Consider the following 283,429-nt stretch of genomic DNA (forward strand, 5'->3'; position numbering starts at 1 on the left):
CACTGCCTAGACACACAGTCTCTGAAGTGTGTCCCCCTCCCACCCACCAGGCTCTGCCCGGAGGCTGGCCCCAGCAGTCTGCACACACCCGGGCTGAATGAGGAGGCCCCAGGATTCTAGTCCCTTCCTCACCCTTGTGCACTGTTCTCCCAGAGCCATTTCACTTGCCAGTCAACCCACCTGCGCCCTAGCTTTTCCCAGCACCTTCACTGCAGTGAGACCAGTCGCCCAGGGGATGACAGGAGGCCAGAGCAAGCCCTGTGTTTGCCCGGTTTCCCTGTTCCAGTAGGAGGTGCGTGTGGGGCCGCCTGGAAAAGCTGAGGGCACCTCTGAATATGGGGGGGTGCAGAGACCCACAGACATCAGAACCTGGCCAGGAAAAGGGGCATCTCACTCACCCCAAAAGGCAGGCGCTCAAGCCTGTCCCTTTGAAGAAAGGGGACAACTATTCTGGACTGAGCACGGTGACGGTCTGGCAGAGGGACGTCTACTCCAGGCAAGCCCTCCGTTCTCCCGGCTGTTCACTGAGCACCTAGTACAGTGGCTCTCAACCTTCCTAATGCCGCAGCCCTTCAATACAGTTCCTGTGGGTTGCGACCCACAGGTTGAGCACCGCTTACCTAGTACGAGCCAGGCGCTGTCAGGGACTTCACATTAACAAGGGCCTGAGGCTTGTCCATAGGGGCAGCCCCACCAGGAGGATCAGGCCAGGGCCCTGCACTTCCCCAAGGGGCCCGCTGCGTTCAGACCTCTGGATTAGTGATCTGGGTGCTGGCCCTGCTGGTGCAAAGCTGAATTTCTGGGATACGATGGCTGCTTGGTATTACCCCGAGTCAGGTGAGAGGCCCCAGCCTTCATTCAGACCATCCCCTCATTCACCCATTCATTCACGGGGGTGCATTATTGAGGGCAGGGCTGGGCTTGGGCCATTTGAGTCTCGCATTTGTTGGCAACAAGCTACAAAGGGTTCATACCCTGACTCTGTGGCCAGTAGGGCAGAGGACCTTGGGTATGCAGTTTTCTCTGCTTCCCAGGTTCCCAGCTGGAAGTGGGGGCAAAACAGTCTCTGCCTCATAAGTTCTTGAGAGGTTTCAGTGAGTTCATACCTGGAACAGGGTCCCAGGAGCATTTCATGGGCACCGAGCGCTTTGCAGACTACTCTGCCTCATTCAGGCCTCTCATCTGAAAACAGACCATGATGAGGGACAGCTGCAGAGAAGTGGCACCTGACACTGAAGAGATTAAATACGGCTTGAAGTCCACCGTAAACATCAGAGCTGGGTGCCAAGATGACATACAGCTCTGAGTCCACCGTAAGCATCAGCGCCGGACAGTCACTTGTGCCAAGCAGGTAATTTTAATCCTACACAGACTCCCCTGGAGAGGAAAAATAGGACAACACTTCTCAACTCTTTTTATGAAGGTAATATAACAACATCCACGCAGACAAGGATGGTACACCATAATTATCAGTCAGTCTAGTTTATGAATAGGCAAAACTTGCAAGGTCATCTTAGCAACCCCAGAGCAGCAATACATAAAATGAGTACTTCCTGACCAGAGTGACTTATCTGGGGGATACAGGTGCCGGCCCCATATGCCGAGGGTGGTGGGTTTGAAACTCGGCCCCGGCCAAACTGCAACAAAAAAATAGCCGGGCGTTGTGGCGGGCGCCTGTAGTCCCAGCTACTGGGGAAGCTGAGGCAGGAGAATCACCTAAGCCCAGGAGTTGGAGGTTGCTGTGAGCTGTGTGATGCCATGGCACTCTACCGAGGGCCATAAAGTGAAACTGTGTCTCTACAAAAAAAAAAATAGCCAGGCCTTGTGGCGGGTGCCTGTAGTCTCAGCCTCTCATGAAGCTGAGGCAAGAGAATGGCCTAAGCCCAAGACCCAGAGGTTGCTGATGCCACGGCACACTACCAAGGGCGACAAAGTAAGACTCTGTCTCTAAAAAAAATTAATAAATAAAAGTACTCCATAGGGAATCCCAACAAAATTTTATGTAGCCCTTGACTACAGTTTATTCTAAAATGTTTAAGAATTTCCACTCTGGCAATGGCAGACCAGGTGATTTAGACCAGCTCTCCTGCTAAGAAAGCTAGATAAACTATTTTAAAGTCGTGCCTGAAGTCATCAGCCTCAAAAGAATGACTTACTGGGCCAGGATTCAAGAAGAGACAGGCCAGGAGGCAAGGCTAACATTCGGAGCCACATTGTGCAAAGGGTGCCGGACAGTCGTGGGGGCGCTGGGTGGGAAACAGCAGCAGTCCAGACAAAAGGTGGATTTAAAGGGGAGGGGAAGGGGCATCCGGAACTCAATAGGCTTTGAGTGGAAACCTCAAGGAGGTGCCCTCCAGATGGAAGGACGATCTATGACATGTATGCTGGCCCCAAAGGACTGAGCTAGCATCAACTCATCTGGATCCTGAAATTGAATTAAAACAGCTCTGGACTGGGTGGCACCTGTGGCTCAGTGAGTAGGGCGCTGGCCCCATATACTGAGGGTGTCAGGTTCAAACCCAGCCCAGGCCGAACTGCAACAAAAAAATAGCCGGGCCTTGTGGCGGGCACCTGTAGTCTCAGCTGCTCGGGAGGCTGAGGCAGGAGAATCGCATAAGCCCAATGTCATGGCACTCTACCAAGGGCGGTAAAGTGAGACTCTGTCTCTATCAAAAAAAAAAAAAAAAAAAAAAAAAACACAGCTCTGGACTGCTAGCACCCCAGGCACCTGCCAGAAATAGGCAGAGTCTTGTTGGATGACGTTAATGTCATCCTGGGTCTCAAATTATTTAATTTTTCACATAGAGTAAAAAATAACCAGGGACTTAAAGCGCAAACCAGGAAACCACAGAAGCAACTGCCAGACTCAGCTGGGATTCGGAGTTACAGATGTGGACATGAAAACACAATGTCCTAGGAGGAAGACGCTGAGAACTTGGGCAAATCATTGGAAATTACAAATAGGAAAAATGAAAATCCTGAGGCAGAAAATGAGTTAGCTGGTACGAAGAACTTGATGGCTGTAACAGCAAAATGAGTGAAGTGGGGGCAGGTCAGAAGCTACAAGTTGAAGCACCAGAGACGGAGAGGGCAGGCTGGAGGCGACACAGGAGAGAGAGGCCACAGGTATCACTGCTGTAGCACAAGAGACAGGAAAGCAGGAACGAGTGGCCAAAGGGTACATCAGTGTTCACAGCAGCAGCATTCACGATGGCCAGAAAGCAGAAATGGTCCAAATGCCCATCACCTGCGGAGAGGATTAACACCATGCGGCACTTCCATGCAATGGGACACTATTTGGCAATAAAAAGGGATGAACTGACGTGCTAGAACATGGGTGGACATTAAAACACGGACACGAAAGAGGCTGGGTGTGATGGCTCACACCTGTAATCCTGGCACTCTGGGAGGCCCAGGCGGATGGATTGCTTGAGCTCACAGGTTCAAGACCAACCTAAGCAAAAGCGAGACCTCTCTCTACTAAAAGTAGAAAAACTAAAGCCAGAGGATCACTTGAACCCAAGAACCTAAGGTCACTGTGAACAATGACGCCACAGCACTCTACATCTTGAGGCTCTGTCTCAAAAAAAAAAAAAAAAACCGCCAGCTGCAAGGGGTGTACATTGGCTGACTTTGTTTACATGAAATGTCCCCAAAGAGCGAATATACAGACACAGAAAACAGGTTCATGGCTGCCCAGGAGTGGATGTGGAGTCTGGCTACAAAAGGCAGAAGTCTTTGGAGGGGATGGAAAAATATGTCTTAATTGATCATGGTGCTGGTTGCACGACTCTACTACAAATAATTGTGTGCTTTAAATGGGTGGATTTTATATGTAAATTATACCTCAATAAAGCTGTTTTTTAAGCAGGTTTTCCAAAACTGATGATGCCAGATGCCCGTGTCTTCACTCCCCGTGTCCATGTCCACCCTTCCTCGTCTGCTCTGTGACGAGCGTTTCCCCTTTGCAGTGAGCATGTTAAGTCCTGCCGGTGGAGACATTGGAGGGGTGTGTTGCAGGAATGGGGCTTTTAGTAGTTTCTTCTCTGTCCCCACGGCTGCTGGAGACGTGGTGTGGGAGACATCTGGTGGTGGTCTGCCCCTGCCATGCACTCAGATCTTACAGACAGCTTGAGCCCCAGTGCTGACATGGTACTGCGTGCCCCAGGCCTTGTGGGCTCCCAACACCCCAGCTCCCACTGCATGCCCACCCACCAGCTGCGGCCTGTCTACACCATGGCTCTCCTGCTCCTCACAAAGATACTTCCTACTTGCTGGGCACTGGGAACCAGCATTGGCCTGCACGATCCAGTGAGCTTCTCTACCTCCTGGTGAGTTTTGGATCAAGACTGGGCCCTTCCTTCCAGGGCATTCACCTTCAGCCCTAGGGCGTTCTTTAGCATTCTCTTTATATCTCCATTGGGACTGTCCCCTTACAGTTACTAATTAGCTATTAATTCCCTCTATTAATCTTTTCCCATTCAGATTATTCCATAGTTTATGTCTCCTAATTGGTCTTTGACTGGAAAACATCAAGCCTTGGATTTAAGAAGCCTTACAAGGCTGGGCACAGTGGCTCACACCTGTAATCCTAGCATTCTGGGAGGCCGAAGCAGGTGGATTACCTGAGCTCACAGGTTCGAGACAAGCCTGAACCAGAGCGAGACTCCATCTCTAAAAATACCCAGACGTTGTGGTGGGCGCCTATAGTCACAGCTACTTGGGAGGCTGAGACCAGAGAATTGCTTGAGCCCAAGAGTCTGAGGTTGCTGTGAGCTATAACACCACAGCACTCTACCAAGGGTAACAAAGTGAGACTATCTCAAAAAAAAAAAAGCCTTATAATCCCCAAGTGGGATAATTAAAAGGAAATATGCACAATGTGGTTAAGACCTAAGACAAAAAGATTATCTTTAAGCAACCGTAGGAAAAAAAACATATTACCTTTACAGAAGCAGTAATTAGACTCCTCAGCAGGCCAGGCACAGTGGCCCATACCTGTAATCCTAGCACTCTGGAGGCCAAGGTGAATGGATTGCTTGAGCTCAGAAATTCAAGACTAGCCTGAGCAAGAGTGATACCCCATCTCTACTAAAAATAGAAAACTAGCCAGGCGTTGTGGCAGGTGCCTGTAGTCCCAGCTACTCAGGAGGCTGAAGCAAGAGGATCACTTGAGCCCAAGAGTTGGAAGTTGCTGTGAGGCCACGGCACTCTACCCAGGGTAGAGACTCTCTCAAAAAAAGAAAATAAAGGGCAGCGCCTGTGGCTCAAAGGAGTAGGGCGCCAGCCCCATATGCCAGAGGTGGCGGATTCAAACCCAGCCCCAGCCAGAAACTGCAAAAAACAAAAAAGACTAAACAGTGCCCCAAAAGGGAAATAATCCCTAAGGAAGCTGTGCAGTAGAGTGACAGAAAGTGTAAATATGTGGATCAATGAGCACTAATTGTACAAAACAACAACAAAAATGCCTGGGGCTTAAGGTAGAATTAAAATACAGAACCATGGCATGTGATTCAGGGAGGGGATAAAATGGAGTCAGCCTATTCTTGAATTGTCCAAGAAGATAAAAGTACTAAAAACATGAGGTTGGGCGGCGCCTGTGGCTCAGTCGGTGGGGCGCCGGCCCCATATACCAAGGGTGGCGGGTTCAAACCCAGCCCCGGCCAAACTGCAACCAAAAAATGGCCGGGCGTTGTGGCGGGCGCCTGTGGTCCCAGCTGCTCGGGAGGCTGAGGCAAGAGAATCGCTTAGGCCCAGGAGTTGGAGGTTGCTGTGAGCTGTGTGAGGCCACGGCACTCTACCGAGGGCCATAAAGTGAGACTCTGTCTCTACAAAAAAAAAAAAAAAAAAAACAATAAAAACATGAGGTTGTGAGAAGACTAGAATGCAAGGGGTAATCTCTAAAGGAGCCACTAGGAGAACAGCAAAAGACTAGATAGGGCGGCGCCTGTGGCTCAAAGGGGTAGGGCGCTGGCTCCATATGCCAGAGGTGGCGGGTTCAAATCCAACCCCAGCCAAAAACTGCGGGGGGCGGGGGGGGAGAAGACTATAAAATAATTGCCAAGCTGATAATAGGAAGAAATGGAATCATAAAATACTACCAAGAGCGGCGCCTGTGGCTCAGTCAGTAAGGCGCCGGCCCCATATACCAAGGGTGGCAGGTTCAAACCCGGCCCCGGCCAAACTGCAACCAAAAAATAGCCGGGCGTTGTGGCGGGCGCCTGTAGTCCCAGCTACTCGAGAGACTGAGGCAAGAGAATCGCATAAGCCCAGGAGTTGGAGGTTGCTGTGAGCTGTGTGATGCCATGGCCCTCTACTGAGGGCCATAAAGTAAGACTCTGTCTCCACAAAAAAATAAATAAAAAAATAAAATACTACCAAAAAGAAGACAAGAAAGGCCAGCAAAAGCCCAGTGGTGGTGGGAAGTAGAAAGCAGTGACAGTGATGTACCTCCCGCTACCAGGACAAAACTACTAAATGCCTTCACTCCAGAATTCTATCAAACCTTCAAGGAAGAGCTTATTCCTGTACTGCAGAAATTATTCCAAAAAATTGAGGAAGAAGGAATCTTCCCCAACACATTCTATGAAGCAAACATCACCCTGATACCAAAACCAGGAAAAGACCCAAACAAAAAGGAGAATTTCAGACCAATCTCACTCATGAATATAGACGCAAAAATTCTCAACAAAATCCTAGCAAATAGATTACAGTTTATCATCAAAAAAGTCATTCATCATGATCAAGTAGGCTTCATCCCAGGGATGCAAGGCTGGTTTAACATACGCAAGTCTATAAACGTTATCCACCATATTAACAGAGGCAAAAATAAAGATCACATGATCCTCTCAATAGATGCAGAAAAAGCATTTGATAAAATCAAGCATCCTTTCTAATTAGAACACTGAAGAGTGTAGGCATAGGTGGCACATTTCTAAAACTGATTGAAGCTATCTATGACAAACCCACAGCCAATATTTTACTGAATGGAGTAAAACTGAAAGCTTTTCCTCTTAGAACTGGAACCAGACAAGGTTGTCCTCTGTCACCTTTAGTGCTGGAAGTTCTAGCCAATACAATTAGGCAAGACAAGGAAATAAAGGGAATCCAAATGGGAGCAGAGGAGGTCAAACTCTCCCTCTTTGCTGACGACATGATCTTATACTTAGAGAACCCCAAAGACTCAACCATAAGACTCCTAGAAGTCATCAAAAAATACGGTAATGTTTCAGGATATAAAATCAATGTCCACAAGTCAGTAGCCTTTGTGTACACCAATAACAGTCAAGATGAGAAGCTAATTAAGGACACAACTCCCTTCACCATAGTTTTAAAGAAAATGAAATACCTAGGAGTATACCTAACGAAGGAGGTGAAGGACCTCTATAAAAAAAACTATGAAGGGCGGCGCCTATGGCTCAGTGAGCAGGGCGCCGGCCCCATAGGCCGAGGGTGGCGGGTTCAAACCCAGCCCCGGCCAAACTGCAACAAAAAAATAGCCGGGCACTGTGGCGGGCGCCTGTAGTTCCAGCTACTCGGGAGGCTGAGGCAGGAGAATCGCCTAGGCCCAGGTGTTGCAGGTTGCTGTGAGCTGTGTGACGCCACGGCACTCTACCAAGGGCAATAAAGTGAAACTCTGTCTCTACAAAAAAAAAAAAAAAAAAAAAAACTATGAAATCCTCAGAAACGAAATAGCAGAGGATATTAACAAATAGAAGAACATACCATGCTCATGGATGGGAAGAATCAACATTGTTAAAATGTCTATACTTCCCAAAGCAATCTACCTATTCAATGCCATTCCTATCAAAATACCAACATCGTACTTTCAAGATTTGGAAAAAATGATTCTGCGTTTTGTATGGAATCGGAAAAAAACCCGTATAGCTAAGGCAGTTCTTAGTAACAAAAATAAAGCTGGGGGCATCAGCATACCAGATTTTAGTCTGTACTACAAAGCCATAGTGCTCAAGACAGCATGGTACTGGCACAAAAACAGAGACATAGACACTTGGAATCGAATTGAAAACCAAGAAATGAAACTAACATTTTACAACCACCTAATCTTTGATAAACCAAACAAGAACATACCTTGGGGGAAAGACTCCCTATTCAATAAATGGTGTTGGGAGAACTGGATGTCTACATGTAAAAGACTGAAACTGGACCCACACCTTTCCCCACTCACAAAAATTGATTCAAGATGGATAAAGGACTTAAATTTAAGGCATGAAACAATAAAAATCCTCCAAGAAAGCATAGGAAAAACACTGGAAGATATTGGCCTAGGGAAAGACTTCATGAAGAAGACTGCCATGGCAATTGCAACAACAAAAATAAACAAATGGGACTTCATTAAACTGAAAAGCTTCTGTACAGCTAAGGAGACAATAACCAAAGCAAAGAGACAACCTACACAATGGGAAAGGATATTTGCATATTTTCAATCAGACAAAAGCTTGATAACTAGGATCTATAGAGAACTCAAATTAATCCACATGAAAAAAGCCAACAATCCCATATATCGATGGGCAAGAGACATGAATAGAACTTTCTCTAAAGACGACAGACGAATGGCTAACAAACACATGAAAAAATGTTCATCATCTCTGTATATTAGAGAAATGCAAATCAAAACAACCCTGAGATACCATCTAACCCCAGTGAGAATGGCCCACATCACAAAATCTCAAAACTGCAGATGCTGGCGTGGATGTGGAGAGAAGGGAACACTTTGACACTGCTGGTGGGACTGCAAACTAGTACAACCTTTCTGGAAGGAAGTATGGAGAAACCTCAAAGCACTCAAGCTAGACCTCCCATTCGATCCTGCAATCCCATTACTGGGCATCTACCCAGAAGGAAAGAAATCTTTTTATCATAAGGACACTTGTACTAGACTGTTTATTGCAGCTCAATTTACAATCGCCAAAATGTGGAAACAGCCTAAATGCCCACCAACCCAGGAATGGATTAACAAGCTGTGGTATATGTATACCATGGAATACTATTCAGCCATTAAGAAAAATGGAGACTTTACATCCTTCATATTAACCTGGATGGACGTGGAAGACATTATTATTAGTAAAGCATCACAAGAATGGAGAAGCATGAATCCTATGTACTCAATTTTGATATGAGGACAATTAATGACAATTATGGTTATGGGGGGGGAACAGAAAGAGGGAAGGAGGGAGGTGGGTGGGGCCTTGGTGTGTGTCACACTTTATGGGGGCAAGACATGATTGCAAGAGGGACTTTACCTAACAATTGCAATCAGTGTAACCTGGCTTATTGTACCCTCAATGAATCCCCAACAATAAAAAAAAAAAAAAAACTACTAAATGCTCCAGGCAGAAGACAGGCTGACAGATTATTTTTAAAAATCAGTGTGCTCGGGTGGCGCCTGTGGCTCAAGGAGTAGGGCGCCGGTCCCATATGCCAGAGGTGGCGGGTTCAAACCTAGCCCTGGCCAAAAACCACAAAAAAAATAAATAAATAAATAAAAAATAAAAATCAGTGTGCTAGGGTGGTGCCTGTGGCTCAGTGAGTAGGGTGCTGGCCCCATATACCAAGGGTGGCGGGTTCAAACCCGGCCCCGCCCGAACTGCAACAAAAAAATAGCTGGGCATTGTGGTGGGCGCCTGTGGTCCCAGCTACTCAGGAGGCTAAGGCAAGAGAATCGCCTAAGCCCAGGAGTTGGAGGTTGCTGTGAGCTGTGACGCCACCGCACTCTGCTGAGGGCAACAAAATGAGACTCTGTCTCTAAAAAAGAAAAGAAAATCAGCATACTATTAACAAGATGATGTGTCTATCCAAAATTAAAGGTGCAGAAAGTTGAAAGTAAATTATGGAAAAAGTTACACTCGGCGGCACCTGTGGTTCAGTGAGTAGGGTGCCGGCCCCATATATCAAGGGTGGTGGGTTTGAACCCGATCCTGGCCAAACTGCAACAAAAAAATAGCCAAGCGTTGTGGCAGGTGCCTGTGGTTCCAGCTACTCGAGAGGCTGAAGCAAAAGAATCGCCTAAACCCAGGAGTTGGAGGTTGCTGTGAGCTGTGATGCTACAGCACTCTACTGAGGGTGATAAAGTGTGACTCTGTCTCTAAAAAAAAAATTAAAAAAGAAAAACTTACACACTGCAAATACAGAAATACAGCCTCCCACCAGGAGAAAAACCATTAGCACAGCTATATATATATATATATATATATATTTTTTTTTTTTTTTTTTTTTTTTTTTGTAGAGACAGAGTCTCACTGTACCGCCCTCGGGTAGAGTGCCATGGCGTCACACGGCTCACAGCAACCTCTAACTCTTGGGCTCATGCGATTCTCTTGCCTCAGCCTCCCGAGCAGCTGGGACTACAGGCGCCCGCCACAACGCCCGGCTATGTTTTGTTGCAGTTTGGTCGGGGCTGGGTTTGGACCCGCCACCCTCGGTATATGGGGCCGGCGCCCTACTCACTGAGCCACAGGCGCCGCCCAAGCACAGCTATATTAACATCAGGAAAAAGTAAACTGTAAGGCAAAGGAGATTGCTAGTTACAAAGGGACACTTTATGGCCCTCGGTAGAGTGCCGTGGCCTCACACAGCTCACAGCAACCTCCAACTCCTGGGCTTAAGCGATTCTCTTGCCTCAGCCTCCCGAGTAGCTGGGACTACAGGCACCCGCCACAACGCCCGGCTATTTTTTGGTTGCAGTTCAGCCGGGACCGGGTTTGAACCCGCCACCCTCGATATATGGGGCCGGCGCCTTACCGACTGAGCCACAGGCGCTGCCACAAAGGGACACTTTGTAAAGATATAAAGTATACTCCACAGAATTAACAATTTCTAAATTTGCACGTTATTAATTACATCGACTTAAAATATGTAAAGTAAAAGCTAATAACCACAGGGAGAAATAAAGAAATCTATATCCTAGTGGGCGGTTTTAACATACCTCTCTCACAGACATTAACAAATGAATTGAATCTTACACAACACTTCAAAAAGAAAAGAAAATCAACACGCAGCCCGTACCAAGAACAGACCCAAAACCACAGGCTGATCTCTCACTTAACGACCACAATGCAAAAATCCTAAACAAAATATGACCAAACTGAAAACCAATAGCATCTACAGATAAATTGCCCGAATCAAGTGAATTTGAAAAGGTTTGGGATATAAAGGTAAGAATCCATTCTGTAGATCAGTTAACAAAAAAAGAAAAATGATCGGGCAGGCAGCACCTGTGGCTCAAAGGAGTAGGGCACGGGCCCCGTATACCGGAGGTGGCAGGTTCAAACCCAGCCCCAGCCAAAAACTGCAAAAAAAAAACAAAAAAAAAAAGATTATATTTACAATAGCATCAAAAAATCAAATACCTAGGGCGGCACCTGTGGCTCAGTCGGTAAGGCGCCGGCCCCATATACCGAGGGTGACGGGTTCAAACCTGGCCCCGACCAAACTGCAACAAAAAAATAGCCAGGCATTGTGGCGGGCGCCTGTAATCCCAGCTACTCTGGAGGCTGAGGCAAGAGAATCGCTTAAGCCCAGGAGTTGGAGGTTGCTGTGAGCTGTGTGAGGCCACGGCACTCTACCGAGGGCCATAAAGTAAGACTCTGTCTCTACAAAAAAAAAAAAAAAATACCTAGAGATACCAGTGAAATGTGCGCTATTTCTACATAGAAAACTAAAAAAATACATGTAGGATAATTTTTTAAAAGACCTAAGTAAATGGTACCCCCTAGCCGAGGGGGGTTCAGAGTCCCATAATGAATTCCTGTACTGCACACAGCACCAAGCCCTGTGCCGTATTTTGCACTGTTTTTTCCCTCCAGTAACCAGCACCACTGCTAAGGGGCTGATGGGAGGGTAGCACATCCAGTGCGGACTCACTGGACAAAGGGACGAGTCAAGTCCAGGGTGGGACAGAGCAGGACGGCAAGAGATTTCATCACGCTACTGACCTTAACTGATGCAGTGTTTATCTGAGATTTTCCATTTAATATTTTGGAGCTGCTGTTGACTTCAAGTAACTGAAACCTTGGAAATCGAAACCATGACAAGGCAGGACTGCTGTAAATAAGAGACTTCACCACGTTTATTGTAAAACTCAGCGTTGTGAAGATTAGTTATTGTCTCCATATCAATCCACAGACTTAATCACAGTCACAATCCCAACCTTTGTGTGAAAATTGACAATTCTAAAATTTGCTGTAAATACAAATGATTGTAAATGGCCAAAGCACTTAACGACAGGGCCTGACCCACCCAAAATCAAGACTCAATTTCAAGTTCCACAATGAAGTAGGACTGTGGCCTCTAGAACCTATTCCAGGGGAGCGGCTGGTAAGTATGAACAAGCCGGCAGCAGGGGAGTTTTTCTTAAGCCATGGAGAGCACTACTGGCGGGGAAAAGATAAGCTTGACTACATTAAAACAGACGGCGTTTTCAGCAGATGACGCTATTAGGAGTGAAAAGGGACGTTACAAAGGGAGGAAGGATGTTTGCAATACTGCATTTAATATATGATTCATACCCAAAATCCACAAAGAGCTTCTCTAAATCAACACGGAAGACAGAGTCCACATAAAAAACAGGCAGGACACTTGAACAGGCACATCATAAAGAGAGACATCCAAATAGCTGATAATGTGATTAAAGCTCAACATTAGTCACCAGAGAAATGCAAATTAAAACCACACGAAAATGCCACAACACACACTCAACAGAAGAGTTAAAACCTAGAAGACTGACAAACAGGCTGGGCGCCTGTGGCTCAAGTAGCTAAGGCACCCGCCACATACTGAGCGGGTGGGTTCAATTCCAGCCTGAGGCCCGCCAAACAACAATGATGGCTGCAACCAAAAAATAGCCGGGCACTGTGGCGGGCGCCTGTAGTCCCAGTGACTTGGGAGGTGAAGGCAGGAAAATCGCTTGAGCCCTGGAGTTGGAGGTTGCTGTGAGCTGTGATGCCACAGCACTCTACCAAGGGCAACATAGTGAGGCTGTCTCAAAAAAAAAAAAAGACTGACAAATATCGGAGGTTGGTGAGAGGAGCCACTGGAATGCTGGTCTGCTGCTGGAGGGAATTCCAGACAGGGCAACCACTTTGGAGAGCAGTTGGGCAGCATCTCATTGGGCTTCTTCCCTCACCCGGACTGGAGTGTAGCAGCATAATCGCTGTAACCTCCAACTCCGGGCCTTACACAATCCTCCCACCTCCCAAATTGTGGGGATCACAGGAATAAGCCACCATACATCAGTTTTCCAGCCTTTTCCAGTTTTCATGCTACAAATCCCACTTCCCTGTTTTTTGCATTAGCTGGAATTTCACAACGATGTTGAATATCGAGACACGAGGGAGCATCCATGGCGTGACCCCAGTTTCGAAGCTTTTTAACAGTTTTAATAATTTCTCACTTAACTTGCTGTTGGTTTGACTGCCACCTTCAGCATCACCTGGGAATATCAGACATGCAGACTCAGGCCCTGCTTTCAGAATCAGAAGCCAAACCCCATCTGCCATTCCCCAGGTAATTTGTGTGCACTCGGCAGTTTAAGGAGCACTCATCTAGAGACTGTCACCGTGCCTGCTGGATTCTATCAAAAATTTTGGCATCTATCGATCCCTAAAAAGATTCCTCCTCCTTTTTTGTGTGGTTATCATGCATTTTAATTGTAACTCTGAACCAGCCCGTCCTGGAACAGGGACCACCTCACCGCCCCCAAGCTGCTCAGCACTTACTTCCTCACTCCTGTGTCTCCAGACCCCCAAGATGGGGCTCCCACCCCAGGGCTGTGACAGCACACAGGCTGCCCAGACAGCCCCTGACTGGATTCAAGCTATGGGGCTTTTACGGCTCAGCCAGGGGCCCCCTTCCTCTCTACAGGCAGCTTTGAATCTTGTTTAAATGAAGTGTTCTCAAGACTAAAGCTAACCGGCCTGGGGTGCCAGGTGTCTGACACAAGGGTGCCCATGTGCAACCCCCAAGTCAGGGTGGCTTTTGCTGAATGGGAGCCCAGCTGATCCTCCAGCTGTGGGGAGTAGAGACAGAGGGAGTGAGCAACAGCTCAGGTGGGGCGAGGCAGAAGCTGAAAAACACTGAGAGAGCAGTAAGCAGAAGCCCAGCAGTAGGACGGGAGAGAAGGTTCTCATTAAGCTGCCCAGAGAAGGGATGCAGGGAGCAGCGGAAGGACAGCCCAGCGGAGCTGCAGAGAGCGAGCTAGAGCTGCCCCGAGTGCCAGCAGCACCTCAGAGGGGCAGGCAGGGAGCCCTGCAGTCCAGCTGTGGACAGATGATGCCACTTGCTCTGGAAGTGAGCCAGGAAGTAGCCGTGTTCCCAAAGTAGCAACATGAAGCTCTGTTGGTGTCGCTGTGGACCAAACGCAGCCCCCGGATTTCTGGACGAGGGGTCAGCATGAGAGGACCCGTCTCCTGGGTGGGGTGGGGGTGCAGGAACAACCAGCCAGGAGCTACTAGGCAGAGAGGAGGGAGTGGCTCCTCTCCACACCGGCAGCCGGATCACCCGAAGTTCCTGGGGTAAAGGTGGGGGAGCCCAGGGCTGGTGATGTCCTTCCAGATGGCTCTGGAGACAGTGAGGGCTTATGGTTCTTCTGACGGACTCTGAGGGATATAAAGGTGAAGGCCGGATTCCCAGGAAGACCTTGGAGAAGACACCTCAACCCTGTCCCACGGCTGGTCTGGGTCACCCCACATGAGGGGACTGCTGGAAGCCTCACTGGGCTACCTGTCGGGGCTGAGGTCCAACCACAAGTCTGCTGAGGGCTGCTGGGTCCCCTCTGTAGGCAACAGCTGGCCACTGGCAGGGCTCAAAATCCACAGAAAAGGTCTGACTGGTTACCCCTGGGTGCGCTGCCGTCCCCACAGCCTCAGGGGAGGTAGAGTGCCACCACCACGTAGATGACCCAGCTGGTGGACACGAAGACCCCAAAGAGCAGGCTAAACAGAACCAGTGAGCGAGCCTTCCGTGAGGCCTCCTCCGCCTGCGCCAGGTCGCCCCTGCCCAGGGCTGCACGGGTCTGCAACGAGATGGGGGAGGTCAGCAGCTAGGGGTCCCCACGCCCCCGGTGCAGCCCTGTCAGGGCGGGGCCCCGTTCTGCAGACTGGATAACCCACCCTGAGAAGCTCAAGACCTGCCAGGCCCATAGCTCCTAAGGAGTGACGGTGGTGGTTGCCCACTCCTGGGTGCTCAACCTGGCAGGCACTGATGGCCATGAGGACAGCAACCTTGAGATTGCGCCCACTTTGCAGATGTGGAAGCAAAGCTCAGAGAGGTTAAGTGACCTGTTCTGGGCTACACAGCTAGTGGTGGAGCAGATTTCACAGGCAGCCCGGGACAGCTCTGAGCTGTTCTGGAGGCTGCCTTCTCCCCAGGGCCCCGGCTCCAGTGGTAGAGGGAAGCCAGGGCCATACGGGTCAGCCCTGAGCACAGGCCCCCACAGGCTCAGTACCACTGCTGTACTGGAATGTCAGCACACTGGCATTGCTGACTCCCCAGGGCCCAGCCCTGCGCCTGGCGTATAGTCGGAAGGAAGGAAGGAGAGAGGAAAAAAGAGAGGGAGGAAGGAAAGATGCTAGTGAGATGGTGGGAGAATGAGAGGTGAATAAATAGATGGGTAAATAGAAGGAGGGAGGGAGGAACAGAAGAACAGAGGCTAGAGATGCTGGCAGGTGGTGGGTGGGAGGGTGGCCAAGTGGGCTGGCGGATGGGTAGCCAGGTAGAAGGTGAGATGGAGGTGAATGAACAGGCGCAGGAGTGAATGAGCAGACCCTTTCCCTCTTAAGACACCAGCCCCCCTGGGAAAGAACAGCTCAGGCCTCATCAGTCATCCACCCTTGCTGTGAATGGCTTTGGGTGAATTTCCTGGAGCAGCGTGGAGTGGTAAGGGGCAGAGACAGAGGCAGGAGCAGGTGGCTATACAAGAGGGGCACAGTGCTCGGCACCTGTAGCTCAGCGGCTAAGGCGCCAGCCACATACGCCAGAGCTGGTGGGTTCGAACCCGGCCTGGACCACCAAACAACAATGACAACTACAACCAAAACATAGCTGGGCCCTGTGGCAGGTGCCTATACTCCCAGGTCCTCGGGAGGCCGCGGCAAGAGAATCACTTAAGCCCAAGGGTTGGAGGTCATGGCACTCTACCCAGGGTTACAGCTTGAGACTCTGTCTCAAAAAAAAAAAAAGGGGGGGCACAGACCCCACAGACAACTGGGCACTGACCTCCCAATTCCCACACCCCTCCTGAGAGACACCAGCCATCTTCCCCCTGGGAGAAGGGCTCTGTGTGCCCCACCTGTGGACCTCCAGCCTGGGTACCAGTGGCTACATGCTGGAAGGGGCTGTGCCCAGGACCTGCACCCCCCCAACCTACCTCATGGGAGTACACAATGGCGATAAGCCCCGTCAGCAGACAGCAGAAGAGCGTGGCCAGCACGGACTCCACCATGTAGTCCTTGGGCAGGGCCCTGTGCTCCACCGTGGGGGCGGCCTGCAAGCCAGCCACTGGGCTGTTGTACTGTGGAGGCAGAGCCACAGGTGTGGGGGGCTGCCAGCCTCCAGACACCAGAATGAGGACAGACAGCCAGGGCCCAACCAGTGAGGATGCAAGTCCCCTGGGAGTGGGTCAGAGCACACCTTCTGCTCTCTCCCTCCCACCCGCTGGTCATCAGCCTCCAGGAGGCCTCTGGGCGCTGCCCTCTACAGTGGGCTCAGTCCAGGGTCCAGCCACCACCTGCATCTCCAGTCCCAGCCCACTGACCACCCAGCCTTGGGTGATTTCTCAAGAGGGCAGCTCGGGTTTGGTTGGTGTGTGTTGGTTGGTTGGTTGGTTGGTTGGTTGGTTGGTTTCAGGAAAATCTAATTAAGTCACCTCCTGCCCAAAACCCCAGGGAGCCCTCACCCTGGATCCTGCCTTCCTACCCTCCCTCCCCCATTAAGCCAACAAACCCCTCTCATTCCCTCCACGACTGTGCTGTAGCCTCTGCCCAGAGCGCCCTGCCGGCTCTCTGGCTGCAACCTCCTATTCCCCCTTCCAGAACCCGCCTCAGAAGCCCCCATCCCCAGGAAGCCTCAGCTCGCTGCCCCGCAGGTCCAGGCGGCGCTGACTGGAAAGGGAGTGACCCCGCCCGCCCGGCACTCACCACCGGGAAGGGGAAGGCGGGCGCGGCGGGGTAGAGCGGCCCGGGCGGCGGGAAGGCTGCGGGGGGCGCGGGCGCGGCGGGAAACAGCACCGGCACCTGCGGGAAGGGCGGGTACAGCAGGTGCACGCCCTTGGGGTCGGGCGGTGCGTAGGGCGGCGGCTCGCCTACGAAGCCGATTGGGGGGACCCCGCTAGCCGCCGCCTTGGGCCCCAGCCTGGCCTCGCCAGCCGCGGGGGCCTGGGCTGGGGGCTCCTCCGGATCCGGTTCGTTTCCCTCGGCGCCCACCGCCGCCGCGTCCTCGTCCTCCCTGGGCCCGGCGGCCTCGTCCAGGGGCTGCGGGCGGCGCGGAAGCTGCGGGAGTACGGGGGTGGACGGCGCGGGGTTCCGGGGGTCCTCGGAGTGGCCAGGGCTGCCCACCCCTTTCTCCTCTGGGTCTGGAGAGAAAGGACAGGGCCGTGACCAAGGGGCTCCTGGGGCGCCCGTAGCACAGTGGTTAGGGCGCCAGCCACATGCACCGTAGCTGGCAGGTTCAAACCCGGCCCAGGCCAGCAAACCAGCAATGACAACTGCAGCAAAAATATAGCTGAGCGTTGTGGCGGGCGCCTGTAGTCCCAGCTTCTTGGGAGGCTGAGGTGAGAGAATTGCTTAAGCTGGAGTTAGAGGAGGTTGTGAGCTATAACACCACAGCACTCTACCTAGGGCGACATAGTGAGACTGTCTCAAAAAGCAAAAACAAAAACAAAGGGGCTCCTCGGGAGGGACCCTCCTCCCCCACACCCCACACACGCTCCCTGACAACGCTGACCCTGGCCACCTGGGTACTGAGTGCTAGCCCTCTCCAGTTCATCAAATCTTCACCCAAAGGGCAATAATGGAGCAAGGAAGGTCAGGTGGGGAGGCTCATTCCTGTAGTCTCAGCACTCTGGGAGGCAGAGGAGACCAGCCTGAGCAAGAGACCCCTGTCTCTAAAAATAGTTGGGCGTTGTGGCAGTGCCTGTAGTCAGTTACTAGGGAGGCTGAGGCGAGAGAATAGCTTGAGCCCTAGGTTTGAGACTGCTGTGAGCTGTGATGCCAGGCACTCTATCAAGGGCGACAAACTGAGACTCTGTCTCAAAATAATAAAAATAAAAAAATAATGGGACAAGGACACTGAGGCCCAGAGGGGTGAGGTGCCCGGCCTGGGATCACACCACCAAAGAAACCCAGCTGTGCTGAGGATGGGGCTGTATGTCGGCCCTGTGCTGGGTCCAGATGGCCTTTATTGGGAGTTAGCTATTTGGAGCCCCAGGCCCAGCTGTCACAGCTGATTGGACCAGAAAAGGAGCACCAGCCCAGGGAAGCCCCTGATTGGGTGTTCCAGATACCACTCCAAGGGGGGGGCCCACAGCCAATCAGAGTCTTGGGTTGTATTGTGGGGGAGGGGTGGGGAAGACTCAGGAGCTCCCAGAGTCTAGCAACCAGACCCAGTTACTAATCTAGGGAAATGCTGGAGCCAGGAGGTCACTTGTCACTTAGGGTCACGGAGGCACACAGAAAACAGAAACTGGAATGCGTAGAGCCCTGCACCAGGGCCCCAAACTTGCCTGGCTGCCTTCCTCCCAACCCAGGCCTGGCCCCCAGCATCCACAGGTAAACACCTGAGCAGGACAACGGTCCTGCAGGTGCCCTCTGCACCCGGGTCCAGCTGAGCACTGCGGGTCTCTGGCAGGCACCCAAGGATGGCCCTGGAAGAAAATCCTGGATGGCCTCCTCTGACCAAGGGTGGGGGCACTGAGACAGGGTCTGGCTTCAAAGTTCATTTCCTAAGTGTCCTTAGGGTTACGGAAGGTAGAGAAATTATGAAAGGAGAGGTGAGACCCACACAAGGGCCATGGGGGGGAATGGGAGGGGCTTTCTGAAACCCCCTACTCCCATCCCCATCCCCCACAGGGCTGATGGATAGAGTCAGAGGGCAGGGATCTTTGGGAGGGGTCCAGTGGCAAGGAATGCTGAGCCCCTGACAAATTCCTGCCCCAGTTCCATCCCCATCCCAGCAGCCAAGGGCTGACTCAGGGCCTCTGCACCTCACAACCCTACTGTTTATACCCCCCTCATCTTTACCTGTGACAGTCCCTCTATTTTTACACCCTTGTTTCTTGCTTTGCCCAATGGGACATTGACAAACATCTTGCAAGCAGAAGCTTAAAAAACCTCTTTCTCAGCCTAGGCATAGTGGTTCACGCCTGTAATTCCAGCACTCTGGAAGGCCCAGGTGGGTGGATTGCTTGAGCTCAGGAGTCCAAAACCAGCCAGCCAGACCCCTCTCTAAAAATAGCCAGTTGTGGCGGGCGCCTGTAGTCCCAGCTGCTTGGGAGGCTGAGGCAAGAGAATCGCTTAAGCCCAAGAGTTTGAGGTTGCTGTGAGCTATGACGCCACAGCACTCTACTGAAAGTGAGATAGTGAGATTCTGTTTCAAAAAAAAAAGAAAAAAGAAAGTGGGTGGAGGGCAGTACCTGTGGCTCAGTGAGTAGGGTGCTGGTCCCATATACCGAGGCTAGTAGGTTCAAACCCGGCCCCGGCCAAAATGCAGCAACAAATAAATAAATAAATAAAAGTACATCTGCATTATATTGTACACATTAAATGAGTGAATTATACAGTATGTAAATTACATCTCAATAAAGTAGTTACCACAATTAAAAAGAAAGTGGGTGGAAATATTTGTAAATCCTTCCTCAAAGAAGATAGTTGAATGGCCAATAAGTACATAAAAAGATGTTCAATGACATTGGTCATCAGGAAAATGATGATTAAAACCACAATGAAATATATGTATATTATTACAAACCCATTAGAATAGCTAATTGTTTTTAAAATCCTGACCTTAGGGTGGTGCCTGTGGCTCAAAGGAGTAGGGCGCTGGCCCCGTATACCAGAGGTGGTGGGTTCAAACCCGGCCCGGGCCAAAAAAACTGCTAAAAGGGCGGCGTTGTGGCTCAGTCGGTAGGGCGCCGGCCCCATATACCGAGGGTGGCAGGTTCAAGCCCAGCCCCAGCCAGACTGCATGCAACCAAAAAATAGCCGGGCGTTGTGGCGGGCGCCTGTAGTCCCAGCTACTCGGGAGGTTGAGGCAAGAGAATCGCTTAAGCCCAGGAGTTGGAGGTTGCTGTGAGCTGTGTGAGGCCACGGCACTCTACTGAGGGCCATAGGATGAGACTCTGTCTCTACAAAAAAAAAAAAAAAAAACTGCTAAAAAAAGGAAAAAAAATCCTGACCTTAGGCAACTGTTGCCAAGTTATATAAGACAACCAGAATTCTAATAAACTGCTGATGAGAAAGTAAAATGGCACAACCACTTGGGAAAACAGTGTGATGGTTTCGTAAAAGGTTAAACATACATCTACCACATACTCCAGCTGGTTCACTCATAGGCATCTACCCAAGAGAAAGAAAAGCCTATGACCACGCAAACTTACACACACACACACACACACACACGTGCTCACAGCAACGCCGTCTGTAATAGCCAAAACTGGAAACAACCCAGACGTCCATAAAAAGTGAATGAATAAGGGCGGCGCCTGTGGCTCAAAGGAGTAGGGCGACAGCCCCATATGCAGGAGGTGCCGGGTTCAAACCCAGCCCCCGCCAAAAAAATGCAAAAAAAAAAAAAAAAGTGAATGGATAAGTCAACTGTGCTAAGGATGCCCTTCCTGGAAGGTGGCCTCTAAAGGGCGCCCACACCACAGCTCTTGGAGGCATCTCTCCCCTGGAATGTGGGTGGCAGAAGATAAGGGGTGTCAGTTCTGAGGTTATGTTTTAAAAAGAATGCAGAGGGGCCAGGTGGCCCACACCTGTAATCCTAGCACTCTGGGAAGCTGAGGCGAGTGGATTTGCTTGAGCTCAAGAGGTCAAGACCAGCCCGAGCAAAAGCAAGACCTCTCTTTCTTGGGCGGCGCCTGTGGCTCAGTGAGTAGGGCGCCGGCCCCATATGCCGAGGGTGGCGGGTTCAAGCCCAGCCCCGGCCAAACTGCAACAAAAAAAAATAGCCGGGCGTTGTGGCAGGCGCCTGTAGTCCCAGCTGCTCGGGAGGCTGAGGCAAGAGAATCACATAAGCCCAAGAGTTAGAGGTTGCTGTGAGCCGTGTGACGCCACGGCACTCTACCCGAGGGCGGTACAGTGAGACTGTCTCTACCCAAAAAAAAAAAAAAACAAAAAAAAAAAACCTCTCTTTTCTATTTGTAAATAGAAAAAAACTGAGGCAAGAGGATCATTTGAGCCCAAGAGTTGGAGGTTGCTGTGAGCTATGACAGCACAGCACTCTACCGAGCGGGATAGCTTGAGACTCTGTTTCAAAAGAAGAAAAAGAATGCAGGCCCCTGAGGAACTAAGACCTCAAAGCCAAAAAAGTGAGTGAGTTTGGAAGCCGATCCTTCAGCGCCTGCTGAGTCTGAATGACTGCAGTGAGGGTTTAAACTATGACCTCATGAGAAATCTTGAGCCACAGGCACCCAGCTAAGCTGTACCCAGATTCCTGACCCACAGGAATCCTAAACCTCTATTGTTTTAAGCCTAATTTGGGTGGTTAATCTGTGACACACCAGGAGATAACTGATACAACCACTTAGCAATGAAAAGGTATAAACTCTTGACACACACACCATAAATAACTCTCAAAATCATTATGCCAGGGCGACGCCTGTGGCTCAGTGAGTAGGGTGCCGGCCCCATATGCCGAGGGTGGCGGGTTCAAACCCAGCCCCGGCCAAACTGCAACAACAACAAAAAAAATAGCCGGGCGTTGTGGCGGGCACCTGTAGTCCCAGCTGCTCGGGAGGCTGAGGCAAGAGAATCGCGTAAGCCCAAGAGTTAGAGGTTGCTGTGAGCCGTGTGAGGCCACGGCACTCTACCCCAGGGCGGTACAGTGAGACTCTGTCTCTACAAAGAAAAAAAAAAAAAAAATCATTATGCCAAGTAAAAGAAACCAGTCGACAACAGTAAATGTTATATACTTCTACTTATATTAATATAATTCTAGAAAATGCAGTCTGTAGTGTCAGAAAGCAGACCCATACTTGCCCAGAACAGAGGTGGGAGGAGGGATTACCAAGCATGCAGAAAAGTTTTGGGAGCTGATAGAGATATTTATCTTGATGTGCTAGTGTGGCACATGCATAATATTCAAAACCGATCAAAATGTACATTTTATTTTATTTTTACTTATTTTTTTTTTTTTGAGACAGGGTCTCACTTTGTTGCCCTTGGTAGAGTGCGGTGATGTCACAGCTCACAGCAACCTCCAACTCTTGGGCTCAAGTAATTCTCTTGCCTCAGCCTCCGAAGTAGCTGGGACTACAGGCATCCACCATTAGCACCTGGCTACTTTTCTGTTGTTGTTGCAGTTGTCATTGCTGTTTAGCAGGTCCAGCCGGTTGGAACCTGCCTGCCACAGTGTATGTAGTTGGCGCCCTAACCACTGAGCAAGGGCGCTGGGATCTCCCTCTAGCTCAGGCTGGTCTCCAACCTGTAAACTCAGGCAATCCACCCGCCTCAGCCTCCCAAGTGCCAGGATTACAGGTGTGAGCCACCTCGCCCGGCCCAAAACATACATTTTAGATATGTGCAGTTTGGTGTACTTGAATTTTACCTCAAATAAGTTTCCTTTTTTTTTTTTAATTTTAAAGCACTTGCATCGTGGGGCTTGCCCTCTCCTGCGCTGGGAATGGGGCCAGCATTGTCAATGAGCTGAGAACAGGACACAGAGAAGAGGCGGCTTGGGTGGACAGTCCCCTCCTGCCACCAGCCCCAGGTGAGCCAGCCCTGAGGGGACACCTCCATGTCCTCATCTGTAAAAATGAGGATAAATGACAGTAGCAATCATTTAAAAATAAGTGAAGGTGTGACCTGTTCACTGTGTTCTGAGACCCTCTGCAGTAACCCCAGTCATCCTCGCGTGAGCTTTTGTTTTGATCCCCAGTTTACAAATGAGGAAACTGAGGCTCTCGACGAGTAAACTGAGCCACTCCGGAGACCAGTCCCAGACGATGCTGCCACGGAAGTTCCCGCAGGGCCCCCGCCCCAGTGACCACAACAAAACCCGCAGTGTCCCTGGATCCCGCCAGGGCACATACCTGGCCCGGTGTCGCAGAGACAGGGACGCAGAGTAAATAAACTTGCTGGCCTGGCTGCGTGGTCGTGACCTGGGTTCTCAGGTTCTCAAGACACCTGAGCCTCGGCCCGACATTCCAGTCGGAAGAGGAGCCCCGGCTGCCCGGGGCGAGGAGGGTGGGCAAGTGCTCGAGGTCTGGGGGATCCCAGGAGGGAGCCAGGCCGGGCGCCCCCCGCTTCGCCCAGCATCTCCCGGAGTCGGTGCAGATGGGATGGGGTGCGCCTCACCCCTGGTGGGCCGGGCTGTGGACCAGGCTGTGGGAGGCAGGACTCTGCACCGGTCCGGTGCCACCACCCCTCCAGCCCAGTAGGCCCGGGACCCCGCGAGGCCTCGGCGGCCGCCCCGCCCCTCCAGACGCCAGGCTCCGCGGAGACCGTCGGAGTTGGTGGCGGAGCCTTCGCGCGTCCCCCTTGCCAGCGCAGCCCCCTGCCTCTGTCCCCAGCTGTCCCCCACTCTCCTCTCCCTTCCAACCCCCTTGCTCTAAGGATTTTAGCCTGGGCGGAGCGCTGAACAAAGCCCGGGGGACAGTGCGCGGAGAACCCCCGAGGACTTGGGCGCCTGCTGCCCGCCCGGGGCCTCCCGCAGGGGGTACCCAGAGCGGGGCAGGGACTTGGCCCGAGCTCCGGAACTTTCCACAGCAGCCTTCTGCGCCCCCGACTAGCGTGGGGATATCGCGGCGGGGTGGTCGCCCTCTCCCGCCGGAGACCCGGGGCCCGCGGCCGCCCGCCGTACCTGCCTCCATGGCGCTCGGGGCCGCGGCTCCGCTCCCGCCCGCCCGGCCCGGGCTTCCCCACCGGCTCGGGTTTCCTGGTGCCGCCGCGCACCGGTTAATAATTGACCGCCTTGTTTGCCGCCGGCCGGGCTCGAGCTCTACCCGGCGCCACGCTGAGCCCGGGGGGCGGCGGGGGGCGGGGCAGAGCGGCACCTGCACGTGCGCGCAGGGGCCGGGGCGGCCGGAGAGACTGTAAGGAGCGGTGGGGACTCGGGCAAAGCGGGAGAGAGCGACCCGCCGGCACTGCCCGGGATCTTAGTGGCCAGATCTTGGTTTTTATTTTTACAACGAGAGACGCCAGGAATGTAGGCCCTTTCACGTGTAATCAGAGTTTTAAATCTTCACTTAATTTTTCTTTTTGGTTTTTGGCCGGGGCTAGGTTTGAACCTGCCACCTCCGGCATATGGGACCGGCGCCCTGCTCACTGAGCCACAGGCGCCGCCCATAAATCTTCATTTAATTTTTAATAGCTGTTCCGTCTTCTGAGACAGAAATCTGAGTTTTAAAACAAGGTGTGCCCCTCTGGAGAACCTGAAGCAGGTCCCAGTCCAATTGTTGCCAAGATTTATCTCTGAAGAATGGACCCACGGAGCTTGTGGATAGACAGGATGGCGCTTACCGACAGGGAGGGGAGGCAGAGGGGAACCCCAAGTGTGAAGGCCCTGGGGCTCTTTGTCTGAAAACTGCCTGTGAGCAAGGGGTCTTGGGAATGTAAGTCACACAGGGTCAGGAACTATTCTGTGTTGATTTGCAAATGAATATATTAGCAGATGAATGCATTCCTCACAGTCCGCGAGACTGCCCAGATGGGATCGCCCACTTTTCTCTTATCTCCAGAGTATGTGCCTGGAAGGCCTGTTTGCCCTCACCTAGAAAATGGGCGCTCTGAAAAGCTCTGAAAAGGGAACTCTGTGTCACAGTCACCGGAATGCTGGATAAACAACTCCAGGCTGGCAGATAGCCTTTTGAATAGTAACTCCCAGATAGTAAGGAATCCCCCAGACAAGAACGAAGAGGGGACACCTGATGGGCCCGGGAGGCACAGGATGCTGGTCTCAGTGGTCCAGGACTGGAATTTTACACCCAGATGGAGACAGGAAACAGCCTTGGTTCTGTTAAGCAAGGTCGTGATGTAGCCAAAGAAAAAAAACGAAATCTGCCAATGGCTAATAGAGGTGACAACAAAGTTGGTCTGCCCCAAACTAGGTGATATGTGAGGAAATAAAATCTTGGAAGGCCGAGGCTGGTCACTCACACCTGTAATCCAGTGCTTGGACGCCAAGGCGGGCAGACTGCCTGAGCTCACAAATTCAAGACCAGCCTGAGCAAGAGGGGGACCCTGTCCAAAAAATAGCCACATGTCATGGTAGGCACCTATAATCCCTCCTACTTGGGAGGCTGAGGCCAGAGGATCACTTGAATCTAAGAGTTTGAGGTTGCTGTGAGCTATGATGCCATGGTACTCTACCAGGGACATCAAAGTGACACTCTATCTCAAAAAAACAAAAAAAAATCATCTTGGGAGTTATAACCACAGGCCTGTTCCTCAAATCCAGTCTAAATATTGGTTCTACATGCCAAAAATTGACATTAATAAAAGGAGGTTCAGGAAAGAGCTCTGGAATATATCCAAAGCAAATGTAAAAGTATAACTACTCAGCTCAGGGGCTAGGGTGCCAGCCACATACAGCCAGGCTGGCAGGTTCAAACCCAGCCTGGGCCTGCCAAACAACAATGACAACCAGAAAATAGCCAGGCGTTGTGGCAGGGACCTGTAGTCCCAGCTACTTGGGAGGCTGAGGCAAGAGAATCACTTAAGCCCAAGAGTTGGAGGTTGCTGTGAGCTGTCTCTACAGCACTCTACCCAGGGCAACATAGTGAGACTCTATGTCAAATACATAAATAAATAAAAGTACAACTACTTCCATCCAAGCTGATGAAATTCCCATGGAAAAAAGTGCTCCTGAAGGATGAGCTCACAGTCCCCAACTGCAAAACATATAGCGAAACAATCCACCATGAGCAAAAGTCTGCAGACCCAAGCACAGCAAGCCTTGCCACTGGGCCCAGCAGGATGCGATCAGGAAAACACAAACCACAGGGAATGTTTAAAAGAGAGCAGTGGAAGGGCAGCACCTGCGGCTCAGTTGGTAAGGCGCCGGCCCTATATACTGAAGGTGGTGGGTTCAAACCCGGCCCTGGCCGAACTGCAACAAAAAAATAGCCGGGCGTTGTGGCGGGCGCCTGTAGTCCCAGGTACTGGGGAGGCTGAGGCAAGAGAATCGCTTAAGCCCAGGAGTTGGAGGTTGCTGTGAGCTGTGTGAGGCCACGGCACTCTACCGAGGGCCATGAAGTGAAACTCTGTCTCTACAAAAAAAAAAAAAAGAGAGAGCAGTGGAGTGCAGAGAGCCAGGTGTGGGGTGATAGAAGACACAGGTGAACCAAAGGAGCTCAGTGTGAGGAGGAAGATGACGTGACCGAGGGACACAGCTGCCCAGGGGCAGGCAAGGAGGATGACGTATGCAGAGCGTTTAGAGACAATAATGAAAGGGACTGAAAGTTGCTCTGTCACATCGCCGTGTGGCAGTAATCCTAAATAATGCCTGTGACAAAATACTCCTCTCTGAAAAGAATGTTCTGCTGGTCTGCGTTCTAAACAATTGCTGTGGTTACTCCAGGCTCACAGAAACTCAACAGTCAGGTCTCCACCCTCCTGGCAGAAGAGAAGAAAAATCCTCTCCTAGGGAATATAACCGGCGTAAGGGGAAAGAACAAGATTTAAAAATACCAGCGTTTCCTCAATGAAAATACCCCACATAATAAAGCCCACCCATGTTAACCAGTTCGGTGAAAATATTTCAAACTGTATATAAAACTAGCACATTGTACCTCATGATTGCATTATTGTACACAGCTATGATTTAATAAAAAAAAGTTCAGTCAAAAAATAATAATAATAATAAAGCCCACCCATGTTAACCAGTTCGGGGGAAATATTTCAAACTGTATATAAAACTAGCACATTGTACCTCATGATTGCATTATTGTACACAGCTATGATTTAATAAAAAAAAGTTCAGTCAAAAAATAATAATAATAATAAAGCCCACCCATACCCTTAGAATTTCCAGCCATCTTTTGGATTCACACTTTTTTTTTTTTGAGACAGAGTCTTGCTCTGTCACTGGGTCTAGAGTGCAATGGCCTCATCATTGCTATTTGCAAACTCCAACTCCTGGGTGGAAATGACCTTCTTGCCTCAGTCTCCCAAGTGACTGGGAATACAGGCATATGCCACCATGCTCATCTAATTTTTCTTTCTTGTTTGTTTTTTCTTTTTTTTTTTGCAGTTTTTTTTGGCCGGGGCTGGGTTTGAACCTGCTCTCCGGCATATGGGGCTGGCACCCTACCCCTTTGGGCCACAGGCACCACCCTTCTTTCTTTTTTTTTTTTTTTTGAGATACAGTCTCACTATGTTGCCCTCAGTAGAGTATCATGGCATCACAGGTCACAGCAAACTCAAACTCTTGGGCTTAATTGATTCTCTTGCCTCAGCCTCCCAAGAAGCTGGGACTACAGTTGCCCACCACAACGCCCAGCTATTTTTTGGTCAGTTCAGCAGGGGCTGGGTTTGAACCCGCCACCCTCAGTATATGGGGCCGGCGCCCTACTCACTGAGCCACAGGCGCCGCCCTTTTTTTCTATTTTTAATAGAGACGGGGTCTTGCCCTGATCAGGCTGGTCTCCAACTCTTAGGCTAAAGCAGTCCTCCTACCTTGGCCTCCCAGAGATCTAGGATTATTGGTATGAGCCGTGGAGCCCAGCAGTAATTTCCCCTCTTAAATATTTTTTTTTTTTTTTTAATTTGGCCGGGGCTGGGTTTGAACCCGCCACCTCCGGCATATGGGACTGGCGCCCTACCCGCTGAGCCACAGGCGCCGCCCTTAAATATTTTTTTTTTTTAATTTCTTATTTTCTTCCCCCCCCCTTAAATATTAACAGAGAGATAATGATCATTCACCGTACAGCCGAAGAATGCATCTCACCTGAAAGAGATCCAAACAACTGGAAAAAAAGTAACTTGGGGCTCAGCGCCTGTAGCTTAAGCCGCCAAAGCGTCAGCCACATACACCAGAGCTAGTGGGTTTGAATCCAGCCCGGGCCTGCCAAACAACAATGACAACTACAAACAAAAAATAGCTGCCTGTAGTCCCAGCTACTTGGGAGGCTGAGGCAAGAAAATCGCTTAAGCCCAGGAGTTTGAGGTTGCTGTGAGCTGTGACGCCAGGTACTCTACCCAGGGCAACAGCTTGAGGCTGTCTCAAAAAAAAAAAAGCATACCCTCAATGAATCCCCAACAATAAAAAAAAAAGAAAAAAAAAAAAAAAAGTAACTTGGAGGACATTTACCTAACAGATGCAAACAATGTAACCTAATCATTATACTCATAAATCAATCTGGAAAAAACACTTACTTGTAGGAAACAGATCCTTCAGAGAGAAGAAAAATTTTTTTTTTTTTTTCGGCCGGGGCTAGGTTTGAACCTGCCACCTCCGTCATATGGGACCGGCGCCCTACTCCTTCAGCCACAGGCGCCGCCCAGAGAGAAGAAAATTTTATGAACAATTATCTTCAGAGAATTAGAGAAGGCATTCATGAAACAACAGCAGGGTGATGTAAAAAAGGAACATTCAGGGCGGCGCCTGTGGCTCAGTTGGTAAGGCGCCGGCCCCATATGCCGAGGGTGGTGGGTTCAAACCCGACCCCGGCCAAACTGCAACCAAAAAATAGCCGGGTGTTATGGCGGGCGCCTGTAGTCCCAGCTACTCGGGAGGCTGAGGCAAGAGAATCGCGTAAGCCCAGGAGTTGGAGGTTGCTGTGAGCTGTGTGAGGCCACGGCACTCTACCCGAGGGCCATAAAGTGAGACTCTGTCTCTACAAAAAAAAAAAAAAAAAAGGAACATTCATAAAGCAAAACAAAAAGCTCTTGAGAATTAAAGATTTGGCAGCAGAAATTTAAAACCTCAATGGAAAGGTTGGAAGGTAGAAGTAGAGGAAGTCTCCAGACACTGAAGGAAAAAGTGAGAGAGAAAATACATAGGGCCGGTGCAGTGACCCACGCCTGTAATCCCAGCACTTGGGAGGCTGAGGCCAGTGGGTTGCCTGAGCTCACAGATTCAAAACCAGCCTGAGCCAGAGTGAGATCTCGTCTCTGAAAATAGCCCGGCATTGTGGCGGGCGCCTGTAGTCCCAGCAACTTGAGAAACCAAGGCAAGAGAATTCCTTGAGCCCATGAGTTTGAGGTTGCTGTGAGCTGTGACATTACAGCACTCTACCAAGGGTAACAAAGTGAGATTCTGCCTCAAACGAACAAACAAAATTAGGAAAAACATGATAGAGACAGCCCAGGACACCTCAGATCTGACTCACAGGAATTCCATAAATAACAAAAAGAAGGTTTGGCGCCCGTGACTTAAGCAGCTAAGGCGCCAGCCACGTACACCTGAGCTGGTGGGTTCCAATCCAGCCCGGGCCCATCAAACAACAATGACGGCTGCAACCAAAAAATGGCCGGGCGTTGTGGCAGGTGCCTGTAGTCCCAGCTACTTGGGAGACGGAGGCAGGAGAATCACTTGAGCCCAGGAGTTGGAGGTTGCTGTGAGCTGTGACACCACAGCACTCTACCCAGGGTGACAGCTTCAGACTGTCTCAAAAAAAAAAAAAAAAAAGAAATTGTGGCGAGGAGGAAGTCCTCAACAAACCCAAGAAAAATTTCTGTAACTGAAGGACACAAGTTTCAGGAAAGTGCTAATTGAAGGCCCAACATACTGGGGAAAATAGACCCCTCTAAAGGGACATGATTGTGAAATTTCAGAATCCTAGGACGAAAGAAAGATTCTATGAATTTCCATAGGAAAAAAAGGAAGTTTCATACACTGTACTGAAAATCAGAAAGATGGGGCGGCACCTGTGGCTCAGTGAGCAGGGCACCGGCCCCATATACCGAGGGTGGCGGGTTCAAACCCAGCCCCGGCCAAACTGCAACAACAACAAAAAAATAGCCGGGCGTTGTAGTGGGCGCCTGTAGTCCCAGCTACTCCGGAGGCTGAGGCAGGAGAATCGCCTAAGCCCAGGAGTTGGAGGTTGCTGTGAGCTGTGTGATGCCGCGGCACTCTACCGAGGGCAATAAAGTGAAACTCTGTCTCTACAAAAAAAAAAAAAAAGAAAGAAAATCAGAAAGATGGGCGGCACCTGTGGCTCAAGCAGTAGGGCGCCGGTCCCATATGCCGGAGGTGGTGGGTTCAAACCCTGCCCCAGCCAAAAAAAAAAAAGACAATCAGAAAGACATTGGACTTCTTTTTTTTTTTTTTTGTAGAGACAGAGTCTCACTTTATGGCCCTCAGTAGAGTGCCGTGGCCTCACACAGCTCATAGCAACCTCCAACTCCTGGGCCTAAGTGATTCTCTCGCCTCAGCCTCCCGAGTAGCTGGGACTACAGGCGCCCGCCACAACGCCCGGCTATTTTTTTTTTGGTTGCAGTTCGGCCGGAGCTGAGTTTGAACCCGCCACCCTCGGTATATGGGGCCGGCGCCTTACCGACTGAACCACAGGCACCGCCTGACATTGGACTTCTTAATAGGAATATGGAAAACAAGGAGACAGCTGGCCAAGGTGGCTCAGACCTGTAACCCCATCATTCTGGGAGACCAAGACAGGTGGATTGCTTGAGTTCAGGAGACCAGCCTGAGCAACTGTGTGACCCTATCTCAACAAAAAGTAACTGGGCATTGTAGCTGGCCCCTGTAGTCCCAACCACTCCAGAGGCCAAGGGCAAGAGAATTGCTTGAGCCTAGGAGTTTGAGCCTAAGGTTGTTGTGAGCTATGACACCATAGCACTCTACTAAGGGCGACAAAGTGAGACTCTGTCTTCAAAGAACAAACAAACAACGGATGAATGCTTAAAAATTCTGAGGGAAGTTAATTTTCAACTGGAGTGGCTAGTTCCTTTGGAATTTGGCAGAAATGACACTAAGTAACTTCTGACGCCAGGTCATAAGAAGCCTTGTAATCTCATGCTAAAGATTCTCTCTCCCGGGCGGTGCCTGTGGCTCAGCGGGTAGGGCGCGGGTCCCATATGCCGGAGGTGGTGGGTTCAAACCCAGCCCCGGCCAAAAAAAAAGATTCTCTCTCCCTAGCTGGGACCCTGTAGCTCAGTGGTTAGGGCGCCGGCCACATGCTCTGGGGCTAGTGGGTTCAAACCCAGCCCAGGCCTGCTAGACAAAAAAAACAACAAAAAAACATAGCCGGGAGTTGTGGCAGGCACCTATAGTCCCAGCTACTAGGGAGGCTGAGGCAAGAGAATCGCTTGAGCCCAAGAGTTTGAGGTTGCTGTGAGCTAGGATGTGACAGCACTCTACCAAGGGTGACAATTAAAAAAAAAATTCTCTCTCCCTCTCTCCACTTCTTCTTTCCCTCTTGCCATTTCTTCCTCTCTTCCTTTCCTCCCTATCCCTCCCTCTGGGGAACCCCCCCACCTCCCCACCCCCCATCCCCCGCTATATTCTTTTCTTTTTTTTTTTTTTTGTAGAGACAGTCTCACTGTACCGCCCTCCGTAGAGTGCCGTGGCGTCACACAGCTCACAGCAACCTCCAACTCTTGGGCTTAGGTGATTCTCTTGCCTCAGCCTCCCCAGTAGCTGGGACTACAGGCGCCCGCCACAACGCCCGGCTATTTTTTGTTCCGATTTGGCCCGGGCCAGGTTTGAACCCACCACCCTCAGTATATGGGGCCGGCGCCCTACTCACTGAGCCACAGGGGCCACCCAACCTGCTGTATTCTAATTAATTGACAAATAATTAAAATTATGACAAAATATATAATTATTTCTTTTTTTGTTTGTTTTTTTTTTTGTTTTTGGCCGGGGCTGGGTTTGAACCCGACACCTCCGGCATGTGGGGCTGGTGCCCTACTCCTTTGAGCCACAGGAGCCGCCCATATATAATTATTTCTAATTAATTGACAAATAAGTAGAAATAATAATTGTCAATTATTGATTGACAATTATATTAATTATGATAAAAATCATAACATTACAACAGCTGGTTTAGGAAGCCACACAAACATTTGCTTAGTCCTAACTCACATCTTGATAAACTTCCAGGTGGTCAGAACACTGGCTTCCACTGACATTGTTAAGCAAGGAAGCTGTTAATAATAGAGAAGTTATGGTGGGCGCCTGTAGTCCCACCTACTCTGGAGGCTGAGGCAAGAGAATCACCTAAGCCCAGGAGTTGGAGGTTGCTGTGAGCTGTGATGCCACAGCACTCTACCAAGGGCCATAAAGTGAGACTCTGTCTCTACAAAAATAAAAAATAAAAATAAAAATAAAAAAACAGAGGAGAAGTTGGGTGTTTTTATTTTATAATGTCATGATCAATTATGTTTTTATGCTAAATTAACTTGGTCATGAGAGTTGATTTTTCCATTTTTTTCAATTTGAATTTTTCAGTTACACAAATGTATTTGTAAATTTGCACTGTTTCAGCACCTCACTGAAATCTGACCAAGTTTAAGGTCACCTGGACACACTCCCACAGCTGTTTCATCTTGGTTTGGCAGCAAGGGCCAAAGTAATGCTGCTGCTGCTCCCGCGGTGCAGGCGGGCTCCCCGAGGCTCCTGGTATGTCAGTGGTGCCAGGCCTGGAGGACCAGCAATACCCCCTCCACTGAAGCCCCCAGGGACGGCATGCCCACACGTGGTCAGAAGCTGAGCCCACCGCCACCCCAGGCACAGCAGTTGCCATTTCACCATCAGACCTGCTGCCAACTGCCCATGGAGAGAACACTGTCGATGCTGGTGCAGGCACTGGCCTAGCACAGCTCTCACCAGGGGGGCCCAGCTGGATGGAGAGACTGGGCAGGAGGCATCACAACTGGGTGGCAGCTCAATGTCTAGAAGTAGCAAACTCTATGGAGAGCCCAGTTGCTTCTTCAGAGTAGAGCAGAAACATAAGGATGCTGTCTCTTTGACCACAGCAGAAGAGGCCACTTTATAAGTATTTTGGGTGACAGCCACTGTAGGTCCTCTAGTTAACAGCCCCAGCTGGATTCCCAGTTGACTGTTAGCATCAAATGCCAGCCATTTGAGGGAGCCATCTTTTTTATTTTTTGAGACAGAGTCTCACTATGTCACCCTCAGTAGAGTGCCATAGCGTCATAGCTCACAGTAACCTCCAACTCTTGAGCTTAAGGGATTCTCTTGCCTCAGCCTCCCAAATAGCTGGGACTATAAGCACCTGCCACAATGCCCAGCTATTTTGTTGTTGTAGTTGTCATTGTTGTTTAGCGGGCCTGGGCTGACTTCAAAGCCCCATCCCTGGTCTGTGTGGCTGGTGCTCTTAACCACTGAGCTATGGGCACCAAACCTTGAGTGAGCCATCTTGGATGTGTGACACAAGTAAGCTTGTGCCCCAGCCGCCATCTGATTGCAACCAAACGTGAGACCCCAAGGGAGAAGTGAGGCTACACAAGTCAACACGCAGAGCAGAATGAGTTGAAGTGTTGGGGTGGCCTGTTCTGTAACAGTAAATAACCAGAGCACCCACCTAGAATTCTATACCCAAGCAAACTGTCAACACAGTATAAAATTAAGGCGCTTAAAAATATTCAAGATCGTGGGAGGCGCCTGTGGCTCAGTGAGTAGGGCGCCGGCCCCATATGCCGAGGGTGGCGGTTCGGACCCAGCCCTGGCCAAACTGCAACAGAAAAATAGCCGGGTGTTGTGGCGGGTACCTGTAGTCCCAGCTGCTCGAGAGGCTGAGGCAAGGAGAATCGCGTAAGCCCAAGAGTTAGAGGTTGCTGTGAGCCGTGTGACGCCCACGGCACTCTAACCGAGGGCGGTACAGTGAGACTCTGTCTCTACAAAAAAAAAAAAAAAAAAAAAAAAAATATTCAAGATCGGGCGACGCCTGTGGCTCAGTGAGTAGGGCGCCGGCCCATATGCCAAGGGTAGCGGGTTCAAAACCCAGCCCCGGCCAAACTGCAACAAAAAAATAGCCAGGCGTTGTGGCGGGCGTTTGTGGTCCCAGCTGCTCGGGAGGCTGAGGCAGGAGAATCGCATAGGCCCAGGAGTTGGAGGTTGCTGTGGGCCGTGTGACGCCACCGCACTCTGCCCCAGGGCGGTACAGTGAGACTCTGTCTCTACAAAAAAAAAACAAAGAATTTTCATTTGGAGCAGCGCCTATAGCTCAGTGGATATAGGGTGCTGGCCACATACACCAAGGGTGGCACGTTCGAACCCGGCCTGGGCCAGCTAAAGGAACAATGACAATTGCAACAAAAAGTAGCTTGGTGCCTGTAGGTCCAAAGACTGAGGCAAGAGACTCACTTAAGCCCAAGAGTTTGAGGTTGCTGTGAGCTGTGATACCACAGCGCTCTACCAAGGGCGACACAGTGAGACTCTGCCTCAAAACAAAACAAAACTTTTAATTTGATAATAGGCTCGGCTCTTGTGCCTCAAGTGGCTAAGGCGCCAGACACATACACCTGAGCTGGCGGGTTCGAATCCAGTGTGGGCCCTCCAAACAACAATGAAGGCTGCAACCCAAAAATAGCTGGGCATTGTGGCAGGTGCCTGTAGTCCCAGCTACTTAGGAGGCTGAGGCAGGAGAATTGCTTAAGCCCTGAAGTTGGAGGTTGCTGTGAGCTGTGACGCCACAGCACTCTACCCAGGGCGACAGCTTGAGGCTCTGTCTCAAAAACAAACAAACAAAAAAGAATAGGTCTTTTTTTTGTGTGTGGTTTTTGGCCGGGGCTGGGTTTGAACCCGGCACCTCCGGCATATGGGACTGGTGCCCTACTCCTTGAGCTATAGGCGCCGCCCAAAAGAATAGGTCTTAATTTAACATGACTGGTGTCCTTATGAGAGGAAGAGACACCAGGAGTGCCCCTGCACAGAGGAACAGCCATATGAAGAGGCAGCATGAAGATGGCCATCTGGGCCGGGTGCAGTGGCTCACACCTGTAATCCTTGCCCTCTGGGAGGCCAAGGCCAGTGGATCCTTTAAGCTCAGGAATTCAAGACCAGCTTGAGCAAGTGTGAACCCGTCTCTACCAAAAATAGAAAAACTAGCCAGTTGTGGTGGATGCCCAGCTACTCAGGAGGCTGAGCAAGTGGATCGCCTGGGCCCAGGGAGTTTGAGGTTGCTGTGAGCGATGATGCCACAGCGCTCTACCAAAGGTGATAGAGTGAGACTCTGTCTCAAAAAAAGATGGCTGCAAGTAAGGAGAGAGGCCTCGGGGGACACCACTCCTGCTGGCACCTTGAACTTGAACTTGCAGCCTCCAGAACCGTCAGAAAATGAATTTGCATTAAGCCACTCGGTCTGCAGTACATGTATTTTTTTTTTTTTTTGAGACAGAGTCTCACTATATTGCCCTTGATAGAGTGCTGTGGCATCACAGCTCACAGCAACCTCCAACTCCTGGGCTTAAGCGATTCTCTTGCTTCAGCCTCCCAAGTAGCTGGGACTACAGGTGCCTACCACAACTCCTGGCAATTTTTCATTGTTGTTTATCATTGTCATTTAGCAGGCCCAGGCCAAATTTGAACCCACCAGCCCTAGTGTATGTGGCCGGCACCCTACCCACTGAGCTATGGGCGCCTAGCCCACATGTATTTTGTTATGGTAGCCTGAGCAGACTAGCACACCTCGTAACGCTGATGCAGGTCTGTCACCGCCAACATTTCGCACTATTTGGTTTATCATCCATGTGCTTTCTCTTCACACACACTCACATGTGGGTGTGTACATACATTTAATTTTTTCTGAACATACTAAATTGCACATCTTTTTTTTTTTTTTTCTAGAGACAGAGTTTCACTTTATGGCCCTTGGTAGAGTGCCATGGCATCATACAGCTCATAGCAACCTCCAACTCCTGGGCTTCAGCGATTCTCTTGCCTCAGCCTCCCGAGTAGCTGGGACTACAGGCGCCTGCCACAACGCCCGGCTATTTTTTTGGTTGCAGTTCAGCCGGGGCCAGGTTTGAACCCGCCACCCTCGGTATATGGGGCTGGCGCCTTACCGACTGAGCCACAGGTGCCGCCCTTAAATTGTACATCTTATTGCTAAATTACCTGAGTGTATTTTCTAAAAATAAGGATATTTTCTTATGCAACCATTGCACAATTACCAAAGTCAGTGACGTAACGCTGATCCTACTAGACAGACTGTGATCTATTGTCCACATTATAATTTTGTCACTTGATCCAATAATGTCTTTTCTAGCATATTTGTTTCCACTGTAGGATCCAGTCTAGGATTATGTATTTAGTTGTCAGGTCTTCAAACATTTTTAGAGACATATTTTTAGTAGTTTTTTTTTTTTTTTTTGTAGAGACAGAGTTTCACTTTATGGCCCTCGGTAGAGTGCCGTGGCCTCACACAGCTCACAGCAACCTCCAACTCCTGGGCTTAAGCGATCCTCTTGCCTCAGCCTCCCGAGTAGCTGGGACTACAGGTGCCCGCCACAACGCCCGGCTATTTTTTTTGGTTGCAGTTCAGCCGGGGCCGGGTTTGAACCCGCCACCCTCGGTATATGGGGTTGAACCCGCCACCCTCCGTATATGGGCCGGCGCCTTACCGACTGAGCCACAGGCGCCGCCCTATTTTTAGTTGTTTTTAATATTTTTATTTTTTGGATATAAGAGTCTTGCTCTGCCGCCTGGGTAGAGTTCTAAGGCATCATAGCTCACAGCAACCTTTTTATTTATTTATTATTTATTATTTTTATTTTTTTTAGAGACAGAGTCTCACTTTATCACCCTCAGTAGAGTGCTATAGCATCACAGCTCACAGCAACATCCAACTCCTGGGCTTAGGCGATTCTCCTGCCTCAGCCTCCTGAGCAGCTGGGACCACAGGTGCCCATCACAACGCCCGGATATTTTTTTGTTGCAGTTTGGCCTTGGCCAGGGCTGGGTTTGAGCCCCCCACCCTCAGTATATGGGGCTGATGCCCTACTCACTGAACCACAGGTGCTGCCCGCTCACAGCAACCTTAAATTCCTGGGCTCAGCAATCCTCTTGCCTCCACTCTCCTAGTAGCTGGGTCTACAGGTGCCTGCCATGACACCCAGCTTATTTTTTGTTTTTGGTAGAGATGGAGACTCGCTCTTGCTCAGGCTGGTCTCTAACTCCCAACCTCAAGTGATGCTCCCACCACGGCCTCCCAGAGTGCTGGAATTATAGGTGTGGGCCACTGTGCCCTGCCCATATATTTATGTTAAAATCCTTTTCAAATTGCATCATCTCTAGTTTTTCAGATGTGATTTTGTTTGCTGCACCTGTTGGCTACTCCAGTAGGGGGCAAGTTTCCTCATCTTTGCCTCTGGGCTTTAGTCTGCATTCATCTTCAGCAAGCGGTATCATCAGGAGGGTCCTGCCTGTGCCGCGCTCATGCCCTGGAATCTGGGCCGTTCTGCATTTGTCTTTATGGAACTTGACGGGTGCACTGGCTGTGGACCATATTTTATGTTCATTCCTCAGCTCAGCTTTTCTTTCCCACATGTATTCCAGCCCCAGGATTCCACTTTCTTAGAGAAGGCACTTTTTTGCCCAAAGCTGGATCATGCGATGTTTGTTTTAGTTTTACAAAGGGTGGCACCTTTCGGGCTCCAGCTGTATGTAGACGGCCAGTTCCAGTACGCTGCGGCTATGTGCAGGCAGTGGGCCTTTGACCGCCATCACAGGGCACATATCTGGTCCTGGCCCCTCTGTGGGCAGTTCAGCTTCCAACTGCTCCCTCTGAGGAGCGTCATTCATTTCAAGGGCCTGGATATCATGTTCCCCTTGTCTTGAAAAAGGAGATTGTGCATTTCTAAGTGCTTGGAGTGTTGTATATGTGGGAACGTGTTGGCTTCTGCACCTGCCAGCTTAGCCAACTTGACTGGAAATCCATGGCAGCTGCGAGCCTTGAGCAAGCCATATAATCTCTCTATTCCTCCACTTACCCATCAGGAAAATAGGATCTAGCAGTACCCACACCATAGGGGTGAACTTGAATGTGATTCAAGATACCTAAGCAAATCTCATGTAACCTCCCCCTCACGTTCCCTGTACATAGCTGTGCCACATGAGGAGGGCACACACACCAGAACAGAAAGCTACAGTTTTCCTTGGGTGAGGGTTATGGGTGATTTTAGTCTTTTTTTTTTTTGTAGAGACAGAGTCTCCCTTTACCGCCCTCGGTAGAGTGCCATGACGTCACACGGCTCACAGCAACCTCCAGCTCTTGGGTTTCCGCGATTCTCCTGCCTCAGCCTCCCGAGCAGCTGGGACTATAGGCGCCCGCCACAACGCCCGGCTATTTTTTTGTTGCAGTTCGGCCGGGGCTGGGTTTGAACCTGCCATCCTCAGTATATGGGGCCGGTGCCCTACTCACTGAGCCACAGGCGACACCCAGGTGATTTTAGTCTTATTTGTATGTTTGTGTATAGACATTTTCCCCAATGAACACCAGGTACTTTTGTGAGTAGGAAAACAGCAATCAATAGGAAATCATACATCAGGCACCTGGTTAATAGTCTACGCACTTGGAGTCAGCTTGTGTTCAAGGAAGCTGGAAGGCCTGACTGGGACATTATTTGCAGGATAATGCAAAGGCTGGCTCTGGGGATGGGGAAGAGGCAGCCACAGAGCACGTTTCCCAGCCCATGTGTGTTTGCGGGTAGGGGACAGTGAAGATGAGATAGCAAATCCCACAGGCTGGGCCCTGGTCCCTCCCACACATACTGCCTCACCTGGTTCTAGGAACCCAGAGCCCCAGGGCTGCTAACTTCAAGTTACTGCCTCTCTCAGCAGCAACAAATGTTCATCATCTGTGCCAGAGATTCTGAGGGACAAGCAACCAGTGCCTGCCCTCAGGGCTCTCTGCTCAGGACAGACATCAAGCAGGTGATTGCAGACTCAGCTACTTCATTGCAGCCCAGTGCCGGGCTATCCAGACAGGTCAGGGCCACTGGGAACATGGAAGTGTTTGACCTCATGCAGTGGGGAGGACTCCAAGCTTCTCTGAGACCAGGTGCTGGGAAGAGTCTGTGAGGAAGGGTTGAGGTGGAAGGCACCCTGAGCATGGGCCCCCAGGTAACTCTTTGGTCTCTTCACATCTCCCAGTGTGTCTTGTGCAGGGCCAGGACACCAGCACATGTTTTAAAAGGTCAAACAGGCCCAGCACATTGGCTCACACCTGTAATCCCAGCACTCTGGTAGGCTGAGGTGGGAGGGTCCCTTGAGCCGAGGAATTCAAGACGAGCCTGAGTAAGAGCAACACCTTGTCTCTATTAAAAATAGAGGGCGGCGCCTGTGGCTCAGCGGGTAGGGCGCCGGTCCCATATGCCGGAGGTGGCGGGTTCAAACCCAGCCCCGGCCAAATAAAAAAAAAAAAAAAAAAAAAAAAAAAAAAAATAGAAAAATTAGGGCGGCATCTGTGGCTCAAGGAGTAGGGTGCCGGTCCCATATGCCGGAGGTGGCGGGTTCAAACCCAGCCCCGGCCAAAAACCACAAAAAAAAAAAAAAAAAAAAATAGAAAAATTAGCCTGGCATTGTATAGTCCTAGCCACTCAGGAGGAGACTAAGGCAGGAGGATGGCTTGAACTCAGTAATTTGAGGTTGCTGTGAGTTAAGCAGACTCTGCCACGGCACTCTAGTCTGCAGCAACAGAATGAAACTGTCTCAAAAAATAAAAAGTCAGTAGAATGTAAATGTCTTAACACAATAACTAAGAAAATGCCAGGAAGGCTATGTTAACCAGTGTGATGAAAATGTGTCAAACAGGGCGGCGCCTGTGGCTCAGTCGGTAAGGCGCCAGCCCCATATACCGAGGGTGGCGGGTTCAAACCCGGCCCTGGCTGAACTGCAACCAAAAAATAGCTGGGCGTTGTGGTGGGCGCATGTAGTCCCAGCTACTCGGGAGGCTGAGGCAAGAGAATCGCTTAAGCCCAGGAGTTGGAGGTTGCTGTGAGCTGTGTGATGCCATGGCACTCTACTGAGGGCCATAAAGTGAGACTCTGGCTCTACAAAAAAAAAAAAAAAGAAAAGAAAATGTGTCAAACAGTCTATATAACCAGGGTATGGTGCCCCATGATCGCATTAATGTACACAGCTATGATTTAATAAAAAAAAATATACAAAAAATAGTTATTTTTGTTAGAGTATAAAAAATAAATAAATAAAAAGTCAAACAAATAATGGAACCTATCATGAATTCTTCCCATTCACTTGTGCTTCTCCAAGATCACCCTTCATCACAAAATGGGGAAAGGCTGGGGCCATTTAGATTGGGGACTGAACTTGTGCTTGGTGGTAGTTCAGGGGTATCCCACGGGGGGTCACGATGGTCCAGAGGCCTTAGCCATGTGGGCCAGAACATAATTGTTTCCTGGATGATGGCTGATAGCTGGCCTGGGGATGATTTAGGGCTGGCGAAACACTGGCATGGGGTGTCAGAGTAAGTTAAAGACGGAATTGGGGCCATAGACTTGTGATTGGTTGGTTTGCATCAGAAAAGCCTGCTCCAAGAATAGTCCTTTGCCAGCTCTAAGAACTGGCTGTCTCAGTGTTTTGGGAGGTTGAGATGGTAGTGTCCCTAGAGGCTGGGAGTTCAAGACCAGCCTGGGATACATGGTGAGACCCTCCCCTCTACAAAAAATAAAAAAATTAGCCAAGACCAGGCGCTGTGGCTCACACCTATGATTTAGGCCGAGGAGGGTAGATTGTCTGAGCTCATGAGTTCAAGACCAACCTGAGTAGAGCCCCCCTCTGGGGAAGGGGCGTGAGCGAAGAACCGATGTAGGGTGGGGGACTGAGGCAAGAGAATCCCCCCAGCTACTGCGGAGGTTGAGGCAAGAGAATCGCTTGAACCTAGTAGTTTGAGGTTGCTGTGAGCTATGATGCCACGGCACTCTACTAAGGGCGACAAAGTAAGACTCTGTCTCAAAAAAAAAAAAAAAAATAATTAGCCAGGTGTACTGGCAGGGCACCTGTACTCCCAGCTACTTGGGAGGCTGAGGCAGGAGGGTTGCTTAAGCCCAGGAGTTCAAGGTAGCTGTGAGCTGTAACTTTGCCTGTGAATAGCCACTGCACACCAGTCTGGGCCACAGGCCAAGACCTTGTACCCAAACACACACACAAATTGTCTCTGGGAAGGGAAGTATGTACAGGGGTCTATAAGGTCCCCAAAGGTTCCCAGAGCACCAGAAAAAAAGAAAATAAGCCCAGTGCAGTGGTTCATACCTGTAATCCTAGTACTCTGGGAGGCCGAGGCAGGTGAATTGCTTGAGCTCAGCCTGAACAAGAGATACCGTTTTTACTAAAAATAGAAAAACTAGGCTGGCATTGTGGCAAGTGCCTGTAGTCTCAACTACTGGGGAAGGTGAGGCAAGAAGATCGCTTGAACCCGAGTTTGAGGTTGCTGTGAGGTATGATGATGCCACAGCACTCTACCTGGCGACAGAGTAAGACTCTGTCATAACTGGCCCTGTGATGAATGGATGCCAAACAAATACAGAAAGCCACGGAACAGGCGCCACCTCCGGGCCACGCCCTCCGCCTGCGGCCTTTTTGTTCCTAAGGCAGGGGAACCTCAGCGCCTTACTCCCCCTACTTCAGCAGTGAGGAAACAGAGGCTCAGAGCGGTCACATCAGTGCCTGAGGTCACTCAGCAAAGGCAAGGTTTGAATCCAGTTGTCGCACACAGCCGGGCTCCTAACCCTGCCATGGTTCTTCTCAGGCCTCTGCGCGGCACAGCCAAGCCGAGGAAGCCGCAGCTTCAGGGAGCTTCCCGCTGTCCTTGTTCACAGCTCTCAGGCGCCCGAGTCCTCTCTCGCCCCTTCGCATTGATAGCGGGAGCTGCGTAGCCTCTCCTGAGATGGACTGAGACCCGCGAAGTGACAGCACCTGTTGCATCGGATGTCTGCACGTTACTCTAATCCCGCCTGCATCTAATTTCAGCGTCAAGTATTTATGGAGTGTCAGATGAATTAGGAGCTGGGCTTGCAGCAGTCTCGACGCCGCGGGGAAATGCACTTGAAGGGATCCGTATTTGCCTCGCACTTTCTCCACGCCAGGCGCTTGGGAGTGCGCTGGACCTTGGCGCTCACAGCCCACTTGGCGCGAGCTCAAGAGGCGCGGGGGGCCCCAAACGCTCCGGCAGGGGTCGGGTGGTATCCGCGTTGTGAGCACAAGCTCGGGTGGCCAGCGTGGAGGAGGGGCCGGGGACGGGCGGGCGAGGCAGGGCCAGGGCTGCGACCTTGCAGAAACGGCAGTTACGGGTCTCTGCTGGGGCGGTAGCTCCACGTCTGACACCCCTGTACCTGGCGGCGAGGCGGAGGTACGCTTGTCCTCGGCCGCCGCTAGTCGACACTAGGGGCCGCCCCACGCCCCGAACGCATGCGCAGTGGCAGCGGACTACGACTCCCACCGTGCCCTGCGCGCGTGCTCCCGGAAGTGGTCGTTCGTATCGTCTCCGACCTCCGTGCTGGGGGCGGGCGCGCCGGCTGCTCTGGGGAAGGGGCGGGAACGAGGACCTGATGCGGGGTGGGGGAGGCCGCGATGGCTTCGGCTGGAGGCGGCGACTGCGAGGGTGCTTCGCCGGAGGCCGACCGTCCCCACCAGCGGCCCTTCCTGATCGGGGTGAGCGGCGGCACTGCGAGCGGGAAGGTAAGGGGCCGGCCGGCTGGGCGCCTCGCCTCTGACCCGTGTCTCCGCGCGGCCTGATCCGGAGAGGAGACCCCAGCGCCCGGCCGAGGCACCTCCTCCCTGGCGCGGGCAGGGCGGCGGAGAAGCGAAACGGCTGCGGGCCGCAGTGGGCCAGGTCCGACTCGGAGGCAGGCAGAGGGTGTGAGCTTGCCCTTGGGCCTTCCCAAGCCTCCCCTCTGGCCTGGCTTCTGGGGACCCCTACTCCATGTTGCCCGCGTCACGTGCCCCGCGCTCCTCCCTTGAGATTAGTGTTATTTGTGGCCAGTCAAGCAGCCCCCAGGGGTGGATCAGAGTCTCCAGCCAGCTCCATGCAGAAGCTCCTAGAAAGGGGCATTGCCTGTGCAGGGTAAGAATTTCCAGGGGGACTCGTCCTTTTTTGTCCCCAGTCAACTGTGTGTGAGAAGATTATGGAGCTGCTGGGACAGAACGAGGTGGACCACCGGCAGCGCAAGCTGGTCATTCTGAGCCAGGACAGGTTCTACAAAGTCCTGACGGCGGAGCAGAAGGCCAAGGCCTTGAAGGGACAGTACAATTTTGACCACCCAGGTAGATCGAGTGCCTGATGGTGCCTGGTTGTGGAGAGGAGGGCAGACCTCTGCTGGATGGCCTGCTCACCCACCTCTTCTTGAGCCAGGGGTTGGATGGGGATGCAGAGAAACTCTCCACTGACCTGCAGTGGAGAGGGCTGCACAGTTTACTCAGGAGAATTTTGCTGAGCTTATTGGGCCCTGGGTGCCCTCACCAGAACTTGGCTAGTCAGTAAGCCTGTGGCACAGAGTGGGCACCAGGACGCTGCACTGCCACAGTGGTAGCCATGGAGAAATCCGCTCACCTTCCCTACCCCTTGCTGCACTGGGCCTTTGTCCACACCTGTTTACTGTGGTCTCTTGCTCCATGCATGCCTGGGACAAAGTCCTCAGAGAGGGTGGTGCGGGAAGCAGTAGGTAAACTAGAGCTGGTGGCCCTGAAGTGGTTTCTTGGTCTGGTCAAGAAGCAGATAAACAGAGGAAGATGGGTCAGGGAGACACCTGCCGCTACCAGTTGGGTGTCTGTCATTTTCAGCCGTTTCTCAGGGATGTGAGAAAGAGAAGCATAGGCCCAACCTACCCACCTTTCAGTGACAGCCCATCAGAAAACCCCTGTGTCCCAGCTTCCTGTTGGGACAGAGCTTGGGCAATGGCTCTGCTTGAGGGCGGTGAGGACAGGGTTCATCCTGTGGTTTGCAGGACTGCAGTGAGCCCAGGTGCTACCAAATGTAAACTGCAGAGGCAGCTCCTAGTCTAAATGTTTTAGGGTCCTTGGTGTCCAGCTGTACTGACCCCAGGGCAGAGGGGGCCCCCTCCTGTCTACTGCACAAGAGAAGCTGGTGTATCTTGGTTTTGTTCCATTCCTGCAGATGCTTTTGATAATGATTTGATGCATAGGACTCTGAAAAACATCGTGGAGGGCAAAACTGTTGAAGTCCCCACCTATGATTTTGTGACCCATTCAAGGTAAGCAGGTATTCCTGGGAAGGTCAAGGAGAGGGCCAGTATAGGGAATCTCCTCTGGTTTTACACAGACTTTTCAGTGGCAGGCCTGGCCCCTGTGATCTGCCCCCAGCCCCCAATCCTGGGATGGGACTGAAGCTGACTATTGGATTAGGCCCCCAAGACCCTATATCTCCAGCAAGGCCCATTTCCTCGTCTCCACCTCACAGATTATCAGAGACCACAGTGGTCTACCCTGCGGATGTGGTCCTGTTTGAGGGCATCTTGGTGTTCTACAGCCAGGAGATCCGGGACATGTTTCACCTGCGCCTCTTCGTGGACACAGACTCTGACGTCAGGCTGTCACGGAGAGGTAAGGCGGTTGAGGGCTTGTCTGCTCTGGTGGAGGGTGGCTGCAAATCCTGAGGTCTGAACGTGGCACCTTGCTCTTATTGCAGTTCTCCGGGACGTGCACCGGGGGAGGGACCTGGAGCAGATTCTGACCCAGTACACCACCTTTGTCAAGCCAGCCTTTGAGGAATTCTGCCTGCCGGTACCTGCCTTTCACTTATTTCAAAGTCCTGTTTCTCCCTTTTTAAAAGGACACATGGTACCCAGTTCTGTGAGAGCTGAACTTTTGAGGAAAATGATCTGATTTAAAAGTGAATAATTATTGCAGCCACATATCCAGGGAATACCTGTCAGTTCTAAATACACTCTCTGCATTTGGTCCTCTGCCTTAAAAAGCCCCTCCTCTCCCTACGTCCAGCGGCTGTTTCCTGCCTGCCTGGGGGCCTTTACCGTCCAGGCACTGACTTCCCAGCTTATGTTGAAAACTCCTCCCCAGCTACTCTCCTGCTTTGTTATTCCAGGGCACCCTCATGCTCTGCTGTGTGCTGTTTATTTCGCTTATTCCCCATTTTGGTTGTAAACTCATGAGGGCAGAGGCTTCTGTCTGTTCACTGTCCTGCAAGGATCTGGCATGTGGAGGGCACTCCGTAGCAGCCCCTGCAGGACATGTGTCCTCTGGGCTAGGACCTACTGGCTTGTACAGAGAAAGGATTCCCTGTTAAGTCTGTCTTGTTCTCCTTGTATTTCTTCCTTACTTGATGGGACTGTGGCTCTACTCAAATTAGATTGTTTAAAAAAAAAAATTAACAATATTTTGCCTATTAAAGGTAAAAATACAGCACAAAGGAACCAGAACCAGGATTCCTGCCTTAGATGAGTAAGACAAATAAGTTTTTTTTTTTTTTTTTTTTTTTTGTAGAGACAGAGTCTCACTTTATGGCCCTCAGTAGAGTGCCGTGGCCTCACACAGCTCACAGCAACCTCCAACTCCTGGGCTTAAGCGATTCTCTTGCCTCAGCCTCCCGAGTAGCTGGGACTACAGGCGCCCACCACAACGCCTGGCTATTTTTGGCTGCAGTTTGGCTGGGGCCGGGTTTGAACCCGCCACCCTCGGTATATGGGGCTGGCGCCTTACCGACTGAGCCACAGGCACCGCCCGACAAAAAGTTTTACCTACTGCTGTTTAAACATTTTAACATTCATATTCACTGAAGTTTCTGAAGAGCAGTTTGAAAACTAAATTAACTAGAAGGCAGTTTTGCTCACCACTATACCACCAATGCCTACAAGAAAAGTAAACTAACTGTTACAGTTTCTTTTTTTTTTTTTTTTTTTGGTTTTTGGCTGGTGCTGGGTTTGAACCCACCACCTCCGGCATATGGGACCGGCGCCCTACTCCTTGAGCCACAGGCGCCACCTACAGTTTCTTATATTCACAGAAAGACATTTGGCAAAGTAGGTGGTTTGCAGTAAAACTTTGGACACCAAATCTCACCAGGAGACCCTGAGCAGGGGAAGTGGCATCACCTGCCCCCTCCTGGGCCAAGTCCCAGAATGGTTCTGGAGCCTCCTTCTCCCTCACCCTTCCTGTTCACTAACTTGTGCGGTCCTACTAACCCAACCTCTCAAATATGTCCTGCCTATTACCTCTGACCCAGGAGTCTTAAAAAAAATATATCCTGACCATATCCCTCTCCCACTTGTGCTAGCAGACCCTTAGCAACCCTTTCTTGAGCTCCTGCTGCCTCTGGACTCCCTCCTTTCTAGTCCCCTCTAACCCAAGGTCTCCGCCCCATCAGATGATCACAGTGGAAACCACCCTGGCCCTTGCTCTCATGTTTTCCTGGGATGGGGCTCCACTGCCTGCAGACACAGCTGTCCCTAGGACTTGGGCTCTGCCTGCCTCTGCAGCTCAACTCTTGTGACATGTCTTCCTGACCCAAATCCACATGTCAGCAGCACCACACAGTTTGCAGGTCTGTCCCTTGGCCCAGACTGCCCTCCCTGCTACCCCAGCTTTGCCTGGTTCAGGTGTGTCCCCCCAAACAGCAGCCTCTTCCCAGGGTCTCCCACCATCCCACTGGGGTCCTTCCCGAGTGGCCCCACATTTCCTGTTCTTTCTGTCTGCCCTTAGCAGAGATCTGACAGGGAATAGGTAGGTACTAATGTAATTAACTAGAGCAAAGGAGCTTATGAAGGAAGGAAGGTGAGCAGTTGCCCTGGGGTGTCTGCATGCGGGGCACCATGCAATCATGGATTGTGCAAGCTGTGTCCTGCTCCCAGGGTTTTTGCAGACAGGTTCATAATTCCAGAGGAACAATGTCCTGCATTGTAGCTGCTATGCTTGGCTTGGCCCAGTGAATTCAGTTGTTAGCATGGACAGCCGTCCCTTGCAGTGTTCTTCACAGAAAAGAACAAGAACAGTGAGTGATTCAGAGATACCAGAACTGGCGGTTTCTTTTGTCTGCCTCACTACCTGGATCACTGTCTCTCATACTGGATAGAGAGCTGAGTCCCTCCCTGACACTGGCAGACTCAAGGACTACACCTTCTGCTGTTGCATCTAATTCCAAGCACCTGAAAATCACCTTTGATGGAAAAATCCTCACAAGAACCTCCTTTGTGCTTTGCAGACAAAGAAGTATGCTGATGTGATCATCCCACGTGGGGTTGACAACATGGGTAAGAGTCCAGCCCCATGGGCTGCCCAGCTCCGTACCCCTCCCAGAGCCAAAGCTGTGACACCCTTTTGCAGCAACTGGGCATTCCCAAAGCATGAGGCCTGAACTTATCTGTGGCACTGGTTTAAAATCTGCTTTAAAAATGTATTTTAGGGCGGCGCGTGGGGCTCAGTGGGTAGGGCCCCGGCCCCATATACCGAGGGTGGTGGGTTCAAACTCGGCCCCAGCTGAACTGCAACAAAAAAATAGCCGGGTGTTGTGGCGGGCGCCTGTAGTCCCAGCTACTCAGGAGGCTGAAGCAAGAGAATCGCCTAAGCCCAGGAGTTGGAGGTTACTGTGAGCTGTGTGATGCCACGGCACTCTACCGAGGGCGATAAAGTGAGACTCTGTCTCTACAAAAAAAACCCCAAAATGTATTTTAAACTGTTTGAGAGGGATTGCCACTTTTTGGCAGAAAGTATTTAACATAACTCCTCAGCAGAAGACCGAGTTGGCAAATCTTCCTGTACTTGTGTCCTGATGTGTGTTTGTCTGCTGAGATGTGATACCAGGCAGAGGCCTGAGCTGACGTCCTGTGCTTCGGTGCATGGCAGTCGGGCTGTCACTTTTGGCCAAGTGCTGCTGCTAGGAGCGTGGAGCTGGGTGTGTGACTGAAAGGGACATAGCTGGGCCGTGCCTGTGGCTCAGTGAGCAGGGTGCCGGCCCCATATGCCGAGGGTGGCGGGTTCAAACCCAGCCCCGGCCAAAACTGCAACAACAAAAAAAAAATAGCCGGGCGTTGTGGCGGGCGCCTGTAGTCCCAGCTACTCAGGAGGCTGAGGCAAGAGAATCGCCTAAGCCCAGGAGTTGGAGGTTGCTGTGAGCTGTGTGATGACACGGCACTCTACCGAGGGCAATAAAGTGAAACTCTGTCTGTACAAAAAAAAAAAAAGGGACATAGCTAACACCTGCTGTCTCTCCTGCTGCAGTGGCCATCAACCTGATCGTGCAGCACATCCAGGACATCCTGAATGGTGACATCTGTAAATGGCACCGAGGAGGGTCCAATGGGCGGAGCTACAAGAGGACGTTTTCTGAGCCAGGAGACCATTCTGGGATGCTGACCTCTGGCAAACGGTCACACTTGGAGTCTAGCAGCAGACCCCACTGAGGACTGCTGGGTACTGTTCCCTGAGCCTCCTGGGGGACAGAAACATGTGTTCAGGGACTAGGCCTGGAGATGCCTCCTATCCTGGGAAACACACCCACCGCTTCCTCTCAGTGTACATCCGAGAGCGGCGTTAGGACCAAGGCCTCCCTTCTGAGTGGAAACCTGGACATGTCATTCAAACTGAATTTGCTGAGATATTGACAAGGCATTCCCAAAGTTTCCACCTGCTTCCTCAGGTTTCAGGTTTAAAAACCACTTGGGCCACTGAGAAATGCCACAGAATGTGCAGTAAACCTGTTTGCTTCTGCAAGGGAGGCAAGTAGCATGTTGTCGGGGAAACCAAGGTAACAGCTTAGGTACCATGGCTGGCCTGGTGGTATTTCAAGTGAACCCAGAGATAGATTTTCTAGTTGGATGTGGTTCACACGTATATGGAACTAAAATGTTTTATGAGACTTTTCATTTTTTACGTGTTACATGTCTTTAATGTTTTCTATTTTATTCTGTATCATAGCACAAGGCTGGTTGTGACCTATGAGCCTAATTTCATGGTTGCCATCAAGAGTGGCAAACACTGATATGAGAAGCCACAGTAAGATGGCTCCCTCCTCCTCCGTGTGTCAAGGGCAGAGAGGAGGCAGGGCTTCTGCAGTTCAGCCCCAGGAGCCTGTGCAGCGTGAGGGCAGCAGCAGTCAGGTCTCCTGGCTGGAGCCAATGACATCTGAGCAGTCCTGCCTGGGGCCAGGCCCTCCCACCCACCAACAGGAGTCCCATACCACGGTGCTGTGTGGACCGGCTGCCCCCAGTGTGGCTCACACCCACACCCAGGGCATGTGCTGGGTCTAGAGTGTGGATACTTGTGGTTGGCCGGTTTCCCTCATGCCAGTCCTGAGCCCACGGCCCTTATAGACGATCTCCTGTGTCTGTGTTGAAGTTTGTCTTCCCTCCCGCAGGATGGCTGTTTCTATAAAGTATCTTCTGTCCTCGTCACCAGCCAAACTGCACAGGCAGCTCTGAGCTGCTTTTCCGTCCAGTGTAACTCACAGTTTACGCAGACTTGAGCTGAGGTGAGCTCCAGAGTTGGTTTCTGAAACTGTTAACAGTTTGTCAAGCATAGACCCTTTTGGAGGGGGACCAATAAATAACAGCAAATACGAACGCTAATTTGTTCTTGTTTTAATTATACAAGACATAGAAATTTGGGACAAGGGAATGTTCAGATGACACAAACCATGCCACTCATATGTGACTCAGCAGACTCACAGAAAGGACGTGTAGAGCACAGCGGCAGTGAGGAGAGTGAAACAGGGAATCCATGGGAGCCTCATCAAAGGCTCATTCAGACAGCTTATCTGAGGGTTCTCCCGGTGATGCTGGAGGCAGGGCTACGGCCCTGCTTAGGCCCAGGGGTGTTCATAAGGGAGGGTCGGGGCCATCAGGCCAAACACCAACCTGTGGCTGTGGGCAAGGCCAGTCCTCAGTGGTGGAGCCTCTCTGCTTGTTGAACATGGTGACAAGAGGCCTGCAACCGTGTCCTGACCCAGTGCAGACATTCTCCACGAGTTCTAGTATTTTCGGATCAAGATGTCCCAGCTATCTTTCCAGCGAAGGGCCCTGAGTTGATCTGGGGAGAGCTCCCTGTCACCGTAGGTCAGGGGGCGCAGCACATTGGACACGTGACACACAGAGGAGCACCAGGCCACGACCAGGGTGCTGAGAACACTCCTCTGGAGCTGGGACCTGTGGGTGGCAGCGCTGAGTGGTGAGGACAGCCAGCTCCTTGCAGTCTCCTGCCTGGTACCCTTCTGGCATCTGCCGTCCACATGGTCACTGACCAAGGCAGGTGGATTCCACCTGCAGGTTTCTAGACCTGCTCTGTCCTTTCTATTTTCCTTCCACCCGAGATCATTTGCCTGGTTGTACCAAAAGTGACCCTCCTCCCAGGACTTCTAGAATTGCCACAGCTTCTGGGACATCAACGTGGGTGCCAGAGAATGGGGCCTGCAAGCCTAGTGTCGCCACCTCATGGCCTTGCTCCAGCCTCTGGGATATGATCCACTTTCACAGTTTTCTCAGGTTCTCCCTTCCATGTGCACCATGATCCAGCCATCAGCCTGCTGCTGCTGTGGAGATACCCCGAGGCTCACTGGCCCTCACTCCTGGCCACCTGTGTCTGTCCCCTCTTTCTGTGCACTCAGCCCCTTCCATCTCTGAATTCCTGCAGTGCCTTGTCCTATCTCTGGTGATTTGGTCTACTCTGCACTATGCTAAAATCTGTATTTGTGACTCCCGGACCCTGCCTGGTGCCTGTGTGAGGTTGAGGGGTCCTGGCCACCTGGGCCAGCAGCAGTCTGCGCAGCCCCTCACCTGCACAGGTAGTCGCTGGCGTGCTGCAGGACCACAGGGAGCAGGAGGATCTGGAAGGTGAGTGCAGGCAGATAGTGGTAGAGGAAGAGTGTCTTCTCCATGAGGAAAAAGGGCAGGTAGTTCACTGCCCAGCCCCCGACACACAGGGCCCCAGCCAGCACCCAGTGCTGCCAGGCGTCTGTGGAAGCGAGAGAGGGTACCTCTCAGACGGCGCTATCCAATGGGCTCCAGCTGGCCCCATATGCACATTTTTTCTTTTTTTTTTGTAGAGACAGAGTCTCACTTTATGGCCCTCGGTAGAGTGCCGTGGCCTCACACAGCTCACAGCAACCTCCAACTCCTGGGCTTAAGCGATTCTCTTGCCTCAGCCTCCCAAGTAGCTGGGACTACAGGCGCCCGCCACAACGCCCAGCTATTTTTTGGTTGCAGTTTGGCCGGGGATGGGTTTGAACCCGCCACCCTCGGTATATGGGGCCGGCGCCTTACCGACTGAGCCACAGGCGCCGCCCCATATGCACATTTTTTCATCTTGAAATTATTTTTCTTACTCTACCTCCAACCCCTCCCACTGGCCCTGGAGGAAGAATGAACGATGTTTTGGCAGCCTCCTCCCAGTCCCTAATAATCGCTTTCCTCTATGAAACAGCAGCCTAATCTGCCAGTTTTGGGATACCCTGCTGGCAGGGGCAGTCCCACCTGGGCCAGTCTGGACTCATCTGGGAATTCCAAGTTGAGTCTGAGACCGGGGCTTATGACCCAGGGAGGGGCCATATTTGACTACTAGCCCAGCAAAGCAGGAAGAGACAGAAAAGAAAATGGATCCTCAGCAAACCTGGTCTGCACTGGGTAATACTTTTCTGAGATAGGGTCTCATACCCCACTGTAGCTCACTCAAACTCCTGGGCTCAAGAAATCCTGCTGCCTCAGCCTCCTAAGTAACTGGTATGTACCACCATGCTAGCCAATTTTTGAATTTTTATTTAATTTCTTTAATTAATTAATTTATTATTATTTTTGAGACACAGCCTCAAGCTGTCACCCTGGGTAGATTGCCGTGGAGTCATAGCTCACAGCAACCTCAAACTCTTGGGCTCAAGTGATCCTCTTGCCTCAGTTTTTCTATTTTTAGTAGAGATGGGGTCAGGCTGGTCTCGAACGCATGAGCTCAAGCAATCCACCTGTCTCAGCCTCCCAGAGTGCTAGGATTATAGGTGTGAGCTACTGTGCCCAGCCTAATTTTTCTGTTTTTAGTAGAGATAGGGTCTTGCTTTTGCTCAGGCTGGTCTCAAACTCCTAAACTCAATGACCCCCCCACCCCCACTGCAGCCTCCCAGAATGCAGACCTGGCTGCCCGGTTTCATCCAGCCTTTTCCGATGCAGACAGGCAGCAGGGGTAAGGCTGGAGAGCCCTACCTGCCGACACACCACATGGCGTTAGAGGAGCTTCTAACCCACGGGGATCTTAACTGAGATATTTCAAGTCTCTGGTGAGACAAAAATGTTGAAGTTGGCCGGGTGCAGTGGCTCACACCTGTAATTAATTCTAACACTCTGGGAGGCCAAGGTAGGTGGACTGCCCAGAGTTCAAGACCAGCCTGAGCCAGAACAAGACTTTGTCTCTAAAAATAGCTGGGTGTTGTGGCAGGCGCCTTTAGTCCCAGCTACTTGGAAAGCTCAGGCAAGGGGATCACTTAAGCCCAAGGGTTTGAGGTTGCTGTGAGCTGTGACACCACTGCACCCTATCCAGGGTGACAAAGTGATACTCTAACAACAACAAAAATTGAAGTTTCCCCAATATAGAAACAGAGGAACCCTTTTGGCATAGGTTTCTGGTGAGAATGGCTATCACAGAAGCATAAGGAACCACAATTAGCATGAGAAAAAGTAAAGGTGACATTGTGTGAGATACACTCACCCTCAGGCAGGTCATACACGTTTCTTCGCCGTCGGAGCAGGTACCACAAGAAGAGCAGGATATAGACAGCCATGGCAAGGCTGCCCGAAACCCAGATCACTATGTTTCCGAGCAGGTGGATCTGAGCCTGAAAATGCACGGCAGGTGCCATTAGCCACCTGTCCTCTGCTCAGGGAGGGGGAGAACCACACTACAGAGATTCAGATGCACACTCTACTTTGGAACAGCACTTAAAAAATGCCAGGCACGTTTCCTCAGCTGCTTTCAAGGTGCTCGGTTCTTCTGAGGAAGCTAAGGCCGCGTTGGGGTGAGGCCCTCACTTCATCCGGCGACTAGCACCGTGCCCGGCAGCGCTCTCTCAGTACTCGCTCGCGCCATGGCCTCCATCTCAGAGCTCGCCTGCATTTACTCAGCCCTCATCATGACGATGAGGTGACCGTCACGGAGGATAAGATAAATGCCCTCATTAAAGCAGCTGGTGTAAATGTTGAACCTTTTTGGCCTGGCTTGTTTGCAAAGGCCCTGGCCAATGTCAACATTGGGAGCCTCATCTGCAATGTAGGGGCTGGTGGACCTGCTCCAGCAGCTGGTGCTGCACCAGCAGGAGGTCCTGCCCCCTCCACTGCTGCTGCCCCAGCTGAGGAGAAGAAAGTGGAAGCAAAGAAAGAAGAATCTGGGGCGGCGCCTGTGGCTCAAGGAGTAGGGCGCCAGTCCCATATGCCAGAGGTGGCGGGTTCAAACCCAGCCCCGGCCAAAAAAAAAAAAGAAAGAAGAATCTCAGGAATCTGATGATGACATGGGCTTTGGTCTTTTTGACTAAATCTTTTTTTTTTTTTTTTTTTTTGTAGAGACAGAGTCTCACCTTATCGCCCTCGGTAGAGTGCCGTGGCGTCACACGGCTCACAGCAACCTCCAAATCCTTGGGCTTAGGCGATTCTCTTGACTCAGCCTCCCGAGTAGCTGGGACTATAGGTGCCCACCACAACGCCCGGCTATTTTTTTGTTGCAGTTTGGCCGGGGCTGGGTTTGAACCCGCGACCCTCGGCATATGGGGCCGGCACCCTACCGGCTGAGCCACAGGCGCCGCCCAACTAAATCTTTTTTGTAAGGTGTTCAATAAAAGGTGAATTCTGTCATGCTTAAAAAAAAAAAAAATGCCAGGCACGTCCCAGGCTCACGCCTGACACTCTGGGAGGCTGAGGCAGGTGGATTGCCTAAGCTCATGAGTTTGAGACCAGCCTGAGCAAAAGTGAAATCCTGTCTCTAGTAAAAACAGAAAATCTGAGGCAAGAGGATTGCTTGAGTCCCAAGAGTTTGAGGTTGCTGTGAGCTATGAGGCCATGGTGCTCTACCCCAGGGTGACAAAGTGAGACTGTCTCGAAAAATAAAAAAATGCCAGGCACGTCCCAGGACCCCACACCTTACTGCTAATGGGGACACAGCTGTGGGCATGTCTACTGCTAATCAGACCTATCAGACCTTCACAGGAAAGTGCTGACACCCTTCATCTGTACACGGAGACCGAAAACTGAGAGGAGATAAGACTCACTGTCGTGCAGTCATCACAGTGGACAGCAGTCTGCACAGGGAGCTCGGGCTTGCTCTACCCACTTCTGAGTGAGAAGGAGAAAGGCAAGCACTTCTAGAACTTGCCTAATGACAATTTTTTTTTGTTGTTTTTTTTTATGTTGAGACAGAGTCGCACCCTATGCCCCTGAGCAGTGTGTAGTGGCATTGTAGCTCATCGCAACCTCAGACTTGGGCTGTGGGCATCCCGCTGCCTCAGCCTCCAGAAACTGCTGGGATTATAGGCGCTCACTGCGGCACCCGGCTGGGTTTTTCCACTTTTTTCATGAGTCGGGGTCTCACTCTCGTTCAGGCAAGTCTCAAACTCCTGAGCTCAAACGATTCTCCCTCCTCAGCCTCCCACAGTGCTGGGATTACAGGCGTGAGCCACTGCGCCTGGCATTTTTTTTTTTTTTAGACAGAGTCTTACTATTCCATTGTGTGAAGAGACACACACACGTATTGATAGGTTTGGCCACTAGGGGCTATGCAGAAAATAAAACGGGAATATTTTTAAAAATTGCTTTTGGCTCGGTGCCTGTAGCTCATTGGCTAGGGCCAGCCACATACACCAGGGCTGATAAGTTCAAACCCAGCCCAGGCCTGCCAAACAATAATGACAACTGCAACCAAAAAATAGCTAGGTGTTGGGTGGCGCCTGTGGCTCAGTCAGTAAGGCGCGGGCCCCATATACCGAGGGTGGCGGGTTCAAACCTGACCCCGGCTGAACTGCAACCAAAAAATAGCCGGGCGTTGTGGCAGGCGCCAAGGGCCATAAAGTGAAACTCTGTCTCTACAAAGAAAAAAAAAAAAAATAGCTAGGTGTTGTGGCGGGTGCCTATAGTCCCAGCTACTTGGGAGGCTGAGGCAAGAGAATAGCTTCAGCCTAAGAGTTGGAGGTTGCTGTGAACTGTGCTGCCATTGCACTCTTGAGGGTGACATAGTGAGACTCTGTCTCAAAAAAAAAAAAAAAAAAATTGCTTTTAGCTGGGCACTGTGGCTCACACCTGTAATCCCAGCACTTTGGGAGGGAGGCTGGGGTGGGAGGACAGCTTGAGCCCAGGAGTTCAAGACCAGCCTAAGCAACACTCTAAGACTCTCTAAAAAATCAGGAATAAAAACCACTTTTTGCAGAAAAATGGGAACAATGTGCTCTCACAAAAGCAATGAAGGGTGGCGCCTGTGGCTCAGTGAGTAGGGCATCGGCCCCATATACCGAGGGTAGTGGGTTCAAACCTGACCCTGGCCAAACTGCAACAACAACAAAAAAATAGCCGGGCGTTGTGGCGGGCGCCTGTAGTCCCAGCTGCTCAGGAGGCTGAGGCAAGAAAATTGCATAAGTCCAAGAGCTGGAGGTTGCTGCTAGTCGTGTGACGTCATGGCACTCTACCGAGGGTGGTAAAGTGAGACTCTGTCTCTACGGGAAAAAAAAAAAAAAAAAAAGCAAGGAAGCTTGGGTTTCCTTTGACAACGTGCTAGTCATCTGACTGGAGTACTGGGTCCACACTGCCACAGCACTTAGGGACAAGCCATAGGCCTTTGTTGGAGAAACCTATGACTTTACAGAGTGCAATAGCTGCTCTTCCTGGGAAATAAATCACAAGTGCTGTTATAATCGCTCACTCACACTGGTCCTGGGGTGCAGCCAGTAGGCGATGTTGGTGTCCAGCGTGACCCAGTCCAGGGGGGAGGAGCTGTACTTGTGCTCTGAGTTGTCACTTCTCAGCGTCAGCATCCTCCACTGCGACAGAGCAGATATCACTGAGATTTGAGGACAGTCACATGCCTCCAGCTGCACGTGGGTATCGTTACAGGGGTCGGAATGCTGCCCACACTCATGAACTATCCAACCTCAAGTTCACATGGATCACACAACAGAAGCAGTATGATGAGAACCTGATTTCTAGCCCCAGTTGTGGCCTTGGGGGTTTGCCCCACCCCTAGGTTCTAGTCACTAAGTGGGCTCAACGCTCTCTAAGGTCACATTCAGATGCAGGGCTCTCCGAGTTTCTGATTCTGACTTCTCCCCAACCACTATGTTTTATGTGGCCCATTTCCACCTGACCCGGGGGCCTGAAAACACCACGGACACGCTGCAGTGTCCCACTGACGCAGAACCCCATCTCTGACTTTTCCCAGCTGCAGGGCCACAAGGAAGGGGCTGACAGTAGCACACAGACACTTATGCTGGAGAGAGGGGTGAGCCTGGGCTTTCGGCTCCAAAGCCTGACTCCAGGAGAACTCCACAGACCCCGCTGTTGCCAGTCAGGGGTCAGTCCCAGCAAGCACAGCAGAGATCCCCGTGGCTGTGCCTCACCTGCAGCTCTGAGAATCTGGCCATGAAGCTGAGGTTCTTGGTGATGTCGACCTGCGTGGGAGAGTGCAGCTCCAGCTCCCTCTCCTTCTGCTCCTGGCCTGACAGGACACACGGTACAGCAGAGACAGGGGCAGAGAAAAGTCAGGGTGCTTAAAGCAGAAGCTGCAGCTTACAGGAAGCTGATCCCTGCTTTGCCAACAGGGATCAGCATGTGGACATGCACACTGCATCAGCCTGAGTCGTTCCGTGCAGCCTTGCCCATACCCACCAGCACCCTCCACGGTCAAATTAGGCTATTTGGCCCTCGTGAGGCTCCACTGGGATCGATGGTCACCTTCCAGCCATGTGTTAGAGGAAGTTACGGCCGCAGGTAAACGCAGGAAGGGACTTGCCCTGTCATTGAGCACTGATAGCCTGCTCAGCCCTACCTAGATGGAGTCTTATCAAAATACTCAGTGACTGGAAGTGAGCCTTCTGAAGCGGGGCTGGTGGCCACACTCACTTTTGCCATAGCGGTGCTCCTCCACTGTCCACGCCGTGCTCCCATGGGAGCCCCGGGGCAGCTTCTCCCCAACGATCTCCAGCTGTCGGAACCCCCAGTCAGGGAGGTGAGCCCCACTCAGCTGGGGAAATGTGGGAGAGAAGGGAACAATGGGAAAGCCTGGTGGTGGCTCTGGATCCTGCTGGAAGGTGAACCCCTACCCTAGGCACACTGTCAGCAGATGTCCCCTGGGGGACGTTAGGATTCATGGTCTTGAGAAATTACAGATCCTCCCTGTTCAGTGTAAAATATACATGGCCATGACGTTAGTCCAGGGCTCCACCTAGAAGAGCTGGTGTGGCGTAAGAGCTCACCCAGGCCGAGAGCCACCCTTACCTTGAGGATAGCCGAAGTATTCACGTGCACCAAGCGGACCTCTGACAAGATATTCTTCCAGACGTCTGTGTCCGACTCTCTGTTTATAATTTCCTGCAAAAACAAACACTGTCAATTATTTCATTCCTTTTCAAATTTCCTTAAATGTAAAAATAAAGACTGGTCACCAAACAATGACATTTAACTTCAGGCTGAAGACAAGGGGACAAGGCCACAAGCAGGGGAGCTGCGAGGGGCTGGCCCTGGGCATTCCTCCCGACACCCACATCACCTTGCAGGGCCTAGGGGCCACATAACAGCAGTTTCCTAACAGTGACATAAAAAGGCCGTTGTTCTCCGTGCCTTTCTGCAATGCCTATTCTCTGAGAGGGCTTAGGACACTGACCAAGAAGTGAACTTTTCTAAGTCCTAATATGGCAGGACCCCAAGTGGCTCAGACGAAGGTGAGACACTGTCCCTACGGACCCACCATCAAGGAGATTCCTCACACTGGGTCGTAGAGAGCACTCTGCACTGTCACGTGCTATGGTGCTGGGCTCTGTGATAGCCCTGGGAGATCATGTGGCTACTGTTTTGCCCATTTTATTGACAAGAACCAGAAAGCCCAAGAAGCTGCACAGGAGCAGGGACCCAGCCCGGTGCTGTGGGTTAGAGTTCAGTGCAGGCTGACATCCCCGAGGGTTAGTGGAGTTGAATACGGGCTGATGTCCTCAAGGGTCTGCTGGGTCCAGTGAACGCTGACATCCTTGAGGGTCTGCCAGATCCAGTGTGGGCTGATGTCCCCAAGGGTCAGCAGAGTTCAGTGAGGGCTGACATCCCCGAGGGTCAGTGGAGTTCGGTGTGGGCTGACGTCCCCACAGGTCTGCTGGGTCCAGTGTGGGCTGACGTCCCCACGGGTCTGCTGGGTCCAGTGCGGGCTGACATCCCCGAGGGTCTGCTGGGTCCAGTGTGGGCTGACGTCCCTGAGGGTCTGCTGGGTCCAGTGTAGGCTGACATCCCCAAGGGTCTGCTGGGTCCAGTGTGGGCTGACATCCCTGAGGGTCAGTGGAGTTCAGTGTGGGCTGACGTCCCCAAGAGTCTGCTGGGTCTAGTGTGGGCTGACATCCCCGAGGGTCTGCTGGGTCCAGTGCGGGGAGAGGGGCAGAGAAAAGTCAAACCCCCCCAAGGGTTTGCAGGGTCCAGTGTGGGCTGACATCCCTGAGGGTCTGCCAAGTCCAGTGTGGGCTGACATTCCCGAGGGTCAGCGGGGTTCAGTACGAGCAGACACCCCAAGGGTAAGTGAAGTTCAGTGTGGGCTGATATCCCTGAGGGTCTGCCAGGTCCAGTGCAGGCTGATGTCCCCGAGGGTCTGCTGGCAACAGCTGGATTCTTCAGCCACACACCCCCCACACTGAACACAGTACCTGCCAGATACCACCAGGAGGTCAGGAGTGTTCAGCAGTTTAGATATAGATCTGTGAGTCCTGTGCTGTAAAAGGCTCAAAGGTTGAAACTGCTTAAGGTTAAGATACAGCATAGAATAGGAAAACTAAAGGTCATCTTTAGTGACCTTTGTGACCCAGGCATTGTAACTGTTTCTTTTTTACTTTATAATCTTATGAGAATCTCCTTTTTTTCCATTGTTTCCTCAATTCACTGATGTAAAACTTCTTTGTTTCTTTCTATTTATAATTAACTTTGTATGTTCTGTTGGCTTATGGAGTTTTCCTGGTTCAATAAAAGACCTTTGAGGTTTTTGTTCGGGGCAGCACTTTCTTGCTACAGCTTGGCCTGTGAAGCTGCTTGCCTCTCCAAGCCTCATCAGTTATTTCTTTGCAAGTAACTGAGTGTTAAGAGTTTACTTTTCGTGCCATTCCCTTGCCATTACATCCCTAGGAGCAGAACAACAGCAGGGCACCAACTCCTGATTCATGCTCCCCCCGCCTTGTTCAGTGGACTTTAGTTACTTCAAATGTAGGCACCTGGTACTGGAGGTGCCATCAGAAGGGACGGAGGAGGAAGTGGTGGATGAGAAGAGGGATCAGCATGGAGACATCAGAAAGGGAAACCAGACACAAAGCAGGCAAGATTCTGCAGCACTTCCCTCAGGGAGAGCTCCCCAGGACAGTGGATGGTGCACAGAGCTCACATCAAGGCAGGACCCCGGAAGACAGAGAGACAGAAAGCACAGGGCCACTACGCTGACTCTGCACAGAAGTGGGAAGTCAGCACACAGCTGGCCTTGCTGCAAGGGTGGCAGGTGGGCCGACACTGCTCATACTCTCAGGACCAACAAAGGTGGGTGTAAGAGAGAGCAGCTGCAGCCATTCAGATGCTAGAAGGAGAGCCTGACCTTCACATGGGAACAGCCCACTGGGACTGCCACAGTCATGTCCTTAGATGCACACACAGTAAAATGGTGCAGTCATGGAACATTTTCTTTAAGCAACTTTTCCCAGGAGCCCCAGCTCTGTAAGGGAAGCATGTTCCCCTAGCCACTTGGAGGAAAGGTGACCAAGGACCCAGCTATCTTGGAATATCCCCCACACTGATGGCCAAGCCACTCCCTAAGGAAATCCTGAGAAGAGGGAACCTTTTAACATCCAGGCAAGGGCTGACCTTGGGCGCTTGTCCTGAGCCACAGGGTGGCTGGAGCTCTTGTCCTCATGTGTCTGGGGCCTGGTCTTTAGGCTGCACAGGATGGGAAAACCTGCACCCGGCAGGGCCTGTGACCACCAAGCCCAACATGGAGCTAACACAAAGCTCCTAAGATCTTTGAGTAAACTCATGCCTGATGCATAAAACCACTCAGATTCCCAAGTTTCACAGAGGAGGGAATGTCTGTTTCTGTGAAAACATTTGACTTTTTTTTTTTTTCTTTCTAAGGGAGACAAAATATCACTCTGTCCCCCTGGCTAGAGTGCAGTGGTGTGATCAAAGCTCAGCCTCAAACTCCTGGGCCCAAGTGATCCTCCACCCTCAGCCTCCCAAGTAGCTGGGACTACAAGCACCTGTCACCCCTGGCTAATTTTTTTTGTTTTATGTACAGACAGGGTCTTGCTGTGTTCCAAAGGCTGGTTAGTTTCAAACTCCTGGGCTCAAGTGTTCCCTCCACCTTGGGTTCTCAAACTGCTGGGATAAACTTACATACACTGTTTAGAGTTGTCTGCATGAGAACAACTCTAAACAGTGGCTGAAATGTTCTGTGTTGGAAAGCAGCATCACTGACAGCCATGTTTGGCAGGTCCAGTGTCACTCACCAGTCTCCAGAGGTTCTGGGATGGCATGGAAACGTTGTAGTCGATGTAGCAGGAGACCTCCTGGGAGTGGGGGGTCAGAGGGGCGGCCACATCATGACTGGGAAACCAACACAGACAAAACTTTCAGAAAGAAAAAGCCACTTTTCAGAAACAAAGCCAGCTCAGCCTAAGCGGATGGATGCTCTGGCCCCATCAGTCACCACCATCTGCAGGTGCTCCTGCTGAGGGCCTGGCCATAAGGAAAACACTGAATAGGCAGAAGGAACTGTAGTCATCACACTTCCAGGGAATAAGTACACACTGCTGAGGACCTGTACCATGTTGGTCTGAAAAGTAACATGGGGGTGGCACCATCCACCTGCCAGACAAGCAAAGCCAGCCTCGGAGGAAGGACCCCTGGGGCGGCACTGCCTGGACTGTAGACTCAGAGGTGCTGTCCAGGGACCAAGCAGCTCAGTGGAAAGACAAGACTGCCCTCTGTGATATGAACCTCCACACTCAGAAACACCCGTCTCCTCTCCATTACTTTACTCTGTGTTATCTTTTTCTAAGCTCTGTATCTGGCACCACCTAGGAGCTGCCACTGGCTGGGAAGGAAAAGATGAAGCCCCTACAGCACTTTGGAAAACAGCCAAGTGTGCTGGCAGACAGAAGCGCACCAGGCTCTGGGAGGGCTATGAAGAACAGGCTGGGGGACAGTGTCCAGCCAATGCTCTAGATGAGGTGACACTTTGGCTGACACTGAACACAGTAAGTGAGAGAGTAGCCCCAGGGGAGCCAAGTCCACACACACATCCCAGCAGAGGGAGCAAGTGTGAGGCCCAAGGGGCTGCGCTGGTCATCTGGGGCTAGGGTGAGGCTGGGGTGACGGGGTGAAGTGTGCCAGGGTTGCCAGGAGCCTCGGGAGGGAGAAACTGAGCATGAAGGGGCCACCGAGGGCTCTCAGCAAAGAACCCACTGAGTGGGCTGTGGGGATCGAGGTGGAGGCAGAAGGACAGGACACGGGTCCTGTGTGGGTCAGTTCTGAGGGTCCAGACACTGATTTCCTGGTAGAATAAACACAGGATGGGAGAAGAAGACTCAAGGGAGACCCCTGAGCCACAGGGCCCTCCCAGGGAGGAGCAGCCAGGCGGGCTCTGTGAGCTTGGAGCTACGGGGGCAGTACAGGCCTTCAGGTATAGCCCATGAGCGTTGAGGGGGACACCCAAGCAGCTGGTGCAGGAGGACAGGTGGTCTGGGACTCGCTGTGAGAGACCGCAAGGCAGGGCCACGAGCAGAGGCGGCTGGGAAGCAACCTGGAGGGAGAGGCTAGCTGGGGCACGAGCAACCACCTGGCACTGCCAGGACATTGAGCCACAGAAGAGAACCCACAGGAGGCTGCCACGGCTCTGTTATGCCCACACTTAAGTCCTTCCTGAACTCACGTTTTGGACTCCAAACACTTTGCACGAGAGCCCACACCTCCCTCTCTGTGCTCCCCCAGTCTGTCAGACTGGCTTTGCAGGGCACTGAGGGCTTTTGTGGACTGTATCGGGTGCTGGCTGACCCTCACCAGGTGGTGCTCCTGTTAGCCCCCTCCCCTCAGCTACCAACCCCAAGGTCCCTCCCCAAATCTAAAAGCTGTGCCCCAGGTGAGCAAGACCCAAGGCCTTGCCTCCGGTTGAGCTTGCAGCCTGAGCAGGACCACAGAGCATGCAGCTGCAAGAAGTGGGGTGCTCACGTGTTGAGGAAGCGGGTGGTCATGCCGTGGACAAGTTGCACCAAGTCTCCGTGCCGCACGGGTCTGGGAGGGCTGCTCACAACCAGCTGGTGCCTGAGGAGAAACAGCGCTGTCAGGTGGCACCAAGCCCAGCACCCACAGAATGACGGCTACTACACTAGGAGGCCACACGCTCCAGACCATGCGGACAAGCCCCGTCCACCACAGCCTGCAGCTGCGCTCGATTTAACTCCTCTGAAACCTATGGTTCCTTTCTGAATGTGATTCTGTTTGCCTCATCAGGGACTCTGTACTTGTCTACAAACACCAAAGTGATAAACATGCCCATGTGTCAAGAAATCCTCCTTCAACCAGACTTTAGTTCACTGTCCCTTCTGTGAAACCACGAAGAGCCTGGAACACCATGGACACCGGGAGGGTGCTGAGTGTGTACAGAATAAGCTGATGGTGCCCACTGGCTTCACATCCTACAGTGAGTGCAGCAGACGCCGTGCCAGTGACCAATCAGGCACCACTCAGCAGAAGTTCGAAGGCCAGAGGAGGCTGAAGTCCTGACAGAGGATGAAGGGGTGGCACTGAGAGGGCAGGGTCAGGACACCCCCAGAAGCTGCCCTCCACATGTTCACAGAAGGACTGGCAGACAGACGCACTTGCCCTGCTCTAGAGATGCATGTTGTGGTCATGGAGTGAGCAGGTGGCCAGTGGGTGCAGGGGCTGTTTCAGGCAGGGGCATCAGGTCAGGAAGCGGTGTGGGCCAAGAGGGACCTGACATAATTATGCTGAGGGGCCCCAGTGCTGAGCCAGGAGGGCAGGTGAGGACCGAAACTGTTGGGGGGACAGACTTGACTTTGACAGAGACCCGACTCTGGAAAGTTCCCATGGGGGCTAACCCCACAGGACTGACCTCTTTTAGAATAAGATGACACCATTTTTGAGAGAAGCGGGAGGGATTCTTGTTTTTGTAGGGAGGGGAGAGATGTGGTAGGAGAGGGCTCTCCTCTCCCCTGGAGAGCCTGGAAAGGGAGGTGTGCAGACAGAGGAGAGGGCCCCAGATTGAGACCCAGGGTCTCGTCTGGCCAGACCAAGAAATGAGCTCTGGAGTCCCAGGACCCATACTCACCTCCCAGGATCCTTTACAATCCACCAGTTGTTGACATCTTTGAAGGGGTAACAGGTCACCTGCTGCTGGTGGGAGCTGCCTCGGCCATTCTCATATCTGTGTGAAGAAGTCAACAAAGAAATGTATCTGGAAGTGGGCCAGGGTCAGGCCCACAGGCCTTTCCCCCAAGGGAGCAGATTTAAACAAACACTGCCCAGCAAGGTGTTCCAGAGATAATGAAGAAGCAACACACCAAGGGCCTAAACCAGACAGGGGCCAGCAGACGCCAGGCAGGCTGCACTGCAGCAGCAGGCCGCAGAGCTGCGCGCACTCACAGAGCTCAGTGGCAGTCAGCACCTGAGAGCTAATTTCCTTCTGTCTTATAACCTTCCTCATAGAAAATTCAAGTTGCTAAGATAAACAAAATTAGGAAAAAAACTTCAAATTCAAACAGTCACTTTCCTTACATCATGGGGTAGGTGTTCTGGTGGGAATGAAGCCAGCAGGGCAAGGGCTTGCCTAAGACGCTCCTCAGAGTGACCTGCGACCCGAAGGCCACCTCCAGCGGCTGGCCTTGCGTGATCCGCGCTAGTCCTCCCTAAGAAGAAAGCAGAAAGATAGATGGTGAGTGTGAGAGAAAGCAGAGCCTTCTTTTTTTTTTGTAGAGACAGAGTCTCACTGTACCGCCCTCCGGTAGAGTGCCGTGGCGTCACATGGCTCACAGCAACCTCTAACTCTTGGGCTTACGCGATTCTCTTGCCTCAGCCTCCCGAGCAGCTGGGACTACAGGCGCCCGCTACAACGCCCGGCTATTTCGTTGTTGCAGTTTGGCCGGGGCTGGGTTTGAACCCGCCACCCTCAGCATATGGGGCCGGCGCCCTACTCACTGAGCCACAGGCGCCGCCCTGCAGAGCCTTCTTGATGGCCACTTCTGGGTGATACTTGGAGTAGTGGCAATTCTTATTATATAATTAATTGTAACTACCATCTAACCGTGTCATATTACACTGTATAATTGTAATTAGAGCCACTTCTGACAGAATGGTGCCTCTGGGCCAGGCGCTCAGTTAGTCTATGTGCACCCTTGTTAGTTCTTACAGTCTATGAGATAAAGGCCATTGTTCTGTCTCTCATTAAGAGATGAGGAAACTAGGACTTGGAGAGATAAGAAATGTGTCCAAGCTGGGCATGGTGGCTCATACCTGTAATCCTAACAATTCAGGAAGCTGAGGCGGGAAGATTACTTGAGACCAGGAGTTAAAGGCTGCAGTGAACTGTGATTACACCACTGCACTCCACATCTCTCTCTCTGTATTTTTGTTTATCAGGCCCAGGCAAGCTCAAACTCGGGGCTCATGGTGTGCAGGACTGGCGTGCTAACCCATTGAACTACAGTGGCCAGCTGTGACCGCATCTCTTAAAAAAAAGAAAAGAGCAGGCCCAATGGTATCAGGGTCTGCAGTCCTGACCCCCTCCACTGGTATAGTCTATTATGTCTGCCCAGGATTTGTAGGACTTGATTTTAAAATGTTCTGAAGCACTATCAGACGGACAGTCTAAGAAAGCTGACTCCTTCGCTTATTTCCACCAGAGTTGGAATTTGTTTAGAAATGCTGGCATGGATTCCTCCCTCCTGGATTAGGTTTTCCCTCTAATGCTCGTTTGGTGATGTTTATATAAGGAAAGTCTGAGTTTACCATCACTATCTTTCTCAGGTGGCTGCAGCATCCCATTTCTTACCTCTAAGCTAGCCTGGAAGGCACTGGACATGATCTGGTCATGGGGCCCCGAGCGGTAGAGCAAAAGCAGGTGGACATAGAAGAACAGCACATACAGGATGGCTGGGATGGCCACCAAAGCCACTGCCCTGGCCAGCAAGTGGCAAAACACGCAGACCTGCCAGAGATCCGAGGAAAAGTCACTTCTTGCCATGTGGAAAGGTGTGTTCACTTCCAGGCACAGCAGGCTCAGGAAGAGTGTGACAGAAACCCTGACCTTCACGCAGAAGCTGGGGGCATCCTCCCCTGCTAACCCCACATGCTACCCTAATGCAGAACCTACAGTGGACAAGGTCCGGTCTCCAATCAGGTGCCAGGCATGGACGGCTGCAACACTGAGCACCAGTAAGTACGTGAACACACCCATGTATTTGATGCTGATGAGACAGAATCAGAATAAAGTTAGAATGATACCATGAAACGCAAAGTGGAAGAGGACAGCACCTCAGACCAGTGACCAAACTCACCCCACTGCACAGGAACAAGCAACCCCAGTCAGTGTCAGCCAAAACCACCAGCTCAGAGAGAAAGGGCTGGAATAAAAACAGGAAAACAGAGCGGATGGAAGAAGGAATAGTTCACATGAAGCTTCCAAAAGGCCACGGAAGTTGCACATTTTTTAGAGAAATCTTCCTAGGTTGGCAGCTGTACTGATCACCAAGTATAATTAAAAAAAAACCCACCCCGATCTCCTAAAGTATCAGCCCTGGAAGAATTTTTCTTTTGTCCAGAAAATTTTTGCTGCTAGTTTTAAGTTAAAGAAAAATGAGCCCAGGGCCAACCCCCAAACTATTAGATGATCAAAAGATATTTAACAGGCAACTCCTCAAAATAAAAAGTTATCAGACCATTGCAAGTCAACAAACCACCTGGATCTTTTTCCTCATTAACTAGGAAAGATACATCCCATTTTCCATACCTGTGTTTTTGGGAGTTGGAGAACTTCAGGTAGGACAACACGGCCAATAGATTAAAAAATATTAACACTGATTCCAAAAGCATCAGCCTTGACTGGGTGATCAGAGCATTCTCTGTTACAAAGATGAAATGGATGCCAGTTTTAGAGAGCAAGGGCAAAGGCCTGAAGACAGAGAACACTCCCCAGAAACCAGGACAAACGGTGACATTCCAAACTGTCACAGAATGTGAAAGTGGAAAGTTCTAAAATGGGGACCCGTTCCAGAAGACAAACGCTTCTTAGGTCTCACAGCTACGGACATCTAACTGTAAGAACTGAGCAAATCACGTAACTCTGCTGAGTCTATGCTTTTCTTACCTGCAGAAGTGACACCTACTCAGTGGGGCTGCCATCAAAGCATGGGGTAGACACTAGGCCTCGCAGAGTTGTCATTTGTTAGTATCTCTTTTTATTTTCTGGCCTAACTATTCATTTCATTTCATCTGTTCATAAACCTGAGCTGAAAGATCTTTTCTGAAGAATATCTACTAAGTTGTAGACCACCTCAGTGGGCTGAGGCCTGGGAAGTGGTAGAACAAGGGGATGTTACCATGAGACGTAAGCCAGGTTGGAGATGGAGGTATCCGGGTGCACGTGTACCTTGTAGCACCCATCTGTGCAGCCCCCCACACCCCCACCTCCACCACTAATGAGCATCTGATCACACTGTTCAGCAATCCCATAGTCAAGGGCTCAGCCTGGGAGCCGATGACGTGCAGAGTCAAATGTGGATGAACACGAGGCACTTGACCCTGCACGTGCCCACCAAACCTGTGGCCTCTCCTGGGCCTCACACTGAAATGTAACAAAGGCTGGGATCTTCCCCGCATGATACCAAGGGAGGCAGGGGCCAAGGTCTTACCAATGAGCATCAACAGAGCAGCTCCCATGGCAGCACAATGCGAGAAGTGGAGCTCTGACACTATCTGGTAGGCCATGGGGACTGACAAGGCCCCTGCGAGTGCTGGCAGCAGGCGCAGGGACCACACAGGCACGTTGCTACTATACTCTGGAAAAGCAACCAGACATCAGAGCTGAGAGTACTGCACACACATCTTCAAAACTGCAGGTGTTCATGAAAATTGTTTAATTTTGTCAGATGTTTTTAATAAATCTCTTGAGGTGATTTTTTTTTTTCTCTTGAGGTGATTGTAAAAAAAAAAAACAAACAAAAAAAAACTGCAGGTGTGTTTTCAGAGTAGCATGTTCACAGATGCTAAAAGTTTGCAAAAAGGGGCTCGGCGCCCGTAGCAAAGTGGTTATGGCGCTGGCCACATGTACTGAGGCTGGCAAGAGAATCGCTTAACGCCTGTGGTCCCAGCTACTCGGGAGGCTGAGGCAAGAGAATCGCGTAAGCCCGAGAGTTGGAGGTTGCTGTGAGCCGTGTGACGCCACGGCACTCTACCGGAGGGCGGTACAGTGAGACTCTGTCTCTACAAAAAAAAAAAAAAGAGAATCGCTTAAAGCCCAAGAGTTTGAGGTTGTTGGGCAGCGCCTGTGGCTCAGTGAGTAGGGCGCCGGCCCCATATACCGATGGTGGCGAGTTCAAACCTAGCCCCGGCCAAGCTGCAACAAAAAAATAGCCGCGCGTTGTGGCGGGTGCCTGTAGTCCCAGCTGCTCGGGAGGCTGAGGCAAGAGAATCACGTAAGCCCAAGAGTTGGACGTTGCTGTGAGCCGTGTGACGCCACAGCACTCTACCAAGGGCAGTAAAGTGAGACTCTGTCTCTACAAAAAAAAAAAAGTTTGAGGTTGCTGTGAGCTGTGAAGCCACGGCACTCTACCGAGGGCAAAATAGTGAGACTCTGTCTCAAAAAAAAAAGTTCGCAAAATGGGGCATCAGCCAGTCAGTGTGCAAGCCGTGGGCAAAGGTTTTGAAATCAGCTTTCCACTGTCATGGAGCCAGTTCCCACCAAGATGGGAAAGAGGAGCTGGGCATGGTGGCTCATGTCTGTAATCCTAGCACTCTGGGAGGCCAAGGTGGGTGGATTGCCTGAGCTCATGAGTTCAAGATCAGCTTGAGTTAGACCTATACATCGACTCTAAAAATAGCTGGGCATTGTGGTGGGCACCTGGAGTCCCAGCTACTTGGAAGGCTGAGGCAAGGGGATCGCTAAGGCACAAGAGTTTGAGGTTACTGTGAGTTGTGACACTACGGCACCCTATCCAGGGCAACAAAATGAGACTACCTAAAAAAAAAAAAAAAAGATGGGAAAGAGGACCACGAATTCTGAAATTATTGTTTCACGTAATTATCAATTCACTCTACTTATTTTCAAAAACATTGTGGAAGGCTTGGCACCCGTAGCACCGTGATTACGGCACCAGCCACATGCACCAAGGCTAGCGGGTTCAAACCCGGCCTGGGCCAGCTAAACAACAATGACAACTGCAACCAAAAAAAATTGCCAGACGTTGTGGCTGGTGCCTTTAGTCCGAGGCAAGAGAATCTCTTAAGCCCAAGAATTTGAGGTTGCAGTGAGCTGTGATGCCACAGCGCTCTATGGAGGGGTGACATAGTGAGACTGTCTCAAATAAACAAACAACAACAAAAACAAAAAATATGGTGGAAATGTACAAAATTTATGGTATAAAAGATAACTACGATCAGATGCTACATGATACATGTACCGAAAACTAGTAATAAAATAATTACTAAACACTGAGATTTTTACCAGACTTTTCAAAAGTCTATCAATTGTACCCAAATAATTTATTATATTTTGGACTCAGAATCCCTATGAAATCCACACTCTCTGCATTCTGACGTGCACATTAATAAGGGAAATAAAAATCATCTTTTTACCTGCTCCAATTCTGTTCCACAAGAAGTTACCATCAAATCCTCCTAAATAACCTAAAACAGAACATTTATCAGTAACCATCCAATTTGGCAAATATTCCTGGAGTTCTATGGCAAGCAATAAGGAAACAAATAAATAATAATAAGACATGGTTTCTTATTATTCGCTGAAAAGTTGTAAATGTGTTTGAGTCCTGAAAACAATGGCTGCTTCCTTCACTGAGTCCTACCTCCCAGTGCCAGCAGCATATGGCCAAACGGTGGTCCACTGTCATCCAAAAAGAAGACTCGTTTCATGTAAAAAGAGATGTATTGCCCATAATATACCTCATCAAAACTGAAAAGAAAAAACATAATACTTGATTACCAATCTATATTTTGAAATGAGGTCTCAACTCAGTTGTCCAGGCTAGAGTGCAAGGGGTGCAATCACAGCTCACTATAGCTTCTAACTCCTGGGTTCAAGCAATCTCCCTGCCCCAGCCTCCTGAGTAGCTGGCACTATAAGCGGTTGCCATCACACTGGGCTAATTTTTTACTTTTTGTACAGATGGAATCTTACTACGTTGCCCAGGATGGTCTCTAACTCCTAGCCTTTGAAACAGGGCTACCATGCTACCATGCTGGCATCCCACACATTAGGATTACAGGTGTGAACCACCATGCCCAATCCAGAAATTGTAACTATAAATCAAAGGTGTGAGGATGGTCCCACTCGGTAGCTCGCACCTATAATCCCAGCACTCTGGGAGGCCAAGGCAGGAATTCAAGAATAGCCTGAGCCAGAGCAAGACCCCGTCTCTAAAAATAGCCCGGCATTGTCTTGGGCGCCTATAATCCCAGGTACTCAGGAGGCTGAGCAAGAGAATTGCTGGAGCTCTAGACTTTGAGGTTGCTGTGAGCTATGATGCTACAGCACTCTACTGGGGACAACAAAGTGAGACTCTGTCTCAAAAAAAAAGAATCCTTATTTTTTTTAATGAATTATTATGAATGAATTATTTATGAATGAAATATGTCTAGCATTGTTTCAAAGTAATTCATTGTAGGGAGTGGGTTGGCTATGAACTGATAATTGCTGAAGCTGGGTAATAAATATATTGGTGTTGGGGGTCATGATACTATTCTCTCTACTTTTGTATACGTTTGATGTTTTCCATAATAAAAACTTAAATGGGCTCAGCGCCTGTAGCTCAACAGTTAGGGCACCAGTTACATACACTGGGGCTGGCAGGTTTGAACCCCACCCAGGCCTGCTAAACAACAATGGCAACTGCAACAAAAAAGTAGCCTAGCCAGACGTTATGGCGGGTGCATGTAGTCCCAGCTATTTGGGAGGCTGAGGCAAGAGAATCACTTGAGCCTAAGAGCTGGAGGTTGCTGTGAGCTGTGATGCCACAGTACTCTACCAAGGGCGACATAGTGAAACTTTGTCTTAAATAAATAAATAAATAAAAACTTAAACACATATATTAATTAGGTAATAAACAGTGCTTCAAAAGTAACAGCAAGCATTTCCCATTATGACAAAAAACATGCTCTGAGTGCTCTAAATAACAAAGGCTCGCTTTCAAATTCATCAATCCTCTGCCTTCCAGATTTTATGTTTTTATTTTTTTGTTTTTTTGTAGAGACAGAGTCTCACTTTACCGCCCGGTAGAGTGCCATGACGTCACAGGACGTCACAGCAACTCACAGCTCTTGGGCTTCCGCGATTCTCCTGCCTCAGCCTCCCTAGCAGCTGGGACTACAGGCGCCCGCCACGACGCCCGGCTATTTTTTTGGTTGTTGCAGTTCGGCCGAGGCTGGGTTTGAACCGGCTACCCTCGGTATACGGGGCCGGCGCCCCAGCCACAGGTGCCACCCTGCCTTCCAGATTTTAAAATGGTTTCCTAAGGCTGATAATCAGATTTCCCTCTACTGTAATTCTTTAATAGGCCAAGTTTTACCTGATATAGGACCTAAAAGTCAAGACCTAAAAGGTGTACTCTGTAGGGGGTGTCCAGGGGACAAACCGGTCTCTCAGCTCTCTGCCTGAAACATCCATCACCAAGAAGCCCAGAATTTCACGTCCCTATTTATACTGTACAATCAAGCACCTTGTGTCACAAACTACAATTGTAGATTCACCCTCAGGATGGAGTTGTTTAGCTTACACCACAGCCCGAGGGTAGGACAGCTGCCACAGTCGGCTCAGCAACCCCACCCCGGTGAGAAGCACAACCGTCAGGTTGATGTCAGTGGTCACCACGACAGGATGCTTCAAAAATCCCAACATCTTGTGGAAAAGGTAGCTCAGGAGGATGCCCTAAAGAAGAAGTGAAAATCATCATCAATAAAGAGGTGGCAACCCTGAAGGCTATATAAAATAATGTACTAAAATACTCTACTAAAGTCTACTAAAATAATCCTAAACCACAGCATGCCAAGAAAGTCAGAGGCAGCACTCACCAAGCAGCTGCATGGGCAAGTTAAACTGCACGTTTCACCACAGAGGTTTATGTACAGACGTTTGGGGAAAGAGACCGGGTGCTGGGAATCTCACTTCTTTCAGAACTCAATCCACAAGCACCTGCTGAGCACCTCCTGGGACTGAGGCCACTGTCATCGAATGTCCCCACTTCTCTCCATCCCTCCCCAGTCACCAGCTGAGCAGTGCAGCCACAAACTACTCTGACTTTGGGCAGCTCTTACATCCCGGTGACCCCAATTTACCTGAGCCTCAGAGCCTCATCTCTTCCCTGCGCGTTCCTTTCCTTGCCTGAAAGGTGCATTTGCACCCATTTTCTGAGTATCTTTCTCTGAGCTCCGCTCCTCTTGGGACTGCACTTGCCTTGGGGACCCCGTTTCTCACGCCGAAGCTGCAGCTGGTCTGGGCTGCATCTACCTAGGACAGCCTCCTTCGCTCCCCGAAGCTGCACCTGCCCCAGCACCTCTTCCGTCCCGCGGCCTCATCTGTCCCTCCTCTACACTTCCAAGCGGCCTCTCCCTGGCCTGCTCCCCTCTCCCACAGGATGCCCTGTCCCCGCCCATCGGCTCGAACCCCGCATTCCCCGAGTCTCCAGTCCCTCCCCGAAGTCGCACCCCCGGGCTCCGGCCGTCCTCAGGCTGGGCACGCGCGTCCCGCACCGACGTACCCCGAAATATACTCGCGTTTCTGAGTCCGGCAGAGCTGCTTCCCGCGTCTCGCAAAGCCTCGGAGCCGGCTTGGGGGAGCCGACGGTTGGGGGCTGGTTCTCTGGAATCGGCACTTAAGACTGCGCATCGCTCAGCTCGACCTTTGATTCACTCCGCCTGCGAATCCAGCAGGGCCGAGCAGCACGCATGCGCCCTGGGGCTGCGGGTGGCCTCGCGGGACACGCTCCGGAGCGGGCGGGGGGCGGTGCAGGGGGCGGTGCGACAGGTTACGGGGTACAAACGTGAAGACTGTGCCCTTACTAAACGCTCCGGCCTTCGAAGGCGCCTGCTCTGGGGACTGTCATCCTGCCGCTTCTCTTTTTCCCCGCACAGCGCCTGTTTGCTCCGTCGCCGGCTGGAGCGCGGCTGCTCGCGGCGCTCTGCAGGCTCCAGCTCCGCCGCTCCCCTCCGCGCCCGCGCGGGTTTTCTCTCTGACAAGCGTCGCTACCGCGAACTGACTTGCATAAACATCTTGCTAGCGGAGGAAAGGCGTGGGTGAGTGCATTTGAAACAGACGTGGGCTGTGAGCCGCGCTAGGCTGTGGCCGGGCATCTCCTCCGAGCGCCGCCCGGTCGGAAGACTCGAGGCCCTCCCTCCCTTCTCTGGCTCCTGCCTCTTGTCCGTACGCCTCCCCGAAGGCCTGCCTTGCGGACCACGCAGTGCCTGTGGCTGGGTGAACGCTCTCCGTCGCGTGTTTTCCCGGGACTGGGGACACCCGAGAGGCGTAACCAACAGCGACGCAACCCAGTTGCTGGATTCATCAGTCTCACCCGGTTAAAAAGGACGCCAGAGGCCGGGCGCGGTGACTCATACCTGTAATCCTTGCACTCCGGGAGAACGAGGCGGGTGGATTGCTTGGGGGGTTGGGGAGTTGTAGACCACCCTGAGCAAGAGCGAGACCCCTTCTCTACCAAAAATAGAAAAGCTAGCCGGGCGTTGTGGCGGGCGCCTGTAGTCCCAGCTACAGGCAGAAGGATCGCCGGAGCCCAGGAGTTTGAGGTTGCTTTGAGCTGTGACGCTACAGCACTCTACCGGGAGCGACTAAGTGAGATTCTGTCTCAAGAAAATAACAAAACACTATAGATTTAATAACGTGAATTATTCTTTACTGCTTACAATATATTTTTTTTTTACCTTGGTCAACCCAGCATTAGCTGACATCAGTTAACAGTGTAGTGAAGGTTAATTCTTTCTGGCTTACTTATGAGGGGTTGGTTGTGTGTCTCACCCAAGATCCCTGGGCTCTAGAAGGAAGTGGGGCAGCTGAGCTTTGGCCTGGCCCATGTAAGCAGTGGGAGTGCTGCTGGGCTTAGAGCCTCACTCTCAGGCCTGGCCTCCTGCAGGACCGGCTCCTGTAGGTCTTGAGTGAACCACCAGTCCCTCAGGTCAAATCTGGCAATGGGTATGGCTGGCTAAAGCTCACTGATGTCCTCAGAATTTGAGGGGTTGGGATTCCTTGTGTAAAGTGCTTTAATATGGGGGTAGGGGGTAATTTCTAAGTTTTCTTACCTGGCTCTAGGCACTAGACTAAATGCTGTCAGTGACCTCTTCAGAATTTATCTACGGGCTGAGCACAGTGACTCACATCTGTAATTCTAGCACCCTGGGAGGCCGGCCGAGGAGGGTAGATGGCTTGAACTTAGAAGTTCAAGACCCACCTGAGCAAAATCAAGACCCTGTCCCCACTAAAAATAGAAAAACTAGCTGTGCATTGTGGTGGGCACCTGTACTCCCAGCTACTTGGGAGGCTGAAGCAAGAAGATCACTTGAGCACAAGTGTTTGAGGTTGCTATGAGCTACAATGCCACTGCACTCTACCCACGGCAAGAGTGAGACTGTCTCCAAAAAAGACATCACAATTGAAATGGTAAAATCTCGGCTCGGCGCCTGTGGCTCAAGCAGCTAAGGTGCCAGCCACATACACCTGAGCTGATGGGTTCAAATCCAGCCTGGGCCCGCCAAACAATGATGGCTGCAACCAAAAAAAAAAAAAAAAAAAAATAGCCAGGCATTGTGGCCCGTGTCTGTAGTCCCAGCCACTTGGGAGGCAGAGGCAGGAGAATCACTTGAGCCCAGGAATTGGAGGTTGCTATGAGCTGTGATGCCACAGCACTTTACCCAGGGCGACAGCTTGAGGCTGTCTCAAAAAAAAAAAAAAAAGTAAAATCTCTTTCCTAAGGTCAGTCTCACAGCGAGGCAGTGGCAAAGCTGAGAATTATTGTCTAGGCTGAAATCTAAACATTTATTTTTTGGAGCTAATGTCTTGCTGTTGCCCAGTCATAGCTGACTCCAACTTCAAACTCCTGGGGTTAAGCAGTCTTCCCACCTTGGCCTCCTGAGTGGCTGAAACTACAGGCACAATGCCACCATGCTTGGCTCTTTTTTTTTTTTTTGGTAGGGACAGGGTCTTGCTGTGTTGCCTAGGCTGGTTATCAAGTGATCTTCCCACCTTGGCCCTCCGAAGTACTGGGATAACAGGCCTAAGCCACCAGGCCTCCAATCTAAACTCTTGACCTTTTGCTGCCCCAGGCCTCACTTGCTCTTTCTCCACCTAAAAGTGCAGCTTATAACCCTCTGCTACTGCTTGTAAAAGGTCCCCTAGAGTAGTAACACAACACGAGACTGAAACCTGTGGTTAGGGACATCTTCAAACTAAGTTACTGCAGCATCCAGCCAGCCTCTTCCCCATGGCTGGCATCTGGGGTGCACACCCTCTCCCCATGCTTTCTGAAGGCATTTTTGCCACACCCCTCCTAATTTCTGTGTAATTATGTTCATTTAGAACTCTTCCACCTGTAGGTCTCTCCAGCCAAATAACTGAGAAACTAGGGACACACAACCTGAGAAAGCATGTTCAGCTTTTTTTTTACTTTTTTTATTTAAATAAGGAAAATTCTTTCATATGGAAAGAGCTAGTACAATCACATATTTGAAAGGAGAAACAATAGGTACTGAACCGGAGGGCAAGGCGCAGGGTGAGTGTGCCAACACCGGCCTGGTGAATCCATGGTTCCATTTCCCATCCCAGGTAAGTTTGCCAAAACTAACATATAAACAAGTTGCACATTACACCTTTATCCATCGTCTGCCCTTTCAAATATCTGGTCTACATGAAAAGACAAAGAGAGGAAAGGCCAAAATTAATCAAAAGGAAACAGAAACAAAAAACAAAACACAACCCTCTCAAGAACAAAACAAAAAACCCCAAATCCTTTTTACTATGCAAGGCATGAGGTCAAAAGTTTCGAGTCCAGTATCCCCTTTGAACAATGGAAGAAAGTCTTAACATGGAGCTGTGGCAGGGACTTCTGCTCTGAGGCTTCCTAGCATGCTGAGGACATGCCCTAAGGATGCTGCTGCCAAACTAAGGCAGAGGAAGCTGCACCTGGAAGATCACTAGCAAAACACACACTCAGTGGCCATGGTGGAATATGGCCAGGTGACACAGCATCCGTCCCCAACAGAGCCACTGCTATCACAGATGACCCACTTGTCACAAGTCCACCTCACATTTCAGAGGAGAACTGGCTTTCTGGAAGTCTGCATTCCTCATTCATCACAGAACATGACAAAGCACACAATTATCCTTGGTTGTCAAAGGCCATTTCCAACAGACCCTCTAACCCAGGCTTGCTCTGTAAGTGAAAAGGAGCAAATAACTATTTGAGAAGTGATACGCAGCTACTTGGCAGAGGGGAATCAAATGGCAGGGTCAGGGAGCTTTACCACAACTGCCATGTGCTGCCTTGGCAGGCCAGCTTACAACACAGCCGTGCACCTGTGTGCACACACAGCCTCCCTGGCCCAGAGCATCAGTTGGTAACAGATGTCATCACTAAAGACGGAGGAGGCAAATCCAGAAGACAGGAGGGCAATGGTATTGCTGGAGAGAACCCATGTCACCATATAACAAGATCACCCAATGTTCTTAGAAGCAGCTGGAATGACCATAGCTTAGAACTGAATGGATTCCTCTGAATGTCATAAAACCCATCCTTTGTCCCCCACACCCACCCAAGGAACCTGGAGCCAGAAGTGTTCTATGAATTCAAAGATTGAAACCAATAAAACGCGAATAAAAAGGGGGGAAGCAACAGTTAAGCCAACCAGGCCAGTTGCAGCCGACCGAGAAGTTTTAAAGAGGGCGGTCAAGGCCTTCCTGACACCCCACACACTCTAACAGGACAAATTACTGCAAGGGCACTGGCTGCTGAGGAACAGGCTGCACCGCTGAAGGGCCAGAGCCACCTACACCAGGAGGGTGACTTTAGTAAGCAAAGGCGAGGGGATTCTGGGTCCCCCACACCCCCACCAGCAAAGTGCTGGTCTTCACCTGTTACTGCCAAGGCCCCACAGCAAACCTGGCTTCGGCATGGATCTGGTGGGGGTTTGGAGCCAAAGACTGACCCTAAATCCTGTTAGATTGAGCTTGGCTCTAAAACCATGTGAAAAGAAAAGATATTGCACCTTAAAATGTCTCTGCACTAAAAACTGCATTTAATCAGACTAAAGGAGGAGCTGGGATATCAGGAGGCTTGAGGGCTGCTCTCTGCCCCAATCAAGTCTAATTTAAAATCTCCATCTAGGCGGGGAAGAGATTTTGGCTTGGGTCACACAGAGGTGGTGGATGCACTGAACCTCACATGCATGTTCCTGGCCTTTCCTGCACAGAATTAATCATCCAGACATTATATATAAACAGAGCAGTGAAACATTTACTTTTTCACCTAGACCTACAACATCAATACATATAAATTCTAGTGTTTTTTGTTTTTATTTGGAGTGAGGGGAAGGATGGAGAGAAACACCAGGTTAGAGAAAAGGTGGCCTTTTTGTTTTTATTCTCCGTCAGCAAGTACTGTTACTCTGGCGGCAGGTTCACCTGAAGGATACATCTCGAGTTTGTAACAGCATCTGGGACTGTTCTATTCGGTTTTTAATAGGAGAAAACGTCTTTTTCTTTTGACATAATGCGCACCAGCATCAGGTATGAGTGGGGTTTCTCAAGTGTACAGGCAGAGATGAACACGTGGCTCCCCAAGACCCAGCCTCCCCCAGGGGCCACTTGGCTTGGAGACAGGTGGGGCAGAGGATTAGTCCCAGGACCTTGACCACACACGCTGGAGGTAGGGGGTACCATATATGAGGGCACAGGCAGGCAGTTGAGTGCTGGAAACTAAGGTGGGCAGAAGGGACTGAGTATTAGTCTTGGGATGAAAGAGGAAACAACGTGTGGTCAGGGGTGACAGCCGGGCACTGCCTGGGAGGAGGCTGTTCCTCCACGTCCATACAATTGTAAAAGGCAACACAAGAGGTTATTCCAGCAGTTCCTAAGATATATCTTTCCATATGGTATACCAGACACGGAGCTTAGGATGCAAAGCCTGAGTAAGAGCTGTGGTACACTCACAATGACAGGCAGGCTCTGGGCAGGGCCCCCTCGCCCCCCGCCCGCCACTTCACTGCATGTTCTGAGCTGGGTATCCTCTGGAACTAACAGCAGTGCAAACAGCAATACCTGCAGGTGAGGGGCTGGCCAGTCACCCTAAGAGCATCTGAGAAGCTTGGACTGTCCCTTTCCTTGGAATGACAGAATCTGGGATGATGATGTCCTTCTGTTTCTTATTTAAAAGCTGCCACCAAAGCCCAGCTATAAAGGCTCACACACACACACACACACACACACACTGCAGTCTTCAGAGGGTTCAAGGCTGTTTTGGAACTTGGAACTGGTGAGCTCTGCAGTGCACACCCTCACCGGGCCCCCCCTGCTCAGCTGCCCATAAAGACAAGGGAGACTAACACATGCTGCCCAACTGAGGTCCCTCCATCCCAACAACCTGAGCCCACTGCTGGGAATGGAGAAAAGGGGAAAACTCCCAGCAGCCTTTCTCAGGGCCTACACACCTTTGCTGCAGAGTGGACCAAACAAGAATCGTGTCTTCTTGTCACTGTGGTTTCAGTGAAGAGCTGTGTGAGAGGTGGGGGACAGGCGTCCAAGGAAGAAAGCGGCAGACTCCACAAGACAAGGAAAAGGAGATGACAAGTTAGGGAAGGCTCCAAGGAAAGTTGGTGCCTGTGGGAACACAACACCCTGGAGGGACTGAACACACCAAAGGGCCTGTAGTGTGTCAGGGTGCCCCCTCCAGGCCAATCTGGAAAATACCAGCAACCATCTCCATGATTTATCTCTGGTGCCCAGTGATCAGCATAGCCCAGGACAGGAATCCTGTGTGACTCTAAATCAGTGTCACAGGGCTGTCTATGACAGGGCCCATCAGGCCAGGAGCTGGAACCTGATGGAGACACCAACCTACCTGCTGCTGTCCACCTGACCATGTATGTCCGAAGGGAGCTGAACACAAGAGGGCTCTCAACCAGTGTCCTAAACCACCTTACAGGTCAACCAACTGACAGGGAGCAGGAAGGGACACATTCTTAAGAGTCATCTCCTAAGGTGGAAGGAAACCACTAGACACGGAGAGAAGGGAGAGGGTGGTAGAGGACGTATAAAAGTTTAGCTGTACAGATGTAGCTTGCGTTTTTGTTTTACTTTCCCCTTTGTAAAAACCTTGGCTGCTTTTTAAAACAAAAAGCCTCAAACTAAAATGTCCCTGCTGCCAAACCACTCTGCCTGGGGGTGGGGCAGCGGGCCGGAAGCACTGCCGGGAAGTGCCCTGCGGGAGCAGGTGACAGAAAGGGATCTGCGCTCCACAGTCAGGTGGGAGGAAGCAACGGGGAGGAAGGTGGTGTTGCTTGTTTCATATCGTATCAAAGCAAGCAGGTCAATGCCATGTATCCACGGGTGCAAGCTGGTTGACAATGGAGCTTTCAGGAGTGGAGAAGAGGAGGGAGAGCTCTCAGTCTGGCCAGGCGGTTGGACGGTGGACCTGGTGAGGCTCCCTGCTCAGACCGGCTGTGTTGAGGCCGAGTGGTGGCACCGTCCCCAGCAGGGCAAGGCCAGGTGGCAGCCAGGCACCTTCAGGCCTTACTCTCCTCCACTTTGACCGCCCGAGGTTTGATTGCTCCGGTTCGTTTCATTTGGGAGGCAGCTGAGGAGGCTTCCTGCAGCTTCACGGCTCCCAGGCTGGGTTTTTCATCCACTCGTTTTGCCTTTGGACAGATGAACCAGAAAAGAAAGTGACCCTAAGGCAGAAACACCTATTCAGTTAGCTAGTTCCCACCACTCCCTTCCTGCTCCTGAGCTGCAGAGAAAAGCTACCCTGAGTATAGTTCATGCCTTGGCTGAAGGACCAGAAGCAGAAGTCACTCTCCTAATAAGGAAAGGGCTGCTCTCTCTGTCCCCTCCTAAGGGCAGTGATTTGGAGAGGCAGGAAGACAGCGCGTCCTCTGCAAAGAGTTCAGCAATGGCACACCTCAGGTGGACCCATTTCTGGTCCCAAGGCTAATGAGAACCTTTTCAAATCAGTGCACCCCACGTCCTGTAGGCAAAAGCCCCTGGGTGGCAATCCCAGTGGTGCTGAGGTGGGGTGGGGCCTCTCCGCACAGGGGCTTCTCCCAGACCTCTGGCCATGATCCGTTTACCCCCTGCCTTCTGCTTCTCCCTGCTGAGGCTTTCCCTGGGGCCCTAGCTTGACTGTGACATCCCTAATTGCCCTCCAGAGTTAAATGTCAGAGGGCAGCACGCCTGCCCTCTGGAAGAAAGCTTTAGAAGCTCACTCTGTAAGATCCAGTTAGTGACCCCCAGGGGAACCAAGCATGGAGAGAGAAACGAGTAGCTGGCCTTCCCCCCTCAACCAGCCAGTCACGTTGACTGAATTAAAAGCCCAGCCTTAGAGCCATAGTGAAGACCAGAATGCCTGCAGGAAAACACTGAGAAATCCTATTTGTTATAAAATAGAAACACTTAGCTTCACCGGGGATCCCACCCAGCCAGGACAAAGACCAGACACAGGGTGCTGGAGCCCCTGGCCTCTGGACCTAACCCATAGGCCTAACTGAGTCACCCAGAGCACCTTCACAGCCCCAAATTGCTAGGGATGGTACACCTGGCATCACCTCCTAAGAGGAACCAGTATCCTCCCTTCTCTGCAGGACAAGGAAGGTTCCAGATGCCCATCAAGAGGAGAAATGCCTTTGCAGGAGAGACTCAGGCTGTCCAGCTCCCTGCTCAGACCACTAGGGCATGTCTGTGTATACAGAGAGTGCTCAGATAGGGTACACAGTCCCTCCTCTTTAGGCACTTGGAGAGAGGCCTAAGTGTCCAGGGCTGAAGGGTCTGGAAAGCCATCTTCTACCTGTTGAACGTAGTGTCCCTGCACAGAGCCCATGTTAACTGCTGATCCAGAGGGCTTCCCACTGGGGCTAGCAGAGCTAGGCCTGAAAAAACCAAAGGCAGGGGTTGAGAAACACAACGTGTCACCACAGACAAGGAGTCAAAGCCTAGCACAGGGAGGCAGCAGGAGGAAGGAAGGGCTCTTGGGCCAGAAACCTCATCTGGGCAGTCCACAGACATACAGTACAGAAAAAAATCAGAGACCCGAGACAGTCAAGAATGCAGAAGGGGGTAGGGGCTGGGGGTCACTGTCTACCCTGGCAGAGCTCCACAAAGAGGGCAGGGGCTGAGGCCCCCACCGTAGGCAGACACTGCTATTGTCCTGTGGGGAGATGGACATTGACCATCTCAGGGCTTGAAGTGCCTGGACCAAAATGGCAGGCCCAGACAAAAAGGTTGACAAGCCTAACACCAAGCGAGACTGCTGCCGAGTATTTGTGTTGTCTCTACTTTTAGAAAGGGGGTAGAGGAATAAAAATGTGTAACATGGTTCTAAACGTGTCCCGCTGACCACTAGCAAGTTACCAGGCATGTTAATTAGGTGTTCTGCCGTCAGATGTTCCTTATTCACCCCCCAACAATCCTCCTGGGATACAAGGCCCCCCTCACTGTCTCACCAAGGAATCCTTTATTGCAGGATGGGTCTCTGCAGCCCTGTTTCTAGAAATCTTTGGGAAACGCTGTTTATAGAATGACACTAATTTCCCCAGGCTTCCAAAACAACATCAAAACAAAGGCTACCAGGTAAGACTAACATTTTCTAAATATTCTCCAAAAAGTAATCTGCCCTTCCCACAACTAAATGGACACAGGTGGCTCTTGTCATGGGAGCTTCCATTTTCTGGATTTTGCCCCTTTGAGGAAGGCTCTGTAGGCAGATAGTGCTAGAAACTGCTTACAGCAGCAGGGAACTACAGCATCTGTTCACATTGGAAACTTCCTTCTCTCACATTTTTGTTTTTTTTTGAGACACAGTCTCACTCTGTCACCCAGGCTAGAATGCCGCGGCCTCAGCCTAGCTCACAGTAACCTCAAATTCCTGGGCTCAAGTGATCCTCCTGCCTCAACTTCCCAGGGAGCTGGGACTGTAGGCAGCTGCCCCCATACCTGGCTAATTTTTCTGTTTTTAGTAGAGATGGGATCTTGTTAAGTCATCCAAGCTGGCATTATAGGGTGAGCCACAACCCCAGCCTTCTAGCGTGCTGGGATTACAGGCATCAGCCACCACCCCAGCCTCCTTCCTTCACATTATATGCATGGTCTTGTCCTGCTTCCATCAAACTTTTTTATAGTTCACATGGCAGGAAAATAAAACATACTAGCAAAAATAAATGAAGCCAAAAGTGAAAATAAGAACAAAAAATTTAGATAGGCTGGGTGGCTCACGCTTGTAATCCCAGCACTCTGGAACTCCCCCAGGCAGGTGGACTGCCTGAGCTCACAGATTCGAGACCAGCCTGAGGTACAGCGAGACCCTGCCTCTAAAACTAGCCGGGCGTTGTGGCAGGTGCCTGTAGTCCCAGCTATTTGGGAGGCCGAGGCTTAACTCCTTAAGCTCAAGAGTTTGAGGTTGCTGTGAGCTTTGACAGCACAGCACTCTACCCTACCAGGGGCAACAAAGTGAGACTCTGTTTCAAAAAACAAACAAAAGAAAAAAAACAAACCCACAAAACCCCCATTCTCTGGAAAGGAAGCAGAATGTGGGGCATGCTGTGGTGGAGGAAGACAGGTCGGCAGGCAGAGCAACTACAGCAAGAACAAGCCGGGACAAGGGGACCTGGTTGCGGAGTGCTCCCCAGTGGAGCCAGGCCCTATGTGTTCATGGAGTGACCTCAAGGTGCCTGGAGCGAGGGCACTGTGGGTCACGTGGGTCTGTCCAATTCATTTGCAACAACAAGGGCATCTCCAGGAGTCTCCCACATGTAACAAAAGTTGAGTGGACAAACCCCTGGGGGCTGGGGCTGGAGCATGCTGCCTTCACACCACAGCATAGGTGAAAAGGCCAGAACCAGAGGTTTTCCACTAAACCCAACAGAGCCGCCTCAGTCTGAACCCGGCTAACGGGACCTGGGGCAGTTATTGGAAGCTGAGACAGAAACAAAGGAGGCAAAAAGAAGGTGCTAGAATGGAAAAAGAAGGGTCTAGCAATAAAAAGTCCCTGACAGGGTTCAGAGGGTGAGCTAAGGTGAAAGAGACCCTGGTAACGGCCAGACTCCTCTCCTTGCCAAGGTGTTGCCTTCTCAGCTAATGGGTCCTGATCTTAAAAATCTGGTGAGAAAGTTGAGTAGTCAGGGGCAGAACTGGTGTCCATTAAAACATTAGCTATTCCTTTTCCTACCTTTCCTGAAAGCTCCGCAGTCTTACTAACGATAATTAACAACAAAACCACTCTCCTCCCGATTCACCATTTTCTAGTGGCTTACTGACACAAATGTCCGCCAACACTGAAACAGTATGGTGACACATCAGTCTACAAGGGGATGAGGCCTTGGTACCCTGCAAATCACTCTCCCTGGACCCACGGGATCTTCTGAGCCACATCTCCAGCGAATGCCCAGCTATCTGGCATTCAACCCCAGAGAATATCTTTACCTGTAGGTCTGTGGTGATGTCACGGGCCCTCCTGCAGGAACATTCTGTTTACTGTCGGCAAAGTGGAAGCCTTTCATCTCCATCTGAGAGGGCTGAGGAGAGAGACCAAGTAATAGGAACAAGCTGTCACAGGACAAGCCTGGAGGCAGCCTGGCCTTCACTAACCACAGTAGGCAGGGAGGACACAGGCCCACGAAACGCTCCAGGGAGGTATCTTCTCCTTTCCAACCCAGACTCAAAAGAGGGCTTTTTTTTTTTTTTTTTTTTTTGAGAGAGAGTCTTATTTTGTCACTCTTGATAGAGTGCTATGGCATCTTAACTCACAGCAACCTCAAACTCTGATTCTCTCGTCTCCGCCTCCCGAGTAGCAGGACTACAGGTGCCCACCACACACCAGGCTATTTTTAGAGACAGGGTCTCACTCTGGCTCAGGTAATCCACCCACCTCGGCCTCCCAGAGCACTAGGATTACAGGCAGGGCTTTTTCTTAGGAGGAGGAACCACCACAGTATTTTTTCCTTTTTAAAGTTAGGAGGGAGAGCAAAGCAGGACATCTGTGATGTCTTTTTTACCTTGAGGCCTCACGTATGCACCCTCCTCTTGGCCTAGCCTTACACATACCCACACTTGTGCACATTACTACCTGACATGTGGTAGTAAGACTTTGCAGTGGGGAAAAGTAGCAGTCTGGTGAGGCCAGGAGCCTGCATCCTAAGCCACTGCCACCTGCCCCCATAGGGGTCTTAGCTCACTAGAAGAGGTTGGTGAGACAAGGCTACGCCCAGGATCCCTGGGGGATGGGGCGCTGTTACCTCTCTGCTGGTGTTCAGGACTGGCGGCTGGGACCCGGGTGGAGGAATCCTTCTGGGGGCCCCAACAGAGAGGCTCTGCCCTGGTGGCAGCTGGATGGACTGGGGCAGGATCAGTGGCTGTTGCCCGGAGCCGTACCGAGGCAGTGGCATGGTCAGCTGCTGGACAACAAGGATAGTCAGGAGGAGAATGGGTACTGGGGAGAAAGGCTCAAATGTGCACGCGTGAGCGACCACACACTGCGGACTCCTACTTTGAAGGAATCCAAGCACGGCCTGCGCACGACAGAAAACTTTCTGAATTTCTACTCCATCTATAGTGGAAACTGGCCAGGGCTGTGCCCTATTGGTGGCGGAGGTGATCTTCTTGCTGGAATGTCACAGGTGGTGGGCAAATGCACAAGACTAAGCTAACTGCAGATGCAGGTGTCAGTGGTGTTAGGATGTGTCTCCTCTTTGTCTCTGAAAAGGCCTCTATGTGCTTCAGCCATTTTAGCTGTCACCCAGCAAGTTTGCTGAAGCACACAAGGTGCTAGGGAAGCACCAGGGCACCGTCAGGCATGTGTGGCATGCCGAACACAGCTGTAAGGCGCTCAGAGCAGCAACACACCACGTGTGAGGGCAAGGAGGGAACAAGTCAGGGAAGTCAGAGAGCTTCTTGGAAAGTAATGGCCAAGCCCAGTCCCAAAGGATAAAAGTTGCTTGGGAGTCTTTCTTTGTGTGGCACAAACATTCAAGGTTCTTCTTACTGGTTTATGCCAACAGTGGTAGCAAACAGAGCCTAGCTGGACTCTGGGGACCCTGGAAACATGTGATAGAACAGGAGTAGCTGTAAGGCCCAAATGACCAAAACAAGAAGGACACAAGTGGGGAGGTCAGCCTGGAGACCCTCAGGACAGGGGGACAGGGAAGCACCACCTTTTCTGTTTTTTGGGTTTTTTGACTCTGTTGCCCCAGATGGTGAGCAGTGGTGCAGTCACACCTCACTGCAGCCTCCAACTCCTGGGCTCAAGCGATCCTCCCACTTCAGCCTCCCAGAGTGTTAGGATTGCAGGCACGAGCCTCTAGGCCTGGCAGAGGCCCCACTTGCGTCTCTCAGTCACTGTCTTCGTCAGATCCCTGCTATTGAGTCCACAGTGCAGGATCAGAAGGATCTATTGGAAGCACCATCACTGAGACTTGTGGTTGCCAGAGTCTCAGATGCCGTATTCCTCCCTGGAGCACTACAGCGGCAGGTGGAGATGGCAAGGGCATACTGCCAGGTGTAGAACATGGAACTGGGTGTGGCACAATCTGAGTTGTTTCTGAAGGACCATCCTGGCTCTTGTGTAGAACCTGGACAGAAAGTGAGGCCCCAGGGAAGAAGCAGGGGACGAGGTAGGAGCCCTGTGAGAGCCTGGGCAGTGTGGTGGGTGCAGAGAAGGGCAGCAGGGTACTGAGGAGGGCACGGGCTGCAGCCAGGAGGGCTGGGAGGAGAACTCTTGTTTGATGTGGTAAATCTGACAGACTGAAACAGCAAAACGGACACTCAGGTGGGCTGCTGGAGTGGAGAGTCAAGTCCAGGAGAAGTGATCAGAATACAATGGGACTTTGAGGAGAATGGGACTTTGACAAGAAAGAGGCCCAAAGTGGCAAAACGACCTTACAGACCAGGGAGGAAAGGGGACAACAAAGGAGACTCAGAGGCTTGAGGCCAAAACTGAGTGAAGAACGTGGTTCAAGGTGGAAGCAGAGTCACCCTCAGAGACATCCAGTGCCACCCAGAGGGCTGGGGAAGGGAAGGCTGGAGCAGGTGCTGGATGTGGCACCCTGGAGCTCACAGCAGTGTGAAAGACACAGTTGATGGTGTGGGTTTCAGAAAAGAAGGTGAGCAAAGGGACACCAACCCCATTTCCATACCCACAGCACTAGGATGGGGAGGGAGGGGGCAGTCTCTGCTTGGAGGGGTTGCAGGAGCAGCCATGCTCAGGGAGAACTGGGTGATGGGGCCATTCAGAAGAGGCTGAGTCCTAATAGCTCAAGGACCAGGCACGGTGTTCCCAAATAGCATGAGCAGTCAGCACAGACCAAGAAAAGAAAAGGCAAAGGGAAAAGCCAAGGTCATGACAGAAGGAGGCTCACTCTCTGGGTAGAGTGACTGAGGTCCTGACCTGTGGGAGCTGGGAGTCCAAAATCTGGGAGGCGCCCAGACCTGCAGCCTGGCCGAGCTGGCCCTCGTAGACCAGGGCTTGGTTTCCACTCATGGGCTGGTAGGGTGAGCCAGACTGGGGCTTCACCATCTCCAAGGGCTGCATCCCTGGGAACGCCGAGTATGGAGGCTTCAGGGCTGTGCCCCCAGAGAGGATCATGGTGCTGGGTGGAGAGAGGCTGGGGTGCATGTACACCTGAGACCTGGAAGAGCAACACGGGGTTATGAGGGCACGGGGGTCACAAATGCAGCGATCATCTAAATCCCTAGGGTCCCCCCTCCAAAACACAGACCTTGGCCCCACCCCAGGCTTAGCCCAGAGAGCCCGAGATGGCCCAGGACTCAGCATCTGTAACAGCTCCCAGGTCCAGCTGAGGCTGCTGGTCCAGGTACTGCTTTAGCATCACTGGATTCAACAAATAGTACGTGTACACTGTGCCAGGCACCACAAGACTACTATGACGCTCACAGCACAGGACATCAGATGTGGGAAGAACAGGCAAAGGTGGGAAGAGAGGGCAGAGGAGGGAGGAGCAAGGGAAGGAGGCAGGATGATACGGAAAGAAGGCAGTAACAGGGCCCACCACAGCCTCTCCCAGCGTACCACAAAGAACGGACTATGGAGTGGACAGCAGCACAGGGCAGGGCAAAGGGGCGCCCAGGGCTAGGGCTCACGAGCTCACCTGAAGGGCTGCAAGGAGCTGAAGATCTCCTGAGACTGGGAGACGGGCAGTCCCCCCCTCAGTCCAAGCTGAGCTTGAGCCTGCAGAGATGTGTGAAGGGAGATCGGGATCTGCTGGGCAGCAGCAGCCTGGGAAAGGGAGGCCAGTGGTGACTGCAAAGCCCTGTGTGATGGTCCCCACCTCCCCAGCCACCTCCACACAGTAGGTAGTAAAAGGCTCCGAATGCGAGTCCAGCATGTCCTTCTGGGAAAAAGCCTTATCCCTTCCCTTGCTCTTAGGACAAAGCCTATACTGAGAAATTAGTAGCAACCCCAAACCATGGTATGATCATTCCTACACTGCGGTTTATTTGAGTAGCAAGAATGAATCCTAGCTACAAGCAATACAGCTGAATTTTAAAATATATGTAAAGGAAGGTTACATGCAATGTGATCTAGTCATGTGAGGCTCAAAATCTGGCAAAACTAAACGATCTAATGGTTAAGAATACATTAAGAGACGTTAGGACAGGCCATGTCCTCTGTCCTCAAATCTGCCCTTGGAACAGACTCTGCCTGGGAGGCCCACTGTCGTGGCATGTGTAGGTACAGGGTCTGGGGTGTGACCAGGCCCTTTGAAAGGCCCAGCACCAGCTGTGGGAGGGAGATTTGAATCATCCCCCTGCAGCTCAGAAAGTCTGCCCATCTTGCGTGACAACAAACACCTGCTCATTTCTAAAACTACCTCTTTCTAATGCATCCATGCCTGGGTGTTTAGGCCTTTCTTCTCTTCATCAGAAGGATACCTGATCACCAAAGAAAATTCCATTTTAGCTAATTCCCCAAGCTAGGACACAGGAAGGAGGATTTTGAGAAAGGATAATTAGGCAGAGTCTGGAGCACAGGACTCCATTCTTCTTCCTTGTCTCTTGTTGATTCATTCAACAAGTATTTTCTGGCTGCCATGATATGCCAGTAACACAAGAGGGGCACAGAAAACCAGACAGACAATGAACAAATGAAGGGAAGAGTTATGCCCCCTGCCACATCTCCTCTCCCCAACCCAGGCCACCGGGCTCACTGCTGTCACCTGTTGGTAACTCTGCTGCTGAGGTATCGTTTGAGGAACCAACCGGGGCTGACTTGCAAACACATGGCCGTCCAGGTACAGAGGCGGGAGGTGGCTGCCTGGAAACAGAATGAGGGAGGCAGGAAGGGATCAAGTGTTGCTATTTCTGCATGTCCCTCTGGGAAGAGGGCGAGTGTGTGCAGGGGCTGCTTGGTTCCTCGTGCTTCTGCAGCACGAGCCTGCTCACAGTACATCTGGGACACACCTTGGGGAACTGTGCAGGATACGAGAAGGTCCTCTAGGAGGGAAGCGGGCTCCTGCTTATCTTCCCCACCTAACTAACCACCAACTGTCCCAGACACTCAGGAGGGCTACTTTGCTGTAACTGAGGCTGCCTCGGTCTCTCAGTCACTGTCCTCCTCATCTCCCTGCTAGAGTCCACAGTGCAGGGTCAGAAGGATCTATTGGAACCACATCACCGAGACGTTGGCAGCTGCACCCTCACAATCCGCATGCTCTCTGGGGCACCAATACAGAGTGGTGACAGTAAGGACAAAAACAGCTACCCTTAATGTGGGGTTCAGCTGATATAAGCCCCAGGGAGTGCGCTTAGCTGATGGGAAGAAGCAGAGGCTGAGAGGCCAGCAGCTCTCTAGCAGGGGTGACACAGAATTGGCATGTGATCTGGGTCTGACTCAAAGCCAAGGCTGCTCGACCCTCTCCCTGGAGGTGGAAAAGCCTGGCCATCAAGACTTGGTTCTGCTTCCAGTAAAGGGAAGCAGGACATGTACCTCACCTGCAGCACCTGGGAAGCTATGAACCATCCAGCCTACAAACGAATCCCAACTTCTCCACATTCCTCAAGCCCCGGGTAGGTGTTCAGAGCCTCTCTTGACAATATAAGTGGAGAAGGCTCCGGAGGCCTGGCTTGGGGGTGAGATACCTGGCATGGAAGCAGAAGGTGCTACAGAGGCCACAGGCATGGGTGGCATAGACACTCCGCCAAAGGAACTGTAGCTGACCCCGTTGGAGGCGCCCACGGAGGACGGGGGCTGGATGCCTGAGCCGGCTCCTCCTGGAGAGCTCTGCTCTGGCAAACTGGGGGAGTTTTCCCAGGCTTTGCGTGCAGACTCCATCTGTAGAAGCAAGGGAGGGGAGGGACATGGATCACCAGGAGGGATAGTAGTGTAGAGGGCAACTCTTAAGCATCAGGGTGGTGGGGAAAGGGGCTGGCTCCTCCCTCCTGCCTCTCCACAGGCCAAGGCCCCCATGTAGGCCCCTGCCCAGCCCAGGGCTGGTGTTACCTTCAGAGTGAGGTCTGCAGTGGGGAAGGACATTGGGGAGAGGCCAATGGCCCTCTGGATGTGATGATCCCGCCGGAGGATGGGAATACTCTGTGTTAGCCCCGCCTGGAGAGGGGGGGAAAGGACACCATGGAGCATGAAGCAGCAGAGAAAGCGACATGCTCAGGCTGAGGCGGGTGGGTCACCTGAACTCACAGGTTCCAGACCACCCTGAGCAAGAGACCCTATCTCTAAAAAAAGTAGCCAGGTATTGTGGTGGGTGCCTGTAGTCCCAGCTGCTTGGGAGGCTGAAGCAAGAGAGTACCTTGGGTCCAAGAGTTTGAGATAGCTGTGAGCTAAGATGCCACAGCACTCTAGCGAGGGCAACAAATGAGACTCTGTCTCAAAAAAAAAAAAAAAGTGACACATTAAAATGCTATGACTTGTCCAGTTTGGGCCACAGATACAAGACCACCAAGATGAAGTTTATAGCAGCCAAGATCACCTTCTGGCTCCTCCAGAAAGCTGCCTTCCTCAATTTCCTCAGAAGCCCATTGATAGCCATCTCCACACCCACATTTCACCGAGCCCTCCACACAGGGACAATCACGTGCCGGTAACACAAAAACTGGCTGTTGGCTCATCAGGCACCTGCCCTGTGGCCTGGGGATATGCCCTTGGCACACTGAGAAAGAGGTCCCTGGTTAACAGGTGGGAAATGCAGTACCAGACCCTCTGCCTGCAGATCTCGGGCCCCATGGCATATGACAGTGGTTCTGAGAAATCTCGGTAAAGAAACTTGTTCAGCCCAGCATTTTCAGACATAGGTGAGCACAGGACTTGTTCTCGTCTTTGATACCTAACATCATTCTGCAGCATTCATACTGCTTGAAATTCCTGGGTGGAGCTGCCCAGTAAGCTTTACCCAGCATAGCCAGGGAGCCCCTATGCTACCAACAGAGGACAGATAGGACAGAACAATGAGCAAAAATGCTGTGACAGCCTTGACTTTGGCCCCAAGTAACCCACGACTGATGCATTTCCCAGCTCAAGTCCACAGCAGAGGGACAGGAGGGCTACTGGATTCTAACAGAGCCAGACCCCAGGATGTAGGGACTCTCCAGAAGTAAAGGTGGGGCCTCCCCGACTGGGCAGTGTGTGCCATTCTCAGCTTGCTCCTGACACAAAGAAAGCCAAATAAATCAGACCTTAGGAAATACATCATCGCACCAACAGTCACAAACCTGGGCATGGAATATCTAAGCAACCTGCCTAAGGACACGTAGCTGGATAGTGACTGAGTCATAAGACAAACTCAGCACATCCTGTCTCTCTTCTTGCCCAAGGCCCACCAGCCACGGGTGACAAACAGCTGGAGGTGAAGTGTGGACTTACATTACTGGCCAAGGCGTCATGAAGTTTGACAACTGGATTCCCTGTAGGACCAGAGGCAGAACCGGGCGGCAAGCTGAAGTCAGAGTCCTAAAAAAAGGACCAACAGCTCCTGGAATCCTCCTGGCTCACCCTTCCCCAGAGGTACAACTCAAAACTCCACTAAACACCATTCACTTAGGGCCATACATGGGCAAGATGGCCACACTGGGGCTACATGGGAGCAAGACGGCTAAATGTTTCCGGGCAGCATATGAGTAAGGGAGCCATCCTTTCTCCTCTCTCCCTCTTACTGACCCCAGACCCCTGGGTGGGCAGCGAAGACAGGAAAGATCACTGCCTGGCTCAGCTGAGAGCCCAGCTGGTATCAACAAGGCCAGGCAATCCCATCTTCCTGTCTGTGACTCCTGTCAACACTCTTGCCCTTGGATCTGGCTTAGCTTCCATCCTCCTACTCTTTTTAGGAGAAACCCTGTCCAAGCCCCACTTCTCCATGGACCACAGAGAGAGAGAGAGAGAGAGAAAAAAAAAGGGAAACAAATCAAAGCCTCACTTTGGGGTTGACTCCAAATTCAATGGGTGGCACAGGTAGCACAGAGTCCACGTGAATCTCTACCCCATTAACAGGTGGGACAACAGTCCCCTGCAGCCGCTCGGCTCCCTCAGAGCCCTTCCTGTTTTTCAGAGAACGCTCATTGCCGATGGGTCCTGGTCTGTGCTCCTTGCTCTGTCCTGAGCCTTGTTCTGAATCCTTAATGGAAAGGCAGAGAGGCAGAAACATGCTCACTGGAATGACCACAGCCTCTGGCCTCCATGTGCCCCGGGAAGAGGGGAGAAGACAGACACCCTGAGGGGACTCCTAGGTTACCTTTTGCTCAGATTGCTTCTGAGCCTGCTCCTTGTGGCTGTCGGCCTTGGGTTCCGCCAGGCTAGGTCCATTCATCTCTTCTGGCTTCAGAGTACCATATGGGGAGCTGCGCTGTGAGGAGGTGGCGGACGACTCGCGGGACTCGGCACTCAAGTCTACACCACTATCCCCCTGGCTGCTCTTAAAACCCTGCTGTGCAGAGCACAAAATGGGTTAGAGCCCTGACCCCTAAACTCCAGAACATCATTAGCCATGATGTCAGACTGCATGGAGCCCTCAGACACGGCTCCCCAAACCGCCTACCCCCACGAAGTTTGTCCTAATCTTGGCCCTAACCTGCTGGTGGTGCCTGAAAACTCACCCACAGCCGAAAGCATCAGCCTGCTCACGCTCAGAGTGAGTTCCTCCATGGCCCTGGACTAAGACTGCCCAGCCGATCTCACTTGTGACCCAAACCAGACTGAGTGACCACCAAGAAGGGTTCAAAAGAGGCCCTCATTCCCTCCCCATAGCTGGGGGCTGGGAGGGAGGGAGGGAGAGGCTTCCTCTTGATATCCCTTTTCTTTCTCCCACAACCCCCTACAGACCAGGAATCAAACTGAAAACCAGTGAGAAGCCAGGGTCTGTGGAAACAGCCTTGGGCAGGGTGGGACAAAGGGGGTACATGCAAGCTGGCCACAGTGACAGTGAGTACACACTCACCTCTGCAGAGCCAGGCTCAGTGCTGCTGAAGGCCGTGACTGCTTTCCTCCAGGAGTCACTGGCTGAGGCCTGCACAGGGAGAGCTGCTGGGGGAAGAAGACAGAGAGTCAGGGCACCAAAGAGGACCAACCAGTTAGAAAAAGATGAGTTTCAGTTTTAGAAAACAAGTACAGGTAAAGCTTATAAAAGTCTGATTCCCCCAACTGTCTACCCTAGCCTGTGCAGGACACATTCATTAGCAGATACACAGGAGCAAATCTGAGAGCTTCACCCAACTTTCCAAAACCCAACAGACTTCATTAAACACGTCTCAGAACTTGACAGATTATGTGCAATAGCACACACAACAGCAGCTTTTATTCACTCTGATTTGAATTATCTATCATTTTTTCGCCATGTCTCCTTTCTTTCAATTAAACTATTTATTTTTAAAAGTTGTCAGTTCTCTTAAGTCTTTAAAAGATCCAAGTAGGTATTACTCAAATTTTGTTAGCTCGCGACCCTATCAGAATCTGACAACAGCCATGGACTCTAAGCCCAGAAAAATGTATATTCACACAAAAATGTACATATTATTTTAAGACCCAGGGGCCCCCTGAAGCCACCCATGGATCCCTGATTTGAACAACCAATGAGACACTGCAAAGTCCCAGAGGAACAGAGCTGACAGAAGGGGCTGACTCTTCAGTTTCGTACATGCTGTGCAACAATTTATACAGCTTGTGTATGATACCCATCACTCACGCACTCTAGCAAACTTACCATTATCAGTGTTTCATCAAAAGATCATTGTACTTCCTTGCAATCAGAGTTGAATATTGTCTGATGTTATTTTGCAATGTATTAGAACCAAGGTTTTCACCAGGAACATGAGTATACGCTATGTGGGAACACTGAAAAATATCAAGTCCCAGAACCCGGAGTCCTGGGTGCTTGTCATGTGGCCCTGGGGTAAGTCACTTCACTCTGGAAGCCTAGGCTGCTTTGTATAAAAATCAGCAGGAAACAGTTGATCTCTCCAAGTTCTCCCACAAACTGTAAATGCCTTTTATTGTCTACATACCCTCAGGGCTCACAGCACAGGGCCCTGACCAAAGAAGGCATTTAAGAAGAACCTGTTCAGGGTGGTGCCTGTGGCTCAAAGGAGTAGAGAGCCCTGGTCCCATATACCAAAGGTGCCGGGTTCAAACCCAGCCCTGGCCAAAAAAACTACAAAAAAAAAAAAAAAAAAAGAAGAACCTGTTCATATTTTATTTTAATTTTTTTTTTTTTGAGACAAGAGTCTCACTATATTGCCCTTGGTAGAGTGCTGTGGTGTCACAACTCACAGCTACCTCAAACTCATGGGCTTAAGTGATTCTCTTGCCTCAGCCTTCTAGTAGCTGGGACTACAGGCATCTGCCACAATGCCCAGCTATTTTTTATTGCAGTTGTCATTGTTGTTTAGCTGGCCTGAGCCAGGTTTGAACCCGCCATCCCTGGTGTATGTGTCTGACGCTGTAAGCACTGTGCTATGGGTGCCAAGCTGGTTTTATGTTTTAAAAGGAAAAGTTACCAGAAAAACAGCACTGGATCTAAAATTTAGAAAATAATTTCTCAAGGAAACAAATTTTCCAAAAGTTAAGATATACTTTTACCCAGGTTTGCCTTCCACAGACTGTTCCAGGAGCTTATAAACCTTCCCACCTGGGTCGGGAAGGGCATGTGACAGATAGGGGAGCTTTAGGACTCTTGCTGGGATCCCCACCGAAGATTCAAAAAGGATGACTGATATGGGCAAAGAAAGAAGATCCCATTCCCCCGAGAGCTCCGGTCACGTGGCTGTCCTCTTTCACATCACTGGACATAAAGACTGCTCTGCTCTTCCATCGCACCATAAGCAAGCAAATGTTTACTCTTGTCTGGGGGCTGCAGCAGCAAACACAGCTAAGCTTGCCCTCAACACTGTGGCTCAGAGGAACCCAGCAAACAGCTAATGCTCCACCTGTTTGGCTCACAGACAGGACTCCCCTAAGAAGAGAGCCCAGGTCTGGGAGCCATCTCGGGGCAGCAGCTGAGCCCAGACGCGCTGACTCTCACCTTGGCTGCTGCTCTCCCAGATCTCAGTGCCTAGGCTGCTGCCAGGCATGGTCACATCGCCCTGTTCCAGGCACAAGTTATTTTGCTTTTTTGCAAATCTAGGAGGAATACGAGAGGAAAGACCTCGACCTTTGACAGGCACCTATAGGGTATAAAGAAAAGGAAAGAGGTAATGTGGTCTAGCCTGCGGCATGAAGGCTGACAAATTCTCTCCAGAACAAGTATCTCAGGTACCAAAACCACATCACCCAAAATTGCCCAAGAGACACTTGGAACCCATGTCCCCCAAGGCCTCAACCAGAGAGTTAACTGCAAGGCCAAAGCAAACCAGGAAAGGACCACCAGACAGAGGGGTTGTGACAGTGTGTGTCCAGCCCTGATTCCACTATAGCACAGCACAGGGTTCCTGATCCCAGTGACTCCTAGGAGACAAATCTCCTTACCCTCAGGCTGGAGCTGAGGGTGGGGATGGGGGCAGACTCTTGGGAGGCTGGGGAAAGTCTGAATCCTGGCTCAGCCATATTTCAGCTGTTACCATCCTAGGACAAGTCACCCTCTTTGAGATTTCATTGTTTTTCCTCTGTAGGATAGTGGTATCACCATCTACTCCCACAGGGCCACAGTGAGGGCAGGTACCGTGGCATGATGCATGCCTAGTAAAGATTCCTTTTTGCCTCCCTGCTAGCAGGGGTCTACACGGGCTAGTGCCCTACCCCGCACCTGCACGGCCTGCTCCTTCTTTCTTCTCTCTTCCTCCAGCAGGCGGCGCTGCTTCTTGGTCAAGACTTCAATGAAGCCTTCACCCACCATAGAGCCCACCTCACTCTCCTCTCCAGGGCCGGAACCACAATTTTCAACGATGGCATCTGAACCAAGATTTCACGAGAAGGGATGGACAATGTTTGCATTCATCAGAAGGCAAGAATAACCCAACTCAATAGCCAGCTGACATCTGGGGACAGGCTCAGCTCAGAAGGCAGACCGGGGTCTATAGAAGTCTGGCCTGATTTCTGCACCTTTCTCACATCTCCAGGGATCTAATACATTGTGACCTTGGACACGCACTGAACCTCTCTGGGCCTTAGGCTTCTCCTCTTTAAAACACCATAGGACGAAAAAAAAAAAAAACACCATAGGATGTTAAGGAGATTTCAACAGGCTGTGAACAACAGGAGGGCAGAAATCTTATCTGTGTTGTCCTACCCTGCATCCCCAGAACTTAGCCCAGCACCTGCCCAGGGTAGTTGTCAGGAACAGTAAACATGCCAGCTCCCAAGACGGCTGTGGCCCCCAGTCCTAGGTTCTTCCCTCTACAGATGGAAGGGGACCGGACTCACTTCCATAGTTCAGGTCAAACTGTTTCATGGTCTCTCCCAGCTCTCCTGCCCTCTGAGCAGCCAACTTGGCTTCTTTCTCTGCCTTCTTACTAGAGGCTTCAGAAACATCAGTGCTGGCATGGGCCGCCCGATCCAGGCTGCAGGGGGAGTGGCTGCTCCCACTGCTGCAGCCACTAAGACCTCCAGGCAAGGCCTCATCTGGGGACCTATGGAGGAAAGAGGATGTTGTTAACTCAAAAACCACCAGAGGCAGGTGAAGAAAAGAACAGGAAAATCACATATGCACACACGAACACAGTACCCTGACTAGGTCCATCTCTTCACTAACCCCTCGGCTAGGGAGGAGCTACTCCTCAGCAGCAGTGGCCTGTGTGTGCCACATGGAATCCCACACCCTGCCCTGCTGGCACATAGCCCTACCTGCTCCTGAGGAAGGTGGCTCTGCCCAGCTCTTTCCCAGGAGCTCCTTCTGTTCATCCCCATTGCAGGCTAAACATAGTAGACTGCAGCAGGGAGAGAAATGGGGGGACATGCTCAGGACAGAGCTGCTGACCTTCCGTTCTTTCCCAGGAGACTCAGACCAGCAAGGAGCTCGGGCCCACCCAAGGCTCTCTGGGCAGAAATCTAAAGCAAAGCCAAGTCCTGGCATCTGGGCCCTGGAAAGCTAGGCAAGACCAAATCCTTTAAGAACCAGAATTTTCCCATGGCTCCTTTTTGGGGGGATAGAAGCAGCCCCAAATTCTAAATTCTGTGCCTTGAATTCTAAGGAGGAGGGAACACAGCAAAGCAATCTTCCCCAGAACACTCTGCGGGCAGGGAAGGCCTCTGCATAACCTTGCTTCCCCACTTGAGGCATGAACTCTGGCTATCAGTAAACCCTGCAGCACAATCGGCCATGAGCCATCACCAAACGCAGACCCTCCTCTGGGAAGCCCCTTAATTCTGGAGGAGAGACACAGCCAGGCCTTAGGAAGTCTGCTTCTTTTTTACCTGCTGGGCCCCTACTGTGCTGAGGTGGCAACCCCAGCAGCAGTGCTTTGTCTCCTCACTGAGGAGGACAGCCACTTGGGAAGAGTCACCGCTGCACAGCCAGAAGGCCAGCAGTGCCCCCAGACCCCTGCCTAGCAGCAGCTCCAAAGCAAAAGGATCTAGTGGATGGACCAAGGCTCGCTAGGCTCCACACACGGACAGTGCCCCTCTGTGCAGTAGCCCCCAGAAAGGTTCCAAGAACACTTACAGAGGCTGAACTCTGGGGCCAGGTGCCAGGACAGCTGCCACAAGAGAACTGAGGGGACGAGGGGTCATCTAGCTTTAGCTTTGTCAAGCCACAACACCACCACAAGAGAAGCAGACAAGCAATGCAGGAACAAGTGATGGAGACACTCACACACAATGGCCTTTGGGGCAGGCGCCTGCAGAGCACCTGACCCATGGCAGGCATGCATGAATTCAGTGCTGCTAAACAACACAACGACAACAAAAGGGCCTGGGATGATGTTCAGGTGTTACCTTTTGGCTTTCAAAGGCGTCCCATTCTGTTGGCTGTCATAACGGGGGGAAGTGTCACCACCACCTGGCCTAATGGACTTCTCCCCAAACCCTCCCGGCTCCAGCTTTCGGCTCTGTCTGTCAACCAGGGGTCTCTGGCTGGAGAAGCTCCTCTTGGCCAGCTCCTTCTTCTCACCCAAACTGGCCCCAGACAGGCCAGCGTCCCCCTGGGGGTCAGGCTCAGCCCCATGGCTTTCTCGCCGCTCGCGCCGCTCACTGAAGTCACTGCTCTCAGAGGCTGTCTCCCATTCCTCGTTGGCATGGTCAGAGGAGTTCTGGTAGGAGAGCTCAGGGGACCTGTGACCCACAGTGCTGCTCTTGTCCCCAGGACAGAGTTTGGCCCTGCCTGGCCACTGACCCGCCAGCAGATGGGGCTCCTCTTCAGGCCCCCACAGGCCCAGTGACTCACGCTCTTGCCGGAGGCGCCTGAAGCGGGGGGGCTTGTCTTGGCGTGGGGGGCGCCTTCTCCTAAAGGGCCGGTTCTCTACATTTTCAGAGTCTGCCATGTGGTCATCTTGGAAGAAGGACCTCTTGTCCTCCAAGCGGCTGTCCTCAAAGGCCCTGCTGCCAAATGACTCAGAGTGCCGGCAGGAGTCTGGGGTGTAGCCTCTGTCCATGGGCCGCCGGGTTCCACACGAGTCAGAGGCACCACACTCCTGCCAGGGGCTGCCAGGGCTCTTGCTCTGCCGGTGGGGGGACTCTCTAGAGATGAAGGTTCTCCGCCCATAGCCACAGTTGCTCAGCCGCGGAGGAAGGGCTCGCCCAAAGGCCCGAGGGCCTCGGCTCTTAGCATCCAGACCACTGTGGTCCTCGGAGTACACCTTATTGGACCGCCAGGAATCCCTGCAGTCACCTTTCTTCGCAATACCATCCTCCCTCTCTAGGAGCAAGCCCTCATTCCCAGTCTCACAGCCTCTCTGCCGGCGCCGCTTGGGCAGCTCTTCGTACTCGGAGCCCTCGCTATGCGTCTCACTGGCAATCCTCCGCCGGGGCTTGGTTCTGGGGCAGTCTTCGGGCTGGGAGAACTCACGCAGGCCCCGGCCCCGGCCCCCTCGCTGGCTGCTGCTGTAGATACTGCGAGTCCCCAGGACCCCCCCGCTACAGAGGCTGCTTCCATTGCCACCAGCAGGCCGACCACGAAAAGTGAACTCTCTAAAACCACGGCCTCGGCCCCGGGCCTGCCCTCTGACCCCAAAGGCTTGCTCCTCATCAATAAAGATCCAGTTATTTCTCTTGGTTGGGGGAACATCGCTGGATTCTCGTGAGGGTCTGGTTTCCCAGGACTTCTCAGGCTTCTCATCCTCTTCAAGCTTATTGGCCTCATGGCCCAAAGCAGCATGGGTGGGGGCCTTGTCCTCTAGGGTAGAGGGGGAGGAGTTGGCCAGGGTGGGGTCATTCTCTTCATCCTCGTCCTTCTCCATCTTTCCAACCTGTTCCTTCTCTTTGGCCAGCCGCTCCTCCCCGAGCTCCTGCTTCATCTTCTCCAGCTCTTTCTCCTTATCTTCTACCTTGAGGGCTTTTAGGACGGGTTTCTTGATGGGGCCTGACCTCCGAGTCCTGCCCGTCTGCTCCTGTTGCTGGCTGCTGGCGCTCCGAGGTTCAGGAGTCCAATCAGGCTCTGCAGACGGCTGTTTGTTGGGGCTCCCATCCTTCTCCCAGGAGATGTTAAAGGACGGCCCCTCCTGGGGCGCCTCCTGCTCGATACCACGGGCTGTGTCAGTGGACTTTGGCTGGTGACTAACGTCCCAACTGCCATACTCTGGCTTTTTCTCCTCTGGGACAAAGTCAGGCTCCAATGGGGAACACCTGAGGTTTTGAGTGTGACCCCCAGGAGCACCTGCTTCCTGAACACTTTCTTGGGGCAGAAACAAAAGCTCCTGGCCTATTCTCTGAGAAGAGATACAGCTGTCAAAGTCTGCTGGGGCCTTCTTGTCAAAAGCACTCAAGTACTCCTCCCCTCTCTCCTCAAAGAGATCGCGCTGGGCACCTACGCCCCCGGACCTTCCCGGTGAGGCAGAGTAAGAGCTTTCATTCCTGAAAAGGAACCAGAAAAATCAGTCAATGTGATTGGAGCCTGGTTCCTGGTTTCCATGCTGAACACAGAGCTTAGTTTTAAAAAGAAAAATATTTAAAAAAAAAAGAAAGAAAAAACCACAAGCACCAACATTTGCTCTATCTTTAAACATGGTTCAGAGTGGCTGGGCCATGTACTGGTGGTGGCCCCTGTAGTCCGTGAGAGTGAAGAATGCAGTGGCCACGGGTGGGTGCAGCATGCCACCCTGGAGACAGCAGCAGGGCAATCCTCGGTTCAAAGAGCAAGCTGGAGTCTGGGAGTCCGTGAAGAGTCAGGGGCACTGGCATGGCAGGGCTAGCGTTGTTTACTTTCACGGGAAGAAACCAAGACCAGCTCTTGACCCCACCTGCCCTGTGAGGCCCCCACCCACTTGCCAGGTACCCGAGGTCCAGCGGCCCTAGACTTCTCCATCAGAGAAGAGCCTCTCACACAAAGCACTCGAGCAATCCTCATGTTCTCCTCCCCAGAAGGCACTGCCTGTCCCTTTGGGGGAACCTGTCTCCCATAGGCACTGCCTCTCCCCAGGGCCCTCTCAGTCAGGACCTGGAGTCTCCCTCCAGTGGCAAGGTGGTAGGACCAGGTTTCATCTCACCTGACATGCATGTCCACAGCCAAAGTGTCACTCGACTTCGGGTGGGGAAGCGAGTAGCCCTTGTTCTGCAAGGCCATGTAGCCCTCTGGGCTCCACACAGGAGCTGGATCCACAGTGGTCACCTTTCTCTCTTGGAGTGGGGGCACACAGTTCTGATCCTCAGAGCGACGGCCAGCCCCACTGAGAGGGTCTTGAGGTGCCATGGGTTTCATTAGTCCTGGGGAAGGCAAAGGCCAATGTCCGTCATCTCATGGAGAGAGCCCTGCCCGATCTCAGGGTCAAGGGCTCAAGGCAGACTCTTAGCCCCTATCACATGCACACAGAGCCTGCCCACTGAAACACCATGGGGTTCCTATCTCTTCTGACCAGAGACCCTTTGAAAGTACTCATGTGTGCAATATGAACTGTTCCAAGGCCTATGAAGTCCAATCTTCAATTCCCAGACTACCATCATAACTTCCCTAGAGGAAGCAAGGGAAGCACACTGGAAAACCTGTGGACTTGGTCTTTCACATCCTCACAGGACAGGTGAATAGGCCTTTTTGGACAGGGCAGGAAGCTGCAACTGAGATGATCCTTCAAATAAAGACCTTTAAAGGGCTACTGCCTCAGAAAGCATAGTAGACAAACACACACCTTTTAGTACTGGGAATTAACTAGAAAGTCTGTCTTGGCCTGGGACAGGGAAAAAGTACTGACAACTACCCCCCATCAATCCAAAACATGTGTTTACTTTCGTAAGGCTTGGGCTAGGGAAGAGTGCAGATTTCTACCTCCCACAGTGGTCCAGAGGCCTCCCACGTTAACATAAAAGGTGGTTCTTGACTGGCAGAAGAAAACCCAATACCACACTGGAAGGATACACGCTCAATAGCAGCCATACTGGATCCTCACTGAAAAAACTGGTAAAACTGAACTTGCCATCCCAACTATCAGAACACACGTGGAAAATAACCCACCACGAGTTTGCAGTGACTCCTAAGACAAGATGCCTCCACAAGAACTTGAGATAACAGAACAATCTGTTAAACTCTAGAGAATCATATGTAAAATAATTAAAGCCATAAAAGGGATTAAAAACTTAAGAAAAATAACAGACACCCACCCGCCAAAAATGAACAGACTGTAGAAACAAATTCCAGTTACCAAATTAAAAGGCTACTTGGGGCTCGGCGCCTGTGGCTCAAGCAGCTAAGGGTCCAGCCACATACACCAGAGCTGGCGGGTTTGAATCCAGCCTGGGCCCGCCAAACAACAATGACAGCTACAACCAAAAAATAGCTGGGTGTTGTGGCGGGTGCCTGTAGTCCCAGGTACTTGGGAGGTGGAGGCAGGAGAATCGCTTGAGCCCAGGAGTTGGAGGTTGCTGTGAGCTGTGATGCCATGGCACTCTACCCAGGGTGACAGCTTGAGGCTGTGTCAAAAAAAAAAAAAAAAGGCTACTTGGGACAGTAAGAAAGCAGATTAGACACTGCTGGAGAGAGAACTGAATTGGAACATAATTCTTAGGCACTATCCCAGGGGGCAACACAGAGATAACCTCTCTTTCATATGTTGTTCCTCATTTAAGACACTTAGGGACAGAATAAGGTGCTATAAAATAAACCTAGTAGAAGTCTTAGAAAGAAAGGATAAAAAGAATGAGGAAGAGATAATATCTGAAGTGACAATTAACAAGTGATTAAAGACAGATAGTCTTAGACTTGAGCACAGTGAATACCAAGCAGAGGAAGTGAAGATGCAGACGTATACCCAGACACACCACACGGAGTCAGAACCCAGGACACCAAAGACAGGAGATGACTGGAAAATCAGCAGAGGGAAAATGGAGAAAATATCCAGAAAGATCAGAACTTCAGCAGTAGTAAGAGCCAAAACAGGGCTGGGTGCAGTGTTTAATGCCTGTATTCTAACACTTTGGGAGGCTGAGGTGGGTGGATTGCCTACCTTCCTGAGTTCAAGACTAGCCTGAGCCAGAGTGAGACCCTGTCTCTAAAAATAGCCAGGCATGTGGTGGGCACCTGTAATCCCAGCTACTCAGGAGACTGGGGCAAGAGGATCACTTTAGCCCAAGAGTTTGAGGTTGCTGTGAGCTATGACGCTACGGCACTCTACTGAGGGCGACAAAGTAAGACTATCTCCAACAACAACAAAAAGAGCCAAAAGAAAAGAGATTACCAGGCTTGGCGCCTGTGCTCAGCGGTTAGGGCTCCAGCCACATACAACAGGGCTGGCAGATTCGAACCCGGCCCAGGACTGCTAAACAACAATGACAAATACAACCAAAATACAACCAGGCGTTGTGGCGGGCGCCTGTAGTCCCAGCTACCAGGGAAGCTGAGGCAAGAGAATTGCACAAGCCCAAGAGAATGAGGTTGCTGTGACTGTGACGCCATAGCACTCTACTAAGAATGACATAGTGAGACTGTCTCAAAAAAAGAAAAAAGAAAGATTACCACCTTCACAGTACTGAAAGAAAATCATTGCCAACCTTGAATTGTGTACCCTCCTACACAGTAAGAGTGAAATAATGACTTTTTCAAACAAAGAATCTATTGGCAGAAATGTTTACTGAAGACATGGAGAATATACTTCACAGAGAAATAAACTGGACCCAGAGGGAAAGACAAAAGATAGTAGAAAAAGTAAAGAATCTGGTTAATATACAGGCAAATCTGAATAAGCACAGAGTAGAAAAAATATCAAATATAATAATCACTATTTGGTGGGCATAAAAATATGGAAGAACTGGGCGGCGCCTATGGCTCAGTGAGTAGGGTGCCGGCGCCATATGCCAAGGGTGGCGGGTCCAAACCCAGCCCTGGCCAAACTGCAACAACAAAAAAAATAGCCGGGCGTTGTGGCGGGCACCTGTAGTCCCAGCTACTTGGGAGGCTGAGGCAAAAGAATCGCTTAAGCCCAGGAGCTGGAGGTTGCTGTGAGTTGTGTGATGCCACGGCACTCTACCGAGGGCCATAAAGTGAGACTCTGTCTCTACAAAAAAAAAAAAAAACATAACATGGAAGAACTGAAATTCTAGGCAAAAACTACAAGATTGATGGTAGAAATAATGAGAGTTTAGGGGAAGGGTAATGATACTGATGAGCCTTTGCTAAGTTACCAACCTGTGTTAGAATTTCAAAGTTACCAATAACATCTAGTAATAGAATATAAAAGGGAAAAAACCCAAAAGAATAGCAAACTTAATCCAAAAAAGGCAAGAAATAAAAAGAAAGCATACGGAAAGGGGGATAAATGGAATACATGAAACAGGACAATTGGAAAATCTACATATAATAATCAGAACAAACCTAAAGGGACCAACTTTGGCAATTAAGAATCACAGATTTGGGCGGCGCCTGTGGCTCAGTCGGTAAGGTGCCGGCCCCATATACCGAGGGTGGCGGGTTCAGACCCTGCCCCGGCCAAACTGCAACCAAAAAATAGCCGGGCGTTGTGGCGGGCGCCTGTAGTCCCAGCTACTCGGGAGGCTGAGGCAAGAGAATCGCTTAAGCCCAGGAGTTGGAGGTTGCTGTGAGCTGTGTGAGGCCACGGCACTCTACCGAGGGCCATAAAGTAAAACTCTGTCTCTACAAAAAAAAAAAAAAAAAGAATCACAGATTTTCATATTGAGTAAAAGATGGACTAACTCCCCAGAAATAAGCTCAGAGAGGCTGACAGCAAAAGGTTGGAACAAAAGATATCAAATAAATCCTAATTAAAAGAAAACTGGAACTTTTATTTCAGCATGTTAGGAGGCTAAGGTAGGAAGCTAAACTCCAACCCTAAGACCTGCCTGGTAACATATCAAGACCTTGTTTCTGCAAAAAATATTTTTACATTAGCTGGGTTTGGTGATGGGTACTTATGGTCCCAGCTGCTCAGGAGGCAGAGATGGAAGATAGCTTGAGCTCCAGAAGTTAAAGGTTAAAGTATGCTATGGTCACGTCCCGCATTTCAGCCTAGGAACAGAGCAAGACCTTAATTCTTAAATTAAAAAAAGAAAAGAAATAGGAATAATTATATTACTATCAGACAAAGTAGACATTAAATGCTCTTAATAACAAGTGGCCAGGTACTGTGGCTGATGTCTGTAATCCTAGCACTCTGGGAGGCTAAAGTGGGTAGATTGTTTGAGCTCAGGAGTTTGAGACCAGTCTGAACAAGAGTGAGAACCCTGTCTCTAAAAATAGCCAGGCATTGTGGTGGGCGCCTATGGTCCCAGCTACTTGGGAGGCTAAGGCAAGAGGATCATTTGAGTCAAAGAGTTTGAGGTTGCTGTGAACTATGACACCATGGCACTCTATCCAGGGTGACAGAGTGAGACTCTGTCTCCAAAAAAAAAAAAGATAAGCAGCGGTACAGAAGAACAAGATCACGTAATCCCACACATATGCCTTCAGATAGACAAAGCAAAAAAAAAAAAAAAAAATTTTTTTTTCCAGTTTACACATTTATTATAGAAATTCCTTTCCAGTGTGGGTAGTGTCTTAGACCCAGATTCACTGGTACAAAAAGAAAAGTTTAACACTTTTCTTTAAGTGGGGGGGGGGAGGGTAGAGGAACCCCCATTTCCAGAAAGTCACAGACAGGTCATAGAAAACACAGCTTGTGTGGATTTGTTTAAAAAGTGGTGACGGAATTGCAATCAGTGTAACTGGCTTATTGTACCCTCAATGAATCCCCAACAATAAAAAAAAAAAAAGGAAAAAAAAAAAAAAAAAGTGGTGACGGAAAGCCAAGGAAGATGTGACGTGGTCTGTGGCCAGACATCACCTGAGGATTTTTCTGGCATCTACTAGATGCCAGGTTCAACCTCCGCAGCATCCCAGGACACAACACACCTGATGGCTCTGCCCTTCACCCCCACTACAGGGCCTCCTGATTAGGGATGGTCAGGGCAGAGGCCAGAGGCGTAGATAGGGATGGGCTCCTTCAGGCACCCCACCCAGACTGCAACCCTTCCAAATGTGGGCAGAGAGCCCACTTCCCCGTTAACTGCCCTGGTAGGGGATGGCAGGAAGTTGTATTCACACTAGTCTCCTGGCTGCCCCAAACAGGGCCCTGAGACTATAGTGACAAAGCAAAAATTGATAGGCTTACAGAGAAAGATTTGACAAATCCACAATCACACCTTAGTAACTGATCAAGGGAATAAAAAACTTGTAATGATACAGATATTTACAAAACACAATTAGCATGCTCAATTTAATAGACTATATACCCAATGGAGGAATTCTTTTCAGGCAAACACAGAATGTTTAAACAATTCAGGTAACAGTCTGTAAAGGAAATCTCAACAAATGTCAAGCCTAGATTGAGACTGGTCATCAAATTACAGCTCTTAACCATAACTCAGCCTACCACTGGCTTTTATAAATGTTTTACTAGAAAGCCACAATTGTCTATAGTAGTTTTTATCTTACAATAGTAATATTGAATAGTTGATAAAAAGCCTAAAAAATTTTACCAACCTGCCATTTATATAAAAAAAGTTGGGGGCGGCGCCTGTGGCTCAGTCGGTAAGGCGCCGGCCCCATATACCAAGGGTGGGTTCAAACCCGGCCCCGGCTGAACTGCAACCAAAAAATAGCCGGGCGTTGTGGCAGGCGCCTGTAGTCCCAGCTACTCAGGAGGCTGAGGTAAGAGAATCACTAAAGCCCAGGAGTTGGAGGTTGCTGTGAGCTGTGTGAGGCCACGGCACTCTACTGAGGGCCATAAAGTGAGATTCTGTCTCTACAAAAAAAAAAAAAAAAAAAAAAAAAAAAGTTGGCCGACCCCTGGGCTTTTTATCACACAGGCCATAGTATGTGGCCACAAGCAGCTACCATAAAAATTAACGCCATGAAAATAATTTTAAAAGGCCAGAAATTCATGCACTTAAGCATCCAGTAGTATTGGATAGAAAAAGAACAATAATTTCCGAGGCAATGAAAAAAAGGTCAGAAATTATTTAAATAAAACCCAAATGAGATAAAGGAGTAAAGAGACCCAAAAGCTGATTCTAAAAAATGCATCAGACAAAACTTGGGAAACACTAATCAAGGAAGAAAGAAAGAGAAGGCTCAAAGAAAAACATTAAGGACTGGGAAGAGAGGCAGATGGCATGGCAGAGATTAAGACTAATTAAAGCAATTTATAATGCATGATCTTACTGAGCCTTCCCAAAAGTTCTTTATGAAAGGAACTATTATTGTACCTTCACTTTGCAAAGGAGAACAGTAAAGTCAGAACAGTCCTGTGACTTGACCAGGAGGCCAGACTAGAATACAGGTGGGTGTGTCTAACTCATAAAGTTAACACCCCAGCCACCACACTATCCTGGGCTCTACAGGTATAGACCCATGGCTAGAGCATGGTGCTTACCTGAAGGGTGGAGAGCAGAAGGGTAGAAGTCCACGGGGGTCCGTGTGGGCGTGATCCGAGGGTCCATGTAGGAAGGCATCATCATCCACCTGGGGTCGAAGCCCAGCATCTGGGGATGGTGTGGGTAAAAAGTGCGCTGGGGGTGGGAGGGTGGAGGGTACACCGGCTGCCAGTGCTGCATCTTGTACAGCTGCTCCTGCCCAGGCAAAGAGAGCTGGTCAGGCGGATGCAGGATGGGTAGAGATACTTTTCAGCAGGCAGCACAGAAGCTCTTCCAGAACAGAAGACCAAAGATGGATGGGATGGCAGCTGCTCAAAGGGGAAGCCCCCTATGTTACAGCTCAGGCGGGGGTCCCTCTCCAGGGCTGGGTAGACGGTCATGCCATTATCACACAGGGGCCCATTCACACCAATGTCACATGAGGGGGCTCAGTTTTCACTTAGATCAAACACTACTGGTGACAAACCAGCACCCTTCCTATGGAATATCTACATGCTGGCCACTTCTTGCCTGCTGCACTACCTGAGGACAATGGCCCTCCTTTCTCTCCTCCACCTGGTCTCTTTGATCCATTCTCCACCCAGCCACCCTGCAGCCCCTATGCCCAAATATGTCAGGACCTAGCTCACAAGAGCCCTTAGTGGCTCACCACTGCTCTTGCCGACAGCCTGAATAGACCAGGCTACACATGACCTACAGGGTCCCGCAAGACCTTGCTTGATCTGTGCCTTCAGCTGTGACTCTAGGGCTTGCTCTCCACTCTCTGCTCTACATGTCTCTGCCTGCCCACTTCAGGCCATGGCGACATGCTGGGACCTCTGCTAGGCTCTTCCCTATAACCATAAACCCAGGTATCTAGCTTAAAAAACACTTCCTGGGCGGTGCCCGTAGCTCAATGAGTAGGGCACTGGCCATATACACCGAGGCCAGCAGGTTCAAACCTGGCTGGGCCAGCTAAAACAATTGACAACTGCCAACAACAACAAAAAAAGCTGGGTATTGTGGTGGGCGCCTGTATTCCCAGCTACTTGGGAGGCTGAGGCAAGGGAATCGCTTAAGCCCACGAGTCTGAGGTTGCTGTGAGCTGTAACACCACAGCACTATACCGAGGGTGACGAGTGAAATTGTCTCCGCCCCCCCCCCAAAAAAAAAAAAAAAAAGAAAACACTTCCTGGCCAGGTATAGTGGCTCATGCCTGAGGCAAGAGGCTCACTCGAGGCCAAGAGGTCAGCCTGAAACCCTATCTCTACCAAGAAATACAAAATATAGCTGGGCATAATGGCATACCTATAGTCCCAGCTACTGGGGATGCCGAAATGGGATGAACACTTGGGCCCAGGAGTTTGCGATTGCTATGAACTGTGATTGCCCCACTGCCCTGTAAACCAGGCAAGTGAGCAAGACCCCAACTCCAAATACACAATATGCAACACAACACTTACTCTAGGACAGTGGTTCTCAACCTTCCTAATGCCACAGCCCTTTAATACAGTTTCGATGGGTCGCAACCCACAAGTTGAGAACCACTGCTCTAGGAGGCCTGTCACAATGAGACCCTGTTGTTTGCTCCCATGGAACTGCAGGTGCTCATCTGTAGCACTCTCAACAGTCAACTGTTTTGTTTTTTTTTTGAGACAGAGTCTCAAGCTGTCGCCATGGGTGGAGTGTCGCATCATAGCTCACAGCAACCTCCCAACTCAGGCTCAAGTGATCCTCTTGCCTCAGTTTTTCTATTTTGGTAGAAGTGAGACCCTGTCTCACTTTTGTTCAGGCTAGTCTCTTAACTCATGAGCTTAAGCAATCCACCCACCTTGGCCTCCCAGAGTGCTAGGATTACAGGTATGAGCCCCCACGCCCAGCCTCAGTTAACTGTATTTTTGATTGTAGTATCCCTCACTAAGTCCCAAGAGACTGTGCATGCCTAGCTGACAGTGGCATCCTTGCCCTGGGATAATTATATACAAATTATCCGTTGCACTAAAGGATGAACATGAAGTATCAATGGAATATTCAAAGTTAAGGTGCCTGATTCAAGAGTTCACTTCAAACCTCACTCCATTCCACTAGTGACCTCTGGTGTCAACTTCCTAAACAAACCCTGAAACAGCATCCCAGCAGGACTGAAGTACTGAGTTAGAAACTCTGAGGACAACCTACCCAAGAAGACTCTAGCACACCCACTTCTGTTCTGCAAACAAAAAAGCTGCTCAGCCAGGTTGGCAGTCCTCAAGCCCTCCTGGACTGGATTCCCTATCAGTACACCTAGCACCCTTTAGGAATACTCAATAAACAGACATCATCTGGCACGAACAGTTCCAGCACACAGAGGCTGTAAGCCTCTACCCCAAAGCTCCTCCTCCTGGCCAGACCCCAGGTCCCAGGGAATTTGAACAGATAGGCTGTTCTGTGCCTTCAGACATCTTTCCGTCCTCAAGGAAGGAGCTGCCCACCACTGCCTCCCCTACCCTTCCAGGGAGTTCCTGAGAGCAGCTGTCATGCTGTTTGACATGAGTAATTCCAGAGATCTCCCTCATCACCAGTTCTGCTTGGAGAACATGGTAACTGCGCAGTGCACACTTATAGCACGATGTTGGAAAAGTGCAAGGAAGGTACCACTGCAACATTCCCAGGGGCCCAAAGAGGAGCAGCAGCCAGGCTGAAATTCTTTTTTTTTTTTGTAGAGACAGAGTCTCACTTTATGGCCCTCAGTAGAGTGCCATGGCCTCACCCAGCTCACAGCAACCTCCAACTCCTGGGCTTCAGCGATTCTCTTGCCTCAGCCTCCCGAGTAGCTGGGACTACAGGCACCCGCCACAACGCCCGGCTATTTTTTGGTTGCAGTTTGGCCGGGGCCGGGTTTGAACCCGTCACCCTCGGTGTATGGGGCCGGCGCCTTACCGACTGAGCCACAGGCGCCGCCGGCCAGGCTGAAATTCTTAAAGGAAATTAAACGAGATAGTGGCAGAAGGCCCCAGCCCTTGGTTTGTTGCTCCAGTCACACATTTTTCTAAAACATTCTCGGCAATATTAACAACAGCATACTGCACACTTTGCTGCTGGACACGCACTAGGTGAAGCCTACGTGTCATCTCATTCTCCCCCACCATGCACTTATTCCTCAGGGAGGCTGACTTTCTTCCTTATTTCTTATACTCTAAGAAACACAACTGCTGATGAGTGCTCAGGGGTGATCAGGACCAGGGAGATGGGTATGACCACAACCATTATCTGCACGATCTTCCTCTGGGCAAAAGGCAGGTCCCTTTCTAAAGTTTATAAAACACCAATAATGATACATTGTCAAGTCTGTTCACTGGGTCCCTGTCACAGTGAGAGGCAGGCATCTGCTTGTCCAAGTTCCTGAAGAAACATGAGCTGGAGGAACATGATCGACCCACTGGGACGAGAACTCACAAATAACCCCGACATGCCTCTGACTGCTCTGGAAACAGCTGGCAGGCCTCTCCTAGCCAGAGCCACTGTTGTACTATGGAGTATCCCAAGTAGACTACTGAAATGAAAAAGACCACTCTTCAAGCCAGTGACTCTTCCCACCTGCTAGAAGGCAGGACCAATAAAGCACAACAAGGCTGCACCACGCACGGGGCCTTCAGCTCTTGGAGAAATCAGCAATGGCAGGGGGCTGATTCACCAAAGCCACAAGTTTTAAGGTGCAACTTCTGACCCCCATGCCGTTCACTATTTGTGCTTTTCACTGAAGGTGGGCTGGGGTAGGGGGAAAGGCTGAGTCTAGTCAGTAACCAGGTCTGTGTTTAATAGCCTTCTACCGTCTCATCTGTTTACCTGTTGTTGCTGCTGCTGCTGGCGCTGGAATCTGGGAGGAAGTGACTTCTGATACTTGCTCAACTCCTGTGCTGGGGATCCAGCCTCCCTGGGTTCTTCCTCACTGTTATTGCTCTGAGCCCCAGCTAGGGACACTGCAGGTGCCTCTTCGGAGAACGGGGTGGGGGCTTCCTGGGCAGGGAGTTCCAGGGAGCCTAGAAACAAGCCACAGATAAACACCTCAGTGAGCTCAGAGAGGTTAGGCGGCCTGAAGCTTGACTGCGAGCACTTTTTCCTGCTGGCACTGCTCTCCACCCCTAGGCCACCCATGGCCCTGAACCTGGCACCGCGCCCAGTGGGCCACATGCACAAGTCCAGGGTTCCTCACAAACACTGTAGGGAGGCTTCACTTACCATCGACTTAAAGGTGAGGAAACTTAAGGGTGGAGAAGCTGGGTGACTACTCAAGGTTACACAGTTAATGACAGACTTGGGATCTAATTCCAAGTGAAGAGGTTTTATTGAAAGAGGCATGGAGACTCACACTTGTAATCCCAACACTTTGAGAGGCCAAGGTGGGAAGACTGCTTTAGGGCAGAAGGTCAAGGCTGCAGTGAGCTGTTATCATACCACTGCACTCCAGCCAGGGTGACAGAGTGAGACTCTGTCTCTCAAAGGCTGCATGACACAGGCCGATTTTTCAGCCTCTTACCCATTCTTTTTCATTTCTGGCAAATAAGGATAAGACCTATGCTCACCCCTGAGGGTTTCTGCGAGATTACATTCATGTGATGTACTTGAAACAGTGCCTAAAATGTAGAAAGCACTTGGCACAACTCCTCTGTCACCCATCTGGGCAAGCCTGTAAGACTGGCACAATCTTCACTCATGCGCAGGGGACCAGAAGGAAAACTGCTGAATTTACTGAGTTCCTTGGCCGGGTGGCCACTATGTCAATCAGACCACACCAAGGAGCCTTCAGGATCCAAAACTAGCATTAGCCCTTGTTTCCTAACAAAAGTTAATCTGAATTGATTTAAGAAAATTATAAAGAATATAGCTGATCATATTTCCTAAAACTGTTCAATGTCTTTCTTTTTTTTTGCAGTTTTTGGCTGGAATTGGGTTTGAATCTACCACCTCCAGCATATGGGGCCAGCGCCCTACTCCATTGAGCCACAGGTGCCACCCTTCAATGTCTCTCTTTCATAAGGCCATGGCACCTTCTCCTTTGATGGCAGGAAAAAATATATTCTAACGAGCAAGTGGGCTTCCCTTATGCCAGGTAAAAAGGCCCTGTGGTTTTGTTAAAGTCCTCTACACCATGTGTCTCTGATTGAGCAGTGGCAGAGGTAACAGTGATGATTATGAGCTGTGAGCTGTCAGCAGTCACCATCCCCATGGGCTCCTCTGCGCTGGGCACTGTGGGGCCTGTTGTGCGTCCCTCAGCACGTGGGCAGGTGTATACCACACACCCCATGTCACAGGTGAAGTGAGGAAGATGCAGATGATACACAGATGACAATGACCTGGAGTTTTCAGCTGGTAGGAAAGGGTCATCCCCTTACCTTTGTGGATGGCAGGGCCGTTTTCCTGCGGGGACACCTTCTCGGTGCTGGGAGACCGGGGCACTTCCTTCTCCACCTGCTTCCGGGCCTCGTCCACCTTCCGGGCCTGCTTGCACTTCTGGTCCAGCTGCTTGAGTTTTGCAGCACAGGCAGCCAGCCTCTCCTCCCGCGCACGGCGCTCCTCTTCTTCCCGGCGCTTTCGGGCTCGTTCTACGGCCTCAGACATCTCTGACTGGATGAATTTCTGGCGTGGGGGCGGCTTGTCCTCCTTCTCCTCAACGGATTGTTGCCGGAACACGCTGCCCGTTGAGGGCTTCTGCTAAGAGAACAAAGTCTCTGGTGAGATGGTGTTACAGACTGAGGGTGCAGGGCCACCCCGCTCTGTGACTCTAGCCCAGGATTCTCCAGCACCATCCTGAGGCAGCACAGGCAGGCCTGGGTTTGAATATTGCACTGTCCTTCACTACACCTGAAATGCAGTGAGGGCAAGTACCAAATTTCATCACCTCTGTCCTCATTTGTAAAACTGGGATAACAAGCAAAGCCGTTGGGATTGTGAAGGTGAAACGAAATGGTGTTTGCAAAGCATGCAATGCCACAACTGGCCAGAGAGCACTCGGGAAATGGGTGCTCTTGGCACACCTAGAGGCAAATGGAATGAGGGCCGCCGTGCCTAATCAGGGAGCCACAGTCACTACTCTGCAGTCACAAAACAGCCACTCCTGCTCCCATGGAAACACATAAACCCTCAGGTGTAAAAAGCCACTGGAGAACAAAAGTCACAGTCAGAAAACAGTTTCAAATGAAAAATTATGCATAAAATCTCTCTTCCAGATATTTATCCATGCCAGAGTTTCTTTTTGGTTGGCAGTTACTGAACAGACAGGGTCCCGGAACAGTGGAGGGAACATGCCCCCTGTCAGAAGTGCAGCCACGCACAGCACATGCAGTGGGCAAGAGCTGCCGGACCCCAGCCACTGAGAGTCCATGTGAGCTGATGATCAAAAAAATATGACTTTCTGTTTTGTGTGTTTTGAGACAGAGTTTCATTCAGTTGACCTGGGGTTGAGTGCTGTGGCATTAATGCTCATAGCAAACAAACTCTTGGGGTCAAGTAATCCTCTTGCCTCAGCCTCCTGAGTAGCTGGGACTACAGGCACCTACCACAACACCCGGCTATTTTTAGAGATGGGGTCTAGCTCTTGCTCAGGCTTGTCTCAAAGCAATCCACCCACCTTAGCCTCCCAGAGTGCTAGGATTACAGACATGAGACACCACACCTGACCTATGACTTTGTTTTAAATGGTAGTTACACAGATGTATATATACAATTGTCATAAATCATAAATCATCAAACAGAAACAACCCAAAATCTATGCCTTTTCTTGTAGGTTAATTACATCAGCAAGAAATAGCACTCCATTTACTGTAGTCAAGGAGTTTTCTCCTAAAAATTAACTTCTTATAATCCACAGATAATCACTAAAAACCTAAGATACAAACTTGCGATTCAGAATCATGAAGGTACAGTTTACATAGTATGACCAGGACCAAAGTGATTTTCCTTTCACTGGCCACTGAACATGCACGTCTGTGCGTGTGAGTCACTCAGCAGTCATGTCACGACCCAAACTGGAACACATCTCAGCCCAGTATTTAATTCACTGCTGCAGACAAACCTTTGCACACAGCCCTAACTTTCATTCTGTTTCCCACGAATGAGGCATCAGGCACAGAGGGCCTATGTAAAGTGCCAAGACTCTTGACATGCTTCCCTCGACTGCCCTAAGATTAGCTATCACTCTATAACCTAAATGTTCTGTAAAAGATTGGAAGTGGCTTTTTTGAGTTAACTTACAGTGTTATGAGATTACAGTGAATGATTCTTTTTTTTTTTTTTTTTGCAGTTTTTGGCCAGGGCCGTGTTTGAACCTGCCACCTCCGGTACATGGGGCTGGCACCCTACTCCTTTGAGCCACAGGCGCCACCCATGAATGATTCTTTTGAATACTGAGCAACCCTAAAGGATGAATCAAAATTTAGATTAACTGTAGAATAATGTTCAAGGAGTAACACTACATCTATTTTGTTTCACTTCTGTGTCCCTGATACACAGCATGCTGCCTGGCACAAAATAGGTACTCAATAAGACATCTGACAATAAGGGGCATCTTCATCTTATAAAAAGATGTGGGCCAGGCAAAGTGCCTCAGGCCTATACTCACAGGATGTTAGGAGGTGAGGCAGGAGGATCTCTTGCGCTGAAGAGTTTGAGACTAGCCTGAGCAAGAGCAAGACTCCGTCTCTACCAAATTAGGAAAAATTACCAGGTGTAGTGCTATGTGTCAGGAGTTCCAGCTACAGGAAGCTGAGGCAGGAGTATCACGTGAAGCAAGCAGTGTAAGGTTCCAGTGAGCTACAAAAATGTCACTGCATTCTACCCAAGAACACAAAGTGAGACAATCTCAAAAAAAAAAAAAAGGTAGAATAAGGCACTTTGGATAGCAAAATGCATTGAAAATGGTAAGTTTTAGCAAGCATATTAAAAATAATGCCTTTTGCTCACCTGAACAGTTCAGTCCCAGAGTGATCAGGTATGGTCAAGCAAGCAAGCTGTGTGTCAGGTGCCAGGCGGTCATGGTGGCTTGGTACAGGGGTCAGAGCCTGGGTATGCTTATAATCCCAGTACTTGGAAGGCCCAGGTGGGTATACTGCCTGAACTCACAAGTTCAAGACCAGCCTGAGCCAGAGTGAGACCCCGTCTCTAAAAATAGCTGGGCGTTGTGGTAAGCAGCTGTAGCCCTAGTTCCTTGGGAGGCTGAGGCAATAGAGGGTGACAAAGTGAGACTCTGTCTCAAAAAAAAAAAAAAAAGTTCAAAATGCATATTGTCAGAGTGCGACAGGGTGGAGGCACGGCCACCTGGCAGATCACCATCAGTAGAGTCAGTGTGATGCCAGGGAGCTTCCTTCCGAGAGCATAAACTGCAGGCTTCATCACAAGTGAGCATGAGACCAACTGAACAAGGAGCTCCACTGGCCTGGAATGGCCAGAAGCTAGAGGAAAGGCTGAGGAAGTGATCACAATAGGAGGTGAGGAAAGTGGGATTTTTTTTTTTTTTTGTAGAGACAGAATCTCACTGTACCATCCTTGGGTAGAGTGCCATGACGTCACACGGCTCACAGCAACCTCTAACTCTTGGGCTTACGCGATTCTCTTGCCTCAGCCTCCCGAGCAGCTGGGACTACAGGCGCCTGCCACAACGCCCGGCTATTTTTTTGGTTGCAGTTCAGCAGGGGCTGGGTTTGAACCCGCCACCCTCGGCATATGGGGCCGGCGCCCTACTCACTGAGCCACAGGCGCCACCCCGGAAAGTGGGATTCTAAACTGGCTTCTGTTACGTGAGGACACTCAAGTAGGATGGGATTGGAAGATTATGGCAGTTACGTGCCAAGACTAATTCCCTGCCTGGGGCTGCGGTTACATCGAAGGAATGTCCCTGTTTTGGTAGTACAGTCTGTGGTGAGAGGCTGGTAATTTACACTCTGAGAAGTTTAGATAAAAATATTCTTACAACTTATTTTTCTATAACGTTGTAGCTGTTGCCCTAAAAAAAAGGGTTTTCTTTCCTTTTCTTTTTTTGAGACAGGGTCCCACTCCTTTGCCCGAGGCTGGAGTGCTCTGGCATTAGGCTTGCTCACAGCAACCTCAAACTCCTGGGTTCAAACAACTCTCCTGCCTCAGCCTCCAGAGTAGCAGGTCCTACAGGCGCCTGCCACAACACATAGCTAGTTTTTCTGTTTTTAGTACAAACAGTCTCGTACTTGCTAAGGCTGATCTCAAACTCCTGAGCTCAAGCGATTCTCAGGCCTTGGCTTCCCAGAGTGTTAGGATTATAGGTGTGAGCCCCCACCCCTAGCCTCGAAGTTATTTTACTTACAAAAAGAAATGCCCTCCTAGGAATTTTCAGAAACCTACCCACTAAACTCAGTTTAGTACTTTGTCTTGGAACTGTGGTCAAATGAATTTGAAAAGGGTGTGTGTGTGTGTATATATGTATGTGCACGTGTGTGTATATGTACACATGTGTGTATATGTATGTGCACGTGTCTGTATATGTATGTGTACGTGTATGTATGTATGTGCACGTGTGTATATGTGCACATGTGTATATGTATGTGCACGTGTGTATATGTATGGGCACATGTGTGTATATGTATGTGCACGTGTGTATATGTGCACGTGTGTGTATGTGTATGTGTGTGTATATGTGCATGTATGTGTGCATCCCAGCTAATCAGACAGGCACAGCACCTCTCAAGCCCCACAGTACCTGGTAGTCAGGGCCTGATGCCCAGCCATGAAGCTTCCTGGAAGGGGGCTGAGGTTCTGGAACCTTTCGGACAACACGAGACATGCCCACTGCTTCGGCCCAGTCCTTGCCTTCCTCTTGAGTACGCTTGGCATCAGCACTGTCCGCAGAGCTCATCGACAATTGCCGCTGCCTTCTTGGGTCCCAGCCGTTCCTAAGATAAACCACATTTTGTGCTAAGTTTTCCAAGTCAGTCCAAGCATGTCTGATCTCACCAAACAGAGACCCTTGGGAACTCCACAAGTCAAGTCGCTCACATACCAATTTCTTTCATCAGAATAGGGCCCCCCATCTCTTACATGTGAACTCCAAAGTTCAGCACTAACATTTATCAAGGCAATCTTTTACACACACCCAGGCAGGATGTGCCACGTTTGTTATTTTCTTGACAATTCACTACCCCCTCACTTTTAAAGAGTCAGTGACTAAGTCTCAGAGAGTTTAAGGAACCATTCTCACTGGGCAGAGCTCACAGATTTGAACCAGGACTTCCAGATGCATGTCCCTCTCTTATACTATGGCTGCCCCTGTGTTCTGCACATAAAGTGCTCAATAAATATTACTGAAAAGAACAGAAGACAGACCACCAACTGATGTCAGGATAAGAAGAGCAAGAGGAGCAAAGCAAAGCACACACAGCAGGGAAAGGAGAAGACAGATTTTAAGGCAGGGCTGTGCTGCACTCTCCCCGACATGCTCCAGTGGAAGCTCAGACACTGGACATTAACCAGTGCCCAGTACACCTGCCACAAGATTATAGAGAAAAGCAGGTCAGGTGTGGCTGACACATGTGCCTGCATGCATCCACACACAGAAAAATGCACAAGGAGGGGGCAGGAAGACAGGGAAGTAAGGTGGGTTAGGAGGGGAGAGAAAGGGCAACAATGGCTAATAACTCAGACTTGACTTTTGTGAGCAACAGAAACCATGTGAAAGTTTGTGGCGCATCAGTGAAGGTCTGTGTTTTTAGAAGATGACTACACATAGGGTGACGCCTATGGCTCAGAGGAGTAGGGCGCCAGTCCCATATGCTGGAGGTGGCGGGTTCATACCCAGCCCCGGCCAAAAACTGAAAAACAAAAACAAAAACAAAAAACATAAGATGGGGCGGCGCCTGTGCTCAAGGAGTAGGGCGCCGGTCCCATATGCCAGAGGTGGCGGGTTCAAACCCAGCCCCGGCCAAAAAAAAACCAGAAGATGACTATACAGTGTAAAGCATGGGTCAGAAGGGGATAGGATGAAAAGACAGGGACAAACAGGCAGACCTCAGGATGGTCCCAGTGACAAGGAAAAGGAGGGAACAGAGGCAGAGAAGCCAATCAGATGTGAGGAAATAAAGACGATGTCAAAGAAGACATGAAAGCTTATGATGATGCTGGGCGTGGTGGCTCACACCTGTAAACCCAGTACCCTGGGAGGCCAAAGCTGAGCCAGAGCATAGAGACCTCATCTCTAAAAATAGTCGGGCGTTGTGGTGGACACCTGTAGTCCCAGCGACTCAGGAAACTGAGATAAGAGAATCGCTTGAGCCCAACCATTTGAGGTTGCTGTGAACTACGCCATTGCACTCTACCTAGGGTGACAAAGTAAGACTCTGTCTCAAAAAAAAAAAAAGAAAAGAAAAAGAAAGCAAGCAAGCTTATAGTGAGTATCTCAGAGCTAGATGTCATCAATCAGCTCAGAGATACCAGTAAAGAGCTCCTTTCAGGAGGAAGCAGTTTGGGCACTCTGAGTATGAGGTGACCGTGGTCATGCCAGTAACAAAGCTGGACCCAAATCCCAAGTCTAATTCCCTAATGTGAATTCACATTAGCTGAAAGAGACAAGAAATGAAGTGTCCTACTACTCCAATGAGTCCATAAAATTTTATGTCTTTGCCTTTGATTTAAATCCTAGGTCACGGGCGGCACCTGTGGCTCAGTGAGCAGGGCGCCGGCCCCATATGCCGAGAGTGGCAGGTTCAAACCCGGCCCCGGCTGAACTGCAACCAAAAAATAGCTGGGTGTTGTGGCGGGCGCCTGTAGTCCCAGCTGCTCGGGAGGCTGAGGCAAGAGAATCGCCTAAGCCCAAGAGCTGAAGGTTGCTGTGAGCTGTGACGCTACGGCACTCTACCGAGGGCAGTAAAGTTAGACTCTGTCTCTACAAAAAAAAAAAAAAAAGGATAAATCCTAGGTCACACTTCTGAAGTTTAGCGAACTGCATCCAGAGCTTTGGATGAAACTGAACTGCATGGAAATAAACGATACAAACCTCAACTAGTTCATTTGTTGTGTATCATAACAAAAAAGAGGAGCAGAAGATCATCACCAGCTCCTTCCAGAAGAGGGGACTGCAGGAGCTTTGAAGTGAAAGAGGAAATAACAGCAAGAAGCAGATTCGAAGACCTGACTGTATAAATAGTCACTTATAGACCAAAAAAAAGTAACTTGACAAAGTATGAGTATCTACTAAACAATATAAAACATAAAACATTAATCATATCTTTTTTTTTTTTTGCAGTTTTTGGCTGGGGCCGGCTGACCCTACTGATACTACTATCAAAACTGGAAGGCACCTGTAGTCCCAGCTGCTCGGGAGGCTGAGACAAGAGAATCGCCTAAGCCCAGGAGCTGGAGGTTGCTGTGAACTGTGATGCCACAGCACTCTACTGAGGGCAATAAAGTGAGACTCTGTCTCTACAAAAAAAAAAAAACAACCTGGAAGGCTTGGAGCACAATGCAGTTACTTCCCAAAGGGCACTCAGTAAAGCAGTGAATGAAATGATCCAAACATAGATTTCAGTGATCAAATGAGTTTGGGCAATGCAGCTCAATTCCAATGCATGGCTGCGCCCACATCCCCAGCATACTTCAGCATACTAGAGGCTCTGGGAGACCTCCCAGTAGAAGGAAGCTGACCCCAGGTGGTTTCCCAAACTTGCTTGACCGAAGAAGTCTTTTGGGGCTTGATACCCACAAACATCCATGGAGGTTGGCTGGATAACTCGCTCAGGAAACTCTGGCAAGACAGGTAAGAGGTTCACTGAGCACAGGACCCAGGCGTGCCTCATACAAATCCTAGCTCCACTCCTTCGCAGCTACCCCCAGCAGCTGTCACCCAAGTAAAATGGAAAACAACATCTGCCCTCTGAGGTTGCTGTGGAAACCAGGAGATGCACGTGGCACAGGGACTAGCACACAGCAGCTACCAAGGAGCACAGGCGAGACTGGGGCAATGCGGGAAGCAGGGGCAGGGAGCTTACCACTTGGGCCTGCCGTCCTTCACAACTTCTTCCTCCTCCTCATCATCACTGAACTTCAATTTCTCAGAATAGTCCACTTCTTCATGGAGGCCTACAATAAGAGGGGCCAGGAGGAATGAGGAGAAGACAGGAATGTTAGCGGGGTACCTGGGGCAGGCACCAGGGAAAGCCTCCCTCTGTTGGAAAGTACAGCACCCCAAGGGAGAAGAGGGGTCACACCAGCAGCTGCCTGCACTAGGACAAGTGAAGGGCAGCGGGGGCTTCTGGTATGAGCAAAGTAGCAGGGTCAGACTGGCCCTCCCACAGATGCCAATTTTTAATCTGGACAAAGGTTAAGTGCGGTGGCTTATGTCTGTAATCCTAGCACAACTGGGAGGCTGAGGCAGGTGGACTGCTTAAGCTCAGGAGTTTGAGACCAGCCTAAGCAAGAACGAGATCCTGCCTCTGCTAAAAATAGAAAAACTAGCCAGGCATTGTGATAGGTGCCTATAGTCCTACATACTTGTAAGGCTGAGACAGCAGGAGTGCTTAAGTCCAAGAATTAGAAGTTGCTGTCTATGACAGCACTATGACACCACAGCACTCTACTCAGGAGCTACAGAGTGAGACTCTATCTAAAAAAAAAAAAAAAAAAAAAAGTTAAAATTAAATAAGTCTATTGTTGTTGTTTTCTTAAGACAGAATCCCAAGCTGTCACCCTGGGTAGAGTGCCATGGCATCATAGTTCACAGCAACTTCCAACTTGGGCTCAAACAATACTCTTGCCTCAGTTTTTCAACTTTTAGAAGAGATGGGGTCTTGCTTTGCTCAGGTTGGTCTCAAACTTGTGAGTTCAAGCAATCTACCAGCCTTGGCTTCCCAGAGTGCTAGGATTACAGGCATGAGTCACCGTGCCTTGTCAATAAATAATAAAAATCTGAACAAAATATTTTAAAAATGTGTATCAAGGCACAAGAAAGTCCACAAAGCAGGCAGAAGCCAGACAGGAGTCTAGCCTGGAAGTACAGAAATGTCACCAGTAAGAACTCAAATGTGAGTTACCACTTAGCTCCAAGTGCTCTCCAGCCCTGAGAGGTTCAGGCAGCAGAAAGTGAGGAGCAGGTTGTACAAAATGTGGTGGAGCCACACAACAGAATACTATTGGCTATAAAAAAGAACTGATAAGTATACATGCTACAGGCCACGCCTGTGGCTCAAAGGAGTAGGGCGCCAGCTCCATATGCCGGAGGTGGCAGGTTCAAACCCAGCCCCGGCCAAAAACTGCAAAAAAAAAAAAAAAGAATACATGCTACAACATGATTACCCTTGAAAACACTGTCTTAAGGGAAGGAAGACAGCCATGAAAGGCTCCCTACTGCCTGATTCCATTTACATGGAATGTCTAGAAAATGTACATACCTAGAGATAGAAAGTAGATTAGTGGTGGCCAGAGGGACTTGGGGTTGGACAGAATGCTTACTAATAGGGGCAGGGGTTTCTTTTTTAGGTGATGGAAATATTCTGGAAATGGGTATTAGTGATAGTTGCACAATCTTGTGAATATAGGATAAAACAGACTTTAGAAGGGTCAATATTATATTATATGAAAATGTATATGAATCATATCTTTTTTAAAAAAAGGTAACATTAAAGACCCAATCAAATTAAAAGGCAGAGTTAGGCACTGATGAAAATGAAGTTACAAGTATATGCTATCTACAAGATAATCTTTTGTTTTGTTTGTTTTATGGCAGGGGCTAGCTATGCTGTTTAGGCTAGTGTACAGTGATATCATGGTAGCTCACTGCAGCCTCAAACTCCAGAGCTCCAGTATTTCCTCTGCATTAGCCTCCCAAGTAGCTGAGACTACAGGTACATGACATGACACTGGTCTAATCATCTTTTGTTTTTTAGTTTTAGTAGAGATGAAATCTCACTTGTGTTCAGGCAGGTCTCTAACTCCTGAGTTCAAGTAATCCTCCTTCGTCAGCCTCCCAGAGTGCTGGTTACCCACTGCACCTCACCAAATTTTTCTATCTTTTGTAGAGGCAAGGTTTCACTGTGCTTGCTAAAGATGGGCTCCAACTCCTGGACTCAAAGTAATCCTCCTGCCTCAGCCTCCCAAGTGCTGAGATTACAATGTGAGCCTCCACCCACAGCCTAAATAATCACTTTTAAAAAACGAACACAAAGGCTGGGCACAGTGGCTCACCCCCTGTAATCCTAGGACTCTGGGAGGCTAAGGTGGGTGGATTACTCAGTCTCACAGGTTTGAGACCAGCCTGACCAGAAGCAAGACCCCGTCCCTAGAAATAGCTCGAAGTCGGACACAGTGGCTCACGCCTGTAATCCTAGCACTCTGGGAGGCCGAGGCAGGTGGATTGCTTGATCTCATATGTTTGACACCAGCCTGACCAAGAGCAAGACACCCGTCTCTACTAAAAAATAGAAAAACTGAGCCAAGAGGATCACTTGAGCCCCAGAGTTGGAGGTTGCTATGAGCTATGATGCCATGGCACTCTACCCAGGGCTACAACTCGAGTCTCTGTCGCAATAAAAAAATAAAGAAAAAGAAAAATAGCCAGGTGTTGTGGCAGGCATCTGTAGTCCTGCTACTCAGGAGGCTGAGGCAAAAGAATAGCTTAAGCCCAAGAGTTTGATGTTGCTGTGAGCTATAACGCCATAGTACTCTACCAAGGGCGAGAAAGTGAAACTTTGTCTCAAAAAAACACACAAACAAACAAAAATAGCTTGGTTGGTGGGCGGCGCCTGTGGCTCAGTGAGTAGGGCGCCGGCCCCATATGCCTAGGGTGGCGGGTTCAAACTCAGCCCCGGCCAAACTGCAACAAAAAAATAGCCGGGCGTTGTGGCGCGCCCTGTAGTCCCAGCTGCTCGGGAGGCTGAGGCAAGAGAATCGCGTAAACCCAAGAGTTAGAGGTTGCTGTGAGCCGTGTGACTCCACGGCACTCTACCCGAGGGCGGTACAGTGAGACTCTGTCTCTACAAAAAAAAAACAGCTTGGCCGTGCCTGTGGCTCAATGCCAGTCACATATACCTGAGCTGGCAGGTTCGAATCCAGCCCGGGTCCGCCAAACAATGATGGCTGCAACCAAAAAATAGCCGGGTGTTGTGGCGGGTGCCTGTAGTCCCAGCTACTTGGGAGGCGGAGGCAGGAGACTTGTTTGAGCCCAAGAGTTGGAGGTTGCTGTGAGAGCTGTGATGCCATGGTACTCTACCCAGGGTGACAGCATGAGGCTCTGTTTCAAAAACAAGAAAGAAAAACTAGGTTCATAGCTCAGTGAGTAGGACACCGGCCAAATGCACTGAAGTTGGTGGGTTCCAGCCTAGGCAAGACCTGCTAAACAACAATGACAACTGCAACCAAAAAGTAACAGGGCGTTGCGGCAGGTGCCTATAGTCCCAGCTACTCGGGAGGCTGAGGCAAGAGAATCACTTAACCCCAAGAGTTTGAGGTTGCTGTGAGCTGTGACACCACAGCACTCTACCGAGGGCGCCTCAGCTTTTCTTTTAACTCATTTGTGTTCAAAAGAAAAATAGAAAAACTAGTCAGGTGCTATGGTGGGTGCCTGAAGTCTCATCTACTTGGGAAGCTGAGGCAATAAGATCACCTGAGCCCAGGAGTTTGAGGTTGCTATGAGCTATGATGCCATAGCATCTACCCAGGGCAGAGAGTGAGACTGCCTTAAAAAGAAAAAAAAAATTCCAGAAAGAGATCCCCACTGGTGAATTCTATCAAGCTGTTGAAATAGAAATAATACCCATCTTGGGCACTGGAAGATAGGAAAGGAAGGAACATTACCAACCCATTTAATGCATAACCAGTATACTAAAACCCAACAAAGATAGTAAAATAAAACAAAATCATAGACCAACATCCCTCATGAAAGAACCTTAATAAAATACTACCACATTTTGGGCTTGGTGCCTGTGGCTCAAGCAGCTAAGGCGCCAGCCACATACACCTGAGCTGGCAGGTTCAAATCCAGCCCAGGCCCGCCAAAGAACAATGACGGCTGCAATAAAAAAACAGCCAGGCATTATGGTGGGCGCCTGTAGTCCCAGCTACTTAGGAGGCAGAGGCAGGAGAATCGCTTGAGCCCAGAAGTTGGAGGTCAGCTGTGAGCTGTGATGCCACAGCACTCTACCCAGGGTGACAGCTTGAGGCTCTGTCTCACCAAAAAAAAAAAAAAAAAAAAAAATTTGAATCCAGGCATATAAAAAGGTAGGATTTATTCCAGGAATGTAAGGTTGGTTTAACATTAAAATAAATAAATAAATGCAACCTATTGTATTATCAAAATAAAGAAGAAAAACCATGTGATCACAGATGTAAGAAAAAGACTTAACAAAATTCAACACCCATTCATAACACACAAAACACCAAAACACTCAGTAAACTAGAAATAGAAGGCAGCCTGAGTATCCCTGAAAAACTTACAGCTGGCTAACACTGAATGCAGCGATGAAAACATAAAAAAAGACTGAACTTGAATGCAGTATTGTACTACAAGTAGCACAATACAGTAAGGCAAGAAAAATAAATAAAAGGCATAGGCTGGGTGTAGTGGCTCATGCCTATAATCCCAGCACTGTCAGGGGGCTGAGGTGGGCAGATCGCCTAAGCCCACGAATTCAAGACTAGCCTGAGCTAGAATGAGACCCTGTCTCTAAAAAAATAGCCAGGGCTCAGCGCCCATAGCACAGTGATTACGGCATCCGCCACATGCACAGAAGCTGGAGGGTTCAAACCCAGCCCAGGCCAGCTAAACAACAATGACAACTGCAACAAAAACAGCCAGGCATACGGCTGGCGCCTATAGTCCCAGCCACATGGAAGACTGAGGCAAGAGAATCACCTAAGCCCAAGAGTTTGAGGTTGTTGTGAGCTGTGACACTACAGCACTCTACTGAGGGCGACATAGTGAGACTCTGCCTCAAAAAAAAAAAAAAGTAGCCTGGCACTGTGGTGGGCGCTTATAGTTCCAGCTACTCAGGAGGCTGAGGGAAGAGAATCACTTGAGCCCCACAGTCTTAGGTCACTGTGAGCTATGACACACAGCACTCTACCAGGGATGACAAAGTGAGACTCTGTCTCCAAAAAAAAAAGCATATAATCTGACCAAGATGTAAAACTGTCCTTATTTATATAGGTGACATGATGGTTTATGTAGAATACTCTTAAAGAAGCCAACAAAAACTAGTAAAACCAATGAGTGCATTTAGCAAAGTGCCCAGTATAAGATTAATTCATAAAATTCAATTGTATTTCATCATCATGACAGCAAACTGTTGAAACAAAAAACAATGCTATTGGAAGGTGCCTGTGGTTCAGTGGGTAGGGAGCCAGCCCCATATACCGAGAGTGGCAGGTTCAAACCTGGCCCCAGACAAACTGCAACCAAAAAATAGCCGGGCGTTGTGGCTGTGGTCCCAGCCACTAGGGAGGCTGAAACAAGAGAATCGCTTAAGCCCAGGAGTTTGAAGTTGCTATAAGCTGTGACGCCACAGCACTCTACTGAGGGTAACAAAGTGAGACTCTGTCTCTAAAAAAAAATGCTATTTACAACAGTCATCAAAAGCCATAAAATATTCAAAATTTTATTTCTCAGAGACAGAGTCTCACTCTGTCACCCAGGTTGGAGTATAGTGGGAGAATCACAGCTCCCTACAACTTCAAACTCCTGTGCTCAAGTCATCCTCCTGCCTCAGTCTCCCAGGTAACAAACTGTGAATGTAAGCCACCACACCCAGCCCTAAAGTACTAACTAAATTATTATTTTTTTTGGAGACAGAATCTCACTCTGTCGCCCTCAGTAGAGTACAGTGCTATCACAGTTCACAGCAACCTACAACTCTTGGGCTTAAGAGAATCTCTTGCCTCAGCCTCCAGAGTAGCTGGGACTACAGGTGCCCGCTACAAAACCCAGCTATTTTTGTTGCACAGTTGCCACTGCTGTTTTAGCTGGCCGGGGCCAGTTTCAAACCTGCCACCCTTGGTATATGGGGCTGCCGCCCTACCCACTGAGCCACAGGTGCCACCCAGTGCTAACTAAATTAAATAGAAGACATTCTAGACCTCTAAACAGCAAACTATAAAACACTGCAGAGAGAAATGAAAGACCCACTAAAGAGATCCCCTAGGCTCCGGGACCTAAAGATTCACAACGAAGATGTCACATTTATCCTGACATAGAGTTAACAGAATCCTAACTAAAATGCCTGCAGGTTCTTTGTAAATACTAACAAGTCAATTCTAAATTTATATATAAATTTAAAAGACTTAGAATCATCAAAACAATCTTGAAAAAGGTGAGAAAATTTACACTACTTAAATTTAAGATTTAGTATAAACTTACAGTGTAGTATTGGCACAAGGATAAACAAATAGATCAAGGCAACAAATAGTGTCCAGGAATAGACCAACATTTTTGTGGTCAATTGATTTTTTTTTTTTTTTTTGAGACAGAGCCTCAAGCCGTTGCCCTGGGTAGAGTGCCATGGCATCACAGCTCATAGCAACCTCCAACTTCTGGGCTGAAGCAATTCTCCTGCCTCCGCCTCTCGAGTAGCTGAGACTATAAGTGCCTGCCACAACGCCTGGCTATTTTTTAGTTGCAGCCATCATTGTTGTTTAGGGGGCCCGGGCTGGATTTGAACCTGCCAGCTCAGGTGTATGTGGCTGGAGCCTTAGCCGCTTGAGCCACAGGTGCCGAGCCAGTGGTCAATTGACTTTTGGCAAAGGTGCCAAAGCAATTCAGTAGGGAAAGGAGAGCATTATCACTCTTGCATACTTAATCACACCTGGCCCTTTGTCCCAACACTTCTAGATATCTACCAGAGAGAAAGAAAATTATTATTTACAATGGGGCTTTTGAGTAAGTCAGTAAAAAGTAAATTACAGCATATTGATACAACGGAACATATCTCAACAACTAAAAGCAACTGATACATGTAACACTCATGAATATCAAAAACATCACACAAGAGGACACTGTATCCATTTGTTACAAATTCAACCACAGGCAAAACTCACCTATGGTAAAGTTAATCTGAAGAGCAGCATACACTTGGGCAAAATGTACTATATCTCAATACAGGAAGACACACATATATCCATTTGTCAAAATTATATAATTGTAGCACAGTAGTTACAGCACCAGCCACATACACCAAGGTTGATGGGTTTGAACCCAGTCCAGGCCAGCTAAAACAACTGTAACAAAAACTGTACAACTGTACAATGACAACTGTAACAAAAAATAGCCAGGCATTGTGGCAGGTGCCTGTAGTCCCAGCTACTGGGGAGGCTGAGGCAAGAGAATAGCTTAACCCAAGAGTTTGAGGTTGCTGTGAGCTGTGACGCTGCAGCACTCTACTAAGGGGGACATAGTGAGACCCTGTCTCAAAAAAAAAAAAAAAAAAAAATTGTACAATTAAGATGTCTGGTTTTCAATGTAATCGAAATTTACCTGAAAACAACAAAAGGAATTACAAAAGAAATAATCATGTTGGAGGTGAGGAGTAAGTGGAGATAAAGAAATAAAAATAGGGCGGCGCCTGTGGCTCAGTGAGTAGGGCGCCGGCCCCATATGCCGAGGGTGGTGGGTTCAAACCCAGCCCTGGCCAAACTGCAACAAAAAAAAAAAATAGCCGGGCGTTGTAGCGGGCGCCTGTAGTCCCAGCTGCTCGGGAGGCTGAGGCAAGAGAATCGCGTAAGCCCAAGAGTTAGAGGTTGCTGTGAGCCGTGTGACGCCACGGCACTCTACCCGAGGGCAGTACAGTGAGACTCTGTCTCTACAAAAAAAAAAAAAAAAGAAATAAAAATAGCAGAACGAGCAGGCACAACGGCACACACCTGCAGTCCCAACTACCCAGGAGGTGGAGGCAGAAAGATCACCTGAGCCCAGGAGCTCCAGGCTGCAGTGAGTTACCATCACACCTGCACTGGTGAATAGCTACCGTACTCTGGCCTGGACAACACAGCAACACAGTGAGACCATCTCTTAAAAACAAACAAACAGAGAAAAAGAGAACAGCAGAACGCTGGTATTTATTAAAGCCAGGTGATGGGTAGCTGGGAACTGATTATTATGTTGCTTTGTTTAAATTTCACACCATTGATAGTTTTTTTTTTTCCTTGTTTTTTTTTGTCGAGACACAGTTCTACCCTATGCCCTGAGCAGAGGGCAATGGCGTCGTAGCTCACTGCAACCTCAGACTCGGGCTGTGGGCACCCTGCTGCCTCAGCCTCCGAAGCCGCTGGGATTACAGACGCTCGCTGCGGCGCCCGGCTGGGCTTTTCCATTTTTTTCATGAGTCGGGGTCTTACTCTCGCTCAGACAAGCCTCGAACTCCTGAGCTCAAGCAATCCTCCCGCCTCAGCCTCCCACAGTGCTGGGATTACAGGCTTGAGCCACCGCGCCCGGCCCACCATTGATAGTTTTTTAAAAAAAAAGTTAACATCATTTTTCTAGCCTTTGAAACTTCAGGAAAAAAGTTAACACACTACGATCAAGACCAGAGACCAAAATGAAGTAAGGGCTTCGTAACCTCTGGCCTGATTGCAGATGAGGAGAAACGCAGGCCATCGGAGCTGCTTCCCTGGCCTTGCACCTTCGTTCTTGTCCTTCATGAGGTTCTGAAGGTCAAGGGATCTCGATCACCAAAATACACACTGGGTCTGCCCAGAAGGAAGCACCACACCCACCTGCCCAGCCGTCATCAGCATCAGTGTCCAGATCATCGAGACCCTTTAGGTTCTCTGCATTGATGATGGTAGGCCGTGGCGCCCGTTCCACCAGCTGCCTCAGTGGGCGGAGAGGCCGAGCCGTCCCCAGCTTGTTTTCTTTTCTGATGAGAAAAAGTAAAGATGATGATGGACTCATGTCCAACATATCGATGAGAAGCAAAATCAAATAATTTTCCATAAACTTCTACATTGCACGGGTTTGTGTTTAATATTTCTGTCATTTCCTTTTAAAGGCAACATGTAACTAACAAATACATCTCAGAGAGAAATTCTGCCTCGTCCTACAGTTTTATACGCTCATTGCTGATGTTTAGGGCAGCCACAAGCACAGGCTAAAACTTGTACTCTGCCAGGAACTTTAAATCAGAACTCAATCTCTCATTCAGCTCTAAATCCAACCCACACCATGAGCACTGGGGTAGAGTTGGTTTTTAAGTTCTCTGTGGTCTCCAGGAGATAAAACCCTTTCATACACTGGTCCATTATCTTTAACCAGCTTCATCGCCAGGAGACTATACATGTAACTGTAATGCAATGGTCTTACCCATCTTGGTCATTCATCTGGAACTGTCTAAAAGGAACACGGGGTTCAAGGCGGAGCTGAGGAAGGGGAAAAGAGCCTCGTTCCACTGTACCCTGGTTCTCTGATGACTGTGGCGAACACATCTGAAACATAACATCAATGAATAGGATTTTCTGGTAATGGCCTAAATTCCAAGTCCCACTAAAGTTAAAATTTGCTTTGGAAAGTAGGAAATGGGAAAAAGCAACAGGAAAGTCTTGGGGTTTCCTAATCAGTCCTCCACCATCTCCCCCATTCCTTTCCTACTGTCGGTAAGTAGATTTGGGGATTTGTGTCAGGGAATACCTGCCTCTCCTTCTAAAGAACCAAAGCTAAAATAATATCCACATCACCAGGAAAGAAGTCAAGTCTCCAGGAGATAAAGCACTTAAGATTTGAAAAGGGGGGGAGAGAAAATGCAAAACTAATGCAAACCTCAAAAGTGGGGTATCAGGGCAAAGTAGGAAATCAGGAGGGAGAATTCAAGGTGGATTTTCAACCACTTGTACTAGGTTCTGCTGGACATGAACAATCCAACTTCATGGGCAAAAAAAAGTACACTCTGAAGACTTACAAAAGCAGGAAGCATGTCATGGTATGTAGGTGGGTGGTATACATTTCCCATGAACTGTGAAGCCCCTTTTCGGACAGGCTGAGCCGGGCGGAGAGAGGGGTCCTTAGAATCGCTGGTGCATGCCGAGGAGGGGGCTCCGTCTCCCGCACTCGAGTTCCTGCTGCCCAGCTCAGTTGGGGAGGCGCTCAGAGACGTGGCAGAAATTATGTTTCGCCCACCGCCCTCCCTCCAGCTTGTCACATCTGGAAATTGAAAGGGGGCAAAGGGGAGAGGGAAGAGGAGGGGGAGGAGGGATTGCATGAGGTTCTGATGGTCAAGGGACCCCCTCATTCACCAAAAAAAAAAGAAAGAAAAGGAAAAAGAAAAACGAAAAACCCAAAGGTGACTAGGTGTCACGCCTGACAGAGAAGTTTGGGGGTGGACGCCTGGCCAACAGGTGCGAGCTTACGTGGGGGAGGATGACTGTGAGAGACACAGGAGACTTACACAGAGGGAAGGCGAGTGTGGTGTACACCTGCAGATCTCACGACCCGGAGAAAGGAAGATAGCCCTCACCAACAGTCTGGAGTCATCCCTGACCCAGCCCCACACTGCTCAGCAGCCAAGGACACAAGAGCACTGGAGGGAACTCCTGACGCAGTGTCTTCCGACTCTGTCCAGCAGTGGCACCTTTCACAAAGGGATTCCCCCTGACACCCGTTCACAGAAGAACAAAGCACTGTTGTTCCAGTTGGGCTGTAGGGTGCTTGTGCAGCTCATAGGCTGAAACCTGCAGACCTTTCCATGATGCTTCCCACTGCCAAATGCGGTAAGATCTGGTGGGAATGATTACAGGCCAACAGATCGGATGAGCCAAAAGACTCACTTTTCGGTCAACTTTCAGTCAAGAGCTGGGGCACGTAAGGTCCTTGAGTTACATGACCCTTAAGAGAAGCAGGACAAGAGCTATGCCCTGAGTCTGGCCCTGGCTCTCCAATCCCTTTGCTGTGTGATCGTGGGCGAGCCAAGATCACCCTCTGACCATGTTTCCTCACCTTCTCTAAAGAGGAGATGAAACTGATTCTAGACGCTTCATCTAGTTAGATACAATTCTTGTCCTAAAGAATCAGATTAAAGTTATAACAAAATGGCCCCATGTAGGCTACTTAAAAGGCAGCTGTGTCTTAAGCAGAGTTGTACAGAAATCACCAACTGTATACGTATCATCAGTTCCAACACAGAGAGAACTGCGGGGATGAATCAAGACAAGCAAATGAAAGCCTCTCACACCAGAGCAAATGCCTGGAAAACAGTAGCCTCTTTAGCACCCCTGATTAGAACAGACAGAACATCGCACTCCTAAATACCTCAACCTCAAGCCACCCAAGGCCTCTAAGAAAAAAGGGCTCCCAGCAGTAGTGTTACATAGTCCTGCAGATCCCTCAGCCAGACACAAGAGGAAGGGACAGCAGAGACCAGGGCTGGGCTGGTTCTGTAACAATCCCCAGGGGACTGTGTAAAAATATGCAGATTCTAATTTGGCTGGATGGGGCAGAGGGCTGGCCATCAGGCTCTCACCAGCTCAAGTTCACTGGTCCCTTGTCTGCTTGTGCCATGACCACCCAGCATAGCAGAACCAACAACTGAATGACAGATGGGAAGGGGACAGGCCTGGCCAACCCAAGGGACAAGAAAGGCAGAAGTGAGGCCGAGAACTGCCAGGCAGTAAGTCCGACAGGTACACAGATCAGGGAAAGGGCCAAGAGCCACGCACACCAGTGGCAGCCAGAGCCCCCAGCAGTGCCACAACCTTCTCAGAGGGCAGGAAAAAGAGGAGGTTATTTTGTTTGTTTGTTTTTTGGGACAGAGCCTCAAGCTGTCACCCTAGGTAGAGTGCCGAGGCATCACAGCTCACAGCAACCTCAAACTCTTGGGTTTAAGTAATTCTCTTGCCTCAGCCTCCCAAGTAGCTGGGACTACAGGTGCCCGCCACAAAGCCCGGCTATTTTTTGGTTGTAGTTGTCATTGTTTGACAGGCCCAGGCTGGATTTGAACCTACCAGCTCTGGTGTATGTGGCTGGCGCCTTAGCCGCTTAAGCTACAGGTCCCAAGCTGAAGAAAAGGAGTTCTATATGTACTCCAGTGAGTGCCAAGACAGACTTTGCTATCACTTACTCTGAGGGCGGAGGCTTGGTCCTGGCCCATACGACAGATCTAAGACGCCCTTTTCTTTGCCAGCCTTGTCCTGCCCTCCAGCTGCTTTCAGCGTCGGAAATTCCTCGGGAGAGAAGGATAACAGTCGGCTTGAGCCCCTTAAACCTGCCAAAAAAACAGGAAAGACGTGGAGTGTGATGAAGTCAGCAGCAGCTATGTTCCCAGCCCCACCTGCTGGGGCTCAGAGGTGGTCTCTCCCTAAGGGAGCCCTGCGCTGGCCTTCAGCACACCCCTCCACTGCTGACCCTACTCCTTTGAGCCACAGATGCTGCCCCATCTAGATTACTTTTTGAGACAAGAGTCTTGCTCTCTGTTGCCCAGGCTGGAGTGCAGTGGTGTCATCATAGCTCACTGCAACCTCAAGCTCCTAGGCTCAAGCCATCCTTCTGCTTTGGCCCCTCAAAGTGCTGGGATTACTGGCGCCCACCACCAAATCCACACCCCCTTTCATCTGCCCCCCAATTTACACACATGAATATCTCTTCCTCCAGCTGTCCTTCCTCTGCCTCTGAATGGCTCTGGTTTACCATCTTCCACAAAGTCTCTCAAGCCCTGGATATTTTGTTCTCACCACCCTGGGAACAGTTTCTTTGCTCTTTCTTTCATTCCTTCCTCAAAATCACAACCTTCTTTAGAGAAGGGACCCTTCCATAATCTTGTCCCTATTACATACAGCACTTAGCACAGCGGTTCTGTCATCGTTATTTAGATGAACAGGTAATTAATGTTGCATTTTAAGGTCCAGAGTAGGAATTGGTCCAGTTCTCCCGAATAATAATAGTAACTGCACACATCGCAATGTGTGGTGTGATAAGCCTTGCTCCCTAAACAGTTAAATCCCAATTTTCCACAGGTATTATTCTTTCTTTAAAGACAGAGTCTCACTTTGTCGCCTTCGGTAGAGGGCTGTGGCGTCACAGCTCACAGCAACCTCCAGCTCTCGGGCTCAGGCGATTCTCTTGCCTCAGCCTCCCAAGTAGCTGGGATCACAGGCACCCGCCATAACACCAGTTATTTTTTTGTTGCAGTTTGGCTGGAGCCAGGTTTGAACCCGCCACCCTTGGTATATGGGGCTGGCGCCCTACTCACTGAGCCACAGGCGCTGCCCCCACAGGTATTCTTCTTTTTTTTTTTTTTTTTATTAAATCATAGCTGTGTACATGAATGCGATCATGGGGCACCAAACACTAATTTCATAGACCGTTTGACACATTTTCATCACACTGGTTAACATAGCCTTCCTGTCATTTTCTTTAGTTATTGTGCTAAGACATTTACATTCCACATTTACTAAGTTTCACATATACCCTTGTAAGATGCACCGCAGGTGTGATCCCACCAATCCCCCTCCCTCTGCCCACCTCCTCCCTCCCTCCCCTCCCTTTCCCCCTTCCCCCTATCCTTAGGTCGTAACTGGGTTATAGCTTTCATGTGGAAGCCATAAATTAGTTTCATAGTAGGGCTGAGTACATTGGATACTTTTTCTTCCATTCTTGGGATACTTTACTAAGAAGAATATGTTCCATAGCCGGGAGTTGTGGCAGGCGCCTGTAGTCCCAGCTGCTCGGGAGGCTGAGGCAAGAGAATCACGTAAGCCCAAGAGTTAGAGGTTGCTGTGAGCCGTGTGATGCCACGGCACTCTACCCGAGGGCGGTACAGTGAGACTCTGTCTCTACATAAAAAAAAAAAAGAAAGAAAGAAAGAAAAATATGTTCCAGCTCCATCCATATAAACATGAAAGAGGTAAAGTCTCCATCTTTCTTTAAGGCTGCATAATATTCCATAGTGTACATATACCACAATTTATTAATCCATTCGTGGATCGATGGGCACTTGGGCTTTTTCCATGACTTAGCAATTATGAATAGGGCTGCAATAAACATTCTGGTACAAATATCTTTGTTGTGATGTGATTTTTGGTCTTCTGGGTATATGCCTAGTAGAGGAATTATAGGATTGAATGGCAGATCTATTTTTAGATCTCTTAGTGTTCTCCATACATCTTTTCAAAAGGAATGTATTAATTTGCATTCCCACCAGCAGTGTAGAAGTGTTCCCCTTTCTCCACATCCACGCCAACATCTCTGGTCTTGGGATTTTGTGATATAGGCTAGTCTTACTGGAGTTAGATGATATCTCAAAGTAGTTTTGATTTGCATTTCTTTGATGATTAAAGATAATGAGCATTTTTTCATTTGTCTGTAGGCCACACGCCTGTCTTCTTCAGAGAAGTTTCTCTTCAAATCCTTGCCCAGCCTACAATGGGATCACTTATTCTTTTCTTGCTTATAGGTTTGAGTTCTCTGTGGATTCTGGTTATTAAAACTTTGTTGGCGACATAACCTGCAAATATCTTCTCCCATTCTGAGGGCTGTCTGCTTGCTTTACTTACTGTGTTCTTGGCTGTGCAGAAGCTTTTTAGTTTGATCAGGTCCCAGTAGTGTATTTTTGAAGCTGCTTCAACTGCCCGGGGGGGTGTCCTCCTCATAAAATAATCGCCCAGGCCAGTTTTCCCTGCACTCTCTTCTGGTATTTTTATAGTTTCACGTCTTAAGTTTAAATCTTTTATCCAGTGAGAGTCTATCTTAGTTAATGGTGAAAGGTGTGGGTCCAGTTTCAGTCTTCTGCAGGTTGCCAGCCAGTTCACCCAGCACCATTTGTTAAATAGGGAATCTTTTCCCCACTGAATGTTTTGAATTGGCTTGTCAAAGATTAAATAACGGTAAGTAGCTGGATTCATCTCTTGGTTCTCTATTCTGTTCCAGACATCTACTTCTCTGTTTTTGTGCCAGTACCATGCTGTTTTATCACTATCGATTTGTAGTATAGTCTGAGGTCTTGTAGCGTGATTCCTCCTGCTTTGTTTTTTTTTTTGTGTGTGTGTGTGTGTTTTTTTTGGCCAGGGCTGGGTTTGAACCCACTACCTCTGGCATATGGGACCGGCGCCCTACTCCTTGAGCCACAGGCGCCACCCTCCTGCTTTGTTTTTATTTCTGTGTAATGTCTTGGCTATTCGAGGTTTTTTCTGATTCCATACAAAACGAAGTGTTGTTTTTTCAAGATCTTTAAAGTATGACAGTGGAGCTTTAATAGGGATTGCACAGGTATTATTCTTTTTTTTTTTTTTTTTTTTTTTGTGGAGACAGAGTCTCACTGTACCACCCTCGGTAGAGTGCCATGGCCTCACACAGCTCACAGCAACCTCCAACTCTTGGGCTTAAGCGATTCTCTTGCCTCAGCCTCCCGAGTAGCTGGGACTACAGGCGCCCGCCACAACGCCCGGCTAGCACAGGTATTATTCTTAAGTCCATTGCTTCAAGCACCTGCTAACTGAGGCAGGTTTTGCAGCCAGGACCCCTGCAGATGCACAATTCACCTGCCATCCCACTTAATGAAAAGGTCCAGGGTCAGATAAACCCATCAAGCTGATAATTGAACACTTTATTCACCAATGATTAACTTGAGAGACGATCTCCAAATGTTGCAGAACAGGCCTACTGCTCTATAAAGGGAGATTTTGACTCACAAAGTTGCTTCATTACATTAAAAGGTCATTGCCAAGAATCAAATAGGAAAATTTGCATTTTAAAAATATGGTCAATTATGTGAAATTAGAAAAAGCCCAGCATGTCCAATTACTGCTATTCCATCCCTTTTTTCTGCCTCCACAGTCATGAATTCAACTTACCATCTGTTGATAAAAAGGATAAAGGGTACAACGCAACATTTCAGACCAAAACACCAATATCCCTAAGGTTGTGATGTTCCATGTTCACCCACCATCATCCTCTGCCACAAGAAACTGAGGCAGCAAAATCAGGGGGGTTCTTCCAAGGCCACACATCAAGCCATTGGTGGTGTAGCAGCTGATACCAGAGCCCAAACCACATCAGGTCAACTGGGACTGTGGCAGGAGACTCGGGTGAAAACAGAACAGACCACCTCCTACCTGGAGAAGAGTCCGTTGATTTAGGAGTCTTCTGGAATTCTAGAGCCACAAAACATTCATGGGCAATTTCCACACCCCTGATGGGGCCCCAGCAAAACAGGGGAACCAAAGCCAACTTTTACCCTGAACTCTGCCTGGGCCCAGCACGCCTGTTCTCGGAGCTGCTTGGTTCTGCCTCTCTCATATCCCGGCAGAGTGTTCTGACTGTGCTTCAGAGTGCCTTTCTAAGGGGCTGCACTGGCCATGTCACCCAGGCTGGACTCAATGCCTGGGCTCAAGTGATCCCCTGCCTCAGCCTCCTGGGAGGTTGGGGCTAAAAGTGCGGGTCACATTGCACTCAGCTTAGAATTATTTTCTACATCATTTTTGATGGGTAATACAGTTACAAGATTCAAAAGTGAAAAGCCCTAAGATGTTGTAAACTGAAGCCTTTGTCTCATCCTTGTGTCCATCTGCCCACTTTGACTTCCTCAAAAAATTGGTTGGTTTCTTCCCAGAGGTATTTTTTAAATGCATATAAACACTGTTCAGAAATATTTTGTTCCCTCATTTTTTCCACAATTGCTGAGATACTGTACATTCCATTCTGTGCTTTTTTCACTTAAGAATATACCTTGTGGGGGGCGGCGCCTGTGGCTCAAAGGAGTAGGGCGCCAGGCTCGTATACCAAAGATGGCGGGTTCAAATCCAGCCCCGGCTTTTGCTAAAGCTAATCTCAAACTCCTGATCTCAGGTGATCCTCCTGCTTTGACCTTCCAGAGTACTAGGATTACAGGCTTAAGCCACCACACCTGGCAAAGAATACTTTTTATACAAAGTAGCCCTTTCAGGTACTTCAAGGGTTTGTCACAGCCCCTATTCCCCACCTCACTGACAGAAGGAAAGTCAGCCAAACTGATGAGGGGGGGCGAGCAGCCCTGCCCAGTGTGAAGCTACGAGCATTCAGACTATGCCCCCAGCTCCCAGGGAGAAGCTAGAGAGTTCAAATCTACTTGGCATGCTGACAGGGTTGTCCTTTCTGATTGCAGACTGGGGCAAGTGCCTTTGATTCCAGGGGTTTCTGCCCAAATGGGTGTATGTCCTCTCAGGCAGGGCAGTCTGGTGGAAGGGTACAGGGACAGAGGAGTGAGTAGCTGGATTTCTAACCCAAGCTACGAAAAGAGAAGTGGGGCACAGCCTTGGCTGGCAGAGATGGCACAGAAGTCGGAAGGTGACACCAGAACAGGGCAACAAGTGACAAATACCACATAACCCTCTGAATGCTTTGGCAGTAAGATCTGAAAATGAGTAGGTCAACCCCCAAGGCTCGCTTCTTTATTCTAACTCAAGCCTGACTCCAGAGCCACCACACAACACCTCCTTCCTGAGGTTCTGGGAGCGAGGAAGTGGGTGCACACTGGCCTGTCCACCAATGGCACAGCCACGTGAAAGAATAGCAGGGGCATCACCCAGTGTCTCAGCAGTGACATTCAATGAACAAAAGAACTGAAAGCCTTATAGAATCAGAACCTCCACCCCGGGGTGGAAAAGTGAAAGGTTCCCTGGAACATTAACCCTTTGTGGTAGAGATTCCACAAAACTTCTAGGTACCTAGACCCAACCCCCAACCGGAATAGTCTGGCGAAGGCACTCATCCTCCCCACCTCCCACCCAACCTAGACACTCACCACCTTCGTGTCCTACTGGCTTTCCATTCAGCTGTGCCCATGACTTTGGTCCACCTGGCACTGAATTTGTATTCTGAAAGAAGCAAGAAAACCAGAAGAGCGTCAGTTTGTTAAGTTGTTAATGGAGCACATTACCACAGGTGCTCAGAGGCCGGCCCTGCAAATGCAAACCTCACACGGATATGCCGACAACCACTTGAGGCCTCTGACCATACGCAGCACCCATTGCGCGCAGCAAAGCCAGGGCTCAAACCCATGTCCAGGTGGCACCCATGGCTCACTGGGCAGGATGCTGACCCCATATTCCAAGGGTGGTGGGTTTGAACCTGGCCCCGGCCAGCTAAAACAGCAGTGACAACTGCAACAAGAAATAGCCAGGCGTTGTGGTAGGCAAGAGAATCACCTAAGCCCCTGAGTTGGAAGTTGCTGGGAACTATGACGCCACAGCACTCTACCCAGGGCGATAGCTTGAGACTCAGTCTCAAAACAAACAAACAACAAAAAAAAAAAAACCATGTCCACCTTCACGCTACATACTGGAACATTCTATCAGGTTGCCTCTTGCGCCCACACAGAGCTGCTTTATTTTGCCTCAGAGACAAGGGCCACCACTAGCTCAGTAAAGCACACACAGGAAACCTCCCAGGCCCCATCTGTCCCAGGATGGGCTTGTTGCAGCCCTTTCTATAATTACTGTTATTCTGCAAGGTGTGGCATATCCAGTCTGACTGCACCCTCACTACACCCTGGAAGGTTCTGGTCGTCTCTCAACTGAGGCTCAGAGAGGAGTAACTGATTCAGACACTCAGCTAGAGTGGTGGGACTGGGACCTGTTCCCAGCCCGCCCCTATCCAAAGCCCCTCTGAGTCCATCTGTCTTTTCCAGCAACATTTTAATAAATAGCCTTTCTCTTCCAAGTGAAGGTAAAGAGACACAAAACAAAGCTGATGCCACAGTAAGTTGTCATCTTTTTCCATCCACCCCTTACCACCACGACCACTGTCCACACAAGGCAGAAACTTTCTTGCCTTTGCTACAGAGCTCAGCAAGTGCAATAGTCCATGTGTTTATCAGAGCTGCCCTGAATGCTTGACATGAATGGTCTCTAGCCAGACTGCAGAACAGCTGTACCAGGACCACAGGGGCAATAACAAGTGAACTGAGAGCCTTCAGACCCCACAGCAAGGAGAGGCACCAGGAGTAGTGTCACCCTACAATGCCACACGCTCCACTTGGCATCAGGAGCCACAGGATGACTATCCTGCCCTCACCCAGACACACAAAACTGCCTACAGGGCCAGGAAGGAGTTACAAGTTTCTTTCATTCTAAGAGACAGGGTCTCACTCTATGGCAAACTAGAGTATGTAGCAGAGTAGCTTACTGTAACCTCTACCTCCTGGGCTGAAGCAATCCTCCTGCCTCAGTCTCCCTAGTACCTGGGACTACAGGCAGTACCCCCATGCCCAGCTAATATTTTAATAGTTTTAGGGAGGCTCGGTGCCTGTGGCTCAAGCGGCTAAGGCACCAGCCACGTACACCTGAGCTGGCGGGTTCAAAACCAGCCTGGGCCCATCAACCAACAATGAAGGCTGCAACCAAAAAATAACTGGGCATTGTAGCAGGCGCCTGTAATCCCAGACACTTGGGAGGCAGAGGCAGGAGAATCTCTTGAGCCCAGGAGTTGGAGGTTGCTGTGAGCTGTGATGCCACCACACTCTACCCAGGGCAACAGCTTGAGGCTCTTTCTCAAAAAAAGAAAAAAAAAAAAGTTTTGTAGAGACCCTGACTGGTCTCAAACTCCTGGCTTCACACAATCCTCTCACTTTTGCCTCCAAAGTGCTGAGATCAAAGGTGTGAGCCACTGTGCCTGGCCAGTTATTTTTTTATTTTTTTGAGACTGAGTCTCACTATGTCGCCCTAGAGTGCCGTAATGTCACAGCTCACAGCAACCTCCAATTCTTGGGCTTAAGCGATTCTCTTGCCTCAGTCTCCGGAGTAGCTGGGACTAGAGGTACCCTCCACAACACCCAGCTATTTTTTTGTCATAGTTGTCATTGTTGTTTAGTAGGCCTGGGTCAGGGTCAAACCTGCCTATCTCGGTGTATGTGGCCAGTGCTCTAACCACTGAGCTACAGGCACTGAGCTGTTTTTTGTTTGTTTTTAAAGACAAGGTCTTGCTCTGTTGCCCAGGCTAGAGTGCAGTGGTATAGTCATAGCTCCCTATAAGCCTGGAATTCCTGGCTCAAGGGATCCTCCCACCTCAGCCTCCCAAGTAGCTTAGTGGGACTACAGTTGGGCACCACCACACCTGGCTGCTGGTACATTTCATCCCAAAACAGAACAGCTACTTAGAGATGTTCTTTTTTTTTTTTTTTTGTAGAGACAGAGTTTCACTTTATCGCCCTCGGTAGAGTGCCGTGGCGTCACACAGCTCACAGCAACCTCCAACTCCCGGGCTTAGGCGATTCTCCTGCCTCAGCCTCCCGAGTAGCTGGGACTACAGACGCCCGCCACAATGTCCGGCTATTTTTTTTTTTGGTTGCAGTTTGGCCGGGGCTGGGTTTGAACCCGCCACCCTCCTGGCTGAGCCACAGGCGCCACCCTACTTAGAGATGTTCTTAAAGTAGCAGAACACCGGGTGTCTCTTCTTCTAAACCCCTCCCCACCCCACTTCCCGCCACAGAGGGGGGGACCACAGGCAACAGCTAGGAAGAGCTGAGCACTTAACATGGTGAGTGGAGTGTGCTGGCACCAGGACCTGACAAAGTGAGTGACTTTGAGAACTCACTGGCTGAGTTCTGTGCTGGCTCCAGGACAGACGCCCAGGACCTCAGTTTCCAGAGGTGAAGTCTGGGAACATACATTTTTAACAAACTTCAGAGGTGTGTCTGATGTATAGCCAGGGGTAAAAAACCACAGTTCCATAATCTTGCTTGGTTTTCAAATTGTGGGAACAAGTTGCTCAGCTCTGTATGCTCTGAATGGTTATGGTTAGCCAGTCCAGTGGATTCAGGACATGAACATTAAGTCTCACCTGAGTATGGATCTCTTTTATGTGAAAAGCACAATTCTCTGCCAGGTGGGGAAAAGTTGCCAAAGACTTTCCCAATGGTCAGAGCACAGATAGGATGAAATGTCACACCTTATACATGGGTCATTACAAAAGTTTTGAGATACACAAAAATTGACATGGATGAAAACAAATGAGGCCCTCCCAGCACCAAGAAGCCAAGCAAGCTGAGACTGGCACAGGTGAATCAGAGGGGACAGTGGTGTCCACCTGCAGTGAGATAATAGTCCATAACACGGGTCTGTCTCAAAATTTTCATAGTGACCTACATATTGCCCAGGTAGCAAACAAAACCAAACCAAAACCTGGCAGGTCAAGTTGTTGTCCAGAGAAATGGTGAATATGAGGTTATCTATTTCTGGATTTTTTTTCTTGTCATAGAAAATTTCATAGACTTGTCATCCCGGTTTCTAGCTACCAGCTAAGTATGTCCTGCTGGTCTCTGTGAACCCACACCCAGACTCTGATGGACACAGTGTAGTCTAAGCCCTTGCTTGGTTAAATGACTGTCTGCATAAAGAAACACTTTATCATGGAATAAAAGTATTACTCTCCATGTATTCTGAGAGATATCCGTCCTTAGAGACTTCAGTGAAGCAAGGTTTCCAAGGACAAATAGATTTGGGGAATACTGTCCATTATGTCCTCTCCTCAGACATTCACAACTCACATTAGCATATTAAAGGCCCTTAGAAGTACTACAGTGAAGGAGCTTGCTTAGGTTTGTTTTTCAGACTCATTCAACCTTTTTCTATGGGCTGACCCTTTTTGTCTTCTTATGACACCAGTTTCCATGGAACACATTTGCAGAAACCCTGAGCTAACCTGCAGTCCAGCCTGAGTGATCACACTTCAAGATAAGCCAACAGGAACTAAAGTAGATGTCTGCATCCTATTATGTATCTAGGGTCTTTTTTCAGAAGTTGTGGGTTAAATTTCTTTATCAGTGGCCAGGCGCGGTGGCTCGTGTCTGTAATCCTAGCAATCTGGGAAGCCGAGGTGGGTAGACTGCCTGAGTTCATGGAATCAAGACCAGCCTGAGCAAGAGTGAGACTGACCCCGTCTCTAAAAATAGCCGGGCATTGTGGCAGGCGCCTGCAGTCCCTGCTACCTGGAACTGAGGCAAGAGAATCACTTGAGCCCAAGAGTTTGATGTTGCTGTGAGCTATGACGCCAGGGCATTCTACTGAGGGCAGACAAAGTAAGACTCTGTCTCAAAAAAAAACAGGTAAATTTCTTCATCAGTGACCACAACAATTTCCCACACTCATTTTCTAAAGTCATTCATCAGCTTTGCCTCTGGAACAAACAGGTCAAACAAAACCACAGTTCCCCACAACAACTCCTACCAGTCCCTCAAGGGGGATGTTCAAGGGCTACGATACCCAAGAAAAAGCCAGGATAGGGTGCCAGAACGTACCTCCGGACTGATTGATGGTGTCGGTTTCTGCAAATTGGAGACAGACTTCTGCAAACCCGGCTGCAGCAGCGACTCCGGCGGCTGAGAGGCCGTCACACTGGAACTAGACACAGGCAGGACAAACAGTGAGCATCAGACATGGCACAGGGCACGATGCTGAAGTCTCTCTGTATTTACGCCTCCCAGCTACTCCTGGGAGCAAGGCCTCCTCTAGCCAATAAAATAACACTTTCCCCAGCAGACTTGTACACTGGCAAAAAATGGCAAAGCAATCAGAACATACCTGTGGTCTATTTGCTCACAGTTCACAGGACAAGACAGTCCTCTGCCTTCTTTTAGCCTTCTCTATGCAAAAATAGAATGCTCACTAGAAACAATGAAAGTGACAGAGGGTTTGCCAACAGGGAAACTGAGTCATCAGAGGGAATGGCCTGAACTCCTTCCTCTTGACCAAGAGCCTACAATTACTCAGGGGCTGATGCTTTGAAACACGAGCATATTTTTTATTTTCTGTTGGTTAATCCACGCTCATAGTAAAAATAAATTTATAAATATATATAACACAGAATCTGTCACGATCTCATCCCACAGAAACTCCAAGCAGATTTTTCTATACATATGTTAATGTAGTATTTTTTAACACAAGTAGGATAACACCACACACATAGTTCCATAACTTATTTTTACTTAACATATCCGAACATCTTTTCATGACAATACATATGGCTCTACCTTTCTTTTAATGATGACAGTACAACTCAATGGGTTAGAATTTAACCAATCTCTAATTTTTTTTTATTCTATTACAGATAAAGCTGTAATAAAGACTCAGAGCCTGTGGCTCAAGTGGCTAAGGCGCCAGCCACATACACCTGAGCTGGCGGGTTCGAATCCAGCCCGAGCCCGCCAAACGACGACGACGGCTGCAACCAAAAAATAGCTGGGTGCTGTGGTGGACACCTATAGTCCCAGCTACTTGGGAGGTGGAGGCAGGAGAATCACATGAGCCCAGGAGTTGGAGGTTGCTGTGATCTATGATGCCACAGCACTCCACCCAGGGTAACAGCTTGAGGCTCTGTCTCAAAAAAATTTTTTTTGGTACTCATCTTTGTATACTTTTTCTGTAAGTAAAGTAGCACAAGATCTTAGAAATGGAAATGTGGGATCAAAAATGTTTTGAAGTGTAAAAGGTATTGCCAAACTGCCCTTGAAGAAAAGGCTGTCAGTGAATTCACACCCCACGAGTAATCTGTTGGGAGAGCAACAAGAAAAGGCCCCGAATGAAGATTTCTGTTCTGACTCTGCAGCCCTCTAGTCCCTCTGTTTTGCTCGACAGGATTCAAGGGGAGTATCGATTTACTTGGTGAAAACCCACCCACCCAACAGCTTATCTGAAAGTAGAAGCAAACTCTATATAGACGCCCTCTTCCCAGGTTCCCTTTTCACAAGTAATTCGCCATTGGCGATTACTACAAAATGAAGGGCATTGATCCTGCTCTCACATCACCTTCCACCTAAAAAGAAGCTTCCAGGTAGTGGCGCTTATGTTCTCCAGACTCAACCACTGAGTCCCCATCTGTGGGCTCCCCCCTTGCCACCTCCTTGACAGCGTGGGGGGAGGATGTGGTCTAGGGCAGCAGAGAATCACACCTAGGGACTGCTGCTTCTCCAATAGGACTGGCCCTCATTGGAGCCATCTTATACCTCCAGTGTCCATGCTAGTTAAGGCTGCATAAGAGGAGGGAGTAAAGCTCTGTCTGCTTCTCTCTAAAACTGACAGCAGCAGAGGCATTTTAGTGCTTCCACCAAAATGTGTCATATCCATTCCATTACAGAGCTCAGGATGTGTGCGTCTAAATGGAGTGACACCAATGGCCAGCACCTGCCCCTCCTCTGTGCCAAGTATCTGGCCTGTGTCATTCCACTGATTCTTGACTGATTCCTCGTAACCACCCCTGCAGCCAGATCCCATTCCTACTTCCAGGGAGGACACTGAGGGTCAAAAGTCAAGTAGTGCTCCAGTTTCTATCAAGCTCATCAATGGTCTGGCAGGAAACCACACAGAGGGCTCTCTGTTTTCAGAAGTCAGGCTTCGCTGCCAGTCCACATGAACCCTAAGCAAACTGTTAGAAAAAACATATTTTTTAATTTTTGTAGAGATAGGGTCTTCCTATGTTGCCCAGGCTGGTCGCGATGCCTGGCCTCAAGCAATCCTTCCACCTTGGTTTTTCAAAGTGCTGGGATTACAGGTGTGAGCTATTGCACATGGCCAGAAAATTTTTTTAAATAACATAAGACCCTATCTTGGCTATTACTATACCTTGTAATCATCTGGCTCAATTATTCACTCACACTCTACATCCTGTCTGAAATAATTACAGGGAACAGTTCGGCAAAAGCTGCTGTGGTCATTTCCAACACAGGCTTGAAAGAAAAGGACACACATCAGCAGGCTGACTTCTGGGTCCCTCTTCTGGTCTGGCTCCCAGTGTCAGCAGTCAGACCAGCAGAGATGCAGGTGCTGGAGGGTACATGATATCGGGCTACTTTCGTCTTCATTCCCCAAGAGACAAACCCTACCAGGTCAATGCCCATCAGCCTTGACAAGGCCCTGTCCTTCCCAGATCCCTTCCCTGAACACACTTTGCAATGACTGGAACAGTGAGAAGACTCACAGAAGAAGTAAACAAGGGCTGTGGGCCTTGTGTTCTGTGTCTCTCACAACAACATCATGCCAAAACCTTGCCTCCTCAGGCTTCCTCCCTGAGTGCTGTGCCGGCAGTAGGTAAGCCTCCAGGGAGGTGGCCTTCAATAGTGATCTCAGCTACCGAGGATTCTGTGTTGTCCCGATAGCAGGGTCTGCTCAGAGCAGCAGTGGCCTCCTCTGTTTAGGAAGCTGCTGGCACTAGAGGGAGGCAGGCTACATCCCTCTCCACCTGCAGCTCTGCACACAGGGCCACCCACCACCAAGCACCAGCTCTGCCCACAGTGGTTCTTGGAGGGACTGGCTCTAAGTTACTACGTAAGCTCCTCTGGGACGATAAGGCCTTTCCTAACAAGGCACGGGGGACACTGGGCACTGCACTGGGGACAGGCTGTCCACAGAAATACTGCAGCATTAGCTCTATAAGCCAGTAAAAATGAAGGCAGGGAGCAAGAAACACAATGAACAATAGGAGTCAGGGAAAAAGAAGCTTCATTTGTACCCCCCAGTTCTCTAGCTCTACCACAGTGAGACCAGGGCTGCATCTGCCCCAGGGAAGGTGCTGGAGCAAGCTTGGGGCTCTGGCCTCTGACTCACCACCTGCTCACCTCTTTGGGTCTTGCTGGTCCTGCTTGTTTGCCCATCCTGTACCGTCCTTGGGTACTATGACAATGTTGGGGTCGTTTCCTTTGTTTTCAGACTTCAAGCTTGGCAGGTTTGCAGGCGGTGGCATACGCCGGGCTGTGGCAACTTTCCCGAGACTCTGTAAGCCATGTCTAGGAATAACTGTAGGAAAGAAGGGTGGGAACAGACACTCCACAAAAAGAGTCAGAGAAGGAAAGGGGACAATTCATCCTGCCATTCCAGGTCAGCAGCGGGGACAAGCAGAAGTGTCTGGAAATCACTTCAGTCACTTTACGAGCTCTTCACTGAGGACTAGAAACAAGAGCACCTGTACAAAGCCTTCCATTTCACAAGTGAGCAGGAAAAGGCTCAGAGAGTTCCAACCTGGTTAAGGAGCCAGACCCAGAAATCTCTTTCCCACACAAGAACCATCCTGCTGCCAGCTGAAACAGCTCTGGACTCATTACTGCAGAACAAAGGGACAGCCTCTGCCTGGACCTAAACCTCCTGAGGTGTGGGCAGGATCAACATGATCTTTTACCACCAAGTTCCTAAATATCAGGACTGTGAAAACTAAAATGGGTAATATAATGCAAAATTAAGTTCCATTCTACCATCAGAGTGAAAAATATTCATGGCTGCAGTAAGGTGATAGATGGGAAAATTATTCTGCTCTGGAGAGTCAGGATATTCAAGGCTCTGAAATCATACCTTGAATGGGAAGCAGAGGGCGACTCCACTTCCCTAGAACTGCTGGGTGACCACTGCATGCTCAGGAGACTGTTGTGCGCTGACCACCCGAGGGAATTTCTTACTAACAGACAGCTTAAAGAACTGGCCTTGCCCCGGGCCTTACCTGAGGGTCTAATGGCGTCTACTGATTTTCCTTTATACTTGTCAAACAGGCTGAGAGTCGAATACTTGCTTTTCCCATCCTTGCCCTTGGTTATTTGCCCCAAACGATCGGACATTGCGATGAAATGTCATCTAGTAAGGAAATTTTTCTCAGCACCGCTCCCGATCTGCCTTTAAAATTAGGGGGGGAAAAAAAAGTCAGTCCACCAGAACTTCTGATCCAGTAGGTTGAATTCTTCAGGAATCATGGAGCTCCAGAAGAGCTGAAGAGAGCTTTGCCCTCTGTCCCTAAAAAAACGCCCTTATCATCCACAGAGCATTTTGTAGGACCCTCCCAGCAGACCCAATGTCTACCACCACCACCAGCGTCCACATGTGTAAATTAACTCTCCTCTGTCTGAATGGGTTGCAGGGTCTTGCACTACACTGAAGCACAGACTTCAACAGAGTCCACCTTTCAAGTCAAGGACCGCTCTTCAAGATAGAAAAATAAATGCTCATTACGTGTGGACACATCCATGTAACACCAAAATTAAGGCAGGCAGAATGGGGAGTTGTGCAGTACATGTATCAAGACTGCTCATCGGGGGGAGGGGGAAGGGAAAAAAAAAAAGACTGCTCATCTCAAGAACAAGCAAAACCAAATCAAAGGAAAGCAAACAATGTAGTAAGTCATTCAGAAACAAGCAGGTGTGTGCACGTCTCAAAACAAACAACCGGCACCAGAGAGAAAACATCTGCAGCAAAAGCAGGGCTCTCCAAGGGGCAGGCGTGGAAAACAGGAGGCAAGCAAGTCCCTGGGCAGCAGGGAGAGACCAACAGGGGCTGTGCCTCCCACAATCACCGTCCACTTAGAAAAAAACTTGAAAAGCCTACCAAGAAAGCAGCTTCCTCCCGTTGCCACTTTCTAATTTTCTTTTTTTTTTTTGTTTTTTTTTGTAGAGACAGGGTCTCACTTTATGGCCCTCGGTAGAGTGCCGTGGCATCACACAGCTCACAGCAACCTCCAACTCCTGGGCTTAAGCAATTCTCTTGCCTCAGCCTCCCCAGTAGCTGGGACTACAGGCACCCGCCACAACGCCCGGCTATTTTTTTGTTGCAATTTGGCCGGGGCCGGGTTTGAACCCGTCACCCTCGGTATATGGGGCCGGCGCCTTACGGACTGAGCCACTGAAAGTGGCGCGCCCGCCACTTTCTAATTTTCTACAGGCCTCTCTGAGTCTATTAGCTTTCCTGGTCAGTCCATTCACTTGCTTACTCACTCATTCAGCAGCTTCGTGCCCGCCAAGGGTTCAAGAGTCCCATGTGCCAGGCACTGAGGACTAGAGGCTTCACTGCCTCTTATTCTACACCTGAACTTGGCTATAGTTCTAAGCTTGATTATCAAAAAAACTTGAAGGTGACCACCTCCCTTTGCAACAAACATAAGGAAAAGAAAGCTAAAGCATCAATTCAGGCGTAATGATATTATGTCCCAGATGACTCAAGGGCGACAACTGTGAAAACACCCACTGACTACCCAAAGGTGCTTTGTGGCAGGAAGGTCTGCCATTCCTTCCCATCCTTAAACCACAGAGGGACATGGCCAAGGTGTTGAGGGGAGAAGCATTTTGTAACCCCAAAATGATTTTAAAGATAAAACAATATTATGATCAAACAAAGCACAGAAAACAAAGATCAATTACAAACTGGGACAAAAAGCAGTGAGCTAGAAGACACTGACGCCCCTCCCATCTCCCCAGATGTAGCTGGGTGTGCTCACCCACTCACCCAGACCAGGGTACCCACCCTCTCATTCACTTAACAAATGCCAGCTGACAAGTAAGACCTGCCTGTCTCTGCAGCACAGAGAAGCAAGCCATTCCTCTCAGGGGCGCTCAACAAACGCAGGCCAACGACAAGCACCATAAGCTGGGTGCTTGCAAGTAGCGGACACAATGGAGTGGTTAACTCAGTATCTCTTCTTCAGGGAAATCCTCTTCCCACAAGGTTCTAGCCATCCTGATTGGATACTCAACTCCCTTCCCACATTCAAATCCTAGTTCACTCAGCTGTAGCCAAGGAGAAGAGGCCAACAGCCCAGGAATGCCACGGTGTCTGAAATATGTGGGGACACTTTTTGATTGTCACAATAATGGGAGTGCTGCCCACGTTCAGTGGCCAAGCCCAGGGATGCTAAACATGCTGGTGTGTAAGAGAGTCTGGCCCAAGTAAGAAACATACCAGCAAAAGGACCCCAAGGTGCCCATGCTCCCAGGTCTGTCAGAAGCCACTTGGCACCAGCAGCCCTCCCAAGAGTCTGCTTACCAGTAGCAAACGAGAGCAACGGCCAGGATGGGAACTGTCCCAGAGCACCCAGATCCTGGTTCTGGTGCCTAAGACCAGGCTGCCATCTTGCCCTGGGGTCCAAGACACACCCTCTGTCTCTAAAACTCTGCCCCTCTCAGTGAGTCCTAACTAGTTAGTAACAGCATCCATCTCCAGGCCATGCTCTGAGCCTCTGAGGGCAGAGTCTGGTTATGATCTCTTCAGAATGACTAGTATTTAGTCTCAGCGCCTGTAGCTCAGCAGCTAGGGTGCCAGCCACATACATGGGAGGTGGTGGGTTTGAACCCAGCCCAGGCCTGTCAAACAACAATTGACAACTATAACCAAAAAATAGCCGGGTGTTGTGGCAGGCACCTGTAGTCCCATCTACTTGGGAGGCAGAGGCAAGAGAATGGCTTAAGCCCTGGAGTTGGATGCCACAGCACTCTACCGAGGGCAATAAAGTGAGATTCTATCTCAAAAAAAGAAAAGAAAAAAAGAATGACTAATATTTAATAGGCTCTGAAATGTCAATCAACTTGAAATTCTCCATTGGAACTGGGCGAGATCTGGCTTGACACCTGTAGCTCACTGAGTAGGGTGCCACCACATACACTGAAGCTGGCAGGTTTGAACCCAGCCCAGGCCAGCTAAAACAACAATGACGACAACAACAACAAGAACAACAACGATTGGCCGGCGCCTGTCATCCCAGCTACTCAAGAGGCTGAGGCAAAAGAATCACTTACCGGGCGGCACCTATGGCTCAGTGAGAAGGGCGCCGGCCCCATATACCGAGGGTGGTGGGTTCAAACCCAGCCCTAGCCGAACTGCAACAACAACAAAAAAAACAGCCGGGCGTTGTGGCGGGCACCTGTAGTCCCAGCTGCTCGGGAGGCTGAGGCAAGAGAATCACATAAGCCCAAGAGCTGGAGGTTGCTGTGAGCCATGTGACGCCACGGCACTCTACCGAGGGCAGTAAAGTGAGACTCTGTCTCTACCAAAAAAAAAAAAAAAAATCACTTACCAAGAGTCTGAGGCACCCTCTACCAAGGGTGACATAGTGAGGCTCTGTCTCAAAAAAAAAAAAAAAAAAAAACACAACACTTGAGTAGAACCCCCCCTTGAGATTGTCACCAGAATGGCAGGTGCCCAAGGCCCTGGCCACACACAGCTTCCAGTATAGAAAAAGAGCCAGCAAACAGTGGCCAGGCCTGTCCTCAGGCTAAGAACAGAGTGAGTTTTTTCTTTTATATTTTTTAAAATCTGCTTTAAAAAGCAAACAAAAACTATGCAATGGAGAGTGCACAGCCCACAAAGCCACAGGAGGACAGTTTGGTAACCCATGTCTAAAAAGGAACAGCATGACAGGGCAGGCAGAGGGACAGAAGCCGTGCCTTGCAGATCCTGGTTGAACACTACTCCAGGAACTGTGCAGGGGTACTTAGGGACTGTCTAGTTAACTTTCTGTATTTACAAACTCCTTCTGATTGGCTGAGTGGGTCTGTAGACAGTATCAGACAAGTTGGGTGGGATGGCTCACACCTATAATCCCAGCACTCTGGGAGGCTGAGGCTGGAGGATCCCTTAAGCTCAGGAGTTTTTTTGTTTGTTTTTTCTTTGCAGTTTTTGGCCGGGGGCTGAGTTTAAACCATCACCTCTGGCATATGGGGCTGGCGCCCTACTTCTTTGACCTAAAGGCACCACCCTGAGCTCAGGAGTTCAAGACCAGCAAAAAGAGAACCGTCTCTACTAAAAAAAAGACTGAGCAAAAAGAGACCCATCTCTACTAAAAATAGAAAAACTAGGCGGCGCCTGTGGCTCAGTCGGTAAGGCACCGGCCCCATATACCGAGGGTGGCGGGTTCAAACCCGGCCCCGGCCAAACTGCAACCAAAAAATAGCCGGGTGTTGTGGTGGGCGCCTGTAGTCCCAGCTACTCGGGAGGCTGAGGCAAGAGAATCGCTTAAGCCCAGGAGCTGGAGGTTGCTGTGAGCTGTGTGAGGCCATGGCACTCTATCGAGGGCCATAAAGTGAGACTCTGTCTCTACAAAAAAAGAAAAAAAAAGAAAAACTAGCCAGGCATTGTGACCAGTGCCTGTAGTCGCAGTTACTCGGGAGGCTGAGGCCTAAGAGTTTGAGGTTGCTGTGAGCTATGATGTCAAGCGCTCTAATCTGAGACTGTTTCCAAAAAAAAAAGTGTCAGACAGTCTCTAAGTCTAGATGCTACGTCCTCGTTCTCAGATACAGAGCACAGGGGATTGTGTAGATGTAGTTAAGAATCTTGAAAAGACTGGGCAGCACCTGTGGCTCAGTCGGTAAGGCGCCGGCCCCATATACCGAGGGTGGTGGGTTTAAACCCGGCCCCGGCTGAACTGCAATCAGAAAAATAGCCGGGCGTTGTGGCGGGCGCCTGTAGTCCCAGCTACTCGGGAGGCTGAGGCAAGAGAATTCCTTAAGCCCAGGAGTTGGAGGTTACTGTGAGCTGTGTGAGGCCATGGCACTCTACCGAGGGCCATAAAGTGAGACTCTGTCTCTACATAAAATAAAATAAAATAAAATAAAATAAAAAATAAAAGAGTCTTGAAAAGATTATCCATCCTGGATTATCCAACTAAATCCAATGGGATCACAAGGGTCCTTATAAAAGGAAAGCGGGAAGATCAAAGCCAGAGGTGCAACAACGAAAATAATATCCCAGAGGTTAGAATATTGTTCTCTGCAGACAGAGGAGAGGACCACAAGAGGCTGGGAGTGTAGGCGGCCTCCAGAAGCTATAAAAGGTAAGGGAACAGTTTCTCCTCTAGAGCTTCCAGAGCCCTCTGACACACCTGGATTTTAACCCTGTGAGACCCATTTCAGATTTCTGACCTCCAAAATTGTAAGAGAATAAATTTGTGTAGTTCAAACAACTAAATGTATGGTCATTTGTTACTTAAGCAATAGAGAACAAATACACCATTTATCAACTCATTTTTATTGGCCACTACCAGGCACTCAACGCGAAGCCAGGCCTGGGATACAGCATAGGACAAGCTGGACAGAATCCCAGCCCTACATCCTGCCTCTAGGGGACGGAAGCCACCCACTGCACACTACAGGTGCTTGCCAACACACCCAGCTAATTTTTTTCTTCTTTGGGTAGAGACATGGACTCACTGCGCTGCCCAGGTTGGTCTCAAACTCCAGGCTCAAGTGATCTATCTACCCACCTAGACCTCCTGAGATGCTGACCTCTTAATTTCTTAATTCAGATGTCATTTAATTCTAAAACTTGACCAGAAATAAGTCTGTTTCTATAGACACTGCTTAAAAGTCTTCTGACAACGTGTTAGTCCTAGATTCTGCTAGGTCACTGACATGAACAGATCTTCCTTTTACTCAGCACTGACCAAGCTTAGAGTGGATACCAGCAGACAGCATCTACCTGGTGCACAGCACACTTCTCTGAGAAGGTTCTGTTCCCAACCCCCTCCATTGTGAAGAAGGGAAGGGAAGGGAAGGAGGGAGGAAAAGAGACTTTGCTCAAACATGAGCCACTCTCCTAGGAATTTAGATTGTGTCTAAGAGACACTACCTCAATCACATACTCCAAGTAAATCTAACCATTCAACAAATACTAATTAGGCACCTGCTATGTTCCAGCTGAAGTGTTTTCTACCCCTTATGGACTAACACCTCTACTAATCCTGCACACACAATTTTTTTTTAGTATACCCCCTTTTAACTAAAGTTTATATTTTAGTGGCACATTACTGGCCTCTCTAGACCTCAGTTTCCCTATCTACTAAAAAAGGGTCCTGGGCAAGCAGCAGCTGGTTCTAAAACCAAGCCCATCATAACCCACAGCCACACAATTACAAATGATTTATTGTCAAATCAGCCATCTCTGGTTACGACACACCTAGGATTGTATTATATATTCCTACAAAACTTGGGGTACCAATAATCAATTGAGTCACCACTGCTATAGAGGCCTACTACTTGGACATTCAAACTCCCCATGGTGAAGACTGCCCCTGTTCCCTTAAAGCAGCAGCCAGCAAAATACAGTTAGGCTAAAGAATGTGCGAACGAGGCCATATGTGGCCCACAGAAGCTAAGGTATTTACTACATGGCCCTTTACAAAGTAAATTTACAGACACCTGCCTTAGAGCATTCAGGAGTTCCTTCATTAAGCCAATTTCACAGGACATAACTCCAAAATAAAACAATCATTAGGATTTCCTCCAATTGTACGTATCTCCACGGAAGCAGAGCCATATCGGGGCCCAGCCCACACCCATCTGGCTGCTCTGCTTGCCAGCCAGTTTTCACAAACATCAGGCCAGGAGCACTGCTACTAGGGTCTGAATCAGTTTCCAAGTATCTGCTGAGTTTGTATCCATCAACACTCCCTCCCAGAAAGAAGGCAGCACAGGCGAACATCTGGGAGCAAATCAGAACGCTGTCCGAGGTGTGAGAACACACTTCCCGTGCGTCACGGGCATTTTCACAGACTCGGACTCACTCCTGGATCTGAGGGATAAAAACTTGCAAGATGCCCAGGTCCTCAGACAAGCCTAGCTCACCCCTGGGCTGAGGCTCTCCCATTGTCGTCTCTCTCTTTACGGGCAACAGAATTCTTTTTATCCCCAAACAAAACCTAATTTAGAACCTCAGTGCTGCATGTTTCACAAGTGCGGACTAAAAGAAAATACTGCTATTAGATGAAAAAAGGGCCTACCATCCACAAAAAGTAGCTCTGAGGAATGAAAAAAAGGGCATCAAAAAATAAATACAGTTCTTTGTATTTTGGCACAAAAATCTTAAGTGCAGTGAGACTTTGCTGGAACAACAAAAAAAAAAAATCAGAAAAACATGCAACAAAGGCAACAAAACATCTAAGCCCTGCCTCTCCATACGGCGCCCACCCGTCAAAACAGGTTCCTGAGACTTGGCCAATCTGTCCATCAGAGGGAAACTCTCCCAGTTATAAAAACCATTTCCAGGGCGGCGCCTGTGGCTCAGTGAGCAGGGCGCCGGCCCCATATACCGAGGGTGGCGGGTTCAAACCCGGCCCCAGCTGAACTGCAACCAAAAAATAGCTGGGCGTTGTGGCGGGCGCCTGTAGTCCCAGCTACTTGGGAGGCTGAGGCAAGAGAATCACTTAAGCCCAGGAGTTGGAGGTTGCTGTGAGCTGTGTGATGCCACAGCACTCTTACTCAAGTAAGACTCTGCCTCTACAAAAAAAAAACAAAAAACCATTTCCGGATAATAGGATCAATTTCACTCCACACTTGGGGAGCTGCCAGTGTCAGCTGCCTGACCAGGTGACTCGGGCTGGAACCATTACAGTGGCACATTCATGGCTAATCACAGTGGTGGCCAGCACTCCTGGGGGCCTGCTATGTGCTCACCTGCCCTGACTCCTCCCCACAACCCTTTCTGGAAGATATTACTGCTACAGCCTCTGTGACAGAAAAGGGCATTAAGGACAGGGACCTAACTTGCCCAAAGGCACAAAGCTGACCAATGCTGGAGCCAGGCTTGTAGTCCCAGCGGGAGAACACCAGGCTGCAAACTAAATGGCCAGGGTGACCCCAAACTCCAGGGTCCTCTGCTGTGTCTGCTTTACCTGAAGGAGGGCCAGTGCAGAAAGGAAGACGTAATGGGTTCTGACGACTCAGACAGGCTCAACTGCTATTTTCTGGACTGCACAGATGCTGGTACTGAACAACGTCAAAGACAAGCACTGCAGTTATGCCTTGCCTCCAACAGCCAGATTTGCATCCAAAGCAGATCCAGTCTTTTCACAGGCCCCCTGATTCTAGTAATCGTGGGTCAAAATAGTCTGCTTTCTTTTTTGCAATTTTTGGCAGGGGCTGGGTTTGAACTCGCCATCTCTGGCATATGGGGCCAGCACGCTACTCCGTTGAGCCACAGGTGCCGCCCATATTCTGCTTTCTTAAGGAGCCCTCACCTTTGGGACACCTGGAGATGTTCCCCACTGACAAAGGCCCACGTATGCCCCAACCAGAGCCCTGCCCTTCAGAGCACAGCCACTGGGGAGACACACAGTGAGTTCAGCTAAATGTCACGGCTAGGTGTGAGGCACAAACAGAAGCCCCCAGACTGGGGGTAGGGATGAAGGAAGATAGATGTCTTTGCAAAGAAGGGATGAGGAGATGCTACTGCTAGACAAAACACACCAAAATCATGATCTGGCAAAGTGGAAACCAATAGCAGGCTGGACAAACACTTCAGGGAATAACTATGTGGGCCAGGAAAGACATGCTCAATAGACAAGTCTCCGTAAAAAAGTCAAGAACCATCACGACGAAATCCAAGTACACCATTATTGAGTAGGTCTGTCCTTCTCCAGCTGTGCCTCATAAGAAAGAACTCTAACATAAGGCAAGCTACCCACTTTAAATGCAAATGTTTACTGACTCATGTGTGCCAGACACTGTGCCACCAGGTAGCTGGGGACATGGGGACAGTGATATTCCACCCTGTACTCCAGGGCCAGACAGTAAACATGTTCAGCTTTGCTAGGCACACAGTCCAAGGCTGTCACGGCAGCATGAAAGTAATCACAGATAACATAAACAAAGGGCCATAGCTGTGTTCCAGTAAATCTTTATTTACAAAAATAGGAGGCAGGAAGGAATTGGGGCTGCAGTTTGGGGGCCCCTGGTTTAAAGTTTAAAATGAATATGGAAATAAATACACTGCAACATTACAAATACAACAAGAAGGGTTTCATAAATGTAGCAGTTGGAGGAATCCTAACAGGGCTGAAGGAAAACTTCCGTCTTGCTCAGCAACAGTGGACCCAACACTTGCCACACCTCCAACTTTCAGAAGCTCCTTACACAACAGTCAGAAAAGTGCCACCCACTTTCTCCCTTTTCCCAGTTTCTTAGGAGTCAGGAGCCAGCCCACCTGGAAAGCTGAAGCCTGAGCTCACTGTAACACAACCCGGTCATTCTACCTGCAGAGTTCAGTACAAACCTTGCCAAGAATAAACTGCTTGAAAATAAGGTTCATGGAAACAGAGGGGTGGAAGTGGGGTTTTTAGTAGCCCAATCTTCCCTGTGGGAGACATTAGCCACTGCCAGAGCACATTTAGAAAGCAGCGGAAGGCCAGGCATAGTAGCTCACTGTAATCCTGGCACTCTGGGAGGCCAAGGCAGGTGGATCACTCGAGCTCAGGAGTTCAAGACTATCCTGAGCAATAGCAAGACCCCATCTCTACTAAAAATAGAAAAAATGAGGCAAGAGGATCACTTGAGACCAAGAACTTGAGGTTGCTGTGAGCTATAATGCCAGAGCACTTAAGTTAGGGCGCCAGAGTGAGACTCTGTCTCAGAGAAAAAAAAAAAAAAAGAGAGAGAAACAGAAACCAAAAATAAGGATTAAAAAAATTTAAAAACTGGGCGGCACCTGTGGCTCAGTGAGTAGGGCGCTGGCCTCATACACCAAGGGTGATGGGTTCAAACCCGGCCCCAGCCAACCTGCAACAAAAAAATAGCCGGGCGTTGTGGCAGGCACCTGTAGTCCCAGCCACTCCGGAGGCTGAGGCAAGAGAATCACTTAAGCCCAAGAGTTTGAGGTTGCTGTGAGCTGTGACACCACAGCACTCTACCAAGGGTGACAAAGTGAGACTGTCTCTAAAAAAAAATTATTCAGTTGTGGTGGTACACACCTGCAGTCCCAGCTATTCCAGAGGCTGATCTTCATGGCAAGAGAATCTCTTGAGCTCAAGAGTCTGATATTGTGAGCTATGATGCCACAGCACTGTAGCAGGGGCAACAGAGACTCTGTCTCAAAACAAAATAAAAATTTTTTTTAGGGCAGCGCCTGTGGCTCAAGGAGTAGGGCGCCGGTCCCATATGCCAGAGGTGGCGGGTTCAAACCTAGCCCCGGCCAAAAACCAAAAAAAAAAAATTTTTTTTAAATCATAAAAGATAAAAGAATGAATTAAGGCCTCTGTTGTGACACCAAGGCACTTCCCAGCCTCCCACACGAGTCACAAGCTGTTCCTTTCCAGCCAGAACAGTCGGCTCTCCCTTGTGGTCCCCTGCCCTGCACTGAGTGCTCCAGGGTCAACTCTAAATCCCCTACCCCACATCACCGGCCCCACTGCCCACATGGATCCCTCATCCTAACTCCCAGCCTCATCTCTAAAACACTGGGTTTATGTCTCCCCCTGCCCTAGTCTATGTTGTGACTTGAGGCCTGTTTCCTGTAGATTAACTAAAGATGAACATACTGTTTGACGACTGGAAGAACAACCACCACACCTGACCCAGTGCTTGTTCTCAGTAGGTTCTCAACTGGCAGCAGCTGTCACCACAGCTCTGCTCCTGTTCCCAGGGCCTCTGAACAGCCTGCATCAGCTGTGACAATAGCACTTATCCCTCTAGACTCCAACATAGTTGGTGAACCCTCCCGTGCCCCCACGAGTTGCTCTGGGTGCTGGACAGATGTGGTACCAGTCCTTGTACTGTCTCTTATGCACTAGGGACCTGTCCCCACACTGATGTGTCACAGCCCAAGGGCACTGGTACAGATAACAACCTTCAAAGACCATGAGAACAAACTCACGGACATTTAGGACCTGTTGGTGGACCCCTTTCACTAACTCCTGGGAGAGAGAGTGAACTTGTAATTCTCAGAAAACCCTCTGAGATAAACACCCTGAGGCTACATTTTAAACAACACTAAATGGTCAGTTTCAAGGTTCCCCCTCCGGGCAGTAAGCATGACCATGTGACACGTGCTTGGTCACAACATACTGCCTCGCACAGGTGGTTAATCCTAGTTCTGCTCATTTGCTTACGTGTTTTTCCACATTTTTAGTAGTCAAAGAAATATACACTTGATATAGAAAAGCTGAAAAGCTTTAAAAAATACAGAAAATTTTCTCCCCTGAACTAGCTTCCCAGATTATATCGCTGGGTCTCTCTTCAGACCTTTTTCAAGAGTTTGGAAATAAAGGTCATAAAATACTGTGAACCAATTCTAAACAGATTTGCTATGTTTAAAAGAGTTATGAAATTTTGCAGGAAGCTTAGAGAGGATGGCAGCCAGGCCCAGCCCAAGCTCACGGCGCAAAGGCGGCCGTCCCTGAGGTCCCTGTCCCTGAGGTCCATACACAGCGGCACACTCTGTTTACACCCAAAGCCTCTCCCCTGTAGGAATGATGTCACCTGTAACAAGATGGAATATAGACACAAGAGGATGACTCAGGAGGGTCTGGCTGTAGCAGGAAGCAATTTCTGTAAGGAGAAAGCATCCCTTCCCGGTCTTCCCAAGACCTCCTTCCTCACAGATTCAACATGGAGAAAACACAGTAGGGAGAGAAAGACTGCTGTAACTATGAACACCACCTAACCCAAGGATAACCATGGCCTCTCTGGGGCGATGTCCAGAGGACAAACGTCCCTTCCACGCTTTCTCTACACAAACTGCCAGAATAACAAAGGAGCCAGAGAAACCAAATGTCACCTCACCCACCTACTGTTTTCTCATCAACAAAATGGGGACAGAGTGCTGCTCTAGGAAGGATGAGGTGATGGTCACCAGGTGTAACACCAACACCCCTGATGCTGTGCCCCTGATACAGAGAAGGAACCAACAGAGTGTCTGTGCTTCCCGGAGGGACTTCGGGCTCCCTGTCTCAGGAGTTTTAGAAGAACAGGACAGAGAAATTCACTCTGCACACTTGTAAGATGTGACACGTGACCAGACACCAAAACTAGCCCTCTCTTGTGGACCTCGCAATACTCTGCAGCCACCAGCGCAAACAGCAGCTCTCAGTGCTGACACAAAAAGACAACACGACTGGGCTCGGCGCCTGTAGCTCAAGCGGCCAGGGCACCAGCCACATACACCAGAGCCCAAGAGTTTGAGGTTGCTGTGAGCTATGACGCCACAGCACTCTGACCAGGGCGATATAAAAAGACAACATGACTGATCATGTGAAAAAGGCAGCAGAGGGGAGTGTGACCGTGTATGTCTACACACACACACACATATCCCAGAAATGGCCCTTAATTCAATCCTTCTGACTCTGCAAACACTAGAATACTAGGGGTACTGGTTAACCCCACACGAGAACCACAGACATGTACAGCTCGCCCTTCTGAAACCCCCTAAAATGAAGATAAACAACAAAGACCCCAAAAGACAAGGACAATTTTGGCAAAGAGTAAGCACAAGTATTAATAGACTGAAAGACAGTACAAAGCACAGGCTGGAGAGGGGCAAACCCCAAAGGCTCAGGTGCCAGGGTAACAGGTGCCCTGTACTAAGGGGGAGGTGGGGACATCACCATGAAGGACTGGCCGAGGCTGCAGCGTAACAGCTAGACACCCACACTGGGTTCACTAAAGTCCACGCGGTGGGGTGGGGGAGGCAGCGCCTGTGGCTCAATGGGTAGGGCGCCAGCCCCATATACCAAGGGCGGCGGGTTCGAACCTGGTCCCAGCCAAACCGCAACAAAAAAATAGCCGGGCATTGTGGTAGGCGCCCGTAGTCCCAGCTGCTCAGGAGACTGAGGCAAGAGAATTGCCTAAGCCTGGGAGTTGGAGGTTGCTGTGAACTGTGACGCAACAGCACTCTACCAAGGGCAATAAAGTAAGACTGTCTCTAAAAAAAAAATAATAAAGTCCAGCCAGGGACTGGCTGGATAATAAAGTCCAAGAGCAAAGGGAACAGGAGTGAGGAAAGGAGCTAAAAAAGAAGATAGTGAGTGAGAGCCGAAGGAGGCAGTCATGGCCTCAGACCCCCCTGTGCTGCTGGCCTCACAGGAGGACTGCAGACAAACACACCATGTTCCCTCCCCCCAATGCCCAGAGTCTGAAGAGTCTTCCCTTGAAAAATCAGCACCATAGAAAAAACACCAACACTTGGTACAAGAACAAAAAAAGCTGGTCTCCCACCCAGGCACCCTACACTGAAGAGCCCACCCTGGTTCTGCTCAGCTGTGTGTGCCTAAGACCCCGGGCACCTGGGAGATCATAACAGAAAGATATCAAAGGAACGAAAGAGGAAACAGACAACACCAGGTACCAAGGATAAAAAGTATATATAAAATTAACATCCTCGAAAACTATTTTTTTTTTTTTAATTTTTAACCTCAGAAAATTAAAAGATATTGTACCCATAAAACATAAATGGGATTTTTTTTCCCTTAAAGGACAATTAGGAAACAAGAATAAGCTTTAGAAAAATAAGCTTTAGGGCGGCGCCTGTGGCTCAGTCGGTAAGGCGCCGGCCCCATATACGGAGGGTGGTGGGTTCAAACCCAGCCCCGGCTAAACTGCAACCAAAAAATAGCTGGGCGTTGTGGCGGGCGCCTGTAGTCCCAGCTACTCGGGAGGCTGAGGCAAGAGAATCGCTTAAGCCCAGGGGTTGGAGGTTGCTGTGAGCTGTGTGAGGCCACGGCACTCTACAGAGGGCCATAAAGTGAGACTCTGTCTCTACAAAAAAAAAAAAAAAGAAAGAAAAATAAGCTTTAGGAAGAATTAAACATTTGACAGCCACAACCCCATAACCTCAGGCTAATCATGAGAAAAGAAATCTCAATTGAGGACCATTTAACAAAATATCTGACAAGCCAGCCTCGAAACTGTCATGAAACTGCCACGGTTGGGCCCAGCTCAGTGGCTCACACCTGTAATCCCAGCACTCTGGGAAGCTGAAGCAGGAGAATCATTTGAGCTCAGGTGGGGACCAGCCTGAGCAAGAGCAAGACCTTGCCCCTACCTAAAAAACAGAAAGTTTACTGCACTGCTAGTGGGGATGCAAGCTAATACGTCCCTTTTGGAGAGAAGTATGGAGAATACTCAGAGATCTAAAAGTAGACCTGCCATTCAACCCTGCAATTCCTCTACTAGGAGTATATCCATAAAGACAAAAATCACTTGCATATTTGTACAAAGTGGTTTTTGTCTATACTCCTAGTAGAGGAATATATTTGCACCAGATTGTTCATTGCAGCTCAATTCATAATAGCCAAGTCATGAAAGAAGCCCAAGTGCCCATCAACTCATGAATATAAATTGTGGCATATGTATACCACGGAATATTATACAGCCTTTAAAAAAGATGGAGACTTTACCTCTTTTATGTTTATATAAAGTATCTCAAGAATAGAGGAAAAAGTATCCAATGTACTCAGTACTATCATGAAACCAATTTACAATCACTCACACTTTCATATGAAGAATAGATCACAACTATGGCCCAGGATGAAGGAGGGAGGGGGAGGTCAGATGGAGGGATCACATCTATGGTGCATATTGCAAGGGTACATGTCAGATCTATTAAGTATAAATGTCTTAATACAATAATTAGGCGGCGCCTGTGGCTCAGAGGAGTAGGGTGCTGGCCCCATATGCCGGAGGTGGCGGGTTCAAACCCAGCCCCAGCCAGAAACTGCAAAAAAAAAAAAAAAAAAAAGCCACACAATAATTAAGTAAATGAGGTGGGGGATATATTAACCAGTACAATGTAAGCATTCCAAACTGTATATGAAATCAGCACACTGTACCCCATAAATGCATTAATGTATAAATGATTTACCTCTTCATGTATTTTTTTATTAAATCATATTCAAAAAAAGAAAAAAGCAAATCTTCCCTTTCAAAAAAAAAAAAATATATAGAAAATTTAGCCAGGCGTGGTGCCTGTGCTTGTACTCCTAGCTACTTGGGAGACTGAGGCAGGAGGATCACTTGAGCCCAGGAATTCAAGGCTGGCATGAGCTACAATTGTGCCACTGCAATCCAGCCTATGTGACAAAACAAATCACTATCTCTGAAAAAAAAAAAATTAAAGTGCTCAGAACAATGGATACAGACAAGAACCTAAAACCCTAAAAGGCAACCCCCCCCCCTCCAAAGCACTAAGAAGCAGTGAGGATGGCAATAAGTTCTCAGAACATCAGTGTGTTCTCTCCAGCATCATTACCTGCCCTCTTTTTTTTTTTTTTTTTTTTGAGACAGAGCCTCCAGCTGTCCCCCTGGGTAGGGTGCCATAGCGTCACAGCTCACAGAAACCACCAACTCCTGGGCTTAAGCAATTCTCTTGCCTCAGCCTCCAACGTAACTGGGACTACAGAAGCCTGCCACAACACCCAGCTATTTTTTGATTGTAGTTGTCATTGTTGTTTGGCAGGCCCGGGCTGGATTCGAACCCGCCAGCTCTGGTGTTATGTGGCTGGCACCTTAGCCGCTTGAGCTACAGGCACAAAGCCTACCTGCCCTCTTAAATGATGTTCAACATAGACTCTAGCTCTTAGCTCACCAAGTCAGGTAGGGGGATAGAAAAAGACTTATACAAGGACTCGGTACATTCCCCTTCTCAGAAAGCTGCCCAAGACTGTGCTCTAATAAAACAGTACAGCAAATCCAGAAACAGGCAAGTATCACAGGGCCACTCTTGTCTGCTACTCAGCAGCTAACTACCCCACTTCCTATAGGAAGTGAGATCTCGTTTCCCACCCTCCCCACTTCCCAAGCAGCCCACAGCCTGAGGGAAGCTGAGCCAACCCAGCTACCTAGAAGGAAGGGGGCTTGGTCTAAGACAAGTCCAGCCCCCTGCAGATAAGCCATCTAAAACCTGCCCATTACTGGACTTTTCACTTACTGGAGCCAATAAACATCCTTATTGTTTAAAAAAGTTGAAGATTGCTGCTGTTATTAGATGCCCAAATAACCCAACTGATACACACAGAATACAGGAAGTAAGGACTCAGCCTGGAGAAACTAAAGTCCCAGAATGACAACCAGAGGAGGCCTAGGACGGCAGCTGCACCATTAGGCAAGTGGACAGCCAGTTCTGGTGAGAGCAGCACAGAGGATTCCAGGGGAATAGGTGGGGTGGATTATCACTCTTTCTGGGCAATTAGAAAACAGCATTTGTTGCATTTTATTGGAGCACTGTAAAAAGTAAAAGATACTAACAGTAATATAGTTTGATTTACTTATTTTTTTGAGACAGAGTCTTACTATATCACCCTTGGTAGAGTGCCGTGGCATCACAGCTCACAGCAACCTCAAACTCTCCGGCTTAAGTGATTCTCTTGCCCCAGCCTCCCAAGTAGCTGAGACTATACGCACTTGCCACAACACCTGTCTATTCTTTTCGTTGTTGTAGTTGTCATTGCTGTTTTAGCTGGCCCGGGCTGGGTTTGAACCCGCCAGCCGCAGTACACATGTCCGGTGTCCCACACACTGAGCTACGGGTGCCAAACATGTCAATTTTTTTTTTTTTTTTTTTTGAGACAGAGTCTCTTATGTCACTCTGGGTAATGCCGTGATGTTCAATTTATTAACTTCTTCTGTTTTAGCCAGGGCTTTTATGTCTCATTTGTAAAGAACTTTGCATTCTTCAAAATCATAAAGACACTCCTAGGTTTTCTTTTGGAAACTTAATTGATTTATCTCTCATGTTTAAATCTATGATCTATCTAAAACTGATTTGGGAATATCATGTCACAGAGAACTCATTTTCTCTGATATAGAGAATCCAGTACCTTTTCTGAAAAGGCCGTCTTTCCCCTCATGGTGGCACCTCTGTCATAAATCACATTACTACTGATGTGTCGCGTTTCAAGGCTGTTTCATCCCATCAGCCTACCTGCCTATCCTTCTCCAACACTGTGCTGCTTTAATTACCATAGGTTTTATAAAGTTTTGATATCTGGTAGGTTACACCATTTACCTATGTTCTTCTTTAAAAATGCTCTTGGCCCTTTTGCATTTTCATGTAAATTTCAGAATGAATTTTGTCCATTACCAAACAACAACAAAAGAAAAGCCTCATGGGATTATGACTGGAGGAATCACATGAAATCTAGAGATCAACTGGGGAAGTGACTTCTTTACAACACCAAGTGCTGGTGTTGAGTCTGTGGAGCAGCACTGCTAGCAGGTGTGCCTCCAGCTACTAATGCTGCCCTATGCCTTTCCTGGACCCAGCGTGTCCATTCCTAGGGATGTGCCCAATAGGGCACACACACCCCCCCAAAGGTGGGTGTAAGAACAATAGCAGCACTCTTTGGAATAGATAAGTGGAAGTAAGCTCAAAGCCTATCAATCACCACTAGACTGATGGAACCAAACAGACCAAAAGGAAACGTAAATTCTCTCTTTACTTTTCCCCAGCTCCCTTTTGTTCCGTTAAGCCTCTAGTGATTTCTGAGGCAAGGATGGTCAAACAACAAGAACAATCAGGCCTAAGGACTGGGAACGACTGGGAACACCTGAAGACATTTCTTCAACCCAGCCCAAGGAAAACCAGGCAGAGCACTGACATTCACAACAGCTTGTGAATAACTTTTTGTCCCCTTTACTGTCAGTTACCCCAGGACCTCCCGGCTGGCAGCTTCCCTTCTTTCTTCAGGATGCCAAATTACGCTTTCACTCCTCTCTCCCCTCCCTCCATCTTCCTCACTCTCTGCTCTCTTTCCCATCTCTTCCCCATCTCTCTCCTCCCTCTCCCTAATATAAAATTAACTTACACTTTTCATATCCTAATCTTGGCCTAGAGAAACTTTTTTTTCACATCCCACACGGAGCACCAACAGAGATTTCCACACCTACCAGACACAAAAGACTAAAGCAGCAAATAAAGTGGGGTTTTTTTGTTTGTTTGAGACAGTCTCAACTTTGTTGCCCTCGGTAGAGTGCCGTAGTGTCACAGCTCACAGCAACCTCAAACTCTTGGGCTTAAGCAATTCTCTTGCCTCAGCCTCCCAAGTAGCTGGAACTACAAGCACCCGCCACAAAGCCCAGCTATTTTTTTGGTTGTAGTTGTCATTGTTGTTTGACAGGCCCGGGCTGGATTCAAACCCACCAGCTCTGGTGTATGTGGCTGGCACCCTAGCCACTGAGCTATAGGCACCAAGCCAACATAGTGGTTTTATAAAGATGTGGGGACCATCCACAAGGAAACACAGCTGACATAATGGCCTGTATGTACAGAGTAGTTTTTTTTGTTTTTGAGACAGAGTCTCACTATGTCACCCCTGGTAGAGTGTGTAGCATCACAGCAACCTCAAACTCTTGGGCTTAAGCAATTCTCTTGCCTCAGCCTCCCAAGTAGCTGGGACTACAAGCACCCGCCACAAAGCCCAGCTATTTTTTTGGTTGTAGTTGTCATTGTTGTTTGACAGGCCCGGGCTGGATTCAAACCCACCAGCTCTGGTGTATGTGGCTGGCACCCTAGCCACTGAGCTATAGGCACCAAGCCAACATAGTGGTTTTATAAAGATGTGGGGACCATCCACAAGGAAACACAGCTGACATAATGGCCTGTATGTACAGAGTAGTTTTTTTTGTTTTTGAGACAGAGTCTCACTATGTCACCCCTGGTAGAGTGTGTAGCATCACAGCAACCTCAAACTCTTGGGCTTAAGCAATTCTCTTGCCTCAGCCTCCCAAGTAGCTGGGACTACAGGCACCAAGCCTGGTGGATTCAAACCTGCCAGCTCCGCTGTATGTGGCTGGCACCCTAGCCGCTGAGATACAGGCACTGAGACTGTACAGTGTAGTTTTAAAACGAAACTTTAAAAATTTTAAAAACAAAACGTTAGAAGTTACATTAATCTCCGCACCTTGGTAGATCAAGCCACTCAAAATAGGGAAGACTTAAATACACCAAAGTAAATCGGCAAACATGTTCAAAAAGTGACTATACATAAGGGCGGCACCTGTGGCCCAGTGGGCAGGGCACAGGCCCCATATACCGAGGGTGGCAGTTTCAAACCCGGCCCAGCCAAACTGCAACAAAAAAATAGCCGGGCATTGTGGCGGGTGCCTGTAGTCCCAGCTGCTCGGGAGGCTGAGGCAAGAGAATTACCTAAGCCCAGGAGCTGAAGGTTGCTGTGAGCTGTGTGATGCCACAGCACTCTTCCAAGGGTGATAAAGTGAAACTCTGTCTCTACAAAAAAAAAAAAAAAAAAAAATGTTGGGCAGCGCCTGTGGCTCAACGGAGTAGGGCGCCTACCCCATATGCCAGAGGTGGCAGGTTCAAACCCAACCCTGGCCAAAAATTGCAAAAAAAAAAAAAAAGTGACTATATATGCACATATTACTTTAAGAAAAAAAAATCCCAAAGGGCAGCACCTATGGCTCATTGAGTAGGGCACTGGCCCCATATACTGAGGGTGGTGGGTTCAAACCCGCCCCAGCCAAACTGCAACAAAAAACAGCCAAGCGTTGTGACGGGCGCCTATAGTCCCAGCTACTTGGAAGGCTGAGGCAAAAGAATCGCCTAAGCCCGGGCGGCTCCTGTGGCTCAGTGAGTAGGGCGCCGGCCCCATATGCTGAGGGTGGCGGGTTCAAGCCCAGCCCCGGCCAAACTGCAACCAAAAAATAGCCGGGTGTTGTGGCGGGCGCCTGTAGTCCCAGCTGCTCGGGAGGCTGAGGCAAGAGAATCGCGTAAGCCCAAGAGTTAAGAGGTTGCTGTGAGCCGTGTGCTGCCACGGCACTCTGCCCGAGGGCGGTACAGTGAGACTCTGTCTCTACAAAAAAAAAAAAAAAAGAATCGCCTAAGCCCAAGAGCTGGAGGTTGCTGTGAGCTGTGACGCTACAGTACTCTACCCAGGGTGACAGAGTGAGACTCTGTCTCTAAAAAAAAAAAAAAAGAAAAAATCCCCAATTCTGAAAAGCAAAAACCTCTAACCACAGTACGATAAAACAAGATACAATAAAAACAGAAATAAAAATAACCCTAATGGTTGAAAACCTTAGACTCTCTATTAAAAAACTTTAAAATGGTATTCCGGGGTGATGCCTGTGGCTCCGTGAGTAGGGTGCTGGCCCCATATACTGAGGGTGGTGAGTTCAAACCCAACCCCGGCCAAACTGCAACAATAAAAAAATTTAAAAACGGACGGCGCCCGTGGCTCAGTAGGTTAAGGCGCCGGCCCCATACACCGAGGGTGGCGGGTTCGGGCCCGGGTCGGGCCCGGGCCGGCCCCGGCCAAACTGCAACCAAAAAATAGCCGGGTGTTGTGGCGGGTGTCTGTAGTCCCAGCTACTCGGGAGGCTGAGAGGCAGGAGAATCGCTTGAGCCCAGGAGTTGGAGGTTGCTGTGAGCTGTGTGAGGCCACGGCACTCTACCGAGGGCAATAAAGTGAGACTCTGTCTCTACAAAAAAAAAAAAAATTTAAAAACAAAAACTTAATTAAAAAAAAAATGGAATTCCAATTATGAACTAAAATAAAATGAAATGCTCCCCCTTAGAGACTATACCTTCTCTTGGCCAGGAGAAGCCCTAAAACTGAGCTGCTAGCCATGAGAAAGGAGAGCAGACAGACTTCATCACATCCTGCCCCTCTGTTAGAGATGTCTCCAGTGACTCAAGACCTACCTGCAGGTCCTCGGTAGACACAACAAACCACGTGGGTCTGCCTAGTACTGTCTCTGATTAACAGACCCTTTATCTTAAGCATTCCTTTTCACTGACTCTTGGTCTTTTAAATAAAGCCTAACTCTTTCAGCCAATTGTTAGTCAAAGAATCTTTAAACCAACCTATAACCTGTAATAAGCCCCGCCCCCCTCCCAGGCATCCAATGGCCCAAACCAATGAATGTATGCCTTCCACAGACTCTTTATCACCTCACCTGTAAATCCTGTCTCCCTAAAGTGTATAAAACCAAACTGTAACTATAATATAACTATAACTATAATAGATCAAGTCCACATGATCAAGCCTTCTTGGGTGTAGCTTTAGGTCATGGTCCTCAACTTTGGTTCAGAATAAACTTGTTTAAATTACTTTACATAGTATGTCTTTTCCATCAACACAAACTATAGCTACAGAAGATCTAGCACAAATGGAAAAAGAAGTCTGTATAATAAAACCTTTTTTTCTGAGACAGTCTCAGTATGTCACCTTGGGTAGAATGCCATGGCGTCACAGCTCATAGCAACCTTAAACTCTTGTGCTTAGGCTCAGTGCCCGTAGCTCAGCCCCTGCCACATATACCAAAGCTAGTGGATTTGAGCCCAGCCTGGGCCTGCTCACAATGACAACTACAACCAAAAAATAACTTAAGCCCAAGTGTTGGAGGTTGCTGTGAGCTGTGACACCATGGCACTCTACCCAAGATGAAAAGGTTTCCTCTTTTATAGCCGGGTGTTGTGGCGGGCGCCTGTAGTCCCAGCTACTTGGGAGGCTGAGGCAAGAGAATCACTTAAGCCCAGGAGTTGGAGGCTGCTGTGAGCTGTGTGAGGCCACGGCACTCTACCGAGGGCCATAAAGTGAGACCCTGTCTCTACAAAAAAAAAAAGAAAAGGTTTCCTCTTTTCTTTTTTTTTTTTTTTTTTTTTGTAGAGACAGAGTCTCACTTTGTGGCCCTCGGTAGAGTGCCATGGCATCACACAGCTCACAGCAACCTCCAACTCCTGGGCTTAAGCGATTCTCTTGCCTCAGCCTCCCGAGTAGCTGGGACTACAGGCGCCCGCCACAACGCCCAGCTATTTTTTTTTTTGGTTGCAGTTCAGCCGGGGCTGGGTTTGAACCCGCCACCCTCGGTATATGGGGTTGGCGCCTTACCGACTGAGCCACAGGCGCCGCCCAGGTTTCCTCTTTTCAAAGAAGGAAAAAAAAAAAACTCTTGGGCTTAAGTGATTCTCTTGTCTGAGAGAATCACTTAAGAAAACTCTTGGGCTTGGGCGGCGCCTATGGCTCAGTCGGTAAGGCGCCGGCCCCATATACCGAGGGTGGCGCATTCAAACCCGGCCCCGGCTGAACTGCAACCAAAAAATAGTTGGGCGTTGTGGCGGGCGCCTGTAGTCCTAGCTACTCGGGAGGCTGAGGCAAGAGAATCGCTTAAGCCCAGGAGTTGGAGGTTGCTGTGAGCTGTGTGATGCCATGGCACTCTACCGAGGGCCATAAAGTAAGACTCTGTCTCTACAAAAAAAAAAAAAAAAAGGAAAAAAGAAAACTCTTGGGCTTAAGTGATTCTCTTGCCTCAGCCTCCCGAGTAGCTGGGACTACAGGCGCCCACCACAACGCCTGGCAATTTTTTGGTTGCAGTTGTCATTGTTGCTTAGCTGGCTCAGGGCAGGTTCAAACCCACCAGCCTCAGTGCATGTGATCGGCGCCATACTCATTGTGCTACAGGTGACAAGCCTGTATAACGCAACTGTTTTGTTTGTTTGATTAAATCATTGTTGTGTACATCAATGCAATCATGGGGTACAATGTGCTGGTTTTATATACAATCTGAATTTTTTTTGGGGGGGGGGCAGTTTTTGGCCCCGGCTGGGTTTGAACCCACCACCTCCAGCATATGGGGCCGGCGCCCTACCCCTTTGAGCCATAGGAGCTGCCCCAATCTGAAACATTTTCATCAAACTGGCTCACATAGCCTTCACGGCACCCTCTTAGTTATTGTGTTAAGACATTTATATTCTACATTTAGTAAATATCACATGTACCCTTGTAAGATGCACTGTAGGTTGGTCCCACCAATTACCCTCCCTCCAAGCATCCTTCACCCCGTCCCCTCCCTCTCCTCTTTGGGCTATAATTGGGTTATAGCTTTCATATGAAAGCCATAATTTGGTTTCAAAGTAGGGCTGAGTACAGCCATTCCAAAGTATTCCATTCCTGAGATACTTTGCTAAGAATAATATGTTCCAGCTCCATCTAATAAAACTTTTAAAACAAAAATAAATTTGTAATGGCTGGGCGTGGTGGCTCACACCTGTAATCCTAGCACTCTGGGAAGCCGAGGCAGGTGGACTGCCTGAGCTCACAGGTTCGAGACCAGCTTGAGCAAGTGTGAGATCCCGTATCCGGGCATTGTGGTGGGTGCCTGTAGTCCCAGCTACTCAGGAGCCAGAGACAAGAGAATGGCTTGAGGTTGCTGTGAGGTATGACGCCAGAGCACTCTATCAAGGGCAACAAAGTGAGACTCTGTCTCAAAAAAAATTGTATTCAGAAATAACCTTAAAACTTTAAATGGCTAACAGAAAATATCCAATTTAATAAGTCAGAAAAAAAAAATCAAATGTGAAGGAAAGCAGAAACAATGAAAAAGTCAAAAGTTGGCTCAGTGCCTATAGCTCATTCAGCTAGGGCACCAGCCACATACACCAGAGCTGGTGGGTTTGAATCCAACCCAGGCCTGCCAAACAACAACTACAACCAAAAAACAGCCGGGCGTTGTGATGGGTACCTGTAGTCCCAGCAACTTGGGAGGCTTAGGCAAAAGAATCTCTGAAGTCCCAGAGTTGGAGGTTGCTGTGAGCTGTGATGCCACAGCACTCTACCCAGGGTGACAGCTCGAGACTCAGTCTCAAAAAAAAAAGGCAAAAGTACTTTAATGAATACATTAGAATAAAAATTGAATTTAAAAAATTGTTCTGGCCTGAAGTGCTGGCTCATGATTGTAATTCTGGCACTTTGAGAGGCCTAGGCAGGATTACTTGAGGCCAGTTCACGACCAGTCTCAGCAACTTAAGGAGATTTCTTTACAAAAAGAAAAAGAAAAAGAAAAAGAAAAAAAATTATCCAGGTATGGTGGCTTCAAACCCGGCCCCGGCCAAAAACTGCAAAAAATAAAAAACCTGAGTGGATCAAAAAATAAAATAGATAACCACTCAGAGACAGTTATTAGCACTCCCATTTTTTTTTAATTTTTGAGACAGAGTCTCACCCTTGGTAGAGTGCCCTGGTATCATCACAGCTCACAGCAACCACTCCTTTTGAATAAGCAGTTAATTCAGCAAGTAGGAGGCGGGGAGACAACTTCAATTTCAATATACAGATAAGGATGAGCAGCTGGACAGATACAAAGGCCTCCCTTCCGCAGCACTGAAATTCAACAAGGACCTGTCACATAAGAGAAATAGTTAAAACATGTAGCTCTAATTCAGTTTCTCCTTCCTTTTCCACCTCCAAATAATGATAAATTAGTAAACAAGAAGTATTTTGCAAATGCAGCTGAAATTTAAGTTCTTTATTGCAAATCTGATTTAGAAGGGAACGGAAAATGCAGAAGGCGTTTGTATTGGATTGTTCCTTCTAACTAGATCAACAAAGCTGGGTCTGACTGCCACTGACATCAACAGTGACAGGTGACTGAACCACTTCAATTCATTCACATGAACTATGGGGCCACAGCACCAGAAGCCAGGACACTCCAGATAAGTTGAATTGGAGAAAGGAAACCTTGGGAAGAAGCTCTTGCCTAATTATAGTTTGGACTTGTGGTCCTGAGCTTGTGCCAGGAAAGAGCCAGCAACATAACACACCAGCTGCCCAGTCCCAGCCCACTACCCACAGGCATGCCTGTTTTAAAATGTGTTTATGTGTCACTTTTACAATTAGTTATCTATATTACAAGGACACATTCAGTATAACAAATTCAAATGATACTAACAAAACTATCCAACATAAAAGCTAACTACTGCTAACAATTTATGGATAACTTTCACACCTTTTTCTCTGCTAATATAAACCTATGTGCAGAGCTGTGACCTTCAATTTTCTTCTACAAATGAGGGAAGTTACTATATTATGTATGCTGCAACTTGGGTTCTTCTCTTAATATATTGTGGCCCTCCTTCTAAGAAAATACAGAACAATCTAGCTCATTTTTTCTTTATTTTGAGACAAGAGTCTCACTATGTCACCCTCAGTAGAGTGCTGTGGCATCACAGCTCACAGCAACCTCAAATTCTTGAGCTTAAGCAATTCTCTTGCCTCAACCTCCCAAGTAGCTAGGACTACAGGCACCAGCCACAACGCCAGGCTATTTTTTAGTTGTAGTTGTCATTGTTGTTTGACTAGGTTTTGAACCCACCAGTTCTGGTACATGTGGCTGGCACCCTAGCTCTGTTGAGCCACAGGTGCCGAGCTTCATTCTTTTTTTTTTTTTTTTTTTTTTGTAGAGACAGAGTCTCACTGTACCGCCCTCGGTAGAGAGCCGTGGCGTCACACAGCTCACAGCAACCTCTAACTCTTGGGCTTACGTGATTCTCTTGTCTCAGCCTCCCGAGCAGCTGGGACTACAGGCGCCCGCCACAACACCCAGCTATTTTTTTGTTGTTGTTGCAGTTTGGCCGGGGCTGGGTATGAACCCGCCACCCTCGGCATATGGGGCCAGCGCCCTACTCACTGAGCCACAGGCGCCACCTTTTTTTTTTTTTGAAGACAGAGTCTCACTTTGTTGCCCAGGCTAGAGTGCTATGACATCTGCCTAGCTCACAGCAAACTCATCCTAGATTCAAGCCATACTCTTACTTTATCTCTTACTTCATCCTCCCAAGCAGCTGGGACTACAGGTATGCACAACCATGCCTGGCTAATTTTTTCTATTTTTGGTAGAGACGGGGGTCTCACTCTTGCTCAGGCTGGTCTCAAATTCCTGAGTTCCAGGGACCCTACCACCCTGCCCAGCCCTCTTTTTGTTTTGATCTGACTACAGACCAAAGATATTCCCAACAAACACGCATTCAGTATGACACAGTGGTTAAGAGCACAGGCTATTTTTTGTTTTTTGAGGCAGTCTTGCTTTGTTGCCCTCTGTAGAATACTGTGGCATCACAGCTCTCAGCAACCTTCAAATGATCCTCTTGCCTCAGAATCCCAAGTCACAGGGACAACAAGGGTACCATCACGCCCAGCTAGTACCTCATACTTTTTTAATGCCTACAAAAGCACTGCATCACAGAGGCTGGGCCTGGAGGCTCACATCTGTAATCCTAGCACTCTGAGAGGCTGAGGTGGGTGGATTGCTTGAGCTCAGGAGTTCAAGATCAGCCTGACCAAGAGCAAGACCTCGTCTCTAAAAATAGCCAGGCATTGTGGCAAGTGCCTATAGTCCCAGATACTAGGAACTGAGGCAAGAGAATCAATCACTTGAGCCCAAGAGTTTGAAGTTTCTGTGCACTACAATGCCTCAGCACTCTGAGGGTAACAAAGCAAGACTTTTTTTTTTTTTTTGGCCAGGGCTGGATTTGAACCTACCACCTCCGGTATATGGGGCCAGCGCACTACTTCTTTGAGCCACAGGCACCGCCCAATTTCTTTTTTTAGAGACAGAGTCTTATTTCATAGCCCTCAGTAGAGTGCCCTGGCGTCACAACTCACAGCAACCTCTAGCTCCTGGGCTTAGGCCATTCTCTTGCCTCAGCCTTCTGAGTAGCTGGGACTACAGGCACCTGCCACAACACCCAGCTATTTTTTGTTGCAGTTTGCCAGGGCCAGGTTTGAACCCGCCACCCTCGGTATACTGGGCCAGTGCCCTACTCACTGAGCCACAGGTGCTGCCCCAAAGTAAGACTTAAAAAAAAAGCACCACATCACGTAGTGGCATCACATCTTTCTGACTGTCTTAGTCATGTGAACTATAGGGTGTCTCAAGTCACCCCTAAAGTCACCATGCATAGGGAAAATAGGAAATTATAGCTAAATGTACCTTTATTTACAAATATTCACTATAGGCCAGGTGCAGAGGCAGGAGGATCACTTGCACCAAGGAGTTGGAGGTTGCTGTGAGCTAGGCTGAGGCCCCTGCAGGCCTGGAGCAACACAATAAAACTGTCTCAAAAAAAAAAAAAAAACCAAAATATGCATCTCAAAATTTTACAAATGGGGCCAACATATACAGAATATTTTGAAAAATTTTGTAATAAATATTTTCTAAATAAAGGTACCTTTAGCTATCATTTCTCCTTTTCCCTATAAATGATGACTTTTGGGACACGTCGTATTTTCAACTGTGTACTATGACAAAGCTAACAACCAACACCTTAGAACATGTATCTCTGAACTAGTATTTCTGAACCACCTGGCATTTCAACAAAGCACATTTTTTGTTTGTGTGCAAGAAATGAAAGGCAAAAAAAAGAAATGAAAGGCAAGGAAGGAATTGAGAACTGTAACCCTGCCCAAAGAAACCAATCACAGGTAAATTTCCACAGGAGTCAGGGGCCCTTTAGCAACGAACTTGCAAAGTGACACAAAACAACCTACTTACTCAAAACATAAAACAAAATAAAAAAACCCTTCCTCTTCCCACCCTCCTCTAACTATGGTATCCCACAGTTCAGCTGTAGGAGGCAGAAATGAGCCAACAGTGACTGTCACCAGAAGTCCCCAAGGAGACTCCTTAGCAACACACGGCTCTAGCCTGAATGCAACACCTCCCATACCCACCCAAGTGAGAAGACACTCCATCAGGCTTCCTGATTAACCACTCTGGCTGTACAGAGAAGCTTCCTAACAGCCACTGACAGTGGCTAACAGTAAGTAACAGCTGTCCTTAATGTCACATCCTATCTGCAGATGAGGAAATGTGAAAGAAAAGGCCAATGTCCTGCTAGTCTCCCTAGCCCACACCACCACAAACCACATGGGGACCCCAGGTGCGTGTTTACAGAGAGGGTTCATCAACAGCTCAACCCTCACAAATGCACCTTCCATTTGATGAAGATATATAATAAATCCAAAGATACTGAAGGGAGGGAGCTAAAAGGGTCCAACTGGTTTAAAAAATGATCTCCAGCAAAGTCCAAAGGACTATAATTGGAACCCATGTACTATTTCTTTCTTCTCTTAGCCTCAGACACTGGAAGAAACCCAGGACAATTACATCACTAGCCACTGATCAGGTATGACCAGGTCTGAAGTAACAAAGGAAGAACACAAAATCAGGGCCCGGTATTCCCCGTGGTACTCACAGGTATGCCAATCTGTTATTTCAGTAAGGCAGAAAAGAGGAACATGTGCACTGACTGTATTTATCATTGGTAACAAGCAAAGACCTTCCACACTTCTCACAACTCTCCAACCCCACCCTACTGTCTCCCTTAAACTCTTAAAAAGCCAGTTTGTACCAAACCCATTACCCCACAAGCTCATATCACAGGACACACAGCCCACCTTCACCAAGCCCCCAGACTCCCCCATGTCAATACCAAATCATAAAGCTTTGAGATCACTAGGAAGCAGAGCTTTTTAATTTAACCTTTTATTTGCCACTGTTGAATTTTATCAACACAATGTTATGATTCATCCAGGATATGCAAAGAATTACAATGAAGTTTCCCCCCTTCACACAGGGAAAGGCTGAAATGATATAAAGCTGGGAAACTATATGTGCAATGGCCAGGTGGGGTGGCTCCCACCTATAATCCTAGCACTCTTGCTAGGCAGGCGGATCACTTGAGCCCAGGAGTATGAGGTTGCTGTGAGCTAGGGTGTCACCACAGTACTCTAGTAGGGCATCAGAGTGAGACTCCATCTCAAAAAAAACAAGAACAAAAAAACAAACAAACAAAAAAATATATACAACAGCTCAGCATCCATAGCATAGTGGTTACAACACTGGACCATGTGCACTGAGGCTGGCGGTTTCGAACCTAGCCCCAGGCCAGCTAAACAACGACAACTGCAAAAACAAAACAAAATTAGCTGGGGGTTGTGGCCAGCGCCTGTAGTCCCAGCTACTTGAGAGGCTGAGGCAAGAGAATCACTTAAGCCCAAGAGTTTGAGGTTGCTGTGAGCTGTGAGGCCACAACACTCTACCCAGGGCGACATTGTGAGACTCTGTCTCAAAAAAAAAAAAAAAAAAAAAAACCCACTCTAGGGCAGCGCCTGTGGCTCAATGAGCAGGGCGCCGGCCCCATATACTGAGGGTGGTGGGTTCAAACCCAGCCCCGGCCAAACTGCTGGGAAATAGCCGGGCGTTGTGGCGTGCGCCTGTAGTCCCAGCTGCTCGGGAGGCTGAGGCAGGAGAATCGCTTAAGCCCAGGAGTTGGAGGTTGCTGTGAGCTGTGTGAGGCCACGGCACTCTACCCGAGGGCAGTACAGTGAGACTCTGTCTCTACAAAAAAAAAAAAAAACCCACTCTATATACAAAATGTCTTTTACTTATCCCCCATCGTCCAATGGTCATTTCAGGTTTAGAATTTATATGCATAATTAAGACATTTCTGTTAGTTGAAAAATAATCTTCCAAGACAGCAGAATGACTTTTATTTTCTACTTTGTGGCTTCTACAGTGTTTGGATTTTTTTAGCCTGTATTGTAACTGTTACATTGTTTTTAAGGTCTCAGGAAACTGAAAACATGAAATCAACACTTTATACTGTTGACTGGTTTCCCTGCTCCATGCTAATGGCCTTCCGGGAACTATGTCAATCTTTACAGCAATGCAGACTTGGCAGATAAGGAAACTGAGGCTCAAGAGAATAAAAGACGTTCCATGGCAGGTAGATGTCAGTAGAGAAAAGGAACACTCCTGCCTGCGTGACATCAAGTCAGAGCTGCAGCTGGCCACCACCCACTGACTGAGCCGGCCTATTTCCCTTCCAAGATGTTTACCTAAGCTCTCCCAGAACAGAAAAGACTCAGCACAGGGCAGCAACCAGCATTCAAACACCTTTGTTAGCTGGAAAGACGTCACCTGGGCCACAGAAAGGCCCTGGTTGGTTAAGGTGTCTGCGCTCCTGGAGAAGGGAGGGGATACCTGATTTGGGTCTACAACTTGTAGCATGCAGCACAGGGCTTAACACACAATTTGAGGTTGCTGTGAGCTAGAGTGACACCACAGCATTCTAGCTCTAACCTAGAAACCTCAACATATAGTAAACAAATGAACCCCAAGTGTATAAGTCTGTCTATTCCAAATCCCCAGGTCCTGGTCTAGTGTGGAATAGTTACTGTTTATTAATAGCTACTGTTTATCTGGAGCCTGTTTGCCTTGTCCTAGGTACCACTCTGGCACATAAAAGTGTTATTGTCACATTATGCAGAGGAAGAGAATAGAGATTCAAAAAAACTCAATAACTGGCCAGGGGCAGCTCCTGTGGCTCAAGGCGTAGGGCGCTGGCCCCATATACCAGAGGTGGTGGGTTCAAACGCAGCCCCGGCCAAAAAAAAACTGCAAAAAAAAAAAAATAAATTAAATAAATAAATAAATAGCTGGCCCCAGGCTACCCAGCTTGTGGGTACTGGAACCCACATTTGAAGGCAGCTGACCCAAAGCAGGGCTTCCAACATGGGGCGCTGCACTGTGCGTCCAGAACCTGCCAAAGAGAGGTGCTCTCCACCAGGAGGGGCAGCAGAAGGGGGGTGGCATCCCCAGCTCTCACCGTGAACTCAGCCTAGGCTCACACTCACAGTAACAACACACCAGGCCAGAGAGGTGTGACTCCAAACCATATCTCCGCTGGGCATTCATCTTGCCACCCAGCACACATTCTCCACAGCCTAGTGTTTCCAGGTGCTTTCTCTCTGCAGTCACTAGATGTGATCTGGAAAATGAAGGCAGCCTGGAGGGGGCCCAGAGGACAAGAGGTTGAGTAGGGAGGGAGCAAATGAACACACAACAGCCCTTATCAGGAGATGCAAAAGAAAATCAGCCAGCAAATACAAAGTCAAACCATTACCAGGAACAAAACCACCAAAGGCTGCAGAATGTGGGACACACAAATCTCCTAAGACTATATATGGAAAACTCCACATGGAGAAGGAAACACTGGCAACAGGTACCATCATTCAGGTGCCAGGGAAAAATCAACCTAAGACTTGTGCCTATCTATAGCCTGTGTCTAGTCCCTGCACTGGCCTTCCCTAAACAGGATGCTCAAAGATCACGGGGCTGGAGATCCCGGTGAAAGGAGCTGCTTCTCTGATAAGCTGCCGTCCAACCTGAGTGGGAACCTCTGGCCTCAAGACCACATGTGGCCCTTCAGATCCCCGAGGGCAGCACCTCTATATTAGGATTTATTCTGTACAACGTGGCTTCAGTCAAGAGGCCGCATGTGGTCTAGAAGGATCCTCAAGGATCTAGAAGGCCACATGACATAGCAAGTTCCCTACCCCTGCAGGACCCAAAAAAGGTATTCATTTGGAAAAGTCCACAGTTCAGAAACACATGCTCGCACGGTATTGTATATAAACCAATAGTTTTTTGAAGAGGAATTTAGCAGAATTCTTACCAAAATGCTGCTCAGTTGGAAGAGCCCATAAGACAGAAATACTTTCATATACTATTATATACAAATTACATGTTACATGTTTTTGAAGAGAAATTTAGCATAGTTTTACCAAAATTGTATAATACTCCAAAATTACAAATAGCCTAAATGTCCACCAATAGGAGACAGGTTAAATCAAGTATACCCACAAAGTATCTTCTGCAGTTGCTCCAACAGATGACATGACCGTCTGCATGGCTGTCACAGAGCACACAGAGCCATCTTACCCTGGGCAGGAGCACCAGGACACAGACACGTGTGGAGGAGGTGCACCTGCTTTTTCCTGGGAAGAATTACAAGAACTTTTCACTGTGGTTTGCTTTCAGGAGGATTGAGAAAGAGCCTTTATATCTTTGCAGATAGCTTAAATTTTCTAACTACCTTTTAAAAAAAAGGTCAACTGGGAAGGTCAGCACCTGTGGCTCAAAGGAGCAGGGCGCCGGCCCCATATACAGGAGGTGGTGGGTTTAAACCTGGCCCTGGCCAAAAACGAAACTCAACTGGGAATACCTGGGCCATGGATTATAAGCTATTTTTTCTTCTCTATACACTTGTATATTTTTTATAACCTTGTTTTTTTGACACAGAGCCTCAAACTGTCGCCCTGGGTAGAGTGCCATGGCATCACAGCTCACAGCAACCTCCAATTCCTGGGCTCAAGCGAGTTTCCTGCCTCTACCTCCCAAGTAGCTGGGACTACAGCGCCTGCCACAATGTCCGGCTATTTTTCGGCTGCAGCCATCATTGTTGTTTGGTGAGCCCAGGCTGAATTTGAATCCACTAGCTCAGGTGTATGTGGCTGACGCCTTAGCCACTTGAGCCACAGGTGCCAAGCCTATAAGCTAGTATTATTTTTAAAGCATTGAAAGTGTGGTAAATCTGTCTACATTAATGTGAAAAAATGCTCATAGTTGGTTTCTTTTTTTTTGCAGTTTTTGGCCGGGGCTGGGTTTGAACCTGCCACCTCCGGCATATGGGGCCAGCGCCCTACTCCTTTGAGCCACAGGCACCGCCCATCTCATAGTATTTTTTTTTTTTTTTGTAGAGACAGAGACTCACTTTATGGCCCTCGGTAGAGTGCTGTGGCATCACACAGCTCACAGCAACCTCCAACTCCTGGGGGCCTAAGTGATTCTCCTGCCCCAGCCTCCCGAGTAGCTGGGACTACAGGCGCCCGCCACAATGCCCAGCTATTTTTTGGTTGCAGTTCAGCCGGGGCCGGGTTTGAACCCTCCACCCTCGGTATATGGGGCGGGCGCCCTACTGACGGAGCCACAGGCGCCGCCCATCTCATAGTATTTTTTTAAGTGCGAGTTACAAGAAAGGATAGTACATTCCATTTTTGTCTTTTAAAAAGACTTACCTACATGAGGCCGTATTTATGTGTGCACTAAGGATAAACAACCAAACCACAGCAATTATGGGAAGTTGTGGAATAGACAGCTTTCATTTCTCATCATATATGTTTTCTTTCCTTTTTACGGTATGTATACTTTTATAACTCATTTTTTATCAAGAAAAAAACCTAGGAAATTCCACATTATGCTTCAGGACCACATTCTGCCCTAACGATTTCTGAACACTCAGTCCATTCAGTCCCACAGCCAGGTCAGCCAGGCAGGAGACGGCGCCCCTCCCAGACAGGCCTGTTCTCTGTCACAGCCTAGAACAGAGCTGTTCTTTAAGCTCTGAACTGTATGTAAACACCTGCCGAAAAAAGCTCTGGAAGACACAAAGGAACCATGGAAAGAGTGCTGAAGATGACCTCCTTTCTCCAGCAGGCCCTACAGCGATTCATCCATCGCAAGTTTCTATATACAAAGAGATGATTCCAAAGCACATTGGGAGAGCCAGCACTGGCTTTCCGGAGCCACAGTCAGTCTCTGCCCTCCTCTCAGCTGGCCACTGGCCACACTAGAGCACTTGCATAATGTCAGCCCTCTGGAAAGTAGGCTGACCCTGGAGCTCTATTCTGGGACCCATAATGTCTGATTTCTACACTGAAATAGATATTTAACATTCTAGGACTCAGCATACTACAGTAGAAGGTCTGTAAGCTGACCACCCAAGGAACTGTAACAAACTGGTCAACATACAGAGGTGGTCAATACCTCCTAGGCCAGCTGTACTGACACATGCCATGTACACATGTGGTCCCTGTTTCTCTATGAAAATTATGTCAACTTAAGGAGGCAGTCAATCTCGGAAAGTCCTCAGCTATGGAGGGTCTACTGTATTTTCAAGTTGAAATGCTTATTTCAAGTTTGCTACATCTTCCAAAATGCCTTCCCTGACCAGTCCACACCCAGGGTGAGTGGAGCCTGACTTAGTGGGCTCCTATGAGCCCTTCCCACACAGCTCTGTAACTCACCTGCCCATGAGGAAGGCATGCCCTCCATGTTAGACACTATACACAGGGCAAACAGAAGCAAAGACCTAGTGGGCTCCTTTGAGCCCTTCCCACACAGCTCTGTAACTCACCTGCCCATGAGGAAGACATGCCCTCCGTGTTAGACACCGTACACAGGACGAACCAGAAGCAGAGAATTCTGCTTCAGGGTGTACTCGTTCCAATGGGGGGAAAAGGACAATTTGATAAATAAAAGCAAAACTATATTCACAAGTTGTCACCCATAGATGAATGGATAAAATGTGGTATACACATGAAATAGAATATTATTCATCAGCTAGGCACCCATAGTTCATTGAGTAGGGCGCTGGCCATATACACTGAAGGTGGAGGGTTCGAGCCCAGCCCAGGCCTGCTAAACAACGGCAACCAAAAAACAGCCAGGTGTGGGTGGTGCCTGTGGCTCAAGGAGAAGGGTGCAGGCCCCATATACAGGAGGTGGTGGGTTCAAACCCAGCCCCAGCCAAAAACTGGAGGGAAAAAAAAAAAAAAAGCCAGATGTTGTGGCGGACACCTGTAGTCCCAGCTACTGAGGAGGCTGAGGCAAGAGAATCACTTAAGCCAGTGGTTCTCAACCTTCCTAATGCTGCGATCCTTCTTTTTTTTTCTTTTTGAGACAGAGCCTCAAGCTGTCACCCTGGGTAGAGTGATGTGGCATCACAGCTCACAGCAACCTCCAACTCCTGGGCTCAAGTGAGTCTCCTGCCTCTACCTCCCTAGTAGCTGGGACTACAGGCGCCCACCACAGCACAGGGCTCTTTTTGGTTGCAGCCGTCATTGTTGTTTGGCAGGCCCAGGCTGGATTTGAACCTGCCAGCTCACGTGTATGTGGTTGGTGCCTTAGCCGCTTGAGCCACAGGCGCTGAGCCGCCACAAACCTTTAATATAGCTCCTCATGTTGTGGTGACCCCCACCCATAGAATTATTTTCATTACTACTTCATAACTGTAATTTTGCTACTGTTATGAATCGTAATCTAAATATCTGATATGCAGGATGGTCTTAGGCCCTGTCAAAGGGTCATTTGATTCCCAAAGAGGTCGAGACCCTCAGGTTAAGGACAGCTGACTTAAGCCCAAGAGTCAGAGGTTGCTGTGAGCTGTGATGCCACAGCAGTCTGCTGAGGATGACATAGCGAGACTCTGTTTCAAAAAAAAAAAATAAAAATAATTCATCCTCAAAAAGAAAGGAAATTCTGATGCGTTAATTAACCTTAGAAACATTACCCTAAATGAAATCAGCCAGACACAAAATGACAAATATTGAACGATCTCACTTATGAGAGGTACCCAGAGTAGTCAAACACATAGCAATAGAAAGGAGAACAACGGGTGCTAGGGGCTGAGGGAGGGGGAGCGGAGACTTAGTGGCCGGTGAGTACAGAGTTTTAGTTTAAAAAGATGACAAAGTTTTAGAGAAGGATAGTAGTGATAACTATGAAACACTAGGAATTTAACCACTTAATGCACCAAACTGAACACTTAGGGTGCCAGCCACATACACCAGAGCTGGCAGGTTCGAATCCAGCCCGGGCCCTCCAAACAACAATGACAACTCCAACCAAAAAAATAGCCGGGCATTATGGCAGGCGCCTATAGTCCCAGCTACCTGAGTGGCTGAGGCAACAGAATCGCTGAAGCCCAAGAGTTGGAGGCTGCTGTGAGCTGTGATGCCACAGCATTTTACCCAGGGTGACAGCTTGAGACTCTGTCTCAAAAAAAAAAAAAAAGGTAAATGTTGGGCGACACCTGTGGCTCAGTAAGTAGGGCGCCAGCCCCATATACGGAGGGTGGTGGGTTCAACCCTGGCCCCAGCCAAACTGCCAAAATAGCCAGGCATTGTGGCGAGCACCTGCAGTCCCAGCTACTCGGGAGGCTGAGGCAAGAAAATCACCTAAGCCCAGGAGTTGGGAGGTTGCTGTGAGCTGTGACACCACAGCCCTTTACCTAGGGCGAAAAAGTGATTCTGTCTCTTAAAAAAAAAAAAAAGGTAAATGTTATGGTATGTATACTTTACATTAAAAAATTACCTTAAGGGCGGCGCCTGTGGCTCAGTGGTAGGGCACCAGCCCCACATAACGAGGGTAGCAGGTTCAAACAAACCCCGGCCAAACTGCAAAAAAAAAAAAAAAATAGCCAGGCGTTGTGGCAGGTGTCTGTAGTCCCAGCTACTCGGGCAGCTGAGACAACATAATTGCCTAAGCCCGGGAGTTGGAGGTTGCTGTGAGCTGAGATGCCACAGCACTTTACCGAGGGCGATAAAGTGAGACTCTGTCTCTACAAAAAAAAAAATTACCTTAAGGGGTGGTGCCTGTGGCTCAGTGAGTAGGGCGCCAGTCCCATATGCCGAGGGTGGCGGGTTCAAACCCAGCCCCGGCCAAACTGCAACAAAAAAATAGCCGGGCATTGTGGCGGGCGACTGTAGTCCCAGCTACTCGGGAGGCTGAGGCAGAAGAATCGCCTAAGCCCAGGAGTTGGAGGTTGCTGTGAGCTGTGTGACGCCACAGCACTCTACCGAGGGCAATAAAGTGAAACTCTGGGCGGCGCCTGTGGCTCAGTGAGTAGGGCACCGGCCCCATATACCGAGGGTTGTGGGTTCAAACCCAGCCCAGGCCAAACTGCAACCAAAAAATAGCTGGGCGTTGTGGCGGGCACCTGTAGTCCCAGCTGCTCGGGAGGCTGAGGCAAGAGAATCACATAAGCCCAGGAGTTAGAGGTTGCTGTGAGCCGTGTGACGCCACGGCACTCTACCCGAGGGCGGTACAGTGAGACTCTGTCTCTACAAAAAAAAAAATAAATAAAAAAAATAAAGTGAAACTCTGTCTCTACAAAAAAAAAAAACAAATTACCTTAAAAGGTTGGGCGTGGTGGCTCACACCTGTAATCCTAGCACTCTGGGAGGCCAAGGCCAGTGGATATCTTGAGCTCACGTGTTTTTAGAGACCACCCATAGACTGGTTGAGACTCTGTCTGAAAAAGAAAAAAAAAATTACTTTAAAAAACTGGTGCAGGGGCGGCGCCTGTGGCTCAGTGAGTAGGGCGCCGGCCCCATATGCTGAGGGTAGTGGGTTCAAACCCAGCTCCGGCCAAACTGCAACAAAAAAATAGCCGGGCGTTGTGGCGGGTGCCTGTAGTCCCAGCTACTCGGGAGGCTGAGGCAAGAGAATCGCGTAAGCCCAAGAGCTGGAGGTTGCTGTGAGCCATGTGACGCCATGGCACTCTACCCGAGGGCGGTACAGTGAGACTCTGTCTCTACCAAAAAAAAAAAAAAAAAAAAACTGCTGCTGGTTTGGCACCCGCAGCACAATAGTTACTGCACCAGCTAAACAACAGCTAAACAACTGCAACAAAAAAATAGCCAGGTGTGTGGCAGGCGCCTGTAGTCCTAGCTAATTGGCAAGAGGATCACTTAAGCCCAAGAGTTTGAGGTTGCTGTGAGCTGTGACACCACAGCACTCTACCAAGGGCGACACAGTGAGACTCCGTCTCAAAAAAACAAACAAACAAACAAAAAAAACTACTGGCCACTGGGCACAGTGACTCACACCTATAATCCTAGCACTTTGGGAAGCTGAGACAAGTGGATGCCTGAGCTCACAGGTTGGAGACCAGACTGAGCATGAGTAAAACCCTATCTCTAAAAATAGCCAGGCATCACCACAGGCACCTGTAGTCCCAGCTGCTTGGGAGGCTGAGGCAAGAGAACCAATTGAGCCCAAGAGTCTGAGGTTGCTGTGAGCTACGATGCCATAGCATTCTACCTAGGGCAACAAAGTGAGACTGAGTCTCTAAATAAATAAAAAATAAATACTTGCCAGGCACGGTGGCTCACTCATATAATCCTAGCACTCTGGGAGGCAGAGAGGCAGGTGGATTGCCTGAGCTCAGAAGTTCAAGAACATCCTAAGCAAGAGCAAGACCCCATCTCTAAAAATAGCTGGGTGTTGTTGTAGGCACCTGTAGTCTCAGCTACTCAGGAAGCTGAGGCAGAGGATCACTTGAGCCCAAGAGTTTGAGGTTGCTGTGAGCTGTGATGCACAGCACTCTACCCTGGGGTGACAGAGTGAGACTATGTCTCAAAAAAAAAAAAAAGAAAAAGAGGTCCTTGTCTTCTCCATCCTGGGCCACGAGCTCCTGAGGAAAAACAGTGGCACACCTACCTCTCTATGTCCCTAGGACAAGCATTTAAGACAAAAGACTTGTCTAGACTCAAACCTGTAAGCAGAGCAAGATCCCAATCCCACTCATCATCATCAACCAGTTGGAACCGAGAGGCTTATGAAGGAGGTGACAATGACTGAATAGAAAATTGACCCTGTTCAAAAGAGAACCTAGGAACCAGCCTACATACCTTCTGACCCTGGAAATTCCACTGACGGGAGAGAATCAGGCATGTGGACCAAGATTTACACACCAGAAACCCCCTCCAAAGTTGTTTATAAGAGGGAAAAATAGGTAACAACCTAAATATCTAATAATAAGGTCTAAGTAATTCATGACGTATCTCTAACAGCAACTGTACAATTATTTTTTAAAATCATGTTTTCAATAACTTTAGGAAAACATATTATCACATTAAGGGGAAAAAGACTTTGAGGGGAACACTGTCAACTGTGTATACAGTATATATAGCATTGGTGCAACTCTGAAAACACAAACACGTTATCAGAGGAAGGAAACACACCAGAATCCTTAGTGCAGTTATTTTTGCACTAATGACTTACGGGTGATTTATATTTTTATTCTGATATTTATTCTTTTTAGTATTCTCCAATTTTTCTTCAGTAGAAACATTACTTTTATCAACAGAGAAATGCACAATGCCTGATGAATAACAGATGCTCAAGAAGTATTTGCTGCCTGACAGGTAGATTAAAATTGAAATCAATACTGCTTCTGCAACACCGGAGAAGAAAAGCCTTCTGGTTTTCTTGGAAAAGAAGAGGCTATAGACTACAGCTACAAAACTAGCTACAGAGGTAAGAACGGAAGGAAGTAACGTAAGAAAACATGGAAGACACCAGCAGCCCAGATAGACTTCATTTGCCCACAGATACCTCCTGCTGCACACAGATCTTTACAGTGTTGCTACCAGCATTTTACAGCTCACACCAAGGCTGTTTCTCAGGTCACACAGAAAATCAACAAGTACAGCTAAGAACAAGGCTCAAGCAAGATTTCAAGCTCAAGTCACTACAGCAAACCTCCCTCCCAGTGCGAAGAGATTTCCCACATGCCACCCACAGATATAAACAGTGATATCATCCATGCTGAGGCTCAGGTCTGCCAGCTCCCAGGTGAGAAGGCCCAGTCTTAATGGCACTTTTTAAACCTAAAAGCTAGTTATAAACAATTTTATTTCACCAGAAAGTTCACCATCTCTGCCCCACCTCCCGCAATTCTTCAGCCTTTCTTTGTTCAAACAACAGACCCAAAGCTCCAGAGGCCAAGTCCCAGAAAAAAAAAAACTCAAAAAACAAAACAAAACAAAACAAAAACAAACAAAAAAAAACTCAAGTTATGATTTGAAAAAAAAAGTCTATTCACATTGTATCCCATAAATGTATGGTTATGATTTAATAAAAAATTAAATTAAAAAAAGATAAGTCTAGTTAACTCTGCCTTTCTACATGAAATTTACTCATAAGCCCAAAATATGAGATTTATAGCTCAAATCCAACAGATGTCTCCTGGAAATTTTATTTTTTAGGGAAAAATGCATTGTTTTAAAACCCAACAGATAGGCCCTATTTAATACTGCCTGCCTGCCCAGGACAAACATGCACACATAACAGCAGAGAAGCCTCATTACCCAATTCAGAAATACAGGCCCTGGCCCACCTAGCCTATGCTGGTTTGAAACAGAAACCAACACAGAAAAGATCAATCTTAAATGGTAGAATAATGAGACACATAACCAGCACACGGCCATTAGCAACATGAGTCAGTACTTTGTGCAAGGCAAAAAAAAAAAAAAAAAGCTTGAAAGTACAATAAAAGTAATCCTTCAGGAAAAGAGAACTGAAATTCAAAAAGGGGTGGGAGTGGTTGAACAGGCCAACAAAAGGCTTAACAAAAATCCATCAGCCATGCCCAAGGCAACTAGCCCTATGAAGAAACCAGTTCAGACTTGCCATTCCTGAAATTCCACTCCCAAGGTTTTTAGGTTCATCCTTCCCCAGGCTTTTTTACCCATTTGGGCCCAGTGGACACTGAAGGGGGCCCAGGGCACTGCTGTCAGGCCTGCACAATAGGCATAGGCAAGGACCCTGCAATCAGTTTTAAGGGGCCAGTGGATAACCAAAATTCACAGGCTATCAAAAAGCTTGGTAGAGGGGCAGCCAGCCTCCTTCCCTAACCAATCAATGAACATGCAGTCCAGAGCCAGCCTGGGCCAGAGTGAAGTCAAACAGAAAGGATGGGCCAAGAGGCAAGACATGAGGAAGGGTGACAGAAAGGATGACGTGACCTTGCTAAAACAGCTCAGTCCCACAATTAAAAAAAAAAAAAACAATGGGCAGTGCCTGTGGCTCAAAGGAGTAGGGCACCAACCCCATATGCTGGAGGTGGCGGGTTCAAACCCAGCCCCAGCCAAAAAAAAAAAAAACAAACAAACACAACCAAGATGGTAGTGGGAATGCAGAATGCCATGCTGGACAAAAACAAATTCCCCACCTGTAACTACTGTATGCCCAAAAACAGTGTCTCCAGGGCCTTTAACAAGTTAACAGGTTTGGCCATGAAGCGACTTGGGTCTCAGTCCTCACTTGTGGCCACGACTAGGGTTGGTCTCCCCCTTTATTATCCTCAGTCCTCCCGTGATCTCCAACAATGAGCAGACACCAAGACCTGGCTGCCCTCCCTAGCTCTTCTAAGCCATTCTGGAGCTTAAACAGCTGACAGTCATGACAATAAAACATTAGCTGGCCATAGAATTGGGGGTGAAGAGGTCACAGTTGTGGCAGTTTCATCAAGCAGAACAGAAGAAAAAGGTCAGGAATTAAGAGAAAGGGAATGGAAAAACAGGTAACCAACAAAAACAACATACATTTCATCACCTGCCTATGGGGGGAAACACTTCACTACAAATCTATGAGATGCTCCCAAGGGCCACAACAGATGCCCAAGGCAAGCATAATTATTCCCATTTTACAGATGCAGGAGCTGACACTCAGAGACTTGCATAACAAGGACCAAAACCCAGCTGGTCAGGCTCCAAGAGACATACTTGCCTGAACAAGCAAAGGCTCCCCAAATGGTTGTTTGCCAATCCCAAAGGAGAGCATCCTCAGGCTCAACACCTGCAGCACAGCAGCTAGGGCACCAGTCATGTACACCAGAGCTAGCGGGTTCGAATCCAGCCTGGGCTTGCCAAACAACGAGAACTGTAACCAAAAAATAGCTGGGTGTTGTGGCAGGCACCTGTAGTCCCAGATACTTAGGAAGCTGAGGCAAGAGAATCACTTAACCAGTGGTTCTCAACCTTCCTAATGCCGCGATGCATTTTCATTGTTACAAAGGGGTCACGACCCACAGGTTGAGAACCCCTGGCTTAAGCCCAAGAGTTGAGGTTGCTGTGAGCTGTGATGCCACAGCACTTTACCCAGAGCAGACAGCTTGAGACTCCATCTTAAAAAAAAAAAAGAAAGCATCCTCAAAGGCAGTTCTTCAGCCAGTGCTTGATCTGAGTACCTTTTAGCCCTGCCTTATTACCTATTATCACACACACCAGGTCTGTTAAATTCTTGAGGGTTCCAAATGCTCTTTCTACATCTCCCCACAGAGGCCCAGCACTGAACAAGCACCGTAAATGTTCTGCACCTTGCATTCCTTCCCTTGTCTATGCCTAGACCAGCACCTGTGGCATCCACAGGCACAGCTTGGCTCCAAGGGCAGTACCACAAATGGCTAATGTCTGTCTTAGGACCCTACAGCTATACAAACAGCCATAGAGGAAACAACTACTGAGCACCAACTGTGTGCCAGGCCCTCCGCCAGGACCTGCCATCTTCCCAAACCTACCATGGTAGTGGAGAGGGCAATCAATATCTCTATTTACACCAATGAAGACTCAAAGACACCCACAGTGGCTGGGCTTTAAGGTGACAGAAGATTTGCACCACAAAGCTTGGGCCTCCTAAGTCCCACCTAACCACATACTGCTGTGCACCGACACAGCTAAATGGCTGCAATCAGATACTGGAGAAACCCGTGCTAAGACTTCAGATGGATGGTTACAAAAATCGAACGAGATGATAACGTATAATACCACATCAAATGCACACTAAACCTTAAAGGAAAAAAAGAAAACTTAGGGAAAGTTTAACAGTCCTGTAAACCAAAGGCTTTTAAAGCTTTCGCTCAGGCAGCCATTTAGCAAATGATACGCTGGAAAAGCCTCCCCACCCCCTTCACCCACTTCCTTCAAGCTCACCGCTGCCTTGAAAAACACCCCTTCTTGCCCAAAGGTGGGCTCCGATCTCCCCCGATATTTAGAAAGACAAGGGAACAAAAAATCTTCTAATTTTAGGAAAGCAAATCCACTCTTTAGAGGCCCAAATTTCAACGGTGCTGTATTTGACTTAAGGGGTGGGGAGGACCAGAAAAGGAGGGAGGGAGGGCCATCTGGCAGGCCCCGCGTAGCGACATCCTGTTTATTATTAAACATTTTTAGCAATAGAGCATTAAGTGTTTTGAAAATAACCCTCTTGTTCCCGCAATCGAGCAGAGCCAGGCTGGGGCGGCCATTTACCTCCCTTCCCCGGCTACAGCCCGACCGCGGGATCCCACCTCGGGGAGGCGTTTGGAAAAGTGCGGGGACCACGGGAGCGTGCTCGGAATCCGGACGCCGAAAGGCCGCTCCGGGAGACCCCCGCCCCCAGGCCCCCGGGGCCGGGGCCAGCCAGCGCGGTCCCAGTCCAGCCCCGCCCCGGCGCGCACCCCCGCTCCGCAGGCGCCCAAGCCCGGCCGCGGCCCGCGGGGGCGGCCTGGGGCGGGCGGGAGGCGCGCGGACCCCGGACCCCGCCCGCCGAGCCCGAGGCCGCGAGGCGCCGCCACAACAATGGCGAGCGCGCCCGGGCCGCCCGCCGCCCCAGGCCGCCCGGCCCGGCCCCGGCCCCACGGCCCGCCCGCGCCCGGCTGGAAGGCGGCGGCGGGGCCCGGCCCGGCCGCGCTCGCGGACAAAGGTCCGGCCGAGCCTCGGGCTCGCGCCGTCCGTCAGTCAGCGGCCGCGGGAGACAAAGCCCGGCCGGGCCGCGCCGCCTCGGCCTCCATCTTAGCGCCGCCCCCGGCCCGGCCCGGCCCGGCCCTGTGCCGTCCGCACTCCCCGGCCCACCTGGTCTGGTTCCGCGGGCGCGACTGGGCCGGGCGATGGCGGTCGGGCGGCGGTCGGGCGCGGAGGCGGCGGGATGGCGGCGGATTGCGAGGCGGCGGCGCGGGCTGCTCGCTCGCTCGCTCCCTCCCTCCCGGGCTCGCTCGCTCGCTCGAGCCTCGGAGCCTGTGTCTCGCCGCTCGCCTCCCTCTCGCGCTCGGCTCCCCGCCCCCCGCCTGCCGCCGCCCCCGCCTCCTCGGCCTCCTCCTCCCGCCGCCGCCGCCCGCAGCCTGGGCCAGCGCAGCGCCCCCTGTCGCGCCTCCCGGGAGCGGCGGTCGCGGGGACTCGCCGGGCCGAGGGGGCGGGAGGGGGAGGGGGCTCGGGAGTCGAGGTCTCGCGGGGCAAGGGGGCCAGGGGAGGGGCGGGAGCCCGGGGCAGGAGGCCAGAGCTGGGCTGGAGGCCGCGGGAGGAGGCTGGTAAGGGGAGGGAGAAAGGGGGCCGGGGCGGAGGGGGAGGGAGGAGAGAACCTGGATCCCCGCCCTCTCCCGCTTCAGAACTGCAGCGCCTCCTGACAGACTGGAAGCCCGGATTTTGTTAAAATATGTATTTGATATATTCACGGAAAGGAAGCAGAAATAATACATTGTTCAATTCTAAAGCAAGGTTGTTGCACAATATGGATACTTCATTCCATTTTTATAAAATGAAAAATAACCAATCCTCTGGAGTGTTTGTGGCATATTTGTGTGAAGCAAAAAACAAAAGCTCTGGGAGAATTCCCTCCCCTTGTGGTCTGAGGTTGTGAGAGCTGAGGATGGTTCTTCTTATTCTAGACACCTTAGCAATTAGAAAAGCAATTTCTAAAAGGAAAGACAAAAAAGCTGAGGCCTGGCATCCAGATCGTCCCACTCCTCTGTTCCAGCCACTTGTGCTTACACACTAAGCACCAGCTGCCAGCCCAGCCTCTGCTGGAGGACTTGGCTTGGTTCATCTCATTTAATCTCTACCCTGGGGCAGATGGTATTGCTCCAGTTCACAGGTGAGAAAAAGGAGGTTCTGAGAAGTTAGGTACCTTGCCCCAGGCCACACAGCTAGACCCAGGAGGAAAATTAACCCACTTCAGTCTAACTCCAGAAGCCAGGCTGGTGAAATTTAATATGAGGGTAGTGGGATTCTGGGTGATTGTATAGCTTTGTTTATACTTCTCTGAATCGTCCTACATTTTGTCCGTGGTTTTGTTTGTTTGTTTGTTTGAGACAGGGTCCTCTGTCACCCAGGCTTCAGTGCAAGAGTGCAGTGGTGTCATCATAGCTCACTGCAACCTCAAACTCCTGGGTCAAGCCTTCCTCCTGCCTCTGCCTCCTAAGTAGCTGGGCTAATTTTTATACAGTAGGACCTCTGTAAATTGACAATCCAAGGGACTAGAACAAACTGGTCAACTACAGAGGTGATTAACATAAGGAATTAGGCCTACGGCACTGATATGAAAATTACATCAATTTAAGGAAGTGGTCAACTATGGAGATTCTAATATATATATATATACACACACACATATATTTTTATATATACACACGTATATATACATTATCTGTTTATTTTTCAGAGATGAGGCATCTCACTAGGATGCTCAGGCTGGTCTTGAACTTTTGGCCTCAGATGATCTTCCCACCTCTGCACATGGTCATTTTCAACATTATCCTTTATTTATAATAATGAGGCCAGGCATGGTGACTCAGGCGTATAAATCTCAGCAATTTGGGAGGACAAGGTGGGCAGATCACCAGAGGTCAGGAGTGCAAGACAACATAGCGAGACCTTGTCTGTAGAAAAAAAAATTTAAAAAGCCTCAGTGCCTGTAGCTCAGCAGCTAGGGTGCTGGCTACATATACCAGAGCTGGCCGGTTCGAACCTGGCCCAGGCCTGCCAAACAACAATGACAACTACAACAAAGAAACAGCCAGGCATTGTGGTGAGCACCTATAATCCCAGCTACTTGGGAGGCTGAGGCAAGATAATTGCTTAATCCCCCCCCACACACAAGAGTTTGAGGTTGCTGTGAGCTGTGATGCCACAACACTCTAATGAGAGCGACATAGACTGTGTCTCAAAAATAAAAAATAAATTAACCAGGCGTGGTGGTATCCCTATAGTCCTAGCTACTCAGGAGGCTGAGGTAAAAGAAGATCCCTTGAGCCCAGGAATCCAAGGTTACAGTGAGCTGTGATTGGGCCACTGCACACCAGCCTGGGCAACAGAGCAAGACTTGTCTCTTAAACAACAACAACAAATTCCACTACCTTCATTCTTTAACTATCTCCATAAAATAGGGAAGACGATGTAATCCTAACCTTCAATCTCCATCTTTAGGAAGGCCATCATACTTGCCCCATCCTTACAACTAAAAAAAGTGATAGGAGTGGACTGAGCAGAAACAGTGTAGTTTATTAGGCACTTACTATGTACAAGTCACTGTGCTAAATATCATCTGGAAAATCACTCACATAATCCTCAGAAGAACCTATCCACAATATAGATGTTGCCGTAATTACTATTTGACAGAGAAGAAAAGCAGACTTTGTGTAGACAGAATAATCCACACACAACACACAAACACAAAAAAGATTTCTAAGTCCAAGTCCTAATCCCATGGCAAAGGGACTTTCCAGATGGGATTAAATTAAGGATATTAGAGGAAGGGATTATCCTGGATTACATGGGTGGGCCCAACAGAATCATAAGGGACAGAGGAGGGTCAGTGTCAAAGAAAGCAAGATTGATGAAGCAGAAGTCTTTTTTTTTTTTTTAAGAGATCAGGTTTTGCTCTGTGCCCCAGGCTTGAGTGCAGTGGCATGATTACAGCTCACTGTAGACTCTAACTCCTGAGCTCAAGCAATCCTCCCACCTCAGCCTCCCAGGAGTCAAAGGGATTATAGTCTCTTACCACTGCACCCAGCAGAAGTCATCATTTTGATTAGCAAAGGAATGACGCAGGCCCTCCAGCCAAGACATACAGACAGCCTCTAGAACAGTGGTTCTCAACCTTCCTAATGCCATGACCCTTTAATACAGTTCCTGTGGGTTGAAACCCACAGTTGAGAACTGCTGTTTCTTTTTTTTTTTTTTTTTTTTGTGGAGACCGAGTCTCACTATACCGCCCTCGGGTAGAGTGCCGTGGCGTCACACGGCTCACAGCAACCTCTAACTCTTGGGCTTATGCGATTCTCTTGCCTCAGCCTCCCAAGCAGCTGGGACTACAGGTGCCCACCACAACGCCCGGCTATTTTTTTGTTGCAGTTTGGTCGGGACTGGGTTTGAACCCGCTACCCTCGGCATATGGGGCCGGCGCCCTACTCACTGAGCCACAGGCACCGCCAAGAACTGCTGTTTCTACAAGCTGCAAACTACCCTAGAGCTTCCAGAAGAAAATGAGCCTGCAACCCACTTAGCCCTTCTGAACTCCAGAACCGTATGATAATAAAGTCACAGTAAACCACTATGTGGTAATTTGCTACACCAATCGGAAATTAGTATAATGTCGGAGACTAGCTGACTTGCACAGCTTGGTAAGTGTTAAATGGGCTAGCATCTTGGGAGAGTAAGAAGACACCTGAATTCAAGTGAACCTTACGGTGAGGGTGACCTGCAGCCACCCTGTGAAGTGCTTAGCCCAGAAGAGAGCCAGAGAATCAAAGTCCATCCATCCATTCATTGAGATCTACTCTCTGGTGCTCATCATGCCAAGCAGACAAGGCCTACTGCAGTCCATAAAACACAAACACATATCCCAAGGCTTCAGTTCCGGTTCAGCTTCCAGACAGCAGAGGTAGCCTCTTAGTGCCTTGGAATTTCAACCTGTGAAAATTGTGCAACGTTAACTGTGGTCTCTCCCCAGCTGGGATCCTCAAGCAGAGAGGAGAGCTTGGCATGAAGTAAACACTCATTACATGATGATTGAAAAGTGGACACCTGGCTCCCGACCACACACCACATGGCCAGAAAAACCAGCCAAATAAGCACACTTGGTAAAGCCTCCAGACCCCAGCTAGCCTGGAGCGAGGTTGGTCAGCCTTCTCTCCACTGTCCCCACCGTGGTGACCAAGCAGCCAACATGGCTGGGTGTGGGGGCTCGTGCCTTTAATCTTAGCACTCTGGCAGGCTGAGGCAGGTAGATTGCTGGAGCTTAGGAGTCCAAGACCAGCCTGAGTCCAAGACCCATACCCCCATCTCTATTAAAAATAGAAATACTGGGGGTGGCGCCTGTGGCTCAGTCGGTAAGGCGCCGGCCCCATATACCAAGGGTGACGGGTTCAAACCCAGCCCCGGCCAAACTGCAACCGAAAAATAGCCGGGTGTTGTGGTGGGCACCTGTAGTCCCAGCTACTCGGGAGGCTGAGGCAAGAGAATCGCTTAAGCCTGGGAGTTGGAGGTTGCTGTGAGCTGTGTGAGGCCACGGCACTCTACCGAGGGCCATAAAGTGAGACTCTGTCTCTACAAAAAAAAAAAAAAAAATAGAAATACTGGGCTGGGCGTTGTGGTGGGCACCTGTAGTCCCAGCTACTTGGGAGGCTGTGACAAGAGGTTCACTTGAGGGCGGCGCCTGTGGCTCAAGGAGTAGGGCGCCAGTCCCATATGCTGGAGGTGGTGGGTTCAAACCCAGCCCCGGCCAAAAAAAAATCACAAAAACAAAACAAAAAAAAAAAGAGGTTCACTTGAGCCCAAGAGTTTCAGTTTGCTGCGAGCTGTGATACCATAGCACTCAGGGAGACAGAGTAAGACTGTCTCAAAACAAAAAACAAAACAAAAAAACCAATATATTTCGTTTCATCCACTATATCAATAATATGATTTCAACATGTAATCCATGTTTTAAAACCATGAATGAGAGCTCGGCGCCTGTGGCTCAAGCGGCTAAGGCGCCAGCCACATACACCTGAGCTGGTGGGTTCAAATCCAGCCCATTCCTGCCAAAAAACAATGACAGCTGCAACCAAAAGATAGCCGGGCGTTGTGGTGGGCACCTGTAGTCCCAGCTACTTGGGAGGCAGAGGCAGGAAAATTGCTTGAGCCCAGGAGTTGGAGGTTGCTGTGAGCTGGGATGCCACAGCACTCCACCCAGTGCGAGAGCTTGAGGCTCTGTCTCAAAAAAAAAATCGGGTGGCGCCTGCCCCATATACCGAGGGTGGTGGGTTCAAACCCAGCCCTGGCTGAACTGCAACCAAAAAATAGCCAGGTGTTGTGGCAGGTGCCTGTAGTCCCAGCTGCTCGGGAGGCTGAGGCAGAGAATGGCTGAAGCCCAAGAGCTAGAGGTTGCTGTGAGTCCTGTGAGATCATGGCACTCTACTGAAGGCAATAAAGTGAGACTCTGTCTCTACAAAAAAAACAAAAAAAATCAATAAGGGCGGCGCCTGTGGCTCAGTGGGTAGGGCACCAGCCCCATATACCAAGGGTGGAGGGTTCAGGCCCAGCACTGATGAAACTGCAATAAAAAATAGCCAGGCGTTGTGGCAGGCACCTATTGTCCCAGCTACTCGAGAGGCTGAGGCAAGAGAATTGCCTAAGCCCAAGAGTTGGAGGTTGCTGTGAGCTCTGATGCCACAGCAGTCTACCGAGGGTGACAAAGTGAGACTCTGTCTCTAAATAAATAAATAAATAAATAAATAAAACCATGAATGAGATCATTTACATTCTTCCTGGGCACGTGTCATCTTCAAGTCTGGGGTGCAGCTCACATTTCATAGCACATCGTTAAAATGGGCATGGTTAAGTGCTTGGTAGCTATGTGTGCCCAGTGGCTACTGTGTTGAGCAGTGCAGGTCTTCCTCTTTTCCACTGTTCCCCACAGCCTTTGCCAAAGTGTGGGAGGTGGAGGGGATGATAGACCATGAGGGGCAGAATGACCGTGTCCACCTTATTTGATGCAAATCCCCTGAGGACGTAAGTTTGGCCCAGGGTCTAAGACTCGGGAGGACAAGGACTGTCCATATGGTTCCCTACACTATTCTTACACCAAGCATGGTGCCTGGCAAATAGTAGGTGCTCAATAAATACTGTTTGGTTTTGGCTCAGTGCCCATAGCACAGTGGTTATGGCACCAGCCACATACACCGAGGCTGGTGGGTTCGAAACAACAACTACAACAACAAAATAAAAACAGCTGGGTGTTGTGGCAGGTGCCTGTAGTCCCACCTACTTGGGAGGCTGAGGTGAGAGAATCACTTAAGCCCAAGAGTTTGAGGTTGCTGTGAGCTCTGACACCAAGGCACTCTACAGAGGACAACATAGTGAGACTCTGTCTTGAAAAAGAAAAAAATACTTTTTGATTTGTTGAATGGAGGATTGAGTGTCTGGCCCTATGACCTAATTGACTGGGACACCAGGGACCTTGGGACTAAGAGTTGGGAGGTTACCCTCTTTTTTTTTTTTTGTAGAGACAGAGTTTCACTTTATTGCCCTCGGTAGAGTGCCGTGGCATCACACAGCTCACAGCAACCTCCAACTCCTGGGCTTAGGCGATTCTCCTGCCTCAGCCTCCCGAGTAGATGGGACTACAGGCGCCCGCCACAACGCCCAGCTATTTTTTTGTTGCAGTTTGGCTGGGGCCGGGTTTGAACCCGCCACCCTCGGCTTATGGGGCCAGCGCCCTGCTCACTGAGCCACAGGCGCCACCCGCTTTTTTATCATCTGACAAGAGAGGACATAGGAGTAAGAAGACACTTGGAAGACTTTGAGTGCTCCAGGGAGATACATGGAGAAATGTCAGGGTAAAGGGAAAAAGTCAAATCAGCAAATACTCTGCTCCCCTCTGAGATCTGGAAGAGATGTGGCGCCCTCTAGAGGCAGTGGGGGCTGCTGGATCCCTGGGAGTTAGGGACACTTGACCCAGAAAAACCCAAGTATGGGGCTCCACCCACACCATGTCCTACGTTCCAGAAACCCTTTCCTTTCTGTGCTTCTCTCTGGGGATAACAACAAGAATGATGATAGCTCCTGTTTACTGAGCACCCTTCTGGGGCAGGCTTGTACTTTATAAGAAATTACTTAGGGTGCGGCAACTGTGGCTCAAAGGGGTAGGGTGCTGGCCCCATATGCAGGAGGTTGCGGGTTCAAACCCAGCCCCAGGCAGAAACAGCAAAAAAAAAAAATTACTTAATATTTGTGAGAGAGTTATCATTGTTCTCACTATATGGATAAGGAAATTGAGGGTAGAAGGTAAGGGAACTTAGGCAAGGTCACAAATGACTTAGGTGGTCCAGCCAGGTTTCAAATCCAGTGGTGCCAATCTGGGAAGTCCCAGTGTACCCCAGGGGAGAGCAGGGCTGACATGCTGGGTGGGCGTAGGGGCTGTTGTCTGTGGTCTGAGGCTGTCTGGCTCCTGGGGGACCTTAAAGGAGGCATTTTTACACAATCACGGTTACTGTAAAGGAAACAGAAATTGGAACCAGATCTGAAATATTAAAAGACAATACAGACTAAATAGACCCAGCAGAGCAAAGCTGGGAGAGTAGGCATGATGAACCCATGTGTTTTTGTTTCTTTTTTTTTAATTTTTAAATATTAAGAGCTATGATGCCATGGCACTCTACCCAGGGCAACAGCTTGAGGCTCTGTCTCAAAAAAAAAAATTTTTTTTAAGGGCGGTGCCTGTGGCTCAGTGAGTAGGGCGCCGGCCCCATATATCAAGGGTGATGGGTTCGAACCCAGCCCTGGCCAAACTGCAACAACAAAAAAATAGCCGAGTGTTGTGGCGGGTGCCTATAGTCCCAGCTACTCAGGAGGCTGAGGCAAGAGAATCGCCTAAGCCCAGGAGTTGGAGGTTGCTGTGAGCTGTGACGTCACAGCACTCTACTGAGGGTGACAAAGTGAGACTCTGTCTCAAAAAAATTAAAATAGGGTGGTGCCTGTGGCTCAAAGGAGTAGGGCGCCAGCCCCATATACCGGAGGTGTCAGGTTTAACCCCAGCCCCGGCCAAAAACTGCAATAAAATAAAATAAAATAAAAAATAAATAAAATAAGGATGATCGCAGTGGCTCATGCCTGTAATCCTAACACTCTGGGAGGCCAAGGTCGGTGTATAGCTTGAGCTCACAGGTTTGAGACCAGCCTGAGCAGAAAGCGAGGCCTCATCTCTACTGAAAAAACTGAGGCAAGAGGATAGCTTGAGCCTGAGTTGGAGGTTGCTGTGAGCTATGATGACACTATGGCACCCTAGCCTGGGCAACAGAGTTAAGACTCTATCTCAAATAAATAAATAAAATAATAAATGACAAAAAATAAATATTAAGAGAGGCTGGGCACAGTGGCTCATGCCTGTATTCCCAACACTCTGGGAGGCCCAAGTGGGTGGGTTGCTTGAGCTCGTAAGTTCAAGATCAGCCTGAGCAAGAGTAAGAACTCCCTCTCTAAAAAAAAATAGCCTGGCTTGATGCCTGTAGCTCAGCAGCTAGGGTGTCAGTCACATACGCTGGAGGTGGTGGGTTCAAACCCAGCCTGGGCCTGCCAAACACTAATGACAACTACAACCGAAAAATAGCCAGGCATTGTGGCGGGTGCATGTAGTCCCAGCTACTTGGGAGACTGAGGCAAGAGAATTGCTTAAGCCCAGGTGTTGGAGTTTGCTGTGAGCTGTGATGCGAGGGCAACATAATGAGACTCTGTCTCAAAAAAAAGAAAAAATAGCCAGGCATTGTGGCAGGCATCTGTAGTCCTGGCTACTTGGGAGGCTGAGACAAGAGGATTACTTGAGCACAGTTTTTTTGTTTGTTTTTTTTCCACAGTTTTTGGCCGAGGCTGGGCTTGAACCTGCAACCTTCAGCATATGGGGCCAGCACCCCACCCCTTTGAGCCACAGGTGCTGCCCTGTTTTGTTTTTTAGCCCTTGGTAAAGTGCTGTGGCATCACAGTTCACAGCAACCTCCAGCTCTTGGGCTTAGGTGATTCTCTTGCCTCAGCCTCCCCAGTAGCTGGGACTACAGGTGCACCCCACAACACCTGGCTATTTTTTTTTTTTTTTGGTTTTTGGCCGAGGCTGGGTTTGAACCCACCACCTCCGGCATATGGGACCGGCACTCTACCCCTTGAGCCACAGGCGCCACCCAACACCTGGCTATTTTTGTTTCAGTTTGGCCAGGGCTGGTTTCAAACCCACCACCCTCGGTATATGGCGCCGCCCCCAGTAGAAATTTTTTGTATGTCTTATTTTTTTATTTTTTATTTTTTGTAGAGACAGAGTCTCTCATACCACCCTCAGGTAGAGTGCCGTGGCATCACACAGCTCACAGCAACCTCTAACTCTTGGGCTTACGCGATTCTCTTGCCTCAGCCTCCCGAGCAGCTGGGACTACAGGCGCCTGCCACAACGCCCGGCTATTTTTTTGTTGCAATTTGGCCGGGGCTGGGTTTGAACCCGCCACCCTCGGCATATGGGGCCGGCGCCCTACTCACTGAGCCACAGGCACCGCCCTTGTATGTCTTTTTTTTTTTTTTGTAGAGGCAGAGTCTCACTTTATGGCCCTTGGTAGAGTACCATGGCCTCACACAGCTCACAGCAACCTCCAACTCCTGGGCTTAAGCGATTCTCTTGCCTCAGCCTCCCAAGTAGCTGGGACTACACGCGCCTGCCACAACGCCCGGCTATTTTTTTTTTTTTGGTTGCAGTTTGGCCGGGGCTGGGTTTGAACCCGCCACCCTCAGTATATGGGGCCGGCGCCTTACCGACTGAGCCACAGGCGCCGCCCCCCTTGTATGTCTTATTTTTTCCAAATTAGGAACACTGTCTTTTGTTACATTGAAACTTATGTTTGTATAATGTGCTTAAGTGTATTTTTTTTTTTTTTTTTGTAGAGACAGAGTCTCACTTTATGGCCCTTGGTAGAGTGCGGTGGCCTCACACAGCTCACAGCAACCTCCAACTCCTGGGCTTAAGCGATTCTTTTGCCTCAGCCTCCCAAGTAGCTGGGACTACAGGCGCCCGCCACAACGCCCAGCTATTTTTTGGTTGCAGTTCAGCAGGGGCCGGGTTTGAACCCATCACCCTCGGTATATGGGGCTGGTGCCTTACCAACTGAGCCACAGGCACCGCCCTTAAGTGTATTTCTTTACCCAGGATTTTTCTTTTTCAAATTACATTATGGCTAGATATGGATTTCCTTTGCAATGATTTCTCGTAAAATACAAAAAGCTCTGTCATCGGGCGGTGCCTGTGGCTCAAAGGAGTAGGGCGCGGGCCCCATATGCCAGAGGTGGCAGGTTCAAACCCAGCCCAGGCCAAAAAAAAAAAAAACTCTGTCATCGGTCAGATTCAGGTCTTTTTTTTTTTTTCTTGGCCGGGGCTGGGCCGGAACCCACCACTTCCAGCATATGGGACTGGCACCCTACTCCTTGAGCCACAGGTGCCGCCCCAGATTCAGGTCTTTTTATTTTATTTTTTGTGAGACAGAGTCTCAAGCTATCGCCTTGGGTAGAGTGCCCTGGCTTCATAGCAACCTCAAACTCTTGGGCTTAAGCAATTCTCTTGCCTCAGCCTCCCAAGTAGCTGGGACTACAGGCACCTGCCACAATGCCCAGCTATTTTTTGGTTGTAGTTGTCATCTGGCAGGCCCAAGCTGGGTTTGAACCTGCCAGCTCTGGTGTATGTGGCTGGCGCCCTAGCTGCTGAGCTACAGGCGCCAAGCTGGGGTCTTTTTATTTTTAACTCATCTAAAAAGTGATGCTTAATAGCCGGGCGTTGTGGCGGGCGCCTGTAGTCCCAGCTACTCGGGGGAGGCTGAGGCAAGAGAATCGCTTAAGCCCAGGAGTTGGAGGTTGCTGTGAGCTGTGTGAGGCCACGGCACTCTACCGAGGGCCATAAAGTGAGACTCTGTCTCTACCGAAAAAAAAAATAAAAATAAAAAATAAAAAGTGATGCTTTATATTCTCTTCTCTTCTTCCCTTTGCTCTGGTTTTACCTTTCCAACCCTTCTGCTGTGATAGCCCCGACCAAACCCTGAGTTCCTGCCTCTGCACCTACCAACTCTCCCTTTTTTTGTTATTGTTGTTGAGACAGAGTCTCAGGGCGTGATAGTTCACAGCAACCTCAAACTCTTGGGTTCAAGCGATCCTCTTGCCTTAGCCTCCTGAGTAGCAGGGACTATAGGCACCTGCCACAACACCTGGCTGGTTTTACAGACGAGGTCTCGCTCTGACTCAGGCTGGTCTCAAACCCATGAGCTCAGGCAATTCACCCACCTCAGCCTCCCAGAGGGCTGAGATTACAGGCCCAGCCTTCTTTTATTTCTTCATGGATCTGTGTCCCTAGGAAAACGGGAGCCCATGCAAACAGAGCCACCGAATTACTCGCGTTCTTAACTCTCCAGCACCTGACACACAACCTAGGCACATAGTAGGGACCTGATGAGAGATTGTTAAATGAAGAAAAACTGAAGGGAGAAAGAAACTTGAGACTCAGGGAGGAATTTGACCACTGCAGCCCTGGCTCAAGAGGGGAGCCAAAGAGGTTCTCAAACTTTTTTTTTTTATTATTGTTGGGGATTCATTGAGGGTACAATAAGCCAGGTTACACTGATTGCAATTGTTAGGTAAAGTCCCTCTTGCAATCTTTGAAACACATTTTCTTTTTTTTTTTTGGTTATTGGCTGGGGCTGGGTTTGAACTCGCCACCTCTGGCATATGGGACCAGCGCCCTACTCCTTGAGCCACAGGCGCTGCCCCGAGGTTCTCAAACCTTTTAAACCGGGGGCCAGTTCACTGTCCCTCAGACCGTTGGAGGGCCGGACTATAGTTTAAAAAACAATGAACAAATTCCTATGCACACTGCACATATCTTATTTTGAAGTAAAAAACAAAACGGGAACAAACACAATCATACCGCCTCATGTGGCCCGCGGGCTGTAGTTTGAGGACCCCTGACTGGTGTTGTTGGGCTTTCTTTATCCCTCCTTAAATCATAATTACGATTTATTGAGCACTTTCAGGTGATTAAACTAAAAAACACCAGACTTGTCTAGTGTCTTGTCCAAGTTCACATCACAACGAGGTGATGCCCGCACTGGAAAGGAAAGAAGGGCTGGAGCGAGAATGCACACTTGTCTGGGACCTCTCGTGATGATGCTTACTCTCTGTATGTCACAGCCGCTTTATTATGATTTTTTTTTTTTTTTTTGTAGAGACAGAGTCTCACTTTATGGCCCTCGGTAGAGTGCAGTGGCCTCACCCAGCTGACAGCAACCTCCAACTCCTGGGCTTAAGCGATTCTCTTGCCTCAGCCTCCCGAGTAGCTGGGAATACAGGCGCCCATCACAACGCCCGGCTATTTTTTTTTTTTTTTTTGGTTGCAGTTTGGCTGGGGCCGGGTTTGAACCCGTCACCCTCGGTATATGGGGCCGGCGCCCCACCGACTGAGCCACAGGTGCCCCCCGATTTTTTTTTTTTTTTTTTGAGACAGAGCCTCAAGCTGTTGCCCTGAGTAGAGTACTGTGACATCACAGCTCACAGCAACCTCCAACTCCTGGGCTCAAGTGATTCTCCTGCCTCAGCCTCCCAAGTAGCTGGGACTACAGGCGCCCGCCACAATGCCCGGCTATTTTTTGGTTGCAGCCGTCATTGTTGTTTGGCGAGCCCGGGCTGGATTCAAACCCGCCAGGTCGGGTGTATGTGGCTGGCACCTTAGCCACTCGAGCCACAGGTGCTGACCCCGTTTTACAGATTAGCAGGCTGAGCCTCCAGGACCTTCACCCACCACTACCTGGCCTTCAGATGCTGTGTTGTACTACTATGCTTAGGAGACCCCAGAGAGCTCTGGCAAATCCACACCCCACTGTGAGGAACATGAGAATGGAGCCACCCGTCAAAGCACTGGCCCAGACACACAGTCCAGGGGGCAACCCCAGAGACCTCTTACATGGACCCTGTCTGGCTTCAAGGCCCAGCCTCCCTTCAGCCCCAGAGCTGGAGTGTGGGCCACAGCACAGCCATGCATACCACCTGCTGACTCCCCAGGAGCAGAGGCCCAGCCACTCACCTCAGGCTCCTCTTTGTGGGGCCATTCTGGCTACCCCCAGGGGCAGGCCCTGGGTCTTCACCCTTCCTCCTGTGTGTGCCTCCAGCAAGTAGCCTGGTTAAGAATTCAGAATTTGGAATCAGAAAGACCTAAGTTGAATCTATCTCTGTCCTCATTTGCTGAGTGTCTTTAGACAAATAGCTATAACTCTCTGAGCCTCTGACAGTTGGGGAGGAGGGTTGCTGTGAGAATCGGATGAGATTCTGCATGTGGTGAGCGCAGCTGGCATTTAGCAGGAATCCGTAGGGGTTTCTTCTTCCTGTCTTTCCGTCTACTGTCAGACACCTCAAAGCTTCCCATCGGTCGTGTCTCTCATGATGTGGTAGGCTGCGGGGTGGGTCTTCAGCTCTACCCCATGTTGACTGGTGTCACTCCTGCAGCTGTCATTAGCTTCTTCCTCCACCGGATCCTCTATGTGGCCGCTCCCTCCAGCAAACAGTCTGGGCTTCCTTACAGCATGGCCACTGGGCTCTGAGGGAGTGAGAGCAGGGGCTGACGTGCCTCTCAGGGACCTCACTTCTGTGGCATTCTACTGGTCGAAGGCAGTCACAGGACCCCCACCCCAGTCACAGGACCCCCACCCCTCCGCAGAGCCACTGCGTCTGAGCTGCGAGAGAAAGGTTTATTGGCAATTTATTTGTATATAACTTCCCAGGACCCAGGTTCCCAGATGTTTTGCTTCCCCACCCTGTAGCTTACCAAGGCCTCTGTTCATCCTGTCTGCTGAAGACATTCTGTCTGACCGCAAGAAATGTTTACTCAGCTGTGTTGTGGCAAAGCCATCAGAGTGCTGAGAAATATAAAATCCCTACTCTCAAGAAACTCCCGAATTAAGTGGCATTCAAAACAAAACAAGATGGGCCTGCTGGCTCATGCCTGTAATTCCAACACTTTAGAAGCTAAGGTCAGAGGATCACTGAGGCCTAGAGTTTGAGACCAGCCTGGGCAACACAGCGAGACCCCCATCTCTAAAACAGAAATAACAATAAAAACTTACTTACTTATCTCTCATTACCTCTGGGCACGGGCCTAGGCCTGAGATGGGGTCTTGTGGGACCTGGGCCAGCCAGTGCTTTCTCCTGCCCAAGGCTGTGGAAGGATAAAGGGGGTTCCGTCCACAACTAACGCGTAACATGACCAGATTCATCAATGTGAGTCCCCCCCACTTATATAGTCATGATACGTTCCAGGATTCCCGGCCCCACCCTCTCATATTCTCTGATGCTCTGCACCTGTTTTCCACAGTGTAATTGTGCTAACAAGAAACAGCATGAAGTCCTGATTTTCAGTTCAGAAACTGTGGTCATCATAACTCAAGGGGAAAAATTAAAAAATATTCCAGGGGGAAATGGATTCCAGCTGGGGAGACTGAAGGCGCCTGTGGCTGCAGGTGTTTCTGAGGCCAGGCCTTAAAGACAGAGTGGAGTTTAATCAGAGGAGACTGCGGAAGAACTTTCCATATGGAGAGACCGGCTTGAACAAAGGTCTGATGATGGGGGTGTCTGGGCACTGGGAGGGACCACTGGTTGGCATGTGGCCTTTGGAAATGCGACCCCTTACAAGGGAATGTGCATTCCAGTTGGGATAGGAGCCTGGAGCTGGTCTGAACGAGTAGGAAGTGGGGGGCCCTGCACAGACCTCAAGCTCAGACCAGAGAGGAGCATCTGCATCTGAGCTACCGACACACACAACACAACACAAATCACACGACATGCACCACACGCAGGCTGAGCAAAGAGCAAAGCCTCCTCCAGGGGCTCAACAGCACGGGAGGGTTGAGGGCAGGGAGCTCTGACACCTTCTCTTCAATCCACACCCAGTGCTTACAACTTTGCCCTCCATGTCCTACCAGACACTGGGGGAAGAGGAGGAAAGGAGGAAAGAACAGAAAATGGGGAATAAAAGAAAAAAGACTAAGGGTAAGATTTAAAACTTAGGAACTAGAAAAAGCGGTGAAAAATGGATGGCTAGGCACCGTAGTTTAGTGTTTAGGGCACCAGCCACTTGCTCCAGGGCTGGTGGGTTGAAACCCGGCCCAGGACTGCTAAACAACAACAACAACAAAAATAGCCAGGTGTTGTGGCGGGCACCTGTAGTCCCAGCTACTAAGGAGGCTGGGGCAAGAGAATCGCTTGAGCCCGAGAGTTGAGGTTGCCATGAGCTGTGATGTCACAGCACTCTACCAAGGGCAACAAAGTGAGACTCTGTCTCCAAAAAAAAAAAAAAAAAAATTGAAAGGTGGTTGAATTTAGGAAAGGGAAGGAAAGGAAAGAAGAGGCACCTGTTGGCTGGGTGCGGTGGCAGGAGTTTGGGGGTGCTGTGAGCTAGGCTGACACCACGGCATTCTAGCCTGGGCAACAGAGTGAGACTCTGTCTTAAGAAGGAAAATAGTGAGATAACAATCTACAGAATGGAAGAAAATAACTGTGAACTATATTATAAGTGTCTGGTATCCAGAATAAGTAAAGAACTCTTATAATTCAACAATCAAAAGGCAAGCCAGTAAGACAAGGACAAGATTTGTGTAGACATTTCTCCAAAGAAGATATTTAAATGGACATCGTGAAAATGTTCACCATAGGGTGGCGCCTGTGGCTTAAAGGAGTAGGGTGCCAGCCCCATATGCTGGAGGTGGCAGGTTCAAACCCAGCCCCAGCCAAAAACTGCAAAAAAAAAAAAAAAAAAAAGAATTACGAAAATGTTGACCGTCACTGGTCATCAGGGCAATGCAAATCCAAATCATAATGAGATACAAGTTCATACCCACTGGGATGGCCGTCATTTTTTTAAAAAATGGAAAATACTGCTGGGCGCGGTGGCTCACGCCTGTAATCCCAGCACTGTGGGAGGCTGAGGAGGGAGAATCGCTTGAGCTCAGGAGTTCGAGACTCGCCTGAGCGACAGTGAGACCCCGACTCGTGAAAAAAAATGGAAAAACCCAGCCGGGCGCCACGGTGAGTGCCTGTAATCCCAGCGGCTTCCGGAGGCTGAGGCAGCGGGGTGCCCGCAGCCTGAGTCTGAGGTTGTGGTGAGCTACCACGCCCACTGCACTCTGCTCAGGGGCATAGGGTGGGACCCTGTCTCAACAACAACAAAAAAAAGTAAAGAAATAAAAAATAAGCAACGAAATAAAATAAAAAAGCCAAAAAAAAATAAAATAAAAAAAATGGAAAATACTAAGTGTTGGTAAGGATGTGGAGATATTGGAACACTCATATGCTGCTGGTGGAATGGAACATGGTGGGTGCAGCTGCTGTGGAAAATAGTTTAGTGGGTTCTCAAAAAGTTAAATATAGAACTATCATATGACTCAATCATTCCACTCCTAGACATAAGTCCCAAAGCATTGAAAACAGATGTTCAAACAAAAACTTACACATGAATGTTCATAGCAGCATTATTCACAATAATCAAAAGGTGGAAACAACCCAATCTCCATCAACTGATGAGTGAATAAACAAAATGAGTGGGCTACACTGAAATATTATTCAGCTGTTAAAAGGGATGCAGTGTGAACCGGCACAGGGGCATGTGTCTGGAGTCCCAGCTACTGGGGAGGCTGAGGCTGCAGGATGATTTGAGTCCAGAAGTTTAAAGTTGCTGTGACCTGTGATGACGCCACTGTACTCTAGCTGGGGCCACAGAGTGAAATACGTTTTTTTTTTGAAACAGCCTCAAGCTGTCACCCTGGGTAGAGTGCTGTGGCATCACAGCTCACAGCAATATCCAACTCCTGGGCTTAAGCGATTCTCTTGCCTCCACCTCCCAAGTAGCTGAGACCAGAGGCACCTGCCATAACACCCGGCTATTTTTTGGTTGCAGCCATCATTGTTGTTTGGCGGGCCTGGGCTGGATTCGAACCCACCGGCTCAGGCGTATGTAGCTGGCGCCTTAGCCGCTTGAGCCACAGGCACCGAGCCTTTTTTTTTTTCTTTTGAGACAGAGTCTCACTATGTCACCCTTGGTAGAGTGCCATGACATGACTGCTCACAGCAGCCTCAACTCTTGAGCTTAGGCGATTCTCTTGCCTCAGCCTCCCGGTAGCTGGAACTACAGGCACCTGCCACAACGCCCCGCTATTTTTTGGTTGCCGTTGTCTTTGTTGTTTAGGTGACCCAGGCCATGTTCAAACCCGCCAACCTCGGTGCACGTGGCTGGTGCTATAACCACTATGCTATGAGTGCTGAACCTTCTTCTTTATATTTTCCTAAATTTTCTAATTTCTTCTCAACAATATTTCTTGTGTCATTCTGAGGCAGGGAAATTGATCTGTGTGTGTGTAGGGCTTTGGGGAGTTGAAAGGGAACCGAGACAAGTGCCCCACAGAGATCTTGCCCCAAACACCTGGGATAAAATCTGTCTCTGTGGTGTCATCCTAGCTCACAGCAACCTCAAACTCTTAAGCTAAAGGGATCATCTTGCCTCAGACTCCCACCACCACCCTCGACCTCCCAAAATGCAAGGATTACAGGCATGGACCACCCTGCCTAGGCTGAATTGCATACTTTAATTTTTATTTTTTGCAGTTTTTGGCCAGGGCTGGGTTTGAACCTGCGACCTCTGGCATATGGGGCTGGCGCCCTACTCCTTTGAGCCACAGGCGCCGCCCTTTATTTTTTTTTTATTAAGTCATATACACATAGATCATGAATACATTTATGCATATGTGAGGTACAACGTGTTGATTTTTTTTTTGTAGAGACAGAGTCTCACTGTGTACTGCCCTCGGGTAGGGTACCGTGGCGTCACACGGCTCACAGCAACCTCTAACTCTTGGGCTTACGTGATTCTCTTGCCTCAGCCTCCCGAGTGTGTTGATTTTTTTAAATACAATTTGACGTGCTTACATCAAACTCATTAATATAGCTTTCACCTCATTTACTTGATTATTGTGTTAAGATATTTATGTTCTACATTTGACAGATTTGACTTGTACCCTTGCAATATGCTCCATAGGTGTGGTCCCGCCGTTTACCCTCCATCAAACCTCCCCCCCTTCCTGAATTGCATACTTTAAAGGTAAAAAAGGTAAATCTTATGTTATATGTGTTTTACCACACACCATTAAAAATAATCTATTTTGAAATGGCACTTTTGATGAGATCTTGGTCATTTGTGTTAAAATTTAGATTTCTGAGTTTCCAGGTGATAATTAAGTTTCAAAAAGATTTGCAAAAGGTAAAACAATGAAAATGTTCTCGGTAAAAAATACGTTTTGAAAAACAGAATTTCTTTTTTTTTTTTTTTTTGAGACAGTCTCAAGCTGTTGCCTTCGGTAGTGTGCTGTGGTGTCATAGCTCACAGCAATCTTCAACTCTTGGGCTCAAGCGAAAATGCGACCTCATGCAAACATGTTATTGGAAAAATGGGTGGCGCCTGTGGCTCAGTCGGTAAGGCGCCGGCCCCATATACCGAGGGTGACGGGTTCAAACCTGGCCCCGGCCAAACTGCAACCAAAAAATAGCCGGGCGTTGTGGCGGGCGCCTGTAGTCCCGGCTACTCGGGAGGCTGAGGCAAGAGAATCGCTTAAGCCCAGGAGTTGGAGGTTGCTGTGAGCTGTGTGACGCCACGGCACTCTACCGAGGGCCATAAAGTGAGACTCTGTCTCTACAAAAAAAAAAAAAACAAATCATAGCTGTGTACATTAATGCAATCATGGGGTACAATGTGCTGGTTTTATATACAATTTGAAATATTTTCATCAAATTGGTTAACATAGCCTTCACGGAATTTTCTTAGTTATTGTGTTGAGACATTTATAGTAAATTTAACATGTACCCTTGTAAGATGCACCATAGGTGTGGTCCCACCACTTACCCTCCTCCCTCCACCCACCCTCCCCCCTCCCCTCCCCTCCCTCTCCCCTTTCCCCTTCTTCTTGGGCTATAATTGGGTTATAGCTTTCATATGAAACCTATAAATTGATTTCATAGTAGGGGTATGGATTGGATTCATAGTAGCACATTGGATACTTTTTCTTCCATTCTTGAGATACTTTGCTAAGACGAATATGTTCCAGCTCCATCCATGTAAACATGAAAGAGGTAAAGTCTCCATCTTTCTTTCTTTTCTTTTTTTTTTGCAGTTTTTGGCCAGGGCTGGGTTTGAACCCGCCACCTCTGGTATATGGGTCTGGCGCCCTACTTCTTTCAGCCACAGGTGCCACCTGAAAGTCTCCATCTTCCTTTAAGGCTGAATAATATTCCATGGTGTACATATACCACAATTTATTAATCCATTCATGGATTGATGGGCACTTGGGCTTCTTTCATGACTTAGCAATTATGAATTGGGCTGCAATAAACATTCTGGTACAAATATCTTTGTTATAATGTGATTTAAAAAATATGGAACGCTTGATGAATTTGCATGTCATCCTTGTGCAGGGGCCTTGCTAATCTTCTCTGTATCGTTTCAATTTTAGTATATGTGCTACCGAAGCAAGCACTCAAGGATTGAGATTTAATAAGATTATTTTTTACTGCGTCATCAAGGACATTCCTTTTCTTTCCTTTTTTTTTTTTTTTGGTAGAGACAGAGTCTCATGTCATCGCCCTCGGTAGAGTGCCATGGCATCACAGCTTGCAGCAACCTCCAACTCCTGGGCTTAAGCGATTCTCTTGCCTGAGCCTCCCAAGTAGCTGGAACTACAGGCGCCTGCCACAATGCCCGGCTATTTTTTTGTTGCAGTTGTCATTGTTGCTTAGCTGGCCCGGGCCGGGTTTGAACCCGCCAGCATGGGTGTATGAGGCTGGTGCCTTAGCCACTTGAGCTACAGGCACCAAGCCAGTTTTTCTATTTTTAATAGAGATGGGGTCTCACTCTGGCTTAGGCTGATCTGAAACTTCTGAGCTCAGGCAATCCCTCCCCGCGAGCCTCCCAAAGTGCTATGATTACAGGTATGAGCCAGCTAGCCCAGCCATGAAAATAGTCTTTAGACTTGCAGGTCCGAAACGGGTCTCATGGACCCCCAGGATCTGCAGACCACACTTTGGAAGCTACTAGCCCAAGTTTGTTTGCCTGGTGGTAATCTAAAAGCAGAACAGATAAAACCACCCAGGAGAGGCAAGATCACTGAGAGTTATTTATTGAGCACTCATGTGCTCAGTGAACAGTTTTTTTTTTTTCCTTTCCTTTTTTCTTAATCAGGCCCAGGGGAGGTTTGAACTTGCCGCCCTGGATTTGCAGAGCTGGTGCCCTAACTACTGAGCCAGTTTTTGGATCTTGAATAACGACTTCACTCACGCTGCTCCCCAAGGCCTGGTGCTATGCTACACATTTTACGGACCTTCATCATTTCACAGACCAGAAATGCCAAACTCAGGAGAGATAAGTAACTAGCCCAGAAACTAGGGATGTCTAGGTCTAGGAGTCAAACCCTGTTTTGATTGATTTCAAAGTCTGTGTGCTTTTTTTTTTTTTTGGCCGGGGCTGGGTTTGAACCCGCCACCTCCGGCATATGGGACCAGTGCCCTACTCCTTGAGCCACAGGTGCCGCCCTTTTTTTTTTGAGACGGAGTCTCACTATGTCGCCCTGGGGAGAGTGCTGTGACGTCACAGCTCACAGCAACCTCAAACTCCTGGGGTGCAGGATTCTCTTGCCTCAGCCTTCAAAGCAGCTGCGACCACGGGTGCCCACCATAACACCCGGCTATTTTTTGTTACAGTTGTCATTGTTGTCCAGCTGGCCTGGGCCAGGTTCAAACCTGCCACTCGCGGTGTATGTAGCTGGTACTGCAATCACTATGCTACGGGCGTCAAGCCTTTTTTTTTTTTTTATTAGAGACAGAGTCTCACTGTACTGCCCTCGGGTAGAATGCCGTGGCGTCACACGGCTCACAGCAACCTCTAACTCTTGGGCTTACGCGATTCTCTTGCCTCAGCCTCCCGAGCAGCTGGGACTACAGGCGCCCGCCACAACGCCCGGCTATTTTTTGTTGCAGTTTGGCCGGGGCTGGGTTTGAATCTGCCACCCTCGGTATATGGGGCCGGCGCCCTACTCACTGAGCCACAGGTGCCGCCCTTTTTTTTTTTTTTGAGACAGTCTCACTTTGAAGCATTTGGTAGAGTGCTGTGGCATCACAGCTCACAGCAACCTCAAACTCTTGGGCTTAAGGGATCTTCTTGCCTCAGCCTCCCAAGTAACTGGGAGGTGCCCGCCACAATGCCTGGCTATTTTTTTGTTGCAGTTGTCATTGTTGTTTGGCAGGCCTGGGCCGGGTTTGAACCCGCCAGACCCAGTGTATGTGGCTGGCGCCCTCGCCACTGAGAAACAAGTCCCATGCCCAAAGCTTATGCTGTTAACCGCTGTGTTCTACTGAATGTGTTTGTTGGCAAAATCTTTGGTCTACACCAGATCAAGACCAAAGAGGTGCTGGTGTGATGGCTCATGCCTATAATCCGGGCACTCTGGCAGGCAGAGGTAGAAGGGTCCCTTGAGCTCAGGAGTTTGAGGCTAGCCTGAGGAAGAGTAAGATCCCCATTTTATCAAAAATAGAAAAAATTAACCAGGCATGATGGTCCATGCCCGTAGTCCCAGGTACTTGGGAGTGTGTAAGAGGATGACCTAAATACAGGAGTTTGAGATCGCTGTGATCTAGGCTGATGTAACAGCACTCTATTCTGGCAACAGAGTGAGACTCTATCTAAAAAAAAAAAAAAGAGGAAAATAATTACAAGAAAACGTACAAACATTTTGTCAACAAGTTCTAATAACTAAGAACTGTGTGAATCTATTGATTGTTTTCCAGCCACCAAACTGCATTTAGACATGCTTTGGCCCATCACCCGGGCTGGCATTTTAGCAGCTAGTTGTAATGGTCTAAAGACGAGCATTAGGGGCTGGGTGCAGATCGCCTGTTCTCACAAAGGCAGAGTCATGCTGTCACAGGTCTTCAGTGTCCCAGTGGACTGCACAGACATAGCCGGGGGTGGGGGGCATGTCAGGCCAGTGGGGCTCAGGTGTGGAATCTAAAACACAGTATTAATAATGAGACAATTAAGCCTCCCTGGGCTGTGTCCCCACAGGTCAGGGTCTACACCTACAAAAATCCTTCCAGAGTTGCCAGCGGCTTTTCCCAGGTGCTCACTCCCTGCCCACCCCTGAGAGGATGAGCTGAGTCACTCCCTGGTTGCTCCCATTATTTTCAGAAGAGGAATTAACCAGAGAAATACCAGCTACTAGGGTCACCAGGTCTTTCTTGATGCCTCGGGCCAAGCTCCAGGCCATTCTGGAATATGATCTGGCTCTTACTTACTTCCCCAGCCTCACCTCTCGCTTTCTGCCTTTCCTGATTCACCACTTTCCCTCAGCTTCAGACCTTAGTGCCTGCTTCTCTCTACCTGGAGTAATCTCTTCCTCTTCCTCTACAACCTTCTTTGTGCGGGCGATTCCTGGTCAACCCTCGGGACTCAGCTTGGACATCATCTTTTTTTTTTTTTTGGCCGGGGCTGGGTTTGAACCTGCCACCTCCGGCATATGGGACTGGCGCCCTACTCCTTGAGCCACAGGGGCCACCCTGGACATCATCTTTTAAGAATACTTCCTGGCTGAGCAGCAGCTCATGTCTATAATCCTAGCACTCTGGGAGGCAGAGGCAGGAGGATTGCTGAGCTCAGGAGTTTGAGACCAGCCTGAGCAGGAGTGAGACCTTGTCTCTACTAAAACTAGAAAAACTATCTGGGCATTGTGGTGGGCACCTGTAGTCCCAGGTACTTGGGAGGCTGAGGCAATAGGATTGCTTGAGCCCAGGTGTTTGGGGTTGCTGTGAGCTATGATGACACCATGGCACCCTACCCTGGGCAACAGAGTTGAGACTCTGTCTCAAAAAAAAAATAATAATAATAAAATAAAATAAAACAAACACAGGCAAAAACAACAACAACAACAAATAAACAAACATGGGCTGGGTGCAGTGGCTCACGCCTGTAGTTCCAGCACTTGGGAAGGCTGACTTGGGTAGATTGAGCTCAGGAGTTTTTCTTTTTTACAGTTTTTGGCCAGGGCTGGGTTTGAACCCACCACCTGCGGTATATGGGGCCAGCACCCTACTCCTTGAACCACAGGAGCTGCCCATGTTTAAATAAATTTTATGAGGCAAAAGGTAAATGCTTGGAGAACCAGTGTGGAGTCAGATCCTTCTAACTCCACAACCTATAGCGACAAAGAAATAAGGACAGAAAACACTTGTGAGCTCCTCCTTCCTCTGAGACTACACCCACTCACTCAATATCATCATCTTTTTCGAGTGCATATTAGGAGGTGGGCATTGTTTGATCCTCACAAAAATCCTACAAAAGAGCAGCTGTGAATATCCTTATTTTAGGCTTGGCACTGTAGCTCAGCTGCTAGGGCGCCAGCCACATACACCAGAGCTGGTGGGTTCGAACCCAGCCTGGGCCTGCCAAACAACAATGACAACTACAACCAAAAAATAGCCGGGCGTTGTGGTGGGCACCTGTAGTCCCAACTACTTGGGAGGCTGAAGCAAGAGAATTGCTTAAGCCCAAGAGTTTGAGGTTGCTGTGAGCTGTGATGCCATGGCACTCTACCCAGGGCAACATAGTGAGACTCTGTCTCAAAAAAAAAATCCTTATTTTAAAGATGGGGAAATTACAGAGAGGTTAGATGACTTGAGATCACACAGCATATACTTGGCAGAGAGAGGACTCAACCCTGGCATCCTGTCTCCAGAGGCTACCTCCACATTGGCCTGGATCCTCCCTCTCTGCAGACAATAGAGGCAAGTGTTGCAGGGCTGAGTCTCTGAAGTGAGGCTGAGGAGGGTGGGAGCTGGTCCACTGAGACGAAGCAGAAAATATGATCCTTCTATTTATGTTTATTTGTATTCTGAAAAAAATCCTAGCACTCTGGGAGTCCAAGGCAGGTGGATTGCCTGAGCTCACAGGTTTGAGACCACTCTGAGTCAGAGTGAGGCCTCAAAATAGCAGAGGGTTGTGACAGGCACCTGCAGTCCCAGCTGCTTGGGAGGCTGAGGCAAGAGGATCACTTAAGGCCAAGAGTTTGAGGTTGCTGTGAGCTATGATGCCATAACACTCTACCCAGGGTGACAGAGTGAGACTCTTTCTCCAGAAAAAAAAAAAATACAGATTGAAACTGGTGTTCTGACTCAGTTGAGGATCAATCTGTATAATATATATTGGTAAAGTTTAATCTGATTTTTTTTTAGAATATCGATTCAGTTTGAATAGTTTTAACTAAAGTCTCATAGTGTGGACGCGTGGGTTTTTTCGGTATTTTTTACTATTAGGTCGTATAACATCTTATACTATATAGTATATTTTGGGGATACACATGATACTTGATACTCTTTGTATAATGAACAAATCAGAATAATTGGAATATTCATCAACTCACTTCATTTTTCTTTGTGGATGAGTGGTTTAAAAGTACTCATGGAGGGCAGCACCTGTGGCTCAAAGGAGTAGGGCGCTGGCCCCATATGCCAGGGGTGGCAGGTTCAAACCCAGCCTAGGCCAAAACTGCAAAAAAAAAAAAAAAAAAAAAAAAAATGCTAAAGAGACTATGTAGAAAAAAAAACTCTATTAAAAAAAAAAAAAAGTACTCATGGAAAGAATGAATGACTGGACACTAAGAGCGAGTAGTACCCACGGTGCCCCCACGGCCAGCCCACAGCCTCCCTCACTCACGCCCAGAACCACTACCGCACAGCATGGAAGGCGGGGCCTTGAGGCCACACCCCTTCTCTTTTCCCCGCCTTTCTGGTTTCTTCCAGGAGCGTCTTTGGCTGCTTTACCTTGCGATTGGGCGAACTACGGGTTGTCAGAGAAACGCGATTGGGTGAAGTCACCGCCTCTCCCCCGTGGCCAGCTTCCATTGGTTGAGGCCTGCGGGGCTGGGTTTTGCCTAACCTTCAGGTCAGCGGGGCTGGGATGGGAGGGGTCGGCGCTGGAGCCCGTGGTAGGCCAGCGCGGGGTGATCCCTTCCAGAGACTCTCCGGCTCCGGGGAGTGGGTCTATCCGAGGCGGGGTGGTGGGCGCTGCCTCGGGAAAGACCGGCGGAGGTCCGGGGAGAAGCCTGGGGAGGTGGGGGAAGGAAATTGAGAGGAAGCAAGACTCGGTGTCTGTCCGCGGGAGCCCTGGCAGCGGCCCCCAGCTTGCTGCGGAGCTGGGACTCCGGGCTTGGAGACCTCTCTGTAAGCAGGACTCAACCGCAGCGGCACTTACGGAAAGTCTGAGTGAGAGCAATGACCTGCTTGCAGAGGTTTGAGCATGGGAACTGGAAGAAACAAATCGAAAAGGTAATTGCTGACCTCGAGGCCTCTGGGCCTGCAAACCCACCTCCACGAGCGAAGTGGAGGAATTGGTCGTGCGAGAAGGAGCCAGGAAAAGTGTGACCAGAAGTCTGTGTAGAGCTTCTCTTGTCCAAAGCTCTGTGACCTGTGCTGTGTGGGGGGTGGAGTGGGAACCCTGTCCTGGACATAATTCTCTGTGTAGAAGGAGAGAGAAATCTGTGGGAATGAGCTTATCAGCAAAGATCTTCGTGAAGTTGTTGAAGAAGTTAAATGAAAGACTCTCAAAGAAGTCCATAACGAAAAGAAGCCAAACGTTTCTCTGGATAAAGATTTGCTGTCCCTGAGGTGTCTAAGACCCAAGAGAGATCAGATTCACTTTGAGAGAAGGTTTTTGGCAGGTTTACTGGAAGTTGTAAGTCACTTTACATGGCCAATGTGACAGAGACAGGCAAAGCAAAAATAACAACAGCCCAGTAACTGGGCAAAATTTACATGTTATCAGAGATAAAGTAACAGGAAGGGATAATGGTAGATTATGTACTTCTGATGCCACTTGATTGTATTTAATAAACTGACTTTCCTGTCTTCCAGGGTATCATGGGCTTGTGGAACAGGGTATAACATCCCAGCAGAGGAATACAATGATACCAAAGGATGAAGTCCAATAAACCAGCCTCCTTCCTGATAGTGTCTCCAAGGGATCTGTGGAAACAGGCAAACACATATACATAGGCACCAGGGTGGCGCCTGTGGCTCAATGAGCAGGGTGCTAGCCCCATATACTGGAGGTGATGGGTTCAAACCCAGCCCCGGCCAAAACTGCAAAAAAAAAAAAGCACCATATATGAGGACTTCAACAGCATTCTGCTTTAGAGTTGCCTTGAAAACACTCCCAAATCAGGTTGGTAAGAGCATTCCAGGTCACTAAAATGAGGGACAAAAACACACAAGATTATTCATCAGTGCTGGACCACCCAAAACACCCCTAGTTTTTTACTTAAGTAACCAAAGATCACTGTGTTCTTCAGAACCAGGCGGGAGCAAACAGGCTGAAAGATGCACAGTGACAACGGACACTGCACACGAAGCCCAGGCGCTGTGCAGGTCCTTTCAGTGCATTAGTTCCTTACATCCTTACAACTACACTCTGAAGCAGGTGCTGTGTTTACCCCTGTTTACAAGTGAGGAAACTGAAGACTAGAGAAGTTAAGTAACTTTCCCAGCTAGTCATTGACCAGGCCGGGGTTTGTGCGTGGGCAAGCAGACCACAGACTCCCTATGCTGCTACACTGCCTCCCCAAGATGGCATGAGACTCTTGCTCCAGCAAAGAGTGATGGTGCATTTTCACCATTGTATGTTTCTGTATCTTATTAAGATAAGTTAAAATATCAATATTTGCCTTCTTAAAATGTATCTAGTAAGGAGGTTGTTGTCAGTAACAAGTAACATTATAAAACACAAAGTTTTTGGGGTGGACACAGTGGCTCATGCATTTGTAATCCAGCATTTGGGAGGCTGAAGTGAGAGGATTGCTTGAGGTTAGGAGTTTGAGACCAACCTGGACAACATAGTGAGATCCTGTCTCAAAAAACAAACAAACAAAAAAATTAGCCAGATGGGGTGACACATGCTTGTAATCCTATCTACTCAGGAGGCTGTAGTGAGCTGTGATTGTGCCACTACATCCCAGCCTGGGTAATAGAACAAGACTCTATACATAAATAAATTAATAATAAATGTTATTAACACCATAAACTCTATTCATCCTAGTCATTTGTCAATTTGTGAATATGATAGGCCTTTCAAAACAGTATCTTAAGAATAAAACTGTTTCACATGTTATTTAATAATTTTCTAGATAACCAAAGCAAATCCTTTTCAGTTCTAGAGTTTTGTGTATTTAAAATGGTAAATACACATTTACCATTGGCCAGGCATTGTGGCTCACACCTGTAACTCTAGCACTACAGGAGGCCAAGGCAGGAGGATCGTTTGAGCTCAGGAGATGGAGACCAGCCTGAGCAAGATCAAGATTCTGTCTTTACTAAAAATAGAAAAACTAGCCAGGTGTGGAAAACTACCAGTAGTCCCAGATACAGAGAGGCTGAGGATAGCGGTCACTTGAGCCCAAGAGTTTGAGGTTGCTGTGAGCCAGGTTGATACCATGGTACTCTGGCCTAAGCAACAGAGTAAGATTCTGTCTCAAAAAAAAAAAAAAACATTAAAAGTGACCTTTATTAAATAGGGGATGCTAGACTGAGTTAATCTTTTGTTGATAGCTTAGAACTACTTTGAATATTTATTACCTGTCTTAGTCTCTTTGGATGACATAACAAAATATCATTAAAAAAGCAGCTTATGAATAACAGACATTTTTATAATTTTGGATGTTCCAGAAATTCTGGCACTTGTCCCCTGAAGCTGCATCAGAAAAAGAGAGACAAGCAATTTGAGGAGAAAGAAAGAGAAGTTCATTACTTTGCTGGCAAAGGAGGAAAATGGCAGGCAATGGTCTTAAAATCCAAATTCCTGCTTCTGAGCAGAAGCACACAGCTTTTATTCAAAAAAAATTTTTTTTTAATAGAGACAGAGTCTCACTTTATAGCCCTCGGTAGAGTGCCGTGGCGTCACACAGCTCACAGCAACCTCCAACTCCTGGGCTTCAGCGATTCTCCTGCTGGGCGGTGCCTGTGGCTCAAGGAGTAGGACGCCGGTCCCATATGCCGGAGGTGGCGGGTTCAAACCCAGCCCTGGCCAAAAAAAATCACAAAAAAAAAAAAAAAAAGACAGCGATTCTCCTGCCTCAGCCTCCCGAGTAGCTGGGACCACAGGTGAGAAGCACACAGCTTTTAAAGGATCTGATTGTATAATCTCATTTTAGGCCCAGACAATCTCACAGCCTTTGTAACAGTCATGTGACCTCTACCCAGGTTAATCCCATCTTTGGCTAAGAGGATCTCGTGACCTATGCCCACCCTGTCTACAGTGTTCAGGTGACCTCTGCCCAGGTGATTTCCTGCTTAAGCTATCTCCTGTAGCACAGAGAACAAGAGACGTTCCCTGCCCTTCTGGACCACTGGCTTGTTGCAGGGATACAAATTTCAGTTCCCAAAAAGTTGTGGAGACAGAAAATACTTTAGCCATTTTTCTTTCAGGCCGTTCCCTCTGCAACATGGAGGCTGGGAAGTCTAAGATCAAGGTGTTGGCAGATTCAGTGTCTGGCGAGGGCCTGCTTCCTGGTTCGTAGACAGCTGTCCTTTGGTGTGCCTTACACGGTGTCTGCCCTCACAACCTAATTACTTCTCAAAGGCCTCATCTCTTAGTACTGTCACCTTGGGGCTGAGGTGGAGGTGGACAGGAGCAGTCCATGGCCTCATCAGTCCCTGCTTTAATAGACTTCTGTCTCATTCTTTGGATTACTCTTAACATTAATACCAGGCTGCTAGCCAAAATTTCCTCTGTGGCCATGTTTGCCTCCAAAAAACCCTTCTCTGGGTGGGCACGGCAGCTCACGCCCATAATCCTAGCACTCTGGGAGACGAGGCCAGAGGATCCCTTGAGCTCAGGAGTTGGAGACCAGCCTGAGCAAGAGACACCATCTTTACTAAAAATAGAAAAATGAGCTGGTTGTTGTGGGTACCTGTGGTCTCAGCTACTCAGGAGGCTGAGGCAGGAGGATCTAACCCAGGAGTTTGAGGTTGCTGTGAGCCATGATAATACCACTGCACTCTACCTGGAGTAACAGAGTAAAACTCTGTCTCAAAAAAAAAAATATGGCAAAACAATACCTAAGTCCTAACTTCTTCATCCTACCCTCTACAACACGTGACTGGTCAATGCTATGGGCCAAGAAACCAAATGTGAATTGTGTTTTTTATTATTTATTTATTTATTGAGACAAGAGTTTCACTCTGTTGCCCTGGGTAGAGTGCTATGGCATCATCACAGCTCACAGCGACTTCAAAATCTTGGGCTTAAGTGATCCTTCTGCCTCAGGCTCCTGAGTAGCTGAATAGCTCCTACAAAACTGGCCTAGTTTTTCTTTTAGTAGAGATGAGTGGGGTCTCATTCTTGCTCAGGCTGATCTTGAACTCCTGAACTGAAGCAGTCCTCCCACCTCGGCCTCCCAGAGTGCTAAGGTTACAAGGGTGAGCCGCTGAGCTCAGCCATAAATTATGTTTTTAAAAGATATAATTTAGCATAAGGTCTGTGTGGTAATAATTTCTTGCCCCAAGACATCTTTTTACCTTTATTTCCAGTTTTAGAATATTATTTGAATGCCTACATTGCTAGAAGCTTAACAATCAGGTAAGTAATTTACATGTGCAGTTCCGTGTTCCTGATGGTATAAAGTAGCAATTCCTTTTTACAAAAAGCTAAGTCATTCTAGACCAGTGATTTTCTTTTTTTTTTTGTAGAGACAGAGTCTCACTTTATGGCCCTCGGTAGAGTGCCGTGGCCTCACACAGCTCACAGCAACCTCCAACTCCTGGGCTTAAGCGATTCTCTTGCCTCAGCCTCCCAAGTAGCTGGGACTACAGGCGCCTGCCACAGCACCCGGCTATTTAGACCAGTGATTTTCAACTGGTATGCCGCAGCACACGGCTGTGCCATGAGAGGGTCATAGTGTTACAGGATGGACGTGAGATATCAAGAGCCAAAGTCAATTAATACAGTGCCAATTAGGAAGTCTTTATTAAAGAAAAGACTGAATGGCCAGCTGTTCCCCCAATATGGAGAGCAGCCCAGACAGCCGGTAGCGTTCAGCTTATATAATGTGAGCTGATGCAATCTTGGGTGAGTTTGCGTGATCAGAAAATTGCAGAGGCAGGTATTGTTAAATGCTTACAGGGTATACAATAAAAATAATCCCAGACATTCAGTCACATTGTTTTTAGTCATTCCTTCTAACAATATCTTTCTAGCTACCATGTCTGATTGGGCCTCTCAGTACGGTGGGGGTTGCGGAGGGCAAATTGGGGAAGTGCGGACTAGTTTTTGCAGCTCAGACTTCTCAGCACCACTACTTCTGTTCCCCCACTTTTTTTCTTCTGTCTCCTTTAACATTTCATTAAACAGTAGAGAGTTTATTATGATTTCTTATACACTTATACTATAATGTCTAATGCTTTCTACCATTTATCATTTACTATTCATCTTTTTATCTATTTTACCGTCTCCTAAACTATTGTTAAGCAGTCTCCCTCCCCACTCCTGCTATTGATTGTATCTTGCTGATTTAGCAAGAATTTAAGGACTAAGCAAAAAGGAAGGCAACAAAGAGGGGTGAGAGCAACAGGATTTTCATCCCCTCTCATTAGGTGTACCAGAAACATTTTTATTTTTATTTTATTTTTGTTTTCAATGCTACCAATTAGGAAGGTAATCATTTTTTTTTTTTTTTCTTTTTTGTAGAGACAGAGTCTCACTTTATGGCCCTCGGTAGAGTGCCGTGGCCTCACACAGCTCACAGCAACCTCCAACTCCTGGGCTTAAGTGATTCTCTTGCCACAGCCTCCCGAGTAGCTGGGACTACAGGCGCCCGCCACAACGCCCGGCTATTTTTTGGTTGCAGTTTGGCCGGGGCCGGGTTTGAACCCGCCACCCTCGGTATATGGGGCCGGCGCCTTACCGACTGAGCCACAGGCGCCGCCCCAGAAACATTTTTAGTGATCGTTAAATTATTTCCAAAAGAAGTTCAAAGCACAGTAAATACACCATTTTTTGCTTTTTTTCATCAATATAATTTAAGTGTGCTGTAGCAGTTTAACTGTAGGTTCAAGTGTGCCATGAGATAAAAAAGGTTGAAAAACACTGCTGTAGACTTTAGGAGTGAGGATCAGAAAAAAGAGCCAGATAGTAGATAGATAACTGAGGCTTTCCTGGCCACGTGGCCTCTGTTGCAACTACTCAACTCTGTCTTTATAGTAAAGGTACAGTAAAAACGGCTATAGACAGCAAATAAATAACTATGGCTGCATTCCAATAAAATTTTATTTGCAAAAACAGGCAGTAGGCCAAATTTAGACCAACAGTTGTAGTTTGCTCACTCTAGCTCTAGCATTTGATAATCTGAAACCTTTTGCAATCAGAAGTTTGTAGTGTTTCACTTAATATATAATAAACTCTTTCAAGTGGGTAAAGAACCAACTCCTAGACAAATCACATTAACACACTGTTATGAGAATGAAGAAACTGTCCCAAGTTAGGGGACGATAAGGGCCCTGCTATGGTCTCAATGTTTGTTTTCTGTACCCCTCATCCCTTGCCAAATTTGTATGTTGAAATCCTAATTGCCAAGGTCATGGCCTCAGGAGTTGGGGCCTTTGGGAGGTGATGAGGGAATGAGAGCAGAGCTCTCATGGAAGGAATTAGTGCCCTTAGACATTCCAGAGAGCTCCCCACCCCTTTCTGCTCAAAAGGGCACAGCTTGAAGGCCTCACTCTGAACCAGAAAGCAGGCCCTTGCCAGACACTGAGTCTGCCAGTACCTCGACCTAAGACCTCCCAGCTACCAGAGCTGTGAGGAACACGTATCTGTTATTTATAAGCCACCCAGTCTGTGGTATTGTGTTATAACACCTGCAGTGAACTAAGTTAGGCTCTTTCTCTCCTTGGTGGGAGGTCACTTCTGAAATCCACTAGTGATGTAAAAACTTTAGAAGAAAGTAAATTTGAAGTATATCATTTCAGTCCCTAATGTTGTAGAATATGCCAAAGCATTGGTGTTGATTTTCTTTCTTTTTTTCTCTTGAGACAGAGTCTCACATGTCACCCTGGGTAGAGTGCCCTGGCGTCACAGCTCACAGCAACCTCAAACTCTTGGGCTTAAGCGATTCTCTTCCCTTAGACTCCCAAATAGCTGGGACTACAAGCATGAGCCACCGCGCCCAGCCTGAAATATTACTTTAGGTTGTGGTGATGGCCTTACACATGTATGCATATGTGAAAACATGTCAGATTTTACATTTTAAATACAGTTTTCTTGCACATCAGTTATACCTCAATAACGCTGTAAAGGAGCAATGAACCCATGCTGGGACAATGAATGCATGAAAGTAGTGCTAATGACACCAGCAGGGATACGACAAGAAAATGCCAGAACTAAACCTGTCCCAGTCCCAGGGCTTGAAACAATACAGAAGGCTATCTGAAATCTGAATTTGTACCAGTCTCTTTAAAGGAAGAGCCTTGGCCTGGGCATAGATAAAGTTATATAACATGACCTACAATATGAAGCCACACCAAGCAGCAGAACATGCAGAAATGAAATGTCCAGCTGATAGTGACTTTTTTTTGAGACAGTCTCACTTTATCATCCTTGGTAGAGTGCCGTGACATCACAGCAACCTCCAACTCTTGGGGCTTAAGAGATTCTCTGCCTCAGCCTCCCGAGCAGCTGGGACTACAGGCGCCCGCCACAACACCCGGCTATTTTTTTGTTGCAGTTCGGCCAGGGCCGGGTTTGAACCTGCCACCCTCGGTATATGGGGCCGGCACCTTACTGACTGAGCCACAGGTGCTGCCCACGACAGGGACTTTTAACTGGTGTGCCGTGCGTGGGAGAATCTTAGGGGTGTCATCAAAAATTTTAAGGATCATTAACTAAATTGTTTTTGAAAGAAGTGCAAAGCCCAGTAAGTATACATATATATTTTTTTAATGAGACAGAGTCTCAAGCTGTTGCCCTGGGTAGAGTGCGGTGGCATCACAGCTTACAGCCTCAAACTCTTGAGCTTAGGCAATTCTCTTGCTTCAGCCTCCCAAGTACCTGGGATTGCAGGTGCCTGCCACAGTGCCCGCCTATTTTTTGGTTGTAGTTGTCATTATTGATTGGCAGGCCCAGGCTGGATTCGAACCCGCCAGCTCCAGTGTATGTGGCTGGCACCCTAGGTGGTGAGCTACAGGCATGGAGCCAGTATATTCTTTTTTTCACTCTTTTTTTGATCAACATAATTTAAGTGTGGCACGGAAGTTTAACCAGAGGTTCAAGTGTGCCACGAGATAAAAAGGCTGAAAAACACTGCTGTGCGGGTTCCAGTGATATTTAATGTCATGTCATACTCAATCCAGTACATCTCAAAATTTCTTTAAATTGATTTTATTTCTTTGAGACAGAGTCTCACATTGTCATTTGTTGGTAAAGTGCTGTGGCATCACAGCTCACAGCAACCTCAGACTCTTGGGCTCATGCAATTCTCTTGCCTCAGCCTCCCAAGTAGCTGGGACTACAGGCGCCCACCACAACCCCTGGCTATTTTTAGAAATAGGCTCTCTCTCTAGCTCAGGCTGATCCTGAACCCGTGAGCTTAGGCAATCCACCTGCCTCGGCCTCCCAGAGTACTAGGATTAGAGGTATGAGCCACCTCGCCCAGCCAAAATTTCTTTAAAGATAAATATTTTGAAGACTTTTTGAGGTTTCGTTTTTTGTTTTTTGTGAGACTGTTGTACTCATGTGCCACCTGGAAGAAAAACTTGGACCCCACTTCAGGTATAAATCAGATGGTGATTTATTACACCTGCACAGGTGGGTTGCTGCCCCGAAGGGCAAATGGCCCCGAGTGAGGAGCAGGTTAACCTTTATACCATTTTTGTGCTGTGTTGGCAGGCAAGCTGGCAAGCACAGAAGCAGAATGTGGCCAGTTAGTTAGCTCAGGGGGTAGCTCGGGGCGGGGTTACAGTCAGGGGGCTGGTTGGCTCAGGGGGTTACATTGTGGCAGCTGGCATGGGGACAAACTTGAGCCACAGGCGCCGAGCCACGTCTGGCTATTTTGTTGTTGAAGTTGTTGTTTAGGCAAGAGAATCGCATAAGTTGAAGAATTGGAGGTTGCTGTGAGCTGTGACACTACAGCACTCTACTGAGGGTGACAAAGTGAGACTCTGTCTCTAAAAAAAAAAAAAAAAAAAAAATAGCTGGGTATTGGCAGTGCCCATGGCTCAGCGCAGTGGCTAGGGCGCCAGCCACATACACAGAGGCTGGCGGGTAAGAACCCGGCCCAGGCCTGCCAAACAATGGCAACTGCAACAAAAAAATAGCCGAATGTTGTGGCAGGCGCCTGTAGTTAAAAAAAAAAAATAGCCAGGCATTGTGGTGGGTGCCTGTAGTCCCAGCTACTTGGGAGGCTGAGGCAAGAGAATTGCTCAAGTTCAAGAGTTTGAGGTTGCTGTGAGTTGTGATGTTGTAGCACTCTACTGAGGGTGACATTTTGAGACTGTGTCTTAAATAAATAAGTAAATAAAAAATAGCTGGGTATTGTGGTAGGTGTCTGTAGTCGAAGCTACTCGGGAGGCTGAGGCAAGAGAATCACATAAGTCCAAGAGGGTTTTTTTTTTTTTTTTTGTAGAGACAGAGTTTCACTTTACTGCCCTCGGTAGAGTGCCGTGGCGTCACACAGCTCACAGCAACCTCCAACTCCTGGGCTCAGGCGATTCTCCTGCCTCAGCCTCCTGTGTAGCTGGGACTACAGGTGCCCGCCACAACGCCCAGCTTTTTGTTTTTGTTGCAGTTTGGCCGGGGCTGGGTTTGAACCCGCCACCCTCGGTATATGGGGCCAGCGCCCTGCTCACTGAGCCACAGGCGCCGCCCTCCAAGAGGTTTTTTTTTTTTTTTTTTTGAGACAGAGTCTCACTTTGTCACCCTTGGTAGATTGCAGTGGCGTCACAGCTCATAGCAATCTCAGAGTCCTGGGCTTAAGTGATTCTCTTGGCTTAGGCTGGTCTAGAACCTGTGAACTCAGGCAATCCACCTGCCATGGCCTCCCAAGTGCTGGGATTACAGGTGTGAGCCAAGCCCAAGAGTTTGAGGTTGCTGTGAGCTATGATGTCACAGCACTCTACTGAGGGCGACAAAGTGAGACTCTGTCTCAAAAAAAAAAAAAACAAACCATCGGAGGGAAGAGGGGGATTGGGGTCCAGGAAGACAAGCTTCAGCCACTCCCAGGGTGGGCAGTGCTGTCTGCCCTGCTTCTCACCTTCCTGGGCTGCCTGGAGGCCCCCACATCGGCTCGGGTTTGTCTTACTCAGTTTACTCAAAGAATGTTTGCTGAGTATGGCTCTGTCTGTGCTTGGGATGGAAGTGTTGAGGGAACCCAGGGAGCTGTCCCTTGAGGATGCTGGGGTCCAATGGGGGCCACGGTTTTCTGACTGGAACAAAGCCAGACCCTGTAGTCGCCACCTCTCTGCCGCACCCTCCCTCTCGCCTGGCCTCATGTGCAGGGATGCAGAAGGAGTGTTTTTAGGTCATATATCCCCAGATGGAGAGTCTGCTGTGTGCTGGGTGCAGGGAACAGACCTCCCGGGAGGGAGCCACATGAACAAGGCAAAGAGGCCAGGAAAGGCAAGGACAGTGTGCCACACAGGAGTTCCGACAACAGTCACAGGGTCACAAGGAAGGGACATCTCAGCCGGGGTCTGAAGAATGCACTGAATTAGCCAGGCTCAGAGGAGCCCATTTTAGTTGCCAGAGTGCTACCAGGAGCCTCACTTTTCCTGGAAATCTGGAGACGAGAATGTCTATGGACCTCATTCCCCTTGTACTGAGTCACTAGCATGTCTCAACAGACCTCATCCTGGGTCTGAGGTTGCACAGTAGCCAGGGGACTTCCAAGCTATGGCCTCAGTGTGCTGTGATGGTGATCATTTACACTTGCTTTTATTTCCAGCAGGTGCCCTCTCACCACTGGAATGTTAGAGAAATGAGGCTGACATACGAGGCCTGACAATTAAGCTCATGAACTTGCCACCATGCACTTACGCTGGCAGCCCTGTACAAATAGCTCACTTACGCTGGCAGCCCTGTACAAATAGCTCGGTAAGGGGTTATAACCCTGGTGTGTCAGTGTCTCACAGCTGTGTTCATGTCGATGGGTAGCAGTGTCTTGCTGAGTGACATTTGTTATTGTTTTTGTGTACTGTTGCAAGAATTTCAGAACTTAGAGCAATGAACAAATATTAAATTTCTTTTTTTTTTGAGACAGTCTTACTTTGTCACCCTTGGTAGAGTGTTGTGGCATCATAGCTCACAGCAATTTTAAACTCATGGGCTTAAGCAAATCTCTTGCCTCAGCCTCCCAAGTAGAGACAGAGTGTCACTGTACTGCCCTCGGGTAGAGTGCCGTGGCGTCACACGGCTCACAGCAACATCTAACTCTGGGGCTTATGCGATTCTCTTGCCTCAGCCTCCCGAGCAGCTGGGACTACAGGAGCCTGCCACAATGCCCGGCTATTTTTTTCTGTTGTTGTTGTTGTTGTTGCAGTTTGGCCGGGGCTGGGTTTGAACCCGCCACCCTCGGCATATGGGGCCGGTGCCCTACTCACTGAGCCACAGGCGCCGCCCAACACCCAGCTATTTTTTTGTTATTGTTGTCATTGTTGTTTAGCAGGCCCTAGCTGGGTTTGAACCCATCAGCCCCAGTGCATGTGGCTGGTGCCCTAACCACTGAGCTACAGGCACTGAGTCCAGCTTTTTTTTTTTTTTTTTTTTTTTAGAGATGAGGGCTTGCTCTTGCTCAGGCTGGTCTTGAGCTCAGGCAATCCTCCTGCCTTGGCCTCCCAGAGTGCTAGGATTATAGGCATGAGCCACTGTGCCTGGCTAAATTTCTTGTTAAACTTGGCAAGTGTGGAAGTGATATCAGGGGCATGTTAGTCCAAGTTTATAGGGATAAAGCCATGAAGAAAATGGCAATGTACAATGGATGAAATGTTTTTCTGAGGGAAGAGAAAGCATCACTGATGAAGAGAGGTCAGGGCAGGTAATCACAAGCAGAACTGGTGAAAACATCGCACAATTCCAGTTGTATGTCCAAATTATTGGGTGACTGTGAGAAGCATAGCAGACCAAGTAAACATAGAGAAGCATGAAAATCTTTACTGAAAAACCTTGGCCAAAAACTTGTGGCCATTGCATCACAACAATGCACCAGCTCACACAGCACTGTCTGTAAGGGAGTTTTTAGCCAATAAACAACTGTATTGGAACAGCCTCCCTATTCATCTGATCTGGCCCCCAATGACTTTTTTCTTTACCTGAAGATAAAGGAAATATTGAAAGGAAGACATTTTGATGACGTTCAGAACAGCTCTGAACGTCATTCAGAGCTAGTCCAGAAAAAGAGTTCCAAAATTTCTTTGAAGAATAGAGTAGAACTTGGCATCAGTGCATAGCTTCCTAAGGGGAATACTTCAAAGCTGACTGTAGTGATATTGAGCTATGAGGTACATAGCACTTTTTCTGGGATGAGTTCATGAACTGTCAGACATTGTATATGTGAGATCAGCCCTTCCCAGACAACCAGCAGGCGAATCCAACACCCACCCACCCATCCTAGCAATGTTTACTCAGTGCCAGCCTTGTCCCAGGTACTGCTCTGGGCCCTGGGCATGCAGCAGAGAATAGACAGGAACTTCTGCCTGTCCAGAGCTGACATTCTGGAAATAGTAAACAGAAATAATCACACGATGTTGGGTGTTGCTGGGAATGTGGTGGAAGCAGCGGTTAAGGATAGGGACAGGTGGCCAGGCCTCCTGGAGGGGGAGAAATTTGAGCTGAGGCTGGAGTCAAGGGACGTTTGAGCCTTGTGCAAATTTGGGAGAAGTATAAAAGTCCTTAGGTTGAAACTTCTGCTTTTCTAAAGATCAATTCTGAAACCATTTTATGTATATTGTAGGTTGAAGGAACTAAGTATATGGGAGAAAAGGGAAACAAATATGAAAGAAGGTAAGAGAAGGCTCTGTGATTTTGCATTCGGATTAGAAATATCTCCATGAGGGGCAGTGCCTGTGGCTCAAAGGAGTAGGGCGCTGGCCTCATATGCCGGAGGTGGCAGGTTCAAACCCAGCCCCAGCCACAGGAAAAAAAAAAAAAAAGAAAGAAATATCTCCATGAACTCGCGGCTTTTCTGTATACTTCTGTCCTCAGTGCACTGAAGAGCTGTCTCTAATTTCCCAGGGCTGCCGTAGTGAAGTTCCACAAACTGGTGGCTTGGGACACACAGTGTATCATCTCACAGAAGTCCAAAGTCAGGGCGTTGCAGGGCCCTGCTCCCTCTGAAGGTGCCAGGGAAGGGTCGTTCTGGACTCTCACTGGCTTCCTGCAGTCTCAGATATCCCTTGGCGAGTGGCAACACCTCCGTCCCCTGCCATGTCCTCACATTGGTTTACCCTGCGTGTCTGTTCCTGTGTTCACGTTGCCCCTTTTTATAGGACCCACCCCCAATGACTTCATCTTAATGACTGCTTCTGTTAAGACCATATGAGAGAGACACCATTCTGAGATCCTGGGGGTCAAGGCTCCAGTGTCTCTTTTCTAGGGGACACGGTTCAACTCTAACAGCCTGCAAGCTACTGGGCACAGCAGGCTTTCTGTTCCTGGGTCCTTTGCCATGCACCTTCCTCAAGGAAGACCAGATGCCACACCCACCCACTCACAGCTGCGGAGGCCAGAGGACACGGCTGGCCTCACAGAGGGCATTAGGGTCAGGGCTGGGCTGGGACCAGGTCTCTAACTCCTGGGCCTGGGCTCTCCTGCCCCTTTGCTCTGGCCCAGCTGTGGGAGGCCTCCCTGACCACCTGGGCATACTCAACCCTTCTCTCCTCATCCCCTCTGGCCCTCTTGCTTCATGCCAGCCCTCCTGACCTCTTGCAACTGCTGCAGCCTTTGCTTGCCTCCCGATCTCTGCAAGGGTCTCTTACCTCCTCAGGCATCTGCTCCAATGAGGCATCCCTAGCCACCAAATCCAAAAGCACATGCTTGGCTCAGGGCTTGTGGCTCAGTGGCTAGGCCGCTAGCCACATACACCAGAGCTGGTAGGTTCAAATCCAGCCCAGGCCTGCCAAACAATGACAACTACAACCAAAAAATAGCTAGGTGTTGTGGTGGGTGCCTGCAGTCCCAGCTACTTGGGAGGCCGAGGCAAGAGAATCGCTTAAGCCCAAGAGTTTGAGGTTGCTGTGGACTGTGACATCATGGCACTCTACTGAGGGTGACATAGTGAGACTCTGTCTCAAAAAAAAAAAAAAAATAAATAAATAAAAGCACACACTTCATCTTGGCTCTTCCCGTCCCCTCTCCACAGCACTTCCCACCAGAAGGTTTCATGATTCCATTTGCAGGGATAAGGTGGGTGTGGCATGTCCAAGCTGGAGGGGCAGGACCCAGGACTGAGACCAAACCAAGTGGTCCTGTCCTTCAGAGCTCCCAAAGGGAAAGGAGTGGGTCTCCTTCCTTGGCCCTCCTTTGACTGACCACACCAGTGAGACATAATGGGGGCCAGGGATTTCAGTTGATCAGAATGGGCTTGGAAGCCCCACTGGACTTGGGTAGGGCACCCTGCAATGTCCACCTTTTCCCACTAGAGGACACTGTGGGACAGAAGCTCAGACAGGACCAGACCAAGGTCTGCGTGACAGGTCGAGGAGCTGAGATGGCGGGTGACAGGTCTGGGGCACTGCAATGGCAGGCGTCACAATGCTTTTCCTTTATGATAGCTACCTCATTGGGTCCTCACAGCAAAAATAGCAACTAGGTAGTATTAGCACACCCACTTTACATGTCAAGGAACCAAGGCTCAGTGTTGTCAAGTCATTTGTCCCAAGTCACCAAGTTGGAAATGGCAGAGACAGGGCTTCAATTCAGCTCTGACCCCAAAACCCACATTGTTGACCACATGACCCTCCTCCTCCCTGATGCCATCTAGGTGGTTCCCTTCAGCTCACTGAGATTTGCCCAGCGTGCTGAGAGATGGGGAGTGATCTCCCCTACACAAATTACTTCTGGGAGATGCTAGGCCATGGGGCTGCCAGTGGGGGCCAGGAGGAAGCAGATCCAGGCCACAAGGCCAGGAGTCCTTCTGCTTTGGCTCCTGGCAGGGCCTGTCCTCTGGGAACCTTCCAGGCTTATTAATAACCCGCTGAGTCAGGGGCTCTTGAGTTTCAGTGTCACAAGACTCCCAGGCTGAACATGGCCAGGATATTCTCGACTTGCCGGGCCCTCCCTCCCACCTGCATGGCCCACACCTGGCTGGGGGCTCCTCAGATCTGAGTGGCCACGTGGCCTGGGGCGTGTCTCCTCCCTGGTCTGTGGAGAAGTGATAAGAACCAGGTTCAGTGGGTAATCAGATAGAGCTCCTGAATGGTTTGACACATGGGAGGGGCTAAGAAGCCAGAGCAGTCCTTCCAAAAAATGCTGTTCTGAGGGCTTGCCATATGGCCAGTTGGTCCTGGGGGTTCAGGAGAGCTGAGCCCTGGCCAGCAGTCTCAGCACAGAGGGGTTGGCTGGGGCCAGACACAAGCTGGACTCAGTTTGAGCTTTCCTGGACATTTGGAATTGGGTCTGGGAGATGCTAGTCATGTGGGCTGGGCACTGGCTAACAGGAGAGAAACTGGACTCAGGGCTGAGGATGGCAGTGATAGTAGAGGAGGCCAGTCTACAAAGGACAATATGAAGCAGGCGTAGCAAAAAACAAGCACCCCCAGAGAGAGAGGGCTCCCAGCTTCTATCTCTTGGCCCTTTGTACCCACTTCCACCCTAGGCTCTAGGAGACTTCCCTGTGTCCCCAGGCCCAGCCCTCTGTGAGGTCCTTGCAAGGCAGATGAAAGGAGGGACTCTTAACCAGCACACCATCCAGCATTCCAGCAGTCATGGTTTGAACACATTTGCTGAAGACCTCCCAGGCCCCATTTTGAGTGTAACACATGTGCCATCTCCCCAAATCCTCACACAGTCCCTATAGGGTAGGTACTTGGTTCTATTTTACAGATAAGAAAACTGAGGCCAACAAATCAAAGTCACCCGCCACAAAGTAATGGAGCCAGGCCTCAAACCTAGGTCTGGATGGATGATTCCAGAGCCCTGACACTTAGCCTTGATTCTATTTTTTTTTTTTTTTTTTTTTTTAGAGACAGAGTCTCACTTTGTCGCCCTTGGTAGAGTGCCATGGCGTCACAGCTCACAGCAACCTTCAGCTCCAGGGCTTAGGCGATTCTCTTGCCTCAGCCTCCTGAGTAGCTGGGACTATAGGCATCCACCACAATGCCTGGCTATTTTTGTTGTAGTTTGGCCAGGGCCGGGTTCGAACCCACCACCCTCAGTATATGGGCCTGGCACCCTACTTACCGAGCCACAGGCACTGCCCATTAGCCTTGATTCTAAACTCGTTCATTCAGTGTGGCATCAGCAGGCTTTGTTGAAGAAATTCATGAATGAATAAAAGAACTTCAGGCTGAGCACCTGTAGCTCAGCGGCTAGGGCGCCAGCCACATATCCTAGAGCTGGCGGGTTCGAACCTAGCCCTGGCCTGCCAAACAACGACAACTACAACCAAAAAATAACCAAAAATAACCAAATTAAGCACAAGAATTTGAGGTTGCTGTGAGCTGTGATGCCACAGCACTCTACCCAGGGTGACAACTTGAGACTCTGTCTCAAAAAAAAAAAAAAAAGAACTTCAAACCTAACAAATTCCTCTTTTCACATCTTGGCCCAGGCCCTTGGCACCCATCCCTGTGAACATACAGGGTCTCCAAGGCTGTGCTGCCAGCACAGTTGATCCATGACAGGGGACTCTGTGAACACTGGCCTCTCCTCACGTCTTGCCCACAGCTTGTTGAGCCTAGGAGAGCCCTTATCGGTCAGTCTCACAGACCTCCAAGAGCCTACAACTGGCAGCCCACCCTGTTCAGGCCTCTGGTAAGCCCTGTTATCAGGGCACACATTCCCCGCCAGGCCTCTCCCCTTAAGGAGGGGGAGATAAAGCTTCTACTTTCCAGCCAAGTGGGGAGGGGGCTCCTGGGACAGGAAGGGGGTCATGGCAACAGGAAAGACTGGTGTGGGGCTCTTAGGCCTAGGACATTCTCAGGGGGTGACCCCTGGGGGGCAGGAAGAGGGACAGCTGCTTCTTGGGAAGCCAAGAAGCTAAATGTTTGCTCCTAGGAGCCAGGATGTGGCTGATAAAGGGGGCTGGGCTTCAGCCAAAGGCCCCTCTGGCCAGAGGGTCTCAAATCACCTTCTTCCAGGAACCTAGGTGACCTGGCTTAGCCTGGCAGCACCCATCTGTACACTGCTGTCTCCAAGCCCAGCCAGTACATAGCACAGGGCTCAAAGGTCGGATGAGCCAGGATGCTTCAGATAACAAGCACACAGGTGAGGGCCCAAGCGCTGGTGTTTTCTGCATTCATAGAAACTCCCTTTCTTTCGCGGCATACTTGATGAGTCAAGGTTGGTGGTGGGTGGTTAAAGAATTTAGAGACAGGACTCAGGTAGCCTGGTTTGGACCTTGGAAAAAAGCTCAGTATAGAGCCTGGCACCTTGCAGGCACAACTGTGGGACAGTGGGACACACACACGTGCACACTTGGCACTAATTAGATGGCAGGAACGTGCCAGTGTCTTTACATGGGATGAGTGTGCTCAGTCCCCCTCAGCACTCTGGGAACAAGCTACAATTGCTATTCCCATCATGTAAGTGAAGAAACTGAGGCTTAGATTGATGATGTCACTTGCCCAGGGTCACACAGTTCTAGGCGGAAGAACAGGATTGGATCCCAGTGTTTGACCCCAGCACGTGAGCTCCCCCATCACTGCATTCCCATGCCTCCAAGTGGATTTACGGACCACCAAGTCTATGCAGGAGACGTTTCACTCATCCAGAGGTCCCACTGATCCCCAACCACGGCCAAGAACATATGCAAAAAGAAGCTGTTGCCTGGACACAGTGGCTCGCACCTGTAATCCTAGCACTCTGGGAGTCTGAGGCAGGTGAATCGCCTGAGCTCAAGAGTTTGAGACTTGGGGCGGCGCCTGTGGCTCAAGGAGTAGGGCGCCGGTCCCATATGCCGGAGGTGGCGGGTTCAAACCTAGCCCCGGCCAAAAACCAAAAAAAAAAAAAAAAAAAAAAAAAAAAGAGTTTGAGACTAAGCTCAGCACCTGTAGCATTGTGGCGGGCGCCTGTAGTCCCAGCTACTTGGGAGGCTGAGGCAAGAGAATGGCTTAAGCCCAAGAGTTGGAGGTTGCTGTGACCTGTGACGTCGCAGCACTCTACCGAGGATGACATAGTGAGACTCTGTCTCAAAAAAAAAAAAAAAAAAAGAGGGCGGCGCCTGTGGCTCAAGGAGTAGGGCGCCGGTCCCATATGCCGGAGGTGGCGGGTCCAAACCCAGCCCCGGCCGAAAAAAAAAAAAGAGTTTGAGATCAGTCTGAGCAAGAGCAAGACCCCATCTCTACTAAAAATAGAAAAATAAGCCGAGTATTGTGCTGGACACCTGTAGTCCCAGCTACTCAGGAAGCTGAAGCAAGAGGATGGCTTGAGCCTAGGAGTTTGAGGTTGCTGTGAGCTGTGATGCTACAACACTCATGCCTGGTTGAGAGAATGAGACTCTGGCTCAAAAAACAAAAACAAAAAAGCAGCAGCAGCAGCCCGTGCTAAGCGATATCAGAGCCAGTGGCAGAAAGCCTGTGCACCATGAACCTGCCAGACCCTGCCCAGACTCTACTTACTTCAGGAACCTGAGACTTATCTTCTCTGCCCTTGGGAAGCGCAGATCTGATGGCAGCACAGGCTGGGCCAGCCACATACCCCAAGGCCACGGCACCGAGTGTCCCTGAGGGTCTGGCAATGGGGCTGGTCTAGGGAACTTTCTACAGGGAGCAGGAGACGTCTGCAAGCAAAGCAGGCTGGACCATTCAGAGTGGGGGCAAATAGCTTGTGACACAGTCTCCAGCTCTCGAGGTATCGAGAAGCAGGGACACAGATGAAGGCCAGGGGCTTCCAGTTGTAAATGACTGGGCTCAAATTTTACTGGGGGGGGGGAGCCTTGGTTTTTTTTTTTTTTCTTTTGAGACAGAGTCTCAATCTGTCGCCCTGGGTAGAGTGCTGTAGTGTCATAGGTCACAGTAACCTCCAACTCTTGGGTTCAGGTGATCCTCTTGCCTCAGTTTTTCTATTTTTAGTAGAGACGGGGTCTTGCTTTTGTTCAGGTTGGCCTTGAACTGGTGAGCTCAAGCAATCCACCCACCTCAGCCTCCCAGAGTGCTAGGATTACAGGCGTGAGCCACTATGCCCGCCTTTTTTTTTTGAGATAAAGTTTCACTTTCCCACCCTTGGCAAAGTGCCATGGCATCATAGCTCACAGCAAACTCTTGGGCTCAAGTGATCCTCTTGCCTCAGCCTCTTGAGTAGCTGGGACTACAGGCATTTGCCATAACGCCCAGCTATTTTTTCTTTTTTTTTCCACTTTTTGGCCAGGGCCGGGTTTGAACCTGCCACCTCTGGTATATGGGGCCAGCACCCTACTCCCTGAGCCACAGGTGCCACCCACGCCCAGCTATTTTTAGAAAAGGGGTCCTCACTCTTGCTCAGGCAGGTCTCGAACTCCTGAACCCAGGCAATCCACCTACGTGGGCCTCCCAGAGTGCTGGGATTACAGGTGTGAGTCACCATGCCTCAGCTTTTGGATCGTGACCCTGGGAAACCTAAGGGACATTCTTGTCCTGGATGAAAGATATTCTTTGAAGCATTGTTGGTCTTATAGAAAGGAGGAGAAGATTCCATGGACCGCCCCCACCCCCACTCAAACAGAAGACAAACATACCAACTCGACCTGGTCCCCGGGGGCTGGAGAAGGAAGCACAGAAGGTCAGCTACTGAGAGCCAGGCCAGCACAGGGACAACCTGAGGTCCAGGGAGCAGGAGCTGGTCCGGTCCGGCATTTGGTGGGCAGGGAGGCCGGAGGCCAGGTTCCCACAGCGACATTGCCATGGGTCCTTAGGGAGTACCTAAGCTGGGCAACTTCAGGAATGTGGGTGGCTGTGGGATAGTTGGCAATTCCAGCCCTGAGCCTTGAAGGACATCTGTCAACAGTCAGAAGCAAAGCAAGTCCTCTCCGAAGGAAAATGCCATTGCCAAACTGGCCCCCAGGACTCTAGTGGATTAAGATCAAGCCATGACCTCGTGAACAAAGCTTAATTTACAACTGAAGGAAGCGACAGAAACAAAAACAAAGACGGCAGACACTCAGATCCAGAATGTAGAACTGTAGTAATTACGTCAAGAAATCAAGTGGGAGGCCGGCCATGGTGGCTCACGCCTGTAATCCCAACACTCTGGGAGGCCAAGGAGGGTGGATTGCTTGAGCTCACGAGGTTCAAGACTAGCCTGAACAAGAGTGAGATCCTGTCTCTACTAAAAAAAGTAGAAAAACTACCTGGGTGTTGTGGCAGGTGCTACTGAGGAGCCTGAGACAAGAGGATCACCTGAGCCTGGAGTTCAAGGTTGTTGTGAGTTATGATGATACCATGGCACTCTACCCAGGGTGACAGAGTGAAACCCTGTCTCAAAGAAAAAAAAAGAAAAAGAAAAAGAAATCAAGCCGGCAGCACGATAATGCAGAAAAAAGGAACTATTAGAAATGGACACACAAGTTTGAAAATCAACTTAAATGGAGGCTGGGCATGGTGGTTCATGCCTGTAATCCTAGCACTTTGGGAGGCTGAGGCAGAGAATTGCTTGATTCCAGGAGTTTGAGACCAGCCTATGTAAAGGCAAGACCCTATCTCTACAAAAAAATATAGAAAAATTACCCAGGCGTTGAGTAATATTAAATATAACTTAAAATGGACTCAAGAAGTAGAAAACCTAAATGTAATTAATAAAAACTATTAAGACATTAAATATTCATATATATATATATATTTTTTTTTTTTTGTAGTTTTTGACCGGGGCTGGGTTTGAACCCACCACCTCTGGCATATGGGGCTGGCGCCCTACTCCTTTGAGCCACAGGCACCACCCGACATTAAATATTCTTTTAAGTATCTGTTAAGGAATGTTAACAATGAAAGAAAACACCACCCAATGTACTCAGCCCTACTATGAAACTAATTTAGGGCTCTCACATGAAAGCTATAACCCAGTTACAACCTAAGAATAGGGGGAAGGGGGAAAGGGAGGGGAGGGAGGGGGGATGTGGGTAGAGGGAGGGGGACCGGTGGGATCACACCTGCGGTGCATCTTACAAGGATATATGTGAAACTTAGTAAATGTAGAATGTAAGTGTCTTAGCCCAATAACTGAAAAACGCCAGGAAGGCTATGTCAACCAGTGTGATGAAAATGTGTCAAACGGTTTATGAAGCTAGTGTGTGATGCCCCATGATCATATCAATGTACACAGCTATGATTTAATAAAAAAAAAAAAAAAAAAAAGAGAAAAAAAAAGAAAGAAAACACCAGAAGATGACTTACTACTGGGCGGGGTGGCTCACACCTGTAATCACAGCACTGTGGGAGGCTGATGGGGGTGGATTGCTTGAGCTCACAGGTTCAAGAGCGAGACCCCATCTCTAAAACAGCTGGGTGTTGTGGTGGGCACTGGTAGTTCCAGCTACTTGGGAGGCTGAGGCAGGAGGATCACTTGAGCCCAAGAGTTTGAGGTTGCTGTGAGCTGTGTGATGCTACGGCACTCTACCTAGGGCGACAGCATCAGACTATTGTCTCAAACAAACAAACAAACAAACTGGGTGTGGTGGCTCACGCGTGTAATCCTAGCACTCTGGGAGGTTAAGGTTGGTGGATTGCCTTGAGCTCACAGGTTCGAGACTAGCCTGAGAAAGAGTGAGACCCTATCTCTAAAAATAGCTCGATGTTGTGGTGGGGCATCTATAGTCCCAGGTACTTGGGAGGCTGAGGCAAGAGAATCACTTGAGCCCAAGACTTGGAGGTTGCTATGAGCTGTGACACCATGACACTCTACCGGGGGCAAGAAAGTGAGACTCTGTCTCAAAAAAAAAAAAAAAAAAAAAAGACCTATGTGCGAGTTCTACTGAACTTCTGAGGTGTGGATTCTTCTCTAATAGTATAACACACTCTTCAGAAGAGCTGATAAAGGGACAGTTAGAAGTGCCGTGACTGGGTCACATAAACCAGACAAGGACAGTGCAAGTGAGAAAAATTATAGACATTTCACTCATGAATCTTAAGGTAAAAAAAACTAAAACATGAGCAAGCAGAGTACAATTGTGTATAAAACAAGAAAATACACCTAGGCTCGGCACCTGTAACTCAGCAGCTGGGGCACCAGCCACATACAGCAGAGCTGGCGGGTTCCAACCCAGCCCAGGCCTGCCAAACAACAATGACTACTACAACGAAAAACAGCCTGGTGTTGTGGCGGGCGCCTGTAGTCCTAGATACTTGGGAGGCTGAGGCAAGAGAATCGCTTAAGCCTAAGATTTTGGTTGCTATGAGCTGTGATGCCATAGTACTCTACCAAGAGCAACATAGTGTGACTCTGTCCCCCCCAAAGGAAAAATCTATTAGTGTCACTCAGTACATTAACTGATGAAAAGAGGAAATGCCATTTTAACAGTTGCTGAGGAAATATTTCTAAAGGTTCAACACGCATTCATTCATGAGACAGCCTCTCAGAAAATCAGAAATGGAAGGGCAAACAATGGCAGTTTCCTTCTGAGATCAGAAACACAAATGTAATGTTTAATATGATCAGTTCTGTTCCACAGAGACTACTGGGATCCTACACTAGTCATAAGATGAGAAAAAATAAAAACATAAGGATTGGGAAAGAGAAAATAAAACACGTTATTTTCAGATTCAATGAACTATACCGAAAACCCAAAGGGAAAGTTTAGCAACATACCTACATATAAGAACAATATACAAAAGTTCACTGCATTTCTGTATACCAGGAACAAACAAATGGAAAATATACAGTAAAAAAAGGGACACCATTCAGGGCGGCACCTGTGGCTTAAAGGAGTAGGGTGCCAGTCCCATATGCCAGAGGTGGTGGGTTCAAGCCCAGCCCTGGACAAAAACTACAAAAAGGACACCATTCACAAGAGCATGAAAATTCTAAGTTATCTAAGAATAAGTGATGAAATACAGGTAAGAATTAGACAGAAAATCATACAGCTTCACGTGAAGAAATTAAAGAAGACTTAGGTAAAAGGGAAGATAGCCTCCTATCAGGAAGGCCTGAGTGATGTAGCTGTCAATCCCTCAGGAATTGATGAGAGACAGCGCCCTGCCAATCCAAGTCCCAAGGGAGGCATTTTTTTTTTTTTTTTTCAAGAAAGTAAGATTTAGGCCGGGCACAGTGGCTCACACCTGTAATCCCAGCACTCTGGGAGGTCGACTGGAGTGGATTGCTTGAGCTCAAGAGTTCCAGAGCAGCCTGAGCAAGAGTGAAACCCTGTCTCTAAAAAGAGTGGGGCATTGTGGCGGGTGCCTGTAATCCCAGCTACTCAGGAGGCTGGGGCAAGAGGATCATTTGAGCCCAAGAGTTTGAAGCTGCGGCTTGGTGCCTGTAGCACAGTGGTTATGGCAAGCCACATATACCGAGGGTGGCGGGTTCAAACTGCAAAAACAATGATGACAACTGCAACAAAAAATAGCTGGGCATTGTGGCAGGCACCTGTATTCCCAGCTACATGGGAGGCTGAGGCAAGAGAATCACTTAAACCCAAGAGCATGAGGTTGCCGTGAGCTGTGACGGCATAGTACTCTAGGGCGACATAGTGAGACTCTGTCTCAAAAAAAAAAAAAAAGTTTGAGGTTGCCGTGAGCTATGATGACACAATGGCACTCTACCCAGGGTGACAGGATGAGACTCTGTCTCAAATGAAAGAAAAGAAAGAAAGAAAATGAGAAAACAAAGGGCCTAGATGCTCCAGGAGAAGACCACCAGAGGGCAAATGCCAGTCTGAAACTGGGACTTCTGAAGTTACAGAATTAAAACAGTATGACATTGGGACAGCAATAAATTAACTTTTTATGAGATAGAGTCTTATTCTGTTGCCTGGGTAGAGTGCTGTGGCATCATCATAGCTCACAGCAACCTCAGACTCTTGGGCTAAGGTGATTCGCTTGCCTCAGCCTCCCCAATAGCTGGAACTACAGGTGCCTGTCATGACACCAGCTAATTTTTCTATTTTTAGTAGAGACAGGGTCTTGCTCTTGCTCACGCTAGTCTCAAACTCTTGAGCTTAAGGAATCCACCTGCCTTGGCCTCCCAGAGTGCCAAGATTACAGGCATGAGCCACTGTGCCCAGCCAAAATTCAGATTTTTTTAAAAGACAAAATAAAAAACGTAAACTGACAAGTTGCTAAGTGAGGAAAGATATTTTAATGTGTATAATTGACAAAGAATATACTGTATAATATACTGAAATCAATAAGGACAGAAAATACTAATAGGAAAATGGGTGAGGTACGTGAACAGGCATTTCACAGAAGAGGAAATGTAAATAGTGAACACTAAGAGATGCCCAACTTCCTTAAAGATCAGGGAAGTGCCCATCAAAGCCAAATGAGTACCATTCACATCCGCTTGGTTGCAAAAATCGAGAAATCTGACACAGATCAACCAGATCTTTACAGATTGCTGGTGAGATTATAAATTGGGCAACCAATTTGTGTGCTGATTATTCATATTGCCGTGGATTCAGCATGTCACTTCCAGGTGGCCTTGAATGCTTGGTACACCTGAGGACTTGCATGAAAACTCTTGGTTTGGCTCAGCGCTGGTAGCACAGGGGTTATAGCACTGGCCACATACACCGGGGCTGGCAGGTTTGGCCTGGGCCTGCTAAACAACAATGGCAACTACAACAGAAAAATAGCCAGGCGTTGTGTGGGCGCCTGTAGTCCCAGCTACCTGGGAGGCTGAGGCAGGAGAATCCCTGAAGGCCAAGAGTTTGATGTTGCTGTGAGCTGTGATGGCATAGCACTCTACTGAGGGCGACATAATGAGACTCAAAAAAAAGAAAGAATGATTACTCTCATAATCACCTGTACAAAAATAGTGATTAGTGCTAACCTGCCAGTAAAAAGCTGAATGCCATCCTGATGCCCACTGAAAAGAGAACGGATAGATTGTGGTTTATTCAACTGCTGAGTATTACATAGCGGCAAAAACTAAATAAACCACGGCCACAGGTGATGCCTATTAGCGAGTGTTTTTTTTTTTTACAAAGTACAAGCACAATCAAATCTAAAAATACATTATTTAGACATGTAAGTGATAACTTTTTTTTTTTAAGTGAGGGAATGATAAATGAAATTCAGGATTTGGGGAAGGACACATGAAAATAGATATTGTGAGTGTTGTATCTGTTGATTTTACTAGTGATTTCATGGGTATTTAAAATAAATACATCTTTGGCTCGGTGCCTATAGCTTAGTGGTTAGGGTGCTGGCCACATACACCGGGGCTGGTGGGTTTGAACCTGGCCCAGGCCTGCCAAAAAACAATAACAATAACAACAACAAATAGCTGGGCATTGTGGCGGGCGCCTGTAGTTCCAGCTACTTGGGAAGCTGAGGCAAGAGAATCACTTCACCCAAGAGTTAGAGGTCCTGTGAGCTGTGACACCACGGCACTCTACTCAGGGTGACATAGTGAGACTATCTCAAATAAATAAATAAATACATCTTTAAAGCAAGAACAGAAAGCAGCATGGCCCAGTAATGAGAGTTATGATGGGCCAAAGATTACGAAGAATTCAGTTCTGGGCCTGTTTTTTCCCTTAATAGGAATTGCAGCTCAGCCACCCGCTGCCTGTGTCTAGCCAGCAGAGATAATAACAGCCAGCTTTGAGGGTTTGCAATGGCATATGTGGTCTCTTATCAATGGAAGCTATTATCAAGCTTGCTCATGATAACCCAGGGACTTGGAGATAGGGAGCTGAGGGGTAACTGGGCTTTTCCCCTTTCCTAGGTTGTGTGAAGCGGGCAGCAGACTGAATTCCTAAGAGCCATCTCAGCTGTACCCTCATTAAACCTCAACATAAGTTCATAAATTCATTCCGGCCTGTGCCTGGCTCTGCTGGTTGCAAATAACAGAAACTCAGCTCCAACTCGCCACAGCCAAAAAGGGACTCACCCACTTGAGATGTCCAAGGGTTGGGTCCAAGGGCTGAGACCCTGACACGGTTGCTTCCTCCCACTTTAAGATGCTGAAACTGAGGCTCAGAGAGGTTGGGAGATCTGCCTGAAACTGCACAGGCTGCCATGCGATGCGAGGCGGGCGCTCCAGCCGGGTGTGCCGAGGATCCTCTGCATGAGGAGGCACAGCCGAGTCAATAGCCCAGTGACCTTGGCGTCCTCCCGTCTTGGATGGAGCAGAACAAACACAAGCCACGTTCGGTGGCAAGCCTTCCTTCTTCCTCACTCACAGTAGGGATGGTCTACTTAGCCATCATAGAGCCCCGAAAACCAGAAGACAGTCCCAATGCCAGACTCCCCCCAAAATGCAACCCTAGCGGGGGCTTGTACCACTGGAGTGGAATGAAGTGGAGCGGCCACCTGGGTAGGGACAGGAAGGGAAGGGAGACGGAGCAAGAAGGTGGAGGGTCTCCCATTTCCCCTGGCGTGCGCGAGGAAGCTTCCTGTCTCTTCCCTTGCAGGCGTCAGTGCCACCAGGTACATTTTGAGGGGAATAACATGCAAAAACTCAGAGCCTGCTGAGTCTCCTGTGAGAGGCACTGACTGATGCCTCCCTGCAAAGTGGGCTGGTCCCCGGCCGGAGGGTGGGGACCAGCCTGTCTCCTCCCACCTGTCTGGGCAGGCATCGTCTGGGCTCTTGATAAGGCTTCAGAGGCTGCAGCCATTGCCCAAAAACAAGGAAGCCCTTGGCCTCTCCAGCTGAGGGGCCTGGAGGTCAGCGTTGATTCTTAACTTAGGTTATAATGGAATCAACTGAGAAGCTTGAAAAAGTCAATTACATTCAAACCTCTGCAGGTGGGACCCAGGTTTCTATCTTTATTTTTAACAATGAGGAAGTCTTCGCTTTGCTTTGCACATCCCGAGAGCAGCCCCCTGCTTCCAGGGCCCTCCTGTCTACACATGCAGGCGAGGGCCCCCAGCACCTCGTAGGTCCCTTACCCGAGGAAGGACAGGTGGTGGGGATGGCAGCCCACAAGGAACTCACACAAACGGTTAACAGGCCGAAAGAGTTTCCTGGGGCTGCCATAATAAAATAGCACAGACCGCGCAGCTTCAACAACAGAAGTTTTATTTCCCCACAGTTCTGGAGGCGAGAAGACCAAGATCCCAGTGTCAGCAGGGTGGTTTCTCCCGAGGCCTCTCCTTGGCTCGCAGATGGCGGCCTTCTCTCTGTGTCCCCACATGGCCTTTCCTCTGGGCCTGCGTAGGGCTGATGTCTCTCTGTGTGTCCAAGTTTCCCCTTCTTATGAGGACACAGTCATATTGGATTAGGGCCCACCCTGATGGCCTCATTTTAACTTATGAGTTAAATGTGAGTACCTCACATTCTGAAGTACTGAGAGTTGGGGCTTCACAGCTGATTTTTGGAAGATACAAGTCAGCCTATGACAACCCTCCTTTATTTTTTTTTTGAGGCAGAGTACCAAGCTGTCACCCTGGGTAGAGTGCCGTGGCATCGTAGCGCACAGCAATCTCCAACTCTCGGGCTCAAGCAATCCTCTTGCCTCAGTTTTTCTGTTTTTTTTTTTTTTTTTTTTTTTTTTTATTGTTGGGGATTCATTGAGGGTACAATAAGTCAGTTACACTGATTGCAATTGTTAGGTAAAGTCCCTCTTGCAATCATGTCTTGCCCCCATAAAGTGTGACACACACTAAGGCCCCACCCTCCTCCCTCCATCCCTCTTTCTGCTTCCCCCCCCATAAACTTAATTGTCATTAATTGTCCTCATATCAAGATTGAGTACATAGGATTCATGCTTCTCCATTCTGGTGATGCTTTACTAAGAATAATGTCTTCCACTTCCATCCAGGTTAATACGAAGGATGTAAAGTCTCCATTTTTTCTGTTTTTAGCCGAGTTCTCACTTTTGCTCAGGCAGGTCTTGAACTCATGAGCTCAAGCGGTCCACCCGCCTTGGCCTCCCACACTGCTAGGATTACAGGTGTGAGCCACTGCACTGGCTATGACAGTCTTCTTAGAATGCTAATTGTAGGGCGGTGCCCGTGGCTCAGTCCGTAGGGCGCCGGCCCCATATACCGAGGGTGGCGGGTTCAAACCCGGGCCCCGGCCAAACTGCAACCAAAAAATAGCCGGGCATTGTGGCGGGCGCCTGTAGTCCCAGCTACTCGGGAGGCTGAGGCAAGAGAATCGCTTAAGCCCAGGAGTTGGAGGTTGCTGTGAGCTGTGTGAGGCCACGGCACTCTACTGAGGGCCATAAAGTGAGACTCTGTCTCTACAAAAAAAAAAAGAATGCTAATTGTAGGGCGCCGCCCGTAGCGCACCAGCTGCATACACCAAGGCTGGTGGGTTTGAATCTGGCCCAGGCCAGCTAAAACAACAATGACAACTATAACCAAAAATAGCTGGGTGTTGTGGCGGGTACCTGTAGTCCCAGCTACTTGGGAGGCTGTGGCAAGAGAATCGCTTAAGCCCAAGAGTTTGAGGTTGCTGTGAACTGTGGTGCCACGGCACTCTACTCAGGGCAACAGCTTGAGACTCTGTCTCAAAAAAAAGAAAAAAAAAAAAATATATATATATAAAAATTGTAAAAGGCAAAAATAAAATAAGGGAATAGAAAGTATTAAAATCAGATTGACAGGCTGGGTGGGGTGGCTCACACCTGTAATCCCAGCACTCTGGGAGGTCAAGGTAGGTGGATTGCTTGAGCTCACAAATTTGAGACCAGCCTGAGCAAGATCAAGACCCTGGGGTGACGCCTGTGGCTCAAAGGGGTAGGGCGCCGGCCCCTTAGGCCGGAGGTGGTGGGTTCAAACCCAGCCCTGGCCAAAAACTGCAAAAAAAGAAAAAGCAAGACCTTGTCTCTACTAAAAATAGAAAAATTAGCCAAGCATTGTGGCAGGTGCCTATAGTCCCAGCAGCTACTTAGGAGGCTGAGGCAAGGGGATCGCTTGAGCCCAAAAGTTTAAAGTTGCCATGAACTATGATGTTACAGCACTCTACCCAGGATGACAAAGTAAGACTCTGTCTCAAAATAAAAAAATCAGATTGACAACAGTTATATCAGTTTTTTTTTTTTAAACTTGTTTTCAGCTTGGCACGTGTGGCTCAAGCAGCTAAGGCACTAGCCACATATACCTGAGGTGGCGGGTTTGAATCCAGCCTGGGCCTGCCAAACAACAATGACGGCTGCAACCCAAAAAAAATAGCCGGGCATTGTGGCGGATTCCTGTAGTCCCAGCTACTTGGGAGGTGGAGGCAGGAGAATCGCTTGAGCCCAGGAGTTGGAGGTTGCTGTGAGCTGTGATGCCATGGCACTCTACCGAGGGTGACAGCTTGAGGCTCTGTCTCAAAAAAAGAAAAACAAAAAAAACTTGTTTTAATGATCACTTTCTTATCTGATTAGAGAAAGAATAAGTTAGTGCAACTCTTCTGGTGGCCCATTTGGTACCACTCACCAAAAACCTTATAAAAAAAATATAAGGTTCAGTGAGTAGGGCCCCGACCCCATATACCGAGGGTTCAAACCCGGCCCTGGCCAAACTGCAACAAAAAAATTGCTGGGTGTTGTGGCGGACACCTGTAGTCCCAGCTACTCAGGAGGCTGAGGCAGGAGAATTGCCTAAGCGCAAGAGCTGGAGGTTGCTGTGAGCTGTAACACCACAGCACTCTACCGAGGGCAACAAAGTGAGAATCTGTCTCTAAAAAAGATAAAAAAAATACACACAGTCACTCACATTCCACTCTAATCATTGCCAGGAATCTTGCAAAGAGTCCGAGACAAAGAGGATTATAGCTGCATTACTTATATTTAGTATTTACAAAAAAACTGGGAGTCCATGTCACACCCAGTAGTCTGGCTATAATGGGAAAAAAAATAATAGCAAGTGTTGAGAGTGTGGAGAAACTGGAACTCTGGTACATGGGTGGTGGGAATGTAAAATGGCACAGCTGGTGTGGGAAAACCAGTTTGGGCTTCCTCAAAATGATATGCACAGAGGTATCATATGAACCAGAAATTCTGCTCCCAGCTATTTACCCCCAAATAATTGAAACCAGGGACGCCAACCAATACTTGTACATGGATGTTCATCGCAACTCTATTCACAACGGCCAAAAGATGCAAATAACCCAGACGTCCATGGACAGACGAATGGATAAACAAAATGTGGCATATCCATACCCAATGGAATATTATTCAGCCATAAAATGTAGCAAGCACCAATCCATGCTATAATGTGGACGAGCTGTGAGAGCATTATGCTAAGAGAAAGACACGTGTTATTTCTTTCCATTTGTAGGAAATACCTAGAACAAGCAAATCCACGCAGACAGAAAGCTGATTAGTGGTTGTCAGCGGCTGGGGAGGAGGGATGGGGTTCCTTTTGGGGTGATGAAAATGTTTTGGAACTGGGTAGGGGCTGAGGTTGCAACACTGTAAACAGCTGAATACACTGAATTGTACACTCTACTGTGGCTCATTATATGTTGTGTAAAGTTCACCTCAGTTTAAACAAAACCAAACCAGGAGCAACCTAAAAAAAAAAAAAGCACACAAAACAGCTCCTCCATGCAAGCCACCACCACGAGGCCGCTGCAAGTCAGGATACAGATGTTTAGTTTCTGATGCAGAAACACACTCATGGTATGTTTGTCGTAAGTGAAAAAGTAGGTCACAAAACTATGGAGTATAATTGCTCTTTTGTTTAAAATATATCATCATTTTCACAAGTGCCTAGAAACACATCTGAAGGGAATAACCAAAATATTTTTGCTTTTGGTTTTCCTGTATGTTCTAGTTTTTTTTTTTTTGTAGACAGGAGTTTCATTCTGTTGCCCTGGGTAGAGTGCCGTGGTATCATAGCTCACAGTAACCTCAAACTCGAGCAATCTTCTTGCCTCAGTTTTTCATTTTTAGTAGAGATGGGGTCTTCCTCTTGCTCAGGCTGGTCTTGAACTCCTGAGCTTAAGTGATCCACCTGCTTCGGCCTCCCAGAGTGCTAGGATTACAGGCAATGACCACCGCACATGGCCTATGTGCTAGTTTTTTTGTTTTTTTTTTTGTAGAGACAGAGTCTCACTGTACCGCCCTTGGGTAGGGTGCCGTGGTGTCACACGGCTCACAGCAACCTCTAACTCTTGGGCTTACGCGATTCTCTTGCCTCAGCCTCCAGAGCAACTGGGACTACAGGCGCCCGCCACAACGCCCAGCTATTTTTTTGTTGCAGTTTGGCCGGGTCTGGGTTTGAACCCGCCACCTTCGGCATATGGGGCTGGCACCCTACTCACTAAGCCACAGGCGCCACCTTGTGCTAGTTTTTAAATAATGCAAAAAACGTTCTTGTGTAAACAAAACACATACTAATTGGGGGGAAAGATCATTTCTTTTTTTTTTTTGTAGAGATAGAGTCTCACTTTATGGCCCTCGGTAGAGTGCCGTGGCATCACACAGCTCACAGCAACCTCCAACTCCTGGGCTTAAGTGATTCTCTTGCCTCAGCCTCCCAAGTAGCTGGGACTACAGGTGCCCGCCACAACACCTGGCTATTTTTTTGTTGCAGTTTGGCCGGGGCTGGGTTTGAACCCGCCACCCTCAGTATATGGGGCCGGCGCCTTACCGACTGAGCCACAGGTGCCGCCCGGAAAGATCATTTCTTAAAGAAATTCACCCTGTACCCTGGAAGCTCTCAGGAGACTCACTGAACACCTGCGGGCTTAGGCGCCTGAGCTCTTATATCTACAAGGGGTAACAGGAGCAGAGGGGAGATAGTGGGTCTGTATCCTCCCAATCTGTGAGCCCCCCTCCACAACGAGTTCCCTCCAGGGACTTGTTCACTGCTGCCCCTCTATACACCCTCTGGCTGAAGGATCTGAGTTGAGGAATTAGAATTTCTGTTTGGACTTGTTTCCCACTACAGGAAACAGCCGGATGGAGAAACAGCCAAGCCAGCCCCTGAGGGCTCAGACTGCATCTCACACCCACTGGACAACCCTTCCCAAGGCCAGCCCCAGACCTGAGCTCAGGGTGGATTCCCAGGGTTCCCAAGGCTTCATGTTGCTGCTTCAACAGCTGGGCTGTTGGCAAGAGAGTGTCTCAACAATCCAGCAAGCCCTGAGCTCTCCTGTGGGAAATCCACCCCTTTCCCACCAACGGGCCAGTCCTGGGGCCAGGTTATTATGGAGTAATTGGGGTCTGGAGCTGTACTGTTGACAGGGGAGGGTTTATTTATTTATTTACTTATTTTATTTTTTTAGAGACAGAGTCTCTCTTTATCGCCCTCAGTAGAGTGCTGTGGTGTCACAGCTCACAGCAACCTTCAACTCCTGTGCTTAGGGCTTAGGCCTCAGCCTCCCAAGTAGCTTGGACTACTATTTTTTTTTTTTTTTGTAGTTGTTGCAATTTAGCTGGGGCCTGGTTCGAACCTGCCACCCTCTGTATATGGGGCCTGTGCCCTACCTACTGAGCCGCAGTCACCTCCCGCATCTGTGGGTTTCTTGGGACATTCTCCTGGCAAATACCATATCCTGGGTCAGGCCCTGGGGACCCTGATGGCTTCATGAGCTTTGTTAGATTATCAGATAAAACACGAGACACTCAGTTAAATATGAATTTCAGATAAATGAACAGTTTTTTAGTATAATTCCTTCCAAAATGATGCATCCTGCATATTTATTCGCTAAATCTGGCATGACTATTAGGCCTCGCAAACATGTGCATTCAAGAGAACACAGATGCATGTGTGTATGTATGTGTGTGTGTAATCTAGTGCAAGAGCACACATGTACAAGTGTGTGCAAATGTAGGCTAGGTTAAGTGTGTGTGTCATCTTGTACCTGGGTGTATGTATAAACATGTCTTTGTGTGAATGTGAACATGCATGTGTTTTCATGTTTGCACCCACATGTATGTCTGCCAAAGCACGTGCAGTCTGGAAGTGCCTATACATGGGGACAGAGTACTAAGGTGAAGGGAAGCTTAGGGATCTCCTGTACGGAACCTTACACCTGAGACAAGAGGGGTGGGCCTGTGGAGACTGAGCGTGTGTGTATGCGTGCATGGGTGTGTGAGTGTATGTGTCAGAGTGAGTGTGGGAGTGTGAACACAACCTCCTGGGGGCCTGGCAGGGCTTTCTGAGCACTCCCTGTCCCAGCTGCCCTCTTATTGTGACCCCCCTTTCACATGTGAGGAAGTCAGGTGGAGTGTGGCCAGGGTACCAGCCTGCGAGCGGCTGCCTGGGCCATGTGTGGTCACACCTGGCTTACATAAACACCATGGGCCAGAGCAGGCGCCAGATGTTCCAGCTCTTCCCGGAGCCAGATGGCAGTGGATCTGGGGGTTCCTGGGTTTTTCTAGCTCCTGCCATCCCCTTCTCTGCCCTTTCTGGATATTCCCCAGGCAGGGCAGAGCCGGGGACATGGGGACTTTGTATTGGTTGTCTCAGCCTGGGAAGCTGCTTCCCCAGGGCAGGGCTGCAGGGAGCTACTATGGGGTCTGTGCATCTCCTCTGGGGTGGACTCCCGGCACAGTGCTCTTCCCACACTGTCTGGAAGCAGCTTCCTGTGGCTGCTGTAACCCATTGCTGTAAGCTAGTAGCTTAAAACAGCACATATTTGCTATCCGACAGCTTTGGAAGTCAGAAGCACACGCCAGTCTTGGTAGGATAGATGAAGGGGCCGGCAGGGCTACACTCCCAGAGCCACCAGGGGAGAACCCATTTCCTTGATGTCTCTGCCTGAAAGCCAGCTGCACGGGCCCAGTCTCCCTCAGATCACACGCTCCGGCCTCTTCCCCATGTAAGGACACCGTGATTCCCACTGGGCTCACATGGGGAATCCCTATTTTAAGGTCAGCTGATTTGCAACCCAAATTCCATCTGTAACCCTGATTCCTTGATGCCATGAGTCCCTTCCCCTGCCATGGCAAATTACCAAAGATTGGGTGGCTTATGAGTGACAGAAATCTGGAGGCTGGAGTGTGAGATCAGGGTGGTGGCACCCTTGGGTTCTGGAGAGGGCCTCCTTCTGGGCAGCAGACTGCCGGCTTCTCCCTGTGTCCCCACACAGTGGAAGGGATGAAGCAGCTCTCTGCGCCACTTTGGTTAGGGCACTGATCCCATTCATGAGGGCCCCTTCATGACCTTGTCACCTCCCAGAGGCCTCACCTTGGGATTAGGGTTCCAGCATGGATTTTGGGGAGACACAAGTGTTCAGAGCACCGTGTAGTATGTTCTCAGGTTCTGGGGATTTGCATGTGGACATTATCCTGCCCACTGCAGCATTCCCCACCTGTCATCAGTTCCTCTCCAATCTTTGGTCAGCAGGGACTGTCATCGTGTCAACATAGCTGTCTTCATGGAGCCTTGCAGCCCTACTCTGCACCCCTGCTCCAGTCCCCAGCCCCAGCCCTAGGCCCCAGCAGTTCCAGTACTTGAAGTAGGGGCTGTGCTAAAGACACACTCTTAATTCCCTTAATCTTGGGACAAGCAGGCTAGGCCGTGAGTGAGAGCCATGGGTGGTGAGTGAGGGCCATGTGTGGTGGGCTATGAGTAGCAGAAGCTGGGGAGAGAAGCTCCACCCACCCCAGACCTGGCCCCGCATTCCCACCGACCTGGAGGGGAAGCGGGAAGCCTGAAGCCAGCACTCTCCAGCTCAGCTGACGCCGCTGTAGGAGCAAACATCCCTCTGGAGGGCAGATTGGAAATGGGCATAACACACCCTAAAAATGCGCACCCCGACAACCCTGTAATCCCGTTTCTGATGTTCACGAAGATGGAGCAATTTTTCACCATGATGTGGTTTATAGCCACAAAAACTTGAAGCCTGAATAAAAATCTTGGGAACTTCTCTAGAGATGAAAGAAGTGAGGGGAAGGGATACCACAGGCAAAGATGGGGCCCACACGGAGTGGAGTCTCGACACTTTAGTACGCAACACAGCAGGTTGTAGAACAGCACATGTGATTTCACTGCTGACAGGTGTGCGCACAGACGGGCCGCGGGGCTCAGGGTATCTGCAGGGCTCAGGGCGGCCGAGGGGCATTCTCAAGGGGATGTGGCAGGAAGAAGATGGACTGACCGAAAGTTACCTGCTTTGTGCCCGTCTTTCCTGTTCTTGTTTTCTGCATGATCCTTTATCCTTAAAGTCCAGAAAGCCTCGGTGGTGGCCTGAGTGGGATCACAGCATGACCACAGGAGTGGCCTTCACCTCTCCCACAGACCACAAGTTGGGCAGTTGTGGCTGCACTTTAGTTCCCGGGGACTGAGCTATGGCTGGTGTGTTGGTGGAGGAGTGCTGGGACACGTTCTGAGGGCTGCCGCTCCCTGGAGAGTTTGTGGCACTGGAGGCCTGAAGCTGCTTCCTTGCCTGGGTCCTCACAGTGACCCTAGCAGCGAGGCCCAGCTCTCTGGCTGTTCCCTAGAGTCTCCGCCCACACATTTCTCAGCTGTGAGCCTAGACCCCACGGTGCAGCCCCTTCCAGGGCTCCCCCATTGCCGGTCCATTCAGTCCATTTTGTCCCAGGCTACTGGGACAAAATCTGTAAACTGAGTGGCTCAGACACGATAGCAATTTATCCTCATGTTTCTGGGAATGAAGAACTAAAGATCAGGCTCAGTGCCTGTAGCTCGGCCGCTAAGGCACCAGCCACATACCGCAGAGCTGGCAGGTTCAAATCCAGCCCAGGCTTGCCAAACAACAACGACAACTACAACCAAAAAACAGCCAGGCGTTGTGGTGGGAGCTTGTAGTTCCAGCTACTTGGGAGGCTGAGACAAGAGAATCGCTTAAGCTCAAGAGTTTGAGGTTGCTGTGAGCTGTGACGCCACGGCACTCTACCAATGGTGACATAGTGACACTCTGTCTCAAGGGAAAAAAAAAGAACTAAAGATTAAGGTGCTTGTGGATTCAGTATCTGGTGAGGGCACGAGGCCTCTGGTTCTGAGAAGGAGCTTCCCAGCCATGTGCTCACTAGGGTCTCTTTCACAAGGGCACAAATCCCATTGCAGGGGCCCCACCATCACGACCTAATCACCTCATCTTGGGGTTAGGATTTCAACATATTAAATGTGGGAGGACTCAAACATCAACAAACATTTGGGCAGGGGACCCTCTTCCCCGTGGTAGAGCAGTAGCATAGTGGCAATTTCCAGATGTAGGAACAGCGCCCCTCCCCTCACCCAGCCCAGGCTGTCACACCTACCAGAACCTGCTTCCTCCCTGGGCCTTTGCAAACAAGGAGGGTGGGACCCTGCCCATAACTGGTGGTCCTGCCACAGCAGTTTCTCTGTTCCTCCTTCTTCCACAATGTTCCCCAGATCCTCCCACCAGAGTGAGGGGGCGAGAGGAGGAGCTGTTTGCAGCCTGCCAGCCCCCACCTTGCCCTCTGCTGTCTCTGACTTTGAAGCTGGTTCCCAAGCCAATGTCCCTTTGCTGGGGCTGGAGGGGGCCGGACTCCAGGGTCCTCCTTCTCATAAGAATTGAACCACAGTGGCCAAGAGCCCTGAAGCCCTGCAGTTGCCATAGAGACAGGAGCAGGTTTCCAGATGGAGCGTGGTGAGGTGGAATTTGCAGCTTCAACCCTTCCCCACCACCCTTGAGAAGTACTTACTGCCCTGGACACTCCTGTGAGGGTTTCCCAGAAAAGCCATTCTTATGAGGGAGGGAACACAGATTACCCCCTCACCCTGCCCCACCCCTGCCCACCCCCACCCCCACGGGCTCTGGCAAATGGTGGGCTGGGACAGATTAGCACTGGTGCCCCACGATATGAGCAGGCTGCCTGCGTCAAGGTTCCCAATTCCCCGGCTACCTGCCCAAGACCAAAAATATCCCCCAAATGACCAGGAAAGACTTGTGGTCCTTCGGGAACTGGGGGTGGTGGCCTATGTGGCTCATTCTTTTGCAACAGCCCTTCTCTGTGCCAGGCTGGGCCACGCTCTGATCCTCACAACTGTGCAAGGTACATTTTATCTCTGTTTCATAAAGGGAAAAAACCAAGGCTCAGAAGGGCTCAGGGACTCAGGACCAGAACACAAACCCAGGTGTTTGGACACTGCCATGCCTTGCTCAGCCTCAGCCCGGCCCCCTCAGCTCACCCTCAGCCTTCCCCAAGCACAAAGCTGAGGCCTAGAGGGCTGCAGTAGGCAGCCCCCAAACCAAGCGCCTGGCAACGCACGTAGGGACTCCACGGCCTGTCACCTCCAGGAGACCGTGTCCTCTGGGCTCTACTTTGCTCTCCCCTTAGATGAGTCCTGAAAAGACACCCCACTAGACTCTGCTCAACATGCTATGGTGGCCAGAATAGAACCAAGGACAAGCCACACAGTTCCTCCTTATCCTGCTCAGGGGGTGAAAGGACACGTTTAAAATCACCTTTTCAGGGTCCCATGGTTGTGATTCTTGCGGGGAGTCCCTGGGTGCCCCTTGTGATTACATTGGTCACAGCAGCTGGGGAGGTAGAGGGGCTTGGGCAAATGCAGGGCCAGCTCCAGGGTTCAGGAACATAGCCCGTGTGGGCAAAGGCTGAAGCCCCCAAGGCTGGGACTCACGGATACCGGGAGAGGGTGCCACTTCACCAGTTCAGCTGTGTTCCAAAGTTGGGGGGTGCCCTGCTTTTCTGTTATCGGGAGTGTGTCCCTGGTGGGCTGCTCAGGCCTCTTTTCCAATCCTGGCTTCTCTACATCCTAGCTGGGCAACCTTGGGAAAATGACTTTTCCTCTCTGAGCCTCAGTTTCCTCATCTGTAAAATAGGGACAAAGACATCCTTATGACCCGACAAGGTGATGGGCTAGCCCAAGCCAGGCCACAGACATATAGCCCCCTCTTTTGTCACCTCCCCTCAAATTGTGGAAGAGCTCTGACCGACAGCTCTGTGAAGAGAGTGACTTCTGAGAGGGTAGATCTGAGATGTGAGAGGTAAAGACAGAAGTGACGCTGATGGTACACACACTCTTGGAGACACAGAAGTGGCCCACGTTACCCAGATAACCAAGGGAGACACAGACAAGACAAACCAAGAGAAATATACAAACTTCCTCACAAACGTGAGAATCCCAGACACTCTTCCCCTGATCCAGCCCGACAAAATTTGGGGGCCGTGCGTCTTGACTGTGTGGGGCTTATCCTGGGTGTGCAGCGGTGGCAGCCACTATATAGCGCAGTAACCGGGCCCAAGAACACACATGTGGTCCTCTCCTGTTCCGTGACTAAGGTGCTCAAAGCTGTCATGCAAGCTGCTGCCCACTCACCTCTCCACCAGGGCCCTCTGCAGGACAGGAGGGCTGGCAGCTCCCCCCCTCCTCTCCGGCTGTGCTCTTGCAGACACTCCCAGACAGGTCATTGCTAAAGGATGGCAGCTCTTCCCATGGCTCTTGGGGCTGCAGAGATGTATCAGTCCCAGAAAGATTAAGGCCAAAAAAGCCACAGCCCGAAGTCAGAGCCCTTATCAGATTCAAGCCAACAGCTGAGCCAGCCCAGACATCTCCTGGTTCTTTCCTTGCTACGAGGGACAGCAATGCCAGGAACTTAGCACAGGCCCCATGTGGGGGGCACCACGGGAGGTGCTGTCATCCCTCTTTGACAAATGAGGACACCGGGGCTCTGAGAGGGGATGTCAGCACTGGCAGGAAGTGCTGGCACTGGCCTGGGCCAGCGTGAGCTGCTGCACCATCCCCTAGGAGATGGCTCCCAGGAGGTGGCTCCCTGCCAGCTGCCTTCTGGAGCCTTCCCTCCTAGCCGTGTGCCAGGCATTCTTGGGATTCCAGGGTCCCATCCAAGCCTTAGAAGATCTGCTGAGAGGTTTCCATTATCCAGAAGCCCCTCCTCACCCATCTCTGTCACCTGCAGAGGCAGAAACCCTGGGGATCTGTGCCCTTGCTGGGGATGTGGGTCCCAGGCAGCAGATGCCTGTCCCCAGCCCAAATCTGGAGCTGGATTCGTTGTGGGAGACAGATTCCGGAGGGCGGGGGCGAGGAGGGAAGGTGTCAGCCTTGAACACCGTGGGAATGTGCAGAAGGTGTCTTACCCAGCCAGGATTCAAGATTGGACCCTGGGGTTTGGACTGTGGTGGCCTGGCTGGATCCTGCACTCCCAACTCCTTGGGCAACATATCTTCCCCCCTGCTCCCCTCCCCCCTCACATCCTCCCCTTCCTCCCCTTCCTCCCCTCCCCCCATAATCCCCCCCTCCCCCGCACCCGCCCCCAAAGGGCTCCAGTGAGAAGCCAGGACCCTGGGGAGGGCAGGCAGGGTCTTGGGTCCTATTTGTAGGAGTGTTGGCCCTGGGCAGACCCCCACCATTGGGGATGGGGAGTCCCTGCAGCAGGAAGGCAGGCCAGCAGGCAGGCGGGGAAGGCCACTGTGCCTTGGAGACCCCACCTATGGGGCTGGCTGGAAGAGGAAGTCTCCCCTCCCCCGCCCGCCCCAAGGATCCTGTGGTCATGGGTTGAAAATTGTGTTCCCTTCCCCAAAGATGAATGTTGGTGTCCAAACTCCCAGTACCTGTGGGTGTGACCTTATTTGAAAATAGGTCTTAGTAGATATGAGATTAAGTTAGGATAAGGTCATAGGGGAATAGGGTCACACTAAGCCAGTATGACTGTTGTCCTTGTGATAAGAGGATATACCCACAGACAGGGAGACACACAAACACAGGGAGAAGGTCATGTGACAACCGAGGCAGAGAGCAGAGTGACACAGCCCAGGAACACGGAGGATTTCTGGACACCCGACATAGACTGGGTCACACCCCACCAGGTGCCTCCTGGTTGGGCAACCTTGGGAAAGTCATCTGCCCTCTCAGGGCCTCAGTTTTGTTTTCTGTGAAATGGGTACATCCATCACCCAGCATCAGAGGGTGGCTCCCAGGTGGGAGCTGTGGCTGTGTGCTCACACGCGAGGTGCTGGCTCAGGGAGCTCAAGGCCTTTGGCTGAGCTTCCTACTGGTCTGTGACAGGCCTAGGTCTCCTGGCCTGCACCTTCTGCCAGCCTGGAAGAGTCCAGGGCAGGCCTGCCCATACCCATTGCTCCCAACCACCATACCCATGGTGCTGTCTGGGACGGAAGACGTCAGCCCCCCACTGTGTTAACAGAGGCTGTCTTGCGTGGGAATACCAACATGTCTGCAGCGATTGCATCACATAAGGGAGAAAACCACACAGGAGAGGGTCCGTTGGCATGTCATCTGTATTGTCCCATGAAATGCATATCCATAAACAGCTGACTTGGAAATGACCTATTAGGTCACACAGAGTCCGGCCCCTGGGGGCCAAAGCCGCGCCGATGCCCACGGGCTGTGGCACGTGCACCTGGTCTCTCCAGGCTCTGGGGCTAGGTGTTGGGAGAGGCCAGCTCACACCCCAGGGCCTTCAGCTCCTGGGCAGCAGCTCCCAAATGCACTTGAGGAACTGGTGGTTCCTTGGGGGTTAATATCCTTAAGAAAAGGGTTCTGTGGTCAAATATATTTAGGAAACATGGGTTAAAGAAGGTTCAGCGAGAAGCTTTTTATCAGAGCCTTTACAACGACGATAATGGCCCTTGTGAATGTCCAACATGGGGGCAGAGTATGCAGCACTTCCTAAACTTATCGGACCACGAAACCCTTCCCCTATCTCCCCACCGAAGCATCTTGCAGGCTGCTGTCCCACAGGGCACCCTTTGGAAAGTGCTGCCCTAAGCTAATGGCACTGGCACCCGCATCAGGGTAGGTGGGGGTATTTTGGTAGGCATTGTGCTGTGGAGTGATGGGCGTGGCCAAGAACTCAACAGTCATGACAAAGAAAGGACAAGGTGAGGCTGGCCCTTCACAGCATCTTGGTTCTAGCCACTTATCTCCAGAGCAGAAACTAAATCAGGCTGTCCCCAGGGTGGGTCCCCGCCTGCCTAGAGAGGAGACTTAGACCAAGAGCGCTGGCACTTTAGAACATGCCAGTACCTGGGGTGGGCCGGCCTCGAATGACCTGGCCTTGAGTGGCCAGCCTCCAACCACGATGGAGAAGATGGGGCGGCTAGATCCAACTCCAGGGAGCGGGGCCAGCTCTCCCCCACAGCCACCCTGCCCTGGAGCAGCCGAGGCTGGCGGGTCACCAGGCGGAGATGAGCATCTGGCAGGTGTTGGAGGACATCCAGACCAGCTCCACCAGGCGGAACTGGAAGTAGCCAATGACGAAGCCTGAGATGACATCCGTGACGTGGTGGCGGCCGATCATCACCCGGGACAGGCCCACACAGAAGGCCCAGAGCACCAGCAGGACGCGCAGGGGCACCGCCAGCACCAGGTGGCTGAGGAAGAACTTGGACACCATGGCTGCGCGGCTGGCATGCCCGGCAGGGAAGGCGTAGATGTCCATGGTGAGGTAGTCCAGGAGGCCAGGGCTCGTCTCATACGGACCGCGCCGCTTGATGAGCTTCTGCACGCTGGCCACAGTCATGATGTCCAGGAGCAGGGCTGTGGGGAGGTGGACAGGACAGGCCCTGAGGTCATCAGGGCCTCAGGTCTGGCCAAACTGCTGGCCCCAGTGCCCTGTAACCCCCTTCCCACCCTTGTCCACTCCACTCAGCTGCACTAATGCCCGTGTGGTTCCAGCACAGGGCCTCTGCCTGGGGTGTCCCCTCTGCTCTGCATCCATCCCCTTTGGCAGAGAAGCCTCCCTGATTGCCCTGTTTGTAAAACCCCTCACTCCTCTCTCACCTGCAGCCTTTTTTTTTTTCTTTTTGTAGAGATAGAGTCTCACTTTATCACCCTTGGTAGAGTGCCGTGGCATCCCTGCTCACAGCAATCTCCAGCTCTTGGGCTTAGGTGATTCTCTTGCCTCAGCCTCCCGAGTAGCTGGGACTACAGGCGCCCGCCACAAGGCCCGGCTATTTTGTTGTTGCAGTTTGGCCCAGGCCAGGTTCAAACCTGCCACCCTCGGCATATGGGGCCGGCGCCCTACCCACTGAGCCACAGGCGCCGCCCTTTTTTTTTTTTTTTTTTGAGACAGAGTCTCACTTGGTTGCCCTGGGTAGAGTGCTGTGGTATCATAGCTCACTGCAACCTTAAACTCCTGGGCTCAAGACTCAGATTTCTGAGTAGCTGGGACTACAGGTGCCTGCGGCAATGCCTGGCTAGTTTTTCTCTTTTTAGTAGAGATGGGGTCTCGTTCTTGTTCAGGCTGGAGCTCAGGCGATCCACCTGCCTCGGCCTCCCAGAGTGCTGGGATTACAGGCCATAAGCCACCACACTGGCCTACATTATTTCTTAGGGACATATTAGCATTTCCTCAAGGAAGACCTGCTGTGCTCACCACTGGGAGGTGTTCAAGGAAGATGCCCAAAGGGAGCGGTGATCTGGAAGGTCTCAGCCCTGACACATGGGCCCCTGTGCTTTTTCTTTTTTTCTTTTTCTTTCTTTTTTTGAAACAGAGTCTCACTATGTCATTCTCCATAGAGTGCTGTTGCATCACAGCTCACAGCAACCTCAAACTCTTGGGCTCAAGCGATTTTCTCTTGCTTCAACCTCCTTGGTAGCTGTGACTACAGGCACCCACCACAATGCCTGCGTATTTTTAGAGCTGGGGTCTCACTCTTGCTCAGGCTGGTCTCAGACTCCTGAGCTCAGGCCATCCACTCGCCTTGGCCTCCCAGAGTGCTAGGATTATAGGCATGACAGCCCCCTGTGCTTTTTCTCAAGGGACCTCACTACCACCCCTCCCCCCAGCCCCGAGAATGACTTTATCATACTCCTTTTTTTAAAGCTGAAATGAAATTCATACCACATACAATTTACCATTTCTGAGTGTATAATTCAGTGGCTTTCGGTACTTTCACAGTGTTGTGCGGCCACCTCCTCTTCTAATTCCAAGATATTTCATCATCCCAAAAGAAATCTCTGTACCCTCAGGCAGCCCCTACCCTGGTCCACCCCCTCCTGGAAAGCCCCACTCTGCTTCCTGTCTCTGTGAGTCACCTGTTCCAGATGCCAGTTTTCCGTTAGTGTAATGTTTTCAAAGTTCACCCTCACTGCAGCAGAGCCAGGGCCTCGCCCCTTTTTGTGGCTGAGTAATACTCCATTGTCCGGAGGGACCACAACTTACCCACCCATTCACCTGACTGAGGCATGTGGGCTGTGACTCATGCTGCTGTGAGCACTTGGGGCAGTGTTTGTTGAGCACCTGTCCCCAGTTCCTCTAGGTGCCCAGCTGGGGTAGTTTATATGGTGGTTCCAGCTGTGACCCTTTGAGGAACCCCAAACTTTTTTCCATCCCAGCTGCACCGTTTCGTCTTCACTTTACAAAGGACAAGGTGCAGCCTCAGAAGCTACAGTGTTCATACCTGGGGCTCCCAGTGTATCATTCGCTGGAGGCTGCTGTGAGCTGTGACTTTACAGCACTCTACTGAGGGCAACAAAATGAGACTCTATCTCAAAAAAAAAAAAAAAAAAAGATGGAGCTCTCAGACACCCACCTCCCAGAGAGGGCCCAGCACACTGCCTACAGGGTGATCCACTGTCCCAGGTTGCAGGGACAGAGGGGTTTCCCAGGACACAGGAGATTCAGCAAACTGGTAGGGTTGGTCCCCCCAGTGCCTGGCACACCAGAAGGGCTGGATAAGGGTGGGGGTTAAATGCAGCCTGGCACTGGGCGCTTTCTTGGACCACCATGCTGCGCTCATCAGAACGATTGGCTCTCTCAACTGCTCTTTCTCCGAAATGGAAAAAAAGAAAAGACCTTAAGAAAGAGACACAATACACGATGTTCACTGTAAAAAACATTTACAAAGCAGAAAACAAAAGTTAGTGTTTAAATCCCCTGTCAGTCATCCTGCCACTCAGAGGTAGGCACGGTTCCAGAACCCTCTATCCATCTGCAGGCTGTAGATTTAAGAGAAGCGGAAACACACTTTACATCCGCTGTTCTGGGACCTGCCCCTGCCTCCTGTGCTGGGAGTGAGACTTAGGGGTGTGCCTCACCGCAGGGGCTGAGCCCTTGGACTGCTCCAGAGGAGGCTTCCTCAGCTGCTCCACTGGGTCAGGACTTCTGTGTCAACCCAGCCACCTCCCTTCAGACACACCTCCCCAGTTACCTCCTGGCAGTTAGCTCGGAACCTCTCAGCCTCTGCCTTTCCTGCCCGCTGTGGGGTTGGTGCTTGCGGTCTGGCCTCTGCCGGGCCTCGCCTCTCACTAGCGTCCAGGTTGGCCAAGAGCCGCCACACGAGGGCCCACTTAGGAAGCGGGGTGTGCAGAGAAGCTGCTGCTGAGGTAGAAGGAGACTGGGGGACAGAGAAGACCTGGGTCTACACCTGCTGGCCAATGCCATGGCAACCTGTTCCCAGAGCTGGGTCCTCCCAGGGAGGCAGCAGGGAGATATGTGGCCACCAGCCTGTGTGCTGCTGACCCTGCTGCACCACCCACCTGGATTCCGGGGGAGATCACAGTTCCATCAGGAGAGAGGGATGGGGAACTGCCAGGTACCCAGGGTAGGTGGGAACCAGAGGAAGTAGCTGAAGAGGCCAGGCTGAGAGAAGCCAGCTCACCCCCTCCATACAAGGAAGCCTCTCTCACCCAGAAACCCCCCAAGATGGCCCTGGGACAGGCCTCTCCACATGGGGAGGGGGCTCCAGAGTCAGTGGTTCAAGCCTTGCTGGTGGGGGCTGTGGGGAAGGCGCTGGTGCTTCTGGCCTTGGAGGAGGTGTTGACCCTTCTCACCAAAAACAAGTTTTTCCACCTCTGGGAGTCTTGCCCTGCTCACCTGTAGCAGGGCGTCACAGGATGAAGCGAGCTAATGATGCCTGTGAAGCCTTGAGCACAGCATGGGTATGGCAGTCATGGTCAGGTCGCTGCCCTCTCTAAGTCCTGGCCAGGCCAAGTCGGGGACATTGTGGGGCCTTCTGATCCCAGAGGCCAGTGGCCTCAGGCAGGTGCCTCAGTGAGAAGGTTTACTCTGAGGTTTCACCAGGATCAAAATTATCTGGCCCAGGTCCTGAGACCTCCATCACTCACGGTGAAGTCAGAGAGGCTGGGGCCAGGCCAGGGTCACCAGTGCTGGTGCATAGGTACTGGCCAGGATCTGGGTGCCGGGAGGGCCGCAGACTTGAGAAGGACCAGGACTGGGCCCTAAGGTAGGTCAAAGTATGACACTAGCCACTGGAAGGCGCAGGCCATCTGTCCTACTGGCAACCAGTTTCTTAGCCGATAACTGGGGCTCAGGGGCTGAGTGGTGTAAAATCTGCCTTCCTGACGCTAATGCCCTGTGGGAAGCGCTGGGGGTCAAGGAGGAATAGGCCTGGGTCACCCCCAGGCCTCTGTCTGACCACCCCCAGGGAGGTCAAAGGCAAGGGGCCTTTGGTGTCTTGACCTCCCCACATGTCCCAGCTCTGCATGGGCTGTCGGTGCCACAGGCTGAGAACTGAGCTAGACCCAAACCTCCCAAATAATTTTTTTTTTTTAAGAGACAGAGTCTCAATTTGTTGCACTCAGTAGAGTGCCGTGGTGTCATAGCTCACAGCAACCTCCAGCTCTTGGCTTAGGTGATTCTCTTGCCTCAGCCTCCCTAGTGCTGGGACTACAGGCGCCCACTACAATGCCCGGCTATTTTTTGTTGTTGTTGCAGTTTGGCTAGGGGTTGGGTTCGAACCCACCACCCTCTGTATATGGGGCCGGTACCCTACTCACTGAGCCACAGGCGCCACCCTCCCAAATCATTTTTTTTTTTTTTTTTTTTTGTAGAGACAGAGTCTCACTTTACCACCCTCGGTAGAGTGCCATGGCGTCACACAGCTCACAGCAACCTCCAGCTCTTGGGCTTACATGATTCTCTTGCCTCAGCCTCCCGAGTAGCTGGAACTACAGGCGCCCGCTACAACACCCAGCTATTTTTTTGTTGCAGTTTGCCGGGGCTGGGTTCGAACCCTCCACCCTCGGTATATGGGGCCGGCGCCCTACTCACTGAGCCACAGGCGCCGCCCTCCCAAATCATTTTTAACAGCAAAACATTTTTCCCCCAGTGAAAGGATGAAGACTCAATATATGGGGTGAGAGTACAGCTGGAGGCAGCTTGCAGGACCCTCCACTACCCGCCAGGGTGACTTCTGCCCTGGTCCCATGATTCGAAAACCCTGTGCTACGGTTTGCAGGAGGGGCAGTGGGCCCTCGGTTCACGTGTTGGAGACCCAGGCCCGAGGCATGAGCACTGAGGGGCCTTTAAGAGGAGGAAGGTCTGAGGGTCCTGAGGACTGTGCTGTCACGCATGGACAGTGCTGTAATTGGGGGAGTGGGCTCCTGAGGAGGATGGGGTCAGATCCTTCCCTCTCCTGCATGTGCTCTCCTGCCATGTGACACAATGATGTGGCTCTCACCAGATGGGCCCTTTGATCTCAGACCTCCCAGCCTCCAAATAAACTTCTGTTCATTATAAATCACCCAGGGTGGTGTTCTGTTATAGGAGCAGAAAACTAAGACACCCCTATCTGGGCCCTTCAGCAGCTGCTGCTATTTCTGGCTGGTTCCACCTCCCAAGGCCATAATGAAGTGGGGACTCAGCTCCTTTTCTGTCCTGTGCCCTGAGGGAACTGTTGGGCCCAGTCCAACCTACACCTGTTCATTCATTCACTCAGTCACACTCGGTCACCTCTCAGGCATCCCTGGTTCTTGGCCTGTCAGGCCTGGGGCTGGTGAGCCTGGCGGTCAGCATCCTACAGGAGGTTGAGGGAGAGGAGGGTAGGAAGCAACAGTTACACACCTTATCCTGGATGTGAGGACCCCATAGCCTCGCCATGCCTTGCTGGGTTTGATGTAAATGGAAGAGGTGGGAGCAGTGCCCTCAAGCCTCAGGATGGCCCCCCTGCAGAGCCCACGGCTTCCTGGACCCACTTGCCTTCCTGCAGGGCCTGTCCCCTCCTCCATCACGGCCAGCCCTGGTGTAACTGTGATTCTGACACCGTCAGCACATCATCTGGTGTCCAGAAATAGAAGCAAATGGCACCATCACTCAGGGCTCCAAGAATCTTGCCCGCATGGCACTGTCAAGGCTGTTGACCCTCATTTCCTCCCTGACTCAGGGGCAGGCAAGGGAGCCCCCATGGGGCTAGGGGGAGGTCCACCTGGCAAGAGGCTCAGATTGAGGGTTGGCCAGCAGGTGGAAGCTGCACAGCCGGCCTTGCTGTCTCCTGCAACCGACCTCCCCAGGCCTCTCCTGGCTGTGGTCACCAGGGCAGAAGGAGACTGGCCTCAAGGTCAGCCACTGTGAACTGCATGACCTCGGCACATCCCTCCCCTTAGAGATGTTATGGGGTCGACAGGGAGCCTGCTCTGAGGGCTGCATGCAGCAAGCTCTTGGTGAATAGCACCTGGGACAGTATTAGCCTGACCACCTCTCACACCCTTGCTTCCCAACAATATCTACCTTCGGACCTTTTCTGGGAGCAGCGGGGCAACTGAACCTACCCTGCAGGAAGCAGGAGGCTCTCAAGGGGTGGGGAGGACCTGCCCTTCTGCCCACCTCAGGGCTGTATGGTGGCCAAGGCACCAGAGTGCTGGGGCATCCTCAAGACCAGGCAGGAGCCAAAGCCTTCTCCCAAAAGAGCTGCTGTCCTGGGGGCATGGACTCAGCTCCTCCTGAGGCCTGGGTGAATAAGAGCAGCGCTGTCTGTCCTGGTTGTGTGCATGAGGCCTCTTTGGGCTTTGGACTATTATTCCCCCAAAGACTTGCTCTGTGGGACCAGCTCGGTAGCAGGGAAGTATCCCTGGGAACCAGGGCTGGAGGGTGGGGGTGGGAAGGTGGAGGTTGAGGGCAAAAACTGGGCTTCACCGGGCTCCTGTTGGCTGGTTGAGGGACAGGCATGTGGATGGTGTTGCTTGCTGGCTGGGGCATGAGGAGGGGTCCTCATGCTCTTGCTCTGGGGGTGGACCCTGCTTCTAATCCTCCATTCTGGCTTCTGGGAGGTTGGGAACTGTGGTGGGGGCGGGGAGGGAGTGTAAATCTGCCAAGGCTTTCTGAAGGGCATTTGGCTTCAGAATTGAGTCTTCACACCGCATCTCCCTTTGACTCAGCTATTTACTTTGTAGGAGTATCTCCTTGGGAAATAATTAGGGACATGCACCATGATTCACGGTTAAGGATGTCCCCTGCAGCATTATTTATAACACTGAAAAACGTGAAACAACCCAGTGCCCTTCAGGAGGAGACAGATGGGACACAGTGTGGCCACGTCTAGACGCAGAGCATTCTGTGGCCTCTGAGCTGATGAAGCCTGAGCATATTTACAGCCGCCAAGGACAGCTAGAGGCGTGGTAAGTGGAAAAGGCCGATTACAAAACAGGACTTGCAGGTAGGATGCCATCTCTGCAAGGTAAGATATGTGTGTAAGCAAATGTGTTAATACGCAAAGAAAAAAATCTGGAAGGTACTACACTAATTTTTTTTCTTTTTTTTTGAGATAGAGTCTCACTCTGTTCCCCAGGCTAGAGAGCTGTGATGTCAGCCCAGTTTGCAGCAACCTCAAACTCCTGGGTTCAAGTGATCCCCCTGCCTCAGCCTCCTGAGTAGCTAGTACTATAGTTGTCTGCCACCATGCATGGCTACTTTTTCTATTTTTAGTCAAGATGGGGGTCTCACTCCTGTCCAAGCTGGTCTTGAACTCTTGGCCTTAAGTGATCCTCCCACCTTGGCCTCCCAGAGTGCTAGGATTATAGGTATGAGCCACTGCACCCAGTCCACTAAATGTTAACAGAGCTTCTTGCTGGGCAGGGGATTATGGATGATTTTTATTGTCTTTTTGTAATTCTGCACTTAAAATCTTTCTTACCATGAAGATGCATTATTTGTGTATGTTTCTGAGAAACATTACTTTAATTTATTTTTTATTTTTTATTTTTGAGACAGAGTCTCACTATGTTGCCCTCAGTAGAGTGCTGTGGCATCACAGCTCACAGCAACCTCAAATTCTTGGGCTTAAGAGATTCTCTTGCCTCAGTCTCCTAAGTAGCTGGGAATACAGGCGCCCGCCACAAACGCCCAGCTATTTCGTTGCAGTTGTCATTGTTGTTTAGCAGGCCCGGGCTAGGCTCGAACCCGCCAGTCTTGGTGCATATAGCTGACACCGTAACTACTGTGCTACAGGCGCCGAGCCGGAAATATTACTTTTAAAGAACAGGTATTTCAATCATCCATGCTTGTAAGGTCCCTAAAGTAGTGAAATTCATTGGGACAAAGATTGGTGGGTGCCAGAGCTGGGGGAATGGAGTGGGGAGGTCGTGTTTCATGGGGACAGAGTTTCAGTTTGGGAAGATATAAACGTTCAGGAGACGGGCTCAGCGCCCATAGCACAGTGGTTTTGGGGCCAGCCACATACACTGAGGCTGGCGGGTTCGAACCCAGCCCAGGTCAGCTAAACGACAACTACAACAAAAAATAGCCAGGCGTTGTGGCGGGTGTCTGTACTTCGAGCTACTTGGGAGGCTGAGGCAAAAGAATCGCCTAAGCCAAGAGCTAGAGGTTGCTGTGAGCTGTGACGCCACAGCACTCCCCCAGGGCGACATAGTGAGACTCTGCCTCAAAAGAAAAAAAAAGTTCAGGAGACGGATGGTGGTAATGGCCACACGTGATGAGTGCACTTAATGCTACTGAGTGTACACTTCAAATGGCTAAAACAGGACATTTTATGTTATATATATTTGGCCACACACATAACAAAGTTATTTTAAAACCAGGGCAGCATTCCAGCATTCCAGAAGAACATAGCCCTTGGGGAGCAATCAGGGAGCAGAGATTTAGGGTCAAAGGGGAATCCTGAGGGGAGGCAGGAACGTGCCAATTTTTTGGTATTGGGACCTCTGCTTTGTCAGCCTGTGTGGGGTTATATGTGTGTGAGCATGTGTGAACATGTGTGTGAGAGTGCACGCATGTGAGCACGTGTGTGAGCATGTGTGCACATGTGAGCACGTGTGAGTGTGCGCATGTGTGGGGGCGTGTAAGCATCTGCGTGCCCCTGGTATCTCTCCTGACCTTCAGCCCCTGCTCCTCAGGCCCTCAGTGCCTGGGAATCTGACATGTCGACCCTAGTTCGTTGCCAGCCCTCCCAGCCTGAGTGCTTCCCAGCAAATGTAATTTCACAGAATTTCCACTTTCTCACCTGAGGAAGCCCCATACTAACGCTAGCTCTGTCCGTCTCTGAAGTCTGTTGGCTGCAAGAAGATCAGGCCCATCGGCATAGAGTCCAATGGCACCGTTCATTCACTCAGCCGAGGGCCAAGCCCTGCTAGGAGAGGATCCCAGGGAAGTGAAATAACTCTCCATGAGAATGGACAGTGCAGACCCAGCTTCTGCCCACTGGCACAGCTTGGCAGTCCATTCCTATGTGTTGGCTGTGACGGCAACTGCCAGGGCAGTGTGTGACAGAGCCCTGACCTGGTACGGGGGAACCAAAGGCTTCCTGGAGGGAGCGACCAGTGTAAGAGCTCTGCCACAGTGATGGGGGGTGAAGCTGGGGAGTTGGAGACACTCTACCTCTGAGGGGCTAGTGAGTGTCATCTCCAGCAGGAGCGTATCTGACAGTGAAGGGTCACACAAGCAGCCTCCTGGAAAGGTTGTTACCTAAGTTGTCCCCGAGGGCAAGAGCCAGTAGGCAGGCGATGGCAGAGCTTCCAGAACAGATTGTGTAGACAGACTGAACCCCTAATGGTTGCTGTGAGGGACTTGGGGCCCGAGACCAGCATCCTAAATGGGAGGTGAGGATGGAGCCAGACTGGGAGAAACACAGTGTTAGTACACGCACAGAGAAGTCAGGATGTGACCCAGACTGCAACAGAGGTTATTCCTGCAGGGGGGTTTAAGGACATGCCCACTTTCTTCCTGATCTATCCTTGCAATGTTGATGTTGGAGGGTTTTTTTTTAGAGACAGAGTCTCACTTTGTTGCCCTGGGTAGAGTGTGGTGGCGTCACAGCTCACAGAAACCTCATACTGTTGGGCTTAAGCAATTCTCTTGCCTCAGCCTCCCAAGTAGCTGGGACTACAGGTACCCGCCACAACATCCAGCTATTTTTTTGTTGCAGTTGTGATTGTTGTTTAGCAGGCCTGGGCCAGGTTCAAACCCTCCAGCCTTGGTGCATGTGGCTGGTGCTGTAACCACTGTGCTACGGGCGCTGAGCTGATGTTGGAGTTTTTTCTTACTGTAAGAATATATAATAAAACTGCTCTTAATGTCACTAATCATTAGGGAAATGAAAATCAATACCACTTCACACTCATTTTAAAGAAAGCAGGTAATAGTGAGTGTTGGCAGGATATGGACGCATCGGAACCCTTGTGAATTGCTGGGGGGATGTAAAATGGTACAGCCACTGTGAAAAACAGTGTAAAGACTCCTCACACAATTAAACACAGTGTTTCCACGGGATCCAGCAACTCACGTCTGCGTATACAACCAAAAGGTCAATATCTGTACCCTGACAGTCACAGCACCCTTTTTCCCAACAGCAAAAAGGTGGAAACAACCCAAGTGTCCATTGTCATACAAATGGATAAACAAAGTGTGGTCTGTGGAATATTATTCAGCCTTAAAAAGGAAGGGATTCTGACAACTACAGGCCAGAACGACAACGTGGATGAACCTTGAAGACATTATGCTCAGGGAAATAAACGAGACGCAAAAGAATCATGTGATTCCACTTACATGAGGTACTTGGAGTTATCAAATTCAACAGAAGGTAGAATCATAGATGCCAGGGGCTGGGGGAGGGGAGTGGGGAGTTAGGGTTTCATCGGGACAGAGTTTCAGCTTTTAGGAGGAAAAGCGTCCTGGAGGTAGATGGTGGTAGTGGTTGTACAAACAACATAAATGTACTTAATGCTGATGGATGTACCCTTAAAAATTATTAAAATGGTAATTTTTATGTTATGTATATTTTACCATGATAAAAATGACATATAAAAATGTATAGTTTTTATATTCAGGAAGATCTCAATAAAGATAATTTTTTAAAGGACATAGATGGAGACAGTAACACCCAAGAGCATTTTCTATCACAGGGCAGGCCCATGAGGGAAGCAGGATGGGCCTGGTCACCTGCTACCTGCCACCCTTTGGGATCACTAAGCTGGGTGCTGTACAGGAGGGATGAGGAAGGACGGGAGGGACACAGGGTTGAGGTATGGAGAGCTTGGAGGGGACCTGGTGGGAAGCTGGGCCTGGGACTGCTGATAATGATGGAAGCAGTGATGGTGATAATCATTATTTCTTAAGCGTTAAGCAACATTAGGAAGTGCTCAGCACTTTCTGTGTAAATCCTTCAGTGAAGTGTTCCAAGAACCCTTTTAACAGATGAAGAAACTGAGGCTCAAAGATGCAAAGTCACTTGCCTGGGGTCTCATGGCAGGGCTGGAATTTGCTCCCAGGTGACCCTGCTGTTTAAGCTTTTGCCAGCTGCTAAGACCCCTCTGGCTCTGAGGTTTGCAGAGTCTTGCTGGGGTGCACCGGGGGCATGGAGAGCAGAGAGGGCCCGGGACTGCCTGCTACATAAGGGGGATGCAGAGAAGTTCTCCAGGCCCAGCTGGGGTCCCACCTAGGCCTAGTAGCTTTCATTTCCCAAGGCTCCCAAGTCTGCCCCTTTGGGGCCCGGGGGAATGCAGGTCCCAGCTGCATGCCTGGAGAACTTCTGGGAGTTGAACAGGTGTGCCGTGGCTTTGAGGGGGTAAACAGGGGAGGGCAGGGCTCCCTCACTTTGCCAGGCCCTACAGCTCCTTCAACAAGGGTGTCAGCCATTCCCCTGGGCATGTGCCACCCCCTGTGCGAAGTCCTCAACCAATTCCCTTTGAATCCCACCACAGACCCCCAGCCTCATTGTATAGATGAGGAAACCGGGGCTCAGACATAGGCTCAGAACTGACTTGACAAAGTTTATACAGCAAGTAAGGGTTAGAACAGGGATGTGTACAAAGCCCAGGCAAACCCCAGAGCCGGAAATGTGCTCAGGCCGTCCAAGATGAAAGGGCAGATGGAACCTTGCAGGTGGAGCTCTCCTGGTGGCATGGAGAGCTCCTCCAGGCAGGTCAGGCCAGCGAGGGCTGGAGCCTGCCTTGGCTGTTGGCTGCAGATTCCTCCCACTAAGCATCCTCATGCTCCTGAAGTGGCCCCAGGGATCCCCAAGCCACATCTCTACCAGGTCTCGGCACCTGGATGTGAGGATGGAAAACCTCTTCCCAGACCCCTCCATGATGCACACAGGCCTCATGAGGGCAGCCAGTGTACTAGTGATACACCCGACCTACAGGCTCACAGAGAGTAGGAAGGCAGGGGGGTTGCAGTCAGGAGGCCTCAGATTTGGTTCTGGGACCTGCCACTTACGCTTGTGTGGGTAGGCAAGTTGCTACACTTCTGGGCCTCAGTTAACTCATTTCTACAATGGGCATATTAATACAGACCTTGGAGTTTCATTAAGACATTTTTTTTTTTTTTTTTGAGAGAGAGTCTCATTCTGTCAGCCAGACTAAAGAGCTACCCTAGCTCACAGCAACCTCAAACTCCTGGGCTCAAGTGATCCTCCTACCTCAGCCTCCAGAGTAACTAGGACTATACCCTCACCATGCTCGGCTATTTTTTTCTATTTTTAGCCAAGACAGAGATCGTATTCTTGCTCAGGCTGGTCTCGAGCTCCTGAGCTCAGAGGAGAGGATCCTCCTGCCTTGACCTTCCAGAGTGATAGGATTATAGGCGTGAGCCATCACAGCTCGCCCCATCAAGACATTTTTTTGTATCACTAAAAACAGGTTGCTCATGGTATAGTAGTTTGTATCTAATGAAACTTAATAAATAGCATTTTTAAAGATTTGACACCTGTTGCATTCTTATCCATAAAGGGAGGCCCCCTTAAATCTGGTACTTTACCCTGTGGAGCAAACAATCTTTGTGCCCAAGGAACCAATTGTGGAAAGAGCCAGAAACTTCATCTTAACAACTGGGTTGCAATTTCTTTCTTTCTTTCTCTCTCTCTCTTTTTTTTTTTTTTTAGAGACAGACTCTTACTTTGTTGCCCTTGGTAGAGTGCCGTGGCATCACAGCTCACAGCAACCTCCAACTCCTGGGCTTAGGCGATTCTTTTGCCTCAGCCTCCCAAGTAGCTGGGACTACAGGTGCCCGCCCAACACTCAGCTATTTTTTGTTGCAGTTTGGCAGGGGCGGGGTTCGAACCCACCACCTTTGGTATATGGGGCCCGTGCCCTACCCACTGAGCCACAGGCGCCGCCCTGGATTGCAAAGTTTTAAATGTTTGCAGCAGGGGAATCTTTAGAAGCAAACGTTCACATATAAAAATCAGATCAAAGTGAAGCTATTTTAGTTGGTGGTGAGGGGTAGCTTGCTTGCACACCTGGGGGGTGAGTGGGGAAGGGAGCTCATCCCCCTCCTGGAGAATCTACTGACTGTGGGAAAGCTGAGCTCTGCCTGCTCCCTTCTGTGATCTCCACCCTGCCTGAAGCTCCAAACAGCCTGAAGCGGTTCCCTCTCCTCTCCTATGAAAATGCAAAACAAAGATAGTGTTGCTTCCCGTTCTAATCCTGGCTCCATCACGGACTAGCTGCATGTCCTCCGGCTCGTCACTGCCCTGGAGTTCTTTTAAATGGTGAATAGTAACAGTGCCATACTTGAGGGGTTATGGTGAAGATTAGAAGTGATGATGTGGTTCAGGTAAAACTCAGCACTTGATCAACCCTCAACAAATTATAGCTCCATACCTCCATTATCACACAGGAAAGGAGAAGAGGAGGTGGGGTCTAGCGAGCAGGGCAGAGGGAGAGGCTCAGGCATACGCGTTCCCACCCCATTCTCTGACAGCACACAGCTAATTCCCAACACGGTCTTCCTGAGCTGAGGCCTATGCAAAGGTGCAGATAATGAGAGCAGGTTCTGACCCTAGAAGCCCCCAGTCTGGTGCCTCAGCCATCTTACTCTGTCCCTCGCTCCCAAGCCCATGGCATGGCACCTGGAAATAGCAGAGACCTGTACATCAGGGGGACTGGTGCAAATCTCAAGTTCTGATGTTTGGCCAGGTTGCTTTATTTGTAGGAACCTCAGTTTCCTAATCTGCAAAATGGTAATGAAAATGGTACCAGCCTCATGGAACAGTTTATTTGTGATAAAATAATAAGTATTGCAATGTAAAAAATTTAGTAATAAGAGCAAGAAAACCAGGATTGCAGACCCAGACACCTCCTGCATGACATATCTGAGTTTCTTCCCCTCCCAGGTCCCACCCACAGAGTTTGGGGCCTGCAGACTCTCTGAGACTGTAGGGAGAGAGGCATCTTTTCACTGTAACTTCCTCTGGGACTCGAGTTTGCACTGGTTCAACCCACACACCTTTTGAAACTGAGACCCCTTGTTAAAGTTTGCTTTGCCTGAGGTCCAGGCCCCACCTATCCACAGAATAATAGCCATGATGGGGAGGACGAGGAGATCGACACGGGCCTGGCATAGAGGGTAAAAACAGAGGTTCCCTGGGCACCTTGGGGATCTGGAGGTGGCTGTGGGGTGGGCTGTATGGGGGCTGAGTGTCACCCTGGATGGTGGGGATGTCTTGCTTCCACACGGGTCCCATCTGGCACCTGGCACAGGGAAGTGCTAATCTGAAAGAGGCTGGTGGTAGAGACTTTGGAAAAACAAACCAATGGCTGGGGAAGGAGCAGTAGAGGAGTCCAGGAGGCTATGAGTGGGTGGGAGTCCCAGAGGCGACCCCCTAGGTACCCAGGTATGCAGGAGAATCCCAGGCACATTACTGGGGTCCTGAATGTGGGAGGGGATTCACGAGGCAGCTCATAGCACTGCCTATGAGCAATCTAGGAAGGAGGACCTCAACTGTGGAGTGGGAGTTAAACAGTGATACCTACTCCAGGATGCCCACCAGAGAGACACCTGACCATCTCCCTCGAGGCCACCGCCTCTGGCCCCAGCCTCTCTACAAGCTGCCTCAGGGCAGTGGTGCCCTCTGTAGAGAGCAGGCCCTCCTCAGGGACTCCTGCCGGCCTCTGTGTCCTCCTGACCCCCACTTTGCATGGCCCTTTTTGTGCGTCCCCGGCTCTGGCTCTCTCACACCAGAGGCCTGCCTGTTTCTGGGGCACCTTCCTGTGTAACCTCATTAGATTGTTCCAGCCGGTTTCTGGGAGCCCTGGCTGTCCTGGCTGGGGTGGGGCAGGCAGGCTTCCCCCCAAGGGCCCATAGCAGGCAGGCACACTCACCCAGGAGCAGGTTCATAAGCACCTCCTGGCCGGCCAAGGTGCTACTCTTCACCAGGCAGAGGATGGTGCCCCCAATCCAGGGGATGCCATGGCCCGTGATGCCAATAAGCTTGACCATGGAGCGGGCACCGGCCCAGGATGCAGCCCGGCCAGCACATACTCCCAGCCGCTTAGACATGCAGATGTCAATGGCCAGCAGGGAGTTGAAGGCGATGCCCTTGAATGAGGGGTTCAGCTGCATGCAGTCCTCCTCCGGCAGCTGCTGCGACTGGCGTCGCTCACGGGCCCCATCGCCAGCCGGTGGGGGCTGTGCTGAGGGGCCTGAGGCCTTCCTGACGGAGCTGCTGCGGGCCTCTGGGGCCCCCTTGGGGGGCTGGTTCAGGGATAGGAACTCGGCCCGGTTGAGGACGTTGTTTCGGTCCCGGGCACGGGCCCGGCTCTGGGAAGCTGGCATGGTGACCTCACTCACCCTGAGAAGGCTGGTGCCAGTCAGCTCCGAGGGCCTTGTCCCCGAAGACAAGATCTGCCCTGAGAGCCGCCACTGCTGCCTGCCTCCCTGCCTTCTCCACGGCAGCTGTTAAATATAAAGTGGAGGATTGCACATGCTGTTTACCTCCGCTGCCACCAGGCTCCGGGGGGATGCCAGTGCCAGCTGGGCAGCCAATCTAGCCCACCAATGCCAGGCCAGCGCCAACAGAGCCACAGGGAAGCCAGAGCTCACAGCTGCGGCCTGGCTGCCTCAGGCCTGGGCTATTTAAATCTGCCAATGGCTCAGCTGGGGGGCTTTGGGGGACTCTGGGAAATGTAGTCCTCCTGCTACTCTGGACTCCATTGTGGCCTTGGCCTCTGATGGGGCAGAGGTGGACTCCGGACTTACCCCTGCTTTCACCAGCTTCCCTCTGAGCAGTGCAGACCCCTGCAAGCCAGGCCTGTCTGCCCCACCCACCTGGCAGCTTGGACCTACTCCCAGGGACGGGATGGTGGAGCCCAGGCCAGAGGCCTCTCCCAGCACCAGATGGAGTTACTGACGTCACTGACAGCATCATCTAGGGTCCCTGGGGCCAGGGCCAGCTCCTCCCTCTGTGACAGTATTCATTAAACCAGCAGGCTGGGTATTTTTTTCTTCCCCTTCAATCTATCTTTAATTCCTCTTCAGCCCATGACAGTTCAATCAGATGGCAACTGTAAGATGTGATTTCCAATAGAGGGAGGGGTAGCAAGTCAGCTGGTAATGGATTGCCCCTTGAAGGGACTCAGGATTTTGTAAAGGAGAAGAGCTGTGGCAGCTTCAGGAAGCCCATAGACAGGTACTGAGCACCTAGCATGACACTAGGTGACATCCTTGTCCCCAGGAACCTTCTAGTTCAGTTAAAAGAATGACCTATGTGAGTGATCACAGAAGCAGGCTCTGGGTCTGGCCTGGGAGTCACGGAGGGCTTAGAGTGGAGCAAGGGGGAGTCCCGGGCAGGGGAAAGCGTGCCCTGTAGGAGGGGAGAAGGCCCTTTATGTCTGGCTGGCCTGGGTTCCAGAGGGGAAACTGCACTTGTAAACTGACCAGAAGAGTCAGAAGTGAACTTCCTCATCTCAGGATTCCAGGTGGCCAAGGCCTGTCTGCCTAGCCCAGATGGAGGCAGCAGGCAGCCACCTCTCTCCCTGTCACAGAGCCCACCAGGAAGCCACCTAAGAACAGGAAGCTGCTGGGGGCAGGGCGAGTGTCCCCTGGCCACAGGGGAACAGTACACTGGCTGGAGTCAGATAGATGGGGCTGTGCCATTTGTTGTGGCTCTGCCACCAACTAGCAATGAGACCTTGAGCAAGTCACTGTGCCTTGATGGGCCTAGGTTTTTCTACCTGGAACACAGGAATAATAGTGCTCCCCTCTTAGGCTTGTGTGAGTCTCTGAGATGGTGTTTGTAGATGCTGAGTGGGGTCTCTGCCACATAGTGAGCATCTGACATGTGGGTTAGGAAGTGATTCTGTTTGACAGATAAGGGCACTGTTCTTTCTCCCTGTGAGGGCCCCCTTCAGAAGGAACCACACTATGGTCTGGCCCCACCCTATCCCTGGCTGGAGTGAGGCTAAAGCCCAGGGGCCCTCAGCCTGAGGTTCCTTGTAAGAGCCCTGCTGGGCTGGAGCAGGCTAGGTCTACTCAGTCCTCTTCCTCTTCCAAAGGATTCCATTCAGGCCACGTGGCCAGACGGGGATGTCCTGACTGCCTCCTGTCCTGCCTCCTGGATGTAGCAGCGATGACATGTGCTGCTTCATGCTGGGCTCAGGGCTGTGGACACAGACACAGGTGGGAGTGTGCATGGAAGGCGTGGATGGCGGCTGGTGTGCTGTGCTCTCCATCAGCATGCTGACACCACATCATCAGCATTCCCATGAAGTAGTGAGGATATCAACCCCACTCACAGATGCAGAGGGTGAGGCTGAGGGGGTGAAGGCCTCCAGCCAGGAAGCCAAAAAGAGAAGAGGTCCAACTTATGGGTGAGGACATGAAGGCCTTTGGGTTCAGACCCCTGGACCACAAGAACCTGATAGGTTTGCTCAGCTCTCCACCAGGGTACTCACCCCACTATCCCAGGGTGGGGGCCCATGACCCAGGGTAGCCTCAGGAGGAGCATACGGACTCAGCCCAGACAGGGGCTATTAATAACCAGAGGCATGCATCAGCATTTTGGTTTGGCCAGAGCGGCTGGCAGGTTCTGAGGGCCAGAGTGGGCCCCACACTGGAAAGGGTCATTGGGTCTGATTTGGCTCCAGCCTAGTAGACATGAGGATAGTCCCTGGCTCAAACTCTGGTTCAGCCACTTCCAGGTGAATGACCACAGGCAAGTCCCTCCGTCCCTCCCGGCTTCTATTTCTCCCTTGGAATGTGAGAAGATTATGTGAAAGGTTCTTTCAGCCTGAAATGCCTGTCTGCACGTGCTGTTTACCTCTGCTGCTCCCAGGCCTGCTGACTTCCCCTACAACCCTGAGACCTGCTCCTCTCTTCTATATGGTGGGGTGAGCCTGTTCACATGATCAGGTGGCTGAGAATCAAGCACCGTTTCTCAACTCACAAGTCTTTATGAGCATCTCCTGTGGTCCCATTTCTCAAGTCTTAGAATTCATTCATTCATTCAATGCTTTCATTGATCTTTTCCAGCTGGAGAAGAGTCCAGTTGGGGAGATAGAATACAGACCCATGAAATAAGTAGCCAGTTTAGAAAACAATTTAATTTTACCAATAACTTTATCTTTTTCTTACTATCAAAGTGTCACATACTTACAATACCGTGAATAAATACGATGATATAGGTATAATCTCACTACCTGGAGACTGATACCGTTAACATGAGGGTGATCGGGATATAAAGGGATTGTCTAATTTGTCTAATTTCCAATTACTGAAATATTTTATATAAATCAAGTATTACTTTAATAGTCAGGAAAGAATGTATATTAAACTATATGTATATCACATAGTTATGCAATATATACAAAAATATGCATTAAAAAAATATGATCACGTTGTGAGTAGGGCGCTGGTCCCATATGCCGGAGGTGGGGGGTTCAAACCAGCCCCGGCCAAAAACCACACACAAAAAAATAAATAAAAAAGTAAAGAGGACTCTTTTTAAAAAAAAAAATAAAAAATAACCTCTCCCTTTCACTTTTTTTTTTTTTTGTAGAGACAGTGTTTCACTTTATTGCCCTCGGTAGAGTGCCATGGTGTCACACAGCTCACAGCAACCTCCAACTCCTGAGCTTAGGCGATTCTCCTGCCTCAGCCTCCAGAGTAGCTGGGACTACAGGCGCCTGCCACAATGCCCAGCTATTTTTTTGTTGCAGTTTGGCGGGGGCTGGGTTTGAACCTGCCACCCTTGGCATATGGGGCCGGCGCCCTGCTCACTGAGCCACAGGCGCCACCCCGCTCCCTTTCACTTAACAATATAAACCTGGCCATGTTTCTGTGACCATGCCATTCTTTTTCTTTTTTTCTTCTTTTATTTTTTTTTCACGCCATTATTTATTTTTCAATAGCTGCCTGATATTTTGTTATGTGGATGGGTCATGATTTATGAACCAATCCCTTATTATTGGACATTTAGATTGTTTCTATTTTGTAACAATTCAAAACCATTCTAGGATGGCCATCCTTATACATATATACCAGTGTACTGAAGTGAAGTATAAATTAGTAGTCAAAGTGGCAGGAACCAAATAAAACAGTGTGCTCAGGTATATCCCTGTGGGATTGGGTGGGCCAGCCTGAGTCACCTCTTGTAGTGCCCGGTTGTCAGGGCAGGTCTCACCACCCTCTTTCCACTGTAGAGGAGGAAGAGTAGGCTCAGAGTGGTGACATCAGCTGTGAGGTCCCACAGCTGGCCGGGACCAGAGCTGGAACGTGGGTTGGCTGCTTCCTCTACCTCTGAGCCTGCAAGCTGTCTTCCTAGCCATGTGTCCTGTAGCTTCTCTGTTCCCTGCCTACTCGGCTACATCTGTCACTCACTCATTCCACTGATTCACTCCTGGGATCCTTCTTGAGGCCTACTATGTGCCAGGTCCCATGGCAGGCCCAATGGTGATCCCATCCCTGCAGACCCCTGGCCTCCCTGAAGGCATTGCCCCACCTGGCCCTTGCTCCACATCACTTTCCTGCTCCAGCACTGTTGAGTGCTGAGAGATAAGATGGGAGTGACATGGCTTGCCAGGGCCCACAGCTGTAACGAGGATGCAGAGCCAGGTCTCAGTGTCAAGCCCTGTCCCCGACCACTGACAACCCTGCCTCTCTCTTCAGAGCAGCAGTTTTCTGGCAGCTGTGTGAGATCTAGAGCAGTTTGGACATTGTAGACACTTCTTGTTTGTTGTCTTTAAATGTGTAACATAGGGCGGCGCCTGTGGCTCGGTCGGTGGGGCGCCGGCCCCATATACCGAGGGTGGTGGGTTCGAACCCGGCCCCGGCTGAACTGCAACCAAAAAAAAAAAAAGATAGCCAGGCGTTGTGGCAGGCGCCTGTAGTCCCAGCTACTGGGGAGGGGGAGGCAAGAGAATCGCTTAAGCCCAGGAGTTGGAGGTTGCTGTGAGCAGTGTGATGCCATGGCACTCTACCGAGGGTCATAAAGTGAGACTCTGTCTCTACAAAAAAAAAAAAATAATAAATAAATAAATGTCTAACATAGATTTACCGCTAATGCTAAGATTTTAGGTCATATTTATCATCGGCTTATACTTAATCCTGGCTATGGATGCATCAGACTCAGAGTTAAGAGCGTGTTCCCACAGCACTCTGTCTAACATCACAGAAATGTCATAGGCAGGCTTTTCTGGCCCCTTTTGCAAAGGAGATAAGCAAAGCCCAGAGGTGAAAGGATTCTATTTAGGCCATGGAGTGAGCCAGCAGAGGACCCCAGGATTTAGACTTCACCCCCACCTTCTACCCTCTTCTGCTCTTTTCCTTTTTTTTTTTTTTTTAAGCCCACATCAGTTTCTAAACATCATACACTTTACTCTGTGGGGGCGTTTCCTCCTCCCAAAATGTCAGCCTCCAGGCTCGGCACCTGTAGCTCAGTGGCTAGGGTGTCAGCCACACACCCCAGAACTACACAGCCTGGGCTTGCCAAACAGCAATGACAACTACAACCAAAAAATAGCTGGGCATTGTGGCAGGCGCCTGTAGTCCCAGCTCCTTGGGAGGCTGAGGCAAGAGAATTGCTTAAGCCCAAGAGTTTGAGGTTGCTGTGAGCTGTGACGCCCTGACTCCTAGAGCACTTTACCCAGGGTGATATAGTGAGACTTTGTCTCAAAAAAAAAAAAAAAAAAAGTCAGCCCCCAGCCCCCAGGCAGGGACCGTTGTCGGTTGTGCCCAGGCAGGCCCAGCACAGAGCAGACCCACGTCACACCGTGAATGACCGACTGAGCAGAACCGGGCTCTAATCTACCACGTACTTTGCCGTCAAAGGCGATGGCCAATAGGAGGCAGCTACTGGGATAAGGACCCCGGAAGAGACGGGAGGGGACAGTGAGCGCTCCCTCGCAGGCCGGGCGGCCGGGAGCACAGAGGGGCAGCAGCGGGGTCCGCGGCCAGGAGCGGGGGGAGCCCGGTGAAAGGCATTTTCATCGCCGCCTCCCCCCCAGATCGCTTTCTCAGTTCGCATTTCTAAGGCCGCTCCTGGGTTATTTTGGTCGAGAAACCTGATCCTTCGCTCGGTTTATTTTAGCACCTTGGAGAACTCCCAGTGCTGCTCCGATCCCCTGTCCCCGCGCTGCGTCCTTCCCGGACGCCGGGGGCGGGGACCGCGGGGCGTGGGGGACGGCGCACCCCGGGCCGAGCGGGGCAGCCTCCGGCTCGCGGCCGCGGCGACCTCCCTCATTGCCGGCACGTGCGCTTCGGACCCCGCGGACCGACGCTGCAGGGAGACCCGACCTGGGAGCACCCCGAGCCTCAGCGATTGTGTGTCCAGAGGGACGTCCCGAGGGGAAGCAGGGCAGGGGCACCCAGAGACCGGGGCACAAGGCCGGGGAATCCGGGCCGGATCGGCTCCGCCCTGCCCTTCCCTGAGCTCAGTCCAGCCTCGGGCCTCCCAGCCCCGCTCACTCCGGACACACCTCATGCAGACACCCGCACACTCTGTTAGCTCACACCCACGTGCACGCACATGTAGACAAGCTCACCTACACTCAGCAGGTCACACACGGACACACACTCACACCAGCGCAACACAACCAGACCGCACTTATACACACCTTACGGCCCACACTGTCCCTACGCCGGCACACAGCCCACAAGTTGCCCTGTACGCACCCTTGCTGGGCTACACCCACACCACATATGCGCATTCACACCATTACACACCTGGCGCATATACTTACACACACCCACACACAGTTACACATAACTCCCAAACACACTCTCACACGCAGAGGTGCACAAACTCATGTTGCCACGTGTGCTCTTACACAGATGCACGCTCACCTACACCCCACCTGCCACTCCCTGTCACACACACCGTCTCAGCACCGGACACACACACACCAAAACAACATCCTCACAGACTCACTGACTTACAGCAGTCATGTTCACTCATAACCACTGCGTATCAATTGCTGCCTATTTATTATTTATGTTAATGAATACCTCATTCATCATTCTTAGAGTTATTCCTAGCAGATGCTCTGCCCCATGGGGATGTAAGTGCTGTTGTCTGTCTAGGCCTGGCTGTGTCCTCAGCGCCCACCCAGTGGAAGTGTCCAGTCAGCTCTGGAGAAGGAATGAACTTGAGGATGAGGCGCAGGCCAGCTGTGAGGGGCCGAGGCTAACAGGCCCTCCAGGAAATGTGGTTCTAAGCCTTTGACGGAAAGGGCCCGGGCCTCCAGATTTGCCGACACCTTGGTGTCAGGCTCAGCGCCCTTGCTGTGAGGCTCCCAGCCATCACCCATGCGGTGCCACTGCTGCTCAGTGGAGAGTGAGGTCATCACCAAGATGGAGGCCAGGAGGCCTAGCTTCTAATGGGGGAACCCTCCCTTGAGGACCATACTGGGCCTTTGTTCCCCAGGGGCTGTCAGACCAGTGGTCTCTGAGACCTGGTCCCTACTCAGCTGGCCAGGTCTGGTCTGCTCCACTGCATAGGTGGGGCTCACAGACCCAGAATGGGCACAGCACCTGACCCCCTCCCTTGCCTGTCCACGCCTGCCTCTAGCCACCTGCCGGCCCCGCCCACCCATCTCCCAGGTGGACATTCCAAGCTTTGCGATTGGCTTTCCATCTCGTCCCAAACAGTGGGGGAGAGAACTCTGTCTCCCAGGGCAACAGAATTCTAGCATTTAACATTTCCATCTGCAGAAGGAGGAATTTTCCTCCTGCACAAAGCCTTTCTGGCCTCAGAGTGATCCCATCCTTGACCAGTTGGGACCTTAAATGTTGGTCCAAGAGAGAGGAGCCTTGGGACTGTCTCCAGTGGCCACTGAAAACAACTTTCCTATACCTTCACGGAATGCTGGTGAGAGTGCCTAGCACAGTTGACTCACCCTGCCGCTGCCTGGTTCAATCCACCCTTCCCTCTTCACTAGCCCTCAGTGTCCTCATCTGTGGAATAGGCCAATCGCAGGGTGCAGTTCCCAAGGTCATTGTGGGACCCCTGAAGATGCTCTGTGCAGAGTCTCAGCTGATAGTGACATGTAGCCAGGAGACACTGCATTGGGCTCCTTCCACAGAACTCTGAGGGCTCTGCACATGGTCAGAGGTATATGTAAAAACGCAGCTGGGCGGGTCAGTGCTGGTCCTGCCTGTGACTCACTGTGTAGCTTTGGCTTTTCATGATCTCTCTGGGCCCATGTACCAGGTACTGAGGGACATAATGGGGCCTTGTTCTCTCACGGACATTTTCAGCTCCCAAGTTGCCACCCTGAGTTCATCATTTCCAGGTGCGGTGGGCCTGGGCATCCTGACATCCTCTTTTTCTCATTTGTGCAGGGGTCTGGGGGAGGAGGAGGGCACTGAGAGCGATGTGAATGCCCCTGTGCTGTTGGGCAGTGACTCAATCAGCCATCTCCACCCTTTGCTTTGCAGATGCCGCACCTCACATGCGCATGGACACGTCATGAGCTTTTCACATATGCTGAGGCTGCCGTGGGTCTGTGCCCAACACCCACAGAACTCCAGAAAATGCTGAGCAGGAGGGAGGGCTGTGTGGAGAAGCAGGAGGGCTGGATGAAAGCAGCTGGAACCTTGGCGGGTATGTCAGGAGCTGGGACAGGCCATGCACACAGAAGCTGAGCCTGTTTCCCACCCCTCATCTGCCAGGCTGGGTTTGAGGAGCTGTGCCCCAGCTCAGAGCCTGGACCCTACCCCTGCAAGCCAAGGTAAAGCCCTGTGCAGGGGTGATACAAAAGGGCAGCAGGTTATGGGAGAGAGTCTTGTACTTTGCAAGCCCTCACCCCTTGCGCACCCAAGAACCTCTTCCAGTGGGACTTCCTAGTGGTTCAGTCCTATCTTAGCTCAGAGGGGCCAGCCCCAGCCAGCAAGGGCACTGTGCCTGGTGGAGGAGTTGAGTGTGGGCTTTGGAGTTGATCAGATCCAGACTCTGAAAAGTCACCATCCCCTGGTCCCTAGGTTTCTGTGTCTGTGGAGTCCCTTGCCCAGCATCAATGTGAAGGGTAAGGGAGACAGTGCCTGCTCGAGTAGCACCTGACACATAGTGGAGGCTTTATCCCCATCATCACAAACCCAGGCTAAACCCAGGGCTGAGAGGAATACCACCTCCCTCTGGCCTCCATGGAACATTCCCTAGAAGTCATTTCCAGGGACTGCACTGCTTTGCAGGGCAGCTTAGGGCCATGGCCTCTGCCCATGTCATGAAAGGGACATGTGGCTCAGCATATGTTTATGGAGCACCCTCAAACTTGTCCGCTTGTTACAGGAACAGTGTTTTGACCTCATCAACCACATGGCCAGTGGGTCTGCTCAGTTCTAAGCTCTTGGGGTGATGGAAGCTGGGAGATGAAATAGACACCCCCAAAGCAAATATCTTCCTATATACAGGGTGGCGACTGCACACGGACTTCATGGCTACCCTGTATAAACTGAGCAGTAGAATTACCTGATGGCACAGGAGGTGTTGAAGGCCATTGTGAGCTACAGCAGGACAGACAGAATATTTCATAGAGGCCAAGAGTTCATGGTGGGAGCAGGTGCTGTGATTAGGAGGCCAGCAGAAGTTTCAGAAATAAAACTTTATCTGAGGCCCCTGCAGAACCCATATGCTGCCCAGTTCTGCTGAGTGGTAATGAACTGACCAAAAGGGCCACCCCTGTGGCATTGGCTCAGCTGCCTTGCCTTGGTTTGAGACAGCTTAACTAGAAAAGGATGACCCCCTCAATAGACCAGGGACACAGGCCTCAGGCAGTGATCCAGGTGAAGGTGTGGCTGAGTGAGAGGTGGTGGCCACCAGGAACAGCTGCTTCCTGCTCTGTGACTGTGCTATGCTGGAGTGGGTGGTTGCTCAGCCTGGCTATTCATTCCTCAAAGAAGACAGTCCAAAGCAGCTGGCCCCTTGGTCCCTCCAGCCCCTGCCCTCAGGCATTCAGCACTCTCTGGCTCTAGAGCCACCTGCCCTACACCCACTGTGGATGCCTTTGGAAGTGATTCGTGGTGGAGGACAGTGGTTTTTATTTTTATTTTTTTGCAGTTTTTGGCTGGGGCTGGGTTTGAACCCCACCACCTCTGGGATATGGGGCCAGCGCCCTACCCCTTTGAGCCACAGGCACCACCTGAGGAGGGTGGTTTTAATGTGCCTGCCTGTTTCCTGATCACAAACTACTTGGTCTCTCCCTGGGGAATAGTTGCAAGGTTATGGGGTGAGGTTCTTAGCTTTCCCACAGCTGTCCAGCCTCAAGCTCCTTTTGAATCTCTGCATTTGGACCTCTAGGGTCCCAGCCTCAGTGGGGACAGCTGCCCAGGTGGGACCTTGGGCAAGTCTCCAAACCTCTCAGCTTTGGACACTTCCATCCTTACAGGCCTCCCTGCACAGGGTGGCTGATGGGAGAATGTACTGACGATGCTTGGATAATGATGATCACACAGTTGGGGACCACCAGGTGGACCACCAGTCAGGGTTCCAGCAGACCAGCAGGGAGGGACTCACTTCTTCCCAAACTCCTCACCCCTCACCCCTAACCTTCCCAGCCCTGAAGCCTGGCACAGTCCCTGCACTGTCTCCACCTAGCCGCAGTCTTCCACGGGCTGGAGCCCCGGGGCAGTGTAGCCCTCCCCTGCGAACCCTGAGTTCTAGAAAGCCTCTGGACTGTGGAGCTCAAAGGGCACAGGAGCAGCCCACCTAAACTCGAGACGGAAGCGGAACTACACTACCCAGAATTCCTGGGGCTAGCCCAAAAGGAAATGTCGTTTTTGCAAGGAGAGGTTCGGCTCCCCAGCAGCTGCAGAGAGGGAGAGGGAGAGGGGGAGAGGAGCTATAGGGATTACCAGGGGGAGGGCGGGCTGAGTGCGGAGAGCGAGGGTGGAGAGCCGGGCGGGCGGGAGAGACGGCGGCGCCCGCTGCCGCCTGCGGACCTGCATCTCCGCGGGGCCGGCGAGCGGGCGGCGGTCCCTGCGTGCGCCGGCTCTGAGCGGGTGCCGGGGCCAGGCGGGCGCCGGAGCCGAGTTTCTGCAAAGTTTGACCTGGTTGCCTTTCCGATGCCGCAGCAGAGCGAGGCAGCGCGGGGCGCGCCAGGCGGCTGCGGCGCGGCGGCGGAGCTGAGCGGCGACAGCTCGCTCACAATGATCATAAAATAAGGAGGTGCGGGGTGGGGGCGAGAGAGCCCTGAGCCTCAGCTCTCCGCCCCCCCTGCCACCCCCGCCCCAAGCAGCCCCGAGCCAGGAGAGGGTGGAGGGCCGGGGTGCCCACACCGGCCCCAGTTCCCCGTGGAACCAGGGGACACTGCCCCGGGAAGGGGGTGGGGGCGTCCTGAGAACGTGCCCACAGTGGGGTCAGGGGCACCCGGAGGGTGACGGCCCGGGCACGCGGAGCTGCCCGAGGGGCAGGTGAGTCGGCGGCGCCGCCCGGGTGGGGGCGTGCGCGGCAAAGTTCCCCGGCAGCGACCAGAGCGCCGGACACGCGGGGATCTGGGGCGGTTGGCGGCTGGCGAGTGGGGACAGAGGTGCCCGACGCGGCGGAGTGGAGACTCTACACCCTTCGTGGTTTGGGGGACCCTGGTCCGGGAAGGGCGCGCGCCCGATCAGACCGGCCTGGGGGTGGCGCTGCGCCCCCAAGGGGCCGAAGGGTCGCGGGGGAGGGAGGAAGAGGCGCCTAGCTCTGGTGGAGAGGCAGTGGGGGCAGTGCCAGGGCAAGTGCTCGCCGCCCACTGCAGTGGCAGCCGGCCGCCCCCCCGCCCCGGGGCAGGAGGGTGTCAGCGGAGATGTCACGGGCGGCGATTATTCGCTGGTGCGCGCGGTCCTGCGGCCGCCACTGACGGGGCGGGCGGTGGGGGGGCCGCCGCCTCCGGGGAGACCGCCCAGAGCGGCGCGGTCAGCTCCGCAGCTCGCGCCGCGAGCACACGCGTCGCCGCCCCCGCGCGCCCCCCGCATTAAAGTTCGGCTCAACTTTGTGGCGGGCCTGACGCCCTGTCCCTTCCACCTCCCACCAGGTCCTCGGCCGGCGCGGCGAGTCAGGCGGCGGTGGCCGAGTGCAGCCCCGGGCCCCCCGCACGGCGGCCAGCGGCGACAGCGACAGCCGCGAGGGGGACGCGGCGCGCCCGTGTGGGGGCGTCCGGCCCGCACCCGCGAGTGGGCGCCGCCGAGGACCCGCGCCGCGCCGCGCTGCTCTGGCACCCGGAGAGCGGCCCGAGCCCGGAGCGCGCCTGCTGGAAGCCGCGGGTGGGCGCTCGCCCCCGAGGGCGCCCGGACCCCGCCACCTGAACAGAAGCGGTTCAGTTGACTCCGGGAGCGTGTGCCGGGAGGGAGCGCGTGCGGAAGGCCGGAGGGCAGGAAGTCGGGCTTCTGCAGCTAGGGTGGCGCGACCGCGCGGGACCGAACCTTCCTTATTTATGTGTCAGCCAGCGTTCGCCTTCTTCCTCCGGACACTTCAGGGAGAGCTCCGAGCTGCCAACCCCGCGTGTGAGCACAGAAGCTCCAGCTGTCAGAACAACATGATTATGCATTAAACTACAAACTTTTCTTTTTTTAACCCAAAGAATATCGGTGATTTTTGTCCACTGCTAGAAGAGAGAGCCCAGGGCTCTGGAAATGCAGCAAAATCCTTATTTATAAACAGGCCGCGGTAGTGATATGCAACCCCCCTCTACTCTGTGAGTTTTCTATCCTATGGATATTGGTCTTGAGATTTGAGATTGGAGAGCAGGCTGTCTGCATTGGGTCTGCAGCCTCCACCCTTTCAATGCCCGGTTTCCATTGGGACTGCTGGCCTTGCCTGGAGATCAGAGCGGTCCTGTGTGCCATGGGCTGTATTCAGAGCATTGGCGGCAAAGCCAGAGTCTTCAGGGAAGGGATCACAGTGATAGATGTGAAAGCCTCTATCGATCCCATCCCTACCAGCATCGACGAGTCCTCCAGCGTGGTGCTCCGCTACCGGACACCCCACTTCCGGGCCTCGGCTCAGGTGGTCATGCCACCCATCCCCAAGAAGGAGACGTGGATTGTTGGCTGGATTCAGGCGTGCAGCCACATGGAGTTTTACAACCAATACGGCGAGCAGGGGATGTGAGTAACGGCCAGAGTCAGGCTGGGGATGGCTGAGGTGGGCTGAGCTGGGAGGCCTGGGAAGGGCATAGATACCACGGAGGCAGGGGCTGGAGGGCAGCTTGAGGCAGGTTATGGAAGGGGCTTCTGAGGCCTTCTTGGCCAGGTACTTCCTGGAGAGTTTGCCTGTTGATCCAGATTGGGGTCATAGCTCTAGGACCTACCCTGCCATTGTCCCTGGCCCCAGGCAAGGTGCCTGTGTCCTTCCTTGCAAGATGCTGAGAAAGCAGAGAAACATTCC

General features: G+C 49.8%; 6 protein-coding genes, 3 non-coding genes and 2 pseudogenes across 35 annotated transcripts in view; 4 read left to right on the forward strand and 7 right to left on the reverse strand.

Annotated features, from left to right (window-relative positions):
- Positions 1-13,375: 13,375 nt before the first annotated feature.
- On the reverse strand, positions 13,376-24,103 carry PRRT1B (proline rich transmembrane protein 1B). The gene is made up of 4 exons (XM_053559552.1): positions 24,034-24,103; positions 17,154-17,587; positions 16,385-16,528; positions 13,376-15,031 (listed from the first exon to the last, which is right to left on the reverse strand). The coding sequence occupies exons 1-4, from the start codon at positions 24,041-24,043 to the stop codon at positions 14,882-14,884; spliced, it is 738 nt and encodes a 245-aa protein (XP_053415527.1). The 5' UTR covers positions 24,044-24,103; the 3' UTR covers positions 13,376-14,881.
- Positions 24,104-41,871: 17,768 nt separating this feature from the next.
- On the forward strand, positions 41,872-49,642 carry UCK1 (uridine-cytidine kinase 1). 3 transcript variants are annotated; one of them, XM_053559510.1, is made up of 7 exons: positions 42,558-42,765; positions 43,218-43,377; positions 44,228-44,324; positions 44,531-44,673; positions 44,759-44,853; positions 47,285-47,333; positions 48,301-49,642. In XM_053559510.1, the coding sequence occupies exons 1-7, from the start codon at positions 42,685-42,687 to the stop codon at positions 48,480-48,482; spliced, it is 807 nt and encodes a 268-aa protein (XP_053415485.1). In that variant the 5' UTR covers positions 42,558-42,684; the 3' UTR covers positions 48,483-49,642. The 3 variants fall into 3 exon arrangements, with proteins under 3 accessions (XP_053415493.1, XP_053415485.1, XP_053415475.1); XM_053559500.1 differs by having other exon boundaries at positions 42,572-42,792; positions 48,301-49,640; XM_053559518.1 differs by lacking the exon at positions 43,218-43,377 and having other exon boundaries at positions 41,872-42,792.
- Positions 49,643-49,836: 194 nt separating this feature from the next.
- POMT1 (protein O-mannosyltransferase 1) lies at positions 49,837-73,447 on the reverse strand. 3 transcript variants are annotated; one of them, XM_053559462.1, is made up of 20 exons: positions 72,257-73,447; positions 71,276-71,427; positions 69,350-69,456; positions 69,123-69,173; positions 67,181-67,327; positions 66,280-66,391; positions 65,828-65,893; positions 65,644-65,737; positions 65,323-65,478; positions 64,050-64,180; positions 63,604-63,699; positions 62,484-62,576; positions 60,764-60,860; positions 57,525-57,617; positions 57,150-57,270; positions 56,648-56,745; positions 55,958-56,071; positions 52,765-52,891; positions 50,850-51,027; positions 49,837-50,222 (listed from the first exon to the last, which is right to left on the reverse strand). In XM_053559462.1, exons 2-20 carry the CDS (start codon positions 71,395-71,397, stop codon positions 50,048-50,050), a joined length of 2,178 nt encoding a protein of 725 aa, XP_053415437.1. In that variant the 5' UTR covers positions 71,398-71,427; positions 72,257-73,447; the 3' UTR covers positions 49,837-50,047. The 3 variants fall into 3 exon arrangements, with proteins under 3 accessions (XP_053415437.1, XP_053415448.1, XP_053415442.1); XM_053559473.1 differs by lacking the exon at positions 72,257-73,447 and having other exon boundaries at positions 71,250-71,376; XM_053559467.1 differs by lacking the exon at positions 72,257-73,447 and having other exon boundaries at positions 71,219-71,352.
- Positions 53,033-53,553, forward strand: LOC128561761 (60S acidic ribosomal protein P1-like; annotated as a pseudogene). Its single transcript, XR_008373332.1, has one exon. The product of XR_008373332.1 is annotated as a 60S acidic ribosomal protein P1-like (transcript).
- Positions 73,448-74,449: 1,002 nt separating the features above from the next.
- Positions 74,450-76,398, forward strand: LOC128563963 (uncharacterized; annotated as a pseudogene).
- A 2,434-nt stretch (positions 76,399-78,832) lies between these two features.
- PRRC2B (proline rich coiled-coil 2B) lies at positions 78,833-188,684 on the reverse strand. Of its 20 annotated transcripts, none has more exons than XM_053559243.1 (32): positions 188,538-188,683; positions 145,485-145,654; positions 144,613-144,790; positions 141,301-141,403; positions 136,810-136,882; positions 131,155-131,298; positions 129,001-129,242; positions 128,409-128,530; positions 127,823-127,965; positions 119,116-119,206; positions 115,836-116,028; positions 111,505-111,820; positions 109,958-110,151; positions 106,153-106,348; positions 99,787-100,003; positions 97,082-99,154; positions 95,573-95,778; positions 94,956-95,101; positions 94,236-94,377; positions 92,157-92,239; positions 91,455-91,643; positions 91,140-91,337; positions 90,590-90,676; positions 89,216-89,320; positions 88,855-89,047; positions 87,933-88,030; positions 86,865-86,992; positions 86,144-86,384; positions 83,997-84,152; positions 83,185-83,276; positions 80,555-80,636; positions 78,833-79,409 (listed from the first exon to the last, which is right to left on the reverse strand). In XM_053559243.1, exons 2-32 carry the CDS (start codon positions 145,597-145,599, stop codon positions 79,278-79,280), a joined length of 6,678 nt encoding a protein of 2,225 aa, XP_053415218.1. In that variant the 5' UTR covers positions 145,600-145,654; positions 188,538-188,683; the 3' UTR covers positions 78,833-79,277. The 20 variants fall into 20 exon arrangements, with proteins under 20 accessions (XP_053415218.1, XP_053415211.1, XP_053415182.1 ...); XM_053559236.1 differs by having other exon boundaries at positions 91,455-91,646; XM_053559207.1 differs by having other exon boundaries at positions 83,997-84,155; positions 91,455-91,646; positions 92,157-92,242.
- Positions 85,085-85,171, reverse strand: LOC128580274 (small nucleolar RNA SNORD62). The gene has a single exon (XR_008378580.1). It is a non-coding gene; the product is annotated as a small nucleolar RNA SNORD62 (small nucleolar RNA).
- On the reverse strand, positions 88,312-88,395 carry LOC128580273 (small nucleolar RNA SNORD62). The gene has a single exon (XR_008378579.1). It is a non-coding gene; the product is annotated as a small nucleolar RNA SNORD62 (small nucleolar RNA).
- Positions 188,685-207,911: 19,227 nt separating the features above from the next.
- On the reverse strand, positions 207,912-208,018 carry LOC128579985 (U6 spliceosomal RNA). The gene has a single exon (XR_008378351.1). It is a non-coding gene; the product is annotated as a U6 spliceosomal RNA (small nuclear RNA).
- Positions 208,019-253,924: 45,906 nt separating this feature from the next.
- Positions 253,925-270,716, reverse strand: PLPP7 (phospholipid phosphatase 7 (inactive)). Of its 2 annotated transcripts, none has more exons than XM_053559526.1 (2): positions 269,955-270,716; positions 253,925-255,197 (listed from the first exon to the last, which is right to left on the reverse strand). In XM_053559526.1, exons 1-2 carry the CDS (start codon positions 270,406-270,408, stop codon positions 254,833-254,835), a joined length of 819 nt encoding a protein of 272 aa, XP_053415501.1. In that variant the 5' UTR covers positions 270,409-270,716; the 3' UTR covers positions 253,925-254,832. The 2 variants fall into 2 exon arrangements, with proteins under 2 accessions (XP_053415501.1, XP_053415511.1); XM_053559536.1 differs by having other exon boundaries at positions 255,031-255,223.
- A 10,506-nt stretch (positions 270,717-281,222) lies between these two features.
- The window catches only part of FAM78A (family with sequence similarity 78 member A), a 17,634-nt gene continuing 15,427 nt past the window's right edge, over positions 281,223-283,429 (forward strand). Inside the window, exon 1 of one of the 2 annotated variants that reach the window (XM_053559489.1) lies at positions 281,223-281,475. Coding sequence is in view for 1 of the 2 variants with exons in the window: in XM_053559481.1 (XP_053415456.1) it covers positions 282,827-283,149 (323 nt within the window). In the remaining variant the exon portion in view is untranslated. Of the gene's footprint in view, positions 281,476-281,609; positions 283,150-283,429 lie in introns of those variants that run through there. The other variant, XM_053559481.1, reaches the window with a different exon arrangement.

The sequence above is a fragment of the Nycticebus coucang genome, chromosome 2 (assembly GCF_027406575.1).
Source record: "Nycticebus coucang isolate mNycCou1 chromosome 2, mNycCou1.pri, whole genome shotgun sequence".
Classification (NCBI taxonomy): domain Eukaryota; kingdom Metazoa; phylum Chordata; class Mammalia; order Primates; family Lorisidae; genus Nycticebus; species Nycticebus coucang.

Bases quoted from the DNA above. Each gene is read 5' to 3' on its own strand.
- PRRT1B (XM_053559552.1), bottom strand. The intron at 16,529-17,153 runs GTGAGTGCCGGG...CTGCCTCCACAG, and splicing joins CCGCCTTCCCCTTCCCGGTG to TACAACAGCCCAGTGGCTGG. The intron at 15,032-16,384 runs GTAGGTTGGGGG...ATCTCGTTGCAG, and splicing joins CCATTGTGTACTCCCATGAG to ACCCGTGCAGCCCTGGGCAG.
- UCK1 (XM_053559500.1), top strand. From the start codon at position 42,685: ATGGCTTCGGCTGGAGGCGGCGACTGCGAGGGTGCTTCGCCGGAGGCC. The intron at 42,793-43,217 runs GTAAGGGGCCGG...TTTTGTCCCCAG, and splicing joins GCGGCACTGCGAGCGGGAAG to TCAACTGTGTGTGAGAAGAT. The intron at 43,378-44,227 runs GTAGATCGAGTG...CCATTCCTGCAG, and splicing joins GTACAATTTTGACCACCCAG to ATGCTTTTGATAATGATTTG.
- POMT1 (XM_053559462.1), bottom strand. From the start codon at position 71,397: ATGTTGGGATTTTTGAAGCATCCTGTCGTGGTGACCACTGACATCAAC. The intron at 57,271-57,524 runs GTAAGGGTGGCT...ACATTTCCCCAG, and splicing joins ATACTTCGGCTATCCTCAAG to CTGAGTGGGGCTCACCTCCC. The intron at 56,746-57,149 runs GTGAGTGTGGCC...GTGTCCTGTCAG, and splicing joins GGAGCACCGCTATGGCAAAA to GCCAGGAGCAGAAGGAGAGG.
- PRRC2B (XM_053559157.1), bottom strand. From the start codon at position 145,599: ATGTCCGATCGTTTGGGGCAAATAACCAAGGGCAAGGATGGGAAAAGC. The intron at 110,152-111,504 runs GTAAGGGGATGA...GCTTGTTTCTAG, and splicing joins CGGCCCTGCCATCCACAAAG to GCTCCCTGGAACTCCCTGCC. The intron at 89,048-89,215 runs GTAACACCAGCC...TTGCTTCTACAG, and splicing joins CTGCAGACCTCACTCTGAAG to ATGGAGTCTGCACGCAAAGC.
- PLPP7 (XM_053559526.1), bottom strand. From the start codon at position 270,408: ATGCCAGCTTCCCAGAGCCGGGCCCGTGCCCGGGACCGAAACAACGTC. The intron at 255,198-269,954 runs GTGAGTGTGCCT...ACCTCCCCACAG, and splicing joins GCTTATGAACCTGCTCCTGG to CCCTGCTCCTGGACATCATG.